Source organism: Mya arenaria, chromosome 12, assembly GCF_026914265.1.
Source record: "Mya arenaria isolate MELC-2E11 chromosome 12, ASM2691426v1".
NCBI lineage: Eukaryota > Metazoa > Mollusca > Bivalvia > Myida > Myidae > Mya > Mya arenaria.
In genome coordinates, this window is record NC_069133.1 from 20,045,107 (window position 1) to 20,329,423 (window position 284,317).

General features: G+C 35.3%; 4 protein-coding genes and 1 long non-coding RNA gene across 15 annotated transcripts; 3 read left to right on the forward strand and 2 right to left on the reverse strand.

Moving 5' to 3' along the window:
- The first annotated feature begins 43,763 nt into the window (after positions 1–43,763).
- On the forward strand, positions 43,764–54,000 carry LOC128211437 (uncharacterized). Of its 5 annotated transcripts, none has more exons than XM_052916228.1 (14): positions 43,764–43,870; positions 44,035–44,121; positions 45,085–46,617; positions 46,798–47,235; positions 47,391–47,440; positions 47,702–47,938; positions 48,094–48,315; positions 49,824–49,899; positions 50,285–50,401; positions 50,613–50,786; positions 51,009–51,164; positions 51,270–51,420; positions 51,908–51,983; positions 52,508–54,000. In XM_052916228.1, the coding sequence occupies exons 2-14, from the start codon at positions 44,064–44,066 to the stop codon at positions 52,724–52,726; spliced, it is 3,507 nt and encodes a 1,168-aa protein (XP_052772188.1). In that variant the 5' UTR covers positions 43,764–43,870; positions 44,035–44,063; the 3' UTR covers positions 52,727–54,000. The 5 variants fall into 5 exon arrangements, with proteins under 5 accessions (XP_052772188.1, XP_052772190.1, XP_052772192.1 ...); XM_052916230.1 differs by having other exon boundaries at positions 45,636–46,617; XM_052916229.1 differs by having other exon boundaries at positions 43,773–43,811.
- A 20,103-nt stretch (positions 54,001–74,103) lies between these two features.
- LOC128211450 (uncharacterized) lies at positions 74,104–76,280 on the reverse strand. Its single transcript, XR_008257287.1, has 3 exons — positions 76,253–76,280; positions 75,398–75,471; positions 74,104–74,543 (listed from the first exon to the last, which is right to left on the reverse strand). It is a non-coding gene; the product is annotated as an uncharacterized LOC128211450 (long non-coding RNA).
- Positions 76,281–79,094: 2,814 nt separating this feature from the next.
- Positions 79,095–125,868, forward strand: LOC128211431 (uncharacterized). Of its 2 annotated transcripts, none has more exons than XM_052916218.1 (19): positions 79,095–79,211; positions 80,825–80,845; positions 84,630–84,678; positions 85,296–85,368; positions 86,561–88,114; positions 89,304–89,771; positions 90,881–90,930; positions 91,069–91,308; positions 94,192–94,413; positions 98,428–98,512; positions 100,040–100,150; positions 100,665–100,820; positions 101,163–101,312; positions 111,358–111,496; positions 112,958–113,057; positions 113,791–114,802; positions 116,028–116,174; positions 120,636–120,668; positions 122,585–125,868. In XM_052916218.1, exons 4-19 carry the CDS (start codon positions 85,299–85,301, stop codon positions 122,596–122,598), a joined length of 4,551 nt encoding a protein of 1,516 aa, XP_052772178.1. In that variant the 5' UTR covers positions 79,095–79,211; positions 80,825–80,845; positions 84,630–84,678; positions 85,296–85,298; the 3' UTR covers positions 122,599–125,868. The 2 variants fall into 2 exon arrangements, with proteins under 2 accessions (XP_052772178.1, XP_052772179.1); XM_052916219.1 differs by having other exon boundaries at positions 79,107–79,211; positions 111,358–111,490.
- A 3,802-nt stretch (positions 125,869–129,670) lies between these two features.
- Positions 129,671–234,530, reverse strand: LOC128211426 (uncharacterized). Of its 6 annotated transcripts, none has more exons than XM_052916201.1 (36): positions 234,420–234,530; positions 230,219–230,401; positions 221,034–221,564; positions 219,439–219,597; positions 217,922–218,161; positions 214,042–214,275; positions 212,804–212,881; positions 206,348–206,394; positions 206,054–206,154; positions 204,524–204,595; positions 204,150–204,265; positions 199,732–199,881; positions 196,886–197,605; positions 196,081–196,209; positions 195,615–195,761; positions 194,072–194,149; positions 190,179–190,310; positions 174,916–175,476; positions 173,630–173,686; positions 172,439–173,458; positions 169,350–169,700; positions 168,077–168,135; positions 158,906–159,142; positions 158,570–158,794; positions 156,534–156,561; positions 154,422–154,519; positions 152,724–152,821; positions 149,223–149,389; positions 147,961–148,028; positions 146,517–147,627; positions 143,973–144,731; positions 142,007–142,215; positions 141,682–141,847; positions 138,162–138,277; positions 132,717–132,931; positions 129,671–131,699 (listed from the first exon to the last, which is right to left on the reverse strand). In XM_052916201.1, exons 2-36 carry the CDS (start codon positions 230,397–230,399, stop codon positions 131,582–131,584), a joined length of 8,778 nt encoding a protein of 2,925 aa, XP_052772161.1. In that variant the 5' UTR covers positions 230,400–230,401; positions 234,420–234,530; the 3' UTR covers positions 129,671–131,581. The 6 variants fall into 6 exon arrangements, with proteins under 6 accessions (XP_052772161.1, XP_052772160.1, XP_052772162.1 ...); XM_052916200.1 differs by having other exon boundaries at positions 196,886–197,632; XM_052916202.1 differs by lacking the exon at positions 212,804–212,881 and having other exon boundaries at positions 196,886–197,632.
- A 1,744-nt stretch (positions 234,531–236,274) lies between these two features.
- Positions 236,275–238,725, forward strand: LOC128211451 (uncharacterized). Its single transcript, XM_052916250.1, has 4 exons — positions 236,275–236,877; positions 237,020–237,190; positions 237,590–237,811; positions 238,007–238,725. The coding sequence occupies exons 1-4, from the start codon at positions 236,493–236,495 to the stop codon at positions 238,195–238,197; spliced, it is 969 nt and encodes a 322-aa protein (XP_052772210.1). The 5' UTR covers positions 236,275–236,492; the 3' UTR covers positions 238,198–238,725.
- The last annotated feature ends 45,592 nt before the right edge of the window (positions 238,726–284,317 follow it).

Below are 284,317 nucleotides of genomic sequence, written 5' to 3' on the forward strand. Positions count from 1 at the left end.
TATTATTATTTTTTTATTATTTATTGGTGAGTAAGGTACTTTAAATCTGTTAGTTTGAAGCAACATGGACATGTCTTAAATATTGGACTAAAACATTGACTAGTCGTGTCTAATTAATTTGTTCATATTATGATCAAGTTATCAGAAATGGCCCTTGCCGTGAGCCTGTTTCTCATATAAGCGGCTGTGCTGCCTCTTGGCCCCTCTGTGTAACTATATACCAAAGACTTAAATTTATCCCTGCGTGATTTGTCAGAAAGGTACGGTATTCGACATTAATTACAAGATATAAAAACGGGTTGATACCATTATCTATGAACGGTAAATTGTGGACGACTTGAATCTTTACAGCCAGTTAAAACTCCCTTAGTAGCAAAGAAGTCTTATTCATGTAAACTATGTTTTATTGTGGTTATGTTTGGTGTCGTCTTATTATTTTTTCCAAGTGGTCTTATTGATCAAGTGTTGATAATTATTGAGACAAATGTGCGGCTGAGAGTAAAAACCTGGTTAAGAACCCCGGCGAACTGCTTTCTGCAAGGCGGTAACCCAAGCAAATATTAATAAAGGTTTGTTGATGTCTTTCTTTGCTTTCAACTGACGTCATGTGTTTCTCGTTCGGTGCTGTTAGACCTTAGCCTTGTACTTCTTAACAGCCCCATGGTTAAATATATAGCCACCTGTAGTTTCCATTTTATCAGAATATGTTTTCAATTTTTGTTTTCGCTATTTCCGTCATACAATACTTAGCTCCTACCGCATGTAAGTAAAACTCAATTGCATTCATATAAATGTTTACAACAGTTTATACTAATCAGCATGATAAATACCCAAAACCAACGTGGACACCTTCTGAAAGTAAAACACATTGAGCCTGAGCTTGCGGCTAGAATCTTGAATTAGTTTGACTACGTCAATTAAAAGTATATATCATTAAAGAAAAGGTTGCCTGCATGCCAAATGAGGAATATGTGTATCAAAAATTGTGTGTTTTTCGAATCCCAGACCATAACCGTATTTATCATTTAATGATGAACGAGAGTATGGCCCATAGCCTGTTGCGTATTAAAAACTCATGAAAATGTGTAAGATAGTGATATCCTTCTGCTTTTTGCAATCTATGTGTTAATATTGTCGTTGAAATGATGCTTTCAAGAAATAGGGCTACGCAATAAGTCCTAGCGTAAGAAGTGTGTTTTTATGAAGTTTTCAGGTGTAACTCAAAGATGGTTTTCATGTTATGTCGCGTTGGACATCTTTCAAACAATACTATACAGTATAAAGGAGTGAATATTGCACAACATACATGCACACTCAGTATATCACTACTCAAACTCACTACGATAGCAAGCATGAGTAGAAGGAAAAAAACACTTGGAAAATCTTGTAACATTCGTTTGTAAATCAAATAAATAATATTTCCTAATTTATTGTGCATGTCAGGTATTGTGTCTTGCAGGTGTACTTAAACTTGTGTGTTGTTTTAAAAAGCCTTCTCCGTTTTCATAAAAGAACAAAGAGATTCAATGATAAAATGTTGATCAAGACAGACATAGGAATGTTATTGTACATTGTGTTGGCTTGCAATTATTCGTCTCGAGTATACTTCGTATAATTAAACATGTCCGAGGGCTATTAAAAATACTAAGATATAAAGTTTTTGACCTCGTCTCATAATATTTGTTGATTCTATTGGTCAAGATATACTTGAAATATACTGTTTGAAATATAGAATATTTGACGTTTTGGAATTTCGATGACTGTTTTAACAATAAAAGGCTAACAAGGAACACACGGTGTACAATGGGATGCACGAAAATATTTGTGTGTGTATTGATTAAATTAAACATTTATTCACGAGAAACAAACCTTTTGACAAAATGAACAATTTAGAAAAAGAACTTAAGAGAGTTGTATGCATTAAATATCTGTTTAACCATGTGTCACATATGAATAAGCTTTTATTTAAATTAACATTGTTTCCCAGTTGCATCAAGAAAAACTTTTTCTTTAAGGAGTATCATATTATAACACGTATTTTGTGGATATATTTCTTGATGAAATTTACAATAATATCTGCCATTGCCAAGTATATTTCTACTCAGTTGAAAAAAAACACACCAATACCTGATTGAATGTTAAACCAGACAGACTCGACCCGTCACGAGTCGTCATAGTATACACAATTTCATTAAGCGAGTTCAGAAAAACTGTTAGATAGCCAACTTTGGCGAGCGTACTTACATATTTCCTTGTCGAGTTGTGAATCAATCTTAGGGCCATTTACTGTATATCAGCCCTTTAAAGATAAATATAAAACGCAACAGTGGAATAATTTAAATTAACAAATAAGATTTTCCTTTAACTAGATTGATAAAAAATGCACTATTGCATCGCTGAAGCATGAATGAATTTAATTAATATTTTACATAATATAGCTTTTCTGTTTGAGTATTAAGTACTGTTCATTGAAGATTCATGTTGTCGCCTCTTTTTAAGAAAATTTCAAACGGACGAGAAGCTCAATGTGACGCAACAAAAGTCCACTTGATATAAATACCGTCGTTTGCTGTTTGCTGTTTAACTTTAACTTAGCCACAACCTAATATTACAAAGTATTCAAAGAAAATCTTTAGAAAAATTAACAATCTTACTCCAGCTCTCATTTTATACATGGCGCTTATTTTCAAAATACTCTACATTTACTTAACTAAACTGTTATTGAGACCGATATTATATCCAGTCGACATTTCTGATCTCTCGCTGACACTAACAATGACTGAATGTGCTTTTGAATTTAATAAGAACAGTTCTTTTACATCTAAAATTCTGTTTAATTATAAAATTAATTTCAGGAGTGTCATTTGGTTTGTCAAATGCAAAACAAAGATCATTACAATGATAAAACGATCGGAATATTGACGGAATCAACGACATTAATTGAATCTGTGAACTATATAATAAGCTTGTCGTCTTAAAAAATCAATTCATTCAGAGTTGTTGTTTTTTATATAGTTAATATTACCTTGTGTTTGTCCCTTCATGCGTTTGATAAAGTTGAATGTTCCTAAGCAATGTCGCACATCCAGCGTGTCAATATAAAATACTGTTTCACCAGTCGGTTAAATATTTCATACACATAATTTTATCTTTTTATTCGCAGTTAAAAGTCTTAGCCCCAAAATCACTACCGTAAGCCTCATTATACATCACCAGCAGCATCTATGTCAAAAGTGTTTCGTTCTCGTATAAGCTTAAACATTATTTCTTTTTTCAGGGTGTGGAATCATGTGACTTCAGTGAGTTTCTCACCGGGTCACCACGTGTCACAAGCGATGTCAACGAACAAGCAAGTGATTGTTTTAATACTTTACAAAAAGACATGATAATATTTCCTAGCTTATAAAATACAATATTATTTTCTGCTTCTACACACATGAACTATTTCAGATTTACTTGTATTTAAATGAAGCCATCCCTGGCCAAATTCGAATTTGACGGAATAGTGTTGAACGATGCAACACTTAAATTTTGGCCAAGGATTCAATCATTAAAATACAAGCAAATTTAAAAATGTGATTGTGGCAATCTCTGTTCAAAAATATTTAAGTTCGTTGTTTGGGGTATACTACGTCATAAACTTATGTAGTGAAAAGGTTTAGTCCAAAATAAGTTGAAATTTCATCTTATTATACAACGATAGTGAGGGAATTTATATTAACTTATACTAAGTCACTTTGGCACAATGTTGCTCGATAGTGTTGTATTGTAATTTTAGGGAAAACAGAGAACCCGGACAATACCATTTTATCCGTCTTGATGTCTGCAAACCTATCTCATATTCGCCCAAACCAGTTTTCAAATCCGGGTCGCCTTGGTGAGATGCGAGTTCGCTAACCACTCCGCAATCCGGACAACCAAAAATCCCTATCGAACGTATTTGTTAACTGAACGAATTATCCAAGGCGCTAACTCCAACATTATATAATAACGATCCTTTAACATCAACATTTCATGGTTATGTAGTGTGTCTTTCTTCGAGTGCTTGTTGGGCTTCTAACCAAGTTCAAAGTTAACTATTTGGCTGTTCGACTCATCTTTGTAGATATCATTGCATTAGTGTGATGTATTTGACTAACAAACGAGTAAATTGCAGTTTCCAAATCAATATTTACGTAAATATACAAGTATTGACTAAAATTTTAAACCCTATAAACCACAGTATAAAGTAAGTAAGACCATATAATTGGATTTTTTCTAGGCTTTCCAGTTCTTTAAATGTAAATTTAAACGGCATATTTTCATACTCAGATTAAGATTTACCGAAAAACGTTATATAGAAAGTATAAGCTAACAACAAGAGCTGTCGTAGGACAGTGCGCTCGATTGTACGCCGTTTTGTATTAGAAAGGAATGTAATAATGATGTAGTATGTGCCTGTCAAAAGCAATAAAAAAGACAAATTAAAAAGTAAACATGAAACGCCGCAACGCGACATAAACATGTTCTCAATAATTGACAGAAGAACTTCAGCCTTTGCTGTGAGATACAGTTTTAAATATTTTTTTTAATATTTTTATTAACAGTGACCTTGACCTTGACTCCAGGGACAACGAATGCAACCCCGTTTTAGTCCGCCATAAAAATTTCCTGCATACCAAGTGATAATATGCCAACCCTTACTAAAGTAATTCAATACCAAACGGTTAACTATTTTCAGTAAAAGTGACCCTAGTGGCCACTTATGCATTTCCATGAAAGTTTTACATAAACTCTTCCTATATATATGATTTTACTTTGGTTAAAAATAAAGGAAAAAAGTCAATCAAGAGCCATACTTTGTATGAATGGTGACTTTGGAGTTATGTAGCCTAATTGTGTGATGGCCATAAACAACTGTGTGAAGTATTAAGTCAATTGAATGAAAGGTATAGAAGTAATCAGAGAAAATCCTTGCTTGCCCTTAAACTTTAACCAGTGAGACACACTTAATAAATTTATTGTAAATTTGAAATATTCACTTTTGGTGTTCAGGAAGTGTAATTTTATACATAGCCAAAAGTTAAAATAACTGAGTTGTAGAGGCAAACAAGGTTACTTAAAAATAGTAAATTGATGAAATTCCAATCTATGACGTCTAAGGATAATTTTCGTATTGAATCAAGGGTGATAAAGCACGCAGTCCGTCCCAGTTATGCTGGTCGTACCCAAATGCTGCGCTTCCTACGGCTGGGCCCGTAAATCTTGGCTCAGAACAGAATATGTTATAGCATTATGGTCAAAGCCCAACACATAAATTAAATGCACTATGCTAGAACATTGAGGGTTTAAATTCCAACCTTTGTAGTTTTGTTATATTTAGTTTTCTCTTCGGATATGACGTGGTATGCCTCCAAGAAACTTGGGATACAGACGATCGGTATATTTGTAGGTATAACGTTTAAGAATATGAGGTGTTCTCTTGTTATGCTAAAGAATCTACTGAAGAGGGCGATCGGTCGGAGGGTTGTTTCAATGATTAAGAGTCAGTTAAATAATTTAGTTAAGCGGGTATGTGATGAGTTTGAGGTTAGATTGATGGTATTATTTGATGAATCGCTGTTTAATTGTGTACGAGATGTTTGGTAATATCAGTGAACTCGCCCCCTGAAAACTCTGCTTTTTATGTTAATAGTAACTATTCATGTTTGGAAAGACTTGAGGTTTTGTTTGCAAACAAGAATTTAACATGTTATGAACTGCTTCTTTGTGGTGAATAAAATGCAAGGACTGGGAATTTGCCCGAGTATATAACATTTGTCGAGGGTACCAGAGCTACATGAAGTCAAGGATAGTCTGGATAAGGCAGTTGTTTGATTATGTTGTCAACCGCTGCGGACGACTTTTACTCAACTTTTGTAAGTCATATTCTTGTTTCATTTTAAATGGACCACGTCTTAAGTGTACTATTGATATAACTTTACATTTATAAATCAGAACGGATGTAGCGTAATTGATTACTGTATTGCTACAAAAATGTATTTGATTTAGCAGGGAAATTCATTGTTTTTGATTTAGCAGGGAAATTCAATGTTTTTGATAGGGTGGAAAGTCCACATTTCCAATATGTGTATTATTTGACATTTTTACTCAGCAGAAAGTACATTTGAAGGCAAACCTATTCGACGGTACTCATGATTTCAAAGACTCAGTAACTGCTGAAATAATCGCCCTTAGCTATTTTAGATTGTTTAAGATCGATATCCTGAAAGAATCGCAAGCGGACAAACGTCTGAGGGCAGTTATCATCATCAATGATACCAGCATGACTGCCGCAGAACGACCTGTTAAGGTGCTTGCAGTTCAGCTTTTCCCGCTTTATACGCAGTAAGGTAGCATTATTGGGGGTTGAGGTATCCTCCTGATCGATGTCCGCAGGCCGTCACATTTTATTTATTCAACGGCTCTTGGTTACCGTTTACTGGTATTAAGTGGCTAGAAGGGTTCAAATTCGCCTCGTTACTTCATACAAGGTCCGATGCTCACTTAAGCGTGAAGAAACTTTGTATGTGGTTGTTTTTACCGAAATCTTCAGACTAAAAAGTTTACTAAACGAAAGGTAAAAACCCAGCAGTGAAACCACCTGACCATGGACTATAGTAAAACGTTTAAATTAATCTTAAACGGACAAGTGTTCAATTTGCGACACATTTCACAGCCTGAGTTTTATTCGCTTATATCATAAGAACATCGTCATCAAAATGTACTTTCTTAAAAAAGCAAATCAACACTTATACATTGGTTTTGGAACTAATGAATACAGACAGAGATCCCAGAACATATTCATAAAAGATCTCGGTTATCTATTCCTTTAAATATTTGTACTATATGATCAAATCTGCTTTGACAGACACACAACTGTGCTTAATTATTCACTGTTTGAATTTAAAAATTAAACTACCACTATTGTACTCATGATCATCAAACCATTACGGTAATCAAGGTACATGTATTTATTGCATGTATGACTAATCATCAACGTTTTATTTAAAGAAATGTTAAAGGAGGGAGAGTATGAATCTAAGTAAGAGTGGGACTTTCCTTTAAGATAACATAATAACTTACACACCAGACATAATAGTTTGATCCGTGCAGATATACTGTACAAAAAGACAACATCAAGATATATACTGTATACGTACCTAAAACTTAATACAATAGCTAAGGATCAACTTCTTTATAAAACCATACCAAAATATAAACCAAAATTTAAAAAGAAATCCTGAAGATTGTCCGATGGTGGAACGTTAAATGTGACAATGCTACATATTGAGAGAAAACAGTAGGAAATTTATAAAAAAGACGCAACTTTTAATAAGTATGAAAACTGGCTTATAACCAGGATAAACACTAAGGAAACAATACAAAGTGCAAAAACAAGGATGGCGTTTTCTTCACGAAAATAACTTACACAACAATCTCTAAGGAGCTATTTTACGAAACGTAAAAGGAACTGGCCCGATTAACCACCATTGAAAATTGGAGATAAGTTTATACAAAATGTCAAAGATGAGGCTGACATATTAGTAAAACATTATGAAAAGATCAGTAGTGACTATTAAAAAACACAACTCTGCAATGAAAACAAACAGGAACAAGAAAGGTCAAAGGGATGTAATTAGCACAGGCATTCCCAGGGAAGATATTGAGTGTAATGCAGATAGGTTGAACTAAACTAAAGCACAAGCTAATAGTAAAAGTGGCGTCCCTAGTGAAGATGCCATACATTAGACATTCTGGAAAAATTACTTCTGCAAAACAAACACTGCTAGTCCACTTTAACATATCCTACAAATCAACACAAGACTCATGGTAAACTTCTGAAACCAAATAAACCTAATTATGATCCCTCATCATTCCGACCAAGATCACGTACATCAACTTTCACTAAATTAATGCATACATTTATTAAACTTAGGTTATGTCACTTTCTTGAAATCAACAAACTGGAATTCACCCAGGTTGCAGGGCTAATCATTATTTTCGGACGGTCTAGTACCTTTTATTTTATAAGGCAAACAACTTTTTGCTACTGAGTATGTTTCTGTAGCTTTTTGCATTTTGTGCTGTTCTTCTATGTTTCTTGTTTGTGATTTTGTGTTCTTTGTCTTTGGCTGTGCCCAGTGCCACTAAACCGGCAAAAATACTTTTTGCTACTGAGCTTGTTTCTGTAGCTTTTTTGCATAAATATTTAGACTGGAACATGATTGTAAAAGGGCACAATTTGACAAATACTTGGTGGCAGTATTAATCGACATCAGCCCAGCATTTTACAACTGTGGGGTTCAAGAGTTTTGATATACCTACGTTAATATGAATTAGAGGTAAAACTTGCATAAATGTATTTATAAAGTCCAGGAAAATAGAGTACTACTAAAATCAACACTAAATAAGTTAAGGAACAGCCAATTGGCTGCACTACAAATGCCTAGTGCCAGTATTATTCAACATCATCTTAGCATTTTACAACTGTAGGGTCCAAGAGTTTTGCTATACCTACGTTAATATGAATAAGAGGTAAAACTTGGATAAATGTATTAATAAGGTCCAGGAAAATAAAGTATTACTAAAGGGAAAACACTTAGAAAAAATAGAAACAGCCAATGGCTGCACACGGGGCAGTGTCTTACCACCAATCATATTGTCTCTTTTCATGAATATACTAATATATATATATATATATATATATATATATATATATATATATATATATATATATATATATATATATATGTCGAGACTAAAACAAAAAAAGCAATCCAGAAATCCAATACCTTGCCTATAATATTTGGCTGAATGGCTGCGCACAGGGCAGTGTCTTACCACCATCACTTTACTTGTTAGTGTATCGATCGAAAACAGCAACTCAGACATTCAAAACCTTGCCTATAATATTTCAGTTTTTTAAATGATAGAGCTTTTTTGAAAGTTTCTTATATTAACTGCAGCAGCAGTTGGTAACAGCCATCATATAAATAATATAGAAATATGAAGTAAAACTTCGGTTTCAAAATAAAAAGTCCAAAACAGAATTTAGAAAAAATAGAAACAGCCAATGGCTGCACACGGGGCAGTGTCTTACCACCAATCATATTGTCTCTTTTCATGAATATACTAATATATATATATATATATATATATATATATATATATATATATATATATATATATATATATATGTCGAGACTAAAACAAAAAAAGCAATCCAGAAATCCAATACCTTGCCTATAATATTTGGCTGAATGGCTGCGCACAGGACAGTGTCTTACCACCATCACTTTACTTGTTAGTGAAAAAATAGAAACAGCCAATGGCTGCACACGGGGCAGTGTCTTACCACCAATCATATTGTCTCTTTTCATGAATATACTAATATATATATATATATATATATATATATATATATATATATATATATATATATATATATATATATATATATATATATATATATATATATATATATATATATGTCGAGACTAAAACAAAAAAAGCAATCCAGAAATCCAATACCTTGCCTATAATATTTGGCTGAATGGCTGCGCACAGGGCAGTGTCTTACCACCATCACTTTACTTGTTAGTGTATCAATCGAAAACAGCAACTCAGACATTCAAAACCTTGCCTATAATATTTCAGTTTTTTAAATGATAGAGCTTTTTTGAAAGTTTCTTATATTAACTGCAGCAGCAGTTGGTAACAGCCATCATATAAATAATATAGAAATATGAAGTAAAACTTCGGTTTCAAAATAAAAAGTCCAAAACAGAATTTATGTATTTATAGTAGATACACAAACATGAAACCACCGGAAAGTTATCCTAACTTTAGAGAGCTAAAACAATGCTATCAATCATAAACATGCATCGGAAAAGACACATTCTTAGAATTTACATTCGATAAATATCATTAATGGGACTTCCACATAAACATACTCATTCCCGGCGCGAAAAGGTCCTTAACATTCTAAGAAAAATCTAAGAAAAGGAAAGGGGTAATGACAAAAAACGTCTTTATATAATATTTTAATCACTTTTCAAATTAAAACTAGCATATGGACGTATAGTTTTATTTAAATGACACATTCACGAAACTACAAATTATGCAAAATAAGGACTTAAGGATAGTAGCAGGTGCTTATCGAAGTACACGTACAAGCAGAATGTGTCGAACTTCCATGGAACAACCAAAGAAAAATAAACATGTTAAAAAGTTGGTTGGATCCTTACGTCAAGGTGATGCTCTACCAATGAATTACAAATGTAACAATGACCTTATCTTTGAATAGAAAGCCAACGGACTTAAACACTTTAAAGTGCCATGCAGCCAGTATGTACTATCACTAGTGGAAGCATGTTCTCTCAATTGTTTTTAGCGAAACGCCATTTGTTAAACCTAATCGATAAACAAGTACTCAATATAGACTAATGTTCTTAAAAACTTAACGACAGCACATAGGATCCTAACATTAATCGTCCAGTTAAACATTAGTACATGAACACATAAATAGCAAATATTACAATTCATGGCAGGAAGCAAAGAACCAGCTCTCCATTTAGCTGGTACAGGGGTAGCTGGCTTTTCTTAAATAAAAACCCTTTCCGAATGTAGGTTAAAATTTGCCTATAAGCTATCTATTCATTCATGTGAACTTGCTGCAAATCACTTCAAAGCCTACTACAGCAAGCAGAAGCAAAAATGTACTCAACACGGTAACATTATCATCAAAATCCTGAAGTGCCGTAATGTCAATGAAAAAACAATATTTTTAAGATCATGCCTAACCTTTACTTAACCTTTACGTAAAACCTTCGCTGCTTCTCCATATGAGTGTCAATAACTTTAGTTTGGATTTCTAGTTACAAGGGCATTATAGGAAATTAAATTGCGGATATTTTTAAGTCAATTAAGCATCAAGGCAATGTTCACAAAATACATCATATTAAGCGTCTCCGAAATAATCAAAATAAAAAAACTTGATAAAAAAAAACCTCCCTGAACACTCTTTTGTAAGAGATTTTGAAATAATCAGACTCGAGCATAATGGGGAAATTAACACCACGATCACAATTTACAATAAAAATACACTTAGATAAAAGTTTATATTATATTTTGATAATGATCCACCATGCTATCTGCTGCGAACCTTAACAACACTGACACGTGTAACCCATGCGGTGACAGAGAAAAAACCCACAACATTTTCGTAAAATGACAATAAAGGAACAAAACGAACAACTAAAAATAGAACTGCTGAAAATAAATATGCCAGTCATAGACAGGTATCATCCGCTGTTTTCCTTACCTGATATTGCAGAGAAGGTAATTGGGGCAGTATTTGCATACCGGTCGGAAATAACATACCTAAACAACAACTTATACCACTGAAAATAAGATGTCCTGCAATAAGTGTTTTTTAGAGAAGGTTCATATCACTAATCAAACAACAAACAACAAATCCAAAGCATATAAAACACGCTCATCAACCCAAGGAAGATTAAACAATAATAACCTATCAGTGAACTCTATGTTAGTGAGAGACATCACAACATCTCCAGGCGTTTTACGTAGAGATACTTTCATTACTAACAAAACAATCAATAGGGTATGATTTCTTCATAGTGATTATAATCATACCCTATTGATTGTTAGTAATGAATATAAACACATTATATTATATTTAACAAAAATATCCAGATAACATAAACATCAAATATAGACACACACAATTATACACATGTAAAAGGAACAAAGAAATTATTCAGTGACCGTAACCATAAGCGACATAAACAAGAGCGATTCACGCAGCGACCAAAATACGAAGTGAACAGCCAAGTGTATAAAGCATACATTTTACATATGTAACCTTTTTGAAATTATCGAATCATACGAATGAACTTCAATTATGGATTTAAAATATCAGCCAAGTGTTAAAGTTATTGTTAGATTATATTTGTCATATTCACACTAGGATGTATCATTTGTCCTGACGCAAGTAATTTATATATCTGTCAATTAAATCGTACATCCTATTCCGTTATTGCTTGAATTAATTGTATATATCCTGCATCTTTGTAACTTGTAACTAGATATGTTTTGCATAAGAGTTCCGATATGAAAGAATAAAAGGAAAACACAATGTTATGTGGTTTTTATTATATGTTCAGAAATAATTTTGATGGGTTAGTTTGCATTGATTTGAAAACTTCAATCTGCAAAAAATACCGTAACAATTTTTAATCAGGAACAAACACATGTCAATATCAATCCACATAGCAACACACTTTATTTATTATCAGGATGTCTCATAACCGCAAGTTTAAAGGAAAGTGCCAAATTAATGCTCATACCGATTTCACGTTTGATATTAATTGTATGGTATATACACGAGATGAAAACAATTCAAACATCTATCTCGCATCCAAGGTCGAACGAAAATCTCTAGCGAAATACGTTATGAATTGACGCGATTAAAACCATTCTCAAGTCTATCTCGCTTTCGGATGGCTGCAACCATGCATGCGAACATGCAACAATCGCACATTTGGTCACTAAGTGCAAATGAAGTAATTCCATCATGAAAGTCAAACGAATATTTCTTTCGAAAGTATATAACGTCTATACGCTATTAACACAATTCCCCAGTCTATCAAGCACTAAGAGGTTGTTACCATGCATGCGAATATGCAACAATCGCGTTTTTGATACACCTTTATTCGCTTAGTGCAAATGAGAGAATTCAATCCCAGGTCAATATAGAATTTATTTTGTAAGTATATAATACCTAGACAAGCTTCAAACCCTTCCGAAGTCCATCTCGCATTAGGATGGCTTTAACCATGCTTCTGAACATACAACATTCGCAGTATTCGGTCAACTTCGTTCGATAAGTGCTAAATAGATAATTTCATCCTAGGTCAAACGGGTATTATCGAAAGTGTGTCCTTTTAGGACCAATTCACGCATGCAGTTGCAATCTGATTAGCTAACCATTTTAATTAGATCAAATTTCAAGACATTTGTTTCGAAATCTCTTTTCATGTTCCAAGATGTAAATGAATGGTTCCGCTTCCATCAACTTATATTGAAATTTCAAATTGTTACTTAAACTTCGTGTGAGTAGTTCATTTGTATACTTATTTCTTTTCTAGAAAAAAAGTGTATGTATGGCTTACATCTTATCTTTGAAAAATTTTGCCATTAGGTGCTCTGAATTGTATTCCTTCGTCTGCAAATAGAGTTAGGATCTCTAATCATAGAATTACTTGGGGTTAATAAGTTTATTATTATTTGTTTTATTGTTAAGTTTCCTCAAGTTAATGCATATTTTGATAATATTTACCTTTTGCGTTTTTTTATTTAGGACTGTTGGGATAATAGTGAGGTTTGTGCACTTAAACTGGTTTAAACCCCTAGTAAATTTACATTTTACTGACCGTTCCAAGGCGATATCTAACAATCCTTGATAAACATACCTAGTTTTTATATATAGTATGTATGCACTGTGCTGTTTGTGGAGTTTTGTGCTGTTATTCCATGTTTCTTGTTTGTGGTTTTATGTTCTGTGTCTTTGGCGTTTACCCAGTGCCATTAAACCGGGTTTATGTTAAATGTTGGCTACTGAGCTTGTTTCTGTAAATATTTACATTTTGTCTGCAATCTTGATGGAAACAAAACCATACATTAGGTTTTTCAACACAGTAGTTGTCATTTGTGGCATCACCTGTGTATGTATTCGAAATAAAAAATGCACAAACCTGTAATATTTCAAGAAGATAATTTTCTTCAAGTTATTTGAAATCCAATATTTTATATTTCATTGATTGCGGTATTTTCTTTCTCACCTCGTTGTTCAAAAAGTGTTCGGGTCACTTAACGTGTTTGCTTATAAAGGCTGTTCCATTTTGGGGTGTAAATTGAATCCGTCGATTCTTCATTCGAACGTTTCTACGTTGTTTCAAGTTTATTAGTTGTGGTTCGCGCACGAGTATTCAATGTATCATTTGAACATAAATTTGAAAAAGAAAATCGAACGGCGGTAGATAGAACAGCTAGACAGTTTTCTTTTAACACGGGATATTATGCTAACAATTCAAGAGCAGTCGGAGCAATATACAAACAAAAATACAATAAAAATACAGTAGTCGAAAACGTATAAATTGTTAATCGTGCAGTCTCTATCAGTGGCAAATGTAATTTGAATTTACCTCTGGTGTAGTCTTTATATTTTAGCTTACGTCAGTAATAAGAATTAAATAATTACTATCTGGAATATAAATACTGGTTAAACCGAATTATTTTGCATACTATAGACATCACATATTTGATAGATTGATAAGTAAACGACCACATAACATTACTATTTAATCGATGACACGAACATAAAAGCCTTCCAGTAAATCCAATTTCCAGACATAATTGTTTTATATTTGACAGGTTCTTTGAGGATTCTAGCCAGTCACGCCTGATATGATAATTTGACAGATTAAGCACTCTATCATACTAAATAATCTGAGAGAAGAAGGCGAACTGAAATAATAGTAATCTATATTATTAGATAGATTATTATTATAGTAGATCAGTATAAGCGCATCAAAGACCTGGACATTTATTATTTCATTATGACTCTGTATATAAGCCACATGGTTCAACAGCATGTTAAACGTTATTATCTCTAATTATTATCATAAACGACCTGCAGTTACATTACTTAATGTTTGTCCTCGTAAATGTACTTTTATTTAATAAAAACGAGAATCGTGAAGCGGTGTATTGTAACAAAATATGGTTTTGTGCGAACGAAACACATTAAAGGGCCTCAGATAAACTGTGGAGTGAGGTAGATTTAGGTACATGTCGGAAGAGAAGAATGATGTGGACCAAGTGTGTGACTAGCGTTGCGAATGGCCAGCCTGTCCATTCTACTTTAGTAGACATCGAAAAAGGATTGGAAAACTATTGATAATTCCTTGCTATCAGATAAACTAGTCAAGTGTCATCCGCTAGAAGAGTTCAGTGTATGAGATGAACAACTTGAAGACAACACTTTATTGGACGCCAGTACCCGGATGGAGCTAAGGCTGCATTCCTGTTCGTAACATTGTTATCGACTCTGATCAAGTAAGTAGTCAGTGTTAGGGATGGCTAGATATAGAGAATACTAGGTAAGTGCCGTGGAAGGAGAATGTTTATCTGGCAAGCGCGGATATTTATCGGGTGAGCCGAAGGCGAAATGCCGTAAACTTTCTCCATCCACGGCACTAACCTAGTATTCTATTTATCCTTTTACTTTGTTTGATCAAACATTACAAATAACCTTAACACTATAAAACTATTAAGTATCTTTAAAAGTAAGGGTGCACTGCTTTTTCTCTGTTGACTTCATCACACTCGGTATCCATGTTTAAATCGGCCCCAAAAAATATTCTCAAAACTGTTCAACTCTTTTTCAATACGTTTATATAAATAGTCATTGCATTTTAATACGTCAATATCAATTCAAAATCTAAAAAAGCTTTTAAAAGTTCATGAACATTGATCAGTCTCCAAACAGTATCTGATGATGTAACAATTATTCTGCAAACTACAGTACACATGTCATGACTCAAGATCACAAGTGTTTCCAAACAATCGCCACATGTTAAATGGATTTAATTTATGTTGATTGTGTTGGATGTTCAGAACTGCACCGGCAAAGTGACCATTCATTCTTGCTATAAGTGAAATTTTGTCATTCAACACATAAACGGACTAAACTATCGACGAGTATCGTTCAATACTGCACAGTTTTCAGCATTTGCGGGTAGGGTAAGATGTCCACATCACATGTAGATTATCAGGTCGATTGTTTCCCAGTGTCAATATTATGCAGAATGATGGGACTTTATGGGCGAATGATTGTTGATGACGGTTGCTGGCGATTAATAACATACTGAAACTGTATTTGTGCTTTTCCTCTAACATTGCAGAATATAGAAAAGAAGTTCGTTTTCGCGGTCATATGACCACCTGACTGTAGATAAACATAACGTGGTCTTCTATCTTTATAAACTAAAATTTACACGGCTCCTTGTTATTGGGCCGATTTGTATGCAAGTGACAGGATAAATACTACAACACATCGAGCGCAACTGATTTCAGGCAAAGAAAAAAGACAACCACTTTCAATAAAACATAAGTGTAAATTAGATCTCCGAAAGGCATCGTTATAAAAACCTTTACATTAAAATTAATTTCATTATATGGTATATGGCGATAAGTGTTTGTTTTGAACAAACACATATATTCCTAGCCGTAACATTGCAAAATCAGTCAAAGTTGGTGTTTTCCGTCGTAAGGGGTAAGATAAATATATGCGTTAAATATATCACGTTTTATCTATAAGGTTAGGGTGTACGATCGTACAAACATTTGTTTTATGTTTTTATGTTATTTAAAAAGCTGCTATTTTTTCCTCTGCTATCATTTTGCTGACAAAGATGTAGCAGCAGCTTTTCGGTAATACATATGCTGTATCACACACAACTTCAATACTTCTTTGCAGAGTATATAATACAAAAGGGTTATTAGTACTGCGTTTTGAGCCGGGGCTTGTATTCGATTAAAGTGGACTCACTTTCGGATTAAAAGCGCAGTATAAATAACCTTTTTTATAATTTTATATGAATTATCGCTTTGAATCAAGTACAATTTAGTATACCTCGGATTTCAGAAAACAGGACTTGCGTTGGCAAGATTTGTTAATGTTTGACAGCCATCATATTTGTAAGGTTAAATGTACGCTTACAACACTCAAGGTGGTGTTAAGGTAAATTTATATTATATTTCATTTGGATTCAGAATTCCAATTTTAACGAACTAAATCTTCTTTGAAAAAGACAAATGACAGCGCCATTGTTTGTCACAGCCATTTCAAAAACACGCCAGGGAATAAACCCAATGTTTGATAGGAGTGCATTATGTGATTCTTGAGATTAAATTGATATCATCAGGACTTGTTGTTTCGTCCATATTTCGAGGTGTTCCCTTTCTATTACTTATTGTAATAAAAACTTAATTATTAGATTGTCTCCCGAAGCTATGTATAAGTTTTGAATGCACCGTGCATTCGAAGTCGAATCTCGAGAAGCAAATGGATTTCGGGCCTAATAGACGGCAGGCTTAGAGACGGCAGTATACCACATGACCAGAAACGTAAAAAAACAATGCCATGTGACTCGATAATCAATGCACGTCGCATTTAAATCCTTTCGGTTAATGTTAATATAATTGTACTTTCCATATAAAAATCAAAACCAAAGCAGTAAGTAAATAAATGTGTTTGTGATAATGCCATAATAAGTATGTAACTAAGTGTGTGGCTGGACGGCAATAGGGTTATTAATGGTTGGAAATACCACACTTAGCATGGAACTAAGTATATGGTTGGTCGGCAATAGTGAGATTAATGTGTTTGTAGAAATACCACACTTAATGTGAAACTTAGTATGTGGTAAGAAAATAATACAGAGAGTGTGTACGTTATTCATTTTGCTAAACACAAACTATTGTTTGCTCTACCAACGTAACAATATGACGACTATGGTATATATAGCAATACGTAGATACGTTTTTGTTAAGCACCTCCACCACGGCCACTTAAAACCAACTCCACCAGTTGCGCAAATATTAGCTTAACAATTCCATTGTACAGCTAGCTGAGCCCTGTTTCTACTTCTACACACGTAAGTATGTTTGTATTTTATTTTATAGTCTTAAACGGACATATTTCGAAAATCGGAGAATGTGGTACTATGTAAGCACTTAAACTGTAGGTTGGCTACGATTTCATTTCAATATTGTGCTAACTGTGGTGCCAGAAGCTTTTTACCTGAATCTGACTTGTGCATAATTTTAGATCTTCTACGATTTCAGTTACAGTTCGTTGCTTTCACACACCATAAGAACATTTTTGCACTCGCTGATATTACTGTTATGTTTAGAACTTACGACGGAACACAACAAAACTAATAAGCACTTTTTTTAAAAAGGAAACATGTTCATATATATAAAAATGGTGACGTTGTTGATCTAGTGTTGGCGCTGTTGAGTAGTAGTTGTGCTGTCTTGAGCTCATTAAGCCCGAAAGTCGCCGAAGATGACGGTAATGAGTATACAGCCGGCGCCTATCCTGAATGTGCACGCGTTGGGTGATCAGCCTGCATACCCATCATACACTAGCTTCGTCGCATAACTCCAACACCTCTACTGAATGATTATTGTGTGATCAGCCTGCACACCAATTATGCACCAACTTCGTCATATACATACATATGTCGTCTCTCCTGAATGTGCGGTGTGTGATCAGCCTGCATACCCATCAAACACCAGCTTCATCCCATACCTCCACCACCTCTCCTGAATGTGCAGTTTGTGATCAGCCTGCATACCCATCATACACACGCTTCGTCCCATACATCCGCCGCCTCTCATGTATGTGCGGTGTGTATTAAGCCTGAATTACCATCATACACCAGCTTCGTCCCATATGTCCGCCGCCTCTCCTGTATGTGCGGTGTGTGATCAGCCTGCATACCCATCATACACCAGCTTCATCCCATACATCCGTCGCCTCTCCTGTATGTGCGGTGTGTGATAAGCCTGCATACCTATCAAACACCAGCTTCATCCCATATATCCGCCGCCTCTCCTGTATGTGCGGTGTGTAATCAGCCTGCATACCCATCATTCACCAGCTTCATTCAATACATCCGCCGCAACTCCTGAATGTGCGGTGTGTGATCAGCCTGCATACCCATCATACACCAGCTTCATCCCATATATCCGCCGCCTCTCCTGTATGTGCGGTGTGTGATCAGCCTGCATACTCATCATACACCAGCTTCATCCCATACATCCGTCGCCACTCCTGAATGTTCATTTTGTGATCAGCCTGCATACCCATCATACACCAGCTTCATTCAATACATCCGCCGCCTCACCTGAATGTTCATTGTGTGATCAGCATGCATACCCATCATACACAAGCTTCATCCCATACATCCGCCGCCACTCCTATATGTGCGGTGTGTGATCAGTCTGCATACACATCAAACACCAGCTTCATCCCATACATCCGCCGCCACTCCAGAATGTTCATTTTGTGATCAGCCTGCATACCCATCATACACCAGCTTCATTCAATACATTCGCCGCCTCACCGGAATGTTCATTGTGTGATCAGCCTGCATACCCATCATACACAAGCTTCATCCAATACATCCACCGTCTCTCCTGATTGTTCATTGTGTGATCAGCCTGCATACCCATCATACACCAGCTTTATCCAATACATCCGCCGCCTCACTTGAATGTGCGTTGTGTGTTAAGCCTGCACATCAAACCTATACCAGGTTTGTCAGATACATCCGTCGCATCTCCTCAATGTGTGTTGTGTAATAAGCCTACATACCCATCCTACACCAGCTTCGTCTGATACATCCGCCGCCTCTCCTGAATGTGCGTTGTGTGATTAGCCTGCATACCTATCATACACCAGCTTCGTCCCTTACATCCACCTTCTCTCCTGAATGTGCGTTGTGTGATAAGCCTACATACCCATCCTACACCAGCTTCGTCCCATATGTCCGTCGCCTCTCCTGTATGTGCGGTGTGTGATAAGCCTGAATACCCATCATACACCAGCTTCGTCCCATACATCCGTCGCCTCTCCTGAATGTGTGTTGTGTGATAAGCCTACATACCCATCCTACACCAGCTTCGTCTGATACATCCGCCACCTCTCCTGAATGTGCGTTGTGTGATTAGCCTGCAAACCCATCATACACCAGCTTCGTCCCTTACATCCACCTTCTCTCCTGAATGTGCGTTGTGTGATAAGCCTACATACCCATCCTACACCAGCTTCGTCACATATGTCCGCCGCCTCTCCTTTATGTGCGGTGTGTGATAAGCCTGAATACCCATCATACACCAGCTTCGTCCCATACATCCGTCGCCTCTCCTGAATGTGTGTTGTGTGATAAGCCTACACACCCATCCTACACCAGCTTCGTCCTATACATCCACCCCCTCCTTTGAATGTGCGGTGTGTTATCAGCCTGCATACCCATCATACACCAGCTTCGTCTTATACATTCACCCCCTCCTTTGAATGTGTGGTGTGTGATCAGCCTGCATACCCATCATACACCAGCTTCGTCCCATACATCTTAAGCTTATGTATGTGCATTGTGTGATCAGCCTGAATACCCATCATACACCAGGTTCGCCCCATACATCCTTCGCTTCTTCTGTTTGTGCGATGTGATATAAGCCTGAATACCCATCATACACATGCTTCGCTTCATACATACACCGTCCCTCCTGAAAGTGCGGTATGTGATCAGCCTGCAAACTCATCATACACCACCTTCGTCCAATACATATACCGCGTCTCCTGTATGTGCGGTAAGTGATCAGCCTGAATACCCATCATACACCAGCTTCGTCCCATACATCCGCCCCCTCTCCTGAATGTGCGTGGTGTGACCAGCCTGTATACTAATCATGTAAAAGCTTCTTCACATTGCCGAGACACGAGGTTCGGTCCCAAGGAGTGAATGTGGAGTCAATCCCGCCAAGGGATAAAATGCCGTCATTTTGCTTATGTGTGCCGGGAGCGTCTCCGTATTGTGTATCTTTATAGTTAGTGTGAAAATACAACACACAAAATAACAGATCAACACGAAAACACGTGTTACAGGCACACACTCAATAATAATGCTGATAAATTACTCATACTTCATTGAATATAATTCATTAAATGTATATGCTGGTTATACATACAACGTAATCTGATTGGCTACATCTATTTTAGCTCCAAACATACCAATATTGAATAATTAATAAATAATGAAGTTTTTAAGTATACTATAAACCCTAAATATGTGGATTAAGACATCTTATATTAGTAGTATTAAGTAATGAATTTTATAAAAATACTGAGTTAAGAAATTAAGAAAGTTTAACATAATATAAATATATGTACATTCAGATTTACACTTATTTGTTCTTAAAATAAATTTAATGAGGCGTTTGTGACTGATATGTTTGCCACTTAACGCTGGAGATTTTTTTTTAACTATCTCAGCATCTGTCAAATGGCAGGCAGACCTAACCTACCCACTGCAATTTCTATTTATTTTTTTTCTCATTAGAACCCTTTTTGTACCATTTTTATATTTAAAAAAAAAACACTTCAAGAATAAAAATAACACTTACACACACATAAGAGGTCATACTTCATCTGTTTATGGTCTAACATATCGCCTTGTTGTTTGAGCTCCTCCTTGGTCGGCCATGATGACCTATTTTCTGACAACCCGCATTATTTCCGAGATCAATTGTGTTGGATAATGACCAATGCTTTCAGATTGTTGAATTCCTTGAAATCTAATGACGTATGCAAGCTAGTTGATGTAAAGTTAGCATGAGGTGTGATCACAATAACGAGAATGTTACAGATGATTTTCGTTGGAAAAAAAACAAAATGTTGCTACATCACCGAAAGAAATAAGAGACCAAATAATTGCTTGAAATCTTCTGTGGATTGTTTTTTTTTCATTTAGGAAAAGTGTTGTATGATAACTTGTTTTATCCACACACTTGTTAATACAATATTATTTTACATCACATGCTTATAAATACCTCAGATAGCTCATAAACGAAAATATTATAATCGTTTTACCAATAATCTACAAGATCCCACAGGTAAACGAATATCCCTGGCTTGTTTATAAATACGTATGGACTTTTAAACAGTGTTAATTAAATGAATCCATTTGCGATACTAAATTAGTGTAAACGAGTATTATAATCCATGGCTTCCAAATCAAAGACACAAACCTGTCAGAGTACTTATCATAATGGTGTGGAGGATCGTATAAATGGCGATATCATTTGGTCTGACGCTGCACGACGAGATAACATTTTATTTGATATTTCATTTATTGTGAAGATCGGAATTGAATTAAAGCTTATGTACAATATTTTTCGTGCGACTTTATTGCATGATACATTGAAAAACAAAAAGATAACCATACCAAATCCGCGATTTTTCTGCAAATGTTATTGTTTTGTAGTCATTGATACATGTAAAAGCTTACCAAACTACTCTTTAATTCGAAAAGAGAAAAGAAGCAAGGTTTCATTCAACTATAGATCAGACGGGTGTTGTCGACAACCGCAATAAACGCGAGTATTGCATGTTTCAACCTTAACGATAACGCAAGATTAAGAATCCATTCCCGATCATTAATTTAATGCTTTGCAATATTTATTACGAAACGCGACAGGCTTCATACACTAGCGATGTTATCCAAGTTATACCATAATGAGGAATGTATTGGTAATGTATTGGTAATTCACACGAAATGTAACAATACGATTATGTTAAAAAGAGGAAAACCTATAAGTCGATTTGAACGTTAAAGATGCACTCTTACTCCCAGATAAGATTTAACACAATTAATAATTTTCTTTAATATTCTAAAAAGGATGAATAAATGTCGAAAACAATGGTTCATATGAAGTATACTGAGTTTATTTGGAAAGAAATGATCATAAAATACAGTACTTCTACCACATGAGACTTATAATAGTTGAACACAGAAAATCCTGTTAGCATTCACCAATCATTTAATATTTTTGCGCCTTCTGATATTAAATACACGGTTACAATCTTGTTATCAGTAATATTAAATATTTTCCATAAATGCATTATTTAGGAAGTAGTTAAAGGTTTAATAGTCTAAATTAATGTTTGTTACACATGTTTATGTATTGATTTTGAATAAGAGTGTCACTTTAAGTAGAGAAATTTAAATTGCAATACACAACTTGTACGTAACAGGTAGACTTCCCTTCGTATGTTTCCTTTTCCTCTCATTTAGTTATGTGTACTTTCTACAATGAAAACTACAGACATATTCACAAAAAACGTTGTATAGATATCCATAGGCTCCTTCAAAATGACTTCATCTTCTTAATAACTGTAATTTCGAGACCCATGCTTTTTTAGTATGTGTCGAAATCACAATAAATGTGACATAAAATATTTGCTCAAATCCTCGACGTAGACACAGAAATTCAGTAATTCGTACGTGTAGGCGAATTTCACCTTACAGAAACAGGTACATGTACAAATTGTATTCCGCAGAATGGTATGTAAATCATGTGATTGATTCACCTTTTGAAATATGAGGGTATGAAAACCTGAGTGTGATCGAAAAAGTGCATCAGTCTTTTTGCACAGAAGAGGTAAAACCAGATATATTACACCGCCATTAATGCTTTAAGGCGAAACCGGCAGATATCTTCTTGAAATTCAAACTGAATAAAACATGATTAATTTCAGGAGAACAATAATCACATGTTATGATGACAAACTAAGTTTTGAATGCAACATGAAACACCCTTAAATGGTATAAATATGTCAAATCAATTTTGGATGAAACTGGTCATAAATATGTATGGTGCAACGCAAGTGCACAAACTCAAAAGTAATCGACTAGTCAAACAAACATTAATTGATCAATATAAACAAACTTGGCAAACATCAATTCTCAACTCATCTAAAGGATTTAAATACAAACTAGTTTGAGACCAATTTTAATTACAGCCTAACCTTATAAACCTTAACCTCTCTTTAAGGACCCCAATGACATAAACCAGAACATTAAATCATAAGTTTCCAGTTGAAAGATAAAGATATACAAATATTGACTTGAGCCAGAGAAAATGTAATTACTGGAAAGAGATATCGGTGATGAATTGTATTTTATCTTGTCGGGCCAAGAGTTTATAAAAAAATAAAAATAATTCCTATGTTCAACTATAAACACCCGAATGTTATTAAGTATAAAGAGTCAAAGCAAACAAACAATTTTTAACTCCTACGAAAACTGGCTGTTTTTGTCAAACACCTCGTAAATATAATTAAATCTCAACTCATGGTAACCAGAAATATACCGTTTAAACATATATAGCCCCTAACAGTCATGTCTTTTCGAAACATTAAAAACTCTATTAAACACATGTAACCTCGAAACATCCAAACAACTAAATACATTCCCAAATAATTAACAATACTTATAGTAAACTGTTTTTTTTCCACTCGATAAACTTCATATACAAATTAAAATAGAAATAGATGATTACATTTAAAACATTTCCATTAATTTGTTTTTCCCTACACCTGTATTGTTAGGAATTTCTTATGTTTACTTTATTAACATTGCCATATCACGTAAACTTGATTATAGTGTACTTTAAGTAAACTGTTTTGTGTAGATGCATTGCTCATGTTACCGCATGAAGAGGACCTGTGATATTTATTAAAGTGTACTTGTCTTGACTTGATAATAATGTGAAATAAATAACAGCATTAAAAGTCAGTCGAGTTGGGAACGTACCCAGTTGTTCCCAATGTAGATTCGCTTTTTAAGTCATTGGGATCTAACATGTAGTCATTTCTCTTTTCTGAAACAACATCGGCAATGTTCTGAGTTTCTAATCCATCCATATTCCAATGTTTGGAACGCCAGTGAAGTTTACTCCTGTGTTTCTTCTCTGGGATCTCTGCCGCCGTAACCAAACAGTCACTTGTTTCTTCATTTTTATATTTGATATTTGTATTGTTAACCCCTTTTAGTTTTACAATTTCATTATGATCTACTAGAACTTTGCTTTTCGGTGTCATTTTAGTACCACCTATCATTTCAATGGGAACGTCTGATAGTTTTCTCACACGTTTAAGCGTTACTTCAGTTTTCTGGTCGTCAGTTACATTTGCAGAACACATCAGTTCTTTTGATCGTTTTTGAACCGCTTCTTCTTGCTTTTTATCACAGTTTGCTTTAAGCTTTGCCCAGTCAATTGTAGGAGTGACTGGTGTAGTTGGTTGGTCCTCAATATTTACACCACACCTTGACCTCTGACTTCTTTTCCTTTTTTTCCGCTCCGAACACTTCTGACATATCGTCAACATATCGAAGAAAACCAATGATCCGATGACGCATGTGAGAAATATTATTGCGACATAGCCCATGTACTTTGCTGAAGGGCGTTTATCCTTGGCGCTGACCTTTTTAAGGATTTTCTTTCTCTCTTTGGCTTGCTCTGTTATTTCCTCCAGCTCCTGGACAGGATCAGTTTCATTGCTTATTGTAAAGTTTGCAAACACTGGCGTCCACGATATAACATGCGTCGACGTGGCAACTATCGTCGTGTTCGACGTCTGCCAGACCGTCTGTGTCTCGGTCACATTGTAGGTAACATAAACATCCCTCGTTGCGAATACGTCACGTGATACCATGATGTCACGTGTAGATGTAAAATAATTAGTCTGTGTCAGGTCATGTGTAGATGTCACGTCACGTGTGATCGTAATATTAAGTGTCAAAGTTTGGTAATGAGTTAATAGTACCTCTTTGGTCTCGTAACACGTAGGGCGATTCTTGAACGTAGATTCTGAAATGACAGAAAAAGACAAAGAACGATTGAAACTACAGCGATTATATCAGATTAATTAAAGGTTTGTTTAAAGGAAACATTATGCTAGTCAAACGAAAGAAGTCTTGTTAAAGACTTCACCAGATTATGCATGGATTTTCAACGTGACTTTAAAACATTTGTTAATAACAGGTTTACTTATGAGGATAGCGGTTCTGTATTTTGCGATAATCAGTAAATTGCATTTAAGAAGTCATGTTAAAACCTTAACCAGATTACACATGCATTTGCAACGTGACTTTGAACGTTTCATTTGTAAATAACAGAGTGACTTATGAGGAAAGGGTTTCTGTTTTTTGCCATTATCAGTAGAATACATTTCGAAGGTTCTACGAATACGATATGTTTTGAAAAGAATCACTATTATTTGAGTTAGTATGATTAAATCATCAATATCCCTAATGTATAAGCATATTTTCTCTCAAGGTGGCGCTCAGGGTGTTCGTAGGTACATCAACTACATCTAGGAGCAAATGTCAGATTATTGACGAAATCCACTCGGAACGGTGACGGATTTTACCGACAAGACATATAATGTATGTGCATACCTATATATGGCGTGTAAGTGTGAATGTAGCTGGAGCTCGTGACGTAGCTGCTCACCAGAGTCGTGCTAGGGATCAGATTAAGCTCCCCGACCACCTCGGCTAAAAAGGACATTGAATAAGTGTTTTTAGCCTAAATGAATACGTCTGAATGATTAGTTGATACTAAAATTACGTTCCTCGCATTCAACATATTAAGTCATATTGTTTTGACTGATGAAAGGTTCCTCCTTATCGGAAGGTAGTACAGGGCATATTCTAAGGTTTGGAATGGCTCAAACAAGCAGGAGCAGCTAATTTTAACTCGAACTTATTAAGGCCAGACAATTATAAAGAGACGTACCCGAGTTGCACGTGCGATGGTAGTACACCCAACCGGACGTGTATGTGTAGTACTGGTGCAGGGTCCACCTATTTCCACTGTTGAACTGGCAACGACCGTCATTAGGCCGGAAGTCAAACGACTGGCATGTGTAGCCCTTTAGTAAAGTTATGTCAATTTTTAATACATTTCAGTGTGAAATGTCATGTATAAGGTTCTTAAATATTTATTGTTTTACTTATCTACAAACGATCCTACGATACACATTCTGGTTTGAAATGCATCTGTTTACTGAAGAATGCTGTGCGTCAAAGAAATATTTGCTGTTTTGTTATATCCAAACTACAAATTGATGATGATGATGATGATGATGATGATGATGATGATGATGATGATGATGATGATGATGATGATGATGATGATGATTATGATGATCGAATGACCGTTTTATTTATGAACCTCACCACTTCCTGTGTGCAGACCTGCATGCACTGGGTGGCGGTTTTCTGGTATAGATACACGTAATTGTGGGCCGTTATAGTCATGTTGGGATACGGCTCAAACCGGCACGAACCAGCTTGCAAAAGAAAATTATTGTATATTTTGCAGAAACATCACAAAACCTCATAATATACTTTGTACAGAAAAATGGTGATATAAAAATCATGAGATTTAAGCCATTTAAGTCATCTGGTGTTCTGGAAGGTTTCTAACTCAAGAACCTGCTATCCGGACGCTAACGAAAGATAAACTTCTTGCACTGTTGATTAAATATGTTATACCCTCGTCCATTGTCCATTTTAAGAATATTTAGAATTTATATTTCTTTAAAGGTTAGATGATAACATATATGTTCAATTAACTTTTTTGGCATTGCAATAATTACCAATGGCTGACTTCATGCATGTTTAGATGCGGTTTGTACGCTCAGCCACTGACCTTGTTTAAACTGGCAGAGATGTGGAAGCTCCTTGTCACATGATATCACGTGCCAATAGTACGGTCTGTCAACGGAAGCCGCCACGCATTGACTTCCGGTGTCGTCATCACTGGTCATTTGATCTGGGATCCAATTGAACCACGAGACCTTATCTTCCTGAAAATCCCAATCCCAGGTAGCTGTCCTCAAGACGAGTCCTATCCAGACCAGGCCATTTGTTCTAGGGTGTAGAAAAGATCACCACTTCAATAGTGTTCTGTTTTAGTGGTAATTAACTAATCGTAGTATTATATATATAACTTTAACATATTAAACTCTCATAAAAAGAACGTTGATTGCAATATCCGAACAATTTAACGCACTGACCCATAGAGCACGGAAGACAAGTTTAGGTCGGGAATAGTTGACAGGTCGTAGACAGTTGCTAGGCGGCCGCCATTACGTACACAAGTGTCACGTGCCACGTGCCAGTCATTCTGCGTCAGGTTCAACACGTAGTGTCGCGGGCTCGTGTACAACTCCTCGCCTAGATATGTAGAAAATGTGATTGCAAAACACCGTCTTAAACCTTAAATATATACGCGTGCATTGGTTAATATAAAGGGTTACAATTTAATAAAGTTGAAGGTTCGTAAGGTATAGGTATGAATTTTTTTTATTTACAAGCCTAGCATTTGTAATTAACATGTATTCTGTAAGCAACTTGTTCCTAAATAACTGTCATTTTTCAGCGCAAGCAACAGGGGCAAATACTCAGTGAAATCACAATATTCTAACACATGAACCTTGGTTAAATGTTTGGCGAAAGTATAATTGTATCGACACTCATGCACTTTTCTATCAACGCTTGGTTAAACATGTAGAACTTTGTAAAATAAAGTGAGATTCTTTGAACGAGAAAAAGGGTAAACAACGTGTTTTATAACTTTCCAAAACTCAGAAAAGTATGTTCTGGTTTCACTCAACCATGGTGGCGAAATATTTGAATTCAAGTCTGGTAAGGCTAATCTTCGGAATACCATCTCCAATCCCATTGAACATTGAATTTTCCGGATGGTCTTACTAGTACCCTTTATGTTTCTAAATTGGATAGGCCAACTTCGCCTAACGTCGATATAGCTTGCCAAGAAGTCATTAATTTAGTTAAGGTTCTAGAGATCTTCACGGCAACAGAAGCAATTCATGTGAATACTTAAGTTCTTAAAAGACAAAGTTACGGAAATACCTCATCCCCATCGTGGCCGTTTTATTTTTTCTCAGGTAAAGTGCCCCGCCATTGAAAACTAGCAAACGTATGCATAAAAAGGCGAATCACCCAGACGTAGGCAATTATCATCCAATTACCTTGCTAAGTATTGTCAGCAATATTACATAAGTTTATCTCTAATTTCTTTAGAACAACCGAATACCTTACACTTTTTCTGTCTGATTTTATTCACCGCTGTCAACTGGTTTTCTTGTGTCACTAATTTTGTCTTAAGGCAGTTTTTTGTGACATTTCTCAAGCTTTTGACCGGATTTGGCACAAAGGTATTTTTTCAAACTAAAGCTAAGTGGCATTTCAGGAAAACTTTTTGATGGTTTACTAATTTTCTTATCGGAAGGAAACAATATAATTTCTCTGACATTGTATCTGTAACAGAAGGCGTTCCTCAAGGCTACATTTTTGGTCCGATTCTTTGTCTATTATAAATATGACCGCGTGCAGGAAATTAGGTCTCAAATTTGCATGTTTGCATTTGATATAGCCATGTAAATTATTGTCGACCCTATTGCTACAGCAAGTCTACTTAATGACGCAGATTCTTTCTGTTGGCTAGTTTCTTAATCCGCCGAAAACAGAGACTCATCTATTCTCTCGAAATATAAACAAGCCAGCACATCCGCCAGTTTCTATGACACATTCAAGGATCACTAGGTATATTTTAAGCTTCATGTTTTTCAAGCCTCAGTGATTTTAAAAAAGAACTTGAGAAAAAACAAACATGAGGCTGTCAGAATTATCTCTGGTGCAACACGTCTTGTGCTTTTAAACAATCTATACATCTAACTTAATCTAGAAACACTTTAAGACAGAAGACGCAATAATGAGCTCATCCTATTTTAAAAGATGTTTAATTCAATGACTCAAATTAACTTGTCGTCAATGATACTTTCTCGTGTTCGATGTACAACCACTTATCATCTTCGAAACTCAAAAAATATCTGCAATGTCCAATGCTGATCTCAGCTGTTGTCAAATTTTTCTTTCTTCTATTTTCATTCTATAAAATGCTCTTCCGGACCAAACTGAATCAGCCCCCTTTTTACCAGCTTTCAAACGCAATCTGAACCAAATAAACACACCAGTTCCTCAGTTTTATAACGATGGAGATCGGAAGTCGAGTTTGCACCACACTACGCATGTTTTGTAGCTTTCTTAATGATTGTCTGTTTTTAAAATAATTGTAGATAGTCGGTATTGCCAATTCTGTGGAATTGAAGACACACACAGATTTTAAAAACAGTATGTTTTCGGCAATTAATGTTCAGTATGAAAATACTCTTGAAAGAATTGAAGGGATTCATGAGCTTGGCACTTATCCATTTAGCATCTTAGTGAACATATTCAACTAAATGGAGGAATACTTTTTAGTTGTTGACAAAATACATGAAATTATGTTAATTCGATGATTCACAGCGCAAAGAAAAACATTACTATATAGCGTGCATATTGTCATTTATAGAGACAAATAGTTATATCACTGTGACTTGTTTACATCCATGATTGGACGAAGCGATAAGATAAAATCAAAAGCCATATTGCACTATATTTATATATATCACAAATATATTTTTATATGCCAAAAATATTTTATTATATGAAGTCATAATAACGCTTAAAAATGGCATATTGATATTTCTATTTGTTGACCTGGAAAAGCTCATTATATTACGTCATATTATAGAATGCAATAAAACAGTTATATACTTGCGAAATATGCAGAATAAATTGACCGCAAAATTATTACTGACCTCGGCAATCGACTCGGTTAATTATATTTTTAAGCATATTTCACAGCTAATTAGTAAATAAATGTATACTCTTAAAGAACGTTATTTAATACTGGAGAATAAAGATAAATAAATTAATATTAAATGAAAACTACTCACCGTGCAACGTGCCAATCAGAATAAAAATCACGGCTGAGATCATATTGTTTTTGTTGTTTTTTCGGTATACCTTATAAGTTAACACTAATATTTTTTATAGTCCGTCATCTGCTTCTGGTTAAATTGAGAAATTGCCTTTCACTGGTGAATTTAAATGCATGCCGACTTCTTTCGGAATTGAGTGTAATAACTGGCTAGAACATGTATACTCAGTCGAAATTATGTCTAAGATGAATAAAATTGCATTTAACATTATCAACAAGCAATAAAGTCCAACATAAATGCATAGCAACTACATCAAAGCCATTGAATGTTTATTCTAACTGAACAATGTTATACCGCTGCATCAAAGTGAAGTGAACTTTAGTCTTACTGGGTGGACAAGAAATACAAGAGTACTAAAATACGGATACAGTCCAATGTGAGATTGTGAGATGTAATCATGTTATGCCAGTGTCAAGACATGATACCTGGTACCTTTGGGATCACTTCAGAGGGTGTAACCAATGGCAGGTAATTGTAGATCTCTAATCACATCATCAATATGCATGGCAGAGGATATGTCAGGAAAGCAGATTGTATAAATCGTTCGACTTTAATCACACGGAGGAAATTAATGGCAATTTAGATATTGCTAGTTTGGTATTTCAATTGAAATGGAAAACCTTGGATGATTTCTGAAGTTCATGTTTTTTTCATTGAGAACAATTTTAGACGTTTATGACACAAGCTATTCTGGACTAAAGTAGTAAATACAATGTAACTTGCAATGTTATCCCTGATGAAATTTTATCTCCGTACATCAATGCAAATGGTAGCATGTTTGCGAAAATGACTCAAAGCACTGATAGTGATGAACAGCTTGAGCAGATATTCCTTTCATGTGATATTAAAAAAAGATCATATGAATAATAGCATGGCACTCGCTTGCTTGCTCTCACGCCTGCCCGTCCTCACACCCAGAATACAACGTTCACCATCGCAAAAGGTTGTATTCAGATTCATCTTGTATACTACTGTGTTATTTCATTATGCCTCCCATACTAAAAAGATGTGAGCACTAGTGTAGTATATAAAATACTCTTTTAGTTACAGTCATAGTTTAAACATAGAGAGTATAACACATTATTTACAAATGTACATATTTATATCAATTATCAGTACAATTACTATATCGAATTAAGAATCATTCGTTCATAAGCATATTTTTTTTTAATTTGCACAGAAATGCATAGCAATACAGAGGAAAATGATTCAGCATACCATGAAGTTTGAGTATGAACGCTAATACATGTTTGCAAAATCTGAAGTATATATTATTAGATAATTAAGGATATATGTTTTTCCAACTAAAATTCAATGGTACTGGGTATATTTCGAACATTTAACACCACACTGAATTAATTATGTATTGTATATCTGAATTCGCACGTATGTTATATTTTGTTTAAAGAATTATTATGAAATACAGATCCAAGAAGTGTTCCAGTCTAAATGGGGTTTTCGTGTGTTTTACTGTTAATATACGCAAAAGATAACTTCTCTTACAGAACTTATTTCGTAAATCAAACTTTGTCCGGATATGTTCTCAGGCTGATTTTCATTAAATCTGCTAGTTTGGAGTATGGTGTTTAACTCCACATTGACTCAGATCAATTTTTGTGGTTTATTACAAAAGTCTTGAGCTTATACTCAATCCTCAAAACCATAGTTGGTTTCTGAGTTTAGCAAGCACGTTTCACGAAGAAGACTTTCAGATCTTTACGACAAACGCTATTATGGCGTACAGGCCAACACACAATGACATTAACTAAGGTAACTTCCGGGCATCAAAGCGAAGAGTTTAGCAGAAAATGATCATGTTGCTGTCAGGCGTTAGAGAGGCAACGTCGAGAGAGACACTATGTCATTATGTGGACTGCGGAGATCAAACATCACCTATCGTAATGGTATTATTAGTCCATGTTCATGTCTATGCATAAATAGAATTAGACCAATCCGTGACTTAGGCGGTTTATTTTTCATGTATATTTTATATGGGTTTCAGATAACAAAACGGACGGCCCCAAGGTATTTCTGAAAAGCTATATCCATATGCTATTTTATATTAACCTTTATTGGCATCATGTCAAGTGTTTATATCAACGAAAATCATCTTTCAAGTCAATGATGGCATGTAGTACAACAACAACGGCCATTTTATCTTCAGTCATGATAAATTACAACGTCATATTCCCTCTAATGTCAGTTTTTTCTTCATAACATTTTTCTGCTTATTGCAGTTTCTGTTGTGCAAATGTGTTTACCGGTGAGATGAGTACATTAAGTGTGTTTAATTATTTGACTTTCCCAACCAACTCAATTACTTGGCCATAATAACAACGGCAAAGACCTATCGGCTAAAGATGAGTACGTATTTTGTGTTACAAATTATCGCTCGAAACAAGATAACAAATATCAACCCAATGGCTAAACCAATCAAAAGCGAAATAGATCCTTTATACATTACAAAATAAATGCAAATTTATACGAAGTAACCACAAACGTTATTCCACATAACACCAAGGGAGCCATCATTCTATTTTTAAAACAAGAAATTGTGACGTCATATAGTTTGCTTACGTCATAAAATTATATACTTTAAGATCCTGCTTGTCGCGGTTCATATAACGCCGGTTGATATCACTTATGATAAGCTCATTTCAATAATTGATTTTGAAAAGCGACAAATCGGTATGGAGTTTAAGTATAGTGGCATATTCATTTTGATGGGTGAGAGAGGTCGAAAGTGTATGCCTCTCACAAAAAGAGGTTGTAGGTTTGATCCCCACAATGATAACTTTCTTAGTGCTTCTTAAATGGAAACCATGATATTTTAAGCAGGAAACGAACGAGCGTGATTCGCTACCATCTGAGCTAAACGAAATATTAACTAAGTATAAACTAATGGCATACCCTTCTTTTTGCTCTGCATTTCGAACTGTTTCTCTTGATCTATGACACACCATTTCTAATAAAAAAAAAAATAATACCCACGCGTTGCTGCGATACAAGATGAATATGCCAGACATTGTATATGGTCCGGAATGATATTAAATACAATGATACATGAAAGACCATTTTCAGGCATAATTTAGAAAAAAATCCTATTCCAAACTATAATCCAGCGCAAGCAATAATTAAATTAATATTGAAAAGATGATAATACCTTTTAAGAACACATATGACATTTTATGATTTAACATAAAAATTATTTATGGAATTGTCAAAACATTAGTTTAGTGGTATTTAACCATGTCGGTATCCCGCAGAAATTATTGCCTCAGCCAATCACCTTTGAGTTTTATCTCTGAACAGCCAATTGCGATACGTTGTAGCCATTACTGATATATTTTTAGCGTGGGCGAAAGCCTCGGCATTTTATTTTAGTTTTCTAATAATCCATGAAACGTTTGTTACTTTCACGGTTACTTTTGCTATACTTTACGTTTTGGACTAAACATGTCAGGGCGGTGACCCTGTTTAATAGCGATGTTTTGTGCGGAAAAGGCAACAAACCAAATCGGCTCTTTACGGGATCACGTGACTCAAGATGGCGGCGCCCAGTATCGCAATTTTGATACTCTTTATACAAGTCTTCAGGAATTCTTCTGTCATTATTGTGAATTGATACCCAATACGGACTTTTATGGGCCTCCTTACGTGCTATTCTCAGAGTTTTACTGGTTCTAAGTTCAAACAATTGATAATATGAACATGGTGTATGATTTCAGCCCTTATATTCTCGTGCTAGTCATTGATAAACCCATGTTAACCAGGAATACGTTGCTCGGCATATTTCTGATTTGTACTTATTGTTTAACATTAGACTACCACACGCGCTTGTCTCCAGTCATTCTACAAAAACGATTCAGCACACGTTCAGTTGATGCATTCTGCCATTTCGCTTTGGACTATTGCCACCTTTCCGTCACATGCTTTCTTTGCTTCGCCAGCGTCCCCATGCTGCTGTGGTCGCTGCTCTGGGTCCACTCGCTTTAACTTGGAAAAGATTTGTAGTTTTGTCCATATTTTATGCATGTTCTGTGCTTCTTACATTATTCATAATTTTGTGTGGCTTAGTTTACACGCCACATGGCTTAGTTTAATTGCCACATTTTTCTTTTCGTACCATGATTTAGTTATCACACCATGTGTATTATTTACGGCTTGGCTTAGTTTACACGCCATGTCCAATTACTAACCATGGTTTAGTTAGTACAGCATGTGTATTATTTACGGCTTGGCTAAGTTTACACACCATGTACCATTACTTACCATGGTTTAGTTTTCACACCATGTGTATGATTTACGGCTTGGCTTAGTTTACACGCCATGTCCCATTCCTTACCATGGTTGAGTTATCACACAATGTGTATTATTTACGGCTTGGCTTAGTTTACACGTCATGTCCCATTACCTACCATGGTTTAGTTATCACCCCATGTGTATTATTTACGGCTTGGCTTAGTTTACATTGAATTTGATTTAATTCCACACCATGTGTACTGTATTAACGGTTTGCCCTTTTTAACACATATTGTCTTCGCATTTATCATGTTTCGTTACCTTGCCATGAGTACTAAGTCTACTATGTTTGCTGCAGGACTGGCTTAGTTAACACGCCCGGATCCATCATTTGCAATAATTAGGTTTACACTCCATATGCACTACATGATTTACGGCATGGTTAAGTGATCGAGCTCTGTTCCATCGTTGATTAAGTATAACACACCATACGATATGACCTTCATTTTTTACGGCTTGGCTAAGTTAAGTTGTAGCATAATTTTTCTTTGGTTTCATTAGCACGCCATGTGTACTACAACTGCTCACAGCTTGGCTCTATTTACACGCCTTGCTATTCAAGATTTTACATGAGGTACCATGGTTCAGATGATCCATTACACCCTTCAAGTGTTTCTCAACTATTCAAATATGACTCGCACTAAAGGCGGACAATTTACACCCTTGGCTATGATTTCTGACTTCTTTACCTTTTAACAATGCCTGGGCAATGCCTTGAACCCCGACACAATATAATTAAATTTGGGAACCCTCTTTGGTGATATCCATTTCTACACATTTAACTTTCCTGTTCCTTTCAGATGACACCTGCTGACAATCAAAGAAAGCCACCTGCAGTGCTGGCCACAATATTTCGCTGCCACCAGTCTTCCCATCAGGACCTGTAATTCCTGAGACCACTACCAGGCTACATGGTTCTTTTCCAGCTAGCGACAAACATGCGCCAGCTCCGTCAATTTGCCTTCCTCAAGTCCCTTGTATACAACCCTATGCCGGTGCTACGCTTCCTCGTTGTGATCAACCTCTTCATGGTGTACAGAACATTCCAGTTGTTGCACACTCTCAACTTCGCCTGCCATTGAGTCAACCTCTCTCGCATCATTTGTAGATTGACAGTGCTTACGATTCTGATTATTCCATCACTAATGATTTTCAAAACGCCATTCTCAATCACACAATGCTGACAATTAGTGGCATTCAATTAACTGAGCCAATTACTTCACCCATCCTCAACCAAATCAAGAGGTCAATCTGCAAAGATATTTGGAGAAATAAATTCATTGACTTCTCTTTTCTACTACCCTCTTTCCCTTCGTCTACCTGCGATCCCCAGTTCTCATTACAACTCGATCAACACTCGAATTTTTCACTCCAACCCTCCACCATCGCCCAGAAAATCATAAACATAGAGTCCTGGACATCAGCTTTTATCAAATTCACAGCAGTGTATACAACCAAATTTTCCCATGAAACTGCACACCTTATTAAGTACGCCGAAATCGTCCGGGACATTGCAGCTCATTGTCCTGGTCTTGCTTTTTCCCATTACGACATTCATTTTAGAAGGTTACGCGAGTCCGTCCCCTTCTCCTGGGATAAATTGCATACTGAGGTTTGGCTTTAGGCGTGTACAGCTTTTCATCAATAACCCACTCCGTTTTCACCTCCCCCTCATACATCTTTTCATAGCTCGCATCGCCCCCGTATCCATAGGTTCCATGACAAGACCTGCTGGAATTTCAACAAAAGAACGCTTTGTCACAATGCCAAATGCCCGCACCATCACATCTGCGGTTTCTGCAGGGGGTCACACGCAGCCTACCACTGCAAGTTCTCAAGTAAACGAGACATAGTATAACCATTTCTATTGGTCAAACATAAATTGCCCTTCCCCCCCATGTTTCAGGTGAACACTTCACTGGGCTTAGTTCAGGCCCTGTACCGCTATTTACTCAGACCTCACTTTTCAATGCTCCTCATTTAATACACGTCAGCTCACGTCACACGTTGAAACCCTCCTCTCATGCTTACATTCCTATTTCCACGGTTTTGATCTGTCGGTTAAAGGCAGCAGATCATCCCATTATTTCATATCCGTCTTGACCACTAGTTCCGACGGTTCTATGCAGCAGATCTACTCATCACTCTTAAATATCCCAGCATAAAGAATGCCATTACCATCGGTTCACACTACACTTTGCATAAACACAGTCACACCGACGGTTTAAGGCCGCGGTGGTTTTTCAATTTATATTTTCCTGTTGTTATTTGCTGTATTAACATTAGAACCATCTCAGCGACGGTTTAAAGCCGCGATTGACGAGCTCATACTATTTTAAAAGATGTTTAATTCAATATCTCAAATCAACTTGTCGTCCATGACACTTTCTCTTATTGGATGTACAATCACTAATCAACTTCGGAACTCAAGAAATATCTGCAATGTCCAATGCAGATCTCAGCTGCTGTCAAACTTATCTTTCTGCAGCCCCCTTGCTCAGCATTCAAACGCAGTCTGAACCAAACCAACATACCAGTTCCTCAGTTTCATTACGATGGAGATCGGAAGTCGAGTTTGCACCACACTACGCATGTTTTGTAGCTTACTTAATGATTGTCTGTTCATAAAATAATATTAGAAAGTCAATATTGCATATGCTGCGAAATTTTCGGCAATTGATGTTCAGTATGAAAATACTCTTGAAGGAATTGGCACTTATCCATAAATCATTTTAGCGAACATATTCAACGAAATGGGGGAATACATTTTAGTTGTAAACAAAATACATGAAATATGTTAAAGGAAAACATTAATATATAGCGTGCATATTGTCATTTATAGAGTCAAATAGTTATAAAAATGTGTCTAGTAATATAAAGTTTACATCCATGATTGGACGGAAAACAAATTTCAAAAATAAAATAAATGCAGCATTGCCCTATCTTTTTATATACCGAAAATATGTTATTTTATAAAGTCATAATTACGCTTAGAAAGTACATAGTGACATGTCTATTTGTTGACCGGGAAAGCTCATCATAATACGTCATAGTAAATCATGCTATGTCTTGAAATAAAACAGTTTTTTGCTGTGAAATATGCAGTTCATATTGACCGCAAAATTATTATTTACCTCGGCTATCGCCTCGGTCAATTATATGTTTTAAGCATATTTCACAGCTAATAATTAAATAATTGTATATTATTAACGTTATTCTATACTTACGAATTAAGATAAATAAATTAATATTGAACGCAAATACTCACCGTGCAACGTGCCAATCAGAATTAAAATCACAGCTGAGATCATAATTGTTTTTGTCTTTTCGGTTTACCTTATCAGTTGACACTAATATTTAGTCCCTCATCTGATTCTGGATAAATTGAGAAACTGCCTTTCACTGGTGAATTTTAATGCATGCCGACTTCTTTCGGAATTGAGTGAAATTATTGACTATAGAATTGTAAAATCAATCGAACTAATTTTTAAGATGAAAATAAAATGGCATTTAACATTATCAACAAGCAATAAAGTCTAACATAAATGCATAGCAACTACATCAAAAGCCCTTGATTGTTTATTCTATACCTCTGCATCAAAGTGAAGTGAGCCTGATTCTAACTTGGTCGATAAGAACAACAGAAAAATATATACGAAAATACGGATACATTCTTATGGGATTGTGTGAGATGCAATAATGTTATGCCAGGGACAAGACATGATACCTGGGACCTTTGGGATCACTTCAGAGGTTGTAATCAATGGCAGATAATTGTAGAATCTCTAATCACATCATCAATATGCATGGCAGAGGAAATGTCAGGAAAGCAGATTGTATAAAAACGCTCGACTTTAATCACACGGAGGAAATTAATGGCAATTTAGACATCGATAGTTTGGTTGTTCAATTGGTATGGAAAACCTTGGATGATTTCTGATAGTGTTTCTGTTCATGGAGAACTATTTTAGATCCTCATGGCACACGCTTTTCTGGACTGCAGTCCTTTAGACGGCGTAACTTGTATTGTTATTCCCGATGAAAGGTAAACTCCGTACGTCAAAGTGAATGGTGTAATGCTGGCGAAAATCGGACATTTTGCTGCCGGATGTTAGAGACCTTACGCCAAGAAAAACACTAGGTATTTCTGCCTGGTTTCTGTGGAGAATATTTAGCACCTCTCAGAATGATGCTTTTAATGAAATGTGTGGTCAACGTTTTCTGTTTGTGCATTGATTTAGTGTTCTGCATCTTTTGTAAACAAAACGGTCCTCTAATTATTGTCTGAAATTGACCATTTGGCAACATGCATGCCATATGTTTTAACTACGTTAATTACTTTTAAAGTAAACGTACCTTAAAAGCATGATTTATTTTCAGACATGCTTAACTATGACGTAATGTGTGTCGGTAATGTCGGTTTATCTGTTTGACACATTTCTGGTTTTTTCAGTTTCTAGTGTGGATAACTATACCTAGGTGTGATTCGTACATTTAATTATTCTTCAATTAACTGACTGTTCCTAGATCGGTTATTATTCTGTAACGACAAGGAACTATCAAGGGAAGTTGAAATAATATTTTATGTTGTATTTTACAACACGGAACAAGATAAACATATTTGAATACAATAGTCCAGAACAGAATTTGGTCCTAAATAATTTTTAACTAATTGTATTACACTTAGAAAAATAGAAACTACCGTTCTTTTTACACTTTGTAACAAGAAAGTATGTCATCATAGTCTTTTCTTACGTCATATTTACTTGAATACCCATTTTCGCTTGTCGGGGTTTATGTTAAGCTAATTTGCAACTAGACACATTGGTGAGCCATTTTCGTTTAATAGAAAACCACTGGCATGTTCATAATGATGGGGAAGAGTGGTCGGAGAGTTAAGAAGAGATTGTTGGTTCGATCCCAACCAGGGGTACTTTCTAATGGCCTTTTAAAATGGACATCAGTACTGGGAACAAACACGAGCATGGTTCTATAAGCGTCGCATTTGATCTAATAGAGGTTATAGGTTAATACTACACGCACCACACTTAGAAAATAAATAAATCCAATACTGCTTGAATTTTGTTTAAATATCTTTTCGTTGACTTAAATCATGACTTCCACATAAGAATAAATCAGTTATGACTCGCGCATTGCGAGACGAAAATAGATGTATTTGCAAAGCGTGGTAAGGGGTTCCGGACTGGTTTTTATAATTATAAAGTCAGAGCATTTACCGGTATATAAAGATAACATGTAACATATTTCCTGTTCTAGACTTTAATTCAGCGAAAACAAGCATCATTATTATTACTACTACTACTACTACTACTACTACTACTACTAATAATAATAATAATAATAATAATAATAATAATCATAATAATAATAATAATTATTATTATTATGATTATTATTATTATTATTATTATTATTATTATTATTATTATTAATACTTATAGGCCATGTTATATATTATAACATTTTAAAAATATTACATTTTTTACATAAATTCTGCATTTACTGTTCTTGTTCATGTATATATACGGATTATGCTAACCTCACGGCATATTTGTATTAGTCATAAGGTCATTATTGTTATGACGTTGACGTTGTTAATTTCTTTTCACTAAGTTGTTTTCACCTTGTGCCGTATTTATAAAGCATATTAATGAACAAATTCCACTAAATTGAAGAATATCTTATTTCTTGAACTTCAAGAAAACTAGCATTGTGAGTACACAAAATATATAAACGTAAGCAAAAAAGTGGTCATTATGATATAACTAATTATATATATAATATAATTTATATAAATTTGATGAAAGTACAGGCTATCTAAACAAATCGTTGTTAGAATTAAGGAAATATCCACCAAGATGTAAATGTTCGCTAAGATGCTTTGTTTACATGACCCCTGGTGAGGAATAAGTGAGGAAGGGATGGCGACCTTCTTTTAATTTTAGTAAAACAGTTGAATAAAGTTCGTATTGAAAGGCCGTTCATGTGGTGTTCTATTTATATCATAAACATTATTTCGATGATTCACAGCGCAAACTTGTTTGCTATATAGCGTGTATATATTCATTTATGAAGTTAATAGTAATTACAGTGTGAATAGTCATATTAAGATTATTACTACATGATAAATAAATAAACCGTCCATAATTGAACGAAGAGTAAATTTCGAAGACAGAATAAAACGCCATAGTTCCCTGTCTATTTATAGACCGGCAACAGTTTATCACATGAAGTCGTAAAAACGCGATAAAAGTCACCTCAAAAACACCATATTGTCCTGTCTATTTGTAGACCGAAAACAGTTTATCGTAAGATGTCATAAAAATCATGCTATATTATGTTATAAAACAGTAATTCACTTATTAGCTGTGATATATGAAGCTAATATTGACCGAAAAAATCATTATTGACGCATATTTCACAGATAATAAGTAACTAATTGTATATTATTAAAATGCATAAGGACGTTATTTAATAAAAGAGACGTAAATAAATATTGAAAGCAAATTACTCACCGTGCAACGTGCCGATCAGTATTAAAATTATGGCTGATATCATATTTGTTTTCGTTTAACCTTATAAAACAACACTTATAATTATAACAGTCTGTCAACCGCTTGTGGTAAAATTGAGAACCTGCCTCCACTGGTGAATTTTAATGCATGCCGACTTCTTTCGTAATTGAGTATAATTATTGACTATGAACTTGTAAAATTAATCGAACTAATGTCTAAGATGAAAATAAAATGGTATTTAACATTATCAAAAAGTCCAACATAAATGCATAGCAACTACATCAAAGCCATTGAATGTTTATTCCATACCGCTGCATCAAAGTGAAGTGAACCTTATTCTAACGTGGTCGACAAGAAACACAGAAAAATATATACGAAAATACGGATACCGTCCTATAGGATTAAGTGAGATGTAATCGTGTTTAAGCAGTGACAAGACATGATACCAGGTACCTTTGGGATCACTTCAGAGGGTGTAATCAATGGCAGGTAATTGTAGAATCTCTAATCACATCATCAATATGCATTGCAGAGGAAATGTCAGGAAAGCGGATTGTATAGAAACGCTCGACTTTAATCACACGGAGGAAATTAATGGCAATTAAGACATCGCTAGTTTCGTTGTTCAAATGGTATGGAAAACCTTATGATTTCTGATAGTGTGTTTTTCATAGAGAACACTTTAAGATCTTTATGACACACGCTTTTCTGGACTACAGTTCTTTAGACGATGAAACTTGTAATGTTATCCCCGATGAAAGGTTACCTCGCACATCAAAGCGAATGGTATAATGCTGGCGATTTTCGGACATTTTACTACCGGGCGTTAGAGACCTAACGTCAAGAAAAACATTAGGTATTTCTGTCTGGTGCCTGCAGTGAATAAATATCAGCTCTCAGAATTATTTTCATGAAATGTGTGGTAAACGTCTTCTGTTCGTGCATTGATTCAGTGTTTGCATGTTTTGAAAACAAAAGGTACTCTAATTATTGTTTGAAAATGACCATTTGGCATCATGCATGCCACGTGTTTTAAGCAACGTTAATTACCTTTGAAGTAAATGTACCTTAAAAGCATGTTTTATTTTCAGTCATGATAAACTATGACGTTATGTGTGTCGGTAATGTCGTGTGTTTTTTTACTTAAACTCTTTTCTGCTTTTTTCAGTTTCTACCCTGCAAAACTATACCTAGGTGCGATGCGTTAATTTAATTATTATTCAATTAATAGACTGTTCCTAAGTCGATAATTATTCAGCCACAATTGTAACGACACCGAACTATTCAGGGAAGTTAAAAGAATATTTTATGTTGTGTTTTATAGCTCGAAACAAAATAAACATATTTTAATCCAATAGTCCAGAACAGAATTACACTTAGCAAGATGGGAACTGCCGATCTTTTTTACTTTTTGTAACAAGGAAGTTTGTCATCATAGTCTTTGCTTACGTCATATTTGCTTTACCCATTTGTGCTTGTCGTGGTTCATGTTAAGTTAATTTGCAACAAGACACATTGGTTCGGCATTTTGGTTTAGTAGAAAATCACTGCCATATCCATACTGATGAGCAGTAATATTGTTTGAATAATAAAGTTCCCGCTTCTCACCGAAGAGTTCGATCCCCAACAGGGGTACTTTCTAATGGCCTTTTAAATGGACATCAGTACTGAAAACGAACTCGAACATGATTCCATAAGCGACGCACTTGAGATAAAAGATGTACAACCATCTTTTTGCTATTCCTTTCAGACTTTTCTAATGATCTTCGACACATCATGTTAGAAGGCTCCAACCCTCCCCGTCCCCTTTCCATCGAATCCGGAATACCGTTTATTTTGGATCGGAACTCCATTCCGGAACTCAATTTAGTACACCAGATGCGTGTGGTATAGGGTTCCGGATTTGTTTTTTTTTTTCTTTAAGGATGCAACTAAGAGCATTTTTCGTCATATGATTCCAATAATGATAATAATAATAATAATAATAATAATAATAATAATAATAATAATAATAATAAAAATAATAAAAATAATAATAATAATACTAGTAATGATAATAATAATAATAATAATAATAATAATAATAATAATAATAATAATAATAATAATAATAATAATAATAATAATAATAATTATGATAATAATAATAATCCTAGGACACTCGCATTCTAAAATGAATTTATGTATTAAATAAAAATGGTGCTTATTTTTACTGTATCCGAATCCCCTTTGTTATATTAGTAGTCCCGGCGTATCTTAACTGCATTTAACCGTCCACGTGAGAGGTAGTTAAATACACTTCGGTATCGCCTTTTATAGATAACTGTTTTTGATAACGTGATGACTCATTTCATTGATCAGCAATTTGTGACAATTATGTAAAGCTTTTAATATGGGTTACAATTTTCGTTACAGAAAAAATACTGTTATATTTTATGTAAGGACTTTTAGACTAATTGTGGTACAACTAAACTTAAAAAACGCGAAACATTTTATTTTTTGTAAGGGTTTGTTTCATTTTGAGGTCTACTTTTGCTTTTGAATCTGAAATTTAGTTTCGATTTACCTATGTCAAATATTGCCAACCAAATTGCATTTCAGAGCAGGTAACAACGCCTGATTTACCTAAAATGGGCACAGATGGTGCAATATGGTACACAAATTGTGTGGAGGGTCAAGACGACGTTGGTAAGAAATGATTTGTTGGTTAAAGTATAATCACTTTTGATAATTATCGGATTATTAAGAATAACATTGCATTAGTACTTCAGGATGTTCTTTCAACCAAACTTTCTGTTTGACCCCCCCCCCCCCCCCCATTGGATTGAACAAAACTATCGTCGGTTATTTATCAGATATAGTTTTTCCTTGCTCCATTGTGTCTTTCACATATTATATAACCAAGAGTTTTAAGCGCATTTAGGGATGAAATAATATGAAAAAAATCATTTCAGACTTTTTAACTTCCGTATTACCACGAAGCTACGACGTATTGTTTGATAATGAAATTAATGCATTTTTATGAAACCTTATGATAAATTTCCATTTTTTCACTGGTCTTTGAACCTGATTTTTTAAATAGAAATAATTGTCTTTTTTCATATATTTTATATTGAATGATTATGTTCTATAAAACATTTATGTACAAGCGAAAAGTGGTGTTAAATGATGTCTAATTAAATTACATTGATAAATATTGAATAACAGTTGACACGTTTGGATAATTTATAAGGTGTGAAGCACAAACTATTGCTTCATGTGATGTATAAGGAATCGAATAATTTTAGGGTACCCTTGTAAACCCAAGAGACGTTTGCACCCATATTAGTTTTTCTAACAACATCAATACCATAAGGCTTTACATAAGGTAGCGAAAATGGATACCACATTAATAGGAACATAAATACCAAGCAAACATGGAATTAAGGACAGTGTGTGTGTGTGTGTGTGTGTTGGTGCGTGTGCGTGTGCGTGTGTATATTTGTTTGTTTTAAAAACTCTTAATATATCATAACTATACGTATAATCGTGTGAATGCATAATATAGTTTATGTTTAATAAAATGAGTTTATGAATTTTTTTATATTTAAATATTTTCGTAATTATATCCTTCATGCATGAGTTAAACTCTAAATGTTATCACACATATAGGAAACCTTCCAACTTGGATTTTGCCATTGATAAAGTACAATTTATTGATACAAAAGCCAAACAGTGATACCACAATTGAACTGGAAAACGTATTTGACCAATATGCTTTACATTACATGGTCACGTTGAAGCCGAATCAGTTTGAACGGAGTCTGGGCAAGCACAACCTAGCGTATGATAAATCAAGTCAAGGCAATTGTAATACTATTCGTTTTCACTGTAACGAAGATATCAGCCCCGATCAAATTTATGACATCGTTGAAAATATTTTAAAGAGTAGATGCCAATACAAAATAGATTTTCAATCAAAAGACGGTCAGAATTTTTCAAGACAAATCAAAGCCAAGCCACCACTGCAGGTTATTGAAAGGAAAGCAGCAGTTATTAAACAAAGCAAAAATTTTATTTGTGTGTCCGAGAATGCTGACTGTATTGACATGCTCTTAATTGAGATGGGGTATAGCGAGCGACAGGTTGTTCAAACTCAACAGTTTGCTCCAAACTTGTCTTCGCTTGGTATTGAAGATGCATTTTTGCATCCACATATTCAGGAAATCAACGTTGAGCACTATCAGAGGACATGTACTATTTTGTGGAGAGGACGGGCGAAGAGAAAGGGGGAAGATATAATAGGCGAGTTTCTGACGAATTTCTCAGAAACAAACATTACATTTGTTGAAGAAGAGTTGTCTCAGTCGTACACTAATCTTGTTTGTAAATTTATTTTTGACGAAAATGGCAATATCAATCATCAGTATGACCATTTCTTGAAAAGACAAATTGACAGAAAAAGAAAAGCGATATGTCCCTTTTATTCCTTGGTGCATCAGGACGGGAGAATTGTTCTTTATGGGAAAGCTGGAAGCGTTGACATTCTAAAGAAGGTAATTCAGGAGTCAGTCTCGAAGCACAGTCTTAAAAAGACACTTTTTGAAGAAAGAGATGTTTTGAAGTTTTTAGAAAAACACAAAGAGAAATTCTGGTATGATACGAGGAGTGGAACATTGCTTTGCACAAAAGATCTTACGTCAGCAGTAATAAGAATATGCAAATCACGGCTATTGAGTCAAAGATTGGAGGTCAAAATAGAACCCGAACTGCTTGTAACGTTTTTACAGAGAAACGGCGGAGATTTAATGGAGCTCGCGAAAAGACATGGATTTGATATACTATTTGATGGAAAAGACATTATTCTTGAGAGCTCTTTGAATGATAACTGCAAAGAAATTCAAAGTGCCTTGCAGAAAGCAGTAGCTGATAGAAGAATTATAATACCCGTTGATTTGCCATTTAATGAAACAATTGAGCATATTCAAACTATTATGGACAAAATCCAATGTTCATGGTGTTTGCATTGCAATAACCCAAAGGCGGTCATAGTGAGCAAAGACCTTTGCAAGAGTTGGATCGACCCTTTTGGGTCCACAAAGATATGGGTTACAGAGATGGGTACAGACATTCCTTGCACCGATTTAGGCATTGTCTTGACAGCTGACATGATTCGTCATCTAGGTATTTCGAATTGCAACACAGGTACAATCCGCTTGCAAACACATTTTGACCTTGCTATCGTGAATTTGTTCTCCATTGGAATTGTAATAGATTACCAATGACAGGTGTTATAAGTTCTTCAGAACACTGTTGTACATTTTGTATATGTTACTCTTGTACTTTCATACTCTATGGACTGCGATATCTCCTGGTATATTTCAGTTGAGGACAGTTCAAAAACGTCCAACGAAGGTTGCAGACAAAAAGAAACCTTCTATGGCCCATTTCCAGTTTCTTACACTTGTGTTAGTTGTCGTGAGATCCATCTTACTGGCGTAAAGGTGACACAAAATGAAAGGCTCGTGGATACTTTTATTAAAGAAATAACTCTTTCAAGAGACAAGGGTTGTCGTAGTTTGTGCGTATTTGCTACGATCGGCGAAAGGGAAGAGGAACCGGCGTCTGGTGAAATCATATCTCAGTTTGTTAATGCTGTGCGGGAAGTTGTACATCAGCAAAGACCAACATTTACGCAGAACGTTTACATCGTTGTAGATAAAAGCCATATTGTTGAGGCAAAAGAGCAAGTTGAACTTTCTCTTTCACAAACCTTCAATGTTTTTAGACAAGCAAAGTATCAGGCAGAAAAGAATTGTGCAGGTTTGCTAAAAAAATACGATTTTGGGTTTGAAATTTACATAGATATTTCAACGTGGACGTCTTGTTATTTTGAAATCGAAAGAATCCATTTCGACAAATTATCAATATCAATACTATACATCTAGTTCGTAAGCTTTAAACTGTTTCTTTTTAAGGGAGGACTATCACAGTAACCTTGGTTGAAGAATCAATCACCAAATCCGCTGTATGTATTCGGGGTTGCTATTTTTAATTTTCAATATTTATTCCTATAGAACTAACTATTTATCCTAACTTATTGCCTTAACGTGTTTAACAACAATTCTCTGATAAACATTAAGTTAGTTTCAACAAATAATGAAAACGCAAAGTAATTCGAGTGAACTATATTTCGGTCAATTCATTGAACAATAATAACATATTACCTTGTTGTTTAGTTTCATCTTTCTTGTCAATCAGTTTCCTTATAAGGTATATAATGTTTCAGAGTGACGCAATTGTGAGCACTACAAGTGGAAATCTCGACCTCTCTAAAGGGTCAGCCAACATTGAAATTGTTCGGGCTGACGGACAGGAACTTCAAAACGAATACGAAGTATTTTACCCCAAAGGGATTGAAAAAGGAATAATTGCATTTTGCAAGACGCATAGATTGAGAAAGGAAAACGTCAAATACATTTTGCTTGGAGTCCTCGATGACTATTCGTTCAAAAGCTTTCAAGTGGTATATCATATTTTAACACTAGTATCGCATTTTCGTTTTCTGTCTTCAAAATGAGTCGCATTTAATATTCTAAACTAATACATTGTATATATTTATGTATCAATACTTCATTACGGTTTTGATGGCATAGTTTCTTTGAATGTGGCTCATTTCAGAATGTCAATACGTTCGTAAAGTCTTGTTTGATCTTGGCTGAAGAACTTCAGTGCAAGTCAGTTTCACTTCCTGTGATTGGCGTAGAAACTCTGAAATATCCAAGGCGCGAAACAATCGCATTTGTTCTGGATGCTATTGACGAATACAGCCTTGAAGTGAAGGACTCAGACATCACCAAAGTGAATATAGTTTGTGCTAAAAACGACAGAAAAACAATAGATGTACGTATTTTTTTTCAAAGATTACACAAGTAGTTGTGTGTATGAATTTGCATACACTAGATAAATATTGATTAATTATTGATCTCACGTCCAACAGAGATGTCCTTATTCCATTGATTAAGAGCAATCACATGCGCAACGTATATAATCCAATCGCTACCATACCCGAGTAAATGGTAAACATACCAAATAGCTCGCGAATTTCAGGTTAAACGTTCCCTACCCTCAAAACAGATACCTTTTGATCATCAACATGTGCAATAGACAATTGAATAATGACGAACTCATTAAGAGCAAAAAAGGGCGAATAATTAAATCTCAAACTCCATGTTAAAAATGAAAAATAACAGAACATAACTTAAATAAAAAACATCTCCATAAAAACATTTATTTGCTAAGACAGACTGTGTGTGATGCTAATAGTTTGAAACAAAAACTGCTTCGTATCTTTGAAAGTTTTTTTTGCATTAGGGACTCTGAATTGTATTCCTTCGTCTCCATATAGAGTTGGGACCCCTAATCATTGAAGTACTTGGGTTTATCTATTAGTTTATCATTTGTTTTATTATTAAGTTTCGTCAATATAATGCTTACTTTGATAAGATTTACCTTTTATGTTTTTACTTTATTCAGGATTGTTGGGATAAGAGTGAGGTTGTGTACGCAAACATGTTTGAACCAACCAGTAAACTTACAAAACTTACAATTTTTTGACCGTTCCAAGGCGGTACCTTACAATCCTTGATTAACAAACACACCTAGATTTCTTATAAAGTATATATACACTGTGATGTTTGTGGAGTTTTGTGATGTGGTTCAATGTTTATTGTTTGTGATTTTTGTGTTCTATGGCGTTTACCATGTGCCATTAAACTGGGTTAATGTTAAACTTTTGGCTACTGAGCTTGTTTCTGTATTTTTTCATATAAATATTGGAAATACAAAGGGTAGTCGGTGAAATATAATTGTCACGCTGTTAGTAGCAATGCATAATGCCACATATGCTGTATATCCCTCACACCCTCAGCTGCGTTTCGTTAGCAAAATCCTGTTCAAGACGAATATTTCCACCGCACACATCCAATGACTGTCAATTGATGACACCCTTTTTTACCTAATGTCCGGTTTAGTTGCAGGTGTACCAGGCCTTATGCAAAAGGAATGACTACACTTAAGTAGCAATTGCTTAATTTAAAAACCATCCTTGCTTGAAAACATTCTTATAAATTGGTCAAAGATTGTAGAATTTGAAATTTTGGAAGCAGAGAAATGTGAATAGCAGGTGTAATTAAGTCTATACATTTAAGATACTGATTCCGGTCCATATGAATGACTTCAGTCGTGTTTAATTTCTCATTCACCATGTTAAATTAGAAGGACAGATAATATTAAACAGCAACAACGTTATGGCAGGAAATTATTGCATACAAATGTCCAATTGTCAATGTTATATCTTTGAAAGCGTTATTCTTTTTACAATTTAAACAGAATAATATGTATATCCACAGGCCTTCAACGCAGAAAAATGGAGAAGGTCTAAGGGATTCAATGTATCTCCTGAGAAGGGACCAACTGCTTTCAAAGGTATTGTATAATCTATTGATATATGTTTGGATTTGAATTTGGAAGAAAACGTCAAATTACTTTAATGTTTATCTGATAGGGAATGTTATTAGAGGTTTTTCATGATAAGATAGTAGTACATTTACATGCCCGACGTTGCAAATAAGCCATATGAAGTACCAGCTTCATGCAATCTTAATGAAAACGAATAAAGCGTCGTACAAATGATTTCCAGATTAGGGCATAAAATATCATCAATACAAATAAACTCATACATATAACTAAATTTAGTATTTGTATGGATGAATTGATAGATAATACAGAACAGAGTTAGCAACAGTGATGTATTTTAAAGAAAATAGGAACAGTTTGGGTTTATTATAAAAATTATGTGTTTTTCTTTCAGGACAAACACTCGTTTCTAGTAATTTCCATTCCACAAAAGTTACTTTAGTGTCAGCGTGCGAGTATTCTTTGTGGCCTTCATTTGCTGTTCAAGTAATGTTTTCGAAAGAACTAAAAGGTGTGGTGTTTTTAAGCGTTAATTGTAAATTTAACATTGTGTTGCTTACTAATAATTTAAAATTATTATGCAAGCGTTCAAAATAACTGTAATTTTAATAAGTTATAGCGATAGTCGTACATAAACTTCCATTTCACTGTCCTTTCATAAATCGTGTTTCCCTATGCAGTCTTTGATGTAAACGAAAGATAAAGAGAATTGTCTTTTACAGGAAGAAATGCACGCAATAAGGAGTTCAAACTGAAGAAGGCAATGGTTGACCCAGCGACATGGAATGATGAATTACATTTCAAAACAATAGAGTCACTGAAAAAAGAATGCATCATCAATGAGTTGAAAGGCGTTCTCAACGACGAAAGAATCACGTTCCTAATCTGGAAGCTTGGTATATGGTTTGCAAAACAATCATATGGACCGATGAGAAATTAGGTTTTAAATGGGCTACAAACGCATCAAACGACCCTTATGTTATCTACACATTTGTCATCGAATACTTATTGCCACTAAGCATGTACGCTGTAAATAATTTTCTCCTGTAATATTTGATGAATTATAATGTCCTGTATTGTTTTGCTTAGGGAATAAAATAATATTTCCTATAATCCAGATAGCAAATCGAGAATGTCATACAGCGATCAGATAGTTTTAACTGTTTCAAGTTTGGAAACTATGCTCAAACCTAGAAATTGCTGCCTACAGAATGTTGTGTTATTACTAGAGGACAGCAGTGCAATTCAACATCTCTATACAAGGATTCATGACGGTTAGTTTACAGAGATTTAAAAATGATAAAGCAATTTTTTCAAAAGCATCGTGTTCATACTAAAATATATTTAAAATGTTTTTCATGACTGTATGTTTTTTCTAGACAGTACGATTTCCTGGAAATTGATATTTGAAGAGACAGCCAGTGAAAGTTTGGAAATCATTGGAAAGACTCCAGAATGTGCATTAAAGGCGAAAAAGGAGGTCTTACAATTGATTGCAGAAACAAAGAATTCCATAGAGAGTTCCCAAAAGTAAATTCATTTTAGAGAAAAAGTGTCGGTCTATTTACTTTTAATTCTTTAACCTACTTAAGATTATTTGAAACAGAAACTGTGTTTTTTTATTATAAAACGTCTTATAAAACAAGGGAGTAATGTGTGCATTATATATTGTTGGTATATTTTAAACATAAATATTTTAGAATTGTTTGACAAATGCCTTGCTATTTCAACGTTGGTTTTATTCTGATACCGGCTGAAGCTTAATATAACACAATGACATGTTGAAATCTGAAGGAATGATTTTTTGAATGTGTTATACTGTTTGTAAACAGTCTAGTTTTTTCCATATACGAGAGAGTTCTGATTTTCGTATAAGAGACCTTCTAATTATTTAAGTTTCGAACAAATATATGAACTATTATATCAAAATATTAATTCGTTTGACACCCCTTAATCAGACAGTACACTTTCCTACTTTCATTTTATGTACTGTCTAATGGTTATAATTTATTCATAGTGGCCAAAAGAGCCCAAATGAGGTGGAGGAATCCCAGACAAACGACACTGAAGACTACGTGAACAGCTGTTTCCATGTAAATATCGAAGCAGATAACGCTATAATTATTCATTTTATATACGTGGAATGTTTTAATACGAGCAAGCATTGTAACAGAAATTGCAGAGTAATTAAGTAGTCGTAATATACAGTTTTGAATATATTTTCTCTGTGATCTGTGTCCGACCCGGGAACAATTAATGGAGGTATCGTAGTACAGAGCTGCGGGACCCAACAACGGTAAAACTTATATGTTTATTTGTTGTGTCCAGCACATTAACACAATCGTTTTATCAGAATGTTTATTTTTAAGGTTAACTATCTTAAATTGACAAGTCGCCATACGAAAATTAGTGTAACTTGTCGATGTAGTTGAGTGATGATGGTTACGTTATCGAATTATTAATGAATAGTATCTATAACCTGCAAGTCAAAGTCATATTTTTGGTCAACTAAGTGTAAGATTGACAACAACCGACTACTGAATTCACAAAAACAATGCAGAAGTGAACATCTGTTAAATGTAATTCGTTATCACTGTCTTACTGTCTTTTTCTGCAGGACTTGGCAATTTCATCTACATTAAACGCAGGGATCGTACGTTTCCTCGGAGAAGGTCTAACGCGATGGGCGTGTGTAGTGAGGGAAACATTCAATGTGACACTTGACCTATCCAACAGCGAATCTGTTACAGTCAGTGGGGATTTAAAAAACATTTTGTCTTTCGAGACATATCTGCACACAGGATTTCCAAATAACCCTTTATCTGCGTCTGACTGACTGTTGATATTTACTCGATATGAATTCTAATGACTTTCGACATTTGAGTTAAGATCAAGCCAATATAAGTTTACATAGGAATTGTAGCAAACCCAAGGTCTAGCCGAATAACGATAACGGACTATACTGCCGTACGCAATTGACAGCAAAATCAACAATGCTTTATAAGTAAGCACGTTCGTATAAGTATACAAAATATTAGTTTTTTACCGAATGATTTGAATTACCTGATACCAAGATGGGTAACGCTCGAATAAAAACTTACAACTGTACCTGACCAGAACCAACATAATGCAACAGAAGCGAAAATAAAATAACAGACATGAATTTGTTCTAAAATATAATACCGCTGCTTCTTTTGTTAATGTTTAAATGGACTTTCGCGGAATAAACTCTTTGTATTTCACATAGGGGAAACTATCCCTTATACATGCATTACTGTTTAATAATTCTTTTTGTACTATTGAACGCTCGTTAAATCCACTATAGCCATTATTCTGGAAACATTGAAAGTATACCTAGTAAGACAATGTTACCAGACTTCATTTGAATTATTATATCAGCATTTCGATAGTTTATCAGATTCATTCGAAGCAAAATGTTGCCTTCCGACGCAGCATTTATGACGTAATTTATCACGTGGAATACACACACTGTTTATTACATGTCCCTTCATATCAACGACGTGTGTAATGGCTAACACATATACATGTAGCTACTTTATAAACTGTCGTACAGTTGCTTCCAAATCTTGAATTAAAATCCATTGAAATTATTTGTTTCCAAATAATCACGTGTTTGTTTGTTTGATTTGAAAGAAAATGTTTCGTTCTTGTATGTTTGATCGATTACAATGGATATGCTGTAAAAGTTGTAGAAGTTGTTGTTCTTATAATAACATTGTTCTTTGATAATACGTTATGAATATTAAAGAATACTATTTTGTGTGAGTTTTTATGATATGCCGATTATTATTTTATGAAAACAGTATGCTTGTATTAATAGAATCATATGTTCTGCTTTAAAATAGTGTTATATAAAATAATATTGACTTGTAGTATACTAATGTGGTTTGTGTGTTTATTGAGAATGATCAGACTCAATTTTGTTTTTCGCACTTGATCATTCAGATTTAGGCTTTATTACATTTGAATGTTATTGTGATTTTGTTCTTTTTCTACATAACATATGTCACATGCCATTTAATAATACATGTTAGATGATTGGAAAACATATTTGTATTTCGGTTTTGTCAATAAAAAAGAATTAAATAGTGTTTTATTCATCAAATTGTTAGTTTTCATGTTAGTGAAATGTGAAAACCCCAGTAAACTAACCAACATGCAATCAATATGTCAACAATAGAAACAATATTCACATGCACAAAAAGCCTCTTTGACACAAAAAAAAACATCCGTGCGAATTATTCATGTAACATGTCTTTCCATCTTAAGAAACGTATACAACGACTATAGACTTCTTTTAGTGTATTCAAAGCTCCATGGTGTCAGCTACTTAAACAAATTCTATACAGTTAACATACTATTATGACTATTAGAACTGCTGTTCGTGTTGAGGACACTTGCTGATATTTCTTTTCGCTGAGTACAACTCCATGATCTTTTTTAACTTTTTAACACCTATGCATTATTTCCAAAATTTGCCTAAGTTATAAAATTCTTTACAGAAAAATGCAATCTAGTGACCTATATGACATCGAGTTCGGTGTGTAAACACGTATCCGACGAGACCGCAGGTGATCTCTGATTCCTGTTTATCCTGATGCTTTCTTGAATACCATGATCCTGAATATTAACATGCTACTAGTGGCGGGAGTAAAATAAGGGAATGTTAAGTATCAAGAATTGGACAGGTTTCACCAGTTATTATGTCAAGAGGTTTTTAACGACGCGAAAGTAGTTCATAGACTACACACCGTACTAGCATGATACGGTATCAGATAACGATAGTATGGTGATACGGATTTTTCAATACGGCGTGCTGTAATTTCACTGTTGGATATGGATAAGGAAACGGTAGGCATATAATAAAAATACGATATTACACAGTTTCTAAACCCCATGGTATGTGAGTGCTACGAGAGTGGTGCGGGAGTGCTACGCGGGCAGTGGTGATCACGTTGGCAGTGTGTGTGCTAAGTGTGTACGTAGTACCTAGGTGCTACGTTGGTGGCTCATAGGTGCAACGAGGGTGCTAAGTCAGTGACACGTATTATTTTTAAGCTTATACCCTGCAAATAAATTCGCAAGTACTTCCCACGCATCCCCACGAACCACTCACACATATGTCACGCAATAGCCGCAACAAATCATCGCACACCAAAATATGTGCACGTCCATCTTTTCTCCACGTAGGAAAATGAAGGATACGCGGGGTTCATGTAGCTTGAAATCAACTACGTAATGCGTGCGGCCGACAGCTGAGAGCCACGTTTAACCCTAAAAATAACTCTGTGTACTCCTCGCGACGCCTACGCGGGTCGAATGAGACCATGGTCTTACATAGCCCAAATAACCCTACCAATAACCCACCTTAACATAGCCCTTACCCCCAAGTAGAATACACTTTATATAAAGACATCTACATGCGTAGGGAAAAATAGCAATACAGGTTGCTGACCAGCTGAAACTTTAGTGTGTGCATATCATTACGGGTTCTTGGTAGACGCCAGCTTTTGTACATGTATATATTTACAATAAATTTCACTTTTCGTTTTTTTTCTAATCAAGCTCAAACACATGAATTATAATGTCATGGGCATTGCGAACATGTGGGTATTGTCACTTGTAACATATTTACTATGTTTCCTGTCAACCACTTTACCAGTTATCTATTTGTGAAGTATGATGAAAGTTCTGTAAACAATAAAATGGCGTAATTCCACAGCAAATACATCCTGTTTTCGCGTTAGAATAGACGCAAACGTTTTACAAGACGACACTAACAAGGCTTTGACTATACCATGATTATTGAAACACATTGCAACTTCGATCTTCATTTAGCAGTGCAGCAAAATAATTTTGAAGAACAAATCCAATTTATTCTATCTATTTAACGAAAATATTTAGACATACAAATGAACTCATTTCTGAATATAATATTATTATTTTCTGAGCGTTACCATGTTCACAGTGTGTCATTTTAAAAATACTCATTCATATCGAGGGGTGAATGCGAAAAGTTCTAAGTGACATTAAATAAAGAAGCAAATAGAAACTTTTCGCTTTCACTCCTTGATATATAATTATAGTTTATTTTAATGATAAAACATCATCAAAAATGCAAAGCTCTGTTATGGATTATTTTTCTTACATAAAAAAATGACCTAAAGTTTACCCTGTCTGGCCAGGATAGCCGTCTAGCTTCCGGACGAGCTGTTTCCACACCCCAAAACGGCAATAGTATATAAGAAGCGCCCACTTTAGAGCGGGCGCGCTTCATGATTTCACGGTTTTGCGGGCTCTAGGCCTTGGAGATCAATTATGGAAATACTACATTTTGTTTCTATTGGATTTGAAACTTTAAGAAAACGTTTTATATAAAGCTATAAAACAGTTTAAGTATTGTGTTCAAAGTTTTAACACTAAGTTTATTTGAAACTGGACATCATTAAATTATTTTACTAAAATACCACTACACGATCATCGATGCTAGGTGAATCGGTATATATGTACACCTTGATAAATGTGTATAAACATACGAACATAAATTAGTGTGTGTTTTCGTTCAAGCATACTAAAGATAAGGACTCATAAACGTAAGGTACTAACTAGTAACGCTATTGAAATGGTAATTGTTGTAGGCTTTGGTTTAACGAAATCCGTTTACATGAATACATGACAGTTGTTGACTTTTTTATATTTCTTTATAAATGAAGAAACATTACTTTAAATGAGTTTTTAGAACGCTCATCATCTTTTTATGAGTGGTCTCTTTAATGCACAACTTCTCCCAAATGTTTCCATCGAGTTCTTGATCGCCATCAGTTAGGGAACACTCCTTCTCGCATCCAGCTATTCGTACATGTAACAAAATTATGTATTGAAGAATAATATTTTGAAACAAACAGCATCATTTATACATTAAATGCTTCAAAAAACAATGCAAATGATGTTACGACTACTATTTCCCAAATATGTCAATTGAAGTGAACAAAATTGCCTACTTGTGACAAAAACCAAACAAATATTTAAGCAGATATAGCAAATACAACAAAGTAATGAGTGCACTGCATATTTTATAAATTCAATAATGAAACTATGAAATTCGAGTATCAGATTATTTTTTATCATATGCGTTTGCCCTAAACAAATAGAACCTTACATGTTCACAAGCGCTACTGATGAGCCGAATACCTTAAAGCATTGCCATTTCCCAAGCTACATGCATTGCAGAAATGAAATTCTCCCATCTCAGATAAGTAGATTAAAAAATTGGCCATGCTAGAAATTCTTTTCTAGCACACCAGATAGGCATTTCCGGTGAATTTAGCCGTGCTGGTAAATTCCATCTGGCACCCCCAAATGCAAGATGAGTCACGCGCTGTGACGTACGTAATACTTTTAATTTATTTTATAATGAACTTTATTTAACCATTATTATGCGATTTCAATATATAAGCTCCATAAACATTAACTTGAAAAAATATATCTTCAAATCAAAACAAAATAACCTTAAAAGACGTGATATCGTAGAATTTATTGGCGTATGCAGTAAATACTAATTACTGCGCGTCATGACGTCAGTAAACCTCATCGCACGCACTTTTTGATGAAATGAACCAAAATGCGCTATTTATGTATTTTCTTCACAAAACTATGTGATTTAAAGTATGCTAGAAAAATATCTATCATGTGTGTCCGTTCCGGATAGAAAAATCCGACCCGAGGGCACACTGCGTTGCCGGTTACTCTGAAAGCCTCGTTACCTGGCAACGCAGGTGCCCTCGGGTCGGATTTTTCTATCCGGAACGGAAACACATGACAGATATTATTAATCTTACCCACGGGCAAAGATAAAAGAAGTACCCGTATAGAACTCCTTTATTGTCATCACACACTTACCTCCCTTGTTGAAGATCTGTAGCATCATGGAAACTTTGTCTTGTGGCAATATTTAGAATGCTAACTAATTATTTATCGCTTCAAATGGCACCATAAAAGAGTTTTCACGCACTATTCAAGAAATAATGCTGCACTCTCCTCAGAACTATTTAAAAACCGATTTGACTATTAACATAACCTGAATCAATACGCGCATATCCATGCCAACCATGAATTATCAAATATCCATACGCATATATATTCACTACGCACAAAAGAGTTACAGCAAAAAAATACATTTTTACTTCATTTTGTTTAACTGAGGTGGGAGAAAAGCATCTACCATAGCCGCTCGTGTAAGATAGGTTCATCCCAACCCTCGCGCAGGGTGTTAAACAGAGTGTAAAACACCATACGCTCGAGTCGGGATGAACCTACCTTACACTCTCGGCCAAAGAAGATACTTATATACCAGTAAGAATTTTGTAAATAAGATATATCCGCTCGTTTATATTCCGTGTATGAGTAGAACGAATACGTCAATATCCGGTAAAATGCCCGACGTCCTTTCATATACACATTATGTACCAAACATCTTTAAAAAGGTTTCGACAAAAAGAGGACATATCAAGTTTTACTCTTAAAATATTTATGGAAAATGAACAAATTATTCGAATAAACCTTTATAATAAGAAACAAAAGGGAAAATAAATGTATGAATTGGTTGAAAATTGTCAATTATATTAAGCAATGAGTTGTTTACAACCTTGCAGTGTTATGTAATCTCTGACCAACGGAAATATACTAATTCTATTGTTTACGGAAGTGGCATCTCGTTAACAACATTGAAAGTCTGAGATGTCTTGAAAAAAGTTAATATTTGAACTAAGTTTTAATTGTGCAGCTATTGGCGTTAAGTGTTAAAAAGGTGTGCCTTAAGATGTAAAATGTAAGGAATAATTCATCTTCATTTTCACGGAAATCCGATAAGAATATCGTTGCATTAATGTAAAAATGGTTACAGTCATTTTGTAGCAAACTCTGATAAAGCAATTAAGATTTAACGGCTAAATGCGTTGAAAAGCTGTGTGTGTGACCAGCGTTATTTTACTTGTTTTTCTGTTCACCGGCAACAAAATAGAAAATAGGAATCAAAAATAATTGTGACTTGGAACTGTAATTTAATTGCTTAATAAAGCTTGGCTTTTGACTATTGTTATAAGACGAGATCTTTTGGTCAACACAATTCAATTTTCTGCGTAATTATCTATACATATGTATCCCCCCCCCCCAAAAAAAAAGATTTAATTAAAGTGTTATTTTGAATCGCATAATACCAAATGTCCCTTTTTGCAACCCCGGTGCATTAATTCTAGTAAAATGTCATGTTAAAAAGAATATATAACGATACATTATTTTCATTTGCGGATTTTAAGTCTTAACTTAAATAATACAAGATAGTGACATATAACTTTGGAAAAGAATTGCTGCGGATTTACTTCGAAGCTATACAACGAGACTTACTACTTTTTGAAATGCTCAGCGCATGATCACTTTACAAGTCACAGTTGTCTATTGTACCTTTGTTCTGGTTTTCGAAATAAAGGACTTCAAATTGAAACCAAATATAAATATTCAAATGGTAAGACTAATTTCTATATATTCAATCTTTACCACACACGCTGAAGCTGTCTCATCAACGGCTAAAAAAGAAGATTACTATTTGTCTAAGGCCTCACCAAATAAATAACTTGTTCATCGGATTTCCCGCACCTAATTCTTCAAAAAGACAAAAATATACACGTATATATATTTATATCACTTGCGCCCGCACCATCTAAAAGTGAAAGCAATGATAGTGCTGAACGGCTTGAGCGACGATCCCTTCTATTTGATACTCGCTCGCCCGCGCTCCTGCTAAACTCACTCACTCACTCACTCACTCACTCACTCACTCACTCACTCACTCACTCACTCACTCACTCACTCACTCACTCACTCACTCACTCACTCACTCACTCACTCACTCACTCACTCACTCACTCACTCACTCACTCACTCACTCACTCACTCACTCACTCACTCACTCACTCACTCACTCACTCACTCACTCACTCACTCACTCACTCACTCACTCACTCACTCACTCACTCACTCACTCACTCACTCACTCACTCACTCACTCACTCACTCACTCACTCACTCACTCACTCACTCACTCACTCACTCACTCACTCACTCACTCACTCACTCACTCACTCACTCACTCACTCACTCACTCACTCACTCACTCACTCACTCACTCACTCACTCACTCACTCACTCACTCACTCACTCACTCACTCACTCACTCACTCACTCACTCACTCACTCACTCACTCACTCACTCACTCACTCACTCACTCACTCACTCACTCACTCACTCACTCACTCACTCACTCACTCACTCACCATTTAGCTAATTTCACTTCTATAGCAGTACAGAAGGGAGAAAATCGCATTGAATTAATTATGTACTGTATATCTGAGTTACCTCCACTGTAGTACTTCAGTTTAAACATATTTTATTCAGTTCATATATACAAAAATAACAGTACAGCAATGGTATGATGAAATGGATCGGAAAACAGGCAATGTAATTGCTTATACTAATTCATTTCCATGTAGCAGTGTACAGTTACGAATTGCATAGAAAGTTAGTGTATGATGTGTACAGTATGACGAAAAATATTATTATAATAACTGTTCAAACTGTATTTACATTTTACTTAAATGTTTGGAAATAATAAAAGTAATAAAAAGAAAAGACAAACAAAAAAAAGCAAAAATATTTTGTCACACACTGTCCCGATGAAAAGCGATCGATGCACGAATGGGGTCGACTGTTAGGCATCAAAACGCTTTAACGCACACTGAAACTGTGGACTTTTAAAAACAAGCTTGAATTGGAATCAAGGGTGAGGCGATCAATTCCGAAAAGAAGATTTCTACAGTAGCAGCACAAAGTAAATCATGGATAAAGCGGCCACGCATTAACTGATATCTAGGATACTGAGTGAGATAATGTGACACAGTTTCAACGACACCACAAGCACAAAGGGGAGAAGAAATAATATTTCTTCTGTGATGTCATAATTTAATGAGCTACATCCTAATCGCAGACGAGCGTAATTAACTTGGTGTTGTCTGTTTCCTACATTATGCAGGAGTTGTGGTTTCTTTGTATTCGTGTTAAGTTGTGATTAAACTCGCTAAGAGTAGTTATGTGTTTGATATATTCAGAAAGTGAATTCCACTGGCGAATAGTCAGGGGCAGAAATGAAGTAGCATAGGCTTTAGTGAGCGATTTCGTAGGGCATATGGCTGAGCTCTCGGCTGAGGAATGAGATTTGTAAGATACTATGGAGAAAGACCATTTTTCATTTAAAGAACAGAATGAGGCGATGTTTGGGTCTCCTTTCCGCCAGTGTATCCCAGCTAGTCAGCCATAAGCCGCTCAATACTACAAAGTTTGGTAGCACCGGTTACAATTCTAGCCGCCTCGTGTTGGACAGCTTCGATATCATTTTTTAATTCATTACTACGAATTGTCCAAGACAACATCAGCATACTCGAGATAAGGTCTAATAAAAGTGACATACATTTTATCCAAGGCTGCACGGGAAAACACAAACTTTAATGTCCTAAGAATACCAAATGAGATTGCCATTTGCCATCTGAAGAGAAGGTTACCTCAAGATGTTTATGAGTGCTGACTTGAAATATGGGAATACTGTCGAGATAAAGCGGGGGTTGATTTTGTTGTTGACGTTTACGAGAAAGGAGAACAGATTCGGTCTTAGATGGATTAAAAGTTAATAGCCATTTTTTCGACCAAGCCTGATATTTAAGACAGGTCATGGTTAAGTCGGCTGCAGAAGATACGGGGTCTTCGACAATAATATAAAGACTGGTGTCATCAGCGAAAAAGCGGATGTTTGCCTTTATGTAAAGTACCTTATTTTTAAAATTATTATGCAATCTTATTCAAATTAGATCAAACCCAGAACTGCCAGGGGTTTTCAAGTTCATAAGAGTTTTCCCTTTCATATCCGTGTTTTATAAATGTGTTTTCTGTTATTATACGCAAAATATTGCACAATCTTCCTTTTTAACTAAATATGAACTTATTTTGTAAATGAATGATTTTTATATTTAGGTATATATGTATCATGAAATTATTTTTTTATTTTTTTTACTTTTATTATATATTTATTTCGTTCAAGATAGTGAATACATGTCATTTAAAAAATAATTCCACAATTTTTCATGAAATAAAATAAGTATAATAGATAAATAAATATAAGGTGAACATGTGCAAAAAAATTAATCAATTCCAAACAGACCTAATCAATAGAGCATAGTTCCTAAAATAATTGAGATAATCTAATAATATTTACTGTTCTGATAAGGTAAGATTCCCATCTACATGAAAAATATAACTTTTATGCTAGTGAGATTGACCTTTACTTTTTGACGGTACATTTCCGAACAGGGCACAAATCCCGAACATAGGCTAAAACACGTGTTTGTTTACCGTGATCGATTATTCGATGATCTAGCTCAATACAGAGGCTTACCTTGGTCACACTTGCGAAGTTTCATCTTGTTTTGTTAAGTATTTTTCTAAAAAAATGCCATTCAATGTTTATACGCTTAAAGATCAAAATGTAGCACATGGTGGAATGATGTCAGAGGGCGCACGCGCATCTTTAGGTTCTGCAGTTATGTTGACCTACATTCAAGATGGTTATAAATAGAAATCACGCTTGACATTTGAATTGCATGTTTTCAAAAACATTGGAAACAATAAATAACTTTGCAGCTAAGTGTTTATTTAATGTAGAATACTTATTAATATAATTGTATGACCATGTATTTTCGCTTTGCAAGTGTTTGGTATTTGTGTCCTCCATAGCATATAAATTTAAGGGTGATTTACTGTCCATAAAAAGAACGATTTTCGACATAAAATTGATGAGATCGTGAATCTGTACTTTGACAGATGTTGTCACATTAACCAAAGATGTTTCATACGCAATTTTAACGGCATATTCAAACAAAATGCACCGACCAGAAGCTGAAATTTGCCATTACAAAAGAACCGGGAGGTTGAAAGGCAACTGATTTTTCCACCCTAAAACATGTTAAAACAGACTGACATTACGAAGTGAAGCTTAAATTTACATTCCTACCGTTAAAAATTCGTTGAGTAAGCTTCTTCTCAAAAAAGTGCGGAAAACGCGCGTTTAACGCACGTTTAACGCCCAAAAAACGCGCGTTAAACGCAGCGGTATTGGCACTGCGTTATAAGCGTATTTTTCTTACCGAGTGCATAAAAAGTGAATAAAATTGAACAGAAAAGCGCACTTAAGCGTATTTTTTCTGCGCTTTTTACAAAAAAAAACCCATTAAAAACGCACTTGAATGTATTTTAAGTGCGTTTTTAACACAAAAAATACACTTAAAACGAATTTACACAAAAAAAAAAACGCACTAAGTGTGGTTAAATCGCGTTTTTTTTGGTGTAAAAAACACACCAAACGCACTTCTGTGTGAAAACGCACTTAAAAGTGCAAAAAAAACGCACTTCACAAAGAAGTGCGTTTAACTGCGTTTTTAAACCCAAAATGCGCACTTAAAACGCAGTTGAGTGCGTCTTTTCAAGAAGTGCGTTTTTTACCTCCAAAAAGCGCAGTGCGTTTTGGGGGAAAGAATACGCACTTCTTAAAAGTGCGTTTTAAGTGCGCTTTTTGGAGATAAAAACGCACTTCTAGAAAAAACGCACTCAACTGCGTTTTACGTGCGCATTTTTGGCTTAAAAATGCAGTTAAACGCTCTTCAGTAAAGAAGTGCGTTTTGATCCCTAAAAACGCGCTGAAAACGCACTTCCGTTTTTACTGATTAAAAGGGAATCTTTTGCACCCAAATTTTATGAAAAAAATGAGTTAAAAGTGCATTTTTTTCAGCGTTAAAAGTGCATTTTTCTGTGTTAAAAAGAGCACAAATTCACTCAGGTGCATTTTACCTGCATTAAAAGTGTCCATTTTTGCAAAAATATTTTATAGATATATGTATATATAAATATATTGAAACATTAAAAATAGAACATATTTGAATAAATAAATACACATTTTGTTTCATTTAAATTTCCTAAACATGAGTTTGTGTTACATATATAAAAATTTTTTATCTCATAATTAATTTAACATGACACCTTGTAACTAGACCTAATGCATTTACAGTCAGACAAACAAGTACATATATGTCAAATTTAGCAGTAATTAAAATAACCTTTTACCTAGTGGCAAAAATAATTGATAGAAAATCAAAAAACTGTAAGCTACAAATTGGAAAATGACAGTCTCAAGGATCTTTTGTTATATTTTTGTCAAATCTAGAGATTCCTGACAGCTCTGGAATAAAACAGGGTATCTCACATTGTAAATAAGTAATGACTTTATTAGTACTTAAATTGATTTACCTAATTTGGCCAGTTTCCAATAACTGGTAAGCCATGTGGAAGATGGCAGTTGTATGACCCCTCCAAAAACCAACACTGTAATCATTTATATAACTTAAAAGGTGCTAGTGTGCATATTTATGGAAACATGGCAATTTCAGCTTAATATGTTAATATTATATTAACATTTACAAGGATAAAAACAAGTGCACCTTCATAGAGTTTTAAAACTACATCTACTATCTGGGACCAATAATCCTACTACAAGCTACTATCTACAACAGCATTGTTATTTATTAAAATATGTGCACTAGATTGAAAGTTGACAAAAAAAGTCCCACAAGTAGTCAAGTGTCATAACAGTGAAATTAACAACTGAAATAAAGAATACATACCATGACCTGAGTGCTTTCACATGTCAGTTTATCACAAATCATCCAAAAGTTGTATTGTCATGTTTCTAATCATAGTTCATATTCACCTGATTTAATGATCATTTTTTTTACTTCACTAATCCCTTTAATATTAATTTGTTTTAATTGGTGTAAATCCATTTATTTATTTAAACATCATCAATATTCTTTTAATGAAATCTCAACAAAGTGGCTGTAGCTTTGATTTGAAATTTGCTCCCTAAATGCTGAGATTTAATTGGTCCTTGGTACAATCAGATGAGATCAGGCTTATCATGCATGTTGTAAAATTGGAAAGGAAATGACAAAGAATTTGGTAGTCATTACAAGATACTCAAGGAATAATAATTCTATAAATGTTGTAATTACATGCAATTGATTCTTGCCTATAAGTAAAATGTGTTCTTTTGATTACACAATGAAAAAGAAATTATAATATATTTTTGATTTTTAAAATAATCTTTCTTTTTATTTCATTATTTTATTTTTTTTTATTTTGAAGGTATATTGATCAATAATAAAATGCTTATTTACTGGTTGATTCATTCATTCATTCATATTCTTGTATTTATGTGTGTATTTCATAAATGTTTTTTTGAGAAGGGTATGATTCACATTAATATTAAAAAAAAGTAAAAGATACACTTCTTAACAAAATGACGCACTTAAAACGCACTTACTGGTGGTCAAAAAAATATCAAAATAAAAGACGCACTTAAAACGCACTTATTGGTGGTAAAAAAAGAAACAAAATAAAAGACGCACTTTTCTCTTAAAAGATCCACTTAAAACGCACTCTGCTGAAAACGAAAACCTAAAAGATTCACTTTTAACGCACTTCTGTATAAAAAGCGCACTTATTGACAGAAAAAATACACTTAAACGCACTTCTGTTAGAAAAGACGCACTTATTCACACAAAAAACGCACTTAAGTTAACAAAAGACGCAGAAAAAATACACTTATTTAGAAAAGATACACTTAATACGCAGTTTTTCATAAAAAATACGCAGAAAAAATACACTTTTTCAGAAAAACGCAGGAAAAATACGCTTTTTTTGTGCGTTTTAAGCGCGTTTTGGTAAAAAGTGTTTGATTTTTTGAGAAAGGAGACGCGTATTTATCCAAATCGAACGTTTTTGTTGCAGTATGCCGTAAAGGTCAATCTTACTAGCATAAAAGTTATATTTTTCTTGTAGATGGGAATCTTACCTTATCAGAATAGTAAAAAATATTAGATTATCTTAATTATTTTAGGAACTATGCTCTATTAATTAGGTCCGTTTGGAATTGATGAATTTTTGCACATGTTCACCTTATGTTTATTTATATATTATACTAATTTTCTTTCATGTAGAATTGTGGAATGATTTTTTAAATGACATTTATTCACTTTTTTGACCAAAATAATAATTAAAATAATAAAAAAAAAATATTAAAAAAAAAATAAAAAATAATAATATCATACTGTATCCAGGCAATGTGACGAGCACTTTTGATTTTTTCCTTAAAGTAAACCTTGGAGGAAACGTGCGCCCGGTGTGGGAATCGAACCCTCAACAGCCTTAATACTAGCACGGTACTCTAACCAACTGAGCTAGCCCCCACACACTACATCCTTCAAAACTATATCTTAAATGATTTATGCATGTTTTGTCTTATTTTGTAACATATCAAAGTATAGTTTTTATTTAATGCATATGCAATGCATATACCGTAATAGTAAAATAAAGTTTGGCTCAGAATTGACAACCACTGCTATCCCTGCAGATTCAATATTGTTCTTGTGTTATCATACAACTGTATCAGTGAGTGATGCATAATACATTTACTTCAAAGTACACATAAAAATAAAATTGCAAATTAAAATTTCAGATTCCTCAGACGCAGCGTATCATGAAATTCCTGTCCCTGTGAGGCAACGAGGCCGTGCTCGAGGTGTGTGGACCCTAAATATAAACCTGACTGACAGTCCTATGTGCTTCATGGCATGCCATGAGCTTTACCATTCACACAAAAACATTAAACAAGCCAAAGCTAGAACTGTGTATAATTTGTAAATACTATTATCAAGGGCAGTAATGACAGGTGCGTCCATGCTTCCCGGTTCATTGTTTTGAGTGGAAAACGTCCTCGATTCGGTGAGTATTACCACTGTTTTCTATATGTTTCAACGATAATTTTTAGAAACGACCATGTGCACCGAATGAAGAGCAATTGCTCGTTTACGAAGACGCTTGTTTTAGATCAAAATAATGTCTGTATTAAAATATCTTGTGAAACAATGCACGTTCTTACTAGGCTTCCCGACTCACTCAATGCATTTTCAAGATCTATGGCACATAAATATAACGAATAAAAGGCGTCGATTTTTTTTTAAAATACGACATCACCCGAGATACAAGAACAATCCTTTATTTCTTTTTTTTTTCAACATTGTCGTAATAATTTGGTATCAGAGTAACAAGAAATATATTTGCTTTCAGAAATAATACATTTTTGATGACATCACCAACAAATATAATCAATTCATACTGTACTGAAATAGCAATATGGTATTTCAATTTTAACATACTGTTTTGACCGCGTAAAATTGGAACATCGATGTTTAAAAGCAAAAAAAAATAACAAGTTCTAGAAATACTCATGACCTGTTCTTTATTAATAATTATCTTTAATCTTTTGGGAAAATTATGCCTAAAAATCAAAATGTTTTACCATCTCATTTTAAAAAAAAATAGAGTTTATAATTCCCAACCACAGATACTTGATTTCAGCCATGCCTGCAAGTTATAAAATCTTCACAGAAACTAATATTTACGTGTAAAAAATGTATTTAATTACTTTTTAATGAAAATACAATTTTAACTTTTGTAACAAATGTTAGCTAATGAAAAGAAAGAAGAAGAAATAAGTCCTGTGCTTAAACACATAGGCTAAAGCATTACAATTGAAGAGTTGCAAGTTGAGGTTTTCATTTGAGGTGTGCTACCTTAAAATAGCTAGCTATGTGTTTAATTCTGCGAAAGCCTGAAATAAACTTGGCGCTAGCTGGAATTTTCTGTGACATATTTGGCGCTGAAAGGGTTAACAGTAGGGTTTAGATTTTTTGTAAATTCTGAACTAAAATGGCTACCAACGCCAATCGGGTAGCGATTGCAAGAGTGATAACTGAAGTTTATATTTTATTGCAAATGCCTATTCTCACTTTTTGAGTTATTTTTCAATTCACCTTGTCTAGTCATTTCCATGGCATGAGATATGACAAAGTGTTTTAACAGATAATTATTTTTAAACAGGTATTCCAAAGGAAAAGTGGAAAAGCTAGGTTATTAGATTTGGGTATGTCGTTGGGCAGACAGGAGGCTGTGACCATTGGCGCCTTGTGTCCCGGCTTTAACTTAGCCATACAAATAGTATTTTGAAATAACTTTGCAAAAATGTTTATTTACTAGAAAACTGTGGTTTTGAATTATTTCATTTATAAAAAAGTTTAAAGCAACACATTTGTTAGATCTCAAAACTCATATTTTTATAAAATTATCTTGTAGTGTTATCATTCTTTCATTCGGATGTTATCCTTGTTCTGTTTACAATATCATTGTTTAGTTAAGCGAATAAAATGTGAGTAAAAGCGACTATATAAATTACATTTGTTCACTCTTCGCTCGCTCCTCTTTTTTGCTAAGCAAAACAAATATTAAATTATTATTTCGCGCGCTCTCTATTCTTTGAAAAATATCCGAGGAACAAGTTATCAATTCGGAAAGGCCTATGGACTCCCTGAAAAATGCTGAACCTAGATGACAGGAAATTGACAATTAGAAATGTTACAATGACAGAAAAAATGGAACTACTTAATTAATACAAACTGTAAGCTGTATTATAAACCAAATTTACAATCAATCCTTTTTAATGTAAGACATACACTTATTAAGCCCGACGCCGTTATAACTTAATAAGCTTCACGCTAGAGCGGTGAGGGCCGATCAATAAGAGACTGTTTGAAACAGATAGCAAATAAGGTTTTCATATATATTTTTTTATTCACAACCGATTTTGTTTTCAACATTGGTATACTTCAATATATGATTTTTACTCTTAAAACATCTCTTCTTAGACATGAAGACATATAGTGCAATACATGTAAAAACATTATCGAACTATATTTCAATGATATCAGCCATCTCGCTTACACAGAGACACGACGCGCGTGAATGCCTGACACCAAAACACGCGTCTGCCAAGCAACACCGTCTCTGTGTAAAAGATTGTAACTCAAAACGTTAGATATGGAGTTTGCGGACAGAATGTCCCATCTTGCCAAGCAACACATTGTTTGTGTGAGAGATTATATTTAAAACAATAGATGGGGAGGCTGCGGGCGAAGGAAGGTATCCGGCAAAGCAACATTGTTTGTCTGTAAGAGAAGTTGTAACTAAACCAAAAATTAACGGTGAGTTTGCAGGAGTGACGTCCCATCCTGTCTAGCAATATTGTGTCTGTGTATGTAGCTAAACATATGGACGTGTAGTGTTTCGGTTAAAAAAAACGTGCTGGTAAGCTACATCATATATATGTGTGAGAGATTTTAACTAAAAATGATGGACGGGGATGAACCGAGTGGGAAGCCCCGTATGCCACGCAACACCGTTTATGTTTGAGTGATTGTTAGCAAAAAGATGGAAGGATAAGTGGGTTATTCCCTCGTGCCTATCAACATCTGGTATGTGTGAGAGATTGTAAAGAAACAATGAACGAATAGGGTGCGGGCGGCGTTTCCCAAACGACATCGTGTTGATTTGAACAAATATTTTGGAGCATTCAATTTTAGAACGAGAATAACAATATAAGTAATAGAACTGTAACGCCTGGTTCACGTGTTACCTTTCCCATATGGGGGTTGATGTGTAGACAAAAAAAAAAAAAAACACAATAGCTTTTAGTCTGTCAATAGTGATAGCATGATTCTACTTACTGGTGGTTAATACATAAAGTCAATTTGAAAAGATCGTTGACTTTGAGTGTGTTTGATTTTGATTGTTTTCTAATCATTAATCTGTAAAATGAGTGTTTTAAATTCCCGGTGCCGACATTATTACATATTAATATGATGACAACTGAGTACGAATATATTATGACAACGCGGCATTACGAAAACGATAACGAAACAAGACTGTGCGAAGATGATAACGCGATATATCACGATATAGCGTTGTTGTAAACGCGACAGAACGATGGTAATCAAAGCACTGCAAGTGCTGAGGGACGGTGCCTCTGGTGTATGTGCAGAAAAATATACAGGGAGAGCTGCCTGGTTTCAAAATCGTGTCGTTGTTATCAACTATTGACAGTTTGGTTATTTCAAGAGCCAACTTTCGTCATGCATGAGTTTTTATGAATGCATGTTAAGCAAGCGATCACTTCGTACGAAGTTGCATACAAAGATTTCTGCGACCGTTTTATTAACGCTTTCGTACGTAATTACTCTTCAAAATGGGGAAGGATCGGACGAAAATATAAACAAACCGTAGATGTGAGAATACTAAAAAAATCGCAAATAGTGATTTGATCTGCTTCGCTTTTCGAATAATCAAAATAGACATTTACTATTTATTTTAATAAATATAGTGGGTGGTAACGTTTTGTCGACTACGGTTGCTACGTCATGGTTTGGCCCGTTTAAACAGCTGTTTCCTGTGTCTCATTGCAATGCTTTCAGGTGATGACACATTTCGATACCAACTATTCATTTCTTATCGCTTGTATTGTGTATAATAATTGTTATGGCGTTAACATGTTATTTAAATAATCACATCCCAAAAGGTAAATGTGCTATTACGTTCGTTAATTCTTTGTTCTATTCGATGGAAAAAAACGGAAGTACAAATTTAAGAAAGAGTTTAGTTAGCGAATATTATTTGAACTGTTTCCTTAAGGTATGTAAGGTTACACACTCAAATATGTTTTAATATACAATTCTATATACTAACCAGTATACAAATGACATTTGTCATTACAAATAGGTAGACCTATTGTCAATTACAGTATCCTCTTTGTTTGTTATTGATATGATTTATCAAGTTTTTCATTGCAGGCAATATTTTGAAAGAAAAGCTCAGTCATCTGAGATGCAGTGTTGCAGCACTGAAAAGCATTGGGTATGACTGTATATCTCAGCGTATGATTAAACTAACTATTGCAAAAACTATGCAAAAAGTAATCGGGGAGTTGGATTATTATTACATTTTTTAGTGTTATTAGACCCAGTCTTTCAAAAACAGATGCAATTGCCATAATAACATAGTATGAAATAAGAAAATACTTGCTACTGCTTCTTATAAACTACCGATATATGTAATCTTTATACAAAATATCACTGTCAAGGCAGGCATTTCATTTGAATTTGAGAAATGGCTTTTACAAAACAAATTTGTACTGTAGTGTTTTTTTATCTCTTAAGATAAATGTGTTACTTTTACAAGAAATATTATCAAGAATTGTATTTGAAAAAAATGTTAGACCATTTCTTTTTTATTTTACTAACAACTTTCACATTTTATGGATAATAGTAAAGATTATGTATCTTCTATTTTACAGGTGCCCATCATAGAGTGTTTCTCTTTGCCTGCAATCAGGATACATCAACTGACGTTTGAACTTTTTTTTTAACTTGGGATTCAAACACATGCCCTCTTGGGTAGGAGAAAGTCAGACAAACACCTGTGGCTATATCACTACACTTCTCTAAGTCTAGCTCTATGAGTGATCATGATGTGAAATAAAACAAAATGCAGTCATCTTTTTGTTATATTAAATAAGTTATGAACAAAAAAATATTTCAAACATTTTATTAATTCGTTATTTTGAAAAACAGTATGAATAAACATACATGTATACCAATAGACAAACAAATAATTGGCAAAGAATGGGCACAAAAATATGAGAATATTGAAGTTGGAGATTTATTGTTAATATTGATTTTAATGTGACAGAAAATGCCCCAATTTGCCAAAAAGCATTGAATATCAAATGACAATGCTTGGATTTACAAAATTCTGCCCAAATGAGTATAGATCTGTGAGTTGCTGTTTGGTATTTGTTCATAAAAGTCATGATAGATAAATCAAAGTTTAAAAAAAAAATGTTGCAAACATAAAACAGTGGAGGATCTGATGTTATGTTGAAATGATATACTTGTATAAGCTATTTAATAATAATAATAATAATAATAATAATAATAATAATAATATCTTTATTTTAAGAAGGTGACATATTAAGATCATGTACAAAACTACAGAATCTTATTTTCGATATGGCCCTCTGAAACAGAATGAAAATATGGCAAATAATCATAAGACAAACATGAAGACGATGCTAACAACGATGACGATGATGATGATGATTATAAGTATGCTGTTGATGCTGACGATAATGATGCATATGATGACATGATGATGATGTTGAATCAATATTAGACAGATACTCTCAGTTAAATATAATTATGAATAAAACATCACAATTTGTATAATCACAATTTAAACTGTATATGAGCAGATTCTTATGGAAATATGAGCTTTAAGTATTACTTTATTCCAAAATGGTGACCTAGAAGGTTAAGTTCCTTGTATTGGTCAATGTTATATTGTTCACTTGACAGCTTGAGGTAAATGCAAGATATAATACAGTCAAGTTCAGAAACTGCTCAACAGTTATAATAATAAACCCTTCCTCTCAATATGGTGTACATTTGTGGGAAGTTATATCAAATCCTTCAAAAGGTTAAAGAGACATGGAGCAGACACAATTTGTTACAGACAGAAAGACAGACAACTGGAGCTAAATGAATTAGTCTATTTCAGGAGGAGATATACTTAGCCAAATGGTTCTTGAGAAAAAGTCATTAAAAATGATTTATAAAAAGTACAATAAACAGGCAGTCATAAAAGTTAATATGAACACTAACTTAGTCTTAGATGAGCAGGATGAAAAATGTCTTAAACAAAATAATTGAGAAGTTGCCCAAAATGTTACAGCTACATGAAAGAAATGAGCCAAGTATCAACAAGAGATGTTTGTCAAACATTATGCCCCCACCTCAGCGTCATGGTGTCAGGATTATATGATTAATTTAATGAAATAAGCATGGACCGAAATGACAGCTGATTAATCACTGACATTGGATGCTGTTGAGGCAGTTTTAAGATTATGACCATTCAAAGTGTGAGGATAGAGTGTGTTATGACCATGACCTTTGACTCTATGACCTCAAAATCCATGAGTCATCAGCTGGTCTACAAAAATCTAAATGTCAAGTTTGAGGGACATGGGTTCAGGCATTGACATGTTATCACACGGACAAGCTTTTTTCAATCAATGTCACTGTGACCTTGACGTTTGACACGATGACCCCTAAAATGAAAGGGACTCATCTACAGGCCAGACACAACTTCAAGTCAGGTTTGAGGGTCATGGTTACAGGCATTGTGAAGTTATCACTCGAAACATTTTCGCATTCAAGGTCACTGTGAACTTGACCCAATGACTCCTAAAATCAATAAGCGTTATCTCCTTGTCAGGACCAACTTCCATGTGAAGTTTGTTGATCATAGGTTCAGGCATTCTTTTTTGCATTAAAGGTTATTGTGACCTTGACCTTGGCTTGATGACTCTCAAAGTCAAGAGGGGTCATCTACTGTTCAGGCCCAACCTTTATGTCAAGTTTGGTGACCATTCAGACTTAATGGCATGATTGGTCCAGGAATTGTCGAGTTTGCTTTCAAGATCACTATGACCTTGACCTTTGACCCCTAAAATCAATAGGGGTCATCTACTGGTAAGGCCCGACCTCCGAGTTAAGTTTGAGGGCCATGGGGGCAGGCATTGTTGATTTATCATTTGGACAACCTTTTACCATTCAAGGTCACAGTGACCTTGATCTTTGGCTCGATGATCCCCAAAACCAATAGGAGTCATCTACTGGTGAGGCCCAACTTCCATATCAAGTTTGATGACAAAAGGTCTAGGCATTGTTGAGTTATCACTCGGACAAGCTTTAAAATTAATTTACCATTCATGGTCACTGTGACCATGACCTTTGACCAGATGAGCCCTAAAATCATCTACTGGTCAGGCCCAACCTTCATGTCAAGTTTGATGACCATACGTCAAGGAATTGTTGATTTATCACTCGGACAAGCTTTGGTCTACAGATGGTAGACGGTACCGACCGACATGTGCAAAGCAATATACCCCTCTTCTTCGAAGGGGTGCATAATAAAAAATGTCTTATTATGCACAGCAGTAATTACATTGACAGAGACATTTTTCCTTTGAAGTATTTATAAATTGAGTCAGTAGCCGCGTTCTTAGATGACATAACAGTGTAGTATGTTGATTATAATATTTGTTTCCTTTTTAAAAGATATGCCAGCATGTATAAAGATGGTCTCTTCTTCCTGTATAGAGTCAACATCAAAGTCCACAGTAAATAGATTCATGTGAGTTGCACGAAGACAGAATTTTCAAGTTTAAACAATTTACAATGTTGAACTGATGTAAATAGTTGCTCAGATCACAGCAAGGGTAAACTGAATCAGAATGAATCCATTGAAGGTGTTGAAACAGTTTCTGTTTGAAGGCTGTTCAACTCAAGCACAATCCTTTGATATGAGATGGTGGCATAAACTGTTTTGTGAATTCTGTCCTTGAAAAGTCTTTGGTAGTCTCAAGTATCACTTTGAAAAACAGTTAAGATGAATGTAGAGATTGGAAAGTCTATTGCTCTTTCGGTAACTTTCATTCTAGCATCTGAAGTATTTGTGACATGGCACTGAGTCTCTGAAACGAAAAACAAAAATTATTTAAGAGCAAAAGAAAAATGATAAAGAAAAATTGAGTACATATAATACAAAATATTTTAAATTTACACCTTTTAACAGTCACAGAATATTTCACAGAGCCACTTGTAAAATACTTATAATAAAACATCAGTTGTTTTCTCAGTTAGATAAAGGGCACAACTCAAAATCACTTACTAATAATTAGGACCTATACATCATATACAAATATAATACAATAACATTAGTGTATTGTCTCTGACATGACGGACGGCTATAATGATACCTTGAATTTGGTTCTTTGACAACAGACTTATCTGCTAGAAATCATTAAAAACCCTTTTTATTTCATTTGTTTTCTTTAAGGCTGGACTCTTATAGATTAACAGTTTTGATAATATTTTATCTTTTATCCAGGAATGATCAAATTTTGTGTAAACATCTGAAAACCAGCGATACAAGAATGCTGACAAAAGATTTTATCGCAGTTTTTCATATTTCTGTCGTAAATTAATGTTTTTGAAAAATGCATAAAACATCAATTTTTGAAAATAAATATGAAAACTTGCAATGTGATTTTTTCAGCAGCGACTGCCAGTCTTATATCACTTGTTGCTATGCATTTTCACATGCAATGTTACATATATACAGTATCCACTGATGTGGATCATTCCATATATATGCTGCACATCTTTATTATTATAATTATAGAATGTGCATCAAACTATATGCATGATAAGCTTTGTATTAAATTGAGATTTGTTAAAAAAAATGCTACAAACTGACTGTAAATACATACATATAATGCACGATTTCCACGTGAGTAAACCGGAATTAATATGGAAATTTAGTTACCCATCCAGAAACCTGCAGTTCTGTGTAACAATCCGTCCTGCCTAGTTACCAGCATCTTGGATCCATGTCAAGATCTGAAATAAAAAATAAATAATCTATTTATTTATAAACAGGTTGTTTTCTTTCTGAAGCTTAAAATATGGTTGACATTTTTCTTTAAATGCAAGGTGGTTTCTGTTTTAATTAAGCCATTGCTTGAGCTCAAGTAGTCATCAGTCGTGGGGTTCAAGATCTGAACCTGTCCCACTTTTGCACCCAGGTTTACCGTAGTAATATTATACCGTTCATGAGTGTGTCCCAGTACTAACCCACAAAGATCAGTTTGTTTGCAAATTAAGTTATCAGGAACAGTTTGTCGAGCTGGTTGAACAATTCAACTGCAAGCTTTAAGTTATTTTAAGTTCTAAGGGCCTGTGAGCCAAGTTGATAGAGCCCAAACTTGCAAACAGGGAGTCCCCAGTCCAAGTCCCATTACTAGCTGCAATGTTTTCAGAACCGCAAGAAAATTGAAAAAAAATGTAGTTTGGGACAAACAAGTCTCCCAACTGTGACCAATAGAGCTTATGCTTACCTTATGGCTGCTCTGGATATTTTAAAAAAATACTTTTTGACCCATCCCACCCCCCCACATCCCCACCCCAGGCAACTTTTAAATTTTTAAGCTTCAATGTTGATTTAGAATTTCTGAACACTATTAGAGACATGATAATCTTGTAAATTTTATAAGTTAAAGCAAGTTATTGAAAAATAATCAAAACTTTGACAGATGAAATGACAGATCAGTGTAAACACTGTCATAAAATCAGTCTGTTTTAGCTTGTTTGTTTTACTTAAAACACCGTAAAATTCATATACCATGAGTCTAATGGTTGGATAGTATTTCAGTCTATATTTCAGTGTTCTTATCACATCAAAATGCATCGAAATAAGAGCATTTTGTTTTTCAAAACATTTTGACAGTTGGCGCGAGGTTGCGTCCCCTGAAAATTTAGTCAAAACGGCGTCTTAACGATTTGTTAATTTACTCACCGGGTTGCAGATTCCACAGAGTCGTCTTCTGTCTTGAAATTGGCACTTGGTTTTGTTAAAATACGCCATAATAAATGAAAGATCGCCAATATAGAATATTTCTTTTGTTGTGGCGGCCATTTTTAGTCTACGAAGTTCGTACGCCACCCTAGAGCTTTCGTAGAAATTTTCGTAGATCTACGAAGAAACAGCTAGGTGCTTGTTCGTACGAAATTCTTAATAAAACGGCTAAACAGCCTGAGATACATCGTACAAAGTTCGTAAGCAAAACAGACTTCGTACGAAGTTTAATGAAACAGGCCCTTATTCTAGTAAAGCTTGGAGTCCGGATTTATTCTAGCAAGTAATTTGGTTGGTGCCAAAAAAGTAAAAAGTCCAATGTCATTAAATGTAACGGTCAGCTCGCGCAGAAAAAAAATCAAGATAAAATAAATCATGCATTCTTAAGTAATGTATTTTAAACATATCCTATGTGCTTTAGCATTATAGGTTTATTGCATAATTATTAATGTTCTTGTAAGCTATTGAATATTACTGGTGTTTTAAGCATTGAAAAAACGCACTCTTTCTTCGACCGAGACAGGCGGTAAATCGGTTTGTAACTTTTCAGCCGATTGCCCCTACTATGAACGCTGCCCTGAGCGGGCACCGTCCAAAAACCACGATAGTATATCGTATTATCGCGTTTTGTTGTCGTAGTGTCGGAGATTGTACTGTCATGTTTTCGTTACCGTAGTTTCTTGATTTTGCGTTTTCATTATCGTTGTATCGAGTATTGCGTTTCCGATTAACACATTCAAAGGCGATGGTCATAACGGAATTTTCTACCCGCACACTCCCGAAAACATCGTTTTAGTTACAACCTCACACACAAACACGATTTGGTTAGGCAGGAGGGGACAGTCATCCCGTACACTCCTCGTCTGTCTTTTGTATTCACAATATCTCACACGCAAACAGTTCTGCTTGGCAGGATGGGACATCAAACCCTCGCCCTATCCGACTACCTTTTTAGTAAAAATCCCTCACACATAATCGGTGTTGCTTGGCATTAAGGGCACATCAATCCACTGCCCTCCCGTCCATCATTTTAGTTACAATCTGTCACACATAAATGGTGTTGCTTGTAAGCAGGATATATTCCGACGGAACCCTCCTCGATCAATACTGGGCTCTGATAGGCCACTGCACTCGTCCACCTGTTTAGTTACAATCTCTCACACAGACAAGATGCTGTTTGGCATCTGGAGACATCCCTTATGCACCATCACCGTCCATAGTAAAGATACAATCTCCCAAATACGATATTGCTATAAAGGATAGAACACAACACCCGCACCACAATCAATTGTTCGTGTTACAATCCCTCGCACAGACACGATGATGCCTGGCAGGCCATCACACTCCCCATCCATCTTTAAGTTAGCATCTCTCTCAAATAAGACACTATATTGCTAAAAAGGAGGGAACATCCTATCCGCACCCTCTCCGTCCAACTTTTTAGTCTCTCACACAGAAAAGATGTTACTTGGCAGACACGCGTTTGGAGTCAGGCCTTCACACACTCAGAAATTATATGTGAAACGAAAATTAGTGGGTTTATAACACAAAAATATTAGTATTTTAAGCCTCAGAAAAGTAGCGCTTTCAAAAAAATAGCTTCCTATTTTAATTCACACATACATGTGTCTTTACAAAGATTCGGCTGTTTTGAGCCCGTATTAATACCAGAAGTAGGTTCAATGCAATGGCAAAATCATTTTATATTGCACAGCTGCACACGTAGCTTAACTCCATGTATATTCCCATCTATGTCACAGATGGCTAACAGGGTGGGGGTACACGTATTCCGAATCTGCAACGGTGTAAGTGAGGTTTGGGAGTCTGATATGCAAGATGGCGGAGAAACAATGACAAAATAGGGTTTACGGAACCAGTTATCGCCTGATGAGTAGTATAAAGTATATATTTCCAAAATATCGAGACGCACATTCGTCATTGTATGGCCGCCATCTTGCAAATCAGACCCCAAACCTTCACTTAAACCTTTGCAGATTCGGATTACGTGTCCCCCCCACCCCCATTCGGAACCCCTCAGCCATTTTTATCGAAAACAACCTCGGATGTATGCCGGTACATCAGTTGAAGTAGTTCGTAATTTTTTGAATTAAATCATTTTAGTAATGTAGTGTTTTAGAATTGTATTTATTGATCTAAGTTTAAATTGATTGCCAGTGAAGTATATTATTGCAAACATAATTAAGATTTCCAAGAGTAAAGTCATAAAGTTTAACTGCTAAATAAAATCACTACGCGATCTACTTGCAGCGGACTTAAACGTACCTCTTTTTTAGTATGTAAACCGTCCAAATACATCCGAGGTTGTTTTTGAAAAAAATGGCCGAGGAGCTCCGAATGCCCCACCCCCGGCTTATATCCTTAAAATATAATTCGATTTTGTTTTTACTTTAATTCCGCGTTTTGTTTCTCATGTCTAAGAAGAGATTTCATAACTGAGTAATAAATGAGGTACGAACATGTTGGAAACAAAATCGTTTTCAATGAAAACAGAGATATGATAACTTTATTTGTATTCTGTTTGAAACATTTAATCTATATTGATCAACCCTCACCGCTCTACCTTGACAGTGGATTCAGTCATAACGGCGTCACTGATAAAGTGTGCAATTTAGAGCTAGGTTGTCAGACCTGAAATATGGTTCATCAATAGTACATTTGGTTTACAAAACAGCTAATTGTTTGTTTTAATTGATGCACGAGTGTGGTAAGTTTCTTCACTTATAACATCAACTTAAAATTAAATTAAAAAGAAGCAGATACTCAATGAATATGAATTAAATGGTTGTCTTTATTGAGTACTTTCGTTTTCTATACGAAATAATTTATTCAAAGGAAGCTTCTGTCAGTAAAATAAATCTAATTTGCGGTGATTCTACTGATGCATTAAATTATGGGTTAATAAACGATCTTAGATAAAGTCAATTCATATTGCTAACCGACAAAAACATTCTACTTTCGATTTGCATGCATGCATATAGGTTCACACAAATATGGCTAGCTAGGAGGAAGTAAATTAATTTCCTTTTTGTTGACATTCAATGAGTTGTGGATCAAATGATTCGTTAGCTTATTAGTACCATTAACATGTATGCTTGAATTGTTAGTAGGTATTTATGTCATGATATAATGTTCAAACCTTTTAATGGTTCTGAAATATTTAAATAATATTTTCTTTTTACGTATGTGAAAAATAAGGTGCTAAATAGAGACCCGTTTTCTGTAAAAGATTAAATTCCCGTATACAATGATGACTCCCTACGATCGTGTTTATACTACCATAACTACTACAACTGTTACTGCTGCTGCTGCTGCTGCTTCTGTTGCTGCTGCTTCTTCTTATGCTACTGCTGCTGTGGCTTTTACTGCTGCTGCTACTACTATTATTGTTGTTAATGCTTCTACTCATACTTCTACAACTGTTACTGCTCCTCCTTCTGCTGCTTCTGCTGCTACTGCTACTTCTACTGCTACTACTACTGCTGCTGCTCCTCCTCCTACTGCTGCTTCTGCTGCTACTGCTACTGCTACTACTACTACTACTACTACTACTACTACCACTACCACTACTACTAATAATAATGCTTCTTCTACTGCTGCTACTGCTGTGACTGCTGTTGTTGCTACTACTTCTGCTGCTACTGTTACTGCTGTTGCTGCTGCTGCTACAACTAAAACTTCTACTACTGCTTCTAATACTACTACTGTTGTTGCTGCTGCTGCTCCTCCTGCTGCTGCTTGTTATGATGATGGTGGTGCTGCTGCTACTACTGCTTCCGCTACTGCTACTACTACTACTACTACTACTACTACTACTACAACTACAACTATTTCTACTACTTCTTTTGCAACTGCTGCTGCTTCTACTGATTCTGCTGCTGATGCTGCTGTTACGGCTGTTGCTGCTACTACTAATAATTTTACTGCTGCTACTTATGTTACTACTGCTGCTACTCCTCCTCCTGCTTCTGCCGCTACTGCCGCTGCTACCGCTACTACCGCTGCTGCCGCTGCTGCCGCTGCCGCCGCTGCCGCTACCGCTACCGCTACCACTACCACTACCACTACCACTACTACTACTACTACTACTACTACTACTATTTTGCTCCCACGACTACTGCTTCTGTTGAACTACCCCGGTCATTATTCTTAAAAATGTGACTCCCCTCTTATAAATGTGACTCCCGGGTCATAATATTACGACTTCTTTTCATGAAGTAAAATGATACCAAGGAGTTGTTTATTTATTGCGGTCGATTTCGTCGTAGGGTTCATTCAATAAGTCTTTACTTATACATATGTTGTGTTTTTACATTTCAGATCAGGCAGTGCATTTGGAATGTAAGTAAACAATTTTAATAATTTATAATACTAGTGAGTTTTACAAGATAAATATAAACTTATCTTAAGGCATACCTGTTTATAACTGATAACATATTCTGTTTGCTTTCGCGTCTGTATATTTATTATATAGCACTTGACATATTTGCACTTAAAGCCATACTAACGAGATAAAGGTTATTATATTTGAACGTGCACTGTTTTATCTTCATAAAATGCAGGAATATAGGAAATGCACAAACCCAACTATGGAATAAGTATTGCCGTATCATTGTCGTAGTACCTCTTTTTCCTTCAAATTAATATAATTCAACTTATACTTTATGAAAATAACAGTGTAACTATAAAATAAATTTAAAAGATATCAATTTAAACGAATTACTTCTTAGTTAAAAATATGGAAATTATTAGTATATAGAGCAATATGGTAATTTTTGCTTAAAGAAAGGCACTCGATATGCAAATGTCATAGTAGCGTTGTCCGCGCTAAATTTAGGCTATACTTTCGGTTTTATGGCGTGTTTATTATTCCGCGCGAAAAAGGCACGGGACACTCTAGGATGACGACATAAATATCTAAGTCGGTAGCCGATGGATCATCGACGCAGTCTCCCAAATTTTCACACCGTGGGACCAGTATAGATGTCATTCAACTCGGATCCCACAACATTTTGGCTTCAAATTATTTCTTTGGTATTTGCATAACCGACCGGTGGGGAATATTCGTCCTTTCGGCTTTAATATTCGGGGGATGTGACGGGGTCGAGCCATATTGCAGCCATTATGTGGCTCATGCAGACCATTATTAACTCATAGAACTGTCAAAAAGCTCAAGAGAAGTTGTTTGGGTATACATAAATTTCGATAAGTTTACATTACTAAATGATACTTGGACAAGGACTTTTTACATATAGGATAATTGTGGTTAAATGAATATTACTATTATTTTTATGCTAAAGCAGTTAAAACATCTTGAATTTTTTTTTTAAATGAATCCTTTTTATCTATTTTTTTTATTTAAGTGATCGAAAATATTTTAATTTTACATAAGGTGCTTCTGTTATATACGGGTCCTGTAGTACTTCTTAAAATTACTTTCAATGCAGTACAGTTCGTGTGTTTTTTCAGAACATTGTATTATTGCTAATTGTTGAGTATGCAATTATGTGAATTTTGTTTTAGATTAAAAAAATATTTGTAATAATTACTTTGAATTTGTTTTCACAAATATGGTCCTGCTTTTCTTATACCTTTTATAAACTTGAAGAGTATATAAAATCCCTAATTCATACAAAGCTTGTGTCACACATATCTCATAACTTAAAACATTAAACCTTTAGTTCTTAGTATTACAACACCTTGGATTGTTATGCCCCAAAGAGTGGCATATATTAATTTGATCGTCTGTCCGTCCGTCCGCACGGTTTCCGATCAATATCTGAAGAACGCTTAAACCAAGGCCTCTAGGAGGTTGTAGGCAGGTCGCTCATGGCCAGCAGATAAAGTCTTTTGATTTTAAAGTCAGTTGGTCAAAGGTAAATGTATTGGTGACCTTAAAGGGACTGTACACCAGATTGGCACCAAAAACAGTTTTTTTCTGTAATGAATCTCAGGACAATTCTTTAATAGAATGTGTTACCCTTTGATATCATAATTGTAAAAAAAGTATCAAAACGTAAAGAAAAAACTGTGTCGGAGACCGGGTTCGAACCCGTGTCGCCAACATTGCAGTCGAGCGCTGTATCCACTGAGCTACGAAGGATTACTCTAAGGCCAAAAAAATAGATGTGTTTCTGGTGGCATGGTCAAAAAAAAGAGGGTCGGTAGGTAGGGAATTTTTTTTTTTTTTTTTTTTTTTAATCTTTTATCGGATCATAACTATCAGCGAGTAGTATCTTTTCAACTGCTATATAGGGTTAATGTTTGAATTATCAATTTTGTCATGTTTTGCCATATTGAAGCACAGATTTTATTTTGTTTGCAGTTCATGTATTTGTTGTATGTTATGTTCATGTACTATTTTGATATTGAATATTAAAAATGGAAAATCATTGTGATATTATCTTTTTTATTGACCAGAGTGATGGCTCTATGATATCGACATTCGTGAATCTGTTGGAAACAGCAGTATTCAGCGACACATCAAACATTCATTGTCGCTAAATATCATGTTTTAGAGGAAGACATTCCACGATTTCACCCTTATGATTGCTCTATAGTTAATGGCCCAGTTGTTCGAAACTTAACAGTCTGTTAAACTAACAGTCTGTTAAATTTCAAGACAAGGTACTTTCTTTTATGAAACAAAATTATGAAATATACTTTTAAATGAGAAGAATTATACATAATCTTTCTCCTTTTGGTATAATTTAGTGACATTACGTCATAGAACACTTGTATTAAATACAACCTTGAAATTTAACAGACTTTAGGTTTAACAGACTGTGATGTTTCAGACAACTGGGCCATTGTGTTTTAGAAGCTACACACATCAGTCAATTGTAGAGCTGTGAGTGATAGGTATATCTAAGACAATCAACTCCATATTAAACAAGCAACGTATTTTAACAACAAGTTTATTCTTTAAAAACTTTAAAATATATGTTGGTATAAATATATGGCATCATACAGGACTGAAAATTTTGGTTCTTCATCTCATTTATACATCCAGATAAAATATGAGGTGTAAAATCAAAACTTGCACACCTGCTGGAATCACAGGGATACTGCAAACCAATTGAATTAAGTACGCCCTTGGCTGATGTATAATAATATGTTCATATGAAAGGAGAGTGTTTAAAACATCCCACAAATTGCAAGTTGCATTGCTTCAGAATGCAGACTACTTTTCACGTTTCACTGAATCATCAAAGACTCGAGACACTTTTAGTTGTTTTTTCTTACCGAAACTTGTGCGTCGATTTTCCCTTTTTCTTGACCATGGATTTCTTCAAAAATATTTCGGATAGTAGCATTTGTTGGGACTTTTTTTTATTTGTTTTGATCCAGGCTTGTGTTCGCAAGCCGCAAGCTCTATAGCGATAAAAAAAGATGAGATATTATTGTTATCACCCGTTAACGCCGCCATTTTGACGCTAAGCTAAAGTATCGGCGAATAGTTTGTGTCGTCGCCGTCTAACATTTACGAATTTTAATATCGTTGTTGTCTTAATTATCATTTGAACCCGAGAACATCGTCGGCGTGGGTCGAAGGGTCATAAAAAAATTACGGTCGGCGGTAAAAAAATACGGTCGGTCGGGCCACCAGAAACACATCTATTTTTTTTTGGCCTAAACGAGTGGTATATTTAAGCTATAAACCTAACTGGGTAATATCACGTGATAACATCGACTAGCCAATCAACATCTACAAAACACTATGACCCAGGGGTTTCATACTTCAATGGCAGGTTGGTCATGAGTAGCAGATGAACCCTATTGGAGTCAGTGGGTCAAAGGTCAAGGTCGTTGTGACCGTAAGCTGAAAATACATAGTTTCCTATCAATAATTGAAAAAAGTTTAAGCCTTTAGACCTCGAGCATGGTAGAGGTTCCTCAAAGATGACCAGCATCCTTACTATTTTGACGCAAGTTGGTCAAAGGTAGGGGTTGTTGTGATCTTGAGCTGAAAATCCGATTTCGTTCAATAACTGAAGAATGTTTGTATCCAGATACCTAAAATTTGGTAACCTGGTAAACTTCTTCTGCTTCCTATTAGTCATGTTTCAAAAATAGTCGCAGCTTCTTTGATGCTTTGCTTCAAAATAAGTCTTGTTTCTTTTAGGCACGGTATTTAATCACACCATAGGAGAAGACCGAAAGAGTGTCTTGTGGTGAGTTTAATCTTTCTTCATGCTAATGATATAGGGTTCCTATTTATAAGATGTGTGCTTTATTTTATAAATTTACAAAACGATGACGCTGTATTTTAAACACTATTATTATCGAGCGAGGAATTTGTAAAATGACATGTTTATTCAAAACGTCTAGAATGGTCATATTGTTGACCACAAACAAAGATATCACAAACGGAATCTTATGGACAACCCAAAAATGATTGCTCCTATGACCAGGCCAAATTCAAATAAATTGAAGACTGTTATTTCCCAAACATTATAAAGTCGTGCAATCATTATTTGTGTTGATGTTATAGTTTAGTTTGTTTGGCTTATATTATATTAAATTAATGAGCTTGAAGCGTGTATGCGGTTTGAAATGTTTATGCGGTTTGAAGCGTATTCCCAAATTAGTATTTTCGCTAATGCTATGTTATGGTCAAAGTCATTTTGTCAAATCGTAAACAAAAATGTTTTTTTCTTGAATTAAACTCAGGCGGTGCTTTAAAACACCCTTATTGCTTATAGTACGGACATTCGTTATTCCGTTTAAATCTGTTTTCTTGGCTTACTATTTGTAAATAGTTGCGGTTTGATAGTTTCTCTGTTTCCAGAAAATGCATTCAAATTATCATCAGAAGTGGTATTCAGACAGTGCGACAGGAGGCCCAGTTGAAAGAATACCAGGTAATTAGACATTATTCATTACTAATGAAATGTTGAACATTCTTAATAACCTCGAACCGTCTTTCTTTGAAAGGTGTGGCATTTTCGCACCATTTTTTTCATGATAAATATAACAATAACTTCCATGCATCCAGATTTTCTGATCTACACGTATTTGGATAAAATTCAAACAGTCCAATGTTTATGTATATAAGTTAAACAGTATTCCTTGTAACTATTAACCCAAAACTTAACATGACAGACAGCTGAAATGTTAATGGTTTTTGTTTCGTTTCAATATGTTAATTTCGCTGTGATTTAGCTTCAATTATCAATTATTTTACAACGATTGTGAAACAAGTTATAACAACATTATATCAATTACTCTCGTTGGCACAATTTTACGCGAAATAATGGTCTTGTGTTGTCGGGGGGGGGGGCGAAGAAACCCGGAAGAAACCCGCTTGTCCGGCTTGGTGACCACAGACCAAACTCGCATGCGTCCAGGCCGGAAATCGAACCCAGGTCGCCTAAGTGAGAAGCGAGTGCGTTAACCACTGCACTTACCAGACACATTTCGCTGTGACGTCAGGTGTATGACGTCAGATCACATTGAACAGTCAAAAATCCCACCGTATGTGAACACTTTTAAAAAGCATATATTTCCTTATTAATGGATATCGCATTTAAATGTTCAGCGTTGCTTCCATCAATTTTAGAACATTAAAGTATCAAATTAAACAATAAACAATGAATTTGTGAAGGCCGTGGCTAATAAAGTAGCGAGTAATAATTATGATAGCACAAATAATATTATACTTTCTAAATTCTTCTCTATTAGAAATCCTACAGACATGTTAATTACGATTTTACTCAGCAGACTGAAAGAACCTCAGAAGCTCCATGCCTATATCTTACCATTTGTATCCGTTACTTAAGCGTAACTAAATTTGATATGCCATATTAATACGTATATGTTGCAATAACTTGTTAAGTGCCAGTGTGATAACATCAATGTGCATAGCGCCAAACGACATACAGCGCCCGATCACAATAGAATCATGTGAGCTGTTATTGTCGTTATATTCACTCATTTTCCGTAACTCTCTTACAGACCGGTACGTATTGACCAACCCGTGTCATGATGCACCCGTCTGCTATGTCAAAAGCTTAGTGTTCAAATAGTTTTAATGATCGTATTTTGTTTTCATAGGAGTCGTTGATCAGTGGGAACGCATTGATATATTCTACCGGAATACGGGTTCTGAGGCACGTAAAGAGTGGATTCATGCCTTAGACACACCAATACTTCAGTACATTATTTCAAAGAAGGGCAAAAGAATAAAAGATGCATTCGATACACAGGGTATATCATGGAGGTTTTATAGCTCAGGTAATGTTCGTTCTTTTCATTTCATCTTTAACAAAGACTCGACACAAGACGAAATAAGTCAAATACTGAAAGAGAAATTTGAAAAAGAGATTGTTCGAGATGTAGAATCAATGGCTGTAAAAGTGTCAGCAAACGTGACTGATCGAATCAAAAGTAAACTGAGAAATCTTAGTCTTGAAACAGAGAAACTGAAGGCAGTATATTTTGATACAAAGAACGGATATTTGACCTGCGTGGCAGACAATGATAGCCATTTGAACGAACTTCTTATGGACATTGGTTACGAAGACGAAGAGAAAATAAGACTGAATGATATCAGCGCACAGGTACTACAAGATTTACAGTTTGAACAGGCAGTTAAGACCAGTCACCCTAGGCTAAAATGTATCACATTCGCTGACGAAAATGATTCCGTTACTTTGTTATGGCAAGGAAAAAAAGAAACGAGCGGATCTGAATTGTTAGCAAAATTTAAGGGCAAAATAAGGGATTGTGTTGTTTTAGAGAACGCAATAAATGCAAAACACATCGTGTTTAATACTCGCGCGGGCGGACGTGTGAATGACACATTCGTTGAGTACATTAAAGAAATGACGAAACAGTCTTTAAACACCCCCGCAATCCCATTGTTTACATTTGATTTCTCCCTAAAACGAATAACATTGTACACGTTGGATAATGTGAAGGCTATTCAGGAGATTGTGAACCAATCCATCATCGAGAGACAACTGGACCCTGAAACCGCAAAACATTTTTTTAAAGGAGGATCTTCGCTTGACTTTTGTAAAAAAGCTACAGACGAACGAAAACTTCTATACGATATAAATATAAACGGAATCGTTTGTATCAAAAGCGTTCAGAAGGATCTGGATGACTTAATCAACCAAGCAATACCTTACAAAGAGGAACCACTAGACTTATCAGAATTACAGGTCTCATTTTTGAAACAGTATGGCAGTCAGCTAATGGAGCAAGTCGAAAAGAGGTATGACATTGCGGTGAAACTTGAAAACAATAGATGTTTATTTCGAGGAAAAGACTCGCAGTTGCTACAAAAAGGAAAGGAATTCATGGTAGATAGTTTGAAAAAACTGCTTACACATATGTCAATAAAAACAAATGAAGTTGCTGTTTTAAAGCTAAAAGAAGGGATAGAAAATGTAGTTGCAGAAAACAACTGTAAGTGGAACCTGAACTTCACAAATGAGTTTTGCAACACTGACCTCAACAAGTACCTTGGGGCATGGCACGATCCTCTTGCACATATTATAACTTGCGTCCAGAATGTTGACAACGGTGATATGGTAGCTGCAGATCTAGTTATCGAATTAACTACCAGCAACCTGTTTCCACTATCAAAGCATTTTACGAAAGGTTGGTGTTGTTTGTATTTTACGGAATAAACATTTGTTTCAGAAATCAGTCGCTTTATGAAAACGTTACGTTTTTGTGTTGACACAAAAATAATATCACCAACATAGGGGGTAGATGACCTTGTGTAATGAATATGTTTGTAGTCGATTCAGAAAATTACAAAGAAATAATTTATTACATAACACGCACATATGTACATAGAAAGTCGCCTTCGTGCTGATATATAACTATAAGCGTTTACAGTAATTTTCAAAAGGCTATATTTCAAAATCGAAATAGAAATTTCAAGAATAAGTGTTTTTTATCATTTAAATACAATATTGCATTCTTGTATAAAATCCGTGCTAACCTATGTGTTTATAAGATATTGTCTCATCTCCTTTTGGTAAATAGTTAAATGCCAACGCAATATTTAACTTTAAATGATGAAAATATGTCTATAAATCAAACTCATTTACCGTCCATTACATTTAGTAAAATTTAGATTACGCCCATAAAACCCATATGCGTAGCATTGCCTATATAAAAAAGTATACATAATATAATAGACAATGACGTACAGATTTTCAAGATAACTTGAGGTTTGAAGCGAATATTTCATGCGTTAAATGCATGTTTTCTTTTGCCCATTTTCCAACTTGTAAATGTTTTCGATTATATATTTAATTACCTTAATATAAACTATATGCGAAAATACAAAACAAAAACGGTGTAAAACCGTTATTGTTGTTATAATGACACTCGTATATAAAACCAGAACACACAAACAAACATAAATACTGAGTGATAAACATTGAACTAAAATGCACAAATGAAAAATATTTATTACTAACAATAAGGTTGTAACAGTGTTTTTAATAGCCGAAAGCACACAAATATTGGATGACTGATAACTGACTTTCGTGTCATAAGGTAGAAATACCATGTTTGCTGCACATTTCTTACAAATCAAACTCGGTATAAGACTTATTGTTTTCGATATTTATTCATCCCTTTCGCTAAATTAAAACAATTGTAAGATATTCTTTTGGAGTAGGAGGGCATCTTTATATAATATTCTTTTAGTTATCTAAATGATTTTGAAAGTGGTTATAGTGCTTGATGTTGTATTAATATATTGTATCATCTATTAACACTAAAATCGCATTGTACTAAATGCTCGTTTGTAACTGATATTTTTCATTTTTAGAAAACCCCTTGGTAGGTCGAAGTACAGCTGGGAAAATTTTTTCTGTCATGCATGAAGAAATTCTAGAGGGACCATTTCAAAAAGATGCATTTTGCTGCCAGAGCATGTTCGCTTTTGTCATATGCTCATCATATAGTCCGGGCATGCAATACCAATTCATCTCGTTCCAACAACTGAAGAAATGCTACTTGCGTGCTTTGCAATATGCTGACGAGAACGGAATGAAATCGTTAGCTTTGTCAACGAAACTCCTGCAGTCTCCGGCTCTAGAGAACGACATAACACCAGCCATTCTTGCAGCGGCGTTTGAGTTTGTTGAGGCTAATCATCAGCACGACATAAGGAAACTCACCTTATGCTGCGATAAAGAGAATTGCCATGACGTGTGTGACACTGTTGAGAATCTTTATGACAAAAGGAAAGGATATCGACGGATTTTAAGCCTACCTTCGGAACCAAACAAACAGAGTATGTGTTTTCTTTAATTGTTATATACACGTATTTCATTTTCTACCTTGCCTTTACAACTGTGTGGTAACAGTATGTATAACTTTTGAAATGTTCAGAAAACATTATACCAGTTTTAGGTCGACTATTCGAAGAATATGGAGAACTATACTACTCACCCAAGCGTCGGCGTCGGTGTCGGGGTCAGCGTTGGCGTCACACCTGAGTTAAGGGTTTTGCATGCAATCACACATAGTTTAATATCTCTGCAACTACTTGAGGTATTGCATTGAGACTTGATACAATGGTACTCAACATTCCAACCTACTTAATTAACCAAGTAAGATAACTCTAGTTTGCATTTAATGCAATTAACTACCCTTTATTATTCAACTAAGATATTCTGGTTAAGGTTTTGCGTGCAAGCACACATAGGTTAATATAGATCTCAACAACTACTTGAGGTATTGCATTAAGACTTTATACAATGGTACTCAACCATCCAACCTACTTAATTAACCAGGTTAGATAACTTTTTTGCATTATGCTCACAACCATGTAACCGTCTTCTTTAATCAAGTAAGATAACTCTATTTTTCATTTATATATTTTTGCCCCTTTATTATGCGACTGGTTTAGGTCTTGCATGTCAGCACACATAGGTTAATATCTCAGCAATTACTTGCTGTATTGCATTGAGACTTTATACAATGGTATTCAACCACCAAACGTAATTGAATAACCAAGTTAGATAACTGTATTTTGCAAATAATGGCCCTTTATTAATTTAGACTAAAACATTCTGGTTAAAATATTCCATGTAAATACATTTATGTTAATATCTCAGCTCATCATGTATTGCATTGTAATCTAATCTCACAGTGATTCATGCATGTTTCGCCAAATCTGTTCAATCCTTACACTGAAAAGCGGCGGAATAGTCGAGCGCGCTGTCTCTGTGACAGCTCTTGTTTATCATCGTATTAATTTTTCTTGAATGTCCATAAACAAAACATTTAGTCGTCTATTTTTTATTGGTTTCCATTTAAGCGAGTTAAACGAAAATATCGGCCCCATTTTAAATGTGAAATAATAGTATTGCAAAACACTAAAAAATTATTTTGTTTCAGACGCTGTTATAAGCTTGAATGTGAAGGTCGGCAGCATCACTGACTCAAAGGTAAATTCCGATTTTTAGATCATGTATTTAATGATATATTTATTGTTAATATGTAAACGATTGCATATAGCTATCCTATAGGGGCCAATGCATTGTTTCATTAATTCAGTAAATGTGTGTATTTGTTTTACTTTTAAGAGAGACGTTATCGTCAACACTGTAAATATAAAGCTTGACTTTGCAAAGGGTCAAGTTTCGAAGAAGATATTAGAAAAAGCAGGCCCCGAGATGCAAAGAGAATGTAATCAGAAGTACCCAAATGGTATTTCGTATGATCAGATAGCCTACACATGTTCCTATAACATTAGTTACACTGGCAACGTCAAATACCTATTCCACGGAGCACTGCCGGAATATTGTTTTCAAGGTTACGAAAAGGTAAGAAATATATGTATACTTATCATACCTCGCAAAAGAGTTGAAAAGGTGTATATTGGAGTCAAGATACGGTTGGTTGGTTTGTTGGTTGGTTGGTTGTTGTCGGGATATGTATTTCAAAATTTGGGATGCGGACTACATACTCGATCTAAGACAGAGTGTTCTTATCCTTAATACACATCCTCGTAAAGAACAGTTCAAGTTCCTTACGCATTTTGTGGTAACTCAATGTTCACATTATAGCTATTTATGAGATTTGTTGAGCGAACATCTTCATAGTTTTTATAAGGGATTTGCCTGAAACTTGATACACATTTTCAACATAAAGAGATTTATAACCTTCAGTATTTCGCCTGCAAAGAAATAATCTTGGGATAAAATATTTGATGCACCAACTTAGTGGAGCTTTAAAGATGGCTCGCTCTGAGTCTTTGATTACCGTGATTTAACAGTATTATCATTCTAAACATTTGTGCAAACAAATTCCAGTATTTCCTCGATTTATCTTGATGTGATCTTTTGACATACTTACTAATTTGAGGCTTAAGCTATTATGTTTTCGGACCATGTGTACATTTTTGCAAACCAATTTCTATATAACATAACTTTTGACCGTCTTCCTTATTTTAAAATAAGAGCATTGAAATTCGAGCAATGTATACATTTTTGCAAACTATTGTCATTGCAATTTTCACAATGTGAACAGTTTTATAAATATATTTCTTAAACTTTTTATGACTTTTACTATGACCTTTTGCGATTCGTTCATTATTTGAAACAACAAAATTTATAAGCATCGACCATTTGACCTTCTTACGTTTAAAACTACAGCGGTGAAATTACGATCATGCGTACAATTTTGCAAGCACATTTCAGTACGGCACTTTGATGATCTTGAACGTGTGTCCAACTTTACTCTTGCTAAAGCATTGAAGTTTACAAAATTTGTACAGTTTTCCATATTTCATTATCGTCCTTGGATAACATTCTAAAAGGAGCTAAGTTGTAATAGCAGAACATATCATTTTTGTAATTGGAGGTTTTATCATTCCCCTGTTCTACAAAGACAAGCAGGGCTATTGAGGAATCACTGGCGTCACTTCCGTCCGTCCGTCTATCGTGCACCGCTTCCATGTCCCCTCCATAGCGTTGTCGAACATGATGTGATTTCTTAACTTTTTGGCAGTAGTGACCACCATGAGATTACAATGTGTTTTTTTTGCTGCAATGTGGGTCTCTAACATCGATATAATAGTATCTGCGAGCATCAGAACGTTGTCAGTTCTGTTATATTATTGTTTAAAATGTTAGTGGTTCGTTACCGGTCCATAACATTGACATTTTTGATTGGATTTAGTCCTCATGTATAATATCTGTCAGATCACTCCGTTTCGCGCATTACACCAGGGCCCCTGCGCATCTCTGATCATGGTAAATCTTGCTATATAAGCCTTAATGATAATAGTGGTTTGTATACGGTTTAGTACTGCCATGTATGATTTAAATCAGAAACAGTTTGGCATAAGTGGTCACCACAAGGAAACGGCACCCGGTGACTTAAGCTTCAAGGTATAGGTTACTTGAATGATTTGGTCAAGGTATCCAAGCCTGTTACCCCTGTCACAAACATTAGTTTGAAAAATATATTTCAACCATCTATTTCCTTAAGGACTGTTATGTCGAATATTTATGAATATTGACATATAAGTACTATAACAATTTATTAAAGACTTCAAAAAATTAATCAGTATATGTATATCTGCATAATATCATGATATTTAATAACATATACATCTTTAACGTTTTTATATTATTGAAGATTTTGATAAAAGTTATTACAAATAGCATGCGCTTAGGAGTAGTAGTCACTCATGTGGTACCTCTAGTTCGTTTATTGATTATTTTGTAACGTATTGGTATATATACTTTACAAAAAATATAACTTTTAAAGGGACTCGCTGATGTTATTGGTAAAATGTACTTTTATGTATGACGAATAAAGTGTGGCAAATCATTGGGAGTGTAAAAACTAAGATACAAGCAGCTGGATCCTTCAGCAGCATGTTGTTATTTGCGCAAATATCGTCGTTGAAGACCACATTATTTATTAGCGTCTATAACTTTGTTGTTAAGTGATTGTTTTATTGAAAAATAAATATCACGTGATGTTATCAATGTTTTGTAAAGATGTCAAAATTATCCACCACCTTTATACAAGTCCTAGTGGCCTTGGGGTAAAGGCGTCGGTGTTGTTTTTTTACTTTATCGGCGTTTGTTCGCATCCGACTTAAACCAAAATACTTTCTTATACTATTTTGTTTTTACAGTTTCAATATTAGAGAGAAAAAATAATGAAGTGATTTCAGATGCATTACCGGGGAAACATATTTTTGGTTAAAACATGAGCGAGTACCTTTAAGCCATGACTAATTCAAAAAAAAGTAAAATAACTAATTATAAATTATATGTTCGAATCATAAATGAAGGTTTAAATGTTGACTAAAGCTTTCTTAAACCGACGAGTTCGTTATATATTGTTATTTTTCAAATGCTCCAATTAAACGTTCGATAACGTGTTCTTCATCAGTGATGCATTTCCTTTTTATAAGAATAAAAAATGTTACATGTGTTAGCTAAAAAAATGTGGAGACTTGTTTACCATTTTTGTAAAGAAAAATATATATGGTTTATAAGTTGTATTCAAAGAATATCACACACAAGGAAAAATACCGTACGGCTGAATATCAAGTTGAGTGTGGTGTTGTTTTGAAAGGTTTCCACTTTGGTGTGACAAACGAGAATAATTATTTGCACTAATTTCTTAAAAATAAAATCATTGTTGCCACGTTTTCCGTGTTTGTTTCTATGTTATTTGTATTCTAGACGGTGAAGTGCTTTGTGAAGCGATGCTTATACCTGGCGGACCGCCTAGACTGTAAAACGTTGGTTTTTCCTGCGATTGGTGTAGGGAAGCTTGATTACCCCCGAAGGGAAACGGCTACGGCAATGTTCGAGGCGATTGAAGAATACCCCAAAGAAGCAGCAAACTGTGGTATTCAGGAAGTGGACATTATGGTATTTAACGGAGACCAGAAGTCATGTATGGTAAGTATCAGAATTAACATACCCATATACGGTTTTTGCCGGGAAATATTCATGGCAGATGATTTAATGCCACCGACATGCGCGTTACATGAACCCGAAATAAAGGGAAAACATATATATAGGTCAATATCTTGCACGCCAAAAATAATAAAACCGCCATAAGGTTCAACGCACATTTCTGCCAAATAAAAAACGCATCATAAAAGCAACTTTCTCTTTTCACTGACCGAATTTCATTACCATGCATTTTGTTAACGATACTACAGTCCAAAGATTAAACCAAATTGTATCTAAATATTATTTGGACAGCGGTGCTTGAAGTTTAAGATGACCATCTTTTTTTTGTCTGATAGTAGACTTTGAATGACTTGATCAAACCACTGTTGCCCTGGCTTGTTTCATTTGTGTACAGGTGATGTTGGTGTCCAGTCGTTAGGTACTTGAAATGTATTCATCAGTTTACATGTTGTTGTTTTTTTTACTTTTTTCTTTACTTTTTGCAAGTTGATGCTTGCTATATTGAGGATCATATAAAACCTTTTTTTTTAGTAATTATTGATAAATTTTGTCAGAATTTTTGAGAAGTGTTAGGTTATGGCCATGTTTACTACTTTAAGACTCCAGTAGATTCCAGTAAACACGTATTTCACTGACCGATCCAAGGGTGTAATCCCAGCATTTATCGGTAAAGAAATGTTGACGTACGTGTGGCCTGTTTGTGGTGTCTATATTTGTGTATGTTGTGTTAGTCCTAGTTTTAGGAATGTTTGGCATAATAAGCCCCTGTTGTGCATCTCCTGCTAATTGCACTGGTGTCACAGTAGGGGGGCAATTTCCTGTGTATTTGTTTATTGGCACAGGGCCATGAAGGGTCCATTTCTATAATAAAACCTCCAAAACCGCACAGCATGATACTCAGACCGGAGATCTAATAAGAAGGCACAAGCAATAAGAATGAGATCAAACCAGGAGGTTGTGTACTGTACACATATTTGAGGTGGGGGTCACCTATAGCAGGCTTAAACTAGGTCGTTAATATATTTGTGTCTCTAGTTCTTTGCCAATTTGGCCCTTGCCTGTTTGAACTATTGCTTGGCCCTTTAGTGTTCATTGTTTTTTTAAAAAATGAGTATGAAATGTATCCTTTGCAAACATTACATTTATTTATTCCATTTAGATATTGTATTTAATTACGATGTTCTAGTGGATGCAATTCTAACAAAAGGCTTTCATACATTATATATTGATTTCTAATAATTGTAAAGAGTCGGCACTTGAATATAGACCGTACATTTAGATTTTATATAACTATACCCCCAGCAGAGCTATTGAAAAGGTGTCTTTTTACGGTTGTGAGCGGACTGTGCACCAGAATTTCGAGTATTCCCACTAGCCGATACATTGTATTAAGAAAGGCCAGAATGATAACCTTATGTTTGTCTTTCTGAAAAATATTTGTTTCCATCTATTTATAAATCTGTATTTATTTATTTAGTAATGCATTTATTTTCACACTAATACATGCAAAACATTTATCGTCGTATAAGTCAGATACAGTTTCTCGATTTTTCTTCAAAAGTGTCCTCTTACAGACGGACACAATAGGTGTTCGTCCTAGCGAAACCATCCTCGGCACCCCAGCGTATCATAACCTATATGATACCCTGGGAAAATCAGCTGTAGAAATCTCGTTCTCATGAATAATTAATAAGGTGAAAACCAGCCGCTTGATTGGTCGCATGAGACACACCTCATGCGGAGCGGAAATGGCCGATAAGTTACGAATGTAATCTCGGTTCGAAATAATCCAATGAGATCACGGCTTACAAATCGTTTTAGGAAGGATGTTGTTAAATATGCCGGTGGGTCTTCACAAAGGAGATTGTTTATCCTTTTTGTTATCGGCTATTTCATTGGTCGTAAAATGCTGATGAATATTCAAGATTTTCGAAGTTTCCCTAGCCAATTTGCCCAGGGTATCATAAAGGTTATGATACGCTGGGGTGCCGAGGATGAGCGAAATCGTTTCTCCTTGGACAAAATCGGTGTTCGTCCTAGCGAAATGGCTCCTTACGTCTGCAAGAGGACACTTTTGAAGAAAACTCTTACTGCCTAAATGTTTGTCTGAACATTTGTATGTCTTTGAGGACGAAGCTCACATGTTTATGGGTTTACCTTTGTATTCCGAGTTTAAAAGTAAATCCTTCGGAAGCAGTAGTCTACAGCATTATGTCAGAACACTGAAAACACGATAAAATTGATTGCAAAGTTCATTTACAACTCCTTTTTAAAAAGAGAAATGTTTCTTACAACGTTCTTACAACGACAGGTGATATAACCATTTAACCATAAACGTGTTTTATTTACTACCGAATGTTTTCTGTATAAATCAACGCACCTTATTATGCCCCCGAAGGTGGGCATATTAAAATCGCACCGTCCGTCCGTCTCGTCCGTCCGTCTGTCCGGCTCTGTAACTTTCCCTTGTATGGACAGATTTTAAAATAACTTGCCAAATGTGTTCCACATACCAAGACGACGTGTCGCGTGCAAACCCCGTGTCCCTACCTCAAAGGTCAAGGTCAGACTTAGTGTTTATTCACAATGGAGTGCTGCATATAAGGACATAGAGTATAGGTTGTGGTGTCCGGGCTGTAACTTTCTCTTGTATGGACATATTTTAAAATAACTTGCCACATGTGTTCCACATACCAAGACGAAGTGTCGCGTGCAAGACCCGTGTCCCTACCTCAAAGGTCAAGGTCACACTTAGTGTTTATTTACAATGGAGTGCTGCATATAAGGACATAGAGTATAGGTTGTCGTGTCCGGGCTGTAACTTTCCCTTGTATGGACAGATTTTAAAATAACTTGCCACATGTGTTCCACATACCAAGACGACGTGTCGCGTGCAAGACCCGTGTCCCTACCTCAAAGGTCAAGGTCACTCTTAGTGTTTATTCACAATGGAGTGCTGCATATAAGGACATAGAGTATAGGTTGTCGTGTCCGGGCTGTAACTTTCTCTTGTATGGACAGATTTTAAAATAACTTGCCACATGTGTTCCACATACCAAGAAGACGTGTCGCGTGCAAGACCCGTGTCCCTGCCTCAAAGGTCAAGGTCACACATAGTGTTTATTCACAATGGAGTGCTGCATATAAGGACATAGAGTATAGGTTGTCGTGTCCGGGCTGTAACTTTCCCTTGTATGGACAGATTTTAAAATAACTTGCCACATGTGTTCCACATACCAAGACGACGTGTCGCGTGCAAGACCCGTGTCCCTACCTCAAAGGTCAAGGTCACACTTAGTGTTTATTCACAATGGAGTGCTGCATATAAGGACATAGAGTATAGGTTGTCGTGTCCGGGCTGTTACTTTCCCTTGAATGGACAGATTTTAAAATCACTTGCTACATGTGTTCCACATACGAAGACAACGTGTCGTGTGCAAGACCCATGTCCCTACTTCTAAGGTGAAAGATACACTAAGTGTTTATTCACAAGGGAATTCTGAATATAAGGACATAACAGTGTAGGTTGTCAAGTATGGGTGGTATTTTTTATGTTCAGAGGCAATTTAAAATAACTTGCCATATGTATTTGACACGTAAAGGCAAGATCAACTTTTCATGTACTGACCTTGTTCGTAGGTCAATGTCACATTCAGGGGCATTCAGGGGCATTCGTCACATACTGTGACAGCTCTTGTTTTTTTATGTCTTGGATGCTTTTGTATGCACTATCGATGTACAAACGTTTTAATAGCTATATAACTTCCAACACGTGTGGACTTATTTTGCTAGAAAATAGGTAGTATTTGATCAGTGTTTATCAATGAATTTTCATGTTCTTAAAATCTACATGTTCGAATAACTGTATAAGTGGCCTGAGGCCTTACATAACATAAGATATGTTATGTTATGTTATGTTATGTTATGTTATGTTGTGTTGTGTTATGTTATGTTATGTTATACATTTTATAGATAAGTATGTTACGTCTATTACAGAATTTTCGCGACGAAGAATGGCGAAAGTTGAAGGGTGGAGCTAAACATAGACCTAAACTAGCTGAAATGAACGAGGTTGAAGCAGGTAAATTTCATCCTTTATAATCAAAACTAAATAATATAATATAAAAATTACGTAGACAAGCCTAGAAGCAAAACAATTTCAAAGCCAAACAGACATTTAACGAGAGATCCAGAGGTACAAAGCAACACAACAACAATACGTACCACACAAGTATCGTAAAATATTTATAAGCACAAATTAGATTTCTTCCTTGGAACGGTCCGTATAACGGGAGTACTTAACCCCACATTTGCCCAAACATGAACTAATAGTTGCAAACTTTAAATTATAAATATATGCATTGTATGATTTTATATACATGTATAGAGAAGGTACCAGATTTAAGAGAAATTTAATTGTAACCGAAATATAATGCTGATCGTTCATCCAACATTTATCATTAAAGGGATAGAATATAGTTCATTAAATAATTGGCAATGCACAGTCATACTTAACAAGAGATGTTTGTCAAACATGATGCCCCTCTGAGCGCCATGTTGTCAGGATTATGGGTGCAGGCATTGTCGAGTTATCACTCGGACAACCTTTTATTACTCAAGGTCACTGTGACCTTGACCTTTGGCCCGATGACCCCTAAAATAGAAAGGGGTCATCTACTGGTCAGGCCCATGATCCAAGTCAAGTTTGAGGGCCATGAGTGCAGGCATTGTCGAGTTATCACTCCGACAACCTTTTATCATTCAGGGTCACTGTGACCTAGACCTTTGACCGGATGACTCCTAAAATCAATAGGGGTCATCTACTGGTCAGGTCCAGCCTTTATGTCAAGTTTAATAAACATAGATCTAGGCATAATTGAGTTTTTACTCAGACAAGCTTTAAAATCCTTTTACCATTAATGGTCACTGTTACCTTGATCTTTGACCCGATGACCCCTATAATCAATAGGGGACATCTACTGGTCAGGCCCAACCTCCAAGTCAAGTTTGAGGGCCATGGTTGCAGGCAATGTCGAGTTATCACTCGGACAAGCTTTTATCATTCAGGGTCACTGTGACCTTGACCTTTGACCCCTAAAATCAATATTTGTCATCTACTGGTCAGGCCAAGCCTCCATTTCAAGTTTGATTACCATAGGTCTAGGCATTGTTGAGTTTTCACTCGGACAAGCTTTAAAATCCTTTTACCATTAAAGGTCACTGTGACAATGACCTTTGACCGGATGACCCCTATAATCAATAGGGGTAATCTCCTGGTCAGGCCCAACCTTCAAGTCAAGTTTGATGAGCTTTGGTCTACCGACAGACTGACCGACCGATCGACCGACCGACATGTGCATAGCAATATACCTCTCTTCTTCGAAGGGGGGGGGGGGCGAATAAACAGCGTTTAAATAGTTAATTTCGATTTGAAATTCTAATCGTGAAATTTAGTTTATTTCGATTTGGAATTCTCAATCTTGAAATTTAATCAGTACATCTTTTTGAATTGCCTATAAAATAATAAGCTTATAAAATCTCTTGTAATTTAATGACTTGTGGAATTGCGGAATCATTATTTATAGATGTTTATTGTTTGATATTTCAGTTCCCTACCAGATGCTGGTAAGGAATATCGGAGAAGAAACAAAAGTGAGAGTTGCGAAAGTCGGAGCGTGCCGAATACCACCATTCGCTTTGGAAATTGTTATGCGAGAAGGCAAGTATATTCAATCTTACTGCAAAGAAACACGCAAATGAAATTCCCGTTTGAGGGTTAACAATGATGAATGGTTATGAAAGTAGAACAGGATGTATTAGTGGTCGTTTGATGCCAGTAGACACTATTATTAAGTTACGGGGTAAGTAGGTGACACGATATGGGATATACAGGGCAAACTATATCGGGTGTGAGCGGAGCTCGAACTATCCCATATTGGGTCACTTACTAGACCCGTAACGTATATATCACGTCGACAACCTGTTTACATTATTAAATGTTTCATTTATTCATCGGAATATACATCGGAATCGGTAAGGAGACGCCATTTTGGTACGATATTAATTTGGTGACCCAATATGGAAAAATATGGGGTCAACGCGTGACAAGTCCTAGACCGATGGCGTAACGTCATTCATGTTAGAGGCGTGATATAAAGATTGGTGTTCTAAGCAGACGCCACCGCCACACCACTGAGTCACAATTTATATTTAATTATAAGCATTTGTTTTAGGATCCATGGGAATAAAATCTGCTTCAAAGCCTCCGAAATCGTGGAATGATCAGATCGATGTTTGTGTCAAGTGTGCTGACATTCAAAGCATAGACTTTAAAAAACTTGGAAAGGTTTTGTTCGAAGAACGAATTACTGAAGTGTTTTTCATTGCAGGTAAGTGTACAAAATAACCTTTTTTAATTACTTATTAAAATTGCCTTGTTTCTATAACATACCTCCTTCAAACATCGTTTCTTTTAATCAAGAATCTTTATTTATACATAATTATGACTTTATGACTTCATATAATAAATCGGTTTCGGTAGGCTTAAATTCCTATTTCTTATGCATGATTTTGACCAAATATTTAAAGAGAACATTTGGGATTGTTTCAATATCATTTTAGTTACCAAGTCGTATTAATGTATTGAACGTTTTTTATTTGAATGGAATCTGTTTTGCTACATTTTGTGTGGGTCTTTCTTATTTTATAATTGTATAACGTTTTGATTTCAGATAAAAAGGACGACTTGCCTTTATCTGAACAGGTGATTCAAATTGCAAATTTGATCAAGCAATTGAGTAAAAACCCAAATGAAGTGGTTCAATTAAAGACATGTACTGTTTTTGTGGATGAACATGTCGAAGAAACTGTTATGGCAAAAGGTAGAGTTCTGCAACTTTATATAACAAATGTGAATATAAAATGTCAGCATCATCATCATCAGCATCATTATTATTATTAGGAGCATATATACACCGCTTTGTACGTTTGTCTTTTCGGCCGGCCGTCCCTTTAACCGTCTGTCACACCTTGTCCGTACAATAACTTCAAAACTACTGATGGAATTGAAATACAACTTGGTATATAGACGGATGGAAATAAGAGAGAGAGAGAGAGTGAACGAACCATAAGCCTAGTATGCATTTTATTAAGTTTTTTACTTTTCACCAGTTTTTCATAATCGGTGTTTTTTCCACGCCACATCTTGAAAATACCTAAACTATTTAAATCAAGCTTGAAATATAGATAGATGGTGATGGACAGAGGTACAATGCACTAATGGACTATACTGTCCAACATCTGTCCAACATGTTTCTTAATTATTTTCCCCATAACCATGTATTTTTCGGAAATGGGTTTTTATATGCCCGAAGGGTCGTATTATGTTATGGCCTCCATCGTCTGTCCGTCTGTCTGTCTGTCTGTCCGTCCGTTAGCAATTCCGTGTCCGGGCCATAACTTGGTAACGAAGAAAGCGATTTTCAAATAACTTTATACAAATCATCACTACATTAAAAGGATGTGTCGCGCGCAATTTCCAGGTCCATACCTCAAAGACTAGAATCACCATGGGGGTGCGTTAGCAATTCCGTGTCCGGGCCACAACTTTGTCACTAATAAAGTCATTTTCAAATAACTTTATACAAAGCATCATTACATTAAAAAGATGTGTCGCGCGCAATTTCCAGGTCCATACCTCAAAGACTAGAATCACCATGGGGGGGCGTTACAACTTTGTCACTAATAAAGTCATTTTCAAATAACTTTATACAAAGCATCATTACATTAAAAGGATGTGTCGCGCGCAATTTCCAGGTCCATACCTCAAAGACTAGAATCACCATGGGGATGCGTTAGCAATTCCGTGTCCGGGCCACAACTAAGTCACTAATAAAGTCATTTTCAAATAACTTTATACAAAGCATCATTACATTAAAAGGATGTGTCGCGCGCAATTTCCAGGTCCATACCTCAAACCCTAGAATCACCATGGGGGGGGGGCGTTAGCAATTCTGTGTCCGGGCCACAGTTTCTGTGTTTAAGCCTTTGTTGTAAACACTTCACACCTAGTAAGCAGTATACTAGCATAACCTAAATGTTTATTAAAGACCTCAAGCCGAATCTTCTTCGGGCGTATAATGCTCCGTTTCGCGGTGCTCTTGTTAGCCAGGTCATATCTTGGAAAAAGGATTGAAATAAAACTTCACATTATGACATATAGATAAATTGCAGTGAGAGGAAGTGCAATGCACAACAATCATAAACATTCCCTGCTAATCTTCTATTTCTTTTATTATAGTTAGTATTAATAGTAGTTTTAGTAGTATTTTTATCATCCAATCATGATAAAACTTTGCGGCAATATTTATGGTCATAATATACGAATGAGTTTGATAGTCATATGAGATGAGTCATCACAATCACACCAGAGCTTTGCCCTTTAACGCTAAATTATAGTTTGGTGATTTCTCATACATATGGTGGCATATAACTGCTCTAAGACAACTTGTCAACGTACGCGAATTGTTTCGTGTTAACCACTTAATTCTTTCGCGATAACTAACTAGTTAATGTTCGCGTTACTTTTTTGGTAAGATAAATATCATAAGACTAAAAACAGGCTTGAAAGTGCCCAGTACTGCCACATATTACCTTTTTAGCTGTACAACATTAACATGTTATCTAGTTATGGTTTGCGGATTCCACTTGATAAGGAAGATCATACTAACTGCTTGGAGCCAAAAGTGCATTTACCGTAATTCACCTAAGAGTTCGGACACCTTAAATTAATTATTTCTTTCGCTGTCCGAATACATAGAAAATTACCATTTTTACATTTTATTTACATGTTTGTTTAAAGCGACAGTCCGCAAAAGTAACCGTATTTCAAAAGTTTTTAATAAGTTCCACATTGTTTCAGACCGACTGAACCGCAATTATTTTTAAAAAAATCGCTTTAATAACTTTAATTTAACAAACTGAAAATTGCCGAAAGTTGCTATTTTTAGACGGCAAAAGAGAAAGTAGGTCTACGGTTTTTCCGACTACTCTTGGGGGCGATACTATTTCCCGGTCCCGGTCTCATCCGGTCCCGGTCTCCTCCGGTCTCTGTTTTATAGTAGCTATCGGGCGTGATCAAAAAGGTGTTAATGACCGCGGGGGGTAATAGGATTACAAAATATTACAGTTGATTAAAACATTAGATATTTGATGATAATTATGTCACTATTTATTTCAAATTTTATATCAATAAAACATAAAATAAATTTAGGCAAAGATAAAAACATGAAATATGCACATGTACTGAAATTAATGTCATGAATAACAAACACATTGAGTGTGTGTTTTTTTCATATTAAATTCAGTTATAAGTATACTATTGATAATAGTAATACAAAAAATAGCAATGCTTGACTACATGTAAATCAGATATGAGTCGGATATGCAAACATGGAATTTTTCAATTGTAATCATTTATGCTTAAAAAATTTAATGTCGGGGGGGGGGGGGGGTAAACATAAAAGGAAGAACAATAACATAACATAATTTAAAAGGTGCAATTCTAAGTTACTTCATACTCTAGCCGTCCTCAATCTTTTATGCAAAAAACATGAGCATTTGTACTGCATCGCATCTTTCTCTACACCTTTAACACGAATTGCATAAATAGTGTATACCTATAACAAATTGCATAAATTAAGACATAATGTTTATATATTTTATACCATTTTGTTACATATAAAAACAAATAAGATTGTCAAAATCGTGTTATAAACATCAGCAACACAATCCGTTGCCTGGGGCCATAAGTTATGAACCGGGAATTATGAGACCGGATGAGACCGGATTTTACGAGGAGAGACCGGGAAATAGTATCGCCCTGCGCATGCGCAAGAACTTTGGAATCCCACTGTTTTTTCTATTTATATAACCGTTAACTCTCGGGGGCCGATAGTTAAGAAGAGATATTGAAAACGACACGAAAAACTCATTTCTAGGTCGATTTGAACCAATTTTTTTTTGGATTCGTCAGTCGGGAATGCTTATCAACACATAGATGAATTTTTTTTTTTTCATGGCTAATTTGCCCGATTTGCGGACTGTCGCTTTAACATGCCTTTTTTCTTCATGTTTGCATTTTCCACTGATTAATTTATCCGTAGTAATCAATGGTCATAAACTGATATACATGCATTGAACTGAATATACACAGTCTATCGGCTTCAGATCAAAGAGTCACACTGTGTGACGTCACACAACTTACAGTTATACCCACGAGGATCTCGTGGAGAGCATGGACATTGCTATGCAGGATTAATGTATAACTGTACGATTATTGATTCTTACAGTCTATAAGTGAGGTACAAGTTTGAAGTTTATTGGCAGATCGTTTTACAAACATGTCATGTCTATGTTTTCTTAATCCCTTGTTGTTTCTTTAATCCTCCAATAAATATATCACACTTCCTTTTCAACAGGCAATAAATTGTTTAGGATGGGGTAGTAACTAATTAACTTGTCACACTGTTGTATACGGTTAGGTAATCTAGCCAGGCATTGTAAAGATAAAAGTCAATAATCTTCGTCTGTGAAACTTGGTAACTGTGAAAGTTATGATTGATGTCCTTTGGGTGTCCGAAAATTAGGTACGCAAAATAAATTATTTTGGAAAATAATTATGGGTGTCCGAATATTTAGAGTGTCCGAACTCTTAGGTGAATTACGGTATAGCTAAGTGGTAACACAAATCGTATTTCAAGCCTGTTATAAGCTTCATCCAAAAACGCTCGTCAATGTGATAACTTGACAATGCCTGCACCTATGACACTCAAACACGACATTTAGGTTTTTGGTGACCAACTGATGACTCCTATGGATTTTGAGGTCATAGAGTCAAAGGTCATGGTCATAAAACACTCTATCCTCACACTTTGAATGGTCATAATCTTCAAACTGCCTCAACAGCATACATTGTCAGTGACAAATCAGCTGTCGGTCCATACATATGTAATTCAATTGTCCATATAATCCTGACAACATGGCGTTCAGGGGGCATAATGCTTGACAAACATCTCTTGTTAAAATAACGTCGGTATATTTTTGCTCCGATACTCAACTTATTAATTTGATAATTTCACTACAGCCTTATCACCTGTCGCGTACTCGGGGTACAAGGGTATTAAGGTCACACAAAGAACAGTTTTTGGAAGAAAACAAAACACGTCTGTACTGTTCAGAATTCCATAAACGAGTGCCTCGGTACAAATACACCTGTAAATATGACATACTACAAACACAAAATGGAATATAAATGAAGTTTACCTGAATGAAAGCATCGCAAAGAATAAGTGTTTGGAAGAAAACAAAACACGTATGTACTGTTCAGATTTCTATTAACAAGTGCGCGGATTCCTCGTGCAAATGTATGAGGTTAAAGTTAGGGTTATCTACGTTATAAGTAAGTTAAATGAAAGTGAAAGTATGATGACGAACAGCGGACTGAAAGTGAAAGCAAACGGTAAGTTTTTAGATAAGACACAGAAAGAGATAAATAACAATGACAAATGACTCTGCGACACACTGAAAGTAACAACTTGAAGGGCTATTGTTAATATCAATTGTAGTTACCTCCATCTGATTAAAGTGGGTTCAGTAAATAATCATATATTTAAATAATTTTATTATCAAAGTGTTAATATTAAACATTGATAGGTTTGAAAAAAACAAACGATTTTTTAAGATTTTTTTTCTAAATTTGCTCGTTCGGAAAAAGTACACAATAATAACAAATGAAAAAAAAAAAACGCTCGAACAAAATTCGATGTTATATCATCCGTTTATTTTTAGCTCACCTGAGTTCAAAGTGCTCAAGGTGAGCTGTTTTGATCGATCTATGTCAAGCTTTCGTCGTCCATCGTCCGTAGTATGTCGTCTGTGTCCGGCATCCGGCGTCAACCATTGCTTATAAACATCATCTTCTCCTTAACCACTTGGACACTTGGATGAAACCTTTAAGAAATGTTCCTTGGGTGGTGCTCTTTCAATAGTGTTCAAAGAAATGAATTCCATGCAGAACTCTGGTTGCCATGGCAACCTAATGAAAAACAACAAAACTGTTCTTGAAATAAACATGAGGCCTATACTTAGATGTTTGTTGTGTAACATTGCCTTGTGGTTGTCTTCCAAGTTTGTTTAAATTATGCCCCTGGGGTCGAAATTGCCCCCCACCCCTAGGAATTCAAGTTTATTATAAACACATTTTGTTAAAATCTGATAGTTATGTAAAGTTTACTCTTGACGCAAGGGCAGCAAATCTTGCTATATTGTCTCCCTTTCTGTTGGAGATTGAATTATTGTCTAATTTTAGAAACAATGGTATATATTTTATATTTTATTAATTCTTCAAAATAAGCACTTTTAAGCTAATTATTGTTCTATTTATAAATTTATAGGTTAAAGTAATTACTACATAATAATATTATTCTTTACTTTCTAGAAGATTTTTTTTACTAAATAATGAATTTAATAATAAGACTTTTCCATTGAATTGTTAGCTACATTATAATAATTTGCGTAGATACTTAATACATCCTATATATACAAGAATTTAATTTATGCATTATGAAGGAAAACAAAGTTGTGAATGTTTGGAGGTTAAATCAAGGTCCTGATTTTCTATGGCAGTTTTTAGCTCTACTGGCCAAAGGCCAGAAGAGCTTATGCGATGGTAATGTGTACGTAGTATGTGCGTCCGTGCGGTCGTGCGTTCGTGCGTCTGTAAACAATTGCTTGTGAACACGATACAGTCTTCAGTTTTGATTGTATCTCGATGAAACTTGTACAGTATTTAGATATCCATTAGAGCTGGGTTCCTTTCGAAAACCAGCCAGATCTGCCCATGCATGCCTAGATTATGGCCCTTGATAGTATAAAAAAATGCTATTGTGGAACCAATTGGGTGTAAACAATTGGTTGTGAACACGATACAGTCTTCAGTTTTTATTTTATCTCAATGAAACTTGTACAGTATCTAGATATCCATTATAGTTCGGTTCCTTTCGAAAACCAGCCAGATCCGCCCATGAATGCCTAGATTATGGGCCATGAAAGTTTTAAAGAAATGCTCTCTCTTTTTAGCCAGGTCTGCATGAGCGAATTCTATTTTTAGCCAAGTTTACATGTACATGTAAATTCAAGTCTAGAGTTAAGGGAGACAATTTCCAAGTCTAGGATTTTGAGAGACAATTTGCTTTTTGCTTCTGCAGCTGATTTTGTGAATTACTCTGCCTTGTTCTTGTTGAAAGCCCAAAGGCCATTTTTTAGCTTTAAGTTCTGTAGTTTGCGCATTCATCTTAACAAAATTGGTTGTGAATGTTTAAGTTATGCACCTGGTGTCATTACTGGCCACACCCAGGGTTCACAGGTTTGGTAAACATAAATCTGGAAAGGTTTGAAAATCTTTTTGTGTGTTCGTGCATCCATATCAGCACAATTGATTGTGAATGTTTGTTCAAATTGATCAATGTTGTCCTAGGATGCCCTTGACTTTGACCTTTTGACCAACTTTTTTTAACTTTTAAAACTACAGTTTTGAAAGCATTTTTTTTTTGTCAGATGACTTTTACTTGGCACATATTAAAATAGTTCATGGAACTAATCTGCTTACAATACTTTCTGGGCTCAGATGTTGAACGTGCTACGTTTTCAGGTAAGCCAAACACAAAACATAAACCATATGTCTGTTGGCTTTTACCCATGCATACATGCTCTGGATTGATATGACCACAAAAGCCAAGCCAGTAGAGCATAGGCCCTTTTGGGCCTCTTGTTTTTATTCTGTTGGATGATGCACTGTCCGTCGTTCGTGTGTCTGTATATATCACAATTGCTTGTGAACATCAACATATTCCTCTGTGATCGAAACTGGCCACACCCGAGGTTTTCTGTGGGCTTATGTAGGGAATTCTTGAAAATTATTTTTCTGAAACCTCTAGGCGCAGACCTTTAATAATTTGTAATTAGCATCATATAGTGGTCCTCTACAAAGATTGTGTTAAGTATACCCCTGGGTTAGAAGCCGGCCCCATGTCTTCTGACCTACTTTCTTATTTTTGAAGCTACAGCAAAGATATTTGGACCATGTTCACAATTTTGAAAACAAATATCAATGCTGTGCTTGGATGACATTGACTGTAATTTTTTGACCTCCTTTCTTGTTTTTAAAGCTACAGCAATAGCATTAGGACCATTTGTAGAGTTTTGAAACCGATATCAATGTTGTCCTTATATGACCTTTGTTATCCTTGGATGACCTTGACTGTGACCTTTTGACCTACTTTATTATTTTTTAAGTAACTGTAATGAAATTTTGAACGTGTGTTCAGTTTTGAAAACAAACTGTGTACAGCTATGAGAACAAATATCAAGCTAAAGTGTTTACAAATGTTAAACACTTTAAATCAGATGAGCGATTGAGGGCCATCATGGTCCTCTTGTTTTGAAAACTGTCTGACTTTGTAAGATGAACATCCTAAAAAATTTACACAACTAAAAGTCAATTTATTAAATTGACCCCCTCCCCCAACATCAAAGCCTGGTCATAAGCTGGAAAATGACCCATCTACAAGCTCAAGCGAACCAAATTGTTTTCGGATAGTAAGAGTGATCGAATATCATGAACAGAAATAATTAATTATAGTTTATTGAAAAAGGTTTATAAAAATGTTTGAACTGAATCACGAGAAAACAATAAGCTTTAAAAATAATCTTTAAGAACTATGTGCGGCTATTAATACTGCCATTGAGGGGCGTGTCAAGGGTGACCTGGTAACCAAGAGGTACACGGGGAGTTGTACTTAATAAAGAAACAAAAACAACATAGCATGGCCGAAAGAAAGTATAAAAGTACATAAAACAGTTGATTTCAGATAAAGATCGCAATTCATTTTGACTCGTGGTCATAGAAATACTATTTGCTAACGAGTGTAGCTTTTCGTGAAAATAAGTGCCTCCATATTTTGTCAAAATCACTCGAAATAAAACATTTTAATCGTGTCTGAAAATTTCTTATTGTTATTGTTTAAGATATATTGACAGTATTCTGAGTTGGATAATTCGGTATTTACAGATATAATAAATTCGCTATACCCTTCACAATTGCAACTTAATATATCTAAAAAAATCCAATCTAAAAAGATCCTATATAGATCTCCAACTCGAAGTTAGGGAATAGAAAGTAAATATCAATCTTTATGATGAACGTGATTATTTTAATTTCAAATAGATAAGTTTTAATTATCCTTCTTTAGATGAATATGTTCCTAGTTCACCATCATTTGGTGTTTTATTGCGAAATTGATCAGATTCGCTAGTGTACGCACACATGTAAAAATAAATAGTTCTCGTAGTAAACTTATGACGGAAAAAAGTCTGAAACAGGGTTTCAAATATAAATTTTAAAGGAAAAATTTCTCAATTTTGTTATTGGTCATTATAATATTATATCTGAGTACAATATAAGTCTTAAATCGCTTATTGCTAACCGTATCACTCATCCCGTTTTGATGGTGATTTTTAAAAAAATCTTAAAATTAAAATGCTTCCAGCAACTATTTGGGCAGGTAGACTCAGTGAATTGCTTGGATCTTATTTAAGCCGTGGTTTTAATGGCAATACTTGAAAGAATACTTGCCTTCTGGTTTTTGAGGATGAATTCCTTATAAAAAATATAAAGTTGAATATGGCGTCATTACATAAATAAGCGTTCAGTCCTTGGATTTAATTTAAATACAATTGCAGATTCGTGTTTTCTTTAAAACCGTTTTTCATTCATTTGGCTCGCTCGGAATGTTTTAGCGTGTGACGTCTCTTTTTTCAATAAAAAATAATAAGAGTAATCATTTGGGATTTTAGCAAATATATAATCTTTTTTTTAAATAATGTTTCCTTTACACAATGATGTTTTTCATTATGAAATTCTATGATCACACACTTTTAAACCTTTTATTTGCTAAGTCAGACTGTGTGGGATTTTTATAGTTTCAAACAATAACTGAATCATATCTTTAAAAAATATTTTGCATTTTTTACTCTGAATTGTATTCCTTATATCCTGAATATCTTAAGTAAGGGTTGACGTATCTTGACTAAACTTGGTCTATAGTAAAAGTTTATGGATACTTTCATGGGATTGCGTTTTGGGGTCCCTAGATTCAAGGTCAAGGTCACTGTTACTCAAAATAGAAAAACAGTTGAAACTGAATAATTTTAGACAGGGTCTACATATCTTGACCAAATCACGTATAAAGGAAGAGTTTATTGATACCTTTCTTGGGATTGCGTTTGGGTCCCTAGATTCAAGGTCAAGGTCACTGTTACTAAAAATAGAAAAATGGTTGAAACTGAATAACTTAAATCAGGGTTGACATATCCTGACACAACTTGGTATAAAGGAAGAGTTTATGGATACCTTTCAATGGATTGCATTTGGGGTCCCTAGGGTCAAGGTCACTGTTACTAAAAATAGAAAAACAGACACAGGCTGAAGTTCTTCTGTCAATCATTAAAAACCTGGTTTCGTTGCATTGCGGCGTTTTTTGTTACTGTTTGGGGATTGCTGGGATAAGAGTGAGGTTGTACACACAAACTAGTTTAAACCCCCAGTAAATTACATTTTACTGACAGTTCAAAGGCGACCCCTAACAGTCTTTGACAAACACCCTAGTTTTTCTATAAATTATATATTTAGTGTGTTGTTTGTGAGTTTTGTGTTGTTGTTCCATGTTTCCGATTTGTGATTGTTTGTGTTCTATGCCTTTGGCATTGACCCTGTGCCATTAAACGGGGTTTATGTTTAAACATTCGACTACTGTACTTGTTACTGCAGTTTTTCATATATATGATACTAAATAACGAACTGTTTTGTAGATGACGGATGGAGGTGGACTGAATTTGTCGAGGAGTCAGCACTATCAATCGAACTTTTGGGTCAAACAGAAGAGTGTCTTGAGAAGGCCCGAGGTTCTATTAAACAACTCTTGATGGACGCGAAAGATAAAGAGTACGAGTAAGATTGTCTTGATTGTTTTTATATAACTACTTTTAACACAAAAACGAGCAATCTCGTCCTCTGTTTTACATATGAGGGCCTTTCAAAAAGTTATTCAGAATAATACATACATTTAATGCAGACAACATAAGATATAAGAACTCGCTTTGATGTAAATCGACAATTTTTGCCTCCCGAATATAAACATATTCTTAAAATCCTAATATTAATTGTCAAGATTGGCAGACGTATCTCTGCCCTGGTACATGTTTAAGGTAATGGCTTTTTTATATGGCATATTTAGTATTAAATATAGCCACCCGAATGCATTTTAATCCCCCGCCACGAAATGTGGAGGGGATTTCAGGAATGCACTTCGCCCGTCCGTCAGTCTGTCTGTCTGTTTGTCTGACAGTCCGTAAGAGTTCGTGTCCGGGCTATAACTTACTTATGCATTGATGGATTATCATATATTTGGTACAAATGATGTCCTCATTTAGACGATGTGCAGTGACCTTGACCTTTGTCCATACCTCAAAAGTCAATGCCACACGAGACATTTAAAGGTCTGAATATACAGTTAAAAGTGTTTGTTAATTGAAAGTGTTAAACAAGTTGCAAAGATTGATATTTTGTGCACTCTGCCGAGCATTATCATTATGTGGAACAAGTTTAATATTTCAATAAACAATGGACACACATGTGATAATATATTTATAACATGTGTTTTCTCTTAAAAAACAACAACAGTAAAACATGTTATGTATCACTTTATCGAAAATACTTAAGGCTATTTTATAGATGTTATAAATTCTCGTGTTCTTTTTTTGAGCCAAAATAACCTTGACAATGATTTGACCTATACTACACAAAATCGGAATAACAAATATCATTTTATAGCATGTTCATATATCCAAGAATATTTATGTTACCGATCAAACAACTTGTATTTTCTATTTCCCCACTCTTGACCAGTGTAAGTGTACACTTTTGGTCAGTTCAACTTAGCAGTCAGGTTTAGAGAAATACAAAATGTTCTAAAAAGAACGGCAGGGGATATAGCCGTCCTTGGACTGCCTTGTTGAAGAGTTTAGCTACGATAAGGGAGAAAGAACCCTTCTGTCAAGAACTGACACGATTTTTAACATATTGTTTTTGTCCAGAAATAATTCCTTTATCTTATGTGTGTATGCTGCGTCACTTAACTTAACATAGACATGTTTTTGACCATATTGATATAGCAATCTGATTTTTAAGGCTTTCTGTATAACACAGCCGAAATATTGACCAGTATATACAGATGTGCAACTTAACAATTTATTTATTTTTACAAATACCGTTAACAAATATTCAGGTGTATGAATATCATGGTTTGACCTTTATGTTTAAATATAAGTTTTAAAGTAAAATTGCAATAGCCGAGTACTGTGGTAGAAAAAGGCGTGTTATTAAACTATTTTTATTTCTGTTGTTGGTCAGTGAACAATTAATGATGGATGTGAACAAAAATGAAGATCAGCATCTTGACAAAGAAGGCGAATGGTATGATCAGGATTCCGAGGGCGCTGAAAGTGAAGAGGTATGAACAAATCTAATAACCTTACATTTTAATGTTATGTGTATAACTCGTAACCAGTTGTTTATACTTTGTAAACTTAAAAACTACGCTTGTCATTTTGCCTTATAATTGCTCCTTAAGACCTCAAATGTTATCAAACGATGCCAAAAAGGCCAGTGTTTCACTGAAAATACCAGAACTAAGCATTTTGCCACGTAAAAAAGCCTGTTCCTTAAAGGCGCACTATATAAGCGGAATATCTATAGAGGTGAAATATTTCTTATATTGCGTAAGTTCGTGTTGTACTACCAAACTTTCATAAATCATGTATATTTTGTCCCGCCAAGAGTTTGGCATGATTTACAAAGGCTGTATAGATAAATGTCGTTTTGTCAATTCCACACGGTCAAGAACTCTATAACATGATATGTAGCATTTTCTGGTAGTCTTCTAAGTAGATGGATTTATTTACGGCCTCCGGACCCAAGTTGGCCTAGTCTCTGCAGCAACAGTTGCAATTATTTTATATTGAAAATATAGAATTGTTTAGTTGTGCTGTTCAAAATGTGCTTCAAATAAGTTGTCTTAAGCCTGAATGTTACTCCTGTAATATTGATAAGAATTTGAAATAAGTTTTTCTAAAAAACTACAGTATTGCGGTGGAGAATTCTACTGTGTAATTAATTTCTTGATGGTTTAGCTGAAGGAATCTGTTCATGCTATTTCCTCTCTACTGTTGTCATTTTCTCAACAGATGGAGGTTGAGGTTTCGGCAATCATAAACCCAAGCTTTATTTCACTGAAGAAAGACAGGCTTAAAGAGTGGCTCCAGTTTGTGAGAAATAAGTTCTCTCTGAATGCTGAACAGATGGGAGAAGATGTGTCTGTCTCCGGAAATATTGTGTCGATTTTGAATTTTGAAATGTATCTAAACACGATAATTGGAATCAATGACGAACTTGACCCAATTTTCGCCGAAGTAGCAAATAAGAGAACACAAATTGAAATACCGATCGATAAAGCTTCATATTTTCTACTTTTAAGGAAAGAAAAACTTAAGAAATATGCTTCTCTAACTAGTGTCAATGGTATACATTACACAGACGAGGGAGAATTAGTGCTACGATGTGAGGAGAGATACTCCAACGAGATACAATCAGCAATCGCTTCTGATTTAGCAGAAATTAAACGAGAATACATTTTCTTCGAAAAAGAAGAAGATATAAAGGAAAGAAAAAAGAAGTTTGAGGAAACAGATTTCGCGGACGACGTCGAGATCAGACGCACAAACTTAGCACTTTCAATTGCTTCAGATGATAGAATTAGATTACGGGAGTCTTTCGAACTGCTGATTCCAGAACATCAACATTTGAGGTGCTTGATAATTGGAAAAGTAAAGCTCAACTTCATCGTTGGTGATATAAGAACGGTTAAAGCGGAGTTTATAGTCATTTCTTCGGCAGCAAAAATGACAGGTAGAAAGGGGGCTTCAAAGGAATTGGGAAAGATGCTTGGTAAAGATTTTTTGAACAACTGTGAAAAATCCCTGGCAAAGGACGGTGATATAAAAGAGACAGAGTGCAGAGAAGTTGAATCAGGATTGGCTTATCGTAGGTGGATTGGACATGTGCGGCTTCCAGTCAACGAGCAGAAGAAGACAACACAAGTTGAGCAACACACATGTTTTCAAAGATCCATATTAAACTCCTTTCAGCGTGCCGCTGCGATGAAATGCACATCAATTGCGATGCCATGTTTAGGATCAGGTATGATATTCGTTCTGAAATACTATAAAAGTTTAAGACATGATTAAATATTATACGGTTAATTTTGAACCCGCCGATGTGAGATTCTGATATGTGTGCCGAGTCTTGGTCCAAACAAATTAATGAAATGCGTTGAACATAATTGCTTGTTTCAAAGTAAGATAATTATAGTGTTACTAAGTGAGAAGATAAATGGTATGCGAAACGTCAGTTCTCAAATAACATACGATTGTTAATATTTTGTTCCAATCCCATGCGCGCAGGCGTTTCAATTTGACAGCAGAACAGACTAAAATTTGATTTTTCTTTTTTATAACGAGTGTCACAATCACATTCGTTTAAACTTTGTTTAAGCTTAACTGTACTGTGCGAAACGTCATTCAAAGTTATATAGGTATCTTCACAAGATACATGCCTAACTAGAAGAAAACCATACAACTAATCTTTGTGACTTTTGTCAGGTATGATAATTACAATAAAGCGGAAATTACTACAAAGCGGAATGCGAAAGGCCTTTTGTGGGTTGACATGCGGCCTATATTCGTCCGCAGATATACGCAGTGCGTCGCGTCGGCATCCGCGTAATGGTCCCTCGTGATTTTCCGCTTTGGTCAAATATATGTCGCGACGTTATCATATGTTTTGCAGGATCCGCAAGACACTTAGGAAATAAAACATTTTTTTCTTCATTTTTTATCTGACTCAGTGGGTATTTTAAACTAATTAGTTATTCAACTGTAATCTTACAAGCCCAGTAGATACATATTCAAATATTAACTCTAATTATATGAACAAGATAAGGGCCCGAACGACACTGATCGATTGGCATAAACGTTCAAACACAACACACACATCAAAATTACTTCATCCAAAAAAACAATGGATTATCGGCTTGGAACGGTTAGTGAAATACGAGTTTACTGGGACACGCGTTTACTGGGGGTTGAAATTGTTGTTTGCACATAATCTCAGTTTAGTCCGAATAATTCCCAAGAAAATACGAAATACAAGCACCATCAACTTGAAAAGAGGAAATAACAAAGGAAGACTAACATATACACTGAATTGTTAATGAAATTAGCAACAGTGCCATGCTTGGTTTAATGCAGCCAGTCAGAGAAAGCCATCTATGATACTACTTCATTAACTAGTTGCCTCCTTGTTTAGGCTCAAAGATAAGTTGCCAAATTGTAGAAAATGTATTGGTTCATTTGTTTCATTTCAGAGGTTAACACAGGTGGATTTGGGATAAAGAATTGTGCAAATGAGTACGTCAATGCATTCAAGAAGTTGCAGCCTTCCACTTTAAGCGAAATAAGTTTTGTTGACAAAAACGAAAACAAAATACAGACTGTGTTTGAGACATTTGATGGTAAGTGGTTCAGCTAGAACATATTTTCTCTAATTTTTTAACCATATTTTTATGACTTTGATAAATCGAGTAACGACGTCGGAAACTTTTCAAATTGACAATTTAAAGCGTCGTACTCGTGTTTGAAAATGTAAAAATTGAGGGAAATTATGAGAATATAATCCTGGGTGACACCAGGTATTCAATATAGATCTAAGGTCGTTCTTTATTGTGGTCACCGTTAATCGTCATTCGTTATTGCGGCCACCCTTGAACGTCAATCTTTATTGTAGTTACCCCTTAACGTCATTGATTGTTGGGGTTGCCCTTAAACGTATTCTTTATTCACCCTTAACCGTCGTTCTATATTCTGGTCATCATTGAACGTCTCTTAAATTGTGGTCACCTGTGAACGACCATCTGTATTGTTGTCACCCTCAAAAACCGTTCTTTATTGTGGTCACCCTTTAAAGAAGTTCTTTATTGTGGTCAGACTTAAACGTCTTTCTTTATTTAGGTCACAGTTTAAACGTTTTTCTTTGTTATGGCCACCCTAAAACGACGTTCTTTATTGTAGTCCACGTTAAACGTCGTTCTTTATTGTTGTCACCCTTAACCGTCGTTCTTTATTGTGGTCAACCGTAACCGTTGTTCTTTATTGTGGTCACCCTTAAACATCATTATTTATTGTGTTCAACGTTAAAAGTCGTTATAGAGGGCAACTTTTAACAACTTTCATTTTTGTTGTCACCCTTAACCGTCGTTCATTATTGTAGTCAACTTTAAAAGACCGTTCGTTAATTTGGTATTCCCAAAACGCCGCTCTTTAATGTGGTCAGGCTTAAACGTTTTTCTTTATTGTGGTTAACATAAAACTTCGTTCTTTATTGTGGTTAACATAAAATTTCATTCTTTATTGTGGTCAACATAAAACGACGGTCTTCATTGTGATCAACATAAAACGTCTTTACTGTGATCGCCCATAAACATCGTTCTTTATTGTGGTAACCCTTAAACCTCCAACTTTATTGTGGTCACTCTTTAACCACGTTCTTTATTGTGGCCACCCTTGATTGTCGTTCTTTATTGAGTTCACGCTTAAACGTTGCTTTTTATTGTGGTCACCCTTGATTGTCGTTCTTTATTGAGATCACGCTTAAACGTTGCTCTTTATTGTGTCCACCCTTGATTGTCGTTCTTTATTGAGTTCACGCTTAAACGTTGCTTTTTATTGTGGTCACCCTTGATTGTCGTTCTTTATTGAGATCACGCTTAAACGTTGCTCTTTATTGTGTCCACCCTTGATTGTCGTTCTTTATTGAGTTCACGCATAAACGTTGCTCTTTATTGTGTCCACCCTTGATTGTCGTTCTTTATTGAGATCACGCTTAAACGTTGCTCTTTATTGTGGTCACCCGTTAACGACGTTTTGCACTATGTTCACCCTTACAAGTAGTTCTTCCTTTTGCTTACCCTCAATTGTGTGCTTTATTTTGGTTCTTATTTTGGACCTCGTGTTTCGTATCAAAATAGTTTGAATTTATTTTAAAAAATCGGCACATAGTGTTCGAGATAGAGAGTTTGTCTAGGTCATATTTCGATTTTATTCAAGGGATTAAATCGTAACTTGATTTCTTTATTTTGGAGTGTTAGGATAAGAGCGAGGTCTGTGCACGTTAACCGGTTAATACTCCCAATAAATTTACATTTTACTGACCGTTCCAAGGCAGTACATAACAATCCTTGATAAACATACCTAGTTTTTTATATAGTATATGTGCTGTTTGTGGAGTTTTGTGCTGTTCTTCCTTGTTTGTGATTTTTTTTTGTTTTTTATGTCTTTGGCGTTTAAACCAAGTGCCATTAACCGCTTATATGTTTACATCTTTTGCTACTGAGCTTGTTTCTGTAGTTTTTTCACATAAGTATTGAAAGAAAGATACATGGCAATTAGTAGAAAGGCAGTGTTCAAAAACCATAACCATGGCCTGCATAAATGATAAGTTATCTTCTCTCACCTGATATTTTTGATGGGTTCTTGTCCGGGTCATATCATGAACTTTTTCAAAGGTGTTTAAATGCAACTTGAAATAAAGCAGACAGCGCTGAGGAAAAGTGCAATGCCAAGGAATAATTAATAAGTCACTGAATATGTTTTTTTATCCCCTTAAACTAATATGTTTTCCGTATCTGGGGTAAACCGATATGTCAACATTATTTCTTTGATATAAGTTGCCCATTTCGCCTACCTAAACTATTAAGATTTTTTGTCATAACATATGAATTTCTAGGGAATCGATTTTCTGGCATTTGTAATTCTTTGCACCAATAGTTCACCCATTTTGAGACATAAATTGTGAACATTGGTATTCTACCACATTCATCGAAAGCCACAAAATTTTTTACAAAAATCCGAGAAAATATTTACAAAAGAATGGCTGTACTTTTTCAATCTCATAACATTCATTGAAACCCCAAATTTCTGAGCCAAATGTCAGTATCAGGGAGACTATTGTATCAAAATCTTTAAAAAATATCATCATGATTAAACGTACCAAATGACAACTGGTAGTTTTCAATTAAAAATAGATTTCCTTACCTGATCTGCTAATTCAGATTTAGCTGCAGACCAGGATAATGTTGGAGTCAACAATAAACCCATATATTTGTACATCGATATAATTCAAACGATGTTACCATAAAGTGTCCAATTTTCATAATGGTGTAATGGGTCTCCATTTCTAAATACAATAATTTCAGAATTATTAAGAATAATCTGCATCCAATATTAATAACAAAATCGCTATCGGGAATAGTGTTTTATTGTCTTTGAAGGTTTATAGCAGAGTCAGCTCAATTTGCCACATCATCTGCGTACAGTAAACAGTGTATATAAGGAATATTGTCCCTGATAAAACACAATTATCTTTAAAATATTGTCATAGATCATTAGTAAAAATATTGAATAAAAATTGAGAATACAACAACCTTGCCTTGTCCCAATATAACACTTACAAACCCCAGTAGCATAAACCTTTTTTGTATTTACGTAATTTTTGTAAGGACGTCATCAAAAGAGCAACCAAAATTAACATGACCCTTGAGTTTAGAATACATCGATTTTATTACGTTTATGAGTTTACCTTTTACCGTTGTTTATCATATAAGCGAAATGTTTATAGTGACCATTTTGTAATTCTTTCTGTTTAACAATACTTGAAAATAACTATAACATTGATTTAGGAAATACCACGACATGGCTGGGTTATTTTTTACTTATGTATAGGTGTAATTAAACTAGTACTCCAACTGTCAGGAAATTCACCCGATGATATTATTAAATAGTATATTCAATAAAGGCATTACTAATGTAATGGTGTTTTATAAAGTTCTAAACCTATTCAATGGGACTCAAAAGCTTTTAATTGCCTTATATACTTTTCTTGATTTCCTCATTTGTGGTAGGTGCGTTAAATAAATTTCCATTTCAATATACTGTCGTTTTAGAAATAATCAAGCCAGCAACAGATTCTTGATCTCCTTTAAAAAGTAAATATTTAAAATATTCATCTCACTCATTAGGCTTAATTGGGCTCACTGCCTCAGGCTGATTATAATTATGTACCTCGCTTTAATGTTGACGAAAATAAATTGGGTTTCTACTATTATCTATAAACATCTGACATGCATGCTTTTGATATTCTGATTGTTTATTTCTACATACGTTATTTAAAGATGACCGTGTTTCTGCATACATATTAAAATCAAACTCGTCATTAGTATGCCTATAATGGCGCAATAAAACTGTTTTATTATGTTTCAACTGGTTGCAAGTTCGGTCCCACCATATTGGTTGATCCGACAAGAATATATATAAAGGTTTTATATAATAAAGCATTACAAGCCTATTGTAAAATGTTATTGTTTGGCCTTTTCATAGAAAAGGGGCGTTTGAAGAGCATCCATAGGTTCCAGCGATACTTTAGTTATTTTTAATGTCACCATTACACAATATCTAAATATAGTTTTCACTTTAATACGTGTTTATTTTAAATTGCCTGTGTTTCTTTAAACAGATTACGCAATTATTTTTCATGAAAATAAACCTCAGTCAAACATCATTCTTGTATTAGTTAAAATTGGCATTCAAGATACTGCTGCTAAAATGAATCCATAAAACAGTAAGAGTTTGTTACTTGTGTGGAAATAAAAATATTTTGTATTCAAATCTAGCTTACTAAGAGTAATGACAGTTTGAAATTGTCATTGCTAGCCCCGCCCTATTCAGAAGCAATACATAAATGCTTGGAATACGTTTTTGTGTGTTTGCTATTAAAGGAAATTTTACAAAATGTGTTGAAATTCCGTTTGCAATTAAACAATTATTTTTTAATAATGAAGAAGAAGGCTCTATTACAATAAGAATGTTTTGAATAAACATATTACGTAGATAAAACTAACCGCTCTATCGTTATTTTTCAGACAATGTAGGCGGTAAAAGTCGTTTTCATTTAGGTAAGCGTTTGTCTTTATGAACCACGATATACCCGTTTCAATGCTGCCTTCAATACCTTTCGTGTTCTTGTAAAGGCACACTGGAAACCTGTTTTAATTCCATAATAAAGTACGAATAAACATCTATAAAAATGTTTCCTTGGCAAATTAACACTCTCGAAAATAGCAGAATATTTCTGAGAGTTGAATTACTGCAGGGCTACGAAAAAGTGTGTGCTGTTTGAAACATGTCAGTCAGTAGGTCGGTCGGTCCGTCGGTAGACCAAAGCTTGTCCGAGTGATAACTCAACAATTCCTAGACGTTTGGTTCTTAAACTTGACATGAAGGTTGGGCCTGACCAGTAAATGACCCCTATTTATTTAAGGGCTCATCGGGTCAAAGGTCAAGGTCACAGTGACCTTTAATGGCAAAATAATTTTAAAGCTTGTCCGAGTGTTAACTCAACAATGCCTAGACCTATGGTCATCAAACTTGATATGGAAGTTGGGCCTGACCAGTACATGACCCCTATTGTTTTTGGGGTTCATTGGTCCAAAGGTCAAGGTCACAGTGACCTTAAATGGTAAAAGGTTGTCCTAGTGATAACTCGATAATGCCTGCACCCATGGCCCTCATACTTAACTTGGTGGTTGGGCCTGACCAGTAGATGACCCTTATTGTTTTTGGGGTCATCGCGCCAAAGGTCAAGGTCACAGTGACCTTGAATGGTACAAGGTTGTCCGTGTGATAACATGACAATGCCTGCACCCATGGCCCTCAAACTTGTCTTGGAGGTTTGACCTGACCAGTAGATGACCCCTATTGTTTTGGGGGGTCATTGCGCCAAAGGTCAAGGTCACAATGACCTTGAATGGTAAAAGGTTGTCCAAGTGATAACTCGACAATGCCTGCACTCATGGCCCTCAAACTTGACTTGGAAGTTGGTCCTTACCAGTAGATGACCCCTATTGCTTTTGGGGGTCATTTTGCCAAAGGTCCATCCCATTTGGGCATCCAAAGACATACTAAGTTGTAAAAGTCTTTATGTGTGTAGTTTCCTGTATGCAATGTATCTTTGTGTCACTTTGGCAAAAGAAGTTTAGTCGGACATAAGTGTTGCCCACCTATCAATAATTCATAAAAACTACCTTTGCTACTAAGCCAAGCATAGAATGACCGCATTGGGAAGTGTATTAATAAGCCATTTTGAACAATTCGTTAGCCCTAGCAAAGAAGAGAGATAATTAAAAATGTAATTTATTTTTCACACGTTTAGGCGTTAAATACTTGGTTGTTTACAGTTGATATGTAATAGGTCATATTGTATTTACTTTTTAGGTCATATTTCATTTACTTTTGTCTTTTGTTTTATTTATTGCGCTATTGTCCGGCTAAAAAGTCCAAAAATAAGTCTCTGTTTACACATCACGTGTTATGTATAGCTATGGTTTATTATAAGCAGAATTGGAGCAAAGGACTTTCATCTCTTACTTTGTCACACGTACGTAGTTTCAAAACCTGCATATGAAGGTGTGTTTTTGTTTTAAAAGCGAAATTGACCTTGAACATCAACACTATCATATATGCAAGTGTCTTATGGTCGTTGCACAAGTGTACAAATATATAGCCCAACGTAAAAAGTATGTTAAGTGTGGAGGTACGTACATTAAAAAAAAAATAACCTTCAGTAAACACGTGTCAATTAGTGCACTTTGCAGCAATTCCACCATCTATTTATAAAGCTATTTTGATGCGAGTGTGGTATGTTTATGGTGTTTGAACGTGTGATTTTAAACTAGGTTTATAATAACGTTTTGGCTTATGCGCTTGTCCCCGTATGTTTTATATTGTTTTCTTATTGTGTACCTAAAGGACCCAACAACATTATTTGAGATAAAACTCCACAGGTTATTATATTTTTTCTCATGATTTTCAGAAACGACCGTCTGAAATTGTGCAGAGAAAGTACTGACATACAATTGCGCTGCAATTGAAACTGTCCGTTGCAGAGGGAACAAATATGAGTATTGCACTTCATTTTACCAGGCGTTATGCAAATGTAAAGGTGTTATGGACGTATAATTCAAATCCCAGAGATATCGAACCAAGTTAATTTCAACTTGATAACAAACCTAGTTTTACATTATTTATGCACTGTGTAGTTTGTGTAGTTTTGTGATTTTTTATTTTTGTGTTCTATGTCTTTGGCGTTTACCCTATGCCATAAAACGGGGTTTATGTTTAAACTTTTGGCAAATGTTTCTGTAGTTTTTCACACAAGTATTGACGTCAGATTCAACATGAAAACATGAATGTGTATTTTGCCATATAGAAAAATTATCATCATATGGTTTGAGCAAGATCTATAACTACTATTTACATAGCCAGTTTACACAGTTGTCGTTTCTGGCTCTCTGTTTGCTTTCGTATTGTAATATAAAACATCTTGGCTCGTCTTTTATGCGAAAACAAAAAAATGAGGTATTTTATTACCGTCGACCTCGACGGCGTTCACACACTTCAACTTTTGCTAATACTCAAACACCAATCACGATATTCAAAAGCAAATTAGTGAATATCGGTAACAAAATGCATGTGTACAGCAGCAAGTTCTTTAAATCAGTTATGCTCACTTTAAACCTAAAAACAACAGTAGTTCACGGAGTGGGATATTTTAAGTATCATATATTGTACTGCCAATTATGCAATAGGGGTTGCATAAGGCTGTACGTTGTATCATTTTTTGTGAAGTTATTCCAAACTGTATGCAATGTTCCAAATCGAATTTCTAAACAATGTACAGTATACTTTCCTAGTTTTATAGATAATTTCGTGAGAATGATGCCAGAGGATACCACGACCGTCTATATTTTATAAGCTGGCATAACTCTCAAGAATAAAATTGATTGTTGCATTTAATTTGCATTCACTGTGTTATCAATTATATGTTTATATGATGTGTTTTCGTTGCCTTTCTTGCATATGTTATGTTATAGTTTATTAAAGTCTCGTCATTCGTGACAACATATGTAATTTATGATAAAACAGTTGTAAAATGTATTCTCTCTAAATTAATATGAGTTAATGGAGAGAATAATAATTTAACTTTTATCATGCTAGCACACCAAACGAACGTGTGTTATGCTTGTTCGAAAAAGGCCAAGACTCAATGTCATTGGCATTAATATTTCATTTATTTTGTGTGGTTCGGACTAATATTTCATTTATTTAATGTGGTTCGGACTAATATTTCATTTATTTAATGTGGTTAAGACTAATATTTCATTTTTAATTAAGTATCCCATGACTTATGAGGAACTCTCTTATATCTAACCACAAATTTAACGTCTTCGTCTCTATCTGCAGCCGCTAGATTATTTGCGACTGACGAATTTTCTCCATTGGTTGTGTCGAAAAAGTGCACGTTTTCATTTTCACGAACAGTGGCTAATAATATGATGTTTATTTTTTAGCTCTTTTCATTGTAGTTGCCACTGTATTACTTGAATTTGTAGACTATAGATAGTATGTATGCAACATCGGCGAACAAGCGTTCGTCTAGCATAAACTTCATTTCGTACACCAATGACCCATTATTTAAAATTGGCCCAGGAAAAAAGGAATATTTTGATAGAACGCCTTTCTCACTTCTTCACGAATATATCAGGTCGAGTTCACTGTGTTAAATTGTATTCTTCAAGACCGCATGTTTACCGACCGAGTCCGAATACAGGTCATCAGATAATCATCATGTCGTTATAGTTCATGTATTATATATCCTTTGATTGTTTCAATGCATCAGATAATCATGATATCGTTATAGTTCATGTATTATATATCCTTTGATTGTTTCAATGTTTAAACGCACTACTTTACGTTTAAACCGAAGAAACTGCACTTGTCTTAGATTTAACACCACATTATCCGGTGTTTCCACTTCATCAATGAATCGAATTAGTGATAAAGTGCAGTTTCATAAATGTAAACAGAAATCAGCACTTGAATATATTCGAAATTAGACCTTTAATAAATATAACATGTTCCTGAAAAAATGTATTGAAAGTTAACAATGTAAAAAAAAAGGTTGCACATAACATGCTACTATGCTGAAATAGGTCTGGAAATCGACAGTACTATGATAGGGATATTTTAATACCGCAGTTTTTTTACTGTCTGATATGGAAAAGGAAAGTGATAAGCTAATATAAAATCAATAAATATAATAAAAAATGATCCTTTTTGTCTTAGGCAAGGCGATAAAGCTAGAGAAATTGTATAGGTCGAGATCGTAAAAACAACGCATACCTCATAAAGTATTTTGAAGTATATGAAAGTACATGAAAACCGATGAATTCAGTTTTAGCAACAAATTATTTGTCAAGTTTCCTAAGAGCATACTCTTAAGGTCAGGACTGTACAAATATCATTTACATTTTGATAATGGCTAGGTCACACCCGGGAGATTACTGTTTCTGAATAGACGTATGGAAACATAAATTGAATACTGTCCTTGCCTAAATATCAGTGCCCAGGAAATAAAATATCTGAAAATAATGTTGTCCAAAACTTTTCCTTTTTAAGGAATGGCGCGGGCACAATCTAAGTTGTAAAGTGGGCGGAACAAGACTATATATATTAAAAATATATAAAACAGAATATGTATATGTTATTTGAAAGTTGTATTTGTTTTTTGTTTTTTTTCTTATTATTCGTGTTTGCTACAAGACCTAAATGCGTACAAGATAACAAAAACAATGATACTTTGAACATTTGTTTCTCGGTATAATCATTTTATAAGGAAATGTATGATAGCGTAGGCTAAATAATGAGTTTAAAAATTGTCACTTCTACGTGTTTCTTTGTAACATGAAATTATTCTTATTTTGTTTTGAGTAAAAATAGGTAGTTTTCTGATTTCGTTTTAAAATGTGACTGCTGTATAAGATATCGGATATTAAAAGCGTCACATTAGTAACTATTATACAATAAACGCAAGCATGAGGAAATTGCTAAAGTGGTTGTCATCAAAGAATAAATTTTGTTAAAAAACTTTGTATATTTGTGCTACAAAAGCTAATAAAATTAGAATTTTGATCACAAATGCTACTGTTTCAAAATTATAATTGCCTATTTGCCTGTATTTGTTTTATGTTATCTGTATACCTTTATTTTGTGTATGAATGATATGCATGGATGAGATGATTAAATGGAAATAAATCATTTTTCTTGTGAAATGTTTCAAATATCTATAACGTTATGAAATGAATACACACCTAGCGTTTATTATGTGTGCTTGTTTTCCAGAATGTTTTTCTTTCGTCTATGTCAAAATGATAAGTATGGGCAACGTAGATGCAGACGTAGAGAATGTAAATAATGATCAAAATTATTATTTATTGACAGCAATCAATTAGTCTGAACAAAGGAATCGGTGTGGTAAGAACGCTCTATCAAATATGTCCTTGCATGTGTTTCCTTCACTCGGACCCACTAGCAAGGGATATACACCGGATAGTATGACAAAATTGTATTGCCATGGTAATTTGAAGGGGCAAACGTTATAATAGAGATTTATACTAGAATGTCTTATTTGCCACCTGTCCAATAGTCAGTACCACCTTTCATGTTCATTTTTCATTATGTGGAAAGATTTTCAAATAATTTGGCACAAATGATAACAACATGGAGCCAATGTGAAGCGATTATTAACTCTTACCTTCAACTTTACCTTAAGAGTCATAGGTCAGATCGATGTTATCGATCCCGCTCCATAACTCCTCAACCAATGGAAATATGTCTAAGTAAAGAGGGAAACATGTTACCTACATCGAACCGACGTACAGCGTGTAAGCCTCTACATTCTTGGTAGGTGTCACACTTATTGTTAAAATGCCATTTGGCGTGCACTTCTTAACTATCTAAAGGGGGCATTCTCGGCATTCTTTGCCCAGTTCATTTGTTCATATTCAGGTTTTATATGTCTTGAACATTTCAAGTTTACCACTTGAACTAGCTGCTAACAAAACCGATCGACGAAGCCAACATGTTCCATTCACACATTCAAATGGTTTTAAGTTCCGTTTCAACATAAAGTAAATGTGTTGATGAAAATCTATTGTTGATAAGTAACCGGTGGCGCAGTAGAAGGTCGCTTATATTGTCCTAGAGAAACTGATTTTAATTTTTAGACCAAACCTTTTTATTTGCCTCCATTTTTGTTGTTTTTAAATTTGTAGAACTACTGTACCATTTCTGACCGTCACATCTGCGAATATTTTTTTTTTTTTTTTTTATAAGAACGTCATTTAGTTACAAAAAATGGTGCTTATGGTGTCACACTAGCGGTAAAGGACCATATAGCCGTATTTCGTGTCCGAACCAAAACTCCTAAACTGATTAAAGGATTTCAAAGTAGTAATGGATAGATTTTCAACACTTTAGACGACGTGCAGATCACCTACATCCAAGATTAAGGTCACAAGATAAAATGACATAGAGCCAGAGTTCGTGTCGTTTCTAAAACGCCTCAAACGATTAAGTATTTGGAAATTACTTAAAAAGTAGTATAATTCTTCATATTTGAGGCCGATGATGCATCAAATTCATCATCTTCAATGATAAGGTCAATTTTCCCCAACATTCATAATACCGTTTCCTAATAGATGACATACATTCTCATCACAGCATCATGCATTAAGCCTCTCTTTATTGAAATGGTTCTATTAAATACACGCTTCAAAATTTGTTTTTTCCTTCTTAGATTGTTCTCCGTATGGAACTTACTTCGTTCCCCGAGCAGATTGGCATTACATTATGAATACAGCCGATTAGAAGACACTATTTTATTAACACAAGACACATATTGTAGGTCAAAATAATATTTACATGTAAATGCTAATATAGAAAAAACAGCACAATGATACTTTGAACGTTCTCGTAGTTCATTAGTATATGCAGTTTCTCCTTTAAAATATGTGGATAAAATTGCATCAAGACATGTTGCACCCTTAAGCGTCCGAACTATTTACTAGTGTTTTTTTGGTCCAGAGCAACTTATCGTTGAGAGGGCAAACTGTTCTCAAGTTAGAGTACACAGTAAATGTACAAAGAAAGATTACCATGACTTTTGACCCGAACACAGTAAAAGTCACATAAAGGGTACTAGCAACCAGTCAGGTTTTATGGTCTTAAATTCAACCTTTTTTTAGTTATTTTGCGGTGACGTTTCAAAACATTCTTTGCAATGATCTTGACATTTGACCCCATACAAGAGACGTTTACTGGTCAATTATAAGTATATTGCCCCATCTTCAACAAAGAGGATATACCAAATAATTACGGAATCAAAAGGATCAAGAAACGGTGCAATGCGAAGCAATCAGGTGTTCAATGATTGACAGAAGAACTTCAGCCTGTTTTTTATGTCGGGTCAACTCGGCCCAATTTTATTTTCGGCCTGGTCCTTTTCGGCCTACTTTTAAAAGGAAGTGTGTCTATGAAATGCCGATTGGTATAATGTTGTTCATACCTTATTTACGGATTACCTAGAGCTGTTAATGTGTAAGTTGACGGCGAAAACAAAGGATGTTAATGATGTTTATAAATTTATTAAAACTAATTATATTGCCTTATAACTAAACATTTTGAACCACACTTTTTAATACTGAAGAGATATAGAATCACATAGGGAAAGGTGTAAAAAGTGATAGCAATTGACATATGTGGTTAAAAAACATTAATAGTAATTGAAAACTCATTCGTAAACATGAAAGTATTCCGTAAAAATGTTATGAAAATTTTGTATCGTTTTTGTGTGTGAGAATTATATGCCTGCTGATTTGCTACTTATTGTGCGTTTGTTAACCCTATCCCATGAATTACAATAAACTCTTCCTATATATCTTGCCACACTAAATAAACCATGAATATATTGAGTTTCAAACCTTTTTCTACTTTTAGTTATAGTGACTTTGACCCTAGAGACACCAACAAATCACATGAGAGGTCTGTTAAAACTTTTCCTATATACTAAGTTTGCTCAAAGTATTTCCAACAAAACTAAAGATATTCAGTTCTAAGCGTTTTTTTTTCTATTTTTAGAAAACAGTGACCATGACCCAATGGGTCCCAAATGCAATCACATAAAAGGTTTCTATGAACCCTTCCTATGTACCAAGTTTGTCCACAATATACACACCCTAACTAAATGTATTCAGTACCAACCATTCTCTCTGTTTTACTAAACGTAACCTTGTCTTTGACACTAGGAACTCCAAACCCATTTCCACGAAAGGTCTCCGTAAACCCTCTCTATATACAGATATCCTTAGTAATAATTATGTTAAACCAACCGTTCTTCTATTTTTAGTATCAGTGACCTTGACTTTGGCCCTAGGGACACCAAACGCAATCACATGAAAGGTCTCCCAAAACCCTTCTGATATACCCATTCTGGAATGCTCCAATAAAATTGTTAGTCATATTAGGTTTTTGGAGCATAGTGCACGGACATAATGTTAACCTGGTTAGGGCTACCCTGGTTCTTTAACGTGCACACCAGTGTCACACGAGACCCCCATTCAACCCCCTGGGGAACATGTTATCCATGATTTGACAGTCAAGTGTACTACCACTAGACTTCCAAACGCAATCTTATGAAAGGTCTCCTTAAACTCTTCAACTCGAGCTAAAGTTAATCAATACAATAAGCGAGTTCGACGTCGCCCGCCAACCCGCCCGAACAACGACTTGCGTCATTCTAATGACCCGGTTTCTTTTTGTGAAAACATGGTAATTCAAAGCAAGTGCAGGTTGGAACGTACACTTTGCTGCAATGTGACACCTCTATCATTCAATAACGAATCATGAATAACCTTCCTTTTAAAATATCTACTGCCAGATATACTAAAATTTTATAAAAACAAAAAAAAATTCGTATTCGAGTAATACGCAGACAAGTTTTGTTCAACCAACAGAGGGACCGAGCGATGGGAGAAGAAATTGGCAAATTATTTTTTAATGATTTATTTTCAATGATCATTTTTTTTAAAATATCCTAAAGAAAACAATAAAATCGACTTGCTTACACATACGATCATACATGTATCTTGAATATGTTATAATAAGCACAACACAAATTATACACACAAAACGATTTTAAACCACAATATTTAAAATGCTAACACTGAATAATAGTGTTAACGTATACTTAAGACAACAAACAAACAATAATGTTGAGCCCCAAATGGTGTGCATTATGTATTTATTCATATGCCGATTTGTCGCGTACCAATGTTTGCTGGTCTCTTACAGGCAGTCTTAAAGTTACTACATCCGTAACGGTGACTATACACACCCCTAACATGGCCATACACTTTAAATATACGATAAAGAATTTGCCACTCATGAAAATAAGGTATGGTTCAACAGAGGGAATTGTTCAGATCGTTCAAAGTAAAATTTGATTGCTCAGGAATCATCGTCGTTAAATGGAATCTTTTGGAAAGTATTTGTTAATTTAGCTGACAAGTCATTCACAATCGTTTAATATTACTTACTTTTTCTTGGTCAGGAAATATCACTTTCGTAAAAGCCAGTGATTAAGTAAAAACAATGTTTTTAAGATAATATGGAGTTATGTAACCTAATTGTGTGTTGGCTGTAAACAAATGTGTGTAGTATTTTGTAAATCGATTGAAAGGTGATGAAGAAATTAATGAAAATCCCAATTTGCCCTAAAACATTAACGGACACAAAAGGGCCCTAAGACTTTAAAAGGGGCCATAATTTGTTTTCAGGATCATAACTATGGAATAATGTAACAATATTGTGATGAAGTTTATATTTTGTTAGTAACGGTTACCTTCACCTGTGACCGAACGCACCCAACAGCAATCGAAATCGAGCTCTCCGATTGTTCTTACTATACCATTAAATGAAAGAAATTGTAGTTATTTGTGGCAAATATAATTTCTATTTTAAGTAATGGCCACCTTGACCTTTGACGAAACTGACCCAAAGGCAATCCCAAGCAAGCTCTTCATATGTTCTTAATATACACCAATGTTGGTGTCCGTATGTAATGAAACCAAAATTAATCGCCGGAAACCATATTTCTATTTTTAGTAATGTTGACACAAAATAAATCCCACCTAAATATCCATATGTTTTTATACACCAAGTTTGGTGTACACATTATGAACGAAACAAAGTTTATTTGCTGGAACCCCCTAATTTGACGACCACACGCCCGACCGCCCACCAAACTACACACACCATTCTAATGACCCGGTTTTCGCTGAAAATCCGGAGTTGAACATATATATTCAAAAAAATTAACGTAGAAAATTATACAAATCACATTTTCATAAAACAATGAAGAAAATCATACAAATCACACTTTCATAACAGTATATGCTGAACGACTTATCCATGCTCAATATAATTTTTACATTATATATATTTATAATTTCACTTACATATTTAATAGAGCCTACAATTGATTTCTTTACAAGAGCATATAACAACAACTACTAAATACACTATAGGTCAAACCCATTTCATAATACAATGTCCCAAACTGTTAAAAATATATTAAATTTAATATAAGCTACATCATATTTGATATGGAAAGTGTAATGGTCCTTATTACACATTCACAAATAAAACACCCCACATCATCTTCCTGCCAGTGTCATTCTTATGGTGATAGCTGAGACCACCTCTCTATATGCCAATAATAAGTTCATTTTCTTATTTTTAATATGGCCTTTAATTGCTGATATACTTACACATCCAGTTAATAGCTTGTTCTAGAATACCGGTAGTCTATAATCATGACCTATTCCAAGACATTAAAATACAGTGCAAACGTTGATATCTGTAATGGTGTCATAAATGTTTGAAATGTTTCCACTTTTTCAACGGTAACGAGTTATATGTTTATTTTTCCGTCAATTGGCTGACGACTGTCAATATCTTTTTCTGTTATACCCTTCGCTGCCAGCTCTTCTGTAACACGCGTCAGGTAGGACGGATCAGGGTACCCAAACCTGTTAAAAGTAATCACAACAATAAAAGTAATAACAATTTTAATTCTAACAAGACCTGTCACAGTATGTGACGAATGCCCCCGAATGTGACATTGACCTATGAACAAGGTCAGTACATGAAAACTTGATCTTGCCTTTACGTGTCAAATACATATGGCAAGTTATTTTAAATTGCCTTTAAATATAAAAAGATACCACCCATACTTGACAACCTACACTGTTATGTCCTTATAAGCAGCATTCCATTGTGAATAAACATCTAAGTGTGACCTTGACCTTAGAGGTAGGGACACGGGTCTTGCATGCGAGACATCGTCTTGTTATGTGGAACACATGTGGCAAGTTATTTTAAAATCTGTCCATACAAGGGAGAGTTACAGCCCGGACACGACAACCTATACTCTATGTCCTTTATGGAGCACTCCATTGTGAATAAACTCTAAGTGTGACCTTGACCTTAGAGGTAGGGACACGGGTCTTGCACGCGACACGTAATCTTGGTATGTGGAACACATGTGGCAAGTTATTTTAAAATCAGTCCATACAATGGAAAGTTACAGCCCGGACACGAGTTATTGAGCCGGACACACGGACGGACAGACGGACGGACAGTGGGATTTTAATATGCCCACCTTTGGGGGCATAACAAAGTGAACAGAATAACTTATGTCTTACAATGTGACAAAGAAAAATGTTTTGATATCAATAAAGTCTTAAATGTTCCTGATATTGGTAATTCCTATGCATACAATTTGAATAGGATAGAAACTGGTATGACATTTGTTCTGCTAATCACGACAACGCATGGCAGTTCCCGCGTTTATATATATTAGCATTTGATGAAATGTCAGATGTGTTCATTTAAACCAGTGAAAGCAGTCATCATTTCACACTCCCGATATTACATTATATCAGACGCTGAATAAAGAAATGAGTATGATATAAGTGTGCGTAAGTACTGAGAGATGATATTGAATGTTACACTACATGAATGTGGTACACTTCAACAGAACATACTGTTTGCCCGGTAAAGGATCGGTCTTGTGATGAATATCGTTCCAAGTTATCACACCATCATGGCCTGTAGTTCTAGATCGTCCAATGGTGAAGACAAGTTTTCGTCTAAAAGCAACTTTCAGCATTCGGCAAACGGTTCGCCCTTCATCATTGTTTGGAAAGTAAGCTGTCCTTCTAATACCTCGGTATGGCTGTCCAGGAGACGGGTGATTACTCTGAAACGACAAGTAAATGCAGGGACTGTTTACATGTCCATCCATGTAGAAACCGTGTTTCGTGTTGATCAAAATATATGTATAAATCAACAAACAGTTACAAATTGAATGTAAATAAGCTGTTCTTTCCTTTCCTTATATATTGATTTCGCAATAATTACTTTTAACCAGAAACTATATTGTTACCTAATACTCCATTGTGTTTTGGTAGGATAATCGGAGTATTGTGACTCGGAGTATTGTGACTCGGAGTATTGTGACTGCGACACTAATCTGAGACATGCTTGAATTCCACATACACAAATATAGTGTAGTACAGAATCCAAATTTGTGTGCTTAATCCCAAACTTGTAGTTTGGCAGCCCGGAGACCCTCTAGTACTAGAATCTGATTGATTGAGTTTCGTAAGATGCGACCTTCTTCGACAATAATCCTGACTAGGCAAATTACAATTTCTGAACAAACGATGACATTTCCTGTCTACCACTACCACTACATTGTTATGGCAGAAACGTAGCATACAAGGGTACATGTTAGACAAAGATTTTGTAGAATTCAATTTGCTCTTGGGAAGCTGTGACAGATTTTATGATTCCAACATAATCGTTTAACTTCATTCGCACACCGTTGTCGATTGATTGCAAAAATAGTTGGGTCTTTCCATAATATTTGTCGTAAATGACCAAACTGAAGTCGCAACAAAACGAGCATCATATGAAACCCTGCTTGATGCATAGCACTATGACCCAAAACGTAGTTTAGTCATTAAAATGCATAACATATTGTGACAAAGAATAAGGCACAATTTCTACTGAAGACAATGAAAAGTTTACAAAAGACAACCAAAATTGAAGATTCAAATGTGACCAAATATTAACAACTGCAACACAGATTCACGATAAGCAATCAACTATGCCAGTGTTACAGCCTATCATTGCTAACTGTATATTACGGCAGCAGTGAGATACCTCCACGGTAATGGACGTCGAGACACTGTAGTTTATAATGTATTATCGGGACTCTCGTCATAGAAACAAATAGGACCATAGTGAAATAACAGTCATTAATCTGGGTATGTTCTTTGGCTGCCAAACTAAAACATGGTATTTGGAAAAATTGCTTTTCGAGGGTGTTATTTGTGGGTGTATTAGTTTACATATGAACAACCTCTTATTACATGTACGTCATTGTCCTAATTGCACACTATGGTCAAAGTGGACCAACTATCAAGTCTGTCATTACTTTGAAAGTATTGTGTCTTTTGTTCCTGAATGAAGTTAAAAATTTTTTTTGACTATTTCAATTTACACATATAAGTTATTCTTAGACCCTATTACCCTATTACATATAAAGACCTTTTTTAAGGGAATTTCAGTTTGATTAACATAGGTTTTGAAAATGTTTTCAGATGTTGAAATTTCAAAAGAAACAAGAGATGTTTGTCATTATGCCCCCCCCCCCCCCGAGCGCCATGTTGTCAGGATTATTTGGAAAATTGAATGAAATATGCATGGACCTCCAAGTCAAGTTTTAGGGCCATGAGAGCAGGCAGGTGTCAAGTTATCACACAAACAAGCTTTTTGGGGTGAAGGTCACTGTGACGTTCACCTTTGACCCCTAAAATTAAAAGGGGTCATCTACAGGTCAGGCCCAACCCCCTAGTCAAGTCATTGGCTTTTTTTAGATATCACTGGTTTGTTAACTTTTTCGTGTTAAATGTTATTGTGACCTTGACCTTTGACCCGATGAAACCCAACATCAAGAGTGGTCATCTACTGGTCAGGCCCAACCTTCATTTCAAGTTTGATGACCATAGGTTCTGGAATCGTCGAGTTTGCCTTCAAGGTCACTGTGACCTTGATCTTTGTCCTATCTGACCCCCAAAATAAATAGGGGTCAACTGGTCAGGCCCAACCTACAAGTTAAGTTTGAGGGCCATTGGTGCAGGCATTGCTGATTAATCACTCGGACAAGCTTTAAAATTCTTTTACCGTTTAAGGTCACTGTGACCTTGACCTTTGACCTGATAACCCCTAAATCAATCAAGGAATTGTTGAGTTATCACTCAGACAAGCTTTGGTCTACCAAGAAACCAACCGACTGACATGTGCAAAGCAATATACCTCTCTTCTTCGAAGGGTGTCATAATTAGTTGAAAGAATCTGCATAATAAAAAAATACAATGTGGTGACTTTAGGAAGGAGCTACTTTCAAATACAGGGTAATAAGGTTAAAAAAAGTGAACTGATTTATATCACTGTCATCAATAAACATATTTTAAACAAGGTTGTCATCATGACATTAAACAGTCTTTTTTGTGATAAAGTGAGCAAAAATAAAAATATATGTGTCCTTAACTTCATAAAGTTCCTTCAATAAATGTAGAGCATTCAAAATATAAATATACAAAATGTAAAGTTAAAATCTTTAGCCTTGTACATTGACTTTGACCAGCACTGTAAGATCCACCATAGGTTCTGTTCGTTGCCTTCATAAGCAGAACATGTGACCAAAATTTCAAAAAGGTCCTTCAATAATTAAGGAAATACAGAGTGGACACGAATGCAAGACTGAAATACGCTGCCTTGTAAAGTGATCTTCACATTGGACAAGCACAGTTCTAACATAGATTCTTCACAAGCTTTAATTGGAAGAACATGAGACCCAAGTTTCATTAAGATCCTTTTAAAGGTGAAGAAGAGAGCAGGCTAAAATCCTCAGCCATGTAAAGTGCCATACTTATCAGTGACCATCGCCTTGATGGAAAGAACAGGTGACACAAGATTCATTCGTCCTTTTATGAAATTTATGTACGAGATATGGTGCAGACACCAAAGGAAGATATGATAGACAAGGGAACGTACTTGATAAGACAGTAAGTATAAAATGGGAATTACGGTCTCAGATTGACTGAGAATGTTCATTGTACTAACCATAGTACTGGTCTATACGACTGATCCATGACCGTGACCAGATTTAACAATAAGAACTGCATCATAAAAATGTTCAAAGCTTCAGGATGGAAAGATTTTTAAGTTAGCTGTACATGCTAATTATGTTTTACGCAGGTTTTTCTTTTGGTTTTCATAGGAACTAACGTTCGGCATAAAGACCACATTTACATAATGAGTTATGCAATATTTATATGAAAAACTACAAAAACATGCTCAGTAGCCAAAATTTTAAACATAAAAACCTGTAATAATACATGTACAATTTAAATTCCACCATTTGGAAAATGATGATCTTTGGACAAACTTGACTTTAATTTACAAACATAATGGCCCTAAAGTTCCCTTACCTGAGTAAAAGTTTAACCTTTGTAATCAATATAGCTTGATACTTGTTCTCAAAGAATATTGAAAAATATACTGGTCAAACATGTTGCCTTGATAATCACTGACAGGACTTGTCACAGTTGCCTGCACACTGACAGGACTTGTCACAGTTGCCTGCACACTGACAGGACTTGTCGATTAACCGCACACTGACAGGATTTTGTTTAGTTGCCTGCACACTGACATGACTTGTCACAGTTGCCTGCACACTGACAGGACTTGTCACAGTTGCCTGCACACTGACAGGACTTGTCGATTGACCGCACACTGACAGGATTTTGTTTAGTTGCCTGCACACTGACAGGACTTGTCACAGTTGCCTGCACACTGACAGGACTTGTCACAGTTTCCTGCACACTGACAGGATTTCGTTCAGTTGCCTGCATACTGACAGGACTTGATGATTGACTGCACACTGACAGAATTTGATTCTCATACCTGCACACTGACAGGATTTGATTCTCATACCTGCACACTGACAGGATTTTGTTCAATTGGCTGCACACTGACAGGACTTGATAATGACTGCACACTGACAGCACTTGGTACAGATACCTTCACGCTGACAGGACTTTTTTCAGTTGCCTGCACACTGACAGGACTTAGTTCAATTGCCTGCACACTGACAAAACTACAATGTATGTCAAATTGCTTGCACATTGAAAGAACATAGATACACAAACAGTGCACCATTCAATAAAATCAATAAACTGCCTTAAGCTCTAAAAATCAAATATCAGAACACATTCAGCACCTTCCACTAATATCATTGCTTCTTCCATCTAGGTAAACATCACCTTCCATCACATGTTCAAAATCAAAATTTTCTTAAAAGACATTAAGCCTTATTCACTATCCACACAGAAGATAAGATTCTAGCTTAGAATAATCTACATGAAGTTCAAAGGAAAAGTCGGATTTTTAAATTTATCATTAAGTAAAAATTAAATTTCTTCAAAAGGATAAAGTGTATAATAATTATTTTAATTTATGAACATAAAAAATAACAATAGTTACCTTTAAGTGGCTTCAAGAGTAAACTTTACATAACTATCAGATTTTAACATTTTGTTGTTGTTGTTGTTGTTGATCAATCATGACCTTTGCTGTATTTTTGTAGAGGGTCACCCAATGAAGCTTTCTGTAAAGTTTAATTGAATTTGAACTGGTAGTTTTAGTGGAGATGGGTTTTTTTAAAGCAAAATAAGAAGTTGGCTATTTTGTTGTTGTTGCTGTTGTTATTTTTGTTGATCAATCGTGACCCCTTTTTGTATTCCTGTAGATGGTCACCCAAGAAAGCTTCCTGCAAAGTTTCATTGAATTTTGACCAGTAGTTTCAGAGGAGATGTTTTTAAAGCAAAATAGGAAGTCAGCCATTTTGATGTTGTCGCTGTTGTTGTTGTTGATCAATCGTAACTCCTTGTTGTATTTTGTAGATGGTCACCCAAGGAAGCTTCCTGTGAAGTTTCATTGAATTTGGACTGGTAGTTCCAGAAGAAATATTTTTTTTAAAGCAAAACAGGAAGTTGGCCATTTTGTTGTTGTTGTTGATCAATAGCGATCCCTCATTGTATTTTTGTAGAAGGTTACACAAGGAAAAGTTTCATTGAATTTGGACAGGTAGATTCAGAGGAGATGCTCTTTAAGCAAAACAGGAAGTCGGCCATTTCGTTGTTGTTTTTGTTAATCAAACGTGACCCCTTGTTGTATTTTTGTAGAGGGACACCCAAGGAAGCTTCCTGTGAAGTCTCATTGAATTTGGCCAGGTAGTTTCGGAGATGTTTTTTAAGCAATTGTTTACGGACGGACGGACAGACGGAAGGATGACGGACAAAGACCGATCACAATAGCTTACATTGAGCACTTCGTGCTCTGGTGAGCTAAAAGAGTACCTCTTGCAAACCATCAGGGAAGTTGTAGGTAATTGTTATCTTTCCTTGTCCATGATATCCTGCACAATCATTGTAGGCTGAACTGTATACTGTCATAGTTCCGCTGGGTTGATCGCCTGAAACAGCATTATCTGTTTGTTTTTGGCATCAAAAATTATTAAATATCCGAAGAAGAGTTACTAAAATGACATTTGACTCCAACTAAATACTAAAAATGTTAAAATTGGATGTGAATTTCGTCACAATTGAAAACTAATATGGATATGCTATGAACTAAATTTTGGTCCTGGTTGTCATTAATTATGATTCAAATCTACATAAACATTTGAAAACCGTGTTTTGGCACATTTTTCACCATATCTATTAAATATAGATAGCAGACAAGATTATGATGTTTCAATTTTTCGTGGGTTTTCATATGAAATTAATAAAAATCTTAAATATAAAGTCATATTTATGTGAAAAACTACAGAAACAAACTAAATAGCAAAAAGTTTAAACATAAACCCGTTTTAATGGCACCAACAGTAAAACCATACATATAATACTAGAGCAACATCTACTTGGTTAAACAAGTCATTCAACTAATGTCCAAATGTGTCCATTGTTTTATTCTATTATATTAAACGTAATGAATGAGAGTTTTAGACAGTTTCTCTGCAACCAAATTCTAAATGATTTATTCTGAATAAAATACAGACCCATTCATCTGCAGTTGCCAGATTAAACAGTTATGAGTAGAACATGGAAAGTCATAACAGAGCCCTCCCTTTGTTTATGTTCAAACCAAATCAAAATTTAAGAATAATTATGTTAATCAAACTACTGGCCACAATAAGGTATATTAAATGCTTTAATAACTAAACAATAACAATTTGTTAAAATTGACGGGCTTACATCTATATGAATTCAAGTAACTACACCAAAATATGGTTATCAACAAAATTGATGTTATGGAACAGACAGATCATGTTCATACAAAAGGCTTGTAAATAGTATAAATGCCTACTTAGATAGACCATTTGACTTTCAGTCAATCGTTTGAATCTTGAATGAAATGACGATGAGCCAGCACCTATGTAATAATCTGTTTGGCATGATTGATTGTTGTACAAATGTAATGGCGAGGTAGCATGTTTTAGCAACAATGACTAACAGGAAGTTGTCATTTTCAGGTTACTGCAGGGAAGTGTATGTTGAATCATTCACAAGCATATGTTATCACAGTTTACAGCTGATAGTGATTTTTTAACAATAAATCATGGATCAATTCAATTTTGTTGTAGCCATATCAATACGTTTTGGCCCATTTAAATGATTTAATGACTTATAATGATAGTATTTCATATACATATAATGGAACTTAAGAGTCCCAAAACAAAGACTTGTAACTGATAAATAATTGTTATATAAAAGCATTCTAGCATGATTATTTTGCGAATTATGTATGTGTTTTAAAATAGCAAATAGAAAATAAAAAAATTCACACAAAAAATGTATGTTTAGAGCATTAAAATAAATGATGTTTTAGTTAAAGGGTATAGAATTATGCCATTCAGAATAGGGCAAAGGCTAATATTGCTGAACGAGACAATCACCAAATTAATAACCTTATAATATAATTATATCACTCACCAACTGGTAAAAACTAGGGAAGCAAGATATTGCCAAGGGAGTCATTGGTTACCAAGAAAAAAGGTGGTTGCTAAGGAAGTGAGTCATTGCTAATATAAGAAGGTCAATGGTTAATTTTTTCTTAATTTTTATTTGACCTCTGTCTGACAAGATGATTTTTAAAAAGTTATACAATGAAATCTAGCCCTGACCCTGACAGCCATGTCAAGGCTTGAAGGCATTTTGTAACGGGTCACTTAAAGAACTGTGGATTTATTATGAAATTCAGCCAATGGTGTCTGAGTTTTGAGAAGTATTTCCTTTTGGTTGCCATGGCATCCAGATTTCTCCATGGAACTACTTTTCTGTAGTGGACCAGCCAAGGAGCATTCTTATGACTGATCACACTAACTCAGCCTTCAAGACTTTGTGCTCAGATAGGCTTAAATAAATAGCTAATCCAAAGCTTATCCACAAAGATATAGTGATACAGAACACAATGTTTAACTACACTTGGTAACTATATACTGGTTTATATCCGAGAAGTCATAATTCGGACAATAAAAAAGAAACTCCGCAATGCGACAAAACCAGGTTTTCAATGATTTACAAAAGAACTTCAGCCTGTGTCTGTTTTTGTTTTTAGTAACAGTGGCCTTGACCATAGGGACCCCAAACGCAATCACATGAAAGGTATCAATAAACGCTTTCTTTATACCAAGTTTGGTCAAACTATGTCAACCCTAACTAAAGTTATTCAGTTTAACCATTTTTCTATTTTTAGAAAAGTGACCTAGGCCTTGACTCCAGGGACCCCCAACCCAATTCCCATGGAAGATATCCATAAACTCTTCCTATAGACCAAGTTTGGTCAAGGTATGTGGACCCTGACTTAAGTTATTCAGTTTAAACTGTTTTTTCTATTTTTAGTAACAGTGACCTTGACCTTAATCCTTTGGACCCCAAACACAATCCCATGACAGGTCTCCATAAACTCTTTCTTTAAGCCAAGTTTGGGCAAGATATGTGGACCCTGACAAAAGCTATTCAATTTCAACTGTTTTTTTTTCTATTTTTATTAACAGTGACCTTGACCTTCACTCTATGGACGCCAAACAAAATCCCATAGAAGGTCTTCATAAACTCTTCCTTGATACCAGGTTTGGTCAAGATATGTCAACCCTAACCAAAGTTATTCAGTTTCAACCGTTTTTCTAATTGCAGTAACAGTGACCTTGACCTTGACCCCAAACACAATCCCATGAAAGGTATCCATAAACTCTTCCAATAGACCAAGTTTGGTCAAGATATGTCAACCCTCACTAAAGTTATTCAGTTTCAACCGTTTTTCTATTTTTAATAACAGTGACCTTGACCCATTGGACCCCAAACGCAATCAAACGAAAGGTCTCAATAAACTCTTCCTATAGACTAAGTTTGGTCAAGATATGTCAACCCTAACTAAAGTTATTCAGTTTCAACTGTTTTTCTAATTGTAGAAACAATGACCTTGACCTTGACCCTAGGGACCCCAAATGCAATCCCAAGAAAGGTATCCATAAACTCTTCCTACAGACCAAGTTTGGTCAAGATATGTCAACCCTCACTAAAGTTATTTAGTTTTATAGGTGAGTTTGACGCCGCCAACCTACCCGGCCGCCTAGCCGCCCGAATAGCGACGTTTGTCATTCTAATAACCAGGTTTCACTATGTGAAAACCAGGTAAATGAAAGTATTTAATATTTATTTCTTTACTTTATGATAACCAGTGGATGTTTTTATTCCAATAATAGTTTTGAGTTTGATATGAGTCCCATAAGCAGAGAGAATTATGCAATAACTGAAAAGACGGAAGGTTGCAGACAGTTATAGAAATGCGTACAAGAAAAATATATATAACTCTCACCTGTGATTTTACCGACGACTCTAAAGCAGGTTGGGCACACTACCTTTCCGATTTTGAAGCACTGATCAATGCATTCAGTACAAAAAACATGTCCACATATCAACGTCTTTGGGAGACTAATTGTGTCCATACATATCACACAATCATTTGTTTCATCCACATATGTCTGAAATAAGAAAGATATTACAGTTTTTACTGCACATATATACTTAATCCATTAACACTCACTGTGTGATTTATATATAGATGTTGGCCAAAGTATTGCTGATTTTAAAACGACAGAAATGTCAAAATGTACAAGGTATTTTGATTTAATTGTACAAACCGACGGTCCACTATCTTCACTTTTGACTTCTGTGCCTTTTCCACTTTTTTTGTCATCTTGTCCTAAAGCCATAGATAATGATATCGCCTCATACATTTTTGGAGTTTTACAAAGCAAAACAGTTTGCAGTGCCTGTCCTTCCTTGGAGAACTCCTTCAAACTATCCATCAATGCTTGCACCATCATGGTCACTCCATCCTCAGCCGTAACTAAAAAGAGAAATTTAATGCCTCAATATTTTCAATAATGTATGGATATAATGGAGTGAAACGTAGTTTTATTTTCGTATTTCTAAAACAAAACTATGTTTTTATTCATGAAGTCCAAGTAAATATGTTTTGTGTTGTTGTTTTTTCAACAGAATGAATAAGGACGCTTTTTCTTTCTGTAAAATATCAAGATATCTCAAATATGAGAGCACAAATGAATCCGATTTCATCACAAGAATTAAACCATTTGACTAAATATAGCTAGCTAGTACATTGGTGAAAAAGAAATTCCTACGAAAAAGTATACAGTACACTGAGTACAGTTTAAACTTAATACATTGTGGGCCAGTGCAAAAATTAAGTTTTAAGGACCAAACCACAAAATGTTTGAACATCTCATTCTTTATTTAGTTCTTTAGGTGCAACAATATCAAGCAAAATAAATAATACTTTTAAGAAAGGTAACACATCAAGTTTTCATTTGTATAATTATTTTGTATTGTGTAAAAATGCCCAAAACTATCCAATCAACAATGTCCTGTGGTTTCTTGCTAAAGTTTTTTCAAATCCGATAGACTTTTTATAAAATGTTGAAAAATAATTAGTTTAATTCCCTTCCTAGTATCAACAAGAGCTGTCACAGAGACAGTGCGCTCGACTATTCCGCCACTTTTCGGTGTATGGATTTAAAAGTTTTGGCGAAACATGCATGGATCATTGTTAGATTAAATTTCAATGCAATACATGATGTGCTGAGATATTAACATAAATTGAATTGAAAAAAAAAATTTGAGGTGGTACGCAAACTTTAATGTAAATTCTAAGTAAAAAAAGGGCATAATTCTGTCAATATGCTCGATACAGTGACCTCCTCCTGTGTACAGGTACGGGGCATGTTGGTGAACAAGCTGGCGAAGTTTCAAAGCCAAATGTCAATGGACTTTGAAAATATATGAGATGGTACGCAAACTTTAACGTAAATTCTAAGTCGAAAAAGGGGCATAATTCTGTCAAAATGCTTTATACAGTGACCCCTCCTGTGTACAGGTTGTGGGCATGATGGTGAACAAGTGGCAAAGTTTCAAAGCCAGATGTCAATGGACTTTGAAAATATTTGAGGTAGTACGCAAACTTTAACGTAAATTAATTTTTTAGTAAAAAGCGCAGAAAAAATACGCTTAAGTGCGCTTTTCTGTTCAATTTTATTCATTTTTTACGCACTCGGTAAGAAAAATACGCTTAAAAATCAGTGCCAATACCGCTGCGTCTAACGCGCGTTTTCTGTGCGTTAAACGCGCGTTTTCCGCACTTTTTTGAGAAGGGTAGTTATGCTGACGCCATTGCCGACGCTCGGGTGACTAGGATAGCCCTCCTTATTCTTCGAATAGTCAAGCTAAAAATGCAAATATATTTTCCAGAAAAAAAAAAATGGTTCTTGAGCCAAATCTGATAAAATCTCTTTTTTGTAAAAGTTGTTTTATATGAACATTTGAGACATTTTAATGTTTGGCCTTCCCAACATATTTTTGAATTGTGAAAGGCCCTTAAGGATCATTTTCATTTTACAGTTAATATGAGTGTCTAACTCATTTTAGCATTAGTAGACAAAACACAAGTAGGTAAAACTGCTCACAATAGCTCATAACATCTGCACATATTCATTTTATGTGAAGATGTCAAATGTTAAATATTATCACCTTGACATTTAATTCTTGTTAAATCATGTAATTCCTCTTAATCTAATAAATTGTTATTACCATCCATGTTGGCTATGGTATTCTCATCCTTATCGAAGCCAAGAAGAAATGTTGCCAGTGATCGGATTGAGCGCCCTTTGCACAGTTCAAATATTTCTGAAAACATCTGTTGAAGACTGATTCCATCCATACATCCTTCTGGCATGACAACAAATATCAGGTATTTAAAGCCAGAACTGTAACCATGCAAAACAAAACTTTCACCAGACCTGCTGTGCGTTCTAATCCCTGAAGTTTTCTTTTCAAGAAAGGATATCTGATATTCTTGAGGTATCGACCTTTCCACCTCATCGGCTATTTCATTTAATCCTGATGGGTTCACTGGCACAATCAACGCCTCTACATTTGAAATGTCACCTATGTCATTCACTTTCTGAACTTCCAAAGTTACTGTGTTGCTGATGTGAATTGTTTGCAAAATCGGTTTCTTTCCTAAGGACGCTGAAAACGAAGAAGATTTCGTGTCTCCTTGACTGTGAGGAAAAAACATAGACTCGTCCTTTTTGTATTGTGAGTCACTTTTTTCATTTCTTCGCCTTCCACGCCCTGATGCTATTACAAAGGATTCATATGTATATGGATGTTTTTCATTTTGTGTTAGCATCCTGTAAAACATGTTTCGTATCCTTGTAGTCATGCCTTCGTTTATGTCGACAAAATGTATCTCTTTCAGACCTGTCCCACGGGATTTTGCACTGTATCCAATAACTGCTTTTCCATACTGCATAACACAAAGATCCTCCGGAACTCCAAAAATGGCTTAAATAAAAACACATTATTTCAAAATATTGTATGGTTTTTTGTTTGATTACACTTTTAAACTGGCTCATGGTCAACTTTATAGATACCCATTCTAATAATCAGGCAATAATAACTCTGATATATACTCAGCAAAACATGTTTTGTCACATAGTAAATAAGGCAAAAAAGGTTGTTGTGCCCACAAACATCTCAAAAAAAGGATAGCTAGGTAGGCATAAACTTTTATTAATTTAATCGACTAGTATTTTTTATGAACCAGGATTGAGACTGTTCCAAACAAACCTATATCAGAGTATACCACCATTGTGGAATATTGTACATATATCATGGTCAAATGTTTACACGTTCACAAAAAAAATGCACATTCTTTACGAAAATACAAAAAATAGAATCAACACTACGGCAAAAAAACATGTAGGGTTTGGGCGGGGGAGAGTGTTCTACTCCTCTTACTCACAATAAAGGGATCAGACATAAAGATTCACAAAATTAATGTTGAAACAAAGACCTGTTTAAAGTTGATCAAGCAAATAACAAGTAAATGTCACCTCAATAACTTGACAAAAATAATAGCACTATGTTAAATATGAATGACGCGGCACCTTCTTTGCATTTATGATGTTGTTGTATGACTTCGACGTCAATCAATGTCCAATTAACATAGTACCTTGAGACAGGTACCATTACAAGAATACAGATACATAACTAAACAGTTATTCAACAGCAGTGTAAAATGTGTATTAAAAAAAAAGATCAATACTTTGCAGTCAATACATGTACATGCAACCTGTAGTTCACATAACTGGGTTTTCTCAGTGCTGTACAAATGAAAAGTATATTTATAATTCCGGGCTTCAACTATTGACTTTTAGTTGATGGTGTGATTTTGGGACAGTGAAGAGCAAGTGTCAGTGTCCCTGCTGTCAATGATTGCAGAGTTGGACACATAATGCATGAGTGGGAATGCAGCCTCCTTAAGTGACATTGATTAACAAAAAGTTCTATTGAAAGAAGCCCATTTCCAACAATGAACAAACTGCATAAATCATACGTACGTCACACAAATGACTTATTGGTTTCAGATTTGGCAGTTCTGTTAATATTTACAATATTTTTTTTGAAAATGTTAAAAACAAGAACTGTATTAGGAATGTTACAAATGCCACCGAAAGGCCACTTTGGACAGATAGCAATAAGCATATATTTTGGCCTATCTTTAGAATATGACATAAATATATCGTATTTTTAACCTTTAACCCTCTGTCTTCAAAATCAAAAGGGTCCATCTGCTGGTCATTACCATACTGCTCACCAAGTTTGGGTCCTTGGGCCAAAGTGTTCACAAGTTTTTTATAAGATACCATGAGCATTCCAGTGATAAATGAATTATTTATAGTATTTACTTACATAGAAGTGTAGATAAGAGTTTACTATTCCCAACTATGTATAACACTTGTGACCAATAATGATTATTATTAAACATGTCGACGAATGATACAAAAACAAGTTAAAATATTAAAATCTTCACATATTTTTGAGTTATATAGCATGTCACAAAGACCTTACTGTCAAGTATAAATTTTGAAAAAAAGGAAAAAGATGGACAAAACAGAAATAACCACAAATTACAGCGTATTTTCTGAACATAGGTAATTCGTTTTAGTCTGATATTGTGCTGCATAGCTGTTGAAATCTAACCAAACACTAAAATCCAAATAAATCTGGAAATAAAAAAGTATCTGTGGAAATATGCAAAGCACCTGGCCGAAATAAAATAAATACCTGAACTAATTGCTGGCAATGCAATTGTTGCATATTTGTGTCGGTCTGCAGCATCGAAGCTGTTCAAAAGAGCAGCTTTCAAATCATTTGCACACTTCTCTACACCATGCCAAAAAGATGTATCATAGTTGTACCATCGGGGACCAACTGCATGTATTATTAAATCATTTTTTAAATTTCCAGCACTTGTCCAGCACACCTGTCCCACAGGTATAGGGCCATGTGTTCTTATGTAACTCTTTCCCTCTGAATTTATTGCTTTTCCAGCAGCCTTTAGTATTGCAGCTGCAACTCCACCACCGTGATCTAGATTTTCGTTTGCAGCATTAACAATACAGTCTACGTCTAGATTACATATACTAGCTGTGTAAATTTTAACTGATATTCCCTCATTGGTCATGAAACTCATTGATTTTGCATCATTTTGATTGGCAGAAGTCTGATGTAAATGTGGATCTTCAGTCTTTGCTGGTTTCTGATCTGGAGATACATGCCTTCTAGCTCTTCCTGTTTGTTTAACTTGGCGTTTCCCCTGCTTGACAAAAAGGGCATTTTTAATGTTCATGCACTCATCAAATGAAGATGAAAAGACAATGACCTTGTCCTTGTCTGGTACAAATACACAGCAATCATCTCCGTTATTGCTTTGCTCTATCTCCTTACACCATTGTTCAGTACCAATCTGGGACTTGTCGCATTCCACATCCATGAAGGTATCATCCTTGTGTTTCTCAAAAAAAGAATTAAATTTCTTCGAATGTTCGGTTGCTGTCATAGAGTTCTCAAATTCCAGTAAAAGACTTTCATTTTCAGGAGTGAATGAATGACTCCATTTACCTTCAATCTCTGTGAACAGTTTATTCTTCAAAATGTCATACATTTGCTCCGAGACTGCTTCTATCTTTTCAACATGGACAGTGTTGCTTTCTGCACGGATTCGTTTCTTGTAATCCTTTAGCAATGAGTAAACAATTTTGAACTCATATTCAGTAGGGGTGCTAATAACATATTCCTTGTTCATTTCATTGTAGTCAATTGGGACTTTTTCAAGACAATCTTTTATGGCTTTGAATGATTCACAATTTAGAGTTATCTTCTTTTTTACAAGAGGCTGAAGTAAAACATGTGTTTATTTGATTATATCGTGTGTTGCAATGATCTATTTCAGAGTTTTTATTTTGCTAACACATTTTGAGCAACTTCCTTCAAAAGATTTTTTTGCCACAAAATGCAACTTTAAATACTTAACACAGAATATCATCAGTGCCCACATTTATTTTACAACACACTGTTTGACAAAAAGACCAATCAAACTACATGCTGCCCCCAAACCGTCAATTTTAATCATTTATTGAAAATGTTGAATGAACTGAATGAAGAATACACACTTCGAATGAACTTTCCTACAATTACTTCTTTTTAGTGTAAATCTTACTTGACTTACCTGTGGTGGTACCTTTTCGAAGCGTAAATTGCTGTTATCTTTTTGTTGTAGTAGTAGTTGCCTTGCATCTGTAATATGCCCATAGTTGGGTTCAGGAGTTTTTGCTAATGTCACTATAACTTCAACGTAGGACCAAGAGACCTCAAAATCAATAGGGTTTTTCTACCGTTACAGAAAAAATACTTATTGTACTAAATTGAGTACTGTAGGATCAAGTGTTTCAAAATAGTTATTTTATACAGGTCACCATGACATTGACCATTGATTAACTGGCCCTTAAACCATGACCAATTTTTATATTGATTATAAGGACTTAGGATCACAAGAAATAATGATCAAAAACGGTCATTTTACTAAATAAGGTCATCAAAATGTTGACCTTAGACAAAGTAATCTAAGAAATTACAAGCCAACATAAATAATAAACTGACTTAGGGGCTGCAGGATGAAACATTTTGGATATAATGAACAGTGTGCATACAAACATTGCTAAACACTATTGCAAAAACTGCATTCTTTTACAAAGTCAAGGGCCATAACTTTGCATCTATTGGGCGAAGCAATAATATATAAAACCCCAAGTACAGAACTTCACATCATTTATGTCATTTATTAAGATCCTTCCACGGTGCAAACGTTGTTGCAACATGTGAACCTTTAATTAAGAGTTAAACTTTTTTACACAAGAAGATTTTATCAGATTTCCAATCAGAAAGCATTATCATTTTTCTGTAAATGTCTTAGTACAAAAATCATTTTTTTGTGTCAAAATTGTCAGAACTACCCAAGAGACAATGTCTTGAGGCTTTGTGGTGATTTTTGTAACCAGGAAACGAATATCATCCACTATTTTTCATTATTTGATTGAATAACTTAATTTGAAAAGATATCATCAAGAACTCTCAAGACATTGTTGATCTAAGGAGTCAGTAGTTATAATGTCAGCTGACTTTTTCTAAAAATATTGTGAATGCTTTTTGATACAAAATCGGATAAAATGTTCTTTGTAAAATTTGGTCAACTCCTAACTACCTAAAACATGTCATCGAGAATGTTTATTTTACTCCCAAAATACCGTTCCTAAAAACTAAATAAAACATAAACCTTTGTAACGTTTTAATTTTTGACCTTCCCTACCTACTTTTGCTCTGTGCAAGGCCCTTAACGTCTACTTAATACAAGCGTTTCACTTACTTATACTCTTTGCAGCAAAAGAATAATTACGGTACATATTCTACATTTTAACCAGTTGCTAAACTTACCTTCAGCGGAAGCACATTTCACTACAGCTTCAGTTTGTCCCATCTGGTAAATCAGCGTTTTTGGTGAGCGTTTAGTTTTAAGCAACTTTTCAAGGTCTTGTTTTGCTGTATTCATTTTAATGCCCTTGATCACCACATACAATTGGACGGATGGTTCATCCTCCAACCTAAAGTAGGCATTATATTTCTATTCTCAGATTACAAAACCTCAATGTCTAGACCTTATATAAAGTTCAACTCTCATTTGCAGTCAGATACTCATTATGATCCTTTCAATCATGAAACAAACATCCCATGAGTAAGAAGTGATAATTCTGATTGATACCTCAAGATATGAAAGTGTTTCACTTGATCCCCCCACCCACACACCCAAACTGTTCCATTTTTATACGCAGCCAAACATACAGTTATAACTTATCTTTAAGAAAATAAATTGATATGTGTAGCTAAATGAATACAAACAGTAAATACTCATAATACGAAGATCCCTTTATAATTTATTTTGACAAAAGCATCCGAAGTAAGGTACAAAACAAACAAGTAAATTCATTGAATTGATATCCCTCAACAGATAAGGCAAAGTAGATGGGATGAAAATCATATGTTGGTGAAATATTTCAACCGAAACATGCAATACTGCAAGAGTGATGGACTCTTATGAACACTGTATATGAGAGATGAGTTTGTTTGCAACTGTTTGAACTAAAACAATATTGTGCATAGTGTAGCATTTAGATTTGACCCAGTAACCTAGTTTTTAACCCCATATTACCAAGTTTCAAACCATAAGATATTTCATTAAGGCAAACATTCTGATTAAGTTTCATCAAGATTAGATAAGAACAAGAGGCCCAAAAGGGCCTATGCTCTACTGGCATGGCTTTTGTGGTCATATCAATACAGAGCATGTATGTAAGGGTAAAAGGCAACAGACATATAGTTTATGTTTTGGGTTTGGGTAACCTGAAAACGTAGCACGCTCAACATCTGAGCCCAGAAAGTATTGTAAGCAGATTAGTTGCATAAACTATTTTAATATGTGCCAAGTAAAAGTCGTCTGACAAAAAAAAAAATGCTTTCAAAACTGTACTCATAGTAAAAATTTCTGTAGTTTTAAAAGTTAAAAAAAGTTGGACAAAAGGTCAAAGTCAAGGGCATCCTAGGACAACATTGATCAATTTGAACAATCAATCAATTGTGCTGAGATGGATGCACGAACACACAAAGATTTTCAAACCTTTCCAGATTTATGTTTACCAAACCTGTGAACCCTGGCTGTGGCCAGTAATGATGACCATAGGTCCAGGAAATTTGTCCAGTTTGCCTTCAAGGTCACGGTGACCTGGAGTTTTGACCTCTTAAATCAATAGGGGTCATCTTCTTGTCAGGCCCAACCTTGAAGTCAAGTTCGAGGGCCATGGGTGCAGGGATTGTTAAGTTATTACTCTGACAACCTTTAATCATTCAAGGATACTGTGACCTTGACAATTGGCCCGATGACCCCTAAAATCAATAGGGGTCATCTACTGGTCAGGCCCAACCTCCAAGTCAAGTTTGAGGGCCATGGGTGCAGGCATTGTCGAGTTATCACTCGGACAAGCTTTAAAATCCTTTTACCATTAAAGGTCACTATGACCTTGACCTTAAATCAATAGGGGTCATCTACTAGTCAGGCCCAACCTTCATGTCAAGTTTGATGACCATAATGACACCAGGTGCATAACTTAAACATTCACAACCAATTTTGATAAGATGAATGCGCAAACTACAGAACTTAAAGCTAAAAAATGGCCTTTGGGCTTTCAACAAGAACAAGGCAGAGTAATTCACAAAATCAACTGCAGAAGCAAAAAGCAAATTGTCTCTCAAAATCCTAGCCTTGCAAATTGCCTCCCTTAACTCTAGACTTGAATTTACATGTACATGTAAACTTGGCTAAAAATAGAATTAGCTCATGCAGACCTGGCTAAAAATAGAAAGCATTTCTTTAAAACTTTCATGGCCCATAATCTAGGCATTCATGGGCGGATCTGGCTTTCGAAAGGAACCGAGCTCTAATGGATATCTAGATACTGTACAAGTTTCATCGAGGTTTCATCGAGATACAATCAAAACTGAAGACTGTATCATGTTCACAACCAATTGTATACACAATATCATTTTTTTATACTAACAAAGGCCATAATCTAGGCATGCATGGGCGGATCTGGCTGGTTTTCGAAAGGAACCCAGCTCTAATGGATATCTAGATACTGTACAAGTTTCATCGAGATACAATCAAAACTGAAGACTGTATCGTGTTCACAAGCAATTGTTTACAGACGCACAGATGCACGAACGCACGGATGCACATACTACGTACACATTACTATCGCATAAGCACTTCTGGCCTTTGGCCAGTAGAGCTTAAAACTGCAAAATATTGGACAAGATATATTGTCTCTAGTTTGTTTGAATCATTTTTTCTAATATATGAACTAATGACCTAATTTTTTTACAATGATATTGTTTAAGACAAAAAATATCAGATTTGCCCTAATGACCTAAAACAGATGTATGAAAAATGACTGAGTTTTAAATTTGTCCAAAAGTTCATTCATCAAAGGGAAATAATTATTCTGATTAAATTTCAGAATAGTGGACCAAATAGAATGCCTCAAGTGTGCCTCAAGTGTATTTTAAATATTTTTCTAATGATTAGCCAGGTGACCTAGTTTTTTACCCAATATTAAAAACGGTTGAGACTTAATCAAGGGAAACATTAAGACCAGGTTTGAACATAATCTAATCAATCCCTACTAAGATTTGGTTCCCCTGATATGATTCCTGAGACAAAACTAGAGCTGTCACAGGAGTGACGAATACCCCCATATTTTGTGCCTCAGCTAAATATAAGGAGACATGAAGGAAAACAATCTGATTAAGTTTTATGACTATTGCACAAAATATAATGTCTCTTGTGTGTTCCAAATTTTTGTGCAAGATTTTACCCATTGACCTAGGATCCAACCCCATGTGAACCACTTCTACCAGTGGTCAAGATATCATCAAGTGGAACATTCTAAATGAGTTTGAACATTATCTTACCAATCCCTACCACCTACCAAGTTATGGTTCAGGGAAGAAAAAACTATACATACTGAAGAACAGATGTATGCACCGACAGAAGCATGGACCACACCAAAACAAAATACCCCTCTCGAAAGCATTGGGTTCGGCGGGAAATGGTACCAATTTACACTCAATTTAATTTCATGAACAAAATGCTACTTATAAAATTGTATTCACAACTTGCCTTTTTAGCTTTAGTCATTGCATATAACATTCTTGAACCTAATGGACAGGGTGAAGGTTTTAATGCGATCTGTTCCACAAAAAAAACACTATTTTCATATAAGACTACATTACTATGTTTTTATTCAATTAAATTTAAAATGCCCAAACTATATAAGGTAACTGTACAAGTTTAAAACTTAATTTATAATAAAAATATATCTTTACCGTCCTTGCTGCTTTTCATTTTCACCATCGTCACCATCCCTTTCAATCGTTGGCACAACTGGTTCATCATGTGTCATAGATCTCGCGCTGAACTTTGCCTGTCGAAAAGATATCAGGAAAAGTGTTGCAAAGGAAACAGGCCTTCGTGTAAATGGTAATAGAAACAATCAAGATTTTTTTTTCCAACATAATATTCTAATAGAACTTGTCAACATATAAGTTGGAAAAGTATTACAATTATATAATATATTATTCAACAGTTCTTATAACTTAATTCTTAAGATAGAATATTCGCCCTCATTCAGGTTGGGAATTCTTTCATTGACAAGACACCAATGCGGCAACACCGCATTAAAGCCGGGGGTTTTTTTGACGATGCAATTTTGCAAACCTATATATTTGAGCTAGTGACCTAGTATTTTTAACCAAAAAGACCCGTATTTATACTTGATCAACAGAAACTATTCCATTTGAACATTTTCTAAATACATCAGCTTTTCCAATAAGATCTGTCCCAGAGACCAATTTTTTTACCCTAGATGACACACTTTATCATCTAAGATTTCATGTACATGTACACAAATATTTTTAGTGAATTCAAATTCAAATTTTTGAAAATATGGGTAGATATGAAATTCATGATTGGGATGTGTGTTTATAAAATAGCAATTGAATTTAGTTGTTGACTGATATTGATAGGTAAATCGTTTGGTAAGCATAGAATTTATTTTATGACATCGGGAATTTTTTTCCTAAGATTTGACCTAGTGACCTAGTTTTTGATCTGAGGTGACCCATATTCACACATGTTTAAGACAACATGTTGACTAATATTCTAACCAAGTTTCATAAAGATTTTACCAAAAAATAAATAAAATTATGACCCTGGAATTCTTTCTCCTAAGATTTGACCTTGTGACCCAGATTTTGACCGCGGATGACCCATACTAAAGAACTTGCAAGATAATATGCAGGCAAATATTCTGACCAAGTTTCATAAAGATTTGACAAAAATTGTTAAATTTATGATGTGGAAATATTTTCCTAAGATTTGACCTAGTGACCTAGAATTTGACCTGGGATGACCGATATAAAAAATAAGCAAGATATTATGCAGACAAATATTCTGACCAAATTTCATCAAGATATGAAAAAAATGTTGAATTTATGATGTTGAAATATTTTTCCTAGGATTTGACCTAGTGACCTAGATTTTGACCCAGGTTGACCCATATTAAAAAATATTTAAGACATAATGCAGAAAAGCATTCTGACCATGTTTCATCAAGATTTGATAAAGATTGTTGAATTTATTATCGTGAAGTATTTCTTCTAAAGATTTGACCTAGTGACCTAGTTTTTGACCCGAGATGACCCATATTCGTATATATTCAAGATAACATGCAGACAAATAGTCTGACCAAATTTGATAACCATTGGATAAAAACTATTGTTTTATTACATAAAATGAAAACTTTAACGCAGAATTGATAACGCCCGCCCGCCCGCCTGCCCGGTTTTCGCCATTCTATAACCCGTAACTTTTCGATGAAAAATCCGGCTAAAAATACAAGATGGTGTTAAGTACCGTATGTAAGGTAAACAAAACACTTTTTTTCAGAATATAAGACCTTTTCAAATCTTAGAAAAAAAGAGAGTAAATTACTTGATATATATTTGTTATCATAATTATCATACCTGTACTATTTCTTGCATGGACTGAAGCGCACAGCGGACATCTTCACTCTTCCCTATCACGGATATTTCTGTATGTTTCTTCCCATCAAGTATGTTGACTAAAAAATATTAGCAAGTTACAGCATATACCGGTAATTGTATCAAAAATGATTATTTGTTGGATAAAATTAATCAGAAAGAGGAAAAGGATCCATCCTGACCAAAAATGCATCGTTTTCAGATGTATTTGGTGTATAATTCTTAACATGTTAAATAAAGTGGTTGGGAATGTTCCTTGTACTGTATGTGTACACTTTGTTATGAATGCAATGTCATCCATGTATGTTCATTTAAAGCATACAGTTATACAGGTATGAGTAGGCTAAATGAGGTGAATAGCAATGACTTCTGCAAAATCACAACGGAATGTTCAATGTTAGAATGACACAGCATTCCCCCATACACGTAGTAATATAGTCATATAAAAGTCATATGACCTTTGACCTTAAAGTTTGACTTTGATCTTGAACCGAGCTGGTTTAACATGCGCTCAGCTCATTTTCTTAATATGGTTTCATTTTTGTTGAGATATTAAAAAATCCTTCCAACAGGTTTAAGAGATATGGAGTCATATGACCTTCAACCTTGAACTAAGTTGACTGTGCTCTACACACTATCCCAAAATTGTGAACATTTGTGGAGAGTTATTACGAAATCCTTCAAAGTTGTAAAGAGATATGATGCAGACATGAATAATAGTCATACTGGATTTCATATGACCTTTGATCTCTATGTTTGACCTTGACCTTAAACCCAGCTCATTAAAACTTGCACTTGCACACTGTCTTAATATGGTGAACATTTGTGGCAAGTTATTTCAAAATCCTTCAAGGGGTTCCAGACAGATGAGGCAGACATGAAAAATAGAAATATTATAGTCAAATGACCTTTGCGCCCAAAGTGTGACCTTGACCTTGAACCAAGCTGGTTGATCATTACCTCAATATGGTGAACAATTGTTGTTAATTGTTTCAAAATCCTGTGTTAAGGTGGTAAAGACATACACGTATTAAGGGGAAACAAATTAAAGTCATATGACCTTTGACCTCAAAGTGTGACCTTGACCTTTAACTGAGCTGGCTGTAGCATGCACTCTTCACATCATTTCAATATGGTGTACATTTGTGGCAAGTTATTTCAAAACTTCAAGCGGTTCAATAATTATGGATGGGACACAATTAGTGATGGATGGACTAAAAGATAGACAGACAACTTGAGCAAACATAATATCAATATGTCTCCCCATACTCTGCACTTCCTCTTAATGAGCTTTACCATTATATGATTTTGAATTAAATTCCTTCAAGTAGTCTTCCAGTATAATTGCTTTGGACAAAAAAAGTAACAAAGGGCAAAAACAATGTAATTAGCTGAAACAGAGTTATAGTTCCTGTACACTGCATTTCCTCTCATTGTGCTTTACCATTGTATGAATGAAGTTTTTATCAGATTCTATCCAGTCATTTTCAAGTTATATTCTGGCAAGAAACAGTAACAAATTGCAACTGCTCTGTAATTAGCTGAAATCGAGTTATACAGTGCACTTCCTTTCATTGTTCTTGACCTTTGTATGAAGTGAAACTATGCTTCATCCAGTAGTTTTCAAATAATGCTCCAGACAAAAACAAGTAACAAAGAGCAATAACTCTGTAATTAGTTGAACTAGAGTTATGCTCCTTGTACACTGCACTTTCCCTCATTGTGCTTTACCATTGTATAAGGTTTAATTAAATTCAAGAAATTAGTTTTTAACTTCTGCTTCTGACAAGGAAAATTGCAATGGACTGACCAACCAACCAATCAACAGACCACAGGGCAACTCCAATATACTTCATGTGTCGGTGGTATAGAAAGTGTTTTGCAACCTCAGTGATATTTAGTTGCCTGTATACATAATGTTTATATATTTGGTCCAATGACCCAGATTTGAACTCAAAATCAAATGCAATGGATATTCTTAAACTCACAATTTTCATATCAAGAATGATAACAAACTAAGTGCTAACAGACATTACATAAACCCAAGCATCTCATGCTCTGATGAACGCAGAAATGACAAACAAAAGTGCTTACCTCTCTTACTCAACGAGGTCTCAAATTCCTAAAATGACACAATATGGTCAAAATTACAGACACACCAAAACAAATATTATGAAAACAGAGGTTGTGACTTCTCATTTAATAGGTAAAATTTAGTTTCAACTATGTTAATGTTAAATAATTTACTTAAATCTTTTTATGTTCTATTGTTTCCGGAGTAATGGACAACCTGGTTTCACTATGTATGGAAATAATAACAACACTTGTTTGAATTGAAATAAGGGCATTTATTCAAGAATGCCGGAAGTTTAAAGTTATTTTTCCATATCTGGACAGCTATACTTTTTGTCGTACTGACAGATTTATTTGCTTGTTTGCAATGTGTAAAGGAGTACTCCCAAAGTACTCAAAAAAGGCATATCATTTTTATTGTTCACATATTGATAAATATTGAGCCAGCACTCATAAATTGCTTTAAACTGTTTGTGAGTAGTTACTTAGCTGCCTGTGCCAAGGCAGCTACCCAAACTTTTATGAATAATATTTGTGAAACTAGTTTCACCCACAGTAAAAATGTTTTGTGTTATTCTGTTAATGTCATGTTGTTTTTGTCGGGCCTGGATCTCTGCATTTGTTTACCTTGGTTAAATATAGGCTTCTGGGCTATAGTTTCCATATATTTTTACATATCATAATTGCAAAATTAGCAATATCTAAAGGTACATCCCCAGACATATTAAGCAAAGTAGATTTGCATGGAAATCATGTGTTGATGAAACATTCCAACCGAAAAATGCAATAAGGCTGCAGAGTAATGGACTCTTATGAACATTGGATATGAGATATGAGTTTGTTTGCAAATGTGTGAAATAAAATAATGTAGAAAGAGAAGCATTTAGATTTGACCCTGTTACCTAGTTTGAGCCCATGTTTTTAAGTTTCAAACTAATAAAACATATTATTAGAGGCATTCTGATTAAGTTTCAAGGAAAATTAATGGACCTGATCTGTCAAAGCTTAACCAGTGCAGCCTGGGGGCTTTTCTTTGACCACAGCCTGATTTGGCAAATAGCCGATAAACAATACAGAGGAAATTTGGAACCCTGCTTTGACAACAGGTCAATAAACAGGGTATGCATAACTCACGGAATTCACAGCCACACAATTCTTAAATAAGGCCTTTTAGACTGTAATGCTAAAGATTTTTTAAGAAATTGGTCCAGGAGTCACTCATTCAGAGGCCAGGAGTAACTGTGATTAGCACTCAAAGACATTATTTCAACAGACTTTTTCAACACTTAAAGACATTGTTTCAACAGACTTTTTCACCAAGTGTCACTGTGTGTCATCATGATTGGATAATACTAAAGATAACATCTTAAGACTGATTTTTGTACATAATATCTATAGAAATATGGCCTTTTCAAAAATCTCTTAACAAGTTCAAATAATATGCAGATTAATTTAGTTTCTGACATTCTCATAAAAAGATTCTGCTGAAAAATTCAAAATTCAAACAAAACTTTTGAATGACAAGTGTGGTAAACTGAAGCATTGTTATCAATATAAAGTAGAAATCATACATAAACCTCCGTTATAGCAGTATGTATTTGGTACAGATGTAGTGGATGTATATTTATCAAACTAGTAGAACCTTGTTGATTGTGTCTCATAACCTTAAATGATGTTCCTTAATTTTATGATATTATGTATTTGTGAGGCAGGCAGAGACATAAAAACTTCACTATTAAGAATCATTAAAATGATGTTCTATCATCATGTTTACAGTCATTTGGTTAAACATTGTTTGTAAATGCTTTCACTAATTTTTCGAAGGTCTCTTAAACGAGTCGGACACAAAACATTTAATATTTCACGTCAGTGGTTTTGGGGGAAAAACTGACAAGAATGTTGAAATAAGGAGAAATGCACAAAATGATGTGGTAACAACAACAGTCCTAATAATACCAAAAAAGGTCATAATTGTTATTAAAGAAACAATTGTATTGATTGTATTATTTGTATGTACTCTTTCTTTTGCAATGATATGGGTAAAAACTAAATATTACATGAATGAGGTCGTCGTCTGATTCGTTCAGCACAAGCCGGATTTCTTCTAAGCAGCACACTGCAAATCTCACACAGAAATCGCTGATAGCTTTCGTCATCGCCATAGCTACATCATTCTTTGGGTACTTCAATTGCTTACCAGTTCCAAATGCAGGGAAAGCAATAGATTTGAACCCAAGATATTCAGCAGTTTTCAAGCAATTATAAACAAATTGTTCTAGTTTCTGAAAGTAAAACAAATATGAATGAGAACTTAATAATATATCATTTGCTAGAAATTGACCCCACAATATACAACAAATCCGCATAATTATAATTTACAGAGCAATATCTACCTCAAACGTTTTGTTTGCAGTCGATTTCGATAATCGTGAAGGAGCTCCATGAAAAACCTTCATACAAGGAAGATTATATCCCTCTGTGACAGCAATATCCCATTCAGCGATATGTTTCTTATACTTCTTATCTAACTCGTCCTGAATTTCTTTACCAGCTGTTTCAAGAATGTTCATTGATATATACCCATGATTCAATTGCAAATCTGATGAAGTTGAATTCACTATCACATGAACCTATAACCAATAACCAAAAAAAAATATTAAAGAAAATGTCAACACAAGATTTGTACAGTCATAAAAGTCTCAAAATAATCTGCTTGCTCAGGTCACTATAATGATGAGTTATGAATATAACGTAATTGCATGGAAAGCTCTTACCTTAGTTTAAGTCAAAAAGTTTCCATCAAAATTTTATAATAATATTGTGGGTAAAAAAATAAATTTATTATACTTTAACCTTACAATTTACGATGTAAACATTGAAAGCACTGGTGGGAAACAATTGGAATAGTTTTGCCGCACAGCCTCCCTGAACTTTATCATGTGCGTTATTCAGTTACGTAATAAGATTAGTTTTGAACCTCTTTTATTAAATTTGATTTTTAAGGAATATCTTTAGGCCACACCATATTAATAACTTGTTCATCGGATTTCCCGCACCTATTTCTTCAGAAATGCAAATTATTTTTTTTCATTTTTTCATCACTTGCGCCCGCACCATCTAAAATAGTTTTTTTTTACGAGCGCTAATTTGTTTAGTAGAATGTAGCCTTTTCCCGTCTAACCGTGTTTTTCATTCGTTACAATTATCAAAGCACCGGTTATCTCAATCATGCAGCCGCTCTAATTAGAGTCAATGAACGATATAGACCCGGATACAAGCGTCTAGATGATCGAGACTAAATTGAAAACATGAAAACATTTATTTCACTTCCTGATTCTTGAAAATTACGTCAACAAATGACAATTCTACCACCATTTAAAGTTTGATTAAATTTTGGACAAATGTATTTGTTTTAATTTGGCTTCCGCTTAAAGTAAACGTATATATACTGGGCAAGAAGTGCTGAATTTCATTGTGAATGACAGTGACAATCCAAAGTTTGAATTTGGTTCGGACATGTTTGACGGGAATTCGGATGACTGTTACCTTGAAAAGACAGTTTCCAATCAGTCATCTATACCTACTACACCTATCCAGGTAAAAACTTCAGGTGTGTATTTTAACTTCTTGGTTGTTAGCAAATATGATGTATTTTTTGTATTATTTGTTGCCTTTTAAAATATACATTTAATGATTTATGCATGTTTGTTTTTATTTTGCTACAAATCAGAGTATAGTGTTTATTTAATTCATATGCAATGCATGTACAGTAATAGAAAAATAAAGTTTGGCCAAGAAACGAGCACCACTTTTCTTGTGTTATTACATTTGTGAAATTACATTTCTGGAATTTTATTTTTTGGTCGGGGGAAAAAAACACACAGAAAAGCAAAAGCTATGATGTATTCTCTATGATTTTCTATTTTAATGTCAAGTCAATATGTAAGTGTGTGCACATTTGTTTTTGCTTTATCTGACAAGTTCACTTCATATTTTCATTATTCACTCTTTATACTTTGTAAATGCATGTTATAATAGACAAGTGACATAAAAAATCAACTATTTTCGGTAAATTTATTTGCCATTTAGATATTAAGGAATCGGCTTCACTTCACTGTGTTATCTTGGCTGCAAATTGTCTGATACTAATTCACCAACCATGTCATTGTTACAGTTAGCAAAAGAGCTTTTTTGTTTCCTTCTATACAGGGAATATTTATTAGCCAGGAACTAACGATCCAGGAACTTGTTAATCAACTGATTATAGCTGTCTGATAAAACAAAAGCTGTCTATCCAACAGTGATTCAAATAATACTAGTTGTCCATCACACATTCTGTCCAACAAGCAGTCCGAACAACACTGGTGGTCCAACCAACACTTCCGGTCCAACCATTTATAATAACTGTTGTTCAACCAACACGTTTGGTCCATCAATATAGCGGTCCAGTAAGCAATAGATGCCCAACCAACAATAGAGTTTCAACAGGCACTAGCTTACATCATGTTGCTACCAATCTAGCAGCCCAACCGATTGTAGTGATGTTCTTCATTGAAAGTGATGGTCTCAGTAGATAACATCAGCATATTTGAATCATATCTGTAAAGAAAGGAATGGAACATTAAAAGTATATTTTTCATAAAAAAAATAAGTTACTCTCAGACTTATTTATGGATGGGCTAAAAGAAAATCTGGACCCCGATTTAATCCCAGGCCTGGGTGTATTGTGACTAGTCCGGTGGCCATCATAATGTTTAAACATAACTAACTAGTAACAAACATTCAGAAGCTGAGAACACTACAAAGGTGACAGCATAACATAATTACTCTTTCTAAGATATGATTTATATATGTTCATTCATAAGACTATTACATAGTTATACTGTACCTGGTAATGTACATACAGATTCCTCATGATAGATTATCACTGTCAGATAGTAAAACAGCCGCATGTATTATTTGTGTTAATTTTTAAAACAAATGTTTTAGAATAGATGATATTTTTTGTTATTAATAATACTCCAATAAGAATAGTAACCGCAGTCTTTTCTGAACCATCTAACCCACCCACCAGAACTAAACTGTCCAGGTAAACAGTAAAGCGATTTATAACTCATGACATTCAAATTTTATCACAGTAATGTAATATAAACTCTTCTAAATGACAAATCTAATAAAAATAAATAAATAATAACAAACCTGGAGCAATAATTAGTCCATATTTATCGCTGTTATTATACTTTGCTATAACCCGGAAATAAACCGGAAGTCATCCTGTCGCAAAGGATTATCCGCGTGAGCTAAAACCCGGTACCAGGTATCGATATCGAGAAAAGCCATTATCAGTTTATGATACCTGATTATGTTGATACCGTGTTATTTAAAGTATGCATTGGTTGTCAAAAAGCAATTAATAACGGACCGTGGATACTTGGATTTATCATCTGATATTAACCCTGATATCAACATAATTCGGTATCAGAAAGTGATACCGGATACCAAGGGATACCAGGTATCGGATACCAGATTTTTAGCACCAGCCTGCAAATCCGATGAATGTTTTTCATTGGCTTAAACTTTTTTAGAAATGTTTAAACCGATATTTTTACAGCTATTGTGATGTCCTCTGCTTTTAATGATTTGCCGCTATAAAGTTTCATCGGCGGAAATAAAAAAAACGAAATCACAATTTTATTTTTATTTCAAAAATGAGTTTTTTTGAGCGGCGGTGTTCGTAAAACATAGAATCAAATAAAAAAGGCCTTATCATCAAACTGTTTCAGTAATGCATACTACATTAAACTACAATGAACATTTATGTATAATATTGCTCATTAAATTTCAGATTCGTCCAATGCAGCGGATCATGAAATTCCTGTCCCCACGAGGCAACAAGGGTGTGTTTGTGGTGGAGGCCTTGGTCGCCGATGAGTCAATGATCGAGGACAGTAGGATGACGCTAAAAAATAACCTGACTGACATTCCTATATGCTTCATGCAATCCCATGAGTGTTCCCTTTCACAAAAAAAAACATTAAACAAGCCAGATTGTGTATATTTTGTAAATATTAGTCAAAAAGGATAAAAATAAATGGTGTCAGACTGTGTGATTGGAAAAAGGTATTAATCACACTTTGTGGTGCGAAAAAAATGTTTGTAGATTTTTTAGATGTTCATGTGTATATTTAAACTATATAAGGAAATCATTCAAGTGTAAAATATTTATGCTGATTGGTTTTTGTCTATGAAAACATATTGCATATTCATGTATTTTCTTGAAATATTTTTTTGCTATATAAGAAAATTGACACAATCAGTATTTGCAGTACAAAAGAAGTAAGTGTGTCTTTTGTGTTTCTATAACTTGTCTAAATTTGGACAAGATATTTAAAAAAAATAAGGAAAATCTGCAAGTTTAAAAAAGATAGGCGTTAAATTTTGAGAAAGCCTAAAATCAATCTGGCGCTGGCTGGAATTTTCTGTGACATATTTGGTGCTGAAATGGTTTACCATATGGTGTAGGATTTTTGTAAATTCTCTTCCAGAACTAAGATGGCTACCGAGGCCAATCGTGTAGTCATTGCAAGAGTGATAGCTGTAGTTTATATTTGATTGCAAATGCCTACATTTATTTTGTGAGTTATTTTTCAAGTCACCTTGTCTAGTCATTTCCATGGCATGAGATATGACAATGTATTTTAATAAAGAATTATTTTTAACCAAGCTTCCTAAGAAAAAGTGGAAAACCTAGTTAATAGATTTGGATAGGCCATTGGGCATGCAGGTGGCTGTGACCATTGGCGCTTGTGTCCAGGCTTTAACTTAGCCATGCATAGGGTATTTAGAAAACAAAATTCAAAAAGATTTAAAAAACTGGAAAACTATGGTTTTGAGTTCTCTCATTTATTAAATATTTAAAAGAAATACATTTGCTTGATCTCAAATAGCATTTGTTTCATAGCATCTCAAAACTAATATTTGTATAGAATTATCTTTTAGTGTTATCATTCTTTCACTGGATGTTATCCTTGTACTGTTTACAATATCATTGTTTAGTTAATATTTAGCGAATAAAATGTGAGCTAAAGTGAGTTAAATGACTATATATATTTGTTCGCTCTTCGCTCGCTCCTCTTTTTTGCTAAATGCAAAACAAATATTTTTTATTATTATTTCGCTCGCTCACCCCATTATTTTTTGGAAAAAATCTGATGAACAAGTTATCAATTTGGTGTGGCCTTAATCACAAATATCAACACATATTTTCAAAGACTATCACAAATAGCATGGTATGAAATTAACACATATTTATGATAAAGTAACCTGTCAAACATTTAGTTCTCCTTTAAGATTTTTCCAACTTAAAATGGGATTTTTGAGACTCGCCCATTGAAGTTATGTCTATATTTTTTAAAGCATGTTGCTTTGTGTTTATTTTCTTGGTCAACCCCACAAGGATACGCAAAAAGCAACAACTTTTTGTTGAAAATGCAAGACATTCACAGCAAAATCGAAACAAAATGGAAATAAACTGAACAGGTGCTCGTGAAAATTGTACCGTTGGAGTCATACCATATCGTCACATACACTCCAACAGATTGAATAGCAATCATCACATACACTCCAACAGATTGAATAGCAATCATCACATACACTCCAACAGATTGAATAGCAATCATCACATTAACTCCAACAGATTGAATAGCAATCATCACATACACTCCAACAGATTGAATAGCAATCATCACATACACTCCAACAGATTGAATAGCAATCATCACATACACTCCAACAGATTGAATAGCAATCATCACATACACTCCAACAGATTGAATAGCAATCATCACATACACTCCAACAGATTGAATAGCAATCATCACATACACTCCAACAGATTGAATAGCAATCATCACATACACTCCAACAGATTGAAAAGCAATCATCACATACACTCCAACAGATTGAATAGCAATCATCACATACACTCCAACAGATTGAATAGCAATCATCACATACACTCCAACAGATTGAAAAGCAATCATCACATACACTCCAACAGATTGAATAGCAATCATCACATACACTCCAACAGATTGAATAGCAATCATCACATACACTCCAACAGATTGAATAGCAATCATCACATACACTCCAACAGATTGAATAGCAAAGAGTTATTAGCAGACCAAACATTTTTTGTGAAGATGGACCATTTCTATTCCAGAAAAGAACACGGGAATTTACGGGCCTTTCAAGCAGCAGTCAAGGCAACAAAAAAGGTAAATTTAAGGGGTCTTTTTTAAAGAATTATGAACATTTCAACCTGCAGCCTAAAATTCAATTACTTTTCAAGTCAGTGCAAACCCTGTGAGCCAACAGATTAACAAGATTGAACTTCTTATATTCTCATGTTTATAAATAAAATGATTTGTTTTAATTTTCTGGTAAGTGATTTAGCTTTGATTCAATTAAACATAGCATTTATCAAATGAATGAAGGACTCTCTTGAGTACTTTGGTGAAAAATGTTGGTTTTCATGAGGGAAATAGTGCATCACATCAACCGTTGTTTGGAAGTCGGCTAAATCTGTGATCAACAGTTTTCCCATGCACTGCACCTCTCATAAAGTATCATATTTGCCTGGATCAAGACAAACAAAAAAATGTAATGCACTACTATCATATCTATCTTACCAATTATATAGTCATTCAAGGCTATGCAGAATCCCAAAACAAACAAGAGATGTTTGTCAAAACATTATCCCCCCCCCCAGCGCCATGTTGTCAGAATTATATGGACAATTGAATTAAATATGCATAGACCAAAATCACAGCTGATCTGTCACTGACATTGGATGCCGCTGAGGCAGTTTAAAGATTATGACCATTCAAAGAGTGAGGATAGAGTGTGTTATGACCATGACCTTTGACTCTATGACCTCAAAATCCAAAGGAGTCATCAGCTGTTCACCAAAAACCTAAATGTGAAGTTTGAGAGCCATGTCGAGTGATTACTGGAAACTTTTTTCCCATTTAAGGTCACTCTGACCTTGACCTTTGACCCGATGACATTTAAAATCAAAAAGGGTCATCTACTGGTCAGGCCCAACTTCCATGTCAAGCTTGATGATCATTGGTTAAGGCATTGTTGAGATATCACTAGGAGAAGATTTGTTACCTTTTTTGCGTTAAAGGTTACTGTGACCTTGACCTTTGGCCTAATGATCCCAAAAAAATAGGGATCATCTACTGGTCAGGTCCAACCTCCAAGTCAAGTATGAGGGCCATGGGTGCAGGCATTGTGTAGTTATCACTTGGACAAGCTTTTACCATTAAAGGTCACTGTGACCTTGACCTTTGGCCCAATGACCCCCAAAACGATAGGGGTCATCTTCTGGTCAGGCCCAACCTCAAAGTCAAGTATTAGGGCCATGGGTGCAGGCATTCTTGAGTTATCACTTGGACAAGCTTTTACAATTAAAGGTCACTGTGACCTTGACCTTTGACAATATACCCCTCTTCTTTGAACTAATAACTAAAAACATACTGCAACCAGAGTTATGGTCCTTGAGCACTGCACTTCTCCTTCGAAAGATATATCTGTCTAAGATGTTTGAAGTCAATACCTCTGATACTTTTTCAAGTTATGCTACATACATAAGGGCAAATACTGCAGCCAAATTTATGGTTCCTGTGCACTGAACTTCACCTCAATGAGATATATCTATATATAAAGTTTAAAGTAAATAACGCAAGAGACTTTTCAAGTTATGCTCCAAACAAAATATAAGAATGAAAAAAACAAAGGGCAATCACTTAAAAATTACTGCACCAAGAGTTATAGTTTTTGAGCAATGCACTTCTTCTCAATGAGGTATACCGTATTATACTGTGTATAGGACTCTCTTTTTGACCCAAAATTAAATGAAAAAATCGCCTGCATCCTACCAATAGTATTAGGCTTCTGACATTTTTTCGAGAACAATTTTGACAAAATTTGCTTCAATAGAGAAGTGAATGGAAGAAATTGTGTTTGTTTAAATTTTTAACTCCAAAGGAACTTAATTGATGGATTTAGGCAGTGTTAAATCGGGTAAAATTAGCATCACTAGTGTAAGTCATAATAAAAGTAGCTCATTATTTTAAGTTTTGATATGGTCTGCATTAAAATAATAAATAAACATGCAGTTTGTGAACTGGCCTAATTGTGCATTGTCAATGTGTAAAGGGGTGAAACACTATCTCTGTCTTATGCATTATACCACCTGTTTGTTATAGACAGATTAACAAGTGACGTAACATTTTTTAAGGTAATTGCCAACCAGTTATTGCTTCTAACCAAGGTGACCCGGGCTCGATTCCCGGCCAGGGCGAATGTGAGTTTGGTTAGTGGTCACCAAGCCGGACAAGTGGGTTTTCTCCGGGTACTCTGGTTTCCCCCACAACACAAGACCACACTCTCGCGCAACATCGAGCCAACGAGAGTGACTTAGTATAAGTTATCATAGCTTTCTTCACAATTGTTGTAAAATATATAATGTTTAAACTAACCAGTTATCGATTGGTTAATTTCACAATGACAAATTGAATACTGGTTGGCTACTGTTGATTGTTATCAAACTTATTATGGTTATTTTATTATTTATGCACATGTGTTGTACTATCTAATAACCTTTGCAATTTTCACAATTTAATAATTTTTTTCATAACAAAAATGGTGTCTGCTTATTTTTGACATTTTTAACTGCGTCATTTCTATGGTAATAAGTTTCCTCATCCGATTTTTCATTATTTTTTTTGCCTGCATCCTTTCTATCCTAGCGTCCTATACACAGTATAATACGGTATCTGTATATGAAGTGTGAAGTCAATACCACAAAGACTTTTCAAGTTCTGCTCCGGAAAAGATTTCTCAAATGCACACACACATGCCTTAAATTAATGGATATCCTTTTCTCCCACCTCAGATAAGTAGATCGGTGAACCTCGTTTTCGCAAAACACCCTACGCTCAGGTCGGGATGAACCTATCTTACACTCTCGGCCATGGAAGATACTTATAATCTGAGGTGGGAGCAATACCATTTTTAAACTTTTTATTTTTTTGTCTTGGAAAGAGCAAATTTCTGTGTAAATATCTGCAAACCAATGATAAAAGATTGCTGACGAAAGATTAGATCGCAGATTTTCATATTTCCGTTCTCAGTTAATGTTTTATGGCTTAAACCGTTACTAACAGTTTAAGAAAATATAATGCATGAAACATCCATTTTTTAACAATAATATCAAAATCTGCGATCTATTTTTTTGTCAGCAGTCTTATATGACTGGTTTCCATGGATTTTCACAAAAATTGGCTTGTTCCAAGACAAAAAATAAGTTGTCAAAACGTTCAATCTGTGAGAGTGCAGCTTTAAGAAGTGCAAAGTAGAAGTAGCTTGATTCAAAGAGTGAATAACCAGAGATCATATAAAGATGCAATACATAAAATTTCCCAAAATAAATTACTCATATTGGCTGTTGACCATGGATAATAAATGAGTATAATTGTTCAATTCATATTTACCTCTTGTTCATGAACTTTTCCTTTCACAATCCTGCATCTAACTGGAGGCTGACAAATACCTGTTTTATACCAGAGTAAAACTTACAAGAATGTTAAAACAATTTTAAATTCTAAACATTGTAAACTTGTCTAAAATATCTGTATTGACCTTTTTCACATAAATGGTGTAATTAAACTGCAAATTTCTACACAGTTATGGATAATGTGTCTTACAGTAAATATGTCATTGTCATTTATCAAAACTTGTGCAAACAATTTATCTCCCATTTCATATTTTGCAAAGCTGTTTTACTATTTGAGAACAACGATTCGTTGCATAGTGGCAGTCAAGCCAATAATTCATAAAAAAAAAAAAAAGCTGTACAACAGGGAAACTATATTTATAATAACTATAGATTATATTTATCAAATTGTTACAGTTTGGTCAACTGATTTCAAAACAAAAGGGGTCATCTACTGGTCATTGGCAACCTACCACTGAAATAACATGGTCCTAGGTCAAATCAATATCATGTTATAATGCTGACATGTCCCTTCTTAAAAGGAGGCATAAAGAACCCAAATCACCTAGTATTGCTAGCAATTCAATTGTCGCCTACCGGTTTGTCGCCATAGAAACAATATTTTAAAAGATCTGCATTATTGGTCCCTTAACACTTAAACAAAATGATTCATATACATAGCTTGCATAATTAAGAGTTATTGTAGGATCCATATTCTGTATGGACTGAAAGACATTCATACAATCCACTGCAAACTACACAATTTGTTCGAAATAAATGACATGCATATCCTCCTAATGACCTTCTAACCATTTATCAAGTTTCATGAAAGGATTTTTTTACTTTTATCAGAATCAAGAAAAATTGCATACATTAGTGTGACAACATAACAACATCACAAGTTTCTTTTATCAGAAACAGCTAATCTATGTCATCATGATCTCATGACCTCCTGAACCCAAAACATCAGGTCAACTTCACATTGACCTTTGATCCCATGACCCCTAAATTAATAGGGGTCATTTTATAACACATGTCCATTGTACATTGTATCTACAAAGTTTAAGTCTCTAGAAGAAGTCAAGTATAAGTTATTCATTAGCAGTAAATTGTGAACGATGTAGTTGATAACTACAAAAAAAGTAGTCTATAGATGTGACTACCCTGCTTTGTAGGTCTTCGCATGTCTATATAACTTATAAAGAAATGACAAAAAAGCCTGATCAGTAAACACATAATTCTTTGACTGTTTTTTACACACAAGTACTTACATAGATGCTTCAATAGAGTACATTCCCCTGGTGTCTTCAAGTAATCTTCAACAGTGGACTGACATTGTTGAAACATACTCCTGTCTGCAATACAGAGCTCAATGACCAATGCCTCAGTTCTTATTTTCACAAAACACTCTTTGATGTTGTAGACAATGCGTTTCACAAGATTCGAAAGATTTTCAAACTGCTTATGGTCACCAACTGGTATACACACATGGCTTCTCATGCGAACTTCTCCAAGTCCTTTTTTCAAGCTCTCATCAAAGTTATGAAATGACTTGAAAACTCCTTTATTCCCTATGGTTATCTTGAATCTTTGTTTCGAATGACCGGCCTTGGTGTTTTCCTCTAAGATTGTAAATAAGTATTGCAGTAAGTTTATGCAAAATTTAATAAAACAATGGCCATTACTACGACATTTGTTGATTAGCCTACTAAGCCAATATAGGCAATTATTGTTCAATGCAATACATTGATATAATATAATGACAGTCAATATAAACACACCTACTACTAATTGGGTGTTTTTTGCCCTTAAACAAGAAACAGCATCGTTAATTTTTCATATTTCAAAAAATGTTTATGAGAACCTTAACATTCTACAAAGGTAACAGTCAAAGTTACTCATAGGAAAGAGACGCTCAATGTTCCACTGATGTTGGTTATAATTTGTTCTGAAAAAATTGTGTAAGACATTAAAAAAAAATGTTGTGTGATCAAGTTGTAAATGAAAGTTTTTATCAGTTTTTTAATATTGATGATCAAAGGTGAGCCAAAATATTAGCAAATGTGAATAAATAACAATAAATGAATAATTGTGACTAAAATAATCTCTGTAATGTAAAATTTAATTGAGTTCACAAGCTGCGTACAAAGCTAGAACACCCTTAAGTAAATCCGGTAAAAAAAATCTGCTGAATAAAGCAAAATAATCTCAGAATGCGCTGGACAATGCAAAAACTTATTTGTCTGTCATGCTTCATAAATACCGAAAATCAAGTACCAGCTACAGGGTCAAAAGAAATGATAATTACAGATACTGAAAAACTTGATTGGAAATTTCTTTGTTTGAAGGTCAATGTCAATTTTGATAAAAAAATTACATTTCCATTCATTTTAGTAAACATGAAATTATTCAAGCAAGAGACCTCACCTACTTTGGAGGAATTTTAAGTTTGACTGTGAAATACATTTTTTAAGATTGAGTATATATATAGTGATGTTTAGTAGATACACATTAAACAAAAACTAGAGCTGTCACAGGAGTGACGAATACCCCCAAATGCCACCTGGACACAGGAATGGCAAACCATTCCTTTGAAAAGAGGCCATAATTCCAAGGTTACTGCACACTGCATCTTCTTTTATCATGCATGTATTGTTTTATTTAATTCTGTTGAGTAATTAAGAAGTTACACTGCTGACAAGAAAAACTAGCCTTTCATGAGTTATCGTCCGGAAACCGTTTTTTTTAGTAACAGTGACCTTGACCTTGGCCCCACCAGCCCCAATATCGAACTTGACCTGTATCTTCTGATGTTACACCTGTGTACCAAAAATTGTTCAAATCTGTCAAGCCTTTCATGAGTTATCGTCCGGAAACCGTTTTTCTATTTTTAGTAACAGTGACCTTGACCTTGGCCCCACCAGCCCCAATATCGAACTTGACCTGTATCTTCTGATGTTACACCTGTGTACCAAAAATAATTCAAATCTGTCAAGCCTTTCATGATTTATCGTCCGGAAACCGTTTTTCTATTTTTAGCAACAGTGACCTTGACTTTGGCCCCACCAGCCCCAATATCGAACTTGATCTGTATCTTCTGATGTTACACCTGTGTACCAAACTGTATCTTCTGATGTTACACCTGTGTACCAAAAATTGTTCAAATCTGTCTAGCCTTTCATGAGTTATCGTCCGGAAACCGTTTTTCTATTTTTAGTAACAGTGACCTTGACCTTGGCCCCACCAGCCCCAATATCGAACTTGACCTGTATCTTCTGATGTTACACCTGTGTACCAAAAATTGTTTAATTCTGTCAAGCCTTTCATGAGTTATCGTCCGGAAACCGTTTTTCTATTTTTAGTAACAATGACCTTGGCCCCACCAGCCCCACTATCGTACTTGACCTGTATCTTCTGATGTTACACCTGTGTACCAAAAATTGTTCAAATCTGTCTAGCATTTCATGAGTTATCGCCCGGAAACCGTTTTTCTATTTTTAGTAACAGTGACCATGACCTTGGCCTTACCAGCCCCAATATCGAACTTGACCTGTATCTTCTGATGTTACACCTGTGTACCAAAAATTGTTCAAATCTGTCAAGCCTTTCATGAGTTATCGTCCGGAAACCATTTTTCTATTTTTAGTAACAATGACCTTGACCTTGGCCCCACCAGCCCCAATATCGAACATGACCTGTATCTTCTGATGTTACACCTGTGTACCAAAAATTGTTCAAATCTGTCAAGCCTTTCATGATTTATCGTCCGGAAACCGTTTTTCTATTTTTAGTAACAGTAACCTTGACCTTGGCCCCACCAGCCCCAATATCGAACTTGACCTGTATCTTCTGATGTAACACCTGTGTACGAAAAAGTTTTCAAATCTGTCAAGCCTTTCATGAGTTATCGTCCGGAAACCATGAAAACCGACCGACCGACCGACCGACCGACAAGCTCACTCCTATTTACCCCCCCAAACTTCGTTTGTGGGGGTATAATAAAGCAGCTAAATGCTGAGTGAATATACAATGGAAGACGACCATGGTATTACTAAGGTGATAAAAATAACAAAATAATAAAACCCATAGGTATACAATTTTTGTCGCATTAATGTTGACTAAGTTTATAATATATATATGTATTTAAACATGCTGATTTTGTTTCAGTTATATAGAATTCAATACAATTTTTCAATGGACAAACTTACAATTGGATGGACAGATTATTACAGTACATGAATACTATCATTGTGGCCTATCAAGACTTTTGATTTCAATTTATTTGCAGAATGCTTTCAAATCCAGGACGTTAAAAATTAAATGATTAACTTTTTAGTTATGATATAAAAAAAAAACTCACCAGCAAAGTATTCCTCAGGAACTGGATAAAGCAAAATACTTTCCCAAGCTTCCTTTGGATCCCTGTTTGACAATTTCAAAGTCACATAGTCTGAAAGTTTCCAATTCAAAAATGTACACAGCTTTTCGGCCAAATGATTTCCTTCACCATTGCATACCTTTTCAACATTCTCTATGTTTGCAACAACACTGTGCTTATCACAAAGCTGCTTTGAAATATCAGTCCAGTCTTCTTTTTGGAATTGATCTTGGGACATACATACCACCTGTAGGCAGATTGATTTCTCAAATGCTCTAATAATTATTTCCCCTGTTTTCAGATTATCCTCAGATGTAGATTTTAAAACAAATCCATGTTTGTTGTTTGAAGTTATTTCAACTATTGATACCTTGTCTGAATCAATCATATTCTGCACACCAAAGTTGCACAGTAGACGAAATGATTCATCACTCTGGATTTCAATTGTTTTCGTTCGTGTTGTCCTTTTGCTGATACATCTTTCAACATCTGCTTTTGCTCCAATAAAATTTGTTGTTCCTCCAGGCATGGATATAACACAAACATTGTCCTCAAATCTTGTCTCTTCCTCTGTATGTGATTCTTCAGTATTTGTTAAAACCTGTTTAACAATTACATTTTTTACTGAATTTGTAGCTTTATCAGCCTTCTGCTGGTTTTCTGACACTATGTATAGCTTACGTCTGGCCGAATTCAAGTAGAAGTATGTGTCCGTCCCTGCAGTATTTTGGTATTCAAAATATGCATGTAGATTCAAACTTTCTGCATCAACCTTGCAGTTTTTAATGTCATCAAAAGAAATCACATTTTTTGCCAACGTTGTTTCAATGGAATGGATTTGCTTCATCGCATCCTCAACTTTTTGAACATGTCCTATAACTGTACAATCACAAGTCTCTTTTTCTTCATCCCCTGTAATTTCTGCATGATGTATTTTCTGTTTCAAAACTTCATAAAATGCAAGATGAACAGTTCTTGAATCATGAAAGTCCATAGTACTACCTGGAATTGAATGCAAAATTATTTTAATATTTTTTGATAGCGCAGTTGACTATTTCACCTCATGAAACTGAAATTCTTAAGTCAAATAATAAAGGGTCATCGTTTGAATAGGAATGTACTAATGTATCCCAAAATGATTTGTTTTTAACATAGATTTTTAAAAATATTCACCATGTACTGGCAAAGGTGGACCCTGACAGTTGTTTTCGTTATCAGTGGTCTCTGATTCTGAAAAAAAGTAAAAGAAAATGAATGGAAAAATCTTAAAACAAAAAAATTAATCAAGTTTAAAACTATTTTCATGAATTCTTCTGAAAACATTTATTTAACAACGTGGTTTATGATCAAACATCTTAAAAATATTATTAATAATTATAAAATATTATTATAATTATTATTATTATTATTATTATTATTATTATTATTATTATTATTCTTATTATAAGTACATTCAAAAAGAGTTTACATACAGCTATTACTAATAAATAGCATACCATTACATGTGTACCGTATTTTCCCGACTATAAGGCGATCCGCTTATAAGACGACCCCCTAACTTTGCCCATGAAATCTGGTGTTTTTGTCTCGACTCGTTTATAAGACGGGGTCGATTTTTAAAGCAAATCCAGCACTTGAAATCCACCAAGTCTGTGATAATGTTCAAGCTAAACAGTCAATTATCAACTAAATTTGTTTATTTGCTTAGGATTATTAATTTTTATTTTCCGATGGTATGGTATGTTTAAACCAGCCTAGACACAATTTTGGGAGTTATGTGGGTTCATACGGTATTTGATTGACCTATTTTAATACAAACCATTGCAGTGCATCTTTGATCTTTATACAGTTGCAGCCACAAACAGAACACATTCCATAACATGTATTCATGAGTTAAATTCTCGTTTGTTTGGATTGAAGTTGATGGGACTTAAATTTTGAGAAATAAATAACCATTGATGATTGCGGATAAATTAATGTCACGATTAATGAAATGTGTATTGAAATCTGCCTGTAACATGTATGTGTATGATATATGCAAAGCCTTATTTATAAAAGTAAGTTATATATACAACATAGAAAAAAAATGCATTTTTAAAAAATAAATTGTCAAAATATTTTAATTTTAAAGGTGGCTAAATATGTCTCCTGTGAAAAACAATATGTTTGGACCGATAACAAGTGTTATATCGGGTGTTCATCGTATCGAAACAAAGCAGATGGTCGTCTTAATCAGATGGCTGTGATCGTGTCACTTTTATTGGGGTGTCATCGACAGACAATAAATAAGTCAGTTGAATACCTTATGTTGAATATTCCTGATTATGACTCTATTCTTTATGAAATTCTTATAGAATCGCCTATAAGACGGGCCCCGTACTTTAAGGTTAAATATCGGGACCAAATTTCCCCGTCTTATAGTTGGAAAAATACGGTACATACAGGCACTAACAAATTACCATTTTTCAAAGAAGACTGAAAACTTGCAGGTGTTGTTCTCTGTGAGTTTTGTGCTGCTTGCAGTTGGCTATTGTCCTTTTTGGATGGAGGGGTTTGTTCATGAACTGGTGTCAATTCTACCGTTCCATTCCCTAATTTTTTAATTGTATACTGTTCCTCGTCTACAAAAACCCTGTACTTCCCTCTAAAATAAATTTCGTTTGCCTGAAACTTTGTTAGAACTGTCAATAAGGCGCCTGACTTTGCATCAAGAATGCACCAATAGCCCCCGTCTTTGACAAAGGTATATGTGCCATTTGTTTGCCTCTTTCCACATAAATGCTTTTGAGAATCACTGTCAGAGACTTTAGAGTTGTTTGGTTCTCCTTGGCTAAAATCATGCTTTATTTCAACTGTTTGCTTTTTAAAAGCTCTGTCTGAACTGACAATATTTGCAGATGGTCTGTTTTCAGAATCTTCTGCAGTGTGTGTATTGTTCCTGTATTGAAAACCTGTCTGGCTACCTGGTGTATTGTGTTTTGCTTGGTTAGCTTCATCTACGTTTCCAGCATTTTCCTTACCTGAAATAGACAAAAAAGAGAAACATCCATAAAATCTGTCTTAGATTTGGTACAGAGTTCAACACCCTCATTGATTTTTTAATCAATAACTTTTCAAACATATATTGGTCGTTTCACAACAAAACCTGTTCTAGTCATATAAAACAAAAAATGAGTGTCCTTTACAAAATTTATTTTGTATGGTTAATATCATACCAGCCTTAATACATTATAAGAACTTGCTTTGTTGAAGCTCTACAATGTATGCCCCTGAACTCAGAATCTTTAGATACTCCTAATCATTGTCTAAAACTGTTCAAGTAGTCTGTCCTTGGTTTATGCTTAACACTCTGACTCGTTAATCTTTAAAGGTTGTTTCTAGTATATCTGCCATTAAAGTATGTTTTTTAGAAATATGACTTAAGATCAAATATGTACAACATAAATCTGGTTAAAGTCATTTAACTTTTAGAAGTATTTCATTTGTTGTTGGTTTTTGTCCAGAAATAATGCCACCCTCTCTTTTAACTCTTAGTTTTAAATCAAAGTCAAAATAACAAATTCACTCCTTTCTGAAATCTTGTTACCTAAAACCATATTAATATTTCCAATCTTCTTCACAGCAACAACATACTTTAAGGTCAAAGGTGTTTTGTAGTGTTGGGAATGGGACAGAAAAACTACTATCAATAATCAGTTTATGAAACCAATCAATGGTCAATTATTAATTGATTTAATCATTATTTAATTTTCTTTGGTCATCTTATTTAAGGTATACAGATTCCATGCACGAGTTATAAGAACCAATGTTCCCTTGTTACAATATTGTTTATACATATCTTTGTATAAATTACATTATTTATTCATAAAGCAACTTTCTTTTAGTGTTTACAAGTTACTATTACAGAACATGAGAATATAAGCATCGTCCATGGCCTAGAGTGTAAGATAGGTTCATCCCAACCCGAGCATACACTGTTTTGCAGAAACGAGGTTTACGGAGTTTCGGAGTTTCTGCAAAACACCCTGCGCAAGGGTTTGGATGAACCTATTTTACACATATATGCTTTTCTACCACCTCAATAAAGTAGAATTGATTTTTTTCATTGGAACTTGTTTGTGCGTAGTGAAAATAAATGCGTTTGGATTTGTGACATTTCCTGGTTGTCATGGATATGCGCGCAGTGATTCAGATTATGTTAATAGTCAAATCGTTCTTGAAATAGTTCTGAGTAGAGTGCTGCATTATTTCTTGAATGGAGCGTGAAGTGGATCTACTTATCTAAGGTGGGAGAACACAAGCTCTTATTTTTGTCTAACATTTAGTATTGTATACATGTGTAAAATAAACACCAAACAAAAGCACCGCGAAACGGAGCATTATACGCCCGAAGAAGATTCAGCTTGAGGTCCTTTTAATGTAGTGATGATTTGAAAATCGCTTTATTAGTTACCAAGTTATGGCCCGGACACGGAATTGCTAACGGACGAGTAACAAAGATGTGGCCCGGAAACAGAATTGCTAACGCCCCCCATGGTGATTCTAGTCTTTGAGGTATGGACCTAGAAACTGTGCGCGACACATCCTTTTAATGTAGTGATGATTTGTATAAAGTAATTTGAAAATCGCTTTATTAGTTACCAAGTTATGGCCCGGACACGGAATTGCTAACGGACGAGTAACAAAGATGTGGCCCGGACACAGAATTGCTAACGCCCCCCATTGGTGATTCTAGTCTTTGAGTTATGGCCTGGACATGGAATTGCTAACGTCCCCCCATGGTGATTCTAGACTTTGAGGTATGGACCTGGAAATTACATGTGACACATCCTTTTAATGTAGTGATGATTTGTATAAAGTTATTTGAAAATCACTTTATTAGTAACAAAGATATGGCCCGGACACAGAATTGCTAACGCCCCCCATGGTGATTCTAGTGTTTGAGGTATGGACCTGGAAATTGCGCGCGACACATCCTTTTAATGTAATGATGCTTTGTAAAAAGTTATTTGAAAATGACTTTATTAGTAACCAAGTTGTGGCCCGGACACGGATTTGCTAACGCACCCCCATGGTGATTCTAGTCTTTGAGGTATGGACCTGGATATTGCGCGCGACACATCCTTTTAATGTAGTGATGATTTGTATAAAGTTATTTGAAAATTGTTTTATTAGTTACCAAGTTATAGCCCGGACACGGAATTGCTAACGGACGAGTAACAAAGATGTGGCCCGGAAACAGAATTGCTAACGCCCCCCATGGTGATTCTAGTATTTGAGGTATGGACCTGGAAATTGCGCGCGACACATCCTTTTAATGTAGTGATGATTTGTATAAAGTTATTTGAAAATCGCTTTATTAGTTACAAAGTTATGGCCCGGACACGGATTTGCTAATGGACGAGTAACAAAGATGTGGCCCGGAAACAGAATTGCTAACGCCCCCCATGGTGATTCTAGTATTTGAGGTATGGACCTGGAAATTGCGCGCGACACATCCTTTTAATGTAGTGATGATTTGTATAAAGTTATTTGAAAATCACTTTATTAGTAACAAAGATGTGGCCCAGACACAGAATTGCTAACGCCTCCCCATGGTGATTCTAGTCTTTGAGGTATGGACCTGGAAATTGTGCGTGACGCATCCTTTTAATGTAATGATGCTTTGTATAAAGTTATTTGAAAATGACTTTATTAGTGACCAAGATGTGGCCCGGACACGGAATTGCTAACGGACGAGTAACAAAGATGTGGCCCGGACACAGAATTGCTAACGCCCCCCATTGGTGATTCTAGTCTTTGAGTTATGGCCTGGACATGGAATTGCTAACGCCCCCCCATGGTGATTCTAGACTTTGAGGTATGGACCTGGAAAATCCATGTGACACATCCTTTTAATGTAGTGATGATTTGTATAAAGTTATTTGAAAATCACTTTATTAGTAACAAAGATGTGGCCCGGGGACAGAATTGCTAACGCCCCCCCCATGGTGATTCTAGTGTTTGAGGTATGGACCTGGAAATTGCGCGCGACACATCCTTTTAATGTAGTGATGTTTTGTATAAAGTAATTTGAAAATCGCTTTATTAGTTGCCAAGTTATGGCCCGGAAACAGATTTGCTAACGCCCCCCTCATGGTGATTCTAGTCTTTGAGGTATGGACCTGGAAATTGCGCGCGACACATCCTTTTTATGTATTGATGCTTTGTATAAAGTTATTTGAAAATGACTTTATCAGTGACAAAGTTGTAAGGTCCCCCATGGTGATTCTAGTCTTTGAGGTATGGACCTGGAAATTGCGCGCGACACATCCTTTTAATGTAATGATGCTTTGTATAAAGTTATTTGAAAATGACTTTATTAGTGACAAAGTTGTGGCCCGGACACGAAATTGCTAACGCACCCCCATGGTGATTCTAGTCTTTGAGGTATGGACCTGGAAATTGCGCGCGACACATCCTTTTAATGTAATGATGATTTGTATAAAGTTATTTGAAAATGACTTTATTACTGATCAAGTTGTGGCCCGGACACGGATTTGCTAACACCCCCCCCATGGTGATTCTAGTCTTTGAGGAATGGACCTGAAAATTGTGCGCGACACATCCTTTTAATGTAGTGATGATTTGTATAAAGTTATTTGAAAATCGCTTTATTAGTTACCAAGTTATGGCCCGGACACGGAATTGCTAACGGACGGACAGACGGACAGACAGACGATGGAGGCCATAACATAATACGACCCTTCGGGCGTATAAAAAGATATCAATTTCTTTTCAATAACCAGTCAGTAACAAATACAACAAGCAGTTGAATATTCCACATGTTTTGCAAGAACATTTTTCAGAAAACTGAGAAAACTAAATTCTAACATGTTAAGAAGTAAACAGTAACATGTTTTAAAAATCTCTCTTAAACCACAAACACAAGAAGTTAAGAACCAATCCTTCAGCAGTTAAAATTACAAAGAATATTTGTGATAAGGTACTATTATAGTGACTTACTGACTTGATAAGAATATGACTAGATAACCTAACATATTAACACCTAACATTTCAACATTAAATCAGAAAAAGAAAATAGCGGTTACATCCCTTGTTTCTATAACCGATTGTTCAAATTTCATTATCAGTTGTCACTGACATAGGCCTATCTGATCAATTGTCGATTATAATCAATCATAGGATCAACACATAAGTGTTTTGTCATCCATAACAGTGGCCAACTGTTATAAAAAAAATATACATTTTGAATTTCTCATCATCTTCATTAATAAAACTCCCTTAATTTCAGACAACACTTCACATACATCTTTTGATTTAATTGATAACAAACATTTCTTAATTGAATGACTAAATTTCTAACTTGATCACACAGTGCAAATATTGGTCAGTGTATTTAAACATGATTAACCTGAATTTGTCAGAAAATACTGATTCAGGATTGTAATTTTAACTTCGAAATAGAGATTTCAGATTACTGATAAAAAAAAACTGTTAATCAAGAAATTAAATCAGGACCTAAAATTTAAATTGAAAAAGCGTTAATTTCTGATAAACAGTGTTCAGATCAACAATATTTGAATGTACTTTAAATTTAAATACTTTTTAATTTTTTTAGATATTTACCGGTAGGCTTGAGCGATATTTCCAATAGAAGTTTTGAGTAGAATACTGAAGTTAAACATTATATATTATTTATAAGGTAACAAGTCAACCTAACCTATATATTTAAAGTAAGATATGGCAAGATGATCGGTTCTTGGTTTTTAAATCCATGTTTTGTGAAGGTGCTACACATTTAAAGATGCACTCTTACTCCCAAAAAAGATTTACAACAATTTAAATACAACTGTTTTAATATATCAAAAATTTGATGAACAAATGTTGAAAACAATGATTCCCATGAAGGATACCGAGGTTAATTTGAACGAAAGATGCAGAAAACCCGGTAATTCTACCTCATGAGACGATAGTAAATCACACTAAATCTTTAGGCCCTTACCAATCATTCAATATTTCTGCGTTTTCAGCTATTAAATACAAGGCTACAATCTTGTTATCAGTAATTAAAATATTATATATTTTATAGCACCTTAGAATAGGGCTTCCATTAAGAATTTGACACTGGAAGTCTACATGTCCATCAATTTTGGAAGTTTTTCACTGAAATGTGGAAGTTTAAGTGTCCCGAAAACAAAACGATATCTTTTTCCACTATTTTTCAATTAGTATGTTAAAAAACATATAAATTGCAAACTTAACATACCCAATTCAATGACTTATACTATAATAATTAATTTTACTTAAAGACTGATTGAAAGTGTGACTATGAAATTAATATTGACACATTGTCTTGATATTTAAAACTTCCAATCTTTCTACTTAGGAAGTTTTTTTTTCAAAATTATGGAAGTTTTTGTACTTCCAAGGAATCGATTTTGGAAGTTTTAACCCATTTCTAGGGAGTTATATACTTCCAAACTTCCTTTAATGGAAGCCCTGCTTAGAATGATAAAAATAGTCCATAAGGTCTATGCAGATATTGAGCAGAAAACATTGTTATCCCTAAACACTTTAGCTCTGTTGTTGTGGACTGCTACAATACTCTTCCTCATATTGTCATTGAAGCAATAAAACTGTGTATATGTCTTACACAACTAAGCCTGTTTTTCTTCAAACAAAAAGAGCTAACATTATCTGGTCAAAACAAACTGCGTTACATAATTAAAGTACCTAATGGTCTAGGGGAAGCAACGACTAACACTACTTAATCTACAGTTAGACTCAAACAAGATTGTAATCCCCCTTATACTATAAATTATAAGGATGAAACCTGCTCAGTTACAATAACACAACTTGTTGAGGTACTCTCATATGAGATACATAGATATCTTAAAAGAAAACCATTGATTTTGATTCTGAAATGTTGATGAAAATAATCCATTAAGAAATGAAATTTTTAAATGTTTTCGGTCCTGTTAAACATCAAAAATATTATCTAAACATTTCGATGTCTTCTGATTTGTTTACAAACTGATTGTCATAATCATTTAAAACCAACATATTTACACCTCAACTTCCATTCCTTAAATGAACTGCCTTCCGGCAATTGCGTTCATCAATCGATGAACGCAACATCTTCGGATATGTTCGGATCGTAATTCATTGCATAACAATATACATGGAAGCTATTGATCTTGTTATTGATTGTATTGTGTCTGCAGGTCCCGTAAAATATAGATCAACATTTTTAAAAGAGTTAGTTTATTATATTTTAAATATAATGGTACCAGAAGTGTTTCAATTTTACGTTTTAAAGTGATTTCAAGTGGTTGATCTTTTCCCGCGTTATTGTGACGTCATTTGAAAAAAATGTTTCCAGTTATAGTCGGGTCGTTCTATTTACAGAATGGGTAAGAACGGATTACTTAAAGGTTTTCTTAAATGAAATGAAGATTTTTTTTAACAATTCTTGAATGAAATAATGAACTATTAGTGTAAATAGAAGGAATGAATTGCGGGGTTGATGTCATTATCGGGGATATGAACGCAATTGGTTGGTCAAAGTACGCGTGGAGTCCAAAGGACTCCACACACATTGACCAACCCAATTGCGTTCATACCCCGATAATGACATCAACCCCGCAATTCATTCCTTAAATGAACTAGAGCCATCTCTAGATATGATAAGGGCCATATATGATAGCATATTTCAGGCAGACCCAGGAATGAACGTGAGAGGGGTTGTAACTTAGGGGCACAACTTTTGACCTGCGCACCTCCCTCATACAGATATTATATGGTTTTAAAAAATTTGAACCAAGCAAGCCCCCAAATAAAATGTGGGTATAGTGAATGGAATGCGACACGTTGTCTTGATATATGTCTAACACACAGTTTGCACTAGGCCTGCTTACTGTAAAAATCTACATTGAGAAATATGAGGCCATAATGGCTGTTGAGAGAAGAAGCAAATCTAAAAAGCAAAATGCAGACCACTTTCGCATTCTGCAAATTCGCTTTCAACTTGGTTGAAAATTAAGCTCCAGATTCCTCACCAGTGACAAAAAACAGTGTGTATAACAAGTGATAAATTAATTACGTCATATATGCTACGTCAGAAGACAACATTTTGCTTAAAATGAAGACTTAGATCAAAGATAACTTTTCTTTTACTACACCATTTTGAAATGAAACAATGGGCAGTCTATGCCGCTTAAAGAGCCCCACCTTTGATTTATAACCGGAGTTTGATAAGGTGATTAGTTTCATCAAAAACTTCGACAAACCTGTTTCCAAAAAATGTTTTGACAGTGCTCTGTCAGACGGCCGTATTGTGAAAAGGTTTGTCAAAGTGTTTTAACTCTGACAAACTTTGACAACCTTTTACCACTAAAGGTCACTGTGACCATGACCGTTGACCCAATTACCCCTAAAACAATATGGGGTCATCTACTGGTCAGGCCGACCTTAATGTAAAGTTCTATGACCATACATCCAGGAATTGTTCAGTTATCACTCGGACAAGCTTTAATGGTCTACCTATGGACCAACTGACTGACAGTCACGTGCAAAGAAATAAATATACCCCCTCTTTTTTGAGAGGGGTGGGGGGATAAAAATTTAACATTCTAGAATGCCTATTAAAATGATAATAAAACAGCAAAAAAACAGAAAATAAACATTCCAGATATAGGACTGGCAATAGGACATGGATACTTATTTCACAGAAACATTAAAAATCAAAGTGCTGAAAGCACTGATGGACTAGGGTTTCATTTAGGGGAATGTTGATAACCATGTTCTAAGCATTAAGCAAATCGGCTCACATCACAAGGGGTCACTGTTTAATGGGCTAGCTTAAACTTTAGACTAAAACTGCTTGCAAACTGCAAAGGAAATTTGAAAAGTCTTGTTAAGTGTGGGTAGAGGGAGGAGGGGGGGGGGCCTAAAGCGTTTAATCAGATAAAGTCATAGTTCTTTTGAATTTCTCAATGTCGTTAAATCAGATCTGTACATATTAATTTAAGTGGTTGGCGTATGTTAACCAAAGTACACATACTTCTTTAATTTGATCAAATCATTTTATTTCAAAGGTCTGTTATTTGCATTTTCAGAGAAGATTTTCAATGATGTAATTATATCCTATATAGAAAACCTGTCACCTCTTTTTCAGGGGAGCTTTAAACCACAGGGCCATACTTTGGACAATATTTGTAAAAGACATCATTAAATGCAACAGTTGGCCATTCTTGTATTGTCCTCTGTCTCTTTCCCGATAGCTCCCTATCTCAATAGTTGCAAATGGTTGTAGGTTCATGATTCTGCTGGTCATTGGTCATACAGAAAGAAGATGTTGAATGTAGAATCAAGAAGCTTTCGTTTCAGGCACTCCAAATTGAATAGAACTGTAACATTTGGAGTGCCTAGAATTTGTTGGATTCCTAGGCAACATGTATCAGGTGTTGCAGTACATTTACTTTACTACAAATACTTTTACCCGTCCTTGTAAATCTAAAAAAAAGCTTTCATTTCGCAAAAGTTGTTCATATATTAAGCTATAATAAGGTTGCTAAATCAGAGTTTGAATAATTCTGATATCTAGATGTGCCTTTAATTGCAGCAATTTAATGTCCAACTCATGATGTCAATTGAGCTGGTTAAGCAATACTGCAGTTCCTTGGTGTGGGGATTGCTTTATTTACTTGAATAAACAAACAGTTCTTGCGTTGGAAAGTACAATGTATTAACAATGTTACATGCAATTTTCTTGCCCTGACTCCATCCAAGCCTTAAATCTTAGATCAACATGTACTTGGGGCTATGTGTTTTATCAATGAGAACTATAAATTATGTTCAGTTTAGTGCCACTTATGATATATCATTCCACATACAAAAACACTAGCATTTTCTTTAAAACCAATAGCATTAATATCCTATGTTAAAATAAAACCATTGCCAAGTTGGTAATTTGAAAACACTAGAAATTTTATCTGGTAAGGGTTTGACATAGTCTTTCTAGACAGCTGGACTTGTTTTGCAGTTACTTTGAAAATCTTTAAAAGCTAAACTGATCAAGACTGGAGCAAAAAAATCACAATACCAAAAGGGGTTTTAAAGACTTAAGAGATCATTGTCACATCACCTATACCATTAGTTTTTATCTACAAACTTAGTCAACATAAAAATGTTTTACATTAATATTGCAATGAATAAAACATATTGCAATAACATAGCAATCAACTATAGGCCTAAACATGAGATTTCAACATTTTCCTGATAAACAATAAATAATTTTACTCAATACTTACACAAGCTGAAAAATGGTCTCTTTTTGAATACTTCACATATTTCATGGCTTTCATCATTCAAACTAACATTTCGCTTGTTATTTCAATATTCAATAATTTTGTAAACATTCATAAATGATGGTTAAAATAAAGATGCTAATCATGCCTACCAAAAACACATGACTGACCAATTAATCCAATTTCGGCAGGGCTTATTGGTGGTTCAGTGAAATCAACCATGACCTCCCACAATCTGCACTGATCAACAGTAGTAAATGCATTGTTTCCATTGTTCTTATTTTCATTAAGTTAGAAAACAACTGCAGTGAATAAATTTCTTATCACTGAGAGAAAGTTTAGAATGAACAAAGCCGACGGTTACATTTTGTGGGATATCAAATCCTACAAATGTATTCATCATTTTATGTAACCGTATTTAGTAAATGTTAAAGTTTTGAGAGTCTAAAAAGTTTTATTTTTTGTATATCAAAGATATTTTGTGCTTCACTTAATTTTATTCTTTGAAATTTGTTTTCCCTAGTGTTCAATCCCAAGCATACTTGTTCACATTTAAGTGCAAAAAAGTCACTAAATAATGATCTGAATAAATTCATTATAATGTTAGGTCACATAAAAGATATACAATGTATTGTGCTTTTTAAAAATAACAGTTTTTCATCTGTTTAACATTATTTCAAATGCTGTGCATTGAAATTTGATTATGAGTTTAAACTATGACAGGAATAATTCGAGGGAATGTTTTTTTGTGATTTCTAGCATTAAAATCGCATGAAAATTTATAAATTACGTAAGGTATTCTCAAATTGGTCACACTTTTTGAACTTTGTACTGTCTTCTTTTTGTTTGTCTCAAATTTGCTACAGCATTGGCTTCACTTGTTGTTTATTAAAGGGACTGTACACCAGATTGGCACCAAAAAAGTTGTTTTTTTTCTTTAACGAATCTAAGGACAATTTTTTAATAAACTATTTTACTCTTTGATATCGTTATTATTGTAAATAAAATGCCAAAATGTAAAAACATTGCAGTGCAATGTCGAATCCACTACGCTATGAAGACTTACTCTTACTGGGTGGAATTTCTAGACATATACCTAACTCGCTTATATCATGTAATAACATCAACGGCAGATTACGCATAAGGAATGAATTCTACTCGGTAGACATACCTAGTAATCTTTTTTTAATGGAAAAACACGAAATAACTGCTATTAATAAATCATTTGTAAACTATGTGGATCATCAGTTACTAAGTTCCAATGCATTAATTGTACACATCAATACCAAGTTTATGTCAGGTTTGTATAAAAAAAAAGGTTTTTCTTTTTCATTATTAACTGAGTACAGCCCCTTTAAAATGTACCTTAAAATGTCTGTGACTTATCAAATATTTAATAGTAATGGTCAGCAACCAAGATTTGTTTGAATTATCAAGGTTTCAAACTGCATTGTGTATGCATTGGAAAGCTAATCTTGAAAGCTCCCTTAGTATAATTTTTAAAAATAACATTGACCCTGCAAGGTACTCATATTTGGATGATTCATAAAGATTTGCACATTTATTTATGTATAATTGCATTTAATGATACAGGTTACATTTTTCAAATCTATGATTTAGATTGCAAAGTATGACTTATATAAATAAATATATATTCTTAACTTCTAATAAGTAATTAGTTAATTTGTCAACTGTGCACCAAAACCCTGAATCTGAATGTATACGCAAGCTTATGCATTAGTCAATTGTAACCATGCACCCCCCCCCCCGGTCCAGGGAATAGCGGGGACTTTTACTTTCGGTCAAGCCAACCCAAGCTTAAATCCCCCCCCCCCCCCCTGTGGAGATGATCTGATGGCAAAGTCCCCACCAAATCCCCCCCAACACCCAAGGGACATTAGGTTAAGCCACATCCACACTGTATTTTCCACGAAGACCCGGCACTGCAGGGCCACCTGAAAGGTAAAAACACGGCCCATTTCCCAGGTATACCCCTGGATTTCGGGGCCGTGGTTACAATTGACTGGTGCATACTGATCCATAGTGATCCAATCTCATGCCAAGACGATTTCTGATCTGATATCGCCAGGTAAGTTATTCTTAAGCATAAAAAAGCCTGGACAGCATTTGAGAAAGACTGTTGTGAGGTTAAATCTTCATTACTTTACTATGCCACAACACTGGGTGATAAGAGAACTAAAAATTATTGAATATGTTGATTTTCATTTTGTTCCCTAAATGCCACAAGCCAAATGATTTATACAAGTTCAATTCTTTCTCCACAATTTTCAGCACTGCATTGTTAAAAAAACTTAAAAGTTACATTTGTAAATTACTTAACCAAATACCTTTCCCACAAATATTTCACAAATTTATATTGATCTATCAACAATGCATCACCATACTGTATCTCTGACTGATTATTGATTTTCATTCTTGGCTAGGAAACAAAAAGTGAGCTCAAAGCGTCTTCAGAAAAGAAGAACTTGTAATTTATGCACCAGTCAAATGTAACCAAGCCCCCCCCCCCAGGTCTGGGGAATACTTTGTCTTTCAGTCCAACCAAGTCCTTATAAAATCCCTGCACTGCCCTGCCCTGCCCTGCAGGAACGAACTGGTGCTAAAATCCCTGCCAAATAACCTCGCACCCCAAGGATCTTAGTCAAGGGTAATTCCCCGCTATATTTCGTGGGAAGACAAAACCACCGCAATCATCAGGCACTGCGAGGACACCTAAAAGGTGAAAACACTGCCCTTTTCCCTAGTATACCCCGCGGTGGGGGGGGAACAATTGACTGATTTGAGTGGAAATCAAAAGTGAGCAGGCAAGATTGTTTTACAAATGGGATGGTTTATCACAATGTCATTGTACAAAATGTACTTACACTGAGAATGGCTCCAAGACTTTTCTATGCACATAGGTAAACACTCATCATATTCATAAGCCAGATGCTGTGCGCATATTAATACATTTGGCTTCATTTAGAATGAAACTTCATAAATAAGTATGCGCATATTTGATATTTCTTTATCTCCATTTTGCAAAATTGAAATCACATGATTTTATCAAACGAACTTGTTTTGCTTGAAATTCTACGTGTCAAATTAAACATGCTACCCACGGTAAGATGACAATAAATCCGTTTGATGGTGGTAATCATTCAATGGCGACCTTATTGATAAATAAAACACGTATAAAATTCCCATCATCAGCATCCGGAAGTAGTGATAACATGTACATGTGTGAATCATTCGGCCGCTCTGATCAGAGAGAATGAGTCAATACAGTAGACTGGTACCCGAATTTACTTTTCCTCAAAAACACAGTTATAACGTTATACAGGTACGCGGCATATGCATTTTATTTTACATTAATAGTATTGAAACAATCAATACCAAAAATCATGCTGTATTTAAAAAAGTGCTAAGTGCCATGCAATGATTAGTTAAAAAATAAACATTATATTTGAAAAGAAAATGTCACGGAAACATGCAAATTATGTCGAACAAAGAACAGCCCTGTTAATAAATTAATACCAACATTCTATACAAAGGATAACAATATTTTTTTTAAAACCAAATATCCTGGTTGTTTACTATTTGATTCGGTTTACGTACCCACAAGACATTTCGAATGCGCGACGGGCACCGTGGTTAGCTGATACTGGTCTCTTTTCGGATAAAAGAGAAAGCGGCTACCAGTCTATCAATAAAGAGCATTGAACGGAAAAATGTCGATGCATACGATGTTCATATTCTTATTGCATTTAATCTGACCGTATGCAAGAACATTCAGGTAGTTAACCCGATTAACTCACTCGCTATGTATCCATTTCTTGTGCTTTATTAAAAGAACATACAATTAGCTTGTCTTGTTAGGAGAACTTTTTTTATTGGATGTTTTCATTGTAATCAGTTCCGGTACTACTTTGATTATTCAAATTCGCTAACGGCAATCCAATCAAAATACATCGTATGAATACATTATGACAGTGAACCCCCAGATGCGGCTTGAGAATGCAGATATCGCATTTACGGCTATGAACTAGGCCACAAGTGCCCTAGTCCAAAAATCATGCAAGTGTCATTGTCAGACAAAAATCGTTCTTAAAATACTATTGCAACATCCCTATAATTTTTTAGGAAGGCCTCAATTTTGAGACATTTATAGTAGTCCTCATTTTTGGAACAGTTCAGGAAGGCCTCAATCATGAAACATTTCAGGAACCTAAATTTGGGGACATTTCACTATGGCCTTAATTTAAGCACATTTGAGAAAGCTTGGAATTACAAACTTGTGAGAAAAAGCCTCATGTTTGGTACATTTGAGGAAGATTACAAACTTGTGAGAAAAGGCCTCATGTTTGGTACATTTGAGGAAGATTGGAATTACAAACTTGTGAGGAAAGGTCTCATGTTTGGTACATTAGAGGGAGATTGGAATTACAAACTTGTGGGGAAAGGCCTTATGTTTGGTACATTTGAGGAAGATTGAAATTACAAACTTGTGAGGAAAGGCCTCATGTTTGGTACATTTGAAGGAGATTGGATGTTTGGGACATTTGAGGAAGATTGGATGTTTGGGACATTTGAGGAAGATTGGATGTTTGGGACTTTTGAGGGAAGGCCTCATGTTTTTGTACATTTGAGGAAGATCTCAATTTTTTAGGACATTTGAAGAGGTCCACAATTTCAGTGAAATTTTTGAGGAAGATTTTTAAAGGTAAAATCATTTGAGGTGATGTTCAGTGTATCATTCATGATAAAATGGACATGATTAAAAGGATTACTATGCGGTATGCTTTATAATTGTTTTTGAAGTCATATTTTGCGAAACCACTTCCATTACTATAGAAATGCACAACAATTGTTTTTGGAAACTTCAACAGATGTCTCCCAATGCATGTCTCATTCTGTTCCACAATGTTTGACCTTTAGAGATATAGAGCGGAATGAGGGTGTAAAATTGATAATGTGAATTCAGGACACAAATGTTAAGAAAATCATTGAAGGCTTGTACAAGAAACAGAAGGGATATGACAGGGAGTTACAGGTAGAATAGTTTGTTAAAATCCTTTAAGGGATTTCGGGGACACAAAATCTATGGCTAAATCTTTGACCTGAAACTTTGACCTTGACCTTGAGCTAGCATGCATGGAAAGTGAGTTATGCACTTCTTCTGTATGTGGGGAATATTTCACCACAGTTTCATGAAAATCTTACATGGGGTAATAGACATACAGCGTGGACAGGAAAGTTTGACCTTCAACTTTGACATTGAGCAGGCATTCTTGGTATGGCAGATAGAGGGACATACATGCTCAAAGAATATCACTTCCCCTCTAAAGCATCAAGTTGGTGTTAGGGGGGACATTTTTCCAAAATAATTTAACCCTTCAAAAAACACAAACCAGTATCCAAAGTTCCCGGATTGTTTGTTGTTTGAGAGTTAGCAAAAATTTCATCTTTCTGCAGTTTTCTAGTCCGTGGAGGAGCTTTTGGTGATTTTTCCATTAGATTGCCTTGTGTTTTACTGTCAGTTTCTGGAAGATATGAAAAAAAAATTGATTTTGTAGTTGTAGTTTCTTTATTATCCCCAGATTAGAAGAAATATAACAGGGAGACTTCTAAAAGAACATAAACGATGATGTAAACATCTTGATCCGCTTTTATCAGTACAAAATGGCCAATATGGCCCTATATTGCTCACTTGAGTATCTGAAGATATCTCCATGACAGTAATTAGAGCCAAAGAGGCTTTGGTTGCTTGACAAAAGGAAGTTCTATTTAAGTTAGCGGAGGGTTTTGAGGTCCATGGTTGCCAAGGAATGTGATGGTAAATAAGGAAGCAAGTCTTGTTGATTTAGCCACTGGGTACTTTCAAAAAATGTGGTTGCTAAGAACGTATGCACAAGGCGGCAATCAATTAGATTTGCTTGTGTGGTATGATAATTATTGTCAATGAACTGGCTTAACAGTTTGAGCAACCATGCCATCACTTAAATTGCTGTCTTTAATTGGTCAGAGTACAAAACGTCAAAATCGTATCATTACACTTATAAATCTCAATGCATTTTGAGAAGGCCTCATTAACACAAAATATTTGCTCTACTCGAAATGTGTTAATAAATCAGACAACTAAAGATTGCTTTTTTTATTGCTTTTTTTGTCTCCCCTATCGTGAGGTCCAAATTGTGATTGACATGAAATTTGTACTTTTCGACTGAGGACTAACCAACATACCAAGTATGAAGTTCCTGAGTGCAAGCGTTCTCATGCTATTGAGAGGAAACCCTTTTTCCACCTCAAGGTCACCGCAACCTTGACCTTTGACCTTCTTATCTCAAAATCAATAGGGGTAATCTACAAGTCATGAACAGCTGGCATACTAAGTATGAAGTTCCTGGGTGCAAGCGTTCTCAAGTTATTGAGCAAAGACAGTCACCAATCACCTCAAGGTCACCATGACCTTGATGTTAAAGTTTTTGTGTTCATGGTCATTTTGACCATTAGTTTTGTCCTACTAGATATAGGATTTAGTTGCTGGTCATGAGCAACCTCCCTTCTAAGTTTAAGGAAATGTAGTACCAAGCAAACAGAATTTTGACCTCTTGACCATGCAATCAATACGGGTCATTTGCTCGTCATGAACAGCCCTTTCAAGTTAAACTCAAATTATCAAGCGGAAAAGCTTTTTGTGTCCATGTTGACAGTGACCATGACATTTGACCAACTGACCTCATAATAGTTCCTGCCAAGTTTGGGGACTGAAGGGCAAAGCATACTCTAGTTATCAATCAGACAAGCTTTTTGTTTTCAAGTACACAGTGACCATGATCTTTTACCTACTGACCACAAAATAAATAGGGGTCAACTGCTGGTCATGAACAACCTCCCTTCTAAGTTTGAGGCCCATAGGTCAAAGTTTTGTTGTCAAGGTCATCACAAGCTTCGACCTACTGACATCAAATTCAATAGGACTCATCTTCTGGTCATGACAAAGCTCCTTATCAGCTGACATATTCATTACAAAAACCTGATTCAAACATAAAAACTTACATACTCAGGGTTTTCATTAAGAGCCTGCTCAAATTATCAACAAAAAAATCATATTTCTTATTTACTAGGGATGGCAACGAGTAGTAAAATTGGTACTCGTGTACTCGAGGGTCGAGATGATCGAGACTACACTCAATAATGAACAACATTCAGAATTACAATAAACGAAAAATATCTATAAATTGTTAAGCTGTTTACGAAATTCTATTTAAAATGACAGTTTTTCATACTGAAATATTGTTGTTTTCCTCATTAATATTCATTTTTCCATAATCAAGATATCCACCTATCAAGTGTGATAATCATTGCAAAAAATACGCCCATTCAGGAATCATTGCACGTAACGGTCGTTACTAATTCGCTCGTCAACGTCCATTGTTTGGTGAAAACACACTAATTGGTAAACAATACAATTGTGTAGGAGATGAACCGCTATCAAAACTTTGCTTATTGACATCAGTGCTATAAATTTTGAAAAATTAGGGCCCTTTGTTGACAGTTTGCAACTATCACAACAACTGTCAAATAATTTATTATTACAGCTGGGATTAGAGGGGCCGTAAATTGTCGGCTTGGAAACACGAATGATCTGATACTTACGTCTGTTAATTGTGAATTTGGTGAATTTTATAAAAAATCAAAAAAATCGAGTACTTGAGTAGTGATTTGATACTCGGGTACTCGGATGATTGATCAAGTACTGGAGTACTCGGGTACTCGTTGCCATCCCTATTATTTACACATCTGTTGCATATTTTTTGGCACCAAATGCTTTTTTGTGTAGAATAAACATCGAATAATATATAACTTGCGAAAAAAAAAGAAGTTTTATTCAGATTACTTGAAAATCTCGACTGCTAGATACTTGGGGTCCAACATGCCTTGGAAGTTCACAGCGCCTGTTTAAGGGCGTTCTTGCCTTGTTTTTCTATGGAAAATCCCCAAACACGTCAATAGTGATTTTAAACTACCAATGATAATTACCAAATAATTATATCCTATTGATCACACGCGAATGACGTCACAGGCCATACTTCAATAATGTGTCAAAAAGACTGATTTACAATGAAGTAAACAAGTGTCTTGCTTAAACACATATCATCTGTCACTTCTGTTTCATAAAATGGAATGTAATCCGGCAATAAAAATGTACACTTACATCTGTTTATCAAAGTTAGTATTTTGTTATGAAAACATTGATAATAGTAATATTGTATGTGATATGACCCAGTTTCACAGCTATTAAAACCTGTGTTCTCTCGATCCCGAGATTTACACAAGAATGCTGCCATAAATGCCCATGCATTTCAGACCTGGATTTCTTGTCTTGTACTCGTAGTTTGATTGTATTATTACTGAATTCTTGTGGGCATTTTTATAGCGATTCTTACTAATTAAGTAGTAGGGCAATTAATCTAGTGCGATGTCGAGTTCATCAAATCCATTCCCTATGCTGTTTAAACCCTTGCTAGAGGCTGAACCACCATTTTTTTTCGAATTTACTTATTATCAAATTCAACTTCATTCATTTTAAAATCAACAAACGTGCAAAATTGATTTATTACAAATTTATCTGAAATTACACCCCCAAAGCCTTGATTCTCGCTATTTTGGCCTTCTCAAATTATATTAGGGCCTGCTCAAATTTTCCTTAATGAAAACCCTGGATACTCACTTACTCAGTTGTATTCTTGTGTGGTGAAATTGTGTTTCAAATGATTGCCAAATATTATTTAGTAACTCACTACTAAATGTCTCAAGAAAACTTCTAAGCAATTTCTGATGCATTGCTTCAATGCTTAACATTATCATTTATCCTTTTAACTAATTCAATGCTGAAACCATAACTCATCAATACCTTAAACAACATTCAGGAACTGGTCAATAACTGTACCTACTATCCACAAACTTAAAGTGATGATGCCCTCAAAATCAAAAGGGGTTTGCTGGTCATGACCAAACACCCTATTAAGTTTGAGGAACATAAATTATGAGGAACTATACTATAGCATTTTGTTTTCATGGTCAACATGCCCTCCACCTTTGACACAAACATTTGGTATTCAGTAGATAATAGATATGGCAAAACATTTGTAAATTGGGCCGATTTCACTGAGTCCAAAGGGTAACGGCAATCAAACAATCAAATTTTGGATGGTTCTCATTAACATTCTGAAACAACTATTAGCATCTTTCCATACCAGACTCTGTGAATCTGCAGCTAAAGGATCTCCAAATGTTTTACCTTTGTTTGCATTTTTCTTTTTCCTTTTTTTGTTTCTTGGAGGAAGTGATGGTGGCACATCATCTTGCTCGGATGCTCCTTTGAATATAATAATAAACATAAACCTGTTAATACTGCAAGTTTTTTTGTAAAGTGTGAACCTAGATAAGAGCTGGTTAGCAAAAAACATATTTTGAAAAGAATGAAAATGCAAGCGTTAATTTTCTCTTTAAATATGGGATTACAATAATCTAATTTGCTGCTGTTAGGAGGATATGCTTACAAGATTAAACAGAGACTATTATTTTTATACTGTACATTCAAAAAAAGATTGAGCTGAAACAATTTTTCATATTAAACTGCAATGCGGAGGAACTCGAAGGATTTCCAGCAAGGGTAACAGTTTTATCCTCAGAGGAAACCCATGATCATTGACTATATCTCTCGGAGTGAGCACGGAAAGTGGGTCTCACTCGTAGAATGTACTGTAGTTATTTTTTATAAACAGTAAAAACCAGTTGGCTCCATATTCGCTTGGCTCAATAATACCAATTAATGTTTACTATATGTTCATAATTATAAAATTTGATTGGATGGCTTGAATTTGCCAGAATCGATTATTCACAGTCCCAGTAGAATTTTACACTTTGATTTGTTTGTTTGGCTTGATTTCGCACAAGGCGGTAATCAATTAGATTTGCTTGTTTGGTATGATAATTATTATCAATGAACTGGCTTAACAGTTTAAGCAACCATGCCAACACTTAAATTGCTATCTTTAATTGGTCAGTGTACAAAACATCAAAATCGTGTCATTACACTTATAAATCTTAATGCATTTTGAGAAGGCCTCATTTACACAATATAGTGCGCTCTACTTGAAATGTGTAAATAAATCAGACAACTGAAGATTGCTTTTATTATTGCTTTTTTTGTCTCCCCTATCGTTTGTGATTGACATGAACTTTGTACTTTTTGACTGAGGACTAAGCAACATATCAAGTATGAAGTTCCTGAGTGCAAGCGATCTCATGCTATTGAGAGGAAACCCTTTTTTCACCTCAAGGTCACCGCAACCTTGACCTTGTTTGAGGCCCATAGGTCAAAGTTTTGTGGTCAAGATCATCACAAGCTTCAACCTTCTGATATCAAATTCAATAGGACTCATCTTCTGATCATGACCAAAGCTTCCTACCAACATTCATTAAAGTGGCTGTCTCACAGATGATAAAATAGCGAAAAAGAGAAAATTGTCGAAAAATTACATAAACTTGGCATCGATGTGTACAATGCATTGAAACTTACTAACTGAAGTACCACATAGTTTACAATTTTATTCAAGTTTAGCAGTTATTTCGTATTTTTCCATTAAAAAAGATTACTGGGTATGTCTACCAGGTAGAATTAATTCCTTATGCGTGATTGGCTAGTCGGTGTTATCACATGATATAACTGAGGTAGGTTTATAGCTTAACTATGTCACGCAATTAGAATAAGCCTTAATAGCTCAGTCAGTAAGACGCTGGACTTTTATTGAAAATCATCATGTCTGTTAACAACATACCTGTATCTGGTTGGTCTGTTGAATCACCAGTTCGACCTCCTGTGGTTCCAGGATTGGTACTTAAAGAACTTGGCATTCCATCACTTCCACTCGGTTTTTCACTGGTTGGCTTAGGGTGTTCTTCTCTACCCTCTTCCTCTTTTGTTTCTGTCAGAAAAACAATCACAGATTTACAATTATTGTTCTATGATATTTTACAATCAAACTCACTTACTTATAATATATTTCAGTTTAATTCATTTTAGTTACCTTCCTACTTCTCATTTTATGTAACAGTAAGGTACTTCGGGACCAATCATTCTACCCACCATGCGAATTTAGATTTTGGGACATAGGTTACTGGCACATTACAGAAATGCCCTTATATTTGATAACTTATGTTATAAGGTTTTATGTTTAGATGATTGTTTTAAATTATTTCAGCATTTATCTGACAATGACATTAATGTTTTGCAATCAGGTGTACTTTGGTGTGTATCAGGCTTAAGTTCTTTCTCAAGTCCATTTCTGTCTTTTTCGTCTGTTGTATCTTGGCTCTGGTTTTGTCTCATATCTGGTAAATCACTCCTGCTATGTTTTGTACTTGCCTCTGCTCCTGAAACAGTGAGTCCAGCTTAGTTGAAAAGGTAAACTTTGGGAACATTTATGTAAGCAACCAATTAATGTCCATCACGAAATTATACAGAGAACTTTAAATATCACAGTTAGGCAGAAAATCAGGTCCCTTCCGGATAATGTAGACATGAAATTAAAAAAAAATTGATCTACATACATTTTGCATGCACAAGGATCTGTTCTTACTTATAGACTAAAATTCATATTACAGGCATTCACGCAATCGTCAATTTCCAGGTCAAACTAACTATTGATATTTATAAGGCTTAATCGGATTACTGCTGCCCTCACCTTGTCATACTCCATTTAACATGAAAAGGTATTGAATCCAAGTCCACATGCATTCATATGTCCACAGTTATCACAAGATTATCATAGCTCCCCTGATTTATTAGATATGTGTATTATATCAGTGTGCTGCTTATATTCTATAAAGATGAAGAGGGAGGGGCATTTATGCTAATATGAACAAAACCTTCTTGTTAACAGAAAAATACTGTGCAGTGTACATACATAGTGATGAGTCCCTATGCCAAAAAATATGTACAGAGAGCTAGAGCATTATAAATTATCAAATTACAAGAAACTATTAATGGTAATATAAACAGTCTGAATTCATCAACATAACTAACATATAACAATATCATTCAACGAACCGTTAACATGCTCCTTTACATCTTTTTCAACAAAATTCTTCATATCAGAGAGTTTTGTTGAAACTTCTGTCAGCTTGGGATCTAAGCTTTGTGCAACATTCCCTCCATCACCTGAACCTTCTGTTGTCTTAAGTTCTGAAGTTGGTGCAACATTCCCTCCATCATCTGAACCTTCTATTGACTTAAGATCTGAGGTTGGTTCAACATTCCCTCCATCACCTGAACCTTCTGTTGACCTAAGATCTGAAGTTGGTGCAACATTCCCTCCATCATCTGAACCTTCTGTTGTCTTAAGATCTGACGTTGTTTCAACTTTCCCTCCATCACCTGAACCTTCTGTTGACTTAAGATCTGAGGTTGGTTCAACATTCCCTCCATCACCTAAATCTTCTGTTGTCTTAAGATCTGACGTTGGTTTAACATTCCCTCCATCACCTGAACCTTCTGACTTCATGGATTCCGAACTTGATGACACATTCCCACCAGCAGGTGAACCTTCTGTTGTCTTGTGATCCGAACTTGGTGCATCATTCCCTCCATCAGCTGAACCTTTCGTCTTCTTGAGATCTGAACTTGGTGCAGCAATCCCTCCATCGGCTGAACCTTTTGTCTTCTTTGGATCTGAACTTTGAGCAAAAATCCCTCCACCAGCTGAATCTTCTTTTGTCTCCGAGTCTGAACTTTGTGCATCATTCTCTCCATCACTTTGAAGGTTAGTGACTGGTGCATCAAAAGATAACATTGAATCTGTCAAAAACGTTTTTGTTTTATTTTTTAAAAAATGCTTTTTAGAATACCTTAAACCAATACGTGACCAAATTTCCGAAAAAATACAGCAAGAAAACTAAAACTAGATTTGATATTATAAGACCCAAAGAACTTAAGACCTATATAAGAGAAGGGCAATAAGTTGGGGTAACATTTAGGCTCACATTAATGCTTTATTGCAGAGTTTCTGCCAGGCTTTATGGCTTGTCGGCCCCGACGTGCCTTCCTGCCGCAAGGCTTATACTGACACACGTTAATTGCACCGACATGCCTTAATCCCTGCAGCGTCAAGCCTTATCAAAACAGTAATCAAAATTGACAATAAACAACTTAGGCTTTTGTAATAGTTGACTGAAAGCAAGAAGGCGTGTCGGCCATATAATGATTGTATTTATCTTTAAGGATGGCTCATTGCAAGAAGGCATGTTGGGAATATTTCGCTTAATCATTCATCCAACCACTCCCCAAATCCTCCCATAATTAACTGGAATAAGGTGTGAAATACAATGGATCTTTATCTTTCCTATCAATAATATTATTGGCCTTCAATTTCAAATTAAACGATTATGTGTTAACTGATGGAGATTTGTAATAGAACGCAAATATTTCACGCCACACACAGCTTAGCACCATTCTACAACATTCCATTAAGTTGAAATTTTGGCCAAGGATTATATCTTTAAAATACAAGTAAATCTAAAATATTTCACTCATGTGGAAGCAGAAAATAGCACAGTCACTTATAGACTGAGAAATTATACTCTCATACATTTTCTGTCAAAAAAAATATTCAGAAATTAATGTCATTTTTTGTTTGCTTACATCCTATGGAGACCAATATGAGAAACTCGTTGAAGTCACGTGATTCCTTATCTAACATTGCAATTTAGTAACAGAAGTGAAGAATGCCAATTTCAGTTAAATTTTCAGTTGTAAGTTAACATAAAAAACAAATCATGCCGTCATTCCTAAATGCAAACTCCTTATGCTTCCTATTAGTCAGGCAATCTCATTGTTCTTCAGGAAAATACATGCACGTGCATGCAGGTGACGACAGCCAGCGTGAATGTGAAGCTCACAATACTGTCGCCATAATTTATTTGAATATTGAGGTCTATTTTCATACTTGATAGTCTCCTATCTGAATTAATAAGTGTTCCACTTTATTACTTCATTGCAATTAATACTAATTTAATGATGATCGTATGATTCAGGTGATCCCGGCTTTTTATGTACAGCAGACTCCTGGGAGGCCACGTTTAACACGTTTCACTTCCATGGGAAATGGTTTAGTAAAATCTTTCTATGAATACAAAAAATAATGAAAAACAACAATTTTATGGTTGGACTTTGTAGCAGGCAAGTTTAGCTAAGAATGTAGAAAATTGCACCATTTGCACTACAATTATTAAAAAAGTCTCAACATATAGGGTGGGGACATCCCTCACAAAACCCACCCCATTAGTCAGTCCTGACAAGCCTTCAGAAAATCCTGGCAGAAACCCTGTTTACTGTATTTGACATTATCGTAAATGATTGGTTATTAGACGCACTTTTTTTCCTCAGATTTCCATGTAAAAAAATGCCTGCATTTTACAACCAGTAATAATCTCTTGACATTTTTTTTGAGGTTGATTTCAAGCCGAAATTAGCTCTTCAGAGAAATAAATGGTGAAAAAACAAGTTTGTTTAGATTTATGTAGAAAGTGATGTCACTCGCTTCATCTCGATCTAGTTTATACGGGTTAAAACGGCAGTTGAAGATCGGGATACGTTGTATCGTAAAATGTTTATTATTTTAAATTTACATAATTGTACGAATAAATTTATTCAATATTATTTTGTATAAATCATAATTAAACATGCATATAAAGAAGCATAGCTGTGCACTGTTGAAATATTTTTTGTCAGTGGTAAGAATTTTTTTTGCCTGTGTCTTATAACCCCTATCGTCTTATAACCAGTCATTTACAGTATCATGTTATGTTTTGTTTTAATATCTCATACGTAGAGAACAGTCAGTGTGATGTATTGAGTATTTACTCAGTCTAGAAATGGCACATTAGTTTGTGTCTTACCTTTCGATTCACCTTGGTCATCCCCAGGCATGGCATCCTTTGTTTGCGTATCTTGGTTTCTCGGTTGTGAGTACCCTATTTCTATTTTTGGGGTTTCTGGCAATACTCTAATTTTTTGTGTATGGCTTTCTTCTTGATTTGTTTTTGACCCTGATATACACAAAAAAATCATGACAAAATAGATAAAACAGATAACATGTTAAGGAAAAATGGCAGCACTCAGCAAAATCCACAAAAAAACAGGTGGTTGGTACTTGGTAGTGTACCATGATCACGTCAGACCTTATCACCTTCCAAGCAATTTCAACCCATGATGTTGGTTAAACACATAATGCCCTTAATTAATACAACTCATTTTAATCAACTCTTACGTATTTGGAGTGATATGGGGGCAATCACGATACCAATACCAGACAATTGTCGACAATATATGCCAAAACTCAGCAAATATCAACCAAACTCGGCCAGTATGTGTTTCCTCTGTTTTGATTGGTAACAAAACTCGCAAAATATATGGTTTGAGAAATGGACCATTTCCAATGGCTATTGAAACTCGCCTTATGTAAGAAATATGCTGAAAATTATTTTAATAGGTAGCCATTTTGTTTTCAGTTTTTTTTCAGACTGTTTTTAGAATTTTGTCTATATTAAAAACACTTGCTTCATATCAAGTTTTGCGTATGTCAACCCATACTTTAGACATTTAGTTTCAACTGCTTCTATTTTAAGTAACACTGACCTTGACCTCGACCAACGGGGCCCCAATTTCAATGAAAGACTGAGTTAAGTTATAACATGTCAACCATAAGTAAATCTATTCTTTTTCAGCAAAATTTCTTTTTTTATTAACAGTGACCCTAACTATGACCCTAGGAGCCTATGAAAAACACAATCCCTTTTCTATTTATAGTTACAGTAACTTTGACCCTATGGGTCCCAAACGCAATCCCATGAAAGGTATCAATAAAATCTTCATATATGTACTTAGTCTGGTCGAGATTATGTCAACCGTAACTAAAGATACTATTCCACTGCTTTGTCTCTTTTTAGTTACATTAACCTTGACCTTGGGCGCCTGAAACCCAATCCTATTAAAGGTCTTCACAACCTTCTCGACATACAAAGTTTGGTGACAATATGTCAACCCTAATTAAAGATATTCAGTTTGAACAGTTTTTCTCTTATTTTAGTAACAGTAACCTTGACTCTAATTTAAGTAATAGTGATCTTGACCCAAAGGCCCCCAAAGCAATCCCATGACAGATCACCATACACTCTTACTTTATACAAAGTTTGGTCGCAATATGTCAACTGTAACTAAACATATTAAGTTTCAACTGCTTTTCTATTTAAAGTAACAGTGACAGTCCCAAACACAATCCTATGAAAGGTCAGCATAAGCTGTTCCTATATACCAAATTTGGTCATAATTAATATGTTAGCCCTAACTAATGTTATCCAGTTTCATCGGTGAGTTTGACCTTCTATGTGAAAACTTGGTTAAAAATGAAAAATTACTGCTTTTGGGATAATTCAAAACAATTTCAAGTTTGAAGATTTTTTTGCAAAAGTGCCATATACCAGTAAATGCAATTTCAAACATAGTCATGGTGATATACATGAAACAAACACGTACAAATTACACAAAGAGTAATGTTTATTTATTAACATTTATATATAATAATATAAAACAAGGAAGGATTATGAACAAGTGGAATAATTATAAAAACACTAATCACCTGTCATTGATGTTTTGAAACACCACATGAGACCCATGCATGGTCACTGTAATATGTCAGTGTTGTTGGTCTTATGCCAACTAACCCAGAGATATAGATATGGTCAAGGCAAGAACCTAATACAATACTGGCCAAATCCTTTAGGGACATGGGTCTTGCACGTGACACGTCGTCTTTTTTTCCTTCACAGGACATTGCTACAGGTAAACACTGAAAGTTTACCTGTCGCACCAAATATTTACCTGTCACAATGTTACAAACAATATTCAGTTACATCAGCCTAAACCTTGTTTTTAGCCTCTTATTTAAATAAGTTTTGTTATTCCCCATTATTATAGTTTAGATCTTCTTAATTAGATGTGTCCTCCTATTAAGTATTGTGAATTACAAAAAAAGAAGCTAAACATCAGGTAAAAAAATCAATATTTCTGATCTTAAGTTTTCTTCCTGTGCTCCCTTAACCCTTTAGCACATGTATACGAGATAGGCTGACATAGCTCATAACACATCTGACCGAGCGTATCCACTACTGGATGTATACGTGTCGCCCGCATATTTCAATATGGTCATTTCAATATTTCAATTTTGCATCTTTCTTTTTGTAAACAATATCCCGGATGTTTATAAAATTAAAGTTTAACCTTTTGTGTATTGATTTTCCCTTGAAAATATTGTCTGCTAAAATGAGAAGGTATTTATACTCCCAATCGCAGGTGTGATATCCCATTGTGACGTAATTACTGTATGGAAAATCCTCCAAATTCATGAATGCGTAAATCAATAAATATATTACGCCAGTTCAGTTTACCATTAAAATCAATAGAGATTATATTTATTTAAAGGTAATATTTTGTTTACAAACAATAGAAACAATTAGTAGCTGAGAAAAGGATGAATAAATTTTGTGTGAAGCTGATAGATGTCCAGCATGGTTCTGGCCGTAAAATAGGTCAGGTAAACACATTTGTGTGATCTCTCAGCTGGATGACACCGGATATTCCTGCCATATTGCTGTGTATTATACACAAGAACACATCTATAAAAAATATATTCACATAAAAACGATTTAGCCACAAATATTTGGAGTAATATTGATTTTAAGGTCATACTGCTGTATTCATTTGCTCATTTTCAAATCTCCTAAAAAGTACCTATACAGATAAGGACTGCTTATCAGTAAGTTGGCTATTGACTGGGAGGTGTAATCTGGCCACTTGTCTATGTGCTAAAAGGTTAAAAACTCATATCCCATTCGTCTACCTATGGAGCAGCTATATCATACTCTTTTAATTCATCTTTAAATTAAAGATACAGTATGGTTATAAAATATAACGAATTATACTACAAGTCAAACTTGGACACAACATTTATGTAAAAACGAAAGTAGAGTTGTTGTTATTGGCAATGTTAAACAGAGCGGAATTAGTGTCAGCTTGGTATATTCATCATCATATTTAAATTAACATGATTGCCAGGTGCCACTTCACGGAAAAAAATACATCGGAATTTTGTTATTTCCGTAAAATTCCGTCTATTGAAAAGTATAAGAATACGAGCTGAAATCGGAACCTTGCGTGTTTTTTCGGCTTTTACAGAAACATGTGCAAAGCGGGATTTACAAATAGTGATACACGGATTAACACGCTGAATAATCATGATATAATAGTTAAAAATAACATTTATTTAGAAACTGAAAGTAAATTTTCCGGAAATTTAACGGTGCTGACCTGATTTTTTCACCAGACATTGTGATCGACTAAAACAAAATTTTCGTCGTTCAAAATAGAAATATACTGGACATGTCTGACTGTCCGAGGGACATTCGCATTGTCTGGCATACAAGAGAAAGTTACAGCCCTGACACGACAACCTATGCTCTATGTCCTTATATGCAGCATTCCATTGTGAATAAACACCTAAGTGTGGCCTTGACCTTAGAGGTAGGGACACGGGTCTTGCAAGTCTTGGTATGTAGAACACATGTGGCAAGTTATTTTAAAATCTGTCCATACAAGGGAAAGTAACAGCCCGGACACGACAACCTACACTCTATGTCCTTATATATGCAGCATTCCATTGTGAATATCACTAAGTGTGACCTTGAACTTAGAGGGAGGGACACAGGTCTTGCACGCGACACGTCGTCGTGATATGTTGAACAAATGTTTTAAAATGTGTCCATACAAGGGAAAGTTACAGGCCGGACACAAAAACCTATACTCTATGTCCTTATATGCAGCATACATTGTGAATAAACACTAAGTGTGACCTTGACCTTAGAGGTAGGGACATGGGTCTTGCACGCAACATGTTGTCTTGGTATGTTGAACACATGTGGCAAGTTATTTCAAAATCTGTCCATACATGGGAAAGTTAAACAAAAAAATAACAAAGAGCAAAAAATCATGCACGCACGCACACACACGAATACAATTACTATATTCCCTTGATCTTTTGGGGGGATAACAAGGGGTGAACATTTTGGAAATATGTGCCCCAGAGTTATAACTCTTGGAAGGTGCACAACTTCACATCAAATCTGTCTGTGTTCCAAGTTTCAATTAATTCTTTGTAATAGTTATTTCGTTCTGCTCCTGACAAAATTTGGTTGCAGAAAAAGAAGAATGAGTCGAATGGGATACATAATTATTATTGTAATGCAACTTTAACAATTGTTACCTGTTCTTTTGAGGTTCTCTAGGTCTCCCCAGCGGCCAAACACCTTCTTTGAGATATTCAGGGAAACAGCTAAAGAATTGACCTTGAACCAGCAGTTGTCCTCTTGAACCTGACCCCTGGAATGTTACAAAAGTATTGGTAGAAGGGTGCTAGTAAGGAAAGTATAATTATGAAAGTTTTCAATTAAAGGATTACATTTACTGTTGTTTGTATATTGTGTATTTTCACCAAACTTTTAAAGCTAGAATATACTTGAATTTGGGAATATTTAAGCACCAGAACCAATAAAGTGAAAGAATGTGTTCTGAAATATCTCTATATCATTCTGATCCTACATCTATATTTTTCAATGACTCTCTCAGTACAATGATTACTTGAGTTTTATAGTCCAGCTAAACTTGGTATTCTCTGTGCTGCCCTTGCAAAGCTTCAGGAACTGGGCATCCCTGTAAACACAAGATTCATATATATGTGTTGAATGAAAATACAGTCTTTGCTTTATTTAAACATGATTTCTGGAAATAACTCATTTATTTTATTAGTCAAATCAAGACACTTATTAAATAGAAAATGCATTTTAAATATGCACTTTATTGTGTTTTGACATCATTTTAGCAACGCTAAAATAATAATTCTTATGACGTTACATAGGAGGAGTGGAATATAGCTGTATTGCAACAGGTTGCACAAGGACAAATGATTTTTGCGCAATGTATTGCTTGCTGATTTATGATGCCTATATATATTTAGCCATGTTTGTCAAACACTATACCCCTTCCCACTGAGCGCCGTGTTGTCAGGATTATTTGGACAATTGATTGAAATATGCATGGACCGAAATGACAGCTGATTTGTCATTGACATTGGATGCCTTTGAGGCAGTTTTAAGATTATGACCATTCAAAGAGCTTGAGCAATAAATGTCTCCTTAATCAAAAACATAAACAAACAACTTTTATTATTCACACTTACGAATTAACCTCTAAATATGACAGTTTGTAATTTTGACACGCACAGTATTTTAGCGACATGCCTAAAAACAGTCATGAATATTTTCGCACCTACAACTCAATTTCGATAAAGTTCGACATATGGAACAGAGAAAATGTGTGAAATTCGACCGCATGGTCTGGAAATGGGGTTGGTCATAACGAAAACATTGTGATAGAACCGAAAAACGAGATATCCGACGTCGATATAGCGAGTTTGGACTGTATTTGCAAATAAAAATGTATCCTTTAAGCAGCAGGGAATAAGTAAATATTATGAAATTTTAATGATGAATATGAGTTATGACCTTGACCTTTGACCCTATGACCTCAAAATAAATAGGGGTCATCAACTGGTAAACCCCAACCTAAATGTTAAGTTTGAGGGCCATTGATTCAGGCATTGTCGAGTTATCACACAGACAACTTTTTGCATTCAAGGTCATTGTGACCATGACCTTTGGCCTGATGACCCTAAAATAAATAGGGGTCATCCACTGGTCAGGCCCAACCTCAAGGGTCAGGTTTGGGGCCATGTGTGCAGGCATTGTCGAGTTATCACTCAAACAACCTTTTTGTATTCAAGGTTACTATGACCTTGACCTTTGACCCAATGACTCCTACAATCATCTACTGGTCATACCCAGCCTCCATGTTAAGGGACAAACTTTGGTCTACTGATGGAACGACCAACCTACAGACCGAACAACCGACCAACCGTTCAACATGTGCAAAGCAATATGCCCCCCCCCCCCTTCTATAACCTAGGAAAACAAGTTGTGATGACAAAGAGGGGGCATGATAAAGTTTATCATACTACTGTAAGTACTTATACTATAAACACTTGCCTTTTCTGTCTATCCCACAGGTCAGTTATACTCAACTTTATTTTGAGATTAGGCCTTGTGTATTTACCTAGTCCGGAACTTGACCTGTACAGTATCTGGACAGAAGTTGACCTTCAGACTGGCCTTGTCCACTTCTTTAACATACATGTTCACTAAAATCAAACCATCCTGCAAACACACAACAGGAAAACAATGTGGAAATGTTTATTCAAGATGTCAGGTAATTTTTGGATGTAGTATTAATCCTATCTGACAGAATATACATTTCCAAGGAATGAATATAAATTTTTCATATTCAATTTGATTGTGCCCTAAAAGAAACGCAATTAATGTCAAGTGTTTGTATAACATGAAAACTCACCGTTTCAGTGAAGGTGTGGTGGACATGTTGAAGTTCAACCACAGACTCTGAAATATGAATAGGTCAATTTCATGTAAGAAAAAAGTTAAAGGAATAACTAATAATCATTTATGAACAACTCAAAGGAAAATGTTGAAGACAATTCAATAATTGGGTTAATTTTTACAATGCTTTGTTCTAGCTGACATCATTCAAATAAATACTGCCTCTAGTGTCTTAAGCAATTTGTGGCTTTGTCATTCAAAGTTAACCGAATTAATGTACTTAACACAATACGATTCATCCTTTCATTTATTCAATAACCTATAAAACCGGATGCAAAGCTGCTGACACATAAACAAACCATTTGTCTGTGAGGAGCTCTCCCCCCACTCCTTGTATTTTGGATAGTATGGAGTTATGTAACCTCATTGCGTGATTGCTTGAACAACTATGTGAAGTATTGAGACCATTGAAAGAACAGTATCTGAGTTTACAAGTGAAAATCCCAACTTGCCCTAAAACTTTTATCAAATTTTCATCAAGGGTCATTATTTGTATTTTGGATAATATGGTGACCTAATTGTGTGATGTACTTGTGTAAAGTAAGAATTTCATTGAATGAATGGTTTTGGAGTTAATGTGAAAATGCCAAGTTGCCATAAAACTTTAACCGGACGCCAACGCAGACTCCCGGCTGAATATTACAGCCCTCCTTATCCTTCGAGCTTAAAATGAAGAGACTACATTGACTTTGTGCCAAAAAACACTTTCAGGGGTTTTCTAGCTAAACATCATTCCAATCTCTAGTTTATTGCCCATACAAATTTTTTTTCGAACGTCTTGCCAAGGCCTTTACCTTTAAGTCTTTGATCAATGTTAAAAACAAAAGCGGTTACAGACTGCCATATCATCCACCAAATTGATCAAAGCGCTGATAGCGCAGCATGAACAGGGTTATATATGGGTTTTTACCATTATGATTCACGATCATGTGTGTATTAATAAGGTGCTGATATGTAGCACAGTTAATCTAAAAGTCCCGTGTAAACCAACTACAGGGGCCGCCCCAGATTTATTGAAGCATGATGGTCAATGACAAATTAATATTTTATTGACAATAAAGTTAATGTCGCTGTGTAACCAGGCAAACCAGGATGGAGAATGTAACCAAACCAGCATAAGACTCCATCCTTTGGTGTTACAATATGAGTTAGGCTTGCTAAGGATTTATTAACCAGAGAAATAAAATAGAAATTGGTTGATTATCCAGGGTGAATTTAAAAGTTCACTAAAACCGTTTCCAGTTGGTAATTAGATGTTGGCATAAACAAAGACTATACTAATTATTAAATTGAAAACGGTCCTTTCAGGGCCACTGTTAAAATTGTATATAGTATTTTAAAATGATTCATACATTATTTACATCAACAAGAGGGCCAAATGGCCCTGAATCGCTCACCTGTCATATATTGCACATTGGTTTGATGGGGCGGGGTCATTTTTTTACTTCAATGCCAAAGTTTGGACAATAAAGGTAGAGGTCCATGTAATGATGTATTATGCCAAATAGCTCTAGTCCTTGTGAATTCGGAGGGAATTTTTTAATGCTTCCATTGTATACAAATAATACAAATAATGAAAACCTAAGCCTATGAACACGGGGCCAATTTTGACCCCAGGGCTAAAGTTTGAACAATCTTAATAGTGGTCCGATAAACGATGCTTCATACCAAATATCTAAGGCCTTCGCCTTTTGGTTTCGGAGAAGAAGATTTTTTAAGTTTTCATCATATAAGGAAACCCATGACCGCCCGGGTGGGGCCACTTTTTTACCCCAGAGCCAAAGATTGAACAATATTGGTACAAGTCAACTAGATGATATATCATGCCAAATATCTAAGCTCTTGTCACTACTTGATTTTACGTGTGTATCTATATATGTATATTTGTTATTAATTGTTGTATGTGGCCCATATTGAAAATTGTAATGTGTACTAAATATGTTATCCAGTTTAAATTAAGACGTTACTTGTCTTTGTGAGTTCGGAGAAGATTTTTTAAGTTTTCACTATAACACATATAGAGAAAACCCATGACCCCCCAAGGGGGCGGGGCCAATTTTGACCCTTGGGCCATAATTTGAACAAACTTTGTAGAGGTCCACTAGACGATGAATCATGCCAAATATCTAAGCTCTAAGCCACGTAAGTTCAGAGGAGATGATTTTTGAAGTTTTCAATATAAACATATAGAGAAAACCCATGACCCCCCAAGGGGGCGGGGCCAATTTTGACCCCAAGGCCATAATTTGAACAATCTTTGTAGAGGTCCACTAGACGATGAATCATGCCAAATATCTAAGCTCTAGTCCAAGTAAGTTCAGAGAAGAAGATTTTTGAAGTTTTAACTATAAACATATAGAGAATACCCTAACCCCCCCCCCCCCCCCGGGGCGGGGCCAATTTTGACCCCAAGGCCATAATTTGAACAATCTTTGTAGAGGTCCACTAGACGATGAATCATGCCAAATATCTAAGCTCTAAGCAACGTGAGTTCAGAGGAGATTTTTGACTTTTTTTACTATAAACATATAGAGAAAACCCATGACCCCCCGAGGGCGGGGCCAATTTTGACCCCAGGGCCATAATTTGAACAAACTTTGTAGAGGTCCACTAGACGATGAATCATGCCAAATATCTAAGCTCTAAGCCACGTAAGTTCAGAGGAGATTGATTTTTGAAGTTTTCAATATAAACATATAGAGAAAACCCATGACCTCTCAAGGGGGCGGGGCCAATTTTGACCCCAAGGCCATAATTTGAACAATCTTTGTAGAGGTCCACTAGACGATGAATCATGCCAAATATCTAAGCTCTAAGAAACGTGAGTTCAGAGGAGATTTTTGACTTTTTTTACTATAAACATATAGAGAAAACCCATGACCCCCCGAGGGCGGGGCCAATTTTGACCCCAACGCCATAATTTGAACAATCTTTGTAGAGGTCCACTAGCCGATTAATCATGCCAAATATCTAAGCTCTAGTCCAAGTAAGTTAAGAGGAGAAGATTTTTGAAGTTTTAACTATAAACATATCAAGTATACCCATGACCCCCCGGGGCGGAGCCAATTTTGACCCCAAGGCCATAATTTGAACAATTTTTGTAAAGGTTCACTAGACGATGAATCATGCCAAATATCTAAGCTCTAGTCTTAGTAAGTTCAGAGGAGAAGATTTTTGAAGTTTTAACTATAAAATATAGAGAATACCCATGACCCCCCGGGGCGGGGCCAATTTTGACCCAAGGGCCATAATTTGAACAATCTTTGTAGAGGTCTACTAGACGATGAATCTTGCCAACTATCTAAGCTCTAGGACAAGTAACTTCAGAGGAGAAGATTTTTTAAGTTTTCACTATAAACATATAGAGAAAACCCATGACCCCCCGGGGCGGGGCCAATTTCGTCCCAAGGGCCATAACTTGAACAATCTTGGTAGAGAACCATTTGGTGATCCTACCTACCATATATCAACGGCCTAAGCCTTGTGGTTTGGGAGAAGAAGATTTTTAAAGTTTTTCCTTTTGGTTGCCATGGCAACCAGAGTTCTGCATGGAATTGAATTTTTTGAACAACTTTGATAGAATACCACCCAAGAAACATCCCTATGAAGTTTTATTAATATTGGCCCAGCGGTTAAGGAGGAGATGTCTTTTAAGTTAATTGTTAACGGACGACGCACGACGGACGCCATACAAAAGGCGATCACAAAAGCTTACCTTGTCACAAAGTGACAGGTGAGCTAAAAATGGATTATCACCGGGAGGAACGATAAATAGATCATATGCAACAACTGGTGAATTATTGAAACAACATAGAAACAAACTCCACGAGGCCTTCCTCCCCGTAAACGTGTGGGATTTAATAATAGAAAATGAAAATATAAACTAGATTTTGACCACACATGACCCAGATTTAAACTTGACTTAGAGATAATTAATGTAAACATTCTGACCAACTTTCATGAAGAAACCTTTATTAATGTGACCTCTAGAGTGTTAACAAGCTTTTTCTTCAAATTGACCTGGTGCTCTAGTTTTTGACCGCACATGACCCAGATTCGAACTTGATCTGGAGCTAATTAATATAAACATTCTGACTAAGTTTCATGAACATACAGTCATAAATGTGACATCTAGAGTGCTAACAAGCTTTTCCTATGATTTGACCTGGTGACCTAGTTTTTGACTGCACATAACCCAGATTTCAACTTGGCTTAAAGATTATTCATATAAACATTCTGACCAACTTTAATGAAGATATAGTCATAAATGAGACCTCTAGAGTGTTAACAAAATTTTCCTTCAATTTAACTTGGTGACCTGGTTTTTGACCGCACATGGCCCAGAATCGAACTTGACCTAAAGAGTATTAATATTAACATTCTGACCAAGTTTCCTGAAAATACAGTCATAAATGTGACCTCTATAGTGTTAACAAGCTTTTCCTTTAATTTGACCTGGTGACCTAGTTTTTAACCCCAGTTGACCCAATATCAAACTCATCCAATATTTTGTTGACATAAACATTCTGACCAAGTTTCATTAAGATAGTTCCCAAATTGTGACCTCTAGAGAGTTAACAGTCAAATTGTTGACGACGGACGACGGACAACGACTGACACAGGGCGATCACAATAGCTCACCTTGAGCACTTCGTGCTCAGGTGAGCTAAAAAGGGTGAATGCTTGTGCTATTCCCAACCAAGAAAATGAAATATATAGTAATCAAACTTTCCTAATTAGCAAGAGTTCACCTATATTTGCCTTGTTATTAACAAAACAACTTCGAAAATACAACAGATTAAAAAAAAAATAGTTTCTTAATTCAAATGATCAAAATTAAAATAATTGCTTTCAAACAGTTGTAAATGAAACACCTAAAAAAGTTATTAAATCCGTGATATTTTCTCATATTAAATTTTATACCAAACCAACAAAAAATAAAACTCAATTCATTTCAATGAAATGTCAATTAAAAATGCTCTACTGGCATGGCTTTTGTGGTCATATCAATCCAGAGCATGTATGTATGGGTAAAAGGCAACAGACATATACTTTATGTTTTGTGTTTGGGTTACCTGAAAACGTAGCACGTTCAACATCTGAGCCCAGGAAGTATTGTAAGCAGATTAGTTGCATGAACTATTTTAATATGTGCCAAGTAAAAGTCATCTGACAAAAAAAATGCTTTCAAAACTGTACTCATAGTAAAAATTTCTGTAGTTTTAAAATTAAAAGAAAAATGGTCAAAAAGTCAAAGTCAAGGGCAACCTAGGACAACATTGATCATTATCCATCAATTCTAACTAAAGTTATTGGGCGGAAACTATTTTTATACTTTAATAAACAGTGACCTTGTCCTTGACCCCCTTTAAAGCAATCCCAAGCAAGCTCTTCACATACCATTGACGCCTGCCAGCCAACCAACTAAAGGGGTCTCATGAGAATAAATGATTACAGTAAAAACTGTTTGCAATGAAAGTAGAATCAAATAGCTAAAACTGTTGTTGTTGTGATATTTGCTTGAATGGCTAAAGGGAAACGTATAAAAAAAAGAATCAAATTGGAAATGTTCCTTACAAAAGTAGTTCAAGCCTCAGAGTAAATTCATTAAAACTTATAAAGGAAAAGAAAAATAGTTAAAAAGTTGTAAAAATATTTAATTTTCAGATTATATTCACAGAAATATTATCTTTAAAAAAATACAGAAGTATGTTTCCTTGTAAAACATCACTGCATGAGATGAGGCACACATCATTAAAAATGCCAATTTCTAACTATTTTGTGTTGTGGTTGATTTATTTGTTTTAATAAATCACAGCTGCCAATCACGTGATTTTTGTTGTGATAATGTAGTAAACCGAATATCTGCAGAATCGACGAGCGCCGGTAAGTTTTCATGTTTTTCATCTTTAATCAGTATATTGTCTAAAATTTTAGGCCATGTTCTAGGACAAACTTTCCTCGAAATTTTGGTATAATTCTTCATACAGTATTCACCGTAGTTTGCTTCATTACTTTGCCGAAAGTTTTCAATCGAAAGCATGTGCATCTGAATTATATGGTCAAATTGGCAAACCGATGTGTTTTTCCTCCAATATGTCAAATATAGGGCAGTTAAAACAATGAAAATTCAATACATCACACCCACATAAAAAAGTTACACCAATCTACCTATTAGACAGTTATTATTTAAGTAACGCTCTTTTCTGAATGTTTTTTTCCAAATATAGCCTATAATAAGTTAAAGGTACAAATGTTTGTGTAATGATGTCATAAATAATACTGCTCACGGCTCTAAAAGAAATTGTAAAAATATTACCTTGTACGAAGCACCTAAATTAAACTTCAAATCAGGACTACATTTTAAATAAAACATAGATCTGTTTGATTGGGGGCTTATGCGTGTACCTACCAGATTCTGATTTTGTTTCTTCCATAGCTTCAACAATCTCTTTTTCAATTCCATGAATTTCTTTACCATCTTGAGCAGCTATGAATAATATTATAAGGTAATTTAAACATATAGTTAGATAACCCCTGACTTTGAAAGTCAATAGTTCATTATTCTACTGCCTTGATATTAGAAAGGCTAATTAATAAACGAAAGACAAATATATATACACAGTTGAAACGCGTTGGCTCGATATCTCATGGCTTGATATCCTCGTTGGCTCAAACCAGATTAAAAGGACCGATTTTTATTTACTCTTTGTACATATAAAATTTGATCGGATGGCTTGAAATCTTGAGGGTCGATATTCCTCCACGCTCGATGTCAATTTTGCAGTCCCTAAGAAGAATTTCACACCTTGATATGTTTGCTTGGTTTCATCTAGCACAAGGCTCTAATCGATTAGATTTGATTGCTTGGTATCATAATTACTATCAAATTTAAATGGTTTAACAGTTTGAGAATACATGCCATCACTTTGCGCTGAATGTTTCTCCAAATGGTAGAATTCATACAAATGTGAAATGCTAGGCAATCTAGAGAAGAACCAATATATTCTTAGCTATACTTATGTGCTACTCACTGTATAAAAGTTGCTTGTTTATTGTTTCGCAAAGATGTTTTCATATTTTTATTTCGTAAATAAATAAAAACATCGAATGCATTTTCATAGTATCAAATGCGTCATGCTGCAAACTGTATGATGTTTGTACGGTAACTATGTCCAAAAAATATTTCTCTCTAAATATCATGCGGAAATAAAGTAGCAAATAAAGACTTTAACATACATGCATCGAAGAGAAATACACATTCGGTAAGTAATCCCGCTTGCCTCAATATTCTCGAGGCTAATAGTTGAATGTGATTTTAAAGACATCATACCATTTCATACTAACTGAATTTGTTTTAAATTTGAACTAAAGAGGGTGCAGACTATCTATGATATTGTCATAGATATAACTTTACTTAGGGACTTGCTAATAAATTGAGACAGAGAACGTGTCTTTTAAGCATTAATGACGGACAAACAGACAGACCAACGCTGGACAAAGACCAATCCTTTTAGCTTGACTTGAGCACTTTGTGTTCGGGAAAACAGTATGGCATAAGTTCAAATCCTTTAAGGTTTTATTGGTCAAATGACAAAAGTTAAACTGGTTTATACAATGCAATCTGCAAATTTCTTGGAAAGTTCATACCTTGACCTGTACCCGTAACTGGTGGCATCACTGGTTGTTCTGTTGAGCCATCATGTGAATCCCCTGTGGACACAGGACTTGGAGAAGCTTGCCCTCTGCCATCTCCATCAACTCGACTCCGTTTTGGCCTTGCTGAAGCATCGTAAGGTTTGCTGTGAGAATCGTTCTGTTGTTTGCTCACCCTTTCATCAGACGGATTGACACCACTGCCTTGTGTTTCTTCTACTTCTGCATCTATAAGTATAAACGAGCGAACAAATATTAATGGACCTCAAATAGACTCCAATTCCAACAACTTTGAGTAACAAGAGATGATTGTAAAACATGTATGCATCCCTTATTATAGCCAATTAGTCATTTCACTAATTTACATGTCTGTGGGGTAATTTAAGGTAACTCTTGAAGAATAGTTGGTATAGTTATTATATAGCTATAGCTATAGCTTTTATAGTTTGTAGTGATTTTAAAGGGATTCATGAGCTATAATCTCTGTTAAATCATGTAATCATCCTCCTAACAGCAGCAAATTAGTTATTATTTTTATTATACAGTACATTCAACTAGTTAAACCCACTTTCCACTTCTGTCTATAGATTTTCCTTTTTGCGGCCAACACAATGAATTTATCGACTATTTACGTTCCGCAAAAATTTGGATTTTAGGCCTTTGGAGGGTGATCAGTCGACCAAAGAAGTACATACGCAGCATTCCTCGGAGGGGTTATCTCCTCAAAACTCCACGGACATTTGATAAGAATCTACGCTTAAATAACTTTGTTTGTATAAAAGAATCAAGTGTTAATAATATGATGGCTAGAGTAAATTGCTGTTGTTGTTTTTTAGATTTACTTCAAAGAACATATTTGATAAACTTTGAAACTTTATATTTGCGTCAAGTTAGATTATCACAAGAAATGCAATCGTATTTGCCCATGCATAGCAGAACGTGAGCTTTGCTCATGTTGACAATGTTTGATTATATCATGACTGAATGATGAGATTTTATTTTACTATAGTATAAACATTAATAAATACATTACACCCAAAACAGGCTATGTTACTGCTAAGATTTCCAGAAAATTACGATTGAAATTGACTACGGTCGAACACGTGTTGAAAGTTCAGAGCGCATTGTTTAAGGTATTATTGCCTCGTTTTCTGTGGAAAATTCCAAACAAACGTCACCAGCTGTTTTTAACACCAAATACAAATATCATAGACTTGGACAATTTCCGTTGCTACCGTTCATATAAAACTCTGTGGTAAACAAGTAATGCAGAGGAACTCGGAGGGTAAACAGAGAGGGAAACAGTTTTATCCTCGGAGGAAACCCGTGATAATCGACTTTATCCCTCAAAGAGTGTACTGTAGTTATTTTTTATTTACAGTAAAAACCAGTTGGGTCCATATTTGCTTGGTTCAATAATACCAATTTATGTTTACTATATGTCCATAATTATAAAATTTGATCAGATGGCTTAAATTCGCCAGAATCAATTATTCGCGGTCCCAGGTAGAATTTCATACTTTGACTTGTTTTTCTTGGCTTGATTTCGCACTAAGCGCTTATCAATAAGATTTGCTTGTTTGGTATCATAATTATTATCAATGAACTGGCTTGACACTTCGAGCAACCATGCCATCACTTTAATTGCCGTCTTTAATTGGTCGAAGTACAAAATGTCAAAATTGTGTCATTACACTTATAAATCTCAATTTTGAAAAGGCCTCATCTACACAAACTATTGCGCTTTACTTGAAATGAATAAATAAATCAGACAACTAGAGATTGCTTTTTGTATTGCTTTTTTGTCTCCCCTATTGTGTGGTCCGAACTGAGAATGTTATAAAATTTGTACTTCTCAACTTTTTCGTCCGGATTTTATTCCTTCTTTCTTTAACTGAATTTTAATCTATAATCCAAAATAGCTGTTACAAAAAATCGCTATTTGGATGTAAAACTTACAGCCCTGATTTGGTATATCACACCTATTTATCAAACCTAATATGAAACTCGATCATCTCATTGTTATTCACACCATACTGGGAATGCATTCGGGCATCGGCTTTAAGTGACAATAAAGCACTATTAGCGCTTGTTAAGAATGACATTGGGCAAGCCTATGTTACGAACATCAATGTCAGAAAATGAGCGATTCATTTAGGTGATGTAGTGTGTATATTATTGCTGGTTATCATTCGAAAATGTCTTATCAGATTCCATCACCGCTTTGCTCACTCGACCTGCTGCCGAACAATTTGGAGAAGGTCCCGGTTATCAACCCGGGAAGATATGATTTGTACACATGTGCTGTCAGTTTGTTTTAAATGTTTAATGTTGTTTTAAAAAAGAAGAATGATTATGAATTATTTGTCATTTATTAAACAATAATTCAGCAAACAGATATACAAAAGATCACTCAAACCGAATGTATCCTATTGGAAATGTGTAACCGACATTGCAGTCTACACGACTTAATATTTCAAGTCATCTATAAATCGCGAACACTGTCAATTTCTGAAAATGTTTATCTGAAATATCGCTATTTCGAAATAACTTTTGGGTCCCTATGATTTCGAATTAACAGTGTTCAGCTGTACAATTAATCAGCAGATCTAAATGTTGTTACATGAATTAGATATAATTTCCAGTGAAACATGTTTACATTCTACATTTCTATTATTTTTTTATAATCAAGTGACCTTGACCTTTGATCTTTTGGTCTTACTAAACATTGGATGGTGACATGTTGAACCCATTTAAAAGGGCATTTGACACAGACATAATGCTCTTCCAGGCAATTGCAAGAATATCATGGGGTTGAACAATACACAGATAGGTATAATTGCAAGATGAAGAAATAACCCTAACAAGATTCAGTCCCCATTAACAAACTGACACACCCACCTTCATACATGAATATGATGACACACCCTCTCATCATTGTGAACAAAGAAGGAAAGTGTTTTTGAAAATCCTATAATGCATGGTCAAAATACAGCAATATGCTACCTTATCATGGTGAACCTTTACGGCATTTTTTTTTAAATCCCATAATGCCTAGTCAGGTACAGCCCTCACAAAGATTATTACATATCTTGATGAAAATTCATGTCTAGTTTCAAGGAAATCCTGTAATGATTGGTAAAGAGGTACATTCCTATCAATAGTAATGATTTCAACCTTTAACCTCTATGTGTGACCTTGACCTTTGAGGAACAGACCTGGGTGTTGTGGGGGACACACCATTTCATCATGGTAAACCATCATAGTTAGTTTTGGAAAATCTTATAATCCCACAGGCAGGACAAATATTATATCAACCTTTTATGTCTTAGAGTGATCTTGACCCTTTGAGGTACGTACATTGGTATTGTGCCAACAAACAACCTCATCATGGTGAACCTTCATGACAAGTGTTTTGAAAATTCTATAAGACATATTCAAGTTAAGTCTAGACATGATCATTTCAACCTTAACCTCTTAGCTTAACCTTTACCTTTGAGATAAAGACCTACTTTTTGTGCCTGATAGCCACCTGATCAGGGTGGACCTTCGTGGCAAGTGTTTTGAAATTCCTATTATGCATCTTAAAGATAGATGCTGAACAAGGTTCAGTTAGGACGAACACACTAGAGCACTGCCAAACGCACATACACAGAAGCGCCATTCTGACAATTATGTTTCCCTTGACACACATGTGCTTGACAAAATCAATTTAGCCTAGATTAAAATTATTTTATAGGTCAAATGGCAAAAGTTATACTGGGTAATACAATGCAATCTGCAAGTTTCTTGGAAAGTTCATTTTATTTTAATGGACCTCAAACACACTTCAAAACCAGCAAGTCACAGTGCAAGTATCTTGGAAAGGTCATACCTTGACCTGTTCCAGTAACTCGTGGATTTCCTGGTTGTTTTGTTGAGCCATCATGTGAACCTCCTGTGGTCCCAGTATTGTAACTTGGAGAAGCTTGCCCTCTGTCATCTCCATCATATAGACTCCGTTTTGGCCTCGCTGAAGCATTATCAGAGTTGCTGCGATAATTGTTCTGTTTTTTGCTCGCCCTTTCATCAGACTGATTGACATCACTGCCTTGTGTTTCTTCTGCTTCTGTTTCTATAATTATAAATGAGCAGATATATCTTAATGAAACAGACTACAATACCAACAAGTGTCAGTATCAAGAGATGATTGTAAAACATGTATGCACCCCAAATGGCAGTCATTAAATAATTTCCCTTTTTATTGCCTGTGTCGAGATTTACATCATAGTGCAATCTCTGGAGATCTTCATTGTAATCACAATGTGAATTATGTAATTTTTTGAGATTTAAAAGCTGAGATTATTTCTACTGAATTTGCAGTAATGACTTTGACTCAACTGCGAGCTTAAAAGCTAAAACAAAATACAGGAAAAGCAATTCTTATGTCAATGGTACCACTTAGACCAGCTACTGAATTTATTCAGAGTATCAATTTTAGAGAATAAGGTAATGTGGTATATACAATTTTCATTCATGCTTTTCGATGAAATATGGACTTTTATCAGTGAAATAACAACAGTGAAAATATCAATTTGATATTTTTACTGAAAAATAAGGAGTGAAAATATCAACTTTCAGAACTACTTTTAAAATCCATTGGAGTAACTTCCTCTTGATCAAAAAAGAACACTTTACTTTGAACCAGAAAATAATGAAAAATAAATATTATTTAAAATGAAAATGATTATCAAAAGGTTACATAAGATTAAATAAAGATATATTTGGAAATTAACAATTAACAGTTTAATAGAAAAATAGTTATTCCGTTTTGTCTTCGACCAAAATATACTGGTCTCTGACAGTAAGATGACTATATATCCATGTATCATGAAATACACTCTTTAACTAAGAAACATGTTTGATATCCAATGATAAGTCGCAATTATATTGCTTATACATTCGACCTTTCAAATTTTCATTCATTAAATGGCGGTGTAATCATATGGTTATGAATTCATGCCCCGCTTAAAATAAAGGTGTTTACGTTATTTTGATGAACATAGATGCACAAATAAAATTACATTTATAACTGTTCATAAAATATTTGCACTAAAAAAGATCGAATGATTAAATATAAAAAAGAATATCAGAGAACTTGTTCTCAACAAACCGGAAGTAGACAATTGATAGGTACGTCATCTGCTAAAAAACGGGGTAATTCAGAAAATAAACTAAATTAACAATTAAACTCCGTAAATAAGCATAAAGAAACAGAAAGATCGTACTTTATTTCACTCTTGATCATAGAAAAATAACATTTTCTATGACACTCGTGAAATAAAATACAATCTTGCACTGAAATAAACAAATATCCTCAATGTATTTCTAGTCAAAAGAGTAATGTGTTACCTTTGAATAAAACAGTTCTTGCCCCTGCCTTCATATATGCCATTGCGTTTTCTTTTCGTGTTTTGTTTGGCTGCTTTTGAAAACGACTACTGGGTTCTTCCGACTCTGGCAAACTATTCAGAGTCGTACTTGCTTCAGAATAATCATCCGATTTTGACCCTGTAAAATAGAACACTAACGGCATCATTTTAAAAGTATAATTACTGAATACATTTATCATATTTTTCTGGTAGAAAATAAACACAAAATATAAAAGATTCTTAAAAGAATATTGGAAGGGTAATAGCATAGTAATAGCAATAGCAATAATATAACATTCTAAAAGTATATTGGAATGGTTGTCAAATAACCATAAATAATACGAGCTTCCAGAAATTAAACATTCTAGAATATTGGAATTGAAATAAAAGAGAAATAACAGGTAATAAAACAATCGTTAATGTATAAAGGAACGGTAATAGAATAGCAATATCGGAAATGAAACATTAATGTATTTCTGAATGTTATAGAAAGTGAATACTTTTTTTAATTTCTTTACAGTAAGGTAACTTTTGAAAATAATGCAAGTGTCAATTACTGACTTTTAAACATTTAAGTAATCCCCAATTTTGAGGCAATTGTGGTGGGCCTCATTTTGGGAACATTTCAGGAAAGCCTGAATGTTGTTATATTTAAGCAATTTCTCAATTTAAATTACAAGTCAATGCAAAGCATTAAGTAGGTGCTGTGAATGTATTCAAAATAGAGATATTAGTGTTACAAATCCAGTCGGCAGTTCGAAATAGCTGACTTCACTTATGTGTTCTTAAAATCAAACAATAATCGGGATTTCATTGTCAAATAATAAAAGGTCAAATTGTGCATCACTTGAAGTTGTTGGGTGGATGGGGCCCATTTTCAAAGAACAACCACAATACATGTAGTTGCTTTCATATAGATTTAGATGTGCATACATTCAAAGCCTTCCCAGAAAATTTCAGTCGAAAAATAAAGACCAATAGTTTGCAATAAATACATTATAGAGATGTCTAACTTGAAAGGGTGGTCTTTTTACCTAATTCCCCAATGAATGTCAGTTATAGATCTGACACGAACGAAATTCTTTATATAGGTTTCCACAGCAAAATTGAAAGTTTTGAGGTGCTTAATGACCTTTATCTTGAAGTTAGGCAATTTGACCTCGGAGCGACACGTTACCGTCGTATTGTTGTCATTTCGTCAAAATCGCATCAGTTATGGACCGAACATAAAAGCTGGACGGAAGGAATGACGAACGACAAAAGTGATTCCTATATAGCATCTCCTTCACTTTCTGAACAGGGGTTATGATAAACTAAACCAATCAATACAAGCTACCTAATTCTTCAGCATGAAAAAAGGCCAGTGCTGTATTTTATTTCTGAAACTGTAAATTGGTATGTTTGTTTGTTTTTTCAGCTATTCCAATTTGGTAAATCATTCTTATCTGCACCGGTTAAGGTCAAACGGAGACAGTTTTAACCAATACATTTTTTATTGTATACACTTACAACCAAAGTGACACTGTAGTAAACATTCTGTTTATTTAAGTAGATTCGAACCATTTATATTCTTACCATAACTGAAATCACATGCGTTTGGTTTCCTCTCGTCTTCAGATGATGATGAAGACCTCTCTGCTATTTCGAGCTTAGGTTTTTTCCCATTATGCACAATCAGTTGGTGAAACACGCCATCAACACTAACTAATTCTTTGCTTTCAAAGAAAACTTCATCAGCCTTGATAGTCTTTAACGTTGTCAGTTTGTTTGTTTTCAAATCTCGAATGCACCAGACTCTTCCTTGTTTTGAAATCTCGTATTCACCATTGCTTTTCAACTTGTCACTGCCAGCTGATGTATCAAATGCAGATCCATAGCTAGAAGCATCTCCTTGTAAGATGACATGTTTTGATCTTCCAGATTGTCTAACGCTTGCAGCTGATTGCTGATTGTTATTTCCGTGCAATACCTTTGGTGGTCCCTTTCCTGTATATTTAAGTTTTGGCTGAATACTTTTATCATTGTATGAACTGCGATTCGTAAATTTGGATTGTGTATGTGTTTCATAGAGCGTGGATCTCTGCATAGTTTTGTGTCCATCACTATCTGTAATAGACAAATAATTTAGTTATTTATTCGTGAAATCAAATTATATAAGTTCTTTCAAAACAAAAAATATTTATAAATTTCTCAGTCATGAGTGATCATTATGATGTCACTTTGACTGCATGACATGTGTATTTCATAACTTCAAGCGAAATCACGCTTTTTTAAATACAATAACAACAGTGCCTGATATCGCTCACCTGAATAAAATGACCAACAATTTAATGGCTATTAATGATGTTGATGCGTGCAAGGGAAGTAAATGGTTGTCGAAAAATGTGATGGTTAATCAGATTATTCTCAGGGACAATCGATGTGATGGCAATGGACGGCTAAAGTTGCTATGGAAGTCAATTTATGCTAAAAAGCCATTAATTGCTATGGGTGAAGGTGGTTGTTTGGGAAATGCTGTTGCTAAGGAAGTCATTGTTGCTAAAAGGAGTGTCAAGAAAGCTTTAAGACTCTTCAGGTGATGTTCTATTTATTATTCACTTTGCATAAAGACATGTTTAAATGGATTACTGTGCGGTATGCTTTTTGATTATTTTTGATGTCATATATTGCTAAGCCACTTTCATTGGAGCTATAGACATGCACGTATTTTTTTCTTTGGAAACATAAAACACATGTCATATAATGAATTGTTCGTTCTCTTCCACTAGGTTTGACGTTAGGAGATATGGAATATATTGCGGGTGTTGCGTTGATAAGATGAATATTGGATATGTTAAGAAAACTAGAGATTGCTTTTTTGAAAAAGCGCTTGTCTCCCCTATTGTGTGGTCGTAGCTGAGAAAAAATAAATGATGGACATGAAATTTGTAACTTTGGACTGGAGACAAACCAACAGTGAAGTTTGGTTTATTCGATTATATTAAATAGTGAAGAGAAGAAAGTGTTGTTGATTAATCATGGAAAATGTAAACGAAGTTTGCATTGTATGAAGTTCCTGGGCGCAAGCGTTATTCAATTATTGATCGGAAACCATTTTTCAGCTCACAGTCATCGTGACCATGACCTTTTACCTACTGATCACAACATCAATAGGGATCATCTACATAACCAACTTGCATACCAAGTATTAAGTTCTTGGGTGCAAGTGTTCTTTAGTTACTGAGCGGTAACCATTTCTTCAACTCAAGGTCATGGCAACCTTGACCTTTGACCTACTGATCTCAAAATCAATAGGGGTCATCTACTAGTCATGACCGACTAGCGTACCAAGAATGAAGTTCCTGGGTACAAGCGTTCTTAAGTTATTGAGCAGAAACCATTTTTAAGCTTAAGGTCACCGCCAACGTATCATTTTTTACCTGAAGGTAACCTTGACCTTTGACCTTTTGATCTGAAAATCAATAGGGGTCATCTTCTAGTCATGAACAACTAGCTTACCAAGTATGAAGTTCCTGAAACCAAAGGATCTTTAGTTATTGAGCGGAAACTTTTTCTTCACTTCAAGGTCATGGCAACCTTGACCTTTGACCTAGTGATCTCAAAATCAATATGGGTCATCTTCTAGTCATGACCAACTAGCATACCAAGTATGAAATTCCTGGTTGCAAGCGTTCTCTAGTTATTGAGCGGAAACAGTTTCTTCACCTCAAGGTCACGGTGACCTTGACCATTGACCTACTGATCTCAAAATCAATAGGAGTCATCTACTAGTCATGAACAACTATGAAGTTCCTGGGTACAAGCTTTCTTTAGTTATTGAGCAGAAACCATTTTTAAGCTTAAGGTCACTGCCAACATAACATTTTTTACCTGAAGGTAACCTTGACCTTTGACCTTTTGATCTTAAAATCAATAGGAGTCATCTAATAGTCATGAACAACTAGCATACCAAGTATGAAGTTCCTGGACCCAAAGGATCTTTAGTTATTGAGTGGAAACCGTTTCTTCACCTCAAGGTCACGTTGACCCTGATCTTTGACCTAGTGACCCCAAATTCAATAGGGGTCATCTACTAGTCATGACCAACTAGCATACCAAGTATGAAGTTCCTGGGTCTAAGAGTTCTATAGTTATTGGGCGGAAACGAAGTGTGACGTACTGACTGACTGACTGACAGACTGATGGACTGACTGACGGACAGGGCAAAAACAATATGTCTCCCCATGAATGGGGGAGACATAAAGATATTACACGCAAATGATTTTTACATGGAAGGTCACCACGACCTTGACTATTGACCTTGTTACCCCCAAAACAATTGGGATCATCTAGACATCATGACCAACCTCACTTCAAAGTTTGGTGAACCTAGATCAAAGCATTCTCCTGATATTGCACGGAAATATTTTTTTTCATTAGAGGTCACAGCGACGTTGACCTTTGACCTTGTGACCCCCCAAAATATAGGAGTTTTCTAAACCTCATGATCAACCTCCCTACCAAGTTTGGTGAACCTAGGTCAAACCATTCTCAAGATATTGAGCGGAAATGTTTTTTACATTGGGGGTCGCCGCGACCTTGACCTTTGACCTAGTGACCCCAAAAACAATAGGGATCTTCTACACCTCATGACCAACCTCCCTACCAAGTTTGGTGAACCTAGGTCAAACTGTTCTCAAGATATTGAGCAGAAATGTTTTTTTATATTGGGGGTCGCCGCGACCTTGACCTTTGACCTAGTGACCCCAAAAACAATAGGGATCCTCTACACCTCACGACCAACCTCCCTACCAAGTTTGGTGATCCTAGGTCATGCGGTTTTCCAGTTATCGATCGGAAACGAAGTGTGACGTACGGACGGACTGACGGACTGACGGACTACCGGACTGACGGACAGGGCAAAAACAATATGTCTTCCCCAGAGAGGGGGAGACATAATAAGTGAAGGCTTGAGACAGTGACAGAGGGGATATGACAGTGTAACAGGTGGAATATGTCATTTAAATCTTTCAAGGGGTTTTGGAACCACACAATCAAATGCTTAAGCCGTTGACCTTTACTGTGACATTGATCCTAAGCCAGCATGCGTGGAATATGAGTTATGCACATCATCTGTACATTGGGGATATTTTACCTGAGTTTGTTGAACATTTTAGAAGGGGTGTAAGACACACAAGAAAATCAACACAAAATATATGGCTTGAACAGTTGTGCTTCAACTTTGATATTGTAAGTAAGCCGGCTTTCTTGGAATGATACAACGACGGGCATACACTTGAGAAAATTATCACGTCATCTCTAAAGCAGCAAGGTTGGGGGAGGGGGGGGACATCTATTTCTAGCGACTAGAATTCAACAGAAATTCGTTTCAGAAAACACACACCAGTGTGCAATGTTCTCTTGGTGTTTGTTTTTTGAGGGTTATCGACAGTTTTATCTTCCTGCAGTTGACTACTCCGTGGAAGAAGTTTTGGTGGTTTTCCAATTAGGTTGTGTGGTGTTTCTGAATGGTATAAAACAGATCTACTACTTGAAGTTTCTTAATTATCCGCAGTTTATAACAGGGAAACTTCTACAACAACATAAATGTTGTTCCGCCAATATGGCCCTACTTCGCTTATCTGCATATCTATAGATATTTTCAACAAAGTAATATGGGGCTAAAGAGACTTTGGTTGCTCAGACAAAAGGAGGTTATAAGGAAGTAAGAGGATGGTTATGATGTACATATTTTGTTAAACGCCCACCACCTGGCATCCATGTGTCTTATATACCAACATGGCCTTAAAAAATTTGAAAGAGGGAAACCCAACATTTCGTTGATATAATTTGGAAATCGGCCTAAATTGGGCAAACGAGTTTCCTTCGGGTAGCCAAGGAGAACTCTGGAGAAGGACCAACAAGGATTATCAGGTGAAGTTGAGTTGAAAAAGGCCACGTGGTTTAGGATGGTATGTCATTTAAAATAAAAAAAAAACCTTGATGACAGACTGACAATTGACACAGATCCATCCCCATAGCTCACCTAGGGGCTTTGGGCTCTTATAAGATAAAATATCTACACAACAAAGATAACTAAATGGGTTGCCTTTTCAGTTCCGAGACATTTGATAATAGAACAAAATATGTATTGGCGAGTTAATTCAAAACAGTTCCAGAGACATGGAATGGACACAAACTTTAGTTATTTGACCTTTGACCTTTTAGAGTGATGTTGACATTATATCGAGCTGGATTTAACATTTGACCTGCACACTGTCTCAAAATGATGAAATTTTTGTCATTCAATGGATTCACGGGATATGGAGCAGGCACGAAATATAGTCATATCATGGTCATATGACCTTTGACCCCTTAGTCAGACCTTGACTCTGGTGAACATTTGTGTTTAAAAATTTTCAAGAGGTTCAAGGGATATGGAGCGTACATGCTTTGTCAAGGACATATGGACGGATGGACGGACAGAAAACTTGCCTCCTTTATGGGGAGATACATAACCAGATATTTCAGTGACTTTGAAACATGCCCACATGGCCTCATGTGTAATATACTGTCAATTGTTTGATACAAAAACATCATGTATTGTGTAGTTTATTTTTTCAAAATGGTAACGTATTTAGGGCACTTTATTTTATAAAAACGAAAGTGAGTTACAAAATAACCTGTTGTTGTTAAAAGATTACTGTTTAAGAAGGCAATATTTTGGAAAAAGGCTGAAACATTAGGCGAAATTTAATATTTTTGTATCAAGGACTTGAGTTAGAAATTGTGAATATATTTACTTATCTAGGAATAGTATTTAGCACTGGTGGGTCATTTAGCACAACGTTTGACACTTGGTCAGGACAAACAATGAAGACTTTTTAAAAGCTTAATTCAGACCTTGTTAAATTTCCTGGTATAGCAACATGCCATTATTAATCTTTGTTTGATAAATACACATTTCTTGTTTTAAACTATGGGTGTGAAGTTTTGGGTCTACAAGATAGCATTACGTTAGAAAGAGTGTATTCCAAGTTCTGTAAAAAATTACTTGGTGGTAGAACCCAAGCTGAGAACAATTGTGTGTATAGAGAACTTGGTCGAATGCCATTTCTAAAAAAAGGAATTGTAAATGTGATTATTTATTTGTTAAAAGATTTCACAATGTAATAATATTAAATATGTTAAAGCTGCACTCTCATAGATAAACCGTTTTGACAACTTTTTTTTTGGCTTGAAAAGAGTTACTTAAGAAGACATTACATACATAAATACTATTTAATTAAATCAAATATAACTAAATTTGGTGAACTTTTAGAAATAACAATAAGACCAATCAATGGAAATTAGCAATGTTTATCCACCTTTTTTTCAATTGAGAGTCCCTGTCGTATAATGATGTTACATAACTCATTTAAATGATATGTGTAACCACTGTCTTCCACTATGGTTATATTATATTTTATGTGTACTGCCTATGTTAAATTTGTGTTCCGAAAGTACCTTGTTAGTAAAGATAAGTACACGTGTATTAATATGTATTGTGACCTACGATCAATTGGTAGAAGTGCATTTAATTATATATATTAAGAATAACATTGATGTATGTTCATGGGCCTTTATGCATTTGAATAAACTATAAAACTTTATTATCACAACTCGAGGCTTGTGATTCCACTCACAGTGTCTGGTTTGAAATATTTTCTTCTATGGCGTTAAGCTATCGATTCCTCTCAACCCCCCCCCCACCCCCCCTGATAAGTAGATTCAAATATTTGGCCACGCTGGATATCCTTCGTGCTCATGGCTACAGATACAAAATACCCGTAATGAACTACCATTCTATTGTCATCACATACTTGCCTCCCTTGTTAAAGACCGTCGTCTGCAGCACAATGGAAACATTGTCATATGGTATTATTTGCAAAGTGAAACTTTGTAACCTTTTTTCCGAAAAAGACGATAGGCTCGGGTTTTTTCACGAAAGGCCATGCAATATCCCAACTATCATCTTATGAGGGAAGGTCTGTTTTATGGTTGTCAATTTCTTTGTCAGTGCTTCTTATTATTTCCTGATTTTTTTATGGATAAAGATGTTTTGAGCATTGGACTTAACTGGAGCGTGGGCAGTTTTATTATAAACCTGTAGGAATGGCGATTTTGTTATTAAATTGTTAGTTTTATTTGTCGTTTGTTGGCTGTTAAGTTTCTTTCACTTTGGAACGTACATGAGACGGGTTCGGCTGAAGTGTATTTTGCCTTTCGTTTAAGTGTATCTATTACCACATTCATTCATTTCATCCATCAGTGTAAACATTTGCAGAAACTTCAGAGGGATGATGAGCATTTGGAAACCTCCTTTTGATGGCATTCAGGCAACATCAATTGAACATTTTCAAATCAATCAAATTAGTGTAAATTTATACCATGAATAAGAGTTTTAGGTTGTATACATTCTCGTCACAAATGAGAGAGCAAACAAACCATGAAATAGAATAAACTGAGCATGTTATGATAAGTTTGTTACGCATATCAATTCAACAAAGTCAGCTTTATTTAGATGAGAGGAAGTTCACGTTAACGACAACAAATAAAACATTCACCTTTACGACAGCACTTCTTGAAAATTTGATAGTTATTGAAAAACTGAAATAACACTTAACGAACAATTCGTTTTATGAATGTAATGAGCAAAATTCACTTTTTTAACGTATATCTGATTTCTTAACAATCACAAATGACTAAGAAGCATGTAGGAAACATAGAATCACGTCGCACACAGCGTAGTATCGTTCTACAAAATTCCGTCGAGTTGAAATTTTGGTCAAGGATTGCATCGTAAAAATACAAGCAAATCTAAAAGATTTTATAACCTTAGAAGCAAAAAAATTTTAGTCTTTTAATAGTTTTATAGGCTAAAAAAATATTTTCTCGTTTTTTCTCTAAAAAAGGTTATTTAGGAATTACTGTCACTTTCTTGCTTGTTTACATCGGTTTTGAACCGTGGTGACTCATGTGAGAACCCCGTTGAAGTCACGTGATTCCTCACCCTGACATACAAGAACTGTCTGACACTCCACCTCATCATAGGGTCGCCTGGGTGTTGCGAGCCTTTTATTCATGGTGAACCTTCATGGCATGTCTATTTTTAATACTAAAATGGATGGTCAAGATGGTTAGCCCGGGTATGATTGTCTAGATGGACGGTAAGATGTATGCACGGATGCACACATACACTGACCTATGTCCTGTTCTCCACACTATGTCGAAAAATACCAACAGATATCTACAGATCTCCAAGTTTGAGAACCATAGGTCTAAGCCATCTTGTTACATTTATCAAACACCTACTTGTGTTCAACGTCACTGTGACATTGACATTTGACCTGTTTCATGAATATCTCACATGTAGAGAACAGTCCGTGTGCTAATATGAGTATTTCTTGTAAAAAGGCAAGGTTGCTTTGTGTCTTTCATTTCAGTTTATCTTGGACGTTCAAAGGCTTGGTGGCAATTGGTATCTTGTTTTTATTATTCGTGGATGCTTCGACGTTTAAATATAATACACTCCATAAGCTATCTTATTACTGCAAACAATTAATATTGTTGTATGATATGATGTGGGTACTACCAACGCATTTTAATGTTTTTGGCTGGTTTTCAAGGTATTGCCTTGGATAAGCATTATCAAGCAAATTGGGTAAATGATGAAAACCTCATAAAAGAAATAATCAATATGGTTGTATGGTCTCATATGCTTAAATTCTAGAATTATTGTTTTCAACTGTTGAAGACATGTAAATTTTCCACTTTACCTACACAAAAGTATTGAGCAGTTTGCTTAATATGTTAAAAGGGTCTTAAGAAGTTGAGGCAAGTTCATTAGAAAAATGTTATTTAAACTGTTGGATTTCTGTAATATTATTAACTTTTTATCGCTGTTGTATCACTGACAAACAGCCATTGATGCAATTGTTTTTTGTAATTATGTATATGAATTTGCAGTTTATAGTTAAGATTAAGAATCGTTCTTGACATTGATACTGGGAACGTTTGCATAATTCCTTATCTTAGATTACAAGATGTTATCTTAATGCAAGAGCATGCATTACAACGAGGGTAATTATTAAAGTTCAATGTAAGCATATCAAATAATGATCATTTAATAATTTCAGCCGCAAATAAAACCAAAACATAACATGAAATATGGTGCACTTTATTTTTTTTGTACATAGCTGTTTAGATCTTACGCTATCAGCATATTAAACAAACGATATAGTTTTAAGACTTTAACATGGCCCACTTTTGAAAGATATCGTTTGCATTGTTCTTTATTTTAGTTATCAAGATGTCATCTTAATGTAAGAGCTTGCATTACAACGATGATAATTGTTATAACATAACCTTATCAAATAAATATCATTTAATAATTTCAGCCGCAAATAGAATCGAAACATAACGTGGGATATGTTGTACTTGATCTTTTTATACAGAACTGTTTCGATCTTACACGATCAATATTCTTAAATAAAAAAATAATCTTAAGAGATTTTTATGGCATACTTTTAGAAGATATCATTATATGTATGACGGTAAGGCAGTGTTATCAATCCATTATGTTTATCATCAAAAAGGCTTAAATACTGATGTTGTTAAGTTTGTTTTTTTTGCCCAGAAATAAAATTGAGCTAATGTTGTTTTTTCCCAAGGTTTTCCAGACACGCAAGCGCTTGACATGAACTTAAGAGTCTGTTATTCTTATATACGAGGGTTGTCACCTGTTCTGATGTTCTTATTTTCCTCAATGGTCCCGGGAGCTTTGTTTGAAGGTCGGTCTCCGGCTAGGCTAGTGCTTGGATATAGAATTCCGAATTGCATCTGCTGACTATTTCCCTGTGAAGAGTGATCGGCCTCCCTCGCAACCCCCTTCTTTTGGCTGCCTGGTGTTGACTCTGACATCACTGAAATATTTGTGACACGGTTAAACAGAACATGACTTTGTAAGGCGATGCTTATCTATGTTTGTTTTTCATAGTATAATGTTTGGTAATATAAAAAGTACCTAATTGTTCAATAGCATGACAAATGAAATGAAATGAAAATCGCATTCATTTTGTTATCTGCAGTGTTAGAAAAATGATTTTATGCCAAGGAAGAATAGTATTATCCGAACAGATGAATGAGAATGGTTTCGTTAAAATGAAACTGCAATGAAACTACAAACTATGTAGTTAGACTAGTGAAATGCATCAATGATGTATTAAACATGTAAAATTTCAGATGATGATATGAGATGATATTAGGAGATGATGATGATGATGATGATGATGATGATGGTGATGATCATAATCATCATCATCATCATCATCATCATCATCATCTTCAAATAAATTTCTCTTTCGTTTTGTTTTATTGTTAATACTCATTGGTCACTTATTCCATTATTTTAGGTTATATTATACAATTATTAATTGTTGTTTTAAACAAACATTTAATTTCATAATTATTCATTCTTAATATTGATGATATTATTATTTCTTATATATTTCTGATTATACCTGAATAATCATTGTTTACCAAACATTATCTCTAAACATTATACTTTAGCTGTCGATCGATTAACATTGATAAGATGTTGTTCCATGGGCGGATGGAACGCATTTTATTTGAACAAAATTGTGAAGTCATTTTTGTCGTGGTTTGCACAGTAAAATACAAATTTCATGTCAAAACTATTACAAACTCGAACATGTTCATGTCTTTAGTTTTAATTCATCTTACAGTGATACAATCGCCTTAGTAGTTGTCCAGAGTCTTATCCACGTTTATTTCTCTAGCCGACTGCCAAAGATCACACCGAGATACGGTTTACCTGGAGCAGTCAACATCTCTACTAAATCAAGGAACTTCCCCCCCCCCACTTGTTCCGAAAATAGGGGAGCTCAGGGGTGACTTATTTCTGTACAGAATTATCTGGGTTTCCATGCGTTTACGGCACTATCACCGTCCACCTTTTCTCTCCAACGTCCATACAAAACATATATATTATTCTCTTCTGGTTCATAATTCCCTAGTGACTTTTTTATTTAGCAACCATTAACACAAAATCTCAGTTACTTCGGAAAACATTCCTGGTCGACTGTCTTGCCATTGACTTGACACTTAGTACTACAATCATGCACGTCTTTCAACTCAGTATGTTCTGATATATCCTCAAAAGACGTTCCATTGCTCGTTGCATTCACGAAGGCGAAACCTTCCCGAATCGAATTATCACCCTACTGGATGTCGGCATGAAGGTATTACGTGTTTTAACCACAAGCGATCTTGATTACTGGTACACCAGTCTAGTTCAGGATGGGTCATGTTACACTGGGATAACTCTTCCATCCATTGAGCTAGATGACCCACTTGCCCTTTGAAACTAAGTAGGCAAGTTTAATAGATAATCCTGAATTTATATCATTTTCTTCTTACATTATTATTTAACATTTTTATACATTACTAAATAGTCTTGGGGAATTGTAGTTATCAATAAATGTAATATTGTCGTTTTGAAAAAGCAATTAAGCAATGTTCAGTTTGATAGGAATTTGCTAACGGTCGCCGATCAAATTTCAGCAATTTCCGACAAGGGTTTTATGGTTATTCCCCTTTCCCAGTTTTCACTCCTGCGAAACTGCTTTACTTAAAATTGTAAATGGCCTGCTGGATGGCATGGAGAATCAAAAATTCACAGCGCTTATAGCTATCGATCTCTGTGCTGCCTTCGATACCGTGGACCATGACATTCTACTTCATGTACTTCACAGTCAGTACGAAATCACCGATTAAGCTCTGAGATGGGTCGATTCATACCTAAGACCTCGTAGCTGCCGTGTGTGTGTGTGTCAGCAACGCCAACACCACACCATTCAAATCGGTCTATGGATACGCAGATGACCACACTGCAAACAAACGTTTTTGGCCAACTTCTGTTACCAATGAACTAAATGCTTTCAAAAAACTTGAACAATTTGCAGTGACAATAAATTGAACACCTTAAAAACTAAATTTATTATGTTTGGCAGTAGAGCACAGTTTAATAAGTGTTGTACTAACGAAATAAACATAGCTGGGGACAAAGTTCAGTCAGTCAGTGTTATAAGGTACTTAGGTGCTTAATTTGACGAAACTTTAAATTCTTAAAGTGCTTGTAAAAACCATAAAATGCCGAACCGCAATGCTAAAATCTCAGAATTAAGGGTATTCGTAAATTTCTAACTGTTGGTGCTACACAAATATTTGTACTTTCATTAGTCATTTCCCACTTAGATAACTGTAATTCTATACTGTTTGGCATAGAAAATAAAAGAGCTTGTAAAAACCAAATGCAGAACCGCAGTGCTAAACTATCTCAGAATTAAGGGTATTCGTAGATTTCTAACTGTTGGTGCTACAAAAATCCTTGCACTTTCATTAGTCATTTCGCACTTAGATTACTGTAATTCTATACTGTTTGGCATAGCAGAATATGATCTATACAAAATGCAACATATTTAAAATATGTGTGCAAAACTAGTCTTAAATCGTGGCAAACTCGAAAGTTCTAAACAAACTCTATATGAACTAAATTGGTAACCGATCAAGACAAGAATTAATTTCAAATTGCTATGTTTCATGTACCAGTGTTATATTAATGATGCACCGCACCCTACCTCACGGAACTTTTGTCTAAACACATCCAAAAGAGATCAGGTCATCAGATTCAACAGAGTTACAGTTTGGATACCTTTTAACGAAAGACAATACTTTAATGTCAGTGGATTTAGTACAGCTATCCCTAAGCTCTGGAACAAACTGCCTTAAATGATAAGACAGTCTGCCTCTTTACACACTTTTAAAAAAAGCCAAAAAACGAACTTTTAAGAGACTTTCATACGCTGATTTAGATCTAGTGGTCCAGTAACAAGTAACAGTTGATACACTACATGTATATAAGAGACTTTTCGACATTGTTTTGAATATAAATAACTGAGATAAGTGCTGATTTCATTGTCGTTTTTTTCATATGCTTTTAAATTATCTGTGTCTATGTTTTTTTTCTGGGGGTTTGTCTTTGTTAATGGGCATTCATTTTACTCATTTCCAGTTTTAGTTTCAGTTTTAAAATTTAACTTTTTTCATTTTCAATTAAACAAACACTAGTTGGATAGTGTATTGAAAGTAACTTTGATGTCTTTGCGTAAACAATTGATGTTCGCATTTTTGGGGGCCATCGACAGACAAAATTCCTTCGCTTACTTTCAATGAGATCGATTCTGACGTATTGCTAAAAAAACTATATCATATTAATACATATTACACCTGTTTCCTTCCAAGGGAGCGACAAAACACTTAACGGTTTATTTGTTATAGTTTATAGTTAAACATCAGTTAATACACCATTTAGTATGATGTCACTGAAAAAACATGAATCGCTCACATAACCATTAGCCAAAATAGACTACGGGATAATAGGCTCTGATATGTTTTTGGAAGCTATACAGTACTGTAAACCTGCATAAAAAGTAAATACACATGCTCCCCGTGCTGCTTTAATTGTCATTGTAAGGTATTTGTGTGACCCATAAGGTTTTAAGGCAACTACTACGTGCTCTATTTGTAAATAAGAAACCTATTAATAAACAAATGTAAACATCGTTAGAAATTCTAGTCTAAAAATAGATCTAGATCAAAACTAGCAATATAATCGTTTTTTTAATTGTCTTCTTATAGTTCTAATTTATTTTAATACAGGATCTTAATACTTTTAACGTTACTTATGTTGACAAACTTGAATATAAAAATGATTGTAAACACTTTTATCGCAGTCACGTATCACTTAACTCCCAATATATTACAACTGAAAACGAAAGTAGATTATTAGATTTAGCATTTTAAATCTACAAACATATCAAAGCAAATACTGTGATGCCTGATTGTGTCAAAATGGATTACCTGTAATATTTTATAGGATGACGAACAACATCCCATACAATTCACACACCCTGCAAGTGTCAGTCTTACTTGTTCCAATTGTTGAACGTTATATCGATCTAAGTCTATCTGACGTAGGGGTCGCACTAAAATGCGGTCTTTTAAGCGGACGATATAGAAAACGTTGAATAGTGCAGACGACATAAACAAAGCAGAGATGTGAAAACTGCGGCAAATATAGACAAAGAAGGAAATCTAATACTTTTCCTTGATTCGCGCTAGCTGAATGTTGCAAACATTTACGGGTTTTTTATTAGAATTAATATACAATTCTTTTTATTAGAATTAATATACAATATGTTATAGAAGCTTATATTTGATTAAAATTTATTTATTTTTAATCGAAAATTCGGCTTTTTGTAGCGAAAATAAGATGATATTGGCAATAATAAGCACTGGTAAACATAATAATATTGCATCTATTTAATTACTTTTCTAATCATACTCGATAAAAAGTATCCATCTACATCTATAAACACTACGTGGAGGCACTCTTGCCATGTCCCGTGTGTTGTTGAATGAATGAATTGGTTAGTGAGTTCGTAAATGAATGAATGAATCAATCAATCAATAAATAAATAAATAAATAAATAAATAAATAAATATATAAATAAATAAATAAATAAGAAAATAATATTCTTATAACTTTAATTTTGGTCATTCAAGCCGAAGACATCATTTTAAAGTTCGAACGACATAGAAGTAGAACAAAACTCAACTACACGACTGTTTCAATAGTGAAGACGATATATAATCAGAACAAAACTCAACTATACAATTGTTTCAATAGTGAAGACGATATAGAATTAGCATAAAACTCAACTACACAATTGTTTCAATAGTGAAGACGATATAGAATTAGAACAAATCGCATTACATATGTTTGAATAGTGCGGACGAGATACAAATCTCAATATATTATGTATTGGAAAATGGGGACGATATAGAAGAAGAATATATCCCAAAAAACTTTAATTTTGGTCGTCTATTCCTAATACGTCTGTTTCAATAGTGCGGACGATATAGAATTAGATCGAATCTCATTACATCTGTTTCAATAGTCCCGACTATATAGAATTAGAACAATATCTATGCGAAAAACTACATTACACATTATAATTTAATTTTGGTCGTCTATTCCTAATACGTCTGTTTCAATAGTGCGGCGATATAGAATTAGATCGAATCTCGTCACATATGTTTGAATAGTGCGGGCGACATAGAAATAGAACAAATCTCAATATATTATCTTTAGGAATGCTGCGGACGAAACAGTACATCTGTTTCCATAGTGCGGACGACATAGAAATAGAACAAATCACAATATATTATCTATAGGAATGCTGCGAAACAGTACACTAGTTTTCATAGTGCGGACGACATAGAAATAGAACAAATTTCAACTCATTTCTATTGGAATATTGCGGACGATACAGAAGTATAATAATTATTTTTAAAAAAAGTAATGCATTTGTCAAATTATTAACTTACAGAAAAAACCTCTCTGAAAGCGAATTTTCAATTTTTTAGCTGAAATGATGTTTGGCTACATGTGAAAAAAATACCATTTTAATGCATCTAATTTCTATATAACCTTTAATGGAATAAATTCCTTCTTTGTCTATTTTTGCCGCAGTTTTCAAAACCCTTCTTTGTTTATGTCGTCTGCACTTTTCAACGTTTTTTATATCGTCCGCTTAAAAGACCGCATTTTAGTAATATCACTGACACTGACCTTAATATCTGGTCTGCGTTGCTTCCCTTTCCATTTACTATCTCCGAAATAATGACAAACAACCAAATTCAATTACTAATTTGTATTTAGCACTCGGGCAACCGACTGATATGTACATTTAATACACATGTTACTATATATAGTAACATTTTAACGTTGTCAGAATAGTCATTATCGGCGCGGCGGAACCATTATCATCAAAATTGATAATAGCCCCGGGGCTATTATCAGTCACGTGACCGATAATGACCCTGCGATTGTCCGCACGTGCAACGTGACGCAATTTCACGTTGTTGAAGATGGCTGACGGAGTAGACATGGGTGAACGTACGCTCGAAAATTTAGCCAACAGGCTACTTCAACTGGATTCTGCCATCGAAAAAAATGAACATTTCACTGAGGCACAAGCCCGGCAATTCATTGAAGCAAAGAAAAACAAGGCTACGGTAACAAAAACTAGGAGTGACATGAAAAAGGTGAACGATTGGCTGAATGATGACGGCGAGACCCGCCAGATCAAAGACATTCCACCAAAGGAGCTAGATATTCTTCTATCCAGATTCCTGCTCAGTGTCAAGAAGACCAAGCTTTCGGCAGAGGCGAATGGCCCCGCTGCAACCAACTTCGAGCCATCTACCCTGCGTGGCATCTTGTCAAGTGTAAAGAGACACCTGTCCGAGAATGGTAGGCGTATTTCTGTTTGTTATTATTATCTAAAACAACTAAAGTTAATATATAAACTACTTAATAGTTTTATATTTTATAGTTGCCTATAATTTTATGCACAGACTTTGATTATTTTAATCATAATCAACTCGTTTTGCAGAGTACGAAGGCGATGTCATGGGCGGAAAAGAGTTCAAACTCACACGGGACACGCTAAAAGCGAAATGCGTGGACTTGAAAGAAAAGGGACTTGGCAACAAAAAACAGAGAGCCGATCCCTTCACTTCCTCAGAGATTCAACAACTCTACGAAAAGGAACTTCTTGGAGCCGGTAAGTTTGGCAGTTAATTGATTGTTTACATATCACTAAGCAACAAAGACAAGGGAGACAACTAAAGCATAAAGAGAACGATATAAGCCGGTCCCCGGTATTCAAAAAAGCCTACCTTGAAAATATGTATTGCGTGGTAATAATGAATAATGGGTAATTATTATTGTATGACGAAATTCATGGATTTTATGTCTGTTATTTTATATTTCTTTAACCTAATATATATTTTATAAACATTCATTACTATATTAAGGTAGAAAAAAGAAATCTATATGCATTTAGAGTGAGTTTACAGTGCAGTACATTGTTAAATAGTAGAGAACATTATACAGCATAATAATCAAGCACATTTTAACTGTGTAATTGTTTCAAATGGTATAAATTTCGAATTAATTACAGCCTCTCCAATTTCCCTCACAAATACCATTTGGCTTAACAACACCATGCACCTTGGATTGCGAGGAAGACAGGAGCACTTGACCATGTTGTGGGGGGACTTGGAATTAAGCAAGACCTCCGATGGTGTGAGTTACTTGGCCTTCACGGAGAAGCCGACAAAAACAAGAAACGGAGTTGCTGGTGACCACAGGCAATATGTACCTAAGCTCTTTGAACAGCCAGGTAACCAAGTAAAAATAACATTGTTATAAAAAGGTTATTTTTTCTATTGTTAAAAGGTGATGTTCATTTATTGCAGTTATTAGCAAAACTTTTTAAACTAAAATCCATTTAAAATAATAATTCAAATGTTGATTTTGTAAAAAAGAAATAAATTTGTGATTGAGTACTCTAAATGTGTTTTAAAATTATTTGCAGGAGACCCAAACTGCCCTGTAAGGTTATATCAGATTTACAAGGAAAAGAGACCACCTCAGATGTCCGCCCCAGAAACAAGGTTTTATGTAGCCCTGAATCCAAATTTTGGAAAGGGAACAGAATCAAATGATCTCTGGTTCATTAACCAAAACCTGGGAAAAATAAATTGGGACAACTGGCCAAAGCCATGAGTGAGCAGGCTGGATTTCAGACTAGGCATGTTAATCACTCTGCAAGAAAAACATGCATTACAAATTTGCTGGATGCCGATTGTTTCCCCACTGAGGTGGCACAGCTGACTGGTCACAAAAATCTGATGTCTCTAAATCATTACCATACAAACAATATAGAAAAGCAGCAAAACATGTCCAATATTCTTCACATGCGTAAGAGAAAAGAACCAGTGACAAATCCAGAACCAGAACCAGTTACAGCATCCCAGGAAATTGAGCAAGCGCTATCCTCCATCCAAACATATGAAGAGATTCCTGTAAGAAAACCAACACATGATGAAGCTGAACAAGTTTTAGACCTTCCCATTAAACAAAGCCCAGGCGGAACACTGACCCTGCAAAAAATATGAAGGACACTCAGTCACTGTTTAATGGCTGCACCTTTAATGGGCCTATCAGCATTAATTTGAGAAATTAGGAACCATACAGTATGCATGCATAACTGGTACTGCCTCCTTAAGTTGTAGGCACTGGAATGAGTGAACAAAGTTATTCTGCATACATATTTAATTCCATTCATCCACTGTTATTATTATATTGTTTTTATTTCACATGTTTTTGGGTTGAAAAATGTTCTTTTATCTTCACTTCCTGTGAAATAAATGTGTGCTACATGTATTTTATTTCAATTTGCTTTTCCAGTATCGGCATATCGACAGACTACTGAATACTTGAGTCAAAACATGTGTATTAAACAGTTCAATATATGGCTGCGCGGGGCCAATGAGTGATAATAGCCCCGGCATATCGATAATGGCCCTCGGGCTAAAGCCCTAGGGCCATTATCCACATGCCGGGGCTATTATCACTCATTGGCCACGCGCGGCCATATATTAATCTCTAAGTAACAAACATATTTATCATATACCTTTCATATAAACACTTCATGTATTTTATAATACCTAAACATGTAAACAGATCATATAATTTACTTTCTATACCTTCGTTTTATCATGTTCAACCATTTCAAAATAAAATGCAACAACAAAATCTTAATGTTTACGTTCGTGTTCATCGGCTACCCAAAGCTGAATGAGCCTAAGCTGAGATTTGCACGAAAACCTCGTGCAGCTATTTAACTTGCGACACCAGACGGAGATATTTATCGATACAAAGGGAAATCAATTTTCTACTTCATTGTATTCAAACTTAGAAAATTACATTTCCCTTTCCATTTACTATCTCCGAAATAATAACCAAATTCAATTACTAATTTGTAATTTGTATTTAACACTCGGGCAACCGACTGAAGTCAAAGAACGGGAAAAACATGACTATATATGTATCAGTTACTTCATAAAAACATAGCATACTGTTCTAATTTAAGACAATAAATTCATGCATTTTACAAAATGTAATTTCTTCGGACCTGTGTTTAATCTCCGTTACATCACAGACTTAATGACAAAGACACTGGCAAATGATTTTTCCAAATTGTCTTTCATGTAACCGTCCTTTGCGCTTTCACTAGTCCATCTACCATGGCGCTTTAACATTCGGTCTTTGACTCTATTATTTGCCGCCGCTGAAGCCCCATCGGCCCTTAACGAATGTACACAATACTTGGATATGTCACTCACATGCGGCATTAAAGGTGATCTAAATTCATCTCTCAAACTTGTGTATGACATATTTGTTAACTGTTCTTTTCTCATAACCATGTTTGGTCTTTTTCAAATTACAAACATGTAATTACTCGGTTCTAACTGTGTCCAATTAATGTATTTTTCAAGATTTACCACCGGACATAGCTTTGTACGAGTTCTCGCTATCAATATCCAAGACCCGTCTCTATATTCATCTGTTTTACTACTTTCAATAAAAAGTGCCAAAAACGATGTATAAAAAAACACAATCTGAAACAACGATATTCAAAATTTCCGGAAGCTTTTTTTTTATCTCATCTCTGTGACACTGTATACGACATGTATAAAGGAAACATAAACCACTTTATAGAATAATAAACATTAATCACTGAACTTGCAGTATTTGCACTTTGAATTAAAGCTATCATGTAAAGTGCAACCAGAAAATTACTGGCCGGCAAAATGACCCAACTCTCCAAACCATTTCCCAAGAGTAGGTCCATCTTGCCCGCCCGAACTTCCGGAAGCTTTTTTATCTCATCTCTGTGACACTGTATACGACATGTATTATAAAGGAAACATAAACTACAATATGTTAACTGAATTTTAATACTTTTACAACAATGTTTTTGAGATACCGCCGTCAATCAGCCGCCTAATACCAGTGCGACTAGCAATACTGCATTTTTAGCTAAATCTCCCACAAAATCAAATTATGTAAAATTGACATGTAGCGCTAACATTCTAAATTTCAACTTCTCGTTTCCAAATATGCATTTGCCATTTTGAAATCTTGTGTATGCTTTTTATCGATGGGCAAATCAAACCAATCAACAATTGAAGAAATAGCTTAATAAGAAGTGGCCTAAAAGCCGCCGAGGTCCATAAAGGTACGACCAAAACACCCCTTGCCTTATCAACAGACATTTTTCTCAAAACTCTGTGAAATATTGATACTGGTGGCGTAAATAATCCAAAATGTGCACCCCAAAATGTCGTACAAGCATCAATACCATATGACGAAGGATTCCAAAAACGTGAACACTTTTTTAACTTTGCCATTGTGCTCGGAAGCAAACCAGTCGACTTCAAAAAGGCCGAATTTGTTTTGAAGACTGTGAAAAATTGCAAATGATATACCAGTCATCGCAATCTACAATTTTTCAAAAATAATCCGCCTTTTCATTTTCTGATTTCATAGAGCCTTTACAGACAATGGAAGCAACACATTGGTTGTCCGTAAACCACTTGACGCGCTGATTTGCTAAAAAATGCGCCAATTATTGAACAACCCTATACATTGCAGTAAGTTCACGCCATGTAGATGACTGCACAGACTCCTCCTCACACCACGTTCAATGGGAAACCTCGTTTTCTGCAGTTACTACATAACCAGCATAACCAGAACCGATTGGATCAGAATATACTACTTTACAGCATTTGTGCGATTCGTAAATATCTCTGCTATTATACAATCCAAATTTTGCTGCCAACATTTTATTTGACAAATACTTTCATCAGACAAATTTATATACGAATCCCAACCTTTTGCCTGCACCATATCAATACTCAAACACCGTGTCATAATCTAAGTCACATAACCAATAACAATTGACATTGAAATTATCTGACCTACTAAGCTGGCTAGTTTTCTCACGCCTTCACGCCTAGGTACTTTAAGCGCTGTCAAAACATCGATTATAGTATGTTTGACCTTCATCAATCTAGACTCAGATATAAAGATGGTGCCTTTTTAAATTAAGCAATGTCCCTACACTTTGAACCGGGAGCCATACAGACGTTTCTGCATTAGAAATAAACCCAGAGGCCAGCAAATCCTTTTTCATTTCAATATTTATGCAAAAAGCAGAAACACGCTCAGTAGCAAAAAGTTTAAACATAAACCCGGTTTAGTGGCAATGGGCAAACGACAAAGACATAGAACACAAATTCACAAACAATAAACATAGAACAGCACAAAACTCTACAAACAGCAAAGTGCATAAATACTTAATATATATAAAAATAATTGGTATGTTTATCAAGAATTATTAGGTACCGCCTTGGAACGGTCAGTAAAATGAAAATTTACTGGGGGTTTAAACAAGTTTATGTGCACAAACCTCACTCTTATCCCAACAATCCTTAATAAAAATAAAACGCAAAAGGTAAATCTTATCAAAGTATGCATTAACTTGAGGAAACTTATCAATAAAACAAATAATAATAAACAAAAAGGTAAACCCCAAGTACTTCTATGATTAGAGATCCCAACTCTATCTGCAGGCGGTGGGAAACAATTCAGAGCACCTAATGCAATTACATTTCAAAGATACGATGCAGTCATCGTTAGAAACTAAAAACACACAATCTGCCTTATAGAATAAAAAGTTTAAAACTGTGTGATCATAGAGTTTCATAATAAAAAGCATCATTGTACTAAAACTGGGAACAAATAAAGAAAAACATTATTAAAAATAAAAGCGACAAGTATATGCTATTCTCTTTTTCCAAATGATTAGAAAACGTAGAATGTTTGAAGAAAAAGAGGTCACAGCCAAAACACTCAGAGTCACCCAACACGTGTTCGCCAAAAAAGGTTTTAAAGAAAACATGAATTAGCAAATTCTTCATAAAAATCAAAGCACTGAAAGTTTAGTTATGAAAGGATGCTATATTCAACCCAATATTTTGTTTCAGGTATTCATCTTCAAAAACAAGAGGGCAACTGCTCTTCAAAATATTGCCTTTATATCCACGGTTTAAATAAATTCCAAGTAATTCATTAAGTCTATTTGCCCAACTACCTGCAGGAAACATGTTAATTTTTCGAATTTTCTTTAAAAAATCACCATAAAAATCGGGATGAGCAATACTATCAGCAATGAGCGATTTAAGGTTACTATTATTCTTTGATACGAGATAATAATGATTATTAACAAATTTTGAGAAAGTTTTCCTTAATTTAAAATATCCAACCCAATTTGTTAAGTACCCTCGTACGAATCACTGCATCCAAAACCATAATCTAAAAACATAGATACTAACTTTCCCCCAGCTCTCCATTTTGAAATAAGCGGTCTGGTTAATTTAGTGTTAACATAACACGCTTAAGAAAGGCCAAACGGCAATACCAAAAATTTATAGAATGATACAAAACCTCTTTCATCTTGCCATGAAACTCCTTAAAACTCCGTATGTGGCAAGAAAATTTCAACAAATTGATAAGCACTTGTTTGATAAAAAAAATTCATAAAAAACCCTTTTTGTAAAAAAGCAAGTGGAACTATAGTGTCGTCAAATTTAACGGTCTGTTTCCATTAGTGCTTATTTTCAACCCTGAAATAAAGAATCAATCCTTTCTTCCCAGTACTTTAAGAGAATCGGTCAATGGGTTCACAACAAGAGGAGCTGTATTACATTTCTGTATCAACGCTCGATCTAACAAATCTTGAAAAGCTCCAGATACAAATTCAGATTCCTGCAATGAAATATTTTTAACAAAAACAGGTTGGAGGCATACTGAAAAATGGGATTTTGTATCCAAACTCTATCAAGTCCGTCATAAAACTGCAAGCATGGATGTATTTAAAAAAAATTGTAAATTTTGTTGAAGTCTTCCTTTAACAAGAATATTCTTTTGGCCTTTTTCATATTCATAAAAATCGTGAGTCAAACGTTCAAAGTCAAAATTATACTCATCTTTCATGTCCAAATCATTTCTTTGCAATAGACTGGTCACTCCATTTTTGGACTTAATGACATGGGAAATTCTCTCCGGAAATGACGGAAGTCTCCTAAGCCGTGATCTCATTGGATATTTTCGAAACGAGATTACATCCGTAACTTCTCGGTCATTTCCGGACCGCATGAGGTGTGTCTCATGCAACAAATCAAGCGGCTGGATTTAACCTTTTTAATTATTCATTAGAACGATTTTTAACAGCTGATTTCTTCACAATGAGTAATAAAATTAAAAATAAAGTATGTTTGTATAAATTTCTGTAAAAGCTGTTAACGCAAACATTAAGCAACAGTTTATTAGGATTTTTTCTTGGAATATTTCCAACAAAATAATAGCAAAATAATGGTAATATTTCTCTCAGCCCAAACTCTTGTAAAAAAAACTTACATCCATGTACCTTCTTAAATTTACTCGATAACGTCCAAACCACCACATTCGCCGTGCCGTTCACTGAACGTTGAGCGTTCGTCCCGTTACCAAACACGCTGGCAACGCAAACCAGTCCGCCATTGATGACGTCAGTGGGACGCCAGAAGCGCATCGCCTCATTTGTATACGCGTACGTCAGACGTCCATATGTGCAAACTGGATCCAGCACCGCGGTGCTGTACATTATGAAGCCACTTCCGTGAAACCGATAGCCGAGGTTTTGTCCGTCTTAGGCTTCCATCTGACAGATAATATCGCATGGCTATAGTTGTTTTAACATATATTTTATGCTCATTATAAATAAAGGATTAACCAGATCTTAGAATGTCCATACATTATAATTACAGACGCACCCATGCTCGGATAAGAGCGTCAACGCTGACGGAAGTGAGCGGAATCTCCAGCTTTTTGTCGACCACTTTCATTCCCAGGTCTATGGTGGCATTGACGGCCGGCCGGATGGACGAGACGGCCCACGCGTACATCTCTAGCATTCCGGACAAGGCAGTAAACTTAATTTCATAGCCGTCCAAACCGCTCGCCAGGAAGCCTGTACCAAAACATACTAGTACCGGTAGAATACTGCAGATATTTTAATTATATTGTGGGCATGCATTTAAGAGTAGATTGGAAACTAGTATACTTAATCATTATAGCTTACAGGACCTTCAACATCTCTGGTAAATAAGTTCATCAAACTATATGTTACAAATTTAATAATTCTCCATGCCAACATAAATGCCCCATAAAGATGTTTCAATTATACTTGCCAGTCCAGGGCAAATTATTTGATTTCAATGTTTCCATTGGTTGGATTTGTTTAACAATTTTTGAAATGTTCAACAAATTACACACCTGTGTTAGAGTCCCAGACCCTGATGTTGCTATCGTTGTACGCGTGTATGCATTACGCGTTGTTAGGGTTACTGCCCGGAAATGACACGAAACGCACACGTTCAGAAAAAAAGTATGTACGAATTGTGATCGCTACTTGCACGGGTACGTGTTACCATCGCTTCTTGTACATGTTCAAGTTGCTAACTCTACTTGTACGTGTACGTGTTGAACTCGCCACTTGTACGTGTACGTGTTGCAATCGCTACTTGAACGTGTACGTGTTGACATTTATACTTGTACGTGTACGTGTTGTCATCGCTAATTGCAAGGGTATGTGTTGTCATTGCTTCTTGTACGAGTACGTCTTGTCATCGCTTCTTATTGATGTACGTGTTGCCACCAATACTTGTTGATGTACGTGTTGCCACCAATACTTGTTGATGTACGTGTTGCCACTAATACTTGTTCATGTACGTGTTGCCACCAATACTTGCTGATGTACGTGTTGCCACAAATACTTGTTGATGTACGTGTTGCCACAAATACTTGTTGATGTACGTGTTGCCACAATACTTGTTGATGTACGTGTTGCCACCAATACTTGTTCATGTACGTGTTGCTACCAATACTTGTTCATGTACGTGTTGCCACCAATACTTGTTCATGTACGTGTTGCCACCAATACTTGTTGATGTACGTGTTGCCACCAATACTTGTTCATGTACGTGTTGCCACCAATACTTGTTCATGTACGTGTTGCCACCAATACTTGTTCACTTGTTCATGTACGTGTTGCCACCAATACTTGTTCATGTACGTGTTGCCACCAATACTTGTTGATGTACATGTTGCCACCAATACTTGTTGATGTACGTGTTGCTACCAATACTTGTTGATGTACGTGTTGCCACCAATACTTGTTGATGTACGTGTTGCCACCAATACTTGTTCATGTACGTGTTGCCACCAATACTTGTTCATGTACGTGTTGCCACCAATACTTGTTCATGTACGTGTTGCCACCAATACTTGTTGATGTACGTGTTGCCACCAATACTTGTTGATGTTCGTGTTGCCACCAATACTTGTTCATGTACGTGTTGCCACCAATACTTGTCGATGTACGTGTTGCCACCAATACTTGTTGATGTACGTGTTGCCACCAATACTTGTTGATGTACGTGTTGCCATCGCTTCTTGTTCATGTACCTATTGCCATCGCTACTTGTACGAGTACTTGTTGTCATCGTTACTTGCAATGGTACGTGTTGCCATCGCTTCTTATTCATGTACGTGTTCTCAACACTACAAACAAGTGTGCGTGTTGTGATCTCTACTTGCACGTGTACGTGTTTTGATCGCTGCTTGCACGGGTACGGGTTGCCATCGCTACTTGTACGCGTTGCCATCGCTATTTCTACGTGTGCGTGTTGCCATCGCTTATTATCCGTATCCGTGTTGTCATCGCTACTGGTACGTGTACGTGTTGCAATCGTTACTTGTACACGTACATGTTGCCATCGCTACTTGTACGCGTACGTGTTGCCATCGCTACTTGTACGTGTTCATGTTGCCAACGCTACTTGCAAGTGTACTCGTTGCCATCGCTACTTGCACGTGTTTGTTTTACCATCGCATTTTGGACATGTACGTGTTGCCATAGCTATTTGTACGTGTACTTGTTGCCATCGTTACTTCTACGTGTTGGCATTTCTCCTTGCACGTGTGCGTGTTACCATCGCTTATTGGACATGTACCTGTTGCCATAGCTAATTGTACGTGAACTTGTTGCCATCGCTACTTCTACGTGTTGCCATTTCTTCTTGTACGTGTGCGTGTTGCCATCGCTTATTGTCCGTGTCCGTATTGCCCTCCCTACTTGTGCGTGTACGTGTTGTCATCTTGCGATCGCTACGTAAACGTGTTGCCATCGCTATTGCACGTGTAGGTGTTGCTATCGCTAATTGTTCATGTTGGTATTGCCAGCGCTCCTTGGACGTATACGTGTTGTCATCGCTAATTGTCCCTGTCTGTATTGCCATCGCGACTTGCATGTTTACATGTTGCCGTCGCTACTTGCACGTGTCCATATTGTAATTGCTTCTTGTACGTGTACGTTTTGCCAGTGCTATTTGAACGAGTGGATATTGCTTGTGAACGTGTTGCCATTGCTACTTGCACATGTCCGTATTGCCATCGACACTTGTACCTGTGCGTGTTGCCATCGCTATTGCACGTGCGTGTTACAGTCGCCATTGGACGTGTGCGTGTTGCCATCGCTATTGCACGTGTATGTATTGCAATTACTACTATTACATGTGCGTGTTGCCATCGCAATTCCACGTCTACGTGTTGCCATCGCTTATGCACGTATACGTGTTGTCATCGCTACTTGTACGTATACGTGTTGTCATCGCTACTTATAAATATATGTGTTGTTGTCGCTATTTGCACGTGTGTGTGTTGCCATTGCTACTTGTTATGGAACGTGCTGTCATCGCTTCTTGTACCTGTACGTGTTGTCATCGCTACTTGCACGTGTACTTCTTGCCATCACTATTTGCAAATGTACGTTTTGCAATCGCTACTAGCACGTGTACGTGTTGTCATCGCTACTTGTACGTGTTGCCATTGCTATTTGCAAGTTTACGTTATGCCATCGCTATTTGCTCGTGTACGTGTTGCAATCGCTATATGCGCGTGTACGTGTTGCCCTCGTGTCTTGTAACTGTGTGTGTTGTCATCGCTACTTGCTCTTGAACGTGTTGCCATCGTTTCTTGCAGTTGCACCTGTTGCTATCGCTACTTGTTCGTGTACTTGTTGCCATCGGTTCTTGTAGGTGTGCGTGTTGCCATCGCTACTTGTTATGGTACGTGCTGTCATCGGTACATGTCTTAGCTATACACGCATTTCGACCCACTTCTTATTAAAAGTAGGGTACTACTCTGTGAATACTTGTAAACGCAATTGAATCACTTACAATTTTCGCCATTACCAGTAGTAGATTCGACTTAGGGCTAAGTCTGGTAATCGGTAAATTGACCTTAATTACGAAGAAGGCTTTGTATGGGAAACGTCCAAAGTCAACAACATTTAGGACACTTCTTTGGTTACTCGCTTTAAGCAATAGCAAAGCTGGTTTTTAATACGGCTACAAGATTTCAATACCGACTGTTTCTTATACTCACCGAAGTAATAAAGGCGAGGGACCTAATATATGTACTTGTGGACATATCCACCTTAAACGATGTATACCCCAGCTCGAGATGGGTTTGTGAGTTGTTTGCGACGGATTTCACGGCATGCATTTTAGGATACAATGTCACGACTCAGGTATCGTCCTAGTCCCTAAACTCACGACCAACCTCGATTCGCGGCCATCTTTTTTTACCTGGTATCAAGATTTTTGAGCGTATCTGCAAGGCTATAACGTCATTTTATACTGACGTGTTGTCATCGTAACTTGCACGTGTACGTGTTGTCATCGCTTCTTGTTCATGTACGTGTTGTCATCGCTTATTGTACGTGTACGTGCTGCCATCGCTACTTGCAAGTGTTCTCGCTGCCATTGCTTCTTGTGTTGTACGCGTTCTCATCACTACAAACAAGCGTGCGTGTTGTGATCTCTACTTGCACGTGTACGTGTTTTGATCGCTACTTGCACGTGTACGGGTTGCCATCGCTACTGGTACGCGTTGCCATCGCTATTTCTACGTGTGCGTGTTGTAATCGCTAATTATCCGTCTCCGTGTTGTCATCGCTACTGGTACCTGTACGTGTTGCAATCGTTACTTGTACGCGTACGTGTTGCCATCGCTACTTGTACGTGTTCGTGTTGCCAACGCTACTTGCAAGTGTACTCGTTGCCATCGCTACTTGCACGTGTTTGTGGTTTACCCCGTGCAATTTAACGGGGTTTTTGTTTAAACTTTCGGCTACTGAGCATGTTTCTGTAGTTTTTTATATAAATTTACATGTTTATATTCGAACTTTATTTTCTGTACTATCAAAATTTTGTATATTTTGCATAAACCGGTTAATTTTGTGATCTCTGTAGGCGGAAAAGACCTGCTCATTTGAAAACAAATAAGAACATCTATTTTTCTGATAAACGCGGAAAATGTTACAACCAAAACCATTAATTTTGCATTAAAGTGTTAAATGCAGCTTAATTGATTTGCAAAATCGCGGCCGTTTTATGAAAAAACGAAAATGAGAATCAATCCTTAATTAACGCGTCTTTAACTAAACTATTACGCTACAAGGCATGGCCAACTAACAACTGAACTTGTCTTTCATTGGACATAATGATTTAAACATAACATCAAAAATGAATTATAATCTCGCCAATCAACAACTTAAATAAAGCCATAAGAAATACATATTAACATTGTATAACCATTTATTTTCTACCATGATAGACGAAAAAAGACGAAGTAAGTTTATTTTATCAATATAATAAACAATACATATTTGAAATAGGTCAACATGACCCGTAATCCAATTTATGGAATTTGTGATGGCTTATGTATGCACTTTAGGCGAACAAGAAAATCATAAAATAGCTATAGGTTTCCAATATTAGCCAGATACTGTAAGCGCTTTGATAATTATATTAGGTTTACATACATACACATGCTGTATACTTTCTATGAACAGTTTAACTTACGCACAAGACTTTGGTTTTTGCTTCTTTGATGCTTAGTCTAAACAAAACGAACATTATACTCGTCTTGCACTTTAAAAATTATATTCCTTTAGTTCTGGCATAGCTGTATTTAGAATGATCAAAATTCAAAACGAAAAAAAATGTGTATATATGAAGTGTTTTTGACATGATCTGATAAGTGTGCGTTAATTATTCTGCAAAGTACAATGTAGGTACAGAAAACTATTCAACTCTACATCGTTTGTCATATATTTTGACAAAAGCAATCATGCAATATATAATTATGTATGCTTATACCAAGCTACAAGACGTCAACGGTGAAACATGGCTACGTAATCTGTTTTTTTTATACGTAAACATAACTATCTAACGATTAATCCGCGTAGTTCAAAACGACTTACATACCACATCCATGCATTTTCATGAATCATTGATCAATACCATAACCGGTGATGCATTTATCAATACAACAGTTCAGTGTCAATATACAACGATTCACTTGATATATTACTAGAAAAGTAATCTTTTTCGTCTGTCTTTCGTTTGTTATATTGGTCGTCTGTGTCTTATGGACATATACAGATAAGTTGGACAATTTAAAGGACAAGCGGCGGATGCAGCCCCCTATTATCCCAAGCAATGAACCCGCCAGTGATAATAATAAAATATGATATGAAATGGGGCAAATATTTCCGTATCCTCTTGAATATATGTGTCTGGAAGTGCCATGTCAACACGAATATCAAAATGGTTAAGGAAGTCTTCATTTTCAATAATAGTGGTGTTATCGTTCTGTTACTGAAGCAACATTATTTCAATATCCATCTGCTAATCACGGCATTTAATGAAAGTTATATTTATGGACATACATCGAATACAATTATGAAAATACGCAGCGTAATACAAATATGTTCGTACAATTTTAAAATAATTTCGATGATATTTAAAGATACAGCATGTTAATTAACCACACCACTAGATCTACACAAATTGTATGACTGCATTCCAACAAAACAAAATGCATACAACATAATCATGTTTATGCTTAACACCGATGTTGTAAGATCAACTCCTTAAAATTGGTGTCCTCCGTCGTTTAAGGTAGACAGATTCTTTACATCTGTTAATAGTCATGTGCGACCGGGTCATTTGTTTATGCTTATACCTTATCTCCATTTCTATTATCCTCATAACTTCTACTGACGTTATTGATACAAATGTAGCCACAAATTGTATCATCAATATCAGTGTTTCATTCATTTATGTCTTTAGAGAAGTGTGTTTAGAAGACTTTGTCAATATGATTGTTATGTTTGTACAATAAGTACGAAGCGTCTTTTAAGCACTTTCATTTTTTTATGCATTGGTTTGATCAGTCTGTGAACAGGTCATGCGACTCTGCTAGGGAAGCTTCATTGATTTATGCAACATTGTCACATTCATGATTGAACCAAAACCACATAAGTCACAAGCACTGTTCCAAATGATTGAATTTCTTCAAGATGACAGTTTTTCGTATCAAGACGATAACTTACGTTCATGCTGCTTCTATCATTATTTATCAGATATTTCAAACGTATTTCAATATGAATGTCTTTCATGCGTACGCCGCTTCTCATGGAAAATTGAACTTCACAAAGAAAAAAAAGGGTGCACGATTTCCAGCATCGTACATTTGCATTTTGCACAGGCGCATTGACCATGTGCAGGATAGTGCGTACTAACAAAAGGTTTTAATTTAATGAAAAGGTGTTGTTAATATTTTGTTCCAATGAAGTTTTTACGCGAACTTAGGCGCATTTTTACGTTTGGAAGATTGCATTGGTCGCAGAAGGCATCTATTTGCACGTACATTCAGCATTTTATTATGATATTTGTTGCCTTCAATAATCATTGTTTGAACGCAAACATCTCCTAAGGGATGAGTAAAGGACGAAACGTATGCAGCTTAAAATGTTTATTTGCCTCACACGTGGATTTCGCAACATTACGAGAGAGTCGCCAGGTCATGAAATCAGTGATAAGTAGTAGGTGTTATGCAATATTGTTGTTGGTGATTTTAATGTGATGCAATGTCAGATACTCTCATACCATCTCGAGTTCCTTGAGATTGCCCTTGCGAGAAACACTCCCCAGTTAATCGTAAAGATCGGGATATGATCGTAAGATATCAGTAAATGTTCTTAACCACACGCGGTCATTTGTTTAAAATCGGTTACATCGACAGTTAAAAAATAAAAGGTATGCGTTTGCTATAAACTTTCAATTTTTCTATATTTTACTACTCTATATTTCAATTACTATGCTGACATATTTTTAGTGTAGAAAACTTCCATGCAGTGTACTAATTTTTCAAATTTTTGTTTTGCTTGGAATGTTGTTTTTTAAATGCCGTTGTTTACACACAGCCTCACGGAGAGGTTCCGTCAAGGGGAAGTAGCTGATAGTTAAATGTGTTTTTCTTGACTGAATAAATTGTTATCAACATAGGTTTGTTTGTTTTTATTGATTATACCAACCCACGTTTACGGGTGGGTCGTACAGTTAAGCTGTTACATTCTACTGTAAACTGGTTTAAAATCACTCATAAATTGTGAAATGTTCAATTAGTCGCTATTTACGGAAATACTCAGGACCTGGGACAGTACGTTAATTTTAAAAGTTCAAGATCAAAGAGTATATTTCTGTTGAAATTATAAACAACACGTTCAAAAAAGAGTAAATAGACATGAATAACTGTAGTTAATGCGCGAAACAATTTAAATCTAACCAAGAACGTCATATATACTGCAACGACCGTATTTGTTGATACTGATCCAAATTTCAAAACAGTTATGTACATCTGAATATCGTATATTTAATAAACCGTTTTATACAGTTTGATATGCATTGCAAAACTTAAACTCATTTACGTACACAAAGACTGTTTCAATGTGTGTTTGTGTTGGGATCTGTGGGGGTGCGGCCGTGGTTGCAACCACCCACTCAAGTTTTAAACTAATATGCCAATATTTGAGAACAAACGCGAAAACATTAGCCCACAAAAATTACTATGGCAACTCGAAGTACCAGGTATATCCACTCGCGATGTTTTTTGGTGATTAGCCAGGCCCTAAGTTGGTCCGTGTCAAGAAAGATGTTCATTAATCAAAATATTTTATTGTCAAGCGGCGTTAGATGTTATCCCTTAAATAAATGTAGAAATTATCTGACTGATATCAGTTTGCAATCGATCATGGGAAAACATTTAAGACCCAAATGTAACGAAAAACCGATGCTGACCAGAGCATTTAATGCAAGGAACAAAGGCCGCTCGGCACAGTTGTTAGTGTTTGGACGGCGGATCTCTGTCGACGGAGGATTGCATTATTCGTTCTGGGCCCTCACCCGAGTAATTTGACTTGCGAGTTATCGTAAATCAAGCAAACGTGTATTATTAAAATGCAAAGGCACAACACTTGGTGTATTTTGTAATGAAGGTGATAACCGGAATGACTAATAAATTGACCAGCACTGTTTTAAACATGTCAAAAAGTTATGTACAGAGGTAAATTTATCAAATTACCAACTTATCAAATACGTTTTTCCCACTTGGTCGGATTTCAACATTTAGGTTGCCGAGACGTTGTCGAGTTATTTAAACGGCCGCTGGCTATTTTTTTTATTTGGAAGAACGAGTGGAGCCAACAACCATATGTGTCATGGACATACACCAGACTGACATAAATGACCCTGCAGAAAATGAAAATATGTCGGCAAATCTGAATATATATAATTGAAAGGCATACTTGACTTAACTGATAAGTTGATTAACGATATAAAATGAATCATTGTCCCTGTCTTGGAGGATAGCATTTTGTCAAAGGAGCATGACATAACATTATATATTGTTTCGATAAATATTGAAGATGCTGCCAAATAAGCAGTACCACAATTGATACAAGTGATTTAATTAACCGAAAACAATGGTTCTTATAAAGAAACCCGTGTTTAATTTGAAAGAAATGTGCAGAAAACACGGCATTTTGTCCTTATGAGAAGATAGTTTATCACTGAAAATCTTTAAGGACCCAGCAGTCATTCAATTATTGTGCATTTTCAGCTATTATATATATATACACGGTTTCAATCTTCCCATCAGTAATAAATATTTTCCATAAATGCATTACTTAGTAAGAAGGTTTTTTTAACTAAATGTTCATCTTTGCTATTGTGTATGTATTGATTTTAAAAACGAGTATCACTTTAAACATTAAAATTAGATCTGAAAAAGATACAAACCATAATACGAACAAATAAATGTACGCTCGTATAGTTGATTTTTTCGATCCGTGATAGTTACTCAGATGGACATTTACCCCCTCAACTCTGTTATTTCACTAAAACATTCAACATACTTTTGGTTTTCATTATTCATACGTTATTGGTAAAATATTATGTAAATACTGATACAACAAATTCATATTCATGAATTTAGAATACTTTCATCACGATGGTACGTCATGGTAAATCCTACAATTATTGTTTTTTCACGCTTTTCGATGAAATAAATTGAGTTTAACAGTGAAATAACAACAGTAAAAATATCAATTTATACTTATCAGACATATGTTCATACAAATAAACAGAACTCATTTCATGAAGATGTGTGGAAAATTTAACAATTTATAAATAAAACAACTTTTCCTAAAAAAAGTCCAAGACTCATTTCATGAAGATGTGTGGAAAATTTAACAATTTATAAATAAAACAACTTTTCCTAAAAAAAGTCCAAGAGACCTAGGTATAGACCCCAGATGGCACTTTCACATCTAAGATATCACGTACACACATATTTGGAAAAAGATCATGAATTGTTATATAAATCTAGGTCAGGGAAAAAGGTTTCCAAACATTTTACCTTATGACATTTTTACTCAAGATAACTCATATTCACAACAGCCTAAGATACAATGCAGACACATTTTCGGGGGAAAAATGATAAAGATTTTATAAATACTTAAAAATATTTGACTTGGGAAACTATTTCCTAAATTTTGACCTTATACTTGAGTTTTTGACCTGTTGTGACATATATTCTCAATTGTGTAGAAAACAACAATTGGATCAAAATACTATTGACTGTATATCCAAAGATTTGACCTAGTGATATAGATTTGACCTGAGGTGACCCATATTAACAAATGTTCAGGACAACATGTAGACAAGTATTCTGACAAAGTTCCATAATAATTTGATACAATTAATGACTTTTTGATAAAAAAATAATTATTTCTAAGATATGACTTTGTGACTTAGTATTTTAGTTGAGGTGATCCATATCCGCAAATGTTCAAATTATCATGTAGACAAGTAGTATGACACAGTTTCATATCATTTGGATAAAAACTGTTGATTTGATGACATGGAATAAAAACTTCCTAAGATTTGACCTAGTGACCTATATTTTTTTACATTCGGTGACCCATATTCACAATTGTTGAAGACCACATGTAGAAAAGTATCTGACAAAGTTTCATAACAATTGGATTAAAGTTATTGACCTGAGATGACCCAAATTCATAAATGTTCAGCATGTTGTAGACAAGTTTTTTGACAAAGCGTCATAACACTTGGATAAAAAACTATTGACTTATTGGCATGGAATTAAAACACAGAATTGTTAACGACTGCTTGTCCGCCGCCCTGCCCGGGTTTCGCCATTCTATTACCCGTTATAATTCGTTAAAAATCCGGCAAAAAAGGTAATACGAGTTTAAATAAATATATATCTGGAAATTAACAACTTACCGTTTATAAGAGAACTAGTAAATCTGTTTTTCCAACGTTTTCTGAAACGTCGCAGCTAAATATTCGAACATTTTCTTTCATATAAAACTAACTACAGACGAAAACAACTGCGTTCACATACATACGATGTAACTTGTGTATCATCGATTGTCTTTGTAATACGATCTTCCCGGAAATTTCAAACAACAATTTACAGATTAACGGATGATTTTGTACCCCACCCACGCATCAAATCTTATCAACAACGTTGCTTGGTCTTCACTCTTTACCTGGAAAATGTCTTGTCTTTAAGAGAATCAGACTGGTCTCTGAAATGTAGGGATCCCATGTATCTTGAAACAAACTGTTATTTGCTAACACGATCGACCTTTAATTCAATTTTCATTCAATAAATGGCGGCGTAGTAATTTGGACGTGTATTCATGCCCTGTATAATATAAAAACAATTTTGTGCATTTATTATTTTTACTTCGAACATAAATGCATTAATAATTGTTCATTATATGATTATCATAAAGTGTTTGCACTTAAAAACGAGTCAATAAAAATCTATAAAAAAAAATCAGATTGTGTGTGGGTCGTCCAACGGGTAGCGGCGTAGAAAACACTCTTTTCTAAAAGGAGGTATTAAAACAAATTATTACACTAATAATACTCCACAAATAAGCATTAATTTTTTTGTTGATTTCAGAGTAAAATCATATTTTTTACACTCGTGATCAAAGAAAAACAGTTATTTCTTTGACACAAAATGTAATGCTATTTAAAAAAAAACGAGTTTACAATTGAGGAATGTAAAACTTACATCAGTAATAAGAATTAATTAATTACTATCTGGAATATAAATACTGGTTAAACCGAATTATTTAGCATATTATAGACATCACATATTTGATAGATGATAAGTAAACGACCACATAACATTACTATTTAATCGATGACACGAACATAAAAGCCTTTAGTACATCCAACTTCCAGACATAATTGTTTTATATTTGACAGGTTCTTTTAGGAATCTAGCCAGTCACGCCTGATATGATAATTTGACAGATTAAGCACTCTATCGTATTAAATGATCTGAGAGAAGAAGGCGAACTGAAATAATAATAATCTATATTATTAGATAGAGTATTATTATAGTAGATCAGTATAAGCGCATCAAAGACCTGGACATTTATTATTCATATAAGCCATATGGATCATCAGCATGTTAAACGTTATTATCTCAAATTATTATCATAAACGACCTGCAGTTACATTACTTAATGTTTGCCCTCGTAAATGTACTTTAATTTGATAAAAACGAGAATCGTGATGCGTTGAATTGTAACAAAATAGGGTTTTGTGCGAACGAAACACATTAAAGGGCCTCAGATAAACTGTGGAGTGAGGTAGATATAGGTACATGTCGGAAGAGAAGAATGAATTGGACCAAGTGTGGACCAAGTGTGGACCAAGTGTGTGACCAGCGTTGCGAATGGCAAGCTTGTCCATTCTACTTTAGTAGACATCGAAAAAGGATTGGATAACTATTGATAGTTCCTTGCTATCAGATAAACTAGTCAAGTGTCATCCGCTAGAAGAATTCAGTGTATGAGATGAACAACTTGGCCACAACACTTTATTGGACGTAAGTTACCTGATGGAGCTAAGGCTGCATTCCTGTTCGTAACATTGTAAGATATTCTGATCAAGTAAGAAGTCAGTGTTAGTGATGGCTAGATATAGAGAATACTAGGTAAGTGCCGTGGAAGGAGAAAGTTTATCTGGCAAGCGCGGATATTTATCGGATGAGCCGAAGGCGAAATGCCGTAAACTTTCTCCATCCACGGCACTAACCTAGTATTCTATTTATCCTGTTACTTTGTTTGATCAAACATTATAAATAACCTTAAAACTATAAAACCATTAAGTATCTTTAAAAGTAAGGGGGCACTGTTTTTTCCCTGTTGACGTCATCACACTCGGTATCCATGTTTAAATCGGCCCCAAAATAATTCTCAAAACTGTTCAACCTTTTTTCAATACGTTTATATTAAAAGTCATTGCATTTTAATACGTCAATATCAATTCAAAATATAAAAAAGTTTTTAAAAGTTCATGAACATTGATCAGTCTCCAAACATTATTTGATGATGTAACAATTATAATTATATGCAGAATGATGGGACTTTATGGGCGAATGATTGTTGATGTCGGTTGCTGGCGGTCTATTAATAACATACTGAAACTGTATTTGTGCTTTTTCTCTAACATTGCAGAATATAAAAAAGAAGTTAGTTTTCGCGGTCATATGACATCCTGACTGTAGATAAACATAACGTTGTCTACTATCTTAATAAACTAAAATTTACACGGCATCTTGTTATTGGGCCGATTTGTATGCAAGTGATAGGATAAATGCCTCAACACATCGAGCGCAACTGATTTCAGGCAAAGAAAATAGACAACCACTTTCAATAAAACATTAGTGTTAATTTGATCTCGGAAAGGAATCGTTATAAAAACCTTTACTTTAAAATTAATTTCATAATATGTCATATGGCGATAAGTGTTTGTCTTGAACAAAAACATATATTCCTAGCCCTAACATCTCAAAATCAGTCAAAGTTGGTGTTTTCCGTCGTAAGAGGCTTAAAAAGATAAAGATATGCGTTAAAGATATCACGTTTTATTTATAAGGTTTGGGTGTACGATCGTACAAACATTTGTTTTTATGTTTTTGATTGTATATTTAAAAAGCTGCTATTTTTTCAACTGTTATCATTTTGCTGACACAGATGCAGCAGCATCTTTTCAGTAATACATATGCTGTATCACACAAAACTTCAATTCTTCTTTGCCGAGTATATAATATAAAGGGGTTATTAGTACTGCGTTTTGATCCGGGGGTTGTATTCGATTAAAGTGGACTCACTTTCGGATTAAAACGCAGTATTAATAACGTTTATTATAATTTTATATGAATTATCGCTTTGAATCAAGTACAATTTAGTATACCTCGGATCTCAGAAAACATGACTTGCGTTGGCAAGATTTGTTAATGTTTGACAGCCATCATATTTGTAAGGTTAAATGTACGCTAACAACACTCAAGGGGCGACAGCCCCTTTTTGGAAAGAACAGTATTTAATAGGTAAATAGGTCAATCGGCCATTCATTTTTCTAATTCGCAGCCCAAATAGTAGATAGGTAGTAGCTGAACATCCGTATCACGACACTGAACAACCACTCGTTCATGTCCCCTTTTTGTCTCCTTTACGTGAATTACCATCATACACCAGCTTCGTCCCATACATCCACCGCCTATCCTGTATGTGCGGTGTGTGATCAGCCTGCATACCCATCATACACCAGCTTCATCCAATACATCCGCCGCCTCTCCTGTATGTGCGGTGTGTGATAAGCCTACATACCCATCAAACACCAGCTTCATCCCATACATCCGCCGCCTCTCCTGTATGTGCGGTATGTAATCAGCCTGCATACCCATCATTTACCAGCTTCATCCCATACACCGGCCGCCACTCCTGAATGTGCGGTATGTGATCAGCCTGCATACCCATCATACACCAGCTTCATCCAATACATCCGCCGACACTCCTATATGTGCGGTATGTAATCAGCCTGCATACTCATCAAACACCAGCTTCATCCAATACATCCACCGCCTCTCCTGAATGTTCAGTGTGTGATCAGCCGGCATACCCATCATACACCAGCTTCATCCAATACATCCGCCGCCTCACCTGAATGTGCGTTGTGTGTTTAGCCTGCACATCAAACATATACCAGGTTTGTCCGATACATCCGTCGCCTCTCCTGAATGTGTGTTGTGTGATAAGCCTATATACTCATCCTACACCAGCTTCATCCCATACACCGGCCGCCTCTCCTGAATGTGCGGTGTGTGATTAGCCTGCATACCCATCATACACCAGCTTCGTCCCTTACATCCACCGCCTCTCCTGTATGTGCGGGGTGTGATAAGCCTGAATACCCATCATATACCAGCTTCGTCCCATACATCCGTCGCCTCTCCTTAATGTGTGTTGTGTGATAAGCCTACATACCCATCCTACACCAGCTTCGTCCTATACATCCACCCCCCCTTGAATGTGCGGTGTGTTATCAGCCTGCATACCCATCATACACCAGCTTCGTCTTATACATCCACCCCCTCCTTTGAATGTGCGGTGTGTTATCAGCCTGCATACCTATCATACACCAGATACGTCCCATACATCTTCAGCTTATGTATGTGCATTGTGTGATCAGCCTGAATACCCATCATACACCAGGTTCGCCCCATACATCCTTTGCGTCTTCTGTTTGTGCGATGTGTTATTAGCCTGTATACCCATCATACACCATCTTCGCCCCATACATACACTGTCCCTCCTGAAAGTGCGGTGTGTAATCAGTCTTCATACCCATCATACACCACCTTCGTCCAATACATCTACCGCGTCTCCTGTATATGCGGTATGTGATCAGCCTGAATACCCAACATACACCGGCTTCGTCCCATACATCCACCTCTTCTCTTGAATGTGCGGTATGTGATCAGCCTGAATACCCATCATACACCAGCTTCGTCCCATACATCCGCCCCCTCTCCTGAATGTGCGGTGATTTGTGATCGATATGTTTGCCACTTAACGCTGGAGAAAAAAATGTTTACTATCTCAGCATCTGTCAAATGGCAGGCAGACCTTACCTACCCACTGTAATTTCTATTTATTTTGTTTCTCAGTAGAGGCCTTTTTGTACCATTTTTATAAATAAAAAAACACTTCAAGAATAAAAATAACACTTACACACACATAAGTGGTAATACTTCATCTGTTTATGGTCTAACATATCGCCTTGTTGTTTGAGCTCCTCCTTGGTCGGCCATGATGACCTATTTTCTGACAACCCGCATTATTTCCGAGATCAATTTTGTCGGATAATGACCAATGTTTTCAGATTGTTGAATCCCTTGAAATCTTATGACGTATGCAAGCTAGTTGATGTAAAGTGAGCATGTGGTGTGATCACAATAACGAGAATGTTATAGATGATTTTTGTTGGAAAAAAAAACAAACTGTTGCTACATCACTGAAATAAATAGGAGACCAAATAATTGCTTGAAATCTTCTGTGGATTTTTTTTTTCATTTAGGAAAATTGTTGTATGATAACTTGTTTTATCCATATACTTGTTAATACAATATCATTTTACCTCAAGACAAGTGCTGCTTATAAACACCTCAGATAGCTCATAAACGAAAACAATGTAATCGTTTTACCAATAATCTACAAGATCCCACAGGTAAACGAATATCCCTGGCTTGTTTATAAATACGTATGGACTTTTAAACATTGTTAATTAAATGAATCCATTTGCGATACTAAATTAGTGTAAACGAGTATTATAATCCATGGCTTCCAAATCAAAGACACGAACCTGTCAGAGTACCTAATATAATGGTGTGAAGGATCGTATAAATGGCGATATCATTTGATCTGACGCTGCATGACGAGGTAACATTTTATTTGATATTTCATTTATTGTGTAGATCGGAATTGAATTAAAGCGTATGTACAATATTTTTCGTGCGACATTATTGCAAGATACATTGAAAAACATGACAACCATACCAAATCCGCGTTTTTTCTGCAAATTTTATTGTTTTGTAGTCATTGATACATGTAGACGCTTAACAAACTACTCTTTAATTTGAAAACAGAAAAGAAGCAAGGTTTCATTCAACTATAGATCAGACGGTTGTTGTCGACAACCGCAATAAACGCGAGTATTGCATGTTTCAACCTTGACGATAACGCACGATTAAGAATCCATTCCTGATCATTAATTCAATGCTTTGCAATATTTATTACGAAACGCGACAGGCTTCATACACTAGCGAGTAGCCATTTACGATGTTATCCAAGTTATACCATAATGAGGAATGTATTGGTAATTTATTGGTAATTCACACGAAATGTAACAATACGATTATGTTAAAAAGAGGAAAACCTATAAGTCGATTTGAACGTTAAAGATGCACTCTTACTCCCAGATAAGATTTAACACAATTAATAATTTTCTTTAATATTCTTAAAAGGATGAATAAATGTCGAAAACAATGGTTCATATGAAGGATACTGAGTTTAATTGGAAAGAACTGATCATAAAATACAGTATTTCTACCATATGAGACTTATAATAGTTGAACACAGAAAATCCTGTTAGCATTCACCAATCATTTAATATTTTTGAGCTTTCTGATATTAAATACACGGTTACAATCTTGTTATCAGTAATATTAAATATTTTCCATAAATGCATTATTTAGAAAGTAGTTTAAAGTTTAAAAGTCTAAATTGATGTTTGTTACACATGTGTATGTATTGATTTTAAATAAGAGTGTCACTTTAAGTAGAGAAATTTAAATTGCAATACACAACTTGTACGTAACAGGTAGACCTTTTGAAATATGAGGGTATAAACCTGAGTGTGATCGAAAAAGTGCATCAGTCTTTTTGCACAGAAGAGGTAAAACCAGACATATTACACCGTCATTAATGCTTTAAGGCGAAACCGGTAGATATCTTCTTTAAATTCAAATTAATTAAAACATGATTAATTTCAGGAGAACAATAATCACATGTTATGATGACAAACTAAGTTTTGAATGCAACATTGAACACCCTTAAATGGTATAAATATGTCAAATCAATTTTGGATGAAACTGGTCATAAATATGTATGGTGCAACGCAAGTGCACAAACTCAAAAGTAATCGACCAGTCAAACAAACATTAATTGATCAATATAAACAAACTTGGCAAACATCAATTCTCAACTCATCTAAAGGATTTAAATACAAACTAGTTTGAGACCAATTTTAATTACAGCCTAACCTTATAAACCTTAACCTCTCTTTAAGGACCCCAATGACATAAACCAGAACATTAAATCATAAGTTTTCAGTTGAAAGATAAAGATATACAAATATTGACTTGAGCCAGAGAAAATGTAATTACTGGAAAGAGATATCGGTGATGAATTGTATTTTATCTTGTCGGGCCAAGAGTTTATAAAAAAAAATCCTATGTTCAACTATAAACACCCGAATGTTATTAAGTATAAAGAGTCGAAGCAAACAAACAATTTTTAACTCCTACGAAAACTGGCTGTTTTTGTCAAACACCTCGTAAATATAATTAAATCTCAACTCATGGTAACCAAAAATATACCGTTTAAACATATATAACCCCTAACAGTCATGTCTTTTCGAAACATTAAAAACTCTATTAAACACATGTAACCTCGAAACATCGAAACAACTAAATACATTCCCAAATAATTAACAATACTTATAGTAAACTGTTTTTTTTCCACTCGATAAACTTCATATACAAATCAAAATAGAAATAGATGATTACATTTAAAACATTTCCATTAATTTGTTTTTCCCTACACCTGTATTGTTAGGGATTTCTTATGTTTACTTTATTAACATTGCCATATCACGTAAATTTGATTGTAGTGTACTTTAATTATACTGTTTTGTGTAGATGCATTGCTCATGTTACCGCATGAAGAGGACCTGTGATATTCATTAAAGTGTACTTGTCTTGACTTGATAATAATGTGAAATAAATAACAGCATTAAAAGTCAGTCGAGTTGGGAACGTACCCGGTTGTTCCCAATGTAGATTCGCTTTTTGAGTCATTGGAATCTAACATGTAGTCATTTCTCTTTTCTGAAACAACATCGGCAATGTTCTGAGTTTTTAATCCATCCATATTCCAATGTTTGGAACGCCAGTGAAGTTTACTCCTTTGTTTCATTTCTGGGATCTCTGCCGCCGTAACAAAACAGTCACTTGTTTCTTCATTTTGATCTTTGATATTTGTATTGTTAACCCCTTTTAGTTTTACAATTCCATTATGATCTACTAGAACTGTGCTTTCCGGTGTCATTTTAATACCACCTATCACTACAATGGGAATGTCTGATAGTTTTCTCACACGTTTATGCGTTACTTCAGTTTTCTGGTCGTCAGTTACATTTGCAGAACACATCGGTTCTTTTGATCGTTTTTGAACCGCTTCTTCTTGCTTTTTATCACAGTTTGCTTTAAGCTTTGCCCAGTCAATTGTCGGAGTGACAGGTTTAGTTGGTTGGTCCTCAATATTTACACCACGCCTTGACCTCTGACTTCTTTTCCTTTTCTTTTTCCGCTCCGAACACTTCTGACATATCGTCAACATATCGAAGAAAACCAATGATCCGATGACGCATGTGAGAAATATTATCGCGACATAGCCCATGTACTTTGCTGAAGGGCGTTTATCCTTGGCGCTGACCTTTTTAAGGATTTTCTGTCTCTCTTTGGCTTGCTCTGTTATTTCTTCCAGCTCCTGGACAGGATCAGTTTCATTGCTTATTGAGAAGTTTGCAAACACTGTCGTCCACGTTATAACATGCGTCGACGTGGCAACTATCGTCGTGTTTGACGTCTGCCAGACCGTCTGTGTCTCTGTCACATTGTAGGTAACATAAACATCCCTCGTAGCGAATACGTCACGTGATACCATGACGTCACGTGTAAATGTAAGATAATTAGTCTTTGTCAGGTCATGTGTAGATGTCACGTCACGTGTGATCGTAATATCAAGTGTCAAAGTTTGGTATTGAGTTAATAGTACCTCTTTGGTCTCGTAACACGTAGGTCGATTCTCGAACGACGATTCTGAAATGACAGAAAAAGACAAAGAACGATTGAAACTACAGCGATTATATCAGAATAGTTAAAGGTTTGTTTAAAGGAAACATTATCCTAGTCAAACGGAAGAAGTCTTGTTAAAAGCTACACCAGATGGATTTTTAACGTGACTTTAAAACTTAACAATTGTTAATAACAGGTTTAATAATGAGGGAAGGTGTTTTTGTATTTTGCGATTATCAGTAAATACATTTAAGAAGTCATGTAAAAACCTTAATCAGATTACACATGGATTTGCAACGTGACTTTAAACGTTTCATTTGTAAATAACAGAGTGACTTATGAGGGAAGGGTTTCTGTATTTTGCCATTATCAGTAGAATACGTTTTAAAGGTTCTACGAATACGACATGTTTTGTAAAGAATCACTATTATTTGAGTTAGTATGATTAAATCATCAATATCACTAATGTATAAGCATATTTTCTTTCAAGGTGGCGCTCAAGGTGTCGTAAGTACATCAACTACATCCAGGAGCAAATGTCAGATTATTGACGAAAACCACACCGAAAGGTGACGGGTTTTACCGACAAGACATATTATGTATGTGCATACCTATATATGGCGTGGAAGTGTGAATGTAGCTGGAGCTCTTGACGTAGCTGCTCACCAGAGTCGTGCTAGGGATCAGATTAAGCTCCCCGACCACATTGGCTATAAAGGGCATTGAATAAGTGTTTTTAGCCTAAATGAATACGTCTGAAAGATTATTTGATACTAAAATTACGTTCCTCACATTCAACATATTAAGTCATATTGTTTTGACTGACGAAAGGTTCCTCCTTATCAGAAGGTAGTACAGGGCATATTCTAAGGTTTGGAATGGCTCAAACACGCAGGATCAGCTAATTTTAACTCGAACTTATTAAGGCCAGACAATTATAAAGAGACGTACCCGAGTTGCACGTGCGATGGTAGTACACCCAACCGGACGTGTATGTGTAGTACTGGTGCAGGGTCCACCTATTTCCACTGTTGAACTGGCAACGGCCGTCATTAGGCCGGAAGTCAAACGACTGGCATGTGTAGCCCTTTAGTAAAGTTATGTCAATTTTTAATACATTTCAGTGTAGTCCGGCAGCGGAAGTCAAGTACCTTGCATCGGAGTGTATAGAAAATGTTTTGGGGTTTTTAAGTAGCTTTGACCCTCGAGTTAAGGAATCCGTTTTTTGGCCTCGAGCCACCCTTGGGGAAATCGAGATATTAAAGATGGCGTCCAAGATGGCCGCCAAATTTAACCCAAATCACCAATTAACTCGTAATTTTGTTTTAATGAATCAATTCCTGTGCAAAACTATACCATAAAGCATTTATATTGCAAACCGATCAATTCTAAAATGTTTCATACCATGTTTAGGCCATCATGGCGTCTAAAATGGCCGCCAAACTAAAATAATTGACAATTGAGAGAGGTTTTGTTGCAAATACCATCAATTTTTATGCACATGCATCTCGTTTTAACATAACAATGTATTTATGCAATATAGGTATCACAAATAGCATTATAAAGACACATATTAACCAAGATGGCGTCCAATATGGCCGCCAGAAAAACATAAATTAACACAGACTAAATAAAACGGGCACAATCGTTTACAAATGTATAAAAACAATAGCATTTTTCTTTATTTAAAATTGCAATGTAGTTTATGGTATGTATTAATAGCTTTAGAACAATAACTACATCAGTTCTAACTTAAATAGAAAAGTTAATTTGTTAATTAAAGGATTTATATATTCGAATTGTTTGCTTATTGTAGCAATTTTCTTATGCTTGACATTTACTAAATATTGAACATGAAATATGCGCATTGTTGCAACGACAGCAAGAGTGTTGCATTGAGTATTTGACTGACATAAACATTTTAATTTTAAGCACATCATATGTTCAAACGGGTTCAGGTTTGGTTGATCTGATTTAACTGCACAATTCCAAACACACGTTTGAAAATGTGCTCGCTTGATATTGACATTAAATGCCTCTGTTGTTGGGGGTAGAGAAGCAAGCTTTGGTGCACACATGTCGCTGTCCTAACCTTAGAACTTAATACCTTCTGTAGAACGTCTGACATGTCGTCGTTAACAACTTCCATGTTGTAACATTGCGAAATTAAACGAGTTGATCCTCGGTTGACTGTCGGGTAGTCAGATGTTTCATCTCAAACACACACGAGTGATACTTTCAATACCTTCAATACTATGCCCTTACCTATGCTGTAGCAGCAAGTAGAAGTATCCGATCCTGATAATGCGTGTGCTGAAAGTTAATCTGGAACAATACGTTTGTATTTGTTGACCGTGGCTGTTATATACGTCAATAATCTGTCTTGCACAGGTCATTCCATAATTGTTCCAGGTAATGGCGAAGAAGAAGTACAAAGCATCGGTATCTTCTGAAAGTACTCAAATGCCTCCATCATTTTCCTTTACTATACTAACAATTTGATGGGCAACAATGTTGTCTGCTCCTTTATGTGTGTTGTGCACGTCATGACGCGTAATTATTACAGTGGGTGTAACTTCAATTGGTGATCTTCATCTCCAATAACAATAAGCACTCACATGTCTAGGGAATGAAATGTTGTTACCGACATGATCTCTTTCTGAGGAGGAATTTGCATTGCAGTTGACAACTGATGTACGCGCTACGTATGTGATCCTCTGTTTTCCCGTGTTTCAGTTTCTGTGCTGTATTGCCTGTATCTGGCGAAGATAAGTAGCCGTCTATAATTATCGATGTTACTTGCTTTGTTGCAGAACGTGCTGACACCTTAACTTGCAAATACTTTTTCAGCACATATTTGGATTTGGCAAGTCACATTCAAAACATCGCTGTTGGAACATGGGACAACTCATAGGTCAGCAACCTTTCACATCAAAGTCACGTGAGCTTGCTTGAAGGCCGATCACTATTGTGAAAATTAATTATATCTTAAAGACCATCGTATCACCAGTTTGTATATCCTTTGTGTTTCAGCTTGTGTTCGATGCCTGTTTTAATGTTGTTATAAAAATGCTATAACATAAGAATATATTGTCAATAGTTATATAAGAGATATATTCAAACATATAAGAATTCAGTTTTTTGAGCCTGAGTCTCGAACTCAGTCTCAAGACGCTAGTGAACACGGCACCTGATCTTGCGACTTATCTTGACATTGAAACTCCATGGCCAACCATTTTCAAATTCCTTTATTTGTTTGATTTCAATTTTAACATCTTGATCAACATTTACAGTTTCTGGAGCTATCTGACCTGTAACTAAGTTGATGATTTCATCAGGGTAATTAGACGGCTCCAATGGATTTATACAGTCATTTTTCGCTCCCTGCAGTGATGTATGATCGTTGCAGTCACTCAATATTCTTGCCTTCATTTCCTTTTTGGGTTTATCATTAGATGGCTTAACTTGTTCACTATTTGCAAGTCTTGATATATCTGCCTCCACATGCTACAAATGTGTATACAAGGCGACCATATCTTGGGTTTTGCACATTTTAATGTAATACCAATAATGCCTTGTTTTCCATACCAGTATCTCATAAATGTTGTCTCAATGAATATATCACTGGAAATGCCGTTCCAAACGCCAAGAATGTGACGCATCACATGCTTCCCTTTTCCGAAATATTTCCCTACATGAACCGGACATTGACTCCATAGATCGTAAAAAGGAGCGGCAATACCAAATGTAATGCACATGTCTTGCTGCAAAGAATTAGGGGATCGTAGATTTAATAGCTACCAAATGAAAACCCTAATCAGTTTCTTTTTTCAGCTATGGTGTGAAGCATCATGATCAGCAATGACTTTATAACACAGTTATCCATAGCTTTCATGTTCTGCTTCTAGATTACAGCTCTGAAAGAATTTCATTGAGGTCACCCATGCTGTCTATAATACCACTTACAAATGTTTCTGTCAGTAGTTCTTCAGAAGTAAATTGGAATAAAAAAATGCCATTGTTTTTTATACATATATGTAAACGGTTGCTTGTTTCATTTAGTCTGTGTTAATTAATGTTTATTTTGGCGGCCATATTGGACGCCATCTTGGTTATTATGTAATAATATAATGTCATTTGAGATACCTTTATTGCGTAAATACATTGTAATGTAAAAACGAGATACATGTGTATAACAATTGATGGTATTTGAAACAAAACCTAACTCAATTGTCAATTTTCTTTTTGTTTTGGCGTCCATTTTGGATGCCACGATGGCTTAATTATGATATGAAATATTGTAGAATGGATCGGTTTGCAATGAAAATACATAATGGTATAATTTTTAACAGGAATTAATGCATTTATACACAATTACTAGTCAATTATTGATTTTGGTAAATTTTGAACGCCATCTTGAATATCTCGATTTCCCCAAGGGTGATGTGAGGCCATCAAACGGATTCCTTAACTAGGGAGTCTAAACTACTTAAAAAGCTTAAAACATTTTCTATACACTCCGATGCAAGGTTCAGCCAAAATATCCGATTTGGCTGCCGGACTAGTGTGAAATGTCATGTATAAGGTTCTTAAATATTTATTGTTTTACTTATCTACAAACGATCCTACGATACACATTCTGGTTTGAAATGCATCTGTTTACTGAAGAATGCTGTGCGTCAAAGAAATATTTGCTGTTTTGTTATATCCAAACTACCAACGATGATGATGATGATGATGATGATGATGATGATGATGATGATGATGATGATGATGATGATGATGATGATGATGATGATGACGACGGCGATGGTGATGATGATGATGATGATGATGATGATGATGATGATGATGATGATGATGATGATGATGATGATCGAATGACCGTTTTATTCATGAACCTCACCACTTCCTGTGTGCAGACCTGCATGCACTGGGTGGCGGTTTTCTGGTAAAGATACACGTAATTGTGGGCCGTTATAGTCATGTTGGGATACGGCTCAAACCGGCACGAACCAGCTTGCAAAAGAAAATTATTGTATATTTTGCAGAAACATCACAAAACCTCGTAATATACTTTGTACAGAAATATGGTGATATAAAAATCATGAGATTTATGCCATTTAAGTCACCTGGTGTTCTGGAAGGTTTCTAACTCAAGAACCTGCTATCCGGACGCTAACGAAAGTAAACTTCTTGCACTGTTGATTAAATATGTTATAACCTCGTCCATTGTCAATTTTAAGAATATTTAGAATTTATATTTCTTTAAAGGTTAGATGATAACATATATATTCAATTAACATTTTTGGCATTGCAATAATTACCAATGGCTGACTTCATGCATGTTTAGATGCGGTTTGTACGCTCGGCCACTGACCTTGTTTAAACTGGCAGAGATGTGGAAGCTCCTTGTCACATGATATCACGTGCCAATAGTACGGTCTGTCAACGGAAGCCGCCACGCATTGACTTCCGGTGTCGTCATCACTGGTCATTTGATCTGGGATCCAGTTGAACCACGTGACCTTATCTTCCTGAAAATCCCAATCCCAGGTAGCTGTCCTCAAGACGAGTCCTATCCAGACCAGGCCATTTGTTCTAGGGTGTAGAAAAGATCACCACTTCAATAGTGTTCTGTTTTAGTGATAATTAACTAATCGTAGTATATATATATATAACTATAACATATTAAACTCTCATAAAAAGAACGATGATTGCAATATCCGAACAATTTAACGCACTGACCCAGAGAGCACGGAAGACAAGTTTAGGTCGGGGATAGTTGACAGGTCGTAGACAGTTGCTAGGCGGCCGCCATTACGTACACAAGTGTCACGTGCCACGTGCCCGTCAGTCTGCGTCAGGTTCAACACGTAGTGTCGCGGGCTCGTGTACAACTCCTCGCCTAGATATGTAGATGTAAGTGTTAAAGAAAATCTGATTGTAAAACACCGTCTTATACCTTGAATATATACGCGTGCATTGGTTAATATAAAGAGTTGCAATTTAATAAAGTTAAAGGTTCGTAAGGTATAGGGGCGTAGCTTCCTATAGGCCGTGTAGGCCGCGGCCTACACATTTTTCAGAAAAAAACGAAAAAATGAAAATGCCAAATCTGCAATAAAAAATGAAGGCATAGGAGGGTGAGGGGCTAAAATATGAAATTCCCGACAAATGCGCTTTAATATATAGGAAAACTGGTATTTCAAATATATCGTTTTCCTTTGCTCTAAAATACATTTTCACGCGACATTATTGTTTCGTTTATAAAGTTGCATACCAGTAGTCTGTGCGTTTACGCTTTGACGCCGTACTGGTACATTAAACATTTCCAATCGGCTTGGTTTGCGGGCGCTTTATTATTTGAAATTGTAAACAGTCTGGCGCCAATATTTGCGAACATAGTCCTACGTATCCTGATTTCGATAGTCTCACTTTGACTTCAATAGATAAAGATACCAAACAACAACGGCTAGAAGGAACTTGGCAATCATGTCTCCTGTACCAGTTTCCACCCGAGTGTCAGAACTATGATGGACACAGTTCAGGACATTGGATTTTTGTTCAATTTTTCAGAAAATCGTCTAGCAGCGTTTCAGGACAAGCTTTCTAGAGAAGTCGCAACGGAAGAGGAAATGAACCGGCGCACTAAGCTTCGCTCGTTATGTGAGACACGATGGTTCAGTCATGCGGACGCACTCGAAACGTTCCAAAATGCGTTCCCCGTTGTGGTCCACGCACTTGAAACTATTAATGAAGACGGAGACGAGAAGGCCGGCCAGTATTTGCCCGCTGTACTGCGCTTTGAATTCATTGTCTCACTTGTAGTGGCGCAACACATTGGGTACTACCGTGAACCTGACAAATCTTCTTCAGAATAAAGGCAATGATCTACTACACGCTGTTGAAGAAACAAACGTCATTGTCAACTTGTGCAATGACAGGAGGGCTGATCCTGATGTGTAGAATTGACTGTACATGAAAACAACGGATATATGCTCAGGCTTCGACATTCAACCATCAATGCCAAGAAGAGTTGGTCGACAGCAAAACAGATCCCGAGGTGCAAACACCATCTGACTACTTCAGAATAACCTTGTACAATGTCTTCAAAGACAGAAACATTGCACAACATTTATTGCCTTCAAAACTGGAATTTCTGCAGGACGACATGCTGCCATCAATTTATGCTGCTAAGGCCCCTGATCGCCACGAAATATTTGACATTAGATTCGCAGCCTTATTTAGACTACAAGAGACCACGAAGCACACCAACAAGAACTGTATCCTAGCATATTTACAATATTAGAGGTTCTTCATACTATGCCACCTACATCAGCCTCTTGTGAAAGGTCGTTTAGTTGAACCGAATAAAAAACTTCCTGCGAACGACAATGAAAAGCGACAGGTTGTCATCATTGGCCCTAATCCACAGCCACAAGAGCATGATCATAGATGTTGACCGCGTCATCAATGTGTTTGCATCGCGAAAATGCAGTCAACTGTGCTGTAGAAAGAGACATTATATATATATATATATATATATATATATATATATATACATATGGCATTGTTTGTGCAAATACACATATGATTAACTTAGATTTTGGCAACAAAATGCATAAATATTCAGCGAAATTTAATTAATAAAGTGTTCAATGTTTTACTTCTATGGCCTGTCTTCTTTGGCTAAAATACGTTAAAAAATAATTTAAGGTAAAACATAATGATATTGTTGCTTTCTTTAATGTTTTTACAACAACGAAATATACGCCAAAACGCACCTACAATCACCTAGCTAAGCAAAATTTCCAGGAAGGGGAGCATGCCCCCGCACCCCCTAAAACGTAGCCTTCATATATATTTTCGTCAAGCTACGCCCTTGATGATTTACAAGCCTAATATTTGTAAATAACATGTATTCTGTAAGCAACTTGTTCCTAAATAACTGTCATTTTTCAGCGCAAGCAACAGTGGCAAATACTCAGTGAAATTACAATATTCTAACATATGAACCTTGGTTAAATGTTTGGCGAAAGTATAATTGTATCGACACTCATGCACTTTTCTATCAACGCTTGGTTAAACATGTAGAACTTTGTAAAATAAAGTGAGATTCTTTGAGCGAGAAAAAGGTTAAACAACGTGTTTCCAAAAACTTTCCAAAACTCAGAAAAGTATGTTCTTGTTTCACTCAACCATGGTGGCGAAATATTTGAATTCAAGTCTGATAAGGCTAATCTTCTGAATACCATTTCCAATCCCATTGAACATTGAATTTTCCGGATGGTCTTACTAGTACCCTTTATGTTTCTAAATTGGATAGGCCAACTTCGCCTAACGTCGATATAGCTTGCCAAGAAGTCATTAATTTAGTTAAGGTTCTAGAGATAGTCACGGCAACAGAAGCAATTCATGTGAATACTTACGTTCTTAAAAGACAAAGTTACGGAAATACCTCATCCCCATCGTGGCCGTTTTATTTTTTTTTCAGGTAAAGTGCCCCGCCATTGAAAACTAGCAAACGTATGCATAAAAAGGCGATTCACCCAGACGTAGGCAATTATCATCCAATTACCTTGCTAAGTATTGTCAGCAATACTACATAAGTTTATCTCTAATTTCTTTAGAACAACCGAATACCTTACACTTTTTCTGTCTGATTGTATTCACCGCTGTCAACTGGTTTTCTTGTGTCACTCATTTTGTCTTGCTCTCGACGAAGGCAAAAGTGTTGACATTTCTCAAGCTTTTGACCGGATTTGGCACAAAGGTATTTTTTTCAAACTAAAGCTAAGTGGCATTTCAGGAGAACTTCTTTGATGGTTTACTTTTACTAATTTTCTTAACGGAAGGAAACAATATAATTTCTCTGACATTGTATCTGTAACAGAAGGCGTTACTCAAGGCTACATTCTTGGTCCGATTCTTTGTCTATTATAAATACGACCGCATGCAGGAAATTAGGTCTCAAATTTGCATGTTTGCATTTGATATAGCCATGTAAATTATTGTCGACCCTATTGCTGCAGCAAGTCTACTTAATGACGCAGATTCTTTCTGTTGGCTAGTTTCTTAATCCGCCGAAAACAGAGACTCATCTATTCTCTCGAAATATAAACAAGCCAGCACATCCGCCAGTTTCTATGACACATTCAAGGATCACTAGGTATATTTTAAGCTTCATGTTTTTCAAGCCTCAGTGATTTCAAAAAAGAACTTGAGAAAAACAACCATGAGGCTGTCAGAATTATCTCTGGTGCAACACGTCTTGTGCCTTTAAACAATCTATACATCTAACTTAATCTAGAATCACTTTAAGACAGAAGACGCAATAACGAGCTCATCCTATTTTAAAAGATGTTTAATTCAATGACTCAAATTAACTTGTCGTCAATGATACTTTCTCGTGTTGGATGTACAACCACTTGTCATCTTCGAAACTCAAGAAATATCTGCACTGTCCAATGCAGATCTCAGCTGTTGTCAAACTTTTCTTTCTTCTATTTTCTTTGTATAAAATGCTGTTCCGGACCAAACTGAATCAGCCTCCTTTTTACCAACTTTCAAACGCAATCTGAACCAAACCAACACACCAGTTCCTCAGTTTTATAACGATGGAGATCGGAAGTCGAGTTTGCACCACACTACGCATGTTTTGTAGCTTTCTTAATGATTGTCTGTTTTTAAAATAATTGTAGATATCGGTATTGCCAATTCTGCGGAATTGAAGACACACACAGATGTTAAAAAACAGTATGTTTTCGGCAATTAATGTTCAGTACGAAAATACCCTTGAAGGAATTGAAGGTATTCATGAGCTTGGCACTTATCCATTTAGCATCTTAGATAACATATTCAACTAAATGAAGGAACTTTTTAGTTGTTAACAAAATACATGAAATTATGTTAATTCGATGATTCACAGCGCAAAGAAAAACATTACTATATAGCGTGCATATTGTCATTTATAGAGACAAATAGTTATATCACTGTGACTTGTTTACATCCATGATTGGACGAAACGATAAGATAAAATCAAACGCCATATTGCATTATATTTTTATATGCCAAAAATATTTTATAATATGAAGTCATAATAACGCTTCAAAATAGCATATTGATATTTCTATTTGTTAACCTGGAAAAGCTCATTATATTACGTCATATTATAGCATAGAATAAAACAGTTATATACTAGCGAAATATTCAGAATATTTGACCGCAAAATTATTACTGACCTCGGCAATCGACTCAGTCAAATTTTTTAAGCATATTTCACAGCTAATAAGTTAATAAATGTATACTATTAAAGAACGTTATTTAATACTGGAGAATAAAGATAAATAAATTAATATTAAATGAAAATTACTCACCGTGCAACGTGCCAATCAGAATTAAAATCACGGCTGAGATCATAATTGTTTTTGTTGTTTTTTCGGTATACCTTATAAGATAACACTAATATTTATTATAGTCCGTCATCCCCTCCTGGTAAATTGAGAATCTGCATTTCACTGGCGACTTCTTTCGGAATTGATTGTAATTACTGGCTAGAAGAAGTATACTCAATCGAAATAATGTCTTATATGAAAATAAAATGGCATTTAACATTATCAACAAGCAATAAAGTCCAACATAAATGCATAGCAACTACATCAAAGCCATGGAATGTTTATTCTAACTGAACAATGTTATACCGCTGCATCAAAGTGAAGTGAACTTTAGTCTTACTGGGTGGACAAGAAATACAAGAGCACTAAAAATACGGATACAGTCCAATGGGAGATTGTGAGATGTAATCATGTTATGCCAGTGTCAAGACATGATACCCGGTACCTTTGGGATCACTTCAGAGGGTGTAATCAATGGCAGGTAATTGTAGATCTCTAATCACATCATCAATATGCATGGCAGAGGATATGTCAGGAAAGCAGATTGTATAAAACGTTCGACTTTAATCACACGGAGGAAATTAATGGCAATTTAGACATCGCTAGTTTGGTTGTGCAAATGTATGGAAAACCTTGGATAATTTCTGATAGTGTGTTTTTTCATGGAGAACACTTTTAACCCTTTATTACACACGCTTTTCTGGACTACAGTCCTTTAGACGATGTTACTTGTAATGTTATTCCCGATGAAAGGTAACCTTCGTACATCAAAGCGAATAGTATAATGGTGGCGAAACTTGGACATTTTGCCGTCGGGCGTTAGAGACCTTGCGTGAAGAAAAACACTAGGTATTTCTGTCTGGTGCCGCCGTAGAATAAAAATCACCTCTTAAAATGATGCTTTAAATGAAATATGTCGTCAACGTCTTCTGTTCGTGCATTGATTTAGTATTTGCATTTTTGTAAACAAAAAGTCCTCTAATTATTGTTTGAAATTGACCATTTGGCAACATGCATGCAACATGTTCTAACTACGTTAATTACTTAAATTCATTAAAGTAAATGTACCTTAAAAGCATGTTTTATTTTCAGACATACTTAACTATGACGTCATGTGTGTCGGTAATGTCGATTTATCTGTTTGACACATTTCTTGTTTTTCAGTTTCTAGTGTGGATAACTATACCTAGGTGTGATTCGTATATTTAATTATTCTTCGATTAATAGACTGTTCCTAAATCGATTATTATTATACGACAAGGACCTATCCAGCGAGTTGAAATACAATTTTATGTTGTATTTTACAGCACGGAAGCAGATAAGCATATTTAAATCGAATAGTCCAGAACAGAATTTGGTCCTAAATAATTTTAAACTAATTGAATTACACTTAGAAGAATGGAAAGACCGTTCTTTTTGCTCTTAGTAACAAGAAAGTTTGTTATCATAGTGTTTTCTTACGTCATATTTACTTTAATACCCATTTTCGCTTGTCGTGGTCCATGTAAAGCTAATTTGCAACTAGACACATTGGTGAGCCATTTTCGTTTAATAATAAAACACTGTCATGTTCATAATGATGGGGAAGAGTGGTCGACGAGTTAAGAAGAGATTGTTGGTTCGATCCCACCCAGGCGTACTTTCTAATGGCCTTTTAAAATGGACATCATTACTGGAAACAAACACGAGTATGGTTCTATAAGCGTCGCATTTGAGCTAATAGAGGTTATAGACTAATGATACACACACCACACTTAGAAAATAAAACACTACTAATTATTATTATTATTATTATTATTATTATTATTATTATTATTATTATTATTATTATTATTATTGTTGTTGTTATTATCAATAATAATAAATATCAATGGAAATAATTTCATTTATTAAGACAGGATTATAAGTATCTTCCATGGCCGAGAGTGTAAGATAGGTTCATTCCGACCCGAGCGTAGGGTGTTTTGCGGAAACGAGGTTTGCCGAGTTTCCACAAAACACCCTGCGCGAGGGTCGGGATGAATCTATCTTACACGAGAGGCTATGGTAGATGCTTTTTCTCCCACCTCAGTTAAACAAAATTAAGTAAAAATCTATCTTTTGATGAAACTCTTTTGTGCTTAGTAAAAATAATTGCGTATGTATATGTGACAATTCGTGGTTGTCTTGGATATGCGCGCATTGATTCAGGTAATATTAATAGTCAAATCGCTCTTTAAATAGTTCTAAGGAGTGTGGAGTATTATTTCTTGAAAGGTGTGTGAAAACTGTATTATGGTGACATTTAAAGCGAGAAATAATTAATTAGCGACAATATTGCCACAAGACCAGGTTTTCATGATGCTACAGAAGACAGTCTTCAACACGGGAGGTAATTACAATGTGCTGACCTTTAAAAAGGAGGTCCATACGGGCATTTTATCTTCGCCCGTGGGCAAGATAAGAATTCCTAGCATGGTTAAATTATTGGATCTACTTATCTGGGGTGGGAGAAAAAGATATCTGTAATAACCTACGATTTCTCCGGTCATACGATGACTTTACTACGTAACTAGCCCACGACGTTCTTTTTTTCTTGCCTTTATCGGAGCATCAAGTAGAATGAATTTTATGCAAAAATACAAAAACAAGATAAGTAGCATAAATTTAATACTTATTTAGTTTTAAGTTAAGTCTGTAACAATGCCAGGACGTGAGAAGACGTTAAGAGGAGGAAAACGAGACAGTTGGAAGCGGAGCCTGACGAAGACCTAAGGATTCCGCTGTTATGAAAGAAAAATTGACTTTTTGACTTTGAGATTCTTCAAAGATCAAATGCGTTAAACGTAAGTCAAGGTTCACACATTCACGCTATTCCAATAAAGTTAGCCCCCGACGATGTAGCAGCCCACGCTTCCGACCTGATTAGAAATCAGATCAGGCGGAGATAATTCGTATAAATGGCTTTGCTACTGAAAGGTTCGGTTGAGTTTACCAATTTTCATTTTGGGAACAAGCAATACTTATGTGAAAATCTAAACAATTTACAGTTGGCAGCTGAAGGCCAGTTGCTCTCTACGCCGAAGGTATGTATGGACGAAATCGGAACGATCGAGAAATGGACCGACGCATTTATTGTATGCGTATCGATATACAGCCAGGTCAATCAATCTCAAGCGTCCAAACTATTACAATAATTGTTGACGATAAGGAAATGTGCGAGACGGCCGAGCAGGTTGACTTGCGCAGCTACGACGAACAGTTAAAGCTATGACAGGCCTTCGAACCCTCATCACGGGCACATATCAATATCGACTTTGCCAAAAAGAATTGCAATACTTATTTTTCAACATGGGTAACTGCACGTGGCCTAACTAAAGGTTTCGGCGCACTTGCCTTTTCTTCGACAAGGTCACTTAGCGTCGGCATGCATATTATGTAACCACGTTTCACCGTGTGTCCAGTCGTTATTATGTTACAAGAGTTCAATGTCCCTTATCAGCTCTTTCGCGGGGGCTACCCCCTTTCAATTCAATGACAACATTAGGGGAGCAACCGCGCGTCATTTCTAACCGAACTATTTTGAACAGGTTTTCGACAATCGATTTGAGTGATTTTTTGGCTGGAAGAGTAGCGGGTCCGTTTTTTGTTAAACCATTTCAAAACCCTGTACTTTCCACCAAAGGCTTGATACCAAAGAAGACCCGAACGATTTTTTAATTATACACCACCTCTTACCCTGCCTGCTCCTCAGTAATTAATGACAACATCGATCCAGTAAACGCATCCGTGCAATATGCAAATTTCGACGAGGCTGTTTTTAAAGTCGACATAAAATGCCTTTCAATTGCTACCGATCCATCTGTATGACTTCGAACTCCTCGACTATAAACTCAATGACAGGTAATGCATTGACAAAACCTTTACATTTGGAGCTTCAATTAGCTGTGCGACTTTTCGAACTTGACACAAGGGATATGGCATTGCGCTTACGCAAGGAAAATATTTTAAAATACTGGGGTACATCTAAATAATCATGGCCAAACAGTAAACTACCCTGAATGAAATGCAATCACTGGTCGGATTCCTCAATCTTGTTGCCGTGCTATACCGTTAGGGTGCCCCTTCTGCAAGAGAATTATTGCACTTGCCCTTCCTGCAACAGGGTCACTCATCTTCGGCATGCATCTTATCTAACCGCGTATCACCGCGTGTCCGGTCGTTATGATGTCACAACCGTTGAACGTCTCCTATCAGCGCTTTCGTGCCCCACCCCAAATTCAACAACAACATTAGTGAAGCAACCGCGCGTTTTTTCTGACCCAAATATTTTGGACAGGTTTTCAACAATTCGATTTGAGCGCATTACACGCACACACACACATATATATATATATATCTACCTATGACGAACATGGGGCAAATGGCTGAGGTTTAAACATGAGTATGCAATTCCAGGGCCCGTCAGGGTTGCCACTGAAACCAAACCGGCCAGGGAACAGACCGAAATAAAGATATTTTGGGCGGCAGAGAAGCGGGTCCGTTTATTGTTAAACTATTTCAAAATCTTGTACTTTAACCCAAAGGTTTGATACCAAAGAAATACTCGAACGATTTTTACAACACCTATAATACCCTGTTTGCTCCTCAGTAAATGATCACATCGATCCAGAAAACGCATCCCCGCAATATGCAAATTTCGACGAGGCTGTCAAGATTTTTAAACGCCTTTCAATTGCTACCGATCCGACTGGATGACTTAGAACTTCTCGGCTATAAATTCAATGACAGGTAATACATTGACAAATCTTTCCATTTGGAGTTCCAATCAGCTGTGCGACTTTTCAAACTTGAGACAAGTGAAATGGCAGTTTGCTTGCCCAAGGACAATTTTTAAAAATGGTGGGTTACATACAAAAGATCATGGTCCAACAGTCAACTACCCTGAATGAAATGCAATCACTGATCGGTTCCCTCAATCTTGTTGCCGTGCTATACCGTTAGGGTGCCCCTTCTGCAAGAGACTGATTTACTCAACATGCGGTCTTACTAAGCCCTTCCATCAGATCCGTTTAAAAGGGTCGATTAAGCTAGACTTAGAATTGTGAGTCCGCCCGGTTAGCTCAGTCGGTAGAGCGTTTGACTGTTAATCGGACAACCCGGGTTCGATTCCCAGGCGGACCAGGTCACTTCTGTTGTGATTGGTTATGAATTCCTTTCTACGACCATTCGCACTGTACCACTGCCCCTGGCATGTACAGAAGTTATCAGTTCCTTGCAGAAGTGAAGGCACCTAGTACTGGTTCACCGCCCAGGATAGGTGTGCGGTGGTTGAACAGTAACTCTGGGACCCTTCAATGGGCTCACGCCGGGACCCGGGGTATAAACTACTAATACCACCACGACTTAAAATTGTGGCTCATTTTGTTTAGAAAATTCAACCGCGTTTCAGTACGCCATGACCAATAACGACGTCGCAGTGTTATATACAGATAACGCTAGGTTAACAGATTAGGCTTTGGCGTATATTTCCGGGACACCGGGCATGCACCCACTAGCCCGAATCATGGGAAAGAAAATGCATTCTCAAAGATATCACCGTCCTCGAAACTTTCCCTATCATGGTAGCATAATATTCGTTTGTGTGAAGGGGCTCAGAAAGTCTGCGAAACAAGAAAGTTAAATATAATGGCCATAATATTGGTAACGCTCACTCTAAGCTCAGTTTAGGTCGGATAAAGTGATGGATTCAGCAGTTCTAAGGAATGTGAAATTGAAATGCCCCAGTTCATCATATTTTAGTGCGTCTCACGTACTTGATACAAAAATCTAAATACGTGATTCCCTTTCACTTGTGCATGCACCGGAAGATGGCGCGGAATTCCATCCCTTTAAGTCTAATCTTTGCAAAATCTGCGAAAAGGAGCTGAAGAATTTTTGCGATGTTCAACAGGCAATACTCTCTGGACATTGACCACAACGTTTAATGCGTTCCAAGCATTTAGACTAAATATAACTTGAGTGAAAGACGCATACCGATACCCGCACGATATCTAGTATGGTTGATAGCATATTGCTTTGAAAATAACTGCTCACCAAATTCAATTTAAACTAACATGGCGTGCATACATTACATACCAAGTAATTACGGCTTTCAGGACTTCGGACTATGTTTATGAGATCTAAAGGACATTCGCGGGGTGCAAGGTGCTCCATCATAAATACAACATTGACTGCAGCCTTGGCAAATGTTTGCTTAAACGAATTCGAAGCAAAAGATTTTAAGGCAATATTCTCAATGGCTTGTATCGGCCTCTTTGGCATCGTCAACTAGTAACGATCACACTTAGTGGTTCGTCGAATCACATTAAGCAAAAAGGGAAGTCATGTCAACCAACAAGCAATTCATGTCTTTGATCTTACGAATATATAAACTCACTAAACATGGTCAACCGATCACGTTGAAACTCGCCCGGAAAGAAACTTCCCCATGCCCAGTATAAGCTATGCTAGATAACTTGTCATTTAACCCAACGGGGATGTCAGCCTTTGGTCACAGCAACGGACTTCTGGTAATTCAAAAGGACACTGTCTAACGAGAGCCGACCACGATATCCAAACCTTAAAGATCATAGCTGCCATATCGGCCTTGCGATTACCACAGCAATACTCGGCATACTAGAGACTGAGGTGTTTTTAGTTCCAAACATTGAAGAAATATTCATTAATTATATCCGCTAGTAGACTATAAGGGGTGATATCTGGGCCTCACGCATTACATTCGTATAATAGCATCATATGCATTAACAAATATAATATAAAGAACCCGCACCGTCATACAAATACAGAGTAATCCTAAAATAGAAAGTAACTTCCGGCATAGTATGTCTATTTCTCAAATACAGAAATATGTTTTTTTGGCGACTTGCTAGCAAAGCGCGCGGCACACTACGCACAGGAGAGGATGTCGCCGAACATTGCCTGGTAAGGCGTCGGGGGCATCGGATGGGAGGGGTTTTGCAGGTCCGTGTTATCCAACCTTCTTTTGTGCGAACCACCCAAAGTTATAGTTTTGCACCGCGGCGGCAAAGTCTTAACCGTGTTTCCGAAGATATTTAACCCAATTACTCGCGAAATACTGCGATCCGCGTTTTTCAGCGCCGTAATAGTCTGGGTAGATATATTGAAAAGGTTCCAATGATGAAACCCAGGCCAGTTAACGTTATCACAAACGTGTTATCGCCACGGGCACAATCGGGTTAGATCGACAGGCACACACGACACCATATCCATAGCTAAAGATTTAGATATTCAAGGTTTCTTCGCGGCCAACGGCGTCTACCTGTCGGAAGGGGGCAATGCTATGTATACCGACGTTCTCAGATATGTTCTAATTGAGCACATAGAACAAAGTGTATTTGCATACAAATAATCTCGCGGTTGGTTCAGAAGTTTGGTGGTTAAATTTATAAAATTATTGTGGCGTATAATTCTGGCGGCAGGCGAATAACAAGTCTTTAAACCACATTTCTAACCAGCAATAATTATACAAGGTCTGCTCTCCCAATTTGCCGGTAGAGGAACTACGGCTCAATTGTCTTACCGTGGTGCTGGGATTGCTTTCCGGTTAGTTCTTATTTATTTGCATAAGTAGTGTTACGCCGTGCTGTTCATGTGTTAAGCGTGTCTGTGTGTAAGTACACTTGCATGCAGGTGCCGGTGCTTTGGTTCAACCAGCAGACATGTGTCAAGTTTGTTGTGTCATGTGTATAAATGTACGCTTGCATGCAGGTTCCGGTGCTTTGATTCAACCAGCAGACATGTGTCAAGCTTGGTTGTGTCATGTGTATAAATGTACGCTTGCATGGAGGTGCCAGTGCTTTGGTTCACTTGCCAGTCATGTGTCAAGTTTGTTTCTTCGTCAGTTCCAAGACTTGCATGTGGCTGAAAATCGCATGGTGTTTCAGGGACTTATAAATGTTATTGCAAACGAATGCACGACGAAATATTTTTACTATCGATACACATAACTTGTTCAACTGGCGCCGAGATTTGACATCACTATCCACATGATAGTTTCTCTGATAAAAGCTTTAATGTATATATTAAAATAATATATACAATCTCATGGCAAGTGTTGATTTCCCTTTGAACCATACTAAATAATAAGTTGTTGTATGGTTTGTCTGAATAATAATAATAATAATAATAATAATAATAATAATAATAATAATAATAATAATAATAATAAATAATAATAATAATAATCACTAGGGGGCGCACCCGGCGCACCCCCTCCTCCCGCCCTTAAAAAAAGTCCACTTTTTCCTTTTTATTTCAATATAGAAGAGGAAAAGTAATCAAAAACGCCCAAAATGCACCCTTACGGACTAGAAATTTATAAAATATTCTTGGGAGGAAGACCCCAACCTCCCCTTTCTGCCGACACTTTAAACCAATTAAATTACATTTCTAAGGGAGTTGCAAGTCAATAAGGACCTCCAACAAATTACGCCCCCTCTAACGTCGAATTCTGGGACCACTCCTGATATTAATAATACTAATTACAATTATGACAAAATTATACTATTTTATTATATTATATAGTATAAACAGTATATGAAGGTAGCGCCAGCAAACGCAATTTAGAATGCAAATGCAAATGCTAATATGGTTTGCAAGTTTGTGCATATCAAATACAAATATAGAGCCAATTAAGATTAATAGCATGTTGAAGAGTTGGATACAATGCTAGAAATTAAAGCAGTATCTTTAAAGGCCGCATGGAATATACTTAGTTTTTCTGTTAAGAAATGTAAATATTCAATCTAACGGACACTCATTATTCAAAATGGTATATTAATTCGATATTAAAACAACGTGATAAGCGGCGGTGTTGGGTTGATGAAAGTCGGAGAAATCGGAACGCGCCCCTTCAAATGAGCCATATAAGAAGTTTGTATTTATGGTATATTACTATGTCTTGGGTACTCCCCACGCAGTTATTTCTGTATGTAGTGCCAGATTGTATTTATGATTTGTTTGTTATTGTAATTTATTTGTATTTCTGATTTTAATGTTTGTTTACTATTACAATATTTGTAGTTTCCGTTGCTCCTAACATCATCGACATCCGGAAAACCGCCAAATAGGGCGCGGTGCGTTCCACCTTTATCTGAGATGTTTAAACCGTCCACACGAGATATAGTGAAACACTTTTCGGCATCGCCTTTTATAGATACGGTGATGAGTCATTCACTTGATTAGCAACTTGTGACAAACAATGTTAAGCTTTAAATATCGGTTACATTTTAAGTGACGCAGTAAGTTCTGTCAGTATATATACTTTATACAAGGTATATTATACAAAATGTATTACAACTATGCTTTAAACATAAATTGTAAGAGTATTTTTCATTGTATTGTCTACTTTTGCTTTTGAATCTGAAATTTAGTTTCGATTTACCTATGCCAATTATTGCTTATTAACATGCGTTTCAGAACGGGTACCTACAAGATTCACAACTTTCATTAAAATGGCGAGAAATGGTGAGTTCATACAATTTAAACTTTTAACTGATCAAGACGACGTTTGTGTGAAATCTTTCTAATATTGAAAATACTTAATCACAGTTTATATCGATTTAACAAAACATTTGTATTTATTAAGTGGGCGTCTGTTTATTCTTCCTGGTTTAAAGTCTGAACATTCAATAATTTACAAGCCTCACAATACTTGGTTTTCAATTAAATTTCATAGAAGAAATGATGAAATCACACTGTAATTTATTCCCAAAATGTCAATAAGAAATTACCTGTCCTCTGTTGTTGCAGATTGAAATGAGTAAAACATGATCCCACTTAATACAATAAATTAGAAAAAAGAATAAACATTGATAAAAAAGATCCACCACACTCTA

Excerpts from the sequence above, each read along its gene's own strand:
- LOC128211437 (XM_052916228.1), top strand. The coding sequence starts at position 44,064 with ATGGGCACAGATGGTGCAATATGGTACACAAATTGTGTGGAGGGTCAA. Across the intron at positions 47,939-48,093 it reads CGTTCAAAAGCTTTCAAGTG|AATGTCAATACGTTCGTAAA; the intron begins GTATATCATATT and ends GGCTCATTTCAG. Across the intron at positions 51,984-52,507 it reads ACGTGAACAGCTGTTTCCAT|GACTTGGCAATTTCATCTAC; the intron begins GTAAATATCGAA and ends CTTTTTCTGCAG.
- LOC128211431 (XM_052916218.1), top strand. The coding sequence starts at position 85,299 with ATGCATTCAAATTATCATCAGAAGTGGTATTCAGACAGTGCGACAGGA. Across the intron at positions 91,309-94,191 it reads GTTTTCAAGGTTACGAAAAG|ACGGTGAAGTGCTTTGTGAA; the intron begins GTAAGAAATATA and ends TTTGTATTCTAG. Across the intron at positions 116,175-120,635 it reads TGTGTTTGAGACATTTGATG|ACAATGTAGGCGGTAAAAGT; the intron begins GTAAGTGGTTCA and ends GTTATTTTTCAG.
- LOC128211426 (XM_052916200.1), bottom strand. The coding sequence starts at position 230,399 with ATGTCAGAGTCAACACCAGGCAGCCAAAAGAAGGGGGTTGCGAGGGAG. Across the intron at positions 141,848-142,006 it reads GTGAAGATAGTGGACCGTCG|ACATATGTGGATGAAACAAA; the intron begins GTTTGTACAATT and ends TTCTTATTTCAG. Across the intron at positions 132,932-138,161 it reads TCCCTGATGGTTTGCAAGAG|AGTAATCACCCGTCTCCTGG; the intron begins GTACTCTTTTAG and ends TTGTCGTTTCAG.
- LOC128211451 (XM_052916250.1), top strand. The coding sequence starts at position 236,493 with ATGGCTGACGGAGTAGACATGGGTGAACGTACGCTCGAAAATTTAGCC. Across the intron at positions 236,878-237,019 it reads GAGACACCTGTCCGAGAATG|AGTACGAAGGCGATGTCATG; the intron begins GTAGGCGTATTT and ends CTCGTTTTGCAG. Across the intron at positions 237,191-237,589 it reads AAAGGAACTTCTTGGAGCCG|CCTCTCCAATTTCCCTCACA; the intron begins GTAAGTTTGGCA and ends AATTAATTACAG.